This window comes from Pithys albifrons, chromosome 24 (assembly GCF_047495875.1).
Source record: "Pithys albifrons albifrons isolate INPA30051 chromosome 24, PitAlb_v1, whole genome shotgun sequence".
Lineage (NCBI taxonomy): Eukaryota > Metazoa > Chordata > Aves > Passeriformes > Thamnophilidae > Pithys > Pithys albifrons.
In genome coordinates, this window is record NC_092481.1 from 3773633 (window position 1) to 4047277 (window position 273645).

General features: G+C 56.9%; 14 protein-coding genes and 1 long non-coding RNA gene across 25 annotated transcripts in view; 7 read left to right on the forward strand and 8 right to left on the reverse strand.

The window, feature by feature from the left end:
* Positions 1 to 2027, reverse strand: part of FAM76A (family with sequence similarity 76 member A) — a 14435-nt gene extending 12408 nt beyond the window's left edge. For both annotated transcript variants that reach the window (XM_071576593.1, XM_071576594.1), the window contains exons 1-2: positions 1926 to 2027; positions 701 to 765 (exon numbers count right to left, since the gene is read on the reverse strand). In XM_071576593.1, the coding sequence (XP_071432694.1) occupies positions 701 to 765; positions 1926 to 2006 (146 nt within the window). In that variant the 5' untranslated portion in view covers positions 2007 to 2027. The remainder of the gene's footprint in view (positions 1 to 700; positions 766 to 1925) is intronic.
* A 6876-nt stretch (positions 2028 to 8903) lies between these two features.
* LOC139682424 (digestive cysteine proteinase 1-like) lies at positions 8904 to 13649 on the reverse strand. The gene is made up of 11 exons (XM_071576754.1): positions 13601 to 13649; positions 13044 to 13103; positions 12724 to 12816; positions 12398 to 12570; positions 11893 to 12133; positions 10929 to 11130; positions 10242 to 10435; positions 10033 to 10124; positions 9786 to 9947; positions 9356 to 9545; positions 8904 to 9166 (listed from the first exon to the last, which is right to left on the reverse strand). The coding sequence occupies exons 1-11, from the start codon at positions 13647 to 13649 to the stop codon at positions 8979 to 8981; spliced, it is 1644 nt and encodes a 547-aa protein (XP_071432855.1). The 3' UTR covers positions 8904 to 8978.
* Positions 13650 to 15400: 1751 nt separating this feature from the next.
* LOC139682493 (digestive cysteine proteinase 1-like) lies at positions 15401 to 21624 on the reverse strand. Its single transcript, XM_071576897.1, has 11 exons — positions 21483 to 21624; positions 20346 to 20405; positions 20016 to 20108; positions 19755 to 19927; positions 18651 to 18894; positions 18373 to 18565; positions 18082 to 18275; positions 17384 to 17475; positions 17137 to 17298; positions 16393 to 16582; positions 15401 to 15860 (listed from the first exon to the last, which is right to left on the reverse strand). The coding sequence occupies exons 1-11, from the start codon at positions 21532 to 21534 to the stop codon at positions 15673 to 15675; spliced, it is 1641 nt and encodes a 546-aa protein (XP_071432998.1). The 5' UTR covers positions 21535 to 21624; the 3' UTR covers positions 15401 to 15672.
* Positions 21625 to 22726: 1102 nt separating this feature from the next.
* FGR (FGR proto-oncogene, Src family tyrosine kinase) lies at positions 22727 to 32791 on the forward strand. 6 transcript variants are annotated; one of them, XM_071576799.1, is made up of 13 exons: positions 22727 to 22928; positions 26807 to 26867; positions 27091 to 27343; positions 27441 to 27546; positions 27838 to 27936; positions 28095 to 28198; positions 28283 to 28432; positions 28880 to 29044; positions 29982 to 30161; positions 30288 to 30364; positions 30446 to 30599; positions 31287 to 31418; positions 31622 to 32791. In XM_071576799.1, exons 3-13 carry the CDS (start codon positions 27103 to 27105, stop codon positions 31828 to 31830), a joined length of 1617 nt encoding a protein of 538 aa, XP_071432900.1. In that variant the 5' UTR covers positions 22727 to 22928; positions 26807 to 26867; positions 27091 to 27102; the 3' UTR covers positions 31831 to 32791. The 6 variants fall into 6 exon arrangements, with proteins under 6 accessions (XP_071432900.1, XP_071432902.1, XP_071432901.1 ...); XM_071576801.1 differs by lacking the exon at positions 28880 to 29044 and adding an exon at positions 29408 to 29563; XM_071576800.1 differs by having other exon boundaries at positions 27444 to 27546.
* Positions 32792 to 39094: 6303 nt separating this feature from the next.
* On the forward strand, positions 39095 to 92364 carry AHDC1 (AT-hook DNA binding motif containing 1). 4 transcript variants are annotated; one of them, XM_071576652.1, is made up of 7 exons: positions 39095 to 39206; positions 39689 to 39809; positions 83708 to 83870; positions 84682 to 84722; positions 85189 to 90249; positions 90372 to 91040; positions 91764 to 92364. In XM_071576652.1, the coding sequence occupies exon 5, from the start codon at positions 85266 to 85268 to the stop codon at positions 90204 to 90206; it is 4941 nt and encodes a 1646-aa protein (XP_071432753.1). In that variant the 5' UTR covers positions 39095 to 39206; positions 39689 to 39809; positions 83708 to 83870; positions 84682 to 84722; positions 85189 to 85265; the 3' UTR covers positions 90207 to 90249; positions 90372 to 91040; positions 91764 to 92364. The 4 variants fall into 4 exon arrangements, with proteins under 4 accessions (XP_071432753.1, XP_071432752.1, XP_071432754.1 ...); XM_071576653.1 differs by lacking the exon at positions 39095 to 39206 and adding an exon at positions 39289 to 39359; XM_071576651.1 differs by lacking the exon at positions 39095 to 39206 and having other exon boundaries at positions 39267 to 39809.
* A 10050-nt stretch (positions 92365 to 102414) lies between these two features.
* WASF2 (WASP family member 2) lies at positions 102415 to 136469 on the forward strand. 2 transcript variants are annotated; one of them, XM_071576691.1, is made up of 10 exons: positions 102415 to 102508; positions 115518 to 115801; positions 120995 to 121148; positions 124994 to 125128; positions 125617 to 125770; positions 126837 to 126954; positions 127703 to 127833; positions 129212 to 129367; positions 131156 to 131676; positions 132102 to 136469. In XM_071576691.1, exons 3-10 carry the CDS (start codon positions 121019 to 121021, stop codon positions 132257 to 132259), a joined length of 1503 nt encoding a protein of 500 aa, XP_071432792.1. In that variant the 5' UTR covers positions 102415 to 102508; positions 115518 to 115801; positions 120995 to 121018; the 3' UTR covers positions 132260 to 136469. The 2 variants fall into 2 exon arrangements, with proteins under 2 accessions (XP_071432792.1, XP_071432791.1); XM_071576690.1 differs by lacking the exon at positions 115518 to 115801.
* A 5417-nt stretch (positions 136470 to 141886) lies between these two features.
* Positions 141887 to 144373, reverse strand: GPR3 (G protein-coupled receptor 3). Its single transcript, XM_071576670.1, has 2 exons — positions 144140 to 144373; positions 141887 to 143654 (listed from the first exon to the last, which is right to left on the reverse strand). Exon 2 carries the CDS (start codon positions 143627 to 143629, stop codon positions 142643 to 142645), a length of 987 nt encoding a protein of 328 aa, XP_071432771.1. The 5' UTR covers positions 143630 to 143654; positions 144140 to 144373; the 3' UTR covers positions 141887 to 142642.
* A 1843-nt stretch (positions 144374 to 146216) lies between these two features.
* CD164L2 (CD164 molecule like 2) lies at positions 146217 to 151795 on the forward strand. Its single transcript, XM_071576671.1, has 6 exons — positions 146217 to 146435; positions 148084 to 148188; positions 148771 to 148848; positions 149015 to 149080; positions 149748 to 149913; positions 151314 to 151795. Exons 1-6 carry the CDS (start codon positions 146351 to 146353, stop codon positions 151318 to 151320), a joined length of 507 nt encoding a protein of 168 aa, XP_071432772.1. The 5' UTR covers positions 146217 to 146350; the 3' UTR covers positions 151321 to 151795.
* Positions 151768 to 158947, reverse strand: SYTL1 (synaptotagmin like 1). Its single transcript, XM_071576669.1, has 15 exons — positions 158598 to 158947; positions 156571 to 156871; positions 155756 to 155901; positions 155573 to 155681; positions 155038 to 155077; positions 154647 to 154740; positions 154380 to 154468; positions 153938 to 154057; positions 153684 to 153850; positions 153508 to 153610; positions 153253 to 153414; positions 153106 to 153184; positions 152933 to 153032; positions 152650 to 152855; positions 151768 to 152572 (listed from the first exon to the last, which is right to left on the reverse strand). The coding sequence occupies exons 2-15, from the start codon at positions 156819 to 156821 to the stop codon at positions 152433 to 152435; spliced, it is 1806 nt and encodes a 601-aa protein (XP_071432770.1). The 5' UTR covers positions 156822 to 156871; positions 158598 to 158947; the 3' UTR covers positions 151768 to 152432.
* Positions 158948 to 162100: 3153 nt separating this feature from the next.
* TMEM222 (transmembrane protein 222) lies at positions 162101 to 170545 on the reverse strand. Its single transcript, XM_071576955.1, has 6 exons — positions 170399 to 170545; positions 167488 to 167572; positions 166726 to 166757; positions 165906 to 166002; positions 165484 to 165614; positions 162101 to 164546 (listed from the first exon to the last, which is right to left on the reverse strand). Exons 1-6 carry the CDS (start codon positions 170539 to 170541, stop codon positions 164459 to 164461), a joined length of 576 nt encoding a protein of 191 aa, XP_071433056.1. The 5' UTR covers positions 170542 to 170545; the 3' UTR covers positions 162101 to 164458.
* A 6111-nt stretch (positions 170546 to 176656) lies between these two features.
* WDTC1 (WD and tetratricopeptide repeats 1) lies at positions 176657 to 203931 on the reverse strand. Its single transcript, XM_071576954.1, has 16 exons — positions 203732 to 203931; positions 197043 to 197190; positions 194190 to 194273; positions 193291 to 193337; positions 192027 to 192138; positions 191427 to 191614; positions 190441 to 190623; positions 190059 to 190153; positions 188801 to 188916; positions 187624 to 187699; positions 186037 to 186133; positions 184518 to 184691; positions 180907 to 181142; positions 180364 to 180532; positions 179774 to 179966; positions 176657 to 179638 (listed from the first exon to the last, which is right to left on the reverse strand). The coding sequence occupies exons 2-16, from the start codon at positions 197148 to 197150 to the stop codon at positions 179441 to 179443; spliced, it is 2076 nt and encodes a 691-aa protein (XP_071433055.1). The 5' UTR covers positions 197151 to 197190; positions 203732 to 203931; the 3' UTR covers positions 176657 to 179440.
* On the reverse strand, positions 203193 to 203802 carry LOC139682280 (uncharacterized). Its single transcript, XM_071576462.1, has 2 exons — positions 203732 to 203802; positions 203193 to 203529 (listed from the first exon to the last, which is right to left on the reverse strand). The coding sequence occupies exons 1-2, from the start codon at positions 203800 to 203802 to the stop codon at positions 203193 to 203195; spliced, it is 408 nt and encodes a 135-aa protein (XP_071432563.1).
* Positions 203932 to 209915: 5984 nt separating the features above from the next.
* On the forward strand, positions 209916 to 239712 carry SLC9A1 (solute carrier family 9 member A1). Its single transcript, XM_071576806.1, has 12 exons — positions 209916 to 210395; positions 230894 to 231354; positions 232945 to 233195; positions 233787 to 234004; positions 234492 to 234694; positions 234936 to 235025; positions 235424 to 235494; positions 235923 to 236096; positions 236230 to 236344; positions 236773 to 236874; positions 237203 to 237275; positions 237918 to 239712. The coding sequence occupies exons 1-12, from the start codon at positions 210059 to 210061 to the stop codon at positions 238238 to 238240; spliced, it is 2418 nt and encodes an 805-aa protein (XP_071432907.1). The 5' UTR covers positions 209916 to 210058; the 3' UTR covers positions 238241 to 239712.
* A 7058-nt stretch (positions 239713 to 246770) lies between these two features.
* Positions 246771 to 254603, forward strand: TENT5B (terminal nucleotidyltransferase 5B). Its single transcript, XM_071576766.1, has 2 exons — positions 246771 to 247216; positions 251074 to 254603. The coding sequence occupies exons 1-2, from the start codon at positions 247052 to 247054 to the stop codon at positions 252091 to 252093; spliced, it is 1185 nt and encodes a 394-aa protein (XP_071432867.1). The 5' UTR covers positions 246771 to 247051; the 3' UTR covers positions 252094 to 254603.
* Positions 254604 to 258975: 4372 nt separating this feature from the next.
* On the forward strand, positions 258976 to 272232 carry LOC139682418 (uncharacterized). The gene is made up of 3 exons (XR_011699635.1): positions 258976 to 258999; positions 259129 to 259187; positions 271888 to 272232. It is a non-coding gene; the product is annotated as an uncharacterized lncRNA (long non-coding RNA).
* The last annotated feature ends 1413 nt before the right edge of the window (positions 272233 to 273645 follow it).

Consider the following 273645-nt stretch of genomic DNA (forward strand, 5'->3'; position numbering starts at 1 on the left):
CAGACAGATCATTCCATTGACACTTCCCCACAGAAAATGAACCCTCTGTGGTCAGGATCCTTGGTTAGGATCCCAGGATCCTCCCCAGCTCCATCTCTGGGACTCAGATATCAAAATTTTTCAACCCCATCTGGCTGAGGACAAATTGCCAAAAATTGGCATTACTAAGAGGTGTCTTTTAATCAAGGGATGCCCAGATGACACCAGGTTTTTGTCCTTACAAACACAACATTTGATCACTGACTAATTGGGAGCAGGAGTGATTCAGCACTGGGCTGGGCTCTGTCCTGGAGGATGAGGATAGAAGTGTATTTGTCCAACAAACACAGGAAGGGACACCCCACATGTGGTTCTGGGTTCACCAACCCTCCTTCTGACTTGTTAAAATACAGAAAGCCAAAAGCCCAGCTAAAAGAAACACAGTGGGAAAGAAATGGTGGATACTAAAGAGGAAAACTCATGGGGTGATGCACCTGGATCCTTCACTGAAGATGCATCTGAGCACTGACCAAAAGTAAAACCCAAGCAAAAGGTGCCACCCACGGGCACTGCAGACACTGGGACTCGCCCAGCAGACCTTTGAAGGGGCCAAAGGTCCCTCAGGTCTCACACAGCAACAATGAAGGCTCAGTGAGTGCAGGTGTGGAAGCTTTACAGTCACCCAGGTGTGTCTGTCCCACAGGAAACAGGGGACATTTACCTTTCCTGCTGGAATTCAGTCCTGCAGTAAGTGCATTTAACAATGGGGTGAGCAATCCGGCACTCCTGCAACGACACGAGTGTTCAGGGAGGGGCAGTGCTGCTCCCACACGGCCGGTCCCCAAAGCCCACACCTCCCTCTGCCCTCCACTCCCAAACACATCCCGCCTGCACAGTCACTCTGAGGGACAAGGAAGGTGACAGGGATGTGTCACAGGTGAGCCAGGACCAGAGCAGGGTCATGGGGTGGCCTCTGCTCTCAGGGCAGAACACACAGTCTTGTCTCTGTTACTGACAGCTCAGCTTCCCGTGCCTCCAGTCCTGCTCTCCTCTCACCCCAGCTCTCCCAGGCTCACTCCTTTGCTCCAGAAATCCCAGATTACTCCAGTTCCTGCCCTACCTCATCCCTGACCTTGTTCTTCCCCACTCAGACTGTGCTCCAGCCCCTCCAAACCTCACAAATGCTCCTCACCACCCCCTGTCACTGCCCACCCTGCGCCCACAGACCACAGAAAACCACCCCAAGCCCCCAGATACCCCCAGTGTCTGCCCACAAACAGCCCCTCAATTACCCTCCGTCCCTCTGAGAGCCCCCAGACCTCCTAAAAACAGCCCCTGCCTGCCCTCCCTGACAAACAGTGCTCCAGGGGTAAACACCCGTCAGACCCTTCCCAAATTCCCTCACAGATCCCCCCAAGCTTTCTCACAGATCACCCCCTCCAAATTCCCTCACAGCCCACCCCCCTCAGCTCCCTCATGAACAGCCCCCCCCCAAACCCCCTCACAGACCAGCCCCCAATTCCACGACAAACCACCCTCACCAACCCCCTCAGAGACCATCTCAAACATTGTCCCTGAGCTCCCTCAGTCCCCTCAAATCCCCTCAGAGTCTCCTCCCCAATTCCCTCATAAATTCCCCCTCAAAACTGCCCCCCCGAAGCTCCCTCAGTCCCCTCAAACCCCCTCACCGACCACCCCCCACAATTCCCTCAAAAACTGCCCTCGCCACTTCCCTCCCATCAGCCCCCTCATAAACTGTCCCCCTCCAACTCCCTCCCTCAGACCTGCCCCTCAGGCTCCCTCAGTCCCCTCAAACCCCCTCACAGCCCCATCACAGCCCGTGCCCCCCAAGACCCCTCACAGCCCCTCAGTCCCCTCAAACCCCCCTCCTTTCCCTCCCCAGCGCTCCCCTCGCCCCCCGCCCCGTGCCAGCCGCCGTGGCGGACCTTGCAGAGCTGCTGTCCCTGGCTGAGCGCCTCGAAGGGGAAGCGCTGGTGGCACTTGGTGCAGGCGTACAGCGCCGCCATGCCGCCGCCCCGCTGACAGGCGCGCCCCGGCCCGCCCCGCCGCGCCGCCCCGCCCCCGCGCGCCACCCATTGGCTACGCGCGCGTCACTCACGGCTCTTCCGCTTCTCATTGGTGCAGAGCGCTGTCACTCACGGCGAAGGGGCGGGACGGGGATGGGATGTGGGGCCCTCTCGCGGTGATGCAACGCCCGGCCCCGCGTGACGCGGCGCGCGCAGGGGGAGGTCTCGCGAGATTGCATGAGGGGAGGGGAAGGGTGGGGAGAACCCGGAAGTGCAGCCGGGAATGAGCAGGGCCGGGCTGGGCTTAACTGGGCCAAACTGGGCTTAGCTGGGCTGTGGGACAGGGCTGGGCCGGGCCGGGCCGGAGTGGACTTAACTGGGCCAAACTGGGCTTAGCTGGGCTGTGTGACAGGGCTGGGCTTAACTGGGCCAAACTGGGCTTAGCTGGGCTGTGGGACAGGGCTGGGCCGGGCCGGGCCGGAGTGGACTTAACTGGGCTTAACTGGGCTGTGGGACAGGGCGGGGCTTAACTGTTCCAAACTGGGCTTAACTGGGCTGTTGGGACAGGGCTGGGCTTAACTGGGCCACACTGGGCTGTGGGACAGGGCTGGGCCTAACTGGGCCACACTGGGCTGTGGGATAGGGCTGGGCTGAGCTTAGCTGGGTGAGGCGGGGCTGGGCTGCAGGACAGGGCTGGGCATAACTGGGCCGGACTGGGCTGTGGGACAGGGTTGGGTTTAACTGGGGGACAGGGCTGATCTTAACTAGGCCAGACTGGGCTGTGGGACAGGGCTGGGCTTAACTGGGCCAGGGGAAGAGGCTGAGCTGAGCTGGGCATTTGGAAGGGGCTGGACTGGACTGGGCTGGGCTGAGTCAAGTGTAGCTGGGCCAGGAGAAGAGGCTGAGCTGGGAGAAAGACCTGAGCTAAGCCAGAACTGCAGGATTAAGCTGGGCTGGGCTGAGCTGGGAGAAGGGGCTGAGCAGAGTCAGGGCCAGTCCAAGTGGGGCTGGGTCAGGGGAAGGGACTGAGCTGGGCTGGGCCGAGCTGGGAGGAGGAACTGAGCTAAGCCGGGGCCATGGGAAAGGGCTGGGCTGGGCCAGGGCCAAGGGCCCCTCCCTGGAGGGGTTTAAGGCAAGGCTGGACGTGGCACTCCGTGCTCTGCTCTGGCTGACGGGGGGTGTTGGTCACAGGGCAGACTCGGTGGGACCAGAGGACTTTTCTGGGATTCTGGGAAGGGGCTGAGCTGGGTGAGGGAAGGGTGAAAAGGAGGAGAGTGACAGGGCTGAGCCAGGTCAGGGTGAAAGGGAGATCAGGAAGTGAGTGTGGGAGGGGAGGAGAGGGGGTGGTGGGGCTGGAGGAGGAGGAATCAGGGCTGGATTAAGGATGTGGGAGGAGGAGAGGCTGGATTAGGGCTGGGCTGGGGATTTGAGGAGCTGCTGCAGGGAGGGGAAGGTCTCTGTGGAGGAGGGTGAAGGGGGGTCAGGGCTGGGGAAGGAAGGAAGCAGAAGGAGCAGGGCAGTGTGGGGAGAAGGAAAAGGAGGTTTGTCCACCTTGAGGGGGAGCAGAGCCACGAGGAGACCCGGGCAGGGCAGAGGGAAAAGTGTGGCTGGAGGGTTGAGAGAAAGAGAATTGGAGGAAGAGGAAGGGAGAAGGAGGAGGAAAACCTCCACGTGAACTTGCTTCCCCCTTTGCTCTGACTGCAACAGCTGCAGCTGCTCATCCCCGAGTCCCAGGCACAGCCAAGGCTGAGATTCCACGGGTGGATCTGCCCCTGGCGTGGGGCAGGGTCAGAGCAAACTGCAGCTCCCACTGTTTGCAGCTTGGCAGCAGCTCCAGGTGGCAGCACAGGGAGGGTTTGGCCCCGTTTCCTTTGGGAGGGAGGTTGGAACTCGGGTCGGTGCAGCAAGGGCAGGTCACACTCTGCACACACACAGCGAATGCTCCTTGTTTTCATCCAGTCATCAATTTGGACATGACACAGCCCTCAGAGATGCTGCCTGCCCGAAGAAATGGGGGAATTATGGCATTTTGGAGTTAAAAATTCACTCTAAAGCCAAGACTGTGAAGGCAGTAACTACTCACAGTTGTGTTAATAAACCCACGGGGTGTGATCTGCTCCCTGTTTGCCCGACATTCCTGTAACTCCTACACCCTTCCCTCTCCCAGGCCTTCAGGGATACCTTGAAATCTTTGGGAAACTTCTACCCTTGCCTTTTTTTTTTCCTGCACCAGATGACCGAGTATTCCCAGTCCTGGCTGGTGCAATTGGAAGCTGAAATCCGAGCTGCTCAGGCTTTCCCAGGGAAGGACCGGGGGAGTGTCTTGGGTTTTTAGCTTGGCTGTGTGGGCGTGCATAATAAACCCGGATTCTGCTGTGCTTGGCTACCTCGGGGACTCGTTCTAATCACCGGGCAAATGTGCTGTGTGTAGGAGAAATGCTTAATTTCGTGAAATTAGTCGCATTGTGCTGGATGCCGGGCTGTGATTGGGAAATATCCGTCGGTGGGAAGGGGGAGGCAGAGCTTGGCAGAGGCGGGGGAAGGCTGGGAACAGACCCCGCCTCGCTGCTCGGGGGCTGCGGGGCTCCAGGGGAGGGTTTGGGGGATGAGGAGGAGGAGGTGGAGGGCTGGGACTGCCCGGATTTGGGGGTTTGACAGCGCACCTGGAGGATGGAACAGCCTGCGATCTGTTACAGGAAACCCTGGGATGATTTGGGTTGGAAGGGACCTTAAAAACCATCTCGTTCCATCTCCTGCCGTGGGCAGGGACACCTTCCCCTAGAACAGGTTGTTCCAACCTGGCCTGGGACACTTCAGGGATGAGGCAGCCACAGCTTCTCTGGGCAACCTTTTTTAGTGTCTCACCACCCTCTGAGTAAAGAATTTCCTCCTAATATCCAATCTAACCCTGCTCTCTGTCAATTTTGCCCCTTGCCCTCCCAAAGAGAGCCCAAAAATCAGGGCGTGGGGGGTGTGGAGTGGCAAAACACCTCGGGCTGAGAGGGAAGGGAACGGTTTGCTTTGAGACGGTGAACAACAGACCTTCCAGAGCAGCCTCGGGCGCCAAGGGAAAAACACTTGGCTGAGGAAGAGCATTTGTAAAGCTGCTACTGAGGGAAGTGTGAGAAGGAGCCTTTAGGAAGCCGCTGCCTCGGTGATTTTCCAGGAGAGCTGCACTGGCAGCAAAGCAGCTTTGCAGAGCTTGGAAGGCTGCTCAGATCAATTGGATGCACCATTTCATCATGGGCTGCTTTGGGCTGGAAGGGATCTCAAAGATCAGCTTGTTCCACCTCCCTGCTGTGGGCAGGGACACCTGGTTGTGCCCTAAACCCCTCTGGCTGCTGTGTAAGACAGCAAAAGTGACATGGACTCCTCTGAGTTGTGGTCTTTGCCATCCTAAAAATCCCAGGGTTTTGGTAAAACATGTCCTTGCCCTCTGTGAACCACCTGCTGTGCCCTGGGAGACCCAGACCCCCAGGAGCCCCTTCCCCAGGGCGTAGGAGTGTTGTTGGGAGCTCTCCATCACCCCCCCTCCCTCCCCGGGTCGTCTGGAGCATTTGGGAGCCAAGAAGTTGCCAAGGCAAGTTTGATTCAGCTGCTGTTCCCTGACACCGTCTGTGGTTCCCTGTAAATCACTAACAGATAATAATTTCATATTCTGGCTCTGCATGTCCCCCGCCTGCTGAATAATTACCTTGTTTTGTGCGAGCCGTGAGAGGTTTTCACAGATAATTCATCCAGCAGGGAAAAGGCAGCCAGATTTGGGGCTGGAGCACATTTTCTGGCCACCTGGCATTGCTGCACAAAGGTCTGTGCTGGAGCACAGCTGCCTCCGGAGGGAAGTGCTGTATCCAGGACAGCCGAGGGCAGGGTGAAAAACCAAACCCTGCTGAAATCCCAGCCGCCCTTCCTCGGAGGGTAATTTAGCTTGGCAAACCCAGCCCACCCTGAGTTTCTGGATGTGTGGACAGATTGATCCCACAGATCTGGATGCTCTCAGCCACACAGAGGCCGTTTCACTGGAAACAGAATTCCTCCCAGGAGCTGTTTGTGGTGGTGAGGTCTGTCTGTGCTCGCTCTCCGTGGCCTGGCTGGTGCTGGGTGGGAGGGTCAGAGCTCAGCGTGGAGCTGGAGTTGCCTCAAGGTTCCCATCCCCATGCCAGGGGTGAGCTGATGCAGGGCAGGAGGAGAAGGGCTGATCCCTGTGCATGTGTGTCAGGGAATTGCTGGGGTCACTGTGCTGAGGGGGCTTCAAGCACAGAATCACAAAATCACTGAGGCTGGAGAGGACCCCTGAGGTCATCAAGTCCACCCTGTGCCCGATCCCCACCTTGTCACCCAGCCCAGACCACTGAGTGCCACATCCAGTCATTCCTTGGACACTGGTGGGGACTCCACCACCTCCCTGGGCAGCCCCTTCCAATGCCTGACCACCCTTTCCAGGAAGAATGAGACGTTTCAGCCCTATCATCCAGTCTCCACCACCCTGGCAGAGAGCACAGTGTCCTCATCTTTAACATGGGCTGGAGGAGCAGCAGCAGCTCCATCCCTTCATAGACAGGGATGTTGCTGAGGTGGAAGCCACTTCTCACCCGGGAGGCGATGACTGACAGCCCTTTGCTGAGCATTGTGGATCAGTTCCCAAAGAAGCATCAGGAGAACACCAGGCAGGACAAATGAGCTGTTTGGAGGCTCAGGAAAGACTGTGAGGTGGCCAAACAGGCTCTGACCCCCAGGATGAGCCACTGCTGGCTTGGATTTCCTCTGAAGGGATCGGAGGCAGGCAGACACCACGTGTGCCCAGTTTGAGCACCTGAGCACCAAGCTCTTGGTTGGCAGATGCCAAAAAGGGGCATCTGCACAAGGAGGAGACCTTGAAGGTAGCACAGACCATGACAAATAGCAAGGGGAAGCTTCCAGAACTGGATGCTGGTGCTGAGGTTACCACCAGTCCTGACCTCAGGAGGCACCTGGAGTGGCTTCATCCTGCAGACCAAGGAGAAGTTGCGGGTCTCAAGGGGTTTTATAGAAGGTGGGTGCCAAATCCTCTCAGCTTTCACTCCCTGCCCTCAGCTGATACTTCACCATCAAGGCATCAAATCTGGGGATTTTCCTGCTGGTCTGCAGGCAAGGTACCTCTTCCAAAGGAAGCTTTAAATGCAGACCTTCAGGCCAGCTTTGCTTCCAATAAACAGCAGGGTTCAGAGTGGCTGTGCTTTGCTGTGCTCTGCAAAAGCTGGAGCCACTCTGAGGTTTGGGTGCCCAGGGAAGTCTGGAGGTCACAGCTCAGCCGGGCTGGGTGCCAGAACCCACGGCTGGCTCTGCAAACCTCCCTTCAGGTATGTCCTTTCTTATTTTCTCCTTTTTCAACTAGAATAAATGGATCTTTGTTTTGAAGTTCCCAGCCATCCTGAACTACCCACGCTCAGAACTGCAATGTCCCTCCTGCCACAAATGCAGAATTTCAGTAAATGCTTCCTTGGGGGTGCAAAACCTCCAGCTCTCAAAGCCACTTGCGTGTTCAGCAGCAAATTCAGGACATCACCTCTCCAAAGGGAGCCTGAAAGTCACGGTCCCCTGAAAGTCAAAGCATGTTTTATTGACTGCAGTCAAGAGAATCAAAGATCTGGAGACCTGGACTCCCATGGAATAAACCACTTTATTCTTGTGCAGAGATCGTTCCTCTCCCAGACGTGAATTCCAGCCAGCCTCCCTGCTGGGAATGATTAAAGACCCCTTTAGCAATCAGCAAATTGTCACATAAGCAGGTGAACAAGTGAAAGAAAACAAGGGGATGTGTTGACCTGCCACTCTCTGTTGGGAGCAGTTGTGTTGCTGGGATGGAAGTGCAGCTCCCTGGGTGCTGCTGGCTGTTTGCTGTACAAAATTGGGATGTAGCCATGGGGGATGGCACTTCCCAACCACCAAAACCTCATTCTGGGGGGAAGGCACAGCCTGTGCAGATGCAGATACAAGCCAGGGGTGACTTCTCCCCTCTCCTGTGCTCCCTTCCCCAGCTGCTCACTGGGCTCAGACTGGGAAGGCAAACTGGGAAGCTCTCACTGGGAGCTCTGGGCTGCCTGCTGGAGCTGCCAGCTTGGCTCCATTCCCAGGCTGGACATCACCATGGAGCCCAGACCCCAAGAATGAACCTTCACACCACACTGATCTCCAGCCTGGACCCTCCAAGAGCAGCACCAGTCCCACCAAACCTTTGGCTTATGGTGAGGCTTTGCATTGTCATGAAGTTTTGGGGTGAAGCTCTGGAGCAGGGAGAGATGGAAGGAGCCCAACAGCTCTGGAGTGGCAGCTCTGAGCCTGCAAACCCCCCTGAAGTCTTCTGGGTGAAATGAGTCCTTTGGGTCCATTTGGGCTCTTCCACCCGAGGGCTGCCAGCAGCACCGTGGGGACCCTCAGGAGCTCTGCCTTCCCCCCAGGCAGGTGGGGAAACTGAGGCACCAGGTGCTGATCCATGAGGAGCCTGGAGAGAGGCTGAGCAGAGGGCCAAGATGCCTCTCTCTGGTGGGGGACAGCTCTGAGATGGGGCAGAATCCAGTTGGAAACTGGATTCTGAGCCCAGCCCAGCTTCCAAGAGAGGACTCAGGCTCCTTCCTGCTGCTGGGGAAAGCAATGCTGGCACTTCTGGGGGTGACACTGAAAACCCTGAGGTTAAGGCACATGTAACCCAAACTGGGCTGAGCACAGGGTGAACCATCACACAGAGGCTGCAGCAGCAGCCACAGCAAGGACAGTGGTTGGTGGTGGATGGGTTGTGGCTGGTTGGAGACACCCCAGCACGTCACACAATCACTTTTACAGATTTTATTGCCAAAATTATTAAATACCTCTCCAGAGGGCTGGGAGCACCCTCCCACCTCCCAGCTGAGCTGCCCCTCTGTGCCTTAAAACCACCTCCCGTGGCTCCACATCCCTCTGCCAGCCCCACATCCATCTGATCTGCCCAGGGGGGCATCAGGCCAGGATGGGGAAGGAGGCAGCAGTGGTCACACCACAGTTGTTGTCCTTCATGGCCATGAGGATGTAGCCATCGTTGCCCCAGTAGGTGGACCAGGAGTTCTTGATGAGCCAGTAGCCCTTGCCATGCAGGACCCCGTAGCCCACGGCCAGCACCGCGTGGTCCAGAGCCGAGGTCTCATTTCCTGCATAAGGTGAGAAGAAAACAAAGCCAACTCAGTCCCCATCCTTTGGAACTGGAGGTCACTCCCAACACAGTGAATGACTCCCTTTTTCCCTGTCCCTCTCACAGAGCTAAATCCCACCCTACAAGTATTTTTGCCTATCCCAGTGCTAAGGAGCAGGACACGGAGCCTCCAGGGGCCAGGACTCACCACAGTGGGGCTCCTCATAGACACCATTGGCGTAGAAGGCGAAGGACTTGTGTGAGGCATCGATGTTGACAGCCACAGGGCCATGCTTGACCAGCGCAGCCTTCAGGGCCAGGGCACTGCCCGGTGCCACGCGGGCGTAGCCGGCCAGGGGGGCCACCAGCTCCGACTGGTTGCAGTGGCAGTAGCCATTCTGGAGGGGGCAAAGGGGAGTTGAGGTGGCACCAGTGCCCTGGGGCAGGTTGGGATGGTCCAACCCGCTCTGGTGAGGAGGTAGGAGGGAGTGGGGCAGCTCATATGGGCATCCAAAGTGGAGCCATCCACTGCCAAAGGGCTGATGGCTGTTTTGGATGGCTGATTTGGGAAAGCCTGGAGGGAAGGATTGGGGAGGGGGTGACATTGCACCCACCCTCAGTGGCACTGCCACCCTCACCTGCCCCAGGTAGGGCCCGTAGGACTCAGTGCTGGCGATGCCACCGTGTTTCTTGATCCACTCGTAGGCTCTCCACTCCTCTCCCCCGTCACAGGCGTAGTTCCCAAAGCCCCAGGAGCAGTCAATGAGGACTTGTTGGGATAGGGGGGTCAGCACGCCGGTCTGTGGGGGGGACAGAGCACAGGGATGGGGATGGGCACCCTCCAGGCACCCCATCCATTCCCAAGGGGCACGGCCCTGCTCCCACCTTGAGGAAAAGGGCCCCTTCCATGGCCCCCGTGGTGGCAAAGCTCCAGCAGGAGCCACAGACAGCCTGGTCCTTCACCGGGGTGACAGCGCCTGGGGACAGCAGGGTGGGGACATGTTACCAGAGCAGTGAGAGCTGCTGCCTGTCCCCAGATGAGCTCCAGTGTGCACAGCTGACCCCCAGCATCGTGCCACCAGCTCCCTCCTCACCATAGAGCCGCCAGTCGAGGCTCTCAGGCAGGATGAGGCCGCTGTAGAGCTCGGTGGGGAAGGGCTGCCCGTTGTTGGGGTCCCTACTCCGCCGGCGGCCCCGCAGGGCTGCCAGTTCCTGGGGCGTGCGGTCGGCCAGGTGGTTCAGTGCCAGCGTGTAGGAGAGCGCGGCGCGGTTCCGGGAGTGCACAAACCTGCAGCACAGTGGGGAGCGGGGACCCCATCCATCCCTGAGCCCCCCAGCCCAGCCCCTGGCAGCTGTGTGAGATGAGATTGGGGAACCCCATCCACCCCTGAGCCCCTCAGCCCACCCCCTGGTATCCTGTACTGCAGGTGTGTGAGAGGGGATTGGGGAACCCCATCCACCCCTGAGCCCCCCAGCCCACCCCCTGGTATCCTGTACTGCAGGTGTGTGAGAGGGGATTGGGGAACCCCATCCATCCCTGAGCCCCCCAGCCCATCCCCTGGCATCCTGTACTTAAGGTGTGTGAGAGGAGAGTGGGGAACCCCATCCATCCCTGAGCCCCCACAACCCATTCTCTGGCAGGTATGTGAGAGGGGAATGAGGACCCCATCCATCCCTGAGCCCCCCATTCCATCCCCTGCCATCTGTACCCCATGTCTGTGAGAGAGGAGTGGGATACCCCATTCCTGAGCCCCCCCAGCCCATCCTCTGCCCTCCTGTACCTCATGTTGTGGATGAAGGTGTGCCTGCGGTGCTCGTGCTCCTCCTCGCTGCTGTAGCTCTTCCCAAACCGCTCCTTGTAGTGGTGGAAGAGGCGATGGTGGACGTGGTCCGTGTCCGGCCCCTTCCCCACAAACTCCTGCATGGGGTTGGCCACAATGCGGTGCTCGGGACTGGCCTTGGGCCACTGCTCACACTGCACCCCTGCCATGAGACATGGGCAGTGCTGGTGCCTCCTCAGCTGGAATGGGCTGTCCCAGCCCCTCAGACAGCAGGCACAGTGTGGCCACCCCAAAAACCATCAGGGCTGTCCACCCCAAAAAACTTTGGGGATGTCCATCCCAAACCCTCGGGGCTGACCATCCCCAAACTATCAGGGCTGTCCACCCCAAAACCATCGGGGCTGTCCACCCCAAAAACCATCGGGGCTGTCCACCCCAAAAACCACTGGGGATGTCCATCCCAAAACTATCAGGGCTGTCCATCCCCAAACCATTGGGAATGTCCATCCCATACTGACATGTGTAAGCAGAGCGGATCTACATCCACCTCTCCTTCCAGGGCTGTCTCCTGAGCACCCACCATCCCACTCTGAGCACCAGGGAATCACCCACATCATCCCAGCTCTCACACTGCTTTTTTCCCAGGCAAACCAATCCACCCAAATTACCAGGTACATGGAATCCTGGAATGGTTTGGGTTGGAAAGGATCTTAAAGCCCATTTGATTCCACCTGACTGCCATAGGCTGGGACACCTCACACCAGCCCAGGTTACTCCAAGTCTCATCCAACCTGCCCTTGGACACTTCCAGAGATGGGGCAGCCACAGTTTCTCTGGGCAACCTGTGTCAGGGCCTCCCCACCCTCACAGGGAAGAATTTCTTCCTAAAATCCAATCTAAACCCCAGAAACACCCAAATTTAAGGGTATTTAGGTGACAGCCCATAGTGCCCAGGGACACTCACCCTCGGGCAGTTGGAAGACGTCAGGTGGGAAGTGGTGGCGGAAGGAGGAATAGTCGATCTCGTACTTGTCATAGTGGGAGCCCAGGAGGCTGTTGAAGCCCCTCACCTCATAGTGCAGGGGCACAGGGCCATGGGCAGAGCTGCCCACCCTCAGTGTGTACACGTTCTTCTTGTGCCCCCAGTAGGAGACGTTCTGCCACACGGCGCAGCGCTGCCCTCGGAACTGCTCCTCCCGCACCCGCTGGGGACATGGCACATGGCAGGGACTGGGGTGCCACACCAGCACCGTGCTCCCAGTGAGCTGGGGCACCCCACAGCAATGCCACCCCACCCTGTGTCCTGCCACACCCAATGCAACCCCCCAATCCATCACCCACAGCTGTGTGTTCACCATTCCCACCCAGGGAAGGCTGCTCTGCCCCACAGGGAGGTACCCAGCAGACACTCCATACCCATGGAGGTCCCTTGTCCCCTGCCCTGCCTGGGGGGCCATTCCCAGGCTCACCCTGAAGTGCTCCAGGCTGGGGAAGACGCTCTGCGGGGTGATGAGGTCCCCGTTGGTGCCATCGATGCGGAAGCACTTGCGGACGTTGAGCTCCGTCTCTGTGGTCTCGGGGGTCACCTTGAAGCTGGCACCGAAGGGCTCCACGGAGCCAAACTGGTAGGTGACCACTTGGCCTGGGCACAGGGAAAACCCTTAGATCAAGCCAAGCCCCCAGGTCCTGGCATGGTGATGCCTCACAGGGCTTTCCTGGAGTTCTCTCAGAGGTGCTGGGGCAGAAGGAAGGGGATGGTGAGGGTTCAGGGGGCCTGAGCCCCTTGTATACCCACCATCGTAGTACTGGATGCGGCTCTTTCCCCCAGTGAGGTTGTACCAGGCTTCAAAAGGCTCCCTGATCTCTGCATAGGGCAGGCTGATGACTCCTGTGGGCACATAGGGGCTGGACTGGGGGGGCTGCAGGGGGCTGAGCCCCAGGAACATCCCCTGTGCCCCTGTCCTGAGCCTTTGGAGCACCCCAGATCTGACAGTATCACCCCCTGGTCACCCCCAGCACCACCGCACAGCCCTGAGCACCCCAACTCTGGGATTCATGGGGGAATTGGGGCCTCCTTGCTTGGCCATGTTGGGTGAGAGCATCTCCATCTGGTACCTGTGACATGGTAGATGTCCCCAAATGTGGGTGTGTCCAGGGGACCTTTGCACTCTGCTCCTGTAAGAAAAGCAGAAACAACCCCCAAGTCCCTTTACACTTCCCATTTCCCATCTCTCTCCAGCAGGGGCTGGCAGTGCTGCTGGTCCTTGGCTCGCTGTCCCTTGGGGGAGGGGACAGAGCCAGAGAGATCCGTGCTGGTGACAGGGCAGGGCAGACACTGGAAGTCCCCAAACTGAGGATACCCTCTCCTCCCTCAGCCCTCTGGCTGACCCAGAGTCACCCCAACACATCCCCAAACTCCCTGGGAATGTGACCAGCTCAGGGGCACCCCAAAGCTTCCCCACACACCCCAAATAAACACCCCCATAATGTCACATTGCCCACTGCCCCTCCACAGCCCCAGGAATGGGGACAGGGACAGACCAGCCCCTTCCCAGGGCAAAGACCCCCAGCAGCCCAGGACCACCCAGGGCGAGGGGCACAACGGCATCACCCCATGATGGGGGCACAGCACCCACCCCCACACCCCAAGCCCAGCCAGGGTGGGTGCTCACCCAGCAGCACAGCAGCCCCCAGCACCAGCAGCCCCCTCAGCCCCTCCATCCTGCCCACGTTGCTGCTCTGCACCCTCTGGTGCTTAAATACCGCCGGTGTGTGGGCAGGGAGCTGCGGGCAGCCAACGGGCACAGCCCCCCTTCCCTGGGCTGGGATGAGAGCAGGGGGGAGGCGGGGCTTTGTGTTACCCCCCTTTCCCGCCACGGGCACCCCCCTGTCCCCCCATGGGTGCTTTTCCCACCCACACCAAGGTGGGTGCTGATTCCATGTGCTTGTGGGGCTTGGGGAGGGGGAGCAGGGTGGGACCCAGACCCCTGTGGGGCCACTCCCAGGAGCTTGGGTGGGTGCCCGATGGATTGGGGGCTTGGGGATGGGTGCTGGGGGTGTCCCTGTGCCCCCTCCCACCCTGTGTGGCAGTTTGCAGCCAGGTTTTGCTGTGAGAAGGGGGAGCAACTGCAGCTACTGGGGACAATGGGGTGCAGTGACACCCACCCAGGCACCCCTCTGGGGTGGGACAGCAGCCAGGGTGCCCCCACAAAGGGAAATGGGGAGACAGGGACCGTTTGCACCTCTGCACCCTTATGGATACACCATCAGGGCAAGGTCAGGATTGCAATTAGAGGAGTTTGAACTAGAAAAAGGAAAAAAATGCAGATGAAATGCTGGGAGGAATGTGGAAAACCAGCCCTGGGGAGCAGTGCTGCTGTCATCGCAGTGGCCTTCACCCCTCCCACTCGCCGCGTGTCCAGCTGGCCCCCAGCCCAAGGTGACAACGAGCCCCAAACAAAGCTGATAAGGGCTGACTGCGGGGTCGGGTCAGGCTGGATTGGGCTGCACCCCTGGGTGCAGGGCTGGGCTGGTGCCCCTCGGGCTGCAGCACCTCCCCACAGACCTGGGAAGGTCGTAAGTGCTGAAGGCAAAACATGAGATGAAGTGCCTGAGGACTGACCCTCCGAATTGCTGGCTGGAATGATGGATCCCAATCATTCCCAAACAGTGATGAACAGCTTTTGAAGTTGTGATCCCAAATCTGACTCAAGCAGGTCTTCCAAAATGTCATCCAAATGCAAGTTATCAATTTTTTTCTCCTTGTTTTAGTTTTGCTTTTTAATCATGTGGGGTTTTTTTTCTCTAGGAGGGATATTCAGGTTATACTGGAGAATATTCAGGATGTTGAAGAATATTCAGGAGTTATTCAGATTATACTGGAGAAAAGCCTAGAAAATTTAATTATTTGACTTGAAGAATCCATGAAAAACCTGAAATCTATGAAAAACCTGTAAAAGCACCACTGCCATCACAGCCCACCACTGCAGAAGTGCATCCTGCCCTGAGGATGTGCCAGCAAAGACGGGAGACCACCAGGATCAGGGCAGGGAGAGCTTCCCTCCTGCACTGATCCTGCTCTCCAGGATGGCTTGATCCCAAGCTGGGAACACCCAGCTGAGCCATGGCCATGGTGCAAAAGGGGGGACAGCCCCAGGGGGTGAAGGGTGACATTGGCAAACACCTTGGTGACATCCCCACCCGCAGCCACAACAGGGACCAGGGCAGTGGGGCAGAGGGTGGATGCCCTCCCCCCTCCCCAACACCCCACGCCAGGAATTTCTGATCTCAGCAGAAATCCCTGGGGTTGTTTGTGCTCCACCTCAGAGACGGAGCTGGAAAAGCCGCTCCCCTCGCCCCGGGTGTCTGGGACTGGCTGTGAGAGCCAGCTGGCTCTGCCAGGCAGGATTGTCCCCTCCCTGGGAGGCCCCTGGGGTCCCACAGGACCACAAAAACCAGCCTGGGGACAGGGATGTGTGCAGGACGTGTCACTGGGGGCTGCACAGGGGGCACAGCTGGGTGGGCAGCAGTTGAATCCCTCCTGTAGAAGCCATCCAGTATTTCTCCAGTGTCTTTATTGGAAAGCCCACTGCTGGGTCCCCATCCTGCCCCATGTCCAGCATCTCGTGGCCCTGTCCTGCCATGTCCACAGCATCCTGCCACATGGTGGCTCTGCTGAAGGGGCTGACCCAGGGCTGGGTGCCCAGAGTGTCACCGAGGGCTGTCCCCTCAGAGCCAGGGAGTCTCAGGCCAGGATGGGGTAGGTGGCCTCGGTGGCCACACCACAGTTGTTGTCCTTCATAGCCATGAGGATGTAGCCATCGTTGCCCCAGTAGGTGGACCAGGAGTTCTTGATGAGCCAGTAGGTCTCTCCCTGCAGGACCCCGTAGCCCACGGCCAGCACCGCATGGTCCAGAGATCCTGGTGTGTTGTCTGCAGGGAATGACATGGGAGAGGGATCGTTTGGAGAGCATTCCTGCCCAGAGACCATCCCTGTCTGGAGACCATCCCTGACCTAAAAGCAGCCCAGACCTAAGAACATCCCTATCTGGAAAACATCCCTGTCCAGTGATCATCCCTATCCAGAGAGCAGCCCTGACCTAAGAGCATCCCTGTCTAGTGACCATCCTTGTCTAGAGAGCATTCCTGTCTGGAGACAATCCCTGTGTAGAGAGGATCCCTGCCTAGTGACTATCCTTGTCCAGAGAGTATCCCTGTCCAGAGAACATCCCTGACCTAAAAGCATCTCTATCCAGTGAGCATTCCTGTCCAGAGACCATTCCTCTTCTGGTGACCATCCCAGTCTGGAGGGGATCCTTGTCTGGAGGGCATTCCAACCTGGAGAGCATCCCTGCTCCCAGGGCTACCCACAACACTGCAGAGGGCCACAAGGGTGGGAACTGGGCATCCTGGCAATTCCCTGGGCACCCAGCTCCTCTCATGCCCCATGTGGCACCCGACTCACCACACTTGGGCTCGTAGTAGATGCCATTGGAGTAGAAGGAGAAGGTCTTGTGGGAGGCATCGATGCTGACGGCCACGGGGCCGTGCTTGTAGATGGCAGCTTTGACAGCCGTGATGTTGCCTGAGGTGACATTGACGTAGCCCGTGATCTTGGCCAGCATCTCAGACTGGTTGTAGTGGCACAAACCATTCTGCACACCCAGGGGACACACACTGTCAGCAGGATGCCCAGGTGCCCCCACCATGCCCACCCTGCCTGCACCCCTATTGCTCTGCCTGGATCCCAGTGATCTGGGATTTGGGCTAGGACAACATCCCCACTGTCCTTCCAAGCCCAGGGTGGTGGGGATGTTTTCCCAGTTGCTCAAGGATGTAGCACAGGGAGCTGGCTCTCCACCTAAAGCCTGGAAGGGCTGTTGCCTCTGTCTTGCAGCCACGTCCCTGTCCCCAGGCAGCTTTGCTCCATCCCTGCTCCCCAGGGAATGGAGTGACCCACAGCACCATCCATGGGTGGAGGAGCCTTGTGCCTGTTTTGCAAGAAGAGAAACTGAGGCACATGGTGATGAAATGGCCCAGCTGAGCCCTGGGGCTTGGCTTTGGACTGTGCTTTGAGACACAGGATCCTGGTGCCTGGGAATGAAGTGACATCCACACCTCCAGAGCCTGTTCGTGCCTCTGACCCGTCCAGGTGGTTTTAAAACCCCAAGATGCTGAGGACCTTGTCAGGGACACGGAGCCACCCTACCTGTCCCTTGTAGGTGCCATAGGACTCGGTGCTGGCGATGCCACCGTGTTTCTTGATCCACTCGTAGGCTCTCCACTCCTCTCCCCCATCACAGGCGTAGTTCCCAAAGCCCCAGGAGCAGTCAATGAGGACTTGTTGGGACAGGGGGGTCAGCACGCCGGTCTGGGGGGAGACACAGCACAGGGATGGGGATTGGGCACCCTCCAGGCACCCCATCCATTCCCAAGGGGCACGGCCCTGCTCCCACCTTGAGGAAAAGGGCCCCTTCCATGGCCCCCGTGGTGGCAAAGCTCCAGCAGGAGCCACAGACAGCCTGGTCCTTCACCGGGGTGACGGCGCCTGGGGACAGCAGGGTGGAAGGTGAGAAGCTGGATCAGCACTGAGGGATGGAGGCAGGTGGAAGGGAAACTGAGGCAGGAGTTGAGAGCCAGAGGCAGCAGAGTCAGGGCTCCATTATTAACCAGGAAAGGCTGGGACTGCGCCTTGGGCAGAGGCAAGCTCTGGGGATGTCAGTCCCAGCTGACTGGGACATGAGGGAAGCCAGATGTGGGTTCAGATGTCACATCTGTCTCTGGGGCACCAACTGTATGAGGGTCAAGAGCTGACCCAGCTGATTCACAGAATGGATGGGGCTGGAAGCGACCTTAGAGATCATCTAGTCCAACACCTTGTCATGGGTAGGGACACCTTCCACTCGCCCAGGTTGCTTCAAGCCCAGTCCAACCTGGCCTGGGACACTTCCAGGCACGAGGCATCTCTGTGCAGCCTGTCCCAGTGCCTCGGCACCTTCACAGAGCCCAGCTGAAGCCCAGCTTTGATCCAGCTGTCCATCAGGCAGATGTGGAGCCCAAGAGGCAGCACAGCCTCACAGGCTCCTCACTGCAGTGACAGCGAGCAGGAGGGCCTCAGTTGGACCAGGCAGGGTCCCCCTGACCCCACACCTACCGTACATGCGCCAGTCGAGGCTCTCAGGCAGGATGAGGCCGCTGTAGAGCTCGGTGGGGAAGGGCTGCCCGTTGTTGGGGTCCCTGCTCCGCCGGCGGCCCCGCAGGGCTGCCAGTTCCTGGGGCGTGCGGTCGGCCAGGTGGTTCAGTGCCAGCGTGTAGGAGAGCGCGGCGCGGTTCCGGGAGTGCACAAACCTGTCACCACCGTGGGGACAGCACCAGCTGGCACTGCCACCACCAAGGAAGAGCACCCCCAAGAGAGTCATCACCACCCACCCCCGCCTGTCTGTACCTCATGTTGTGCACGAAGATGCTCTGCCTGTGCTCCCGCTCCCGCACGGAGCTGTACCGCCGCCCCATCCGCCGCCGGTAGTCGTGGAAAACCTGGTGTGCCCAGGGCTGGTGCTGCCCCACCAGGTCCTCCATGGGGTTTGCCAGCACACGATGCTCCGCCGCGCTCCCCGGCAGCACCCCGCACTTGGTCTCTGAGGACAGGAAGGGGACAGCATCAGGCTGAGCCCCACGGGCAGGGTAGGGCAGGGCGGGGCGGGGGGACCCTCCCTGGCTCACCGTTCACGGGCAGGTCAAACACGGAGGAGGGGTAGCTGTTGTCGAAGTCGCTGTAGTCGATCTCGTACTTGTCGTAGTGGGAGCCCAGCAGGCTGTTGTAGCCACGCATCTCGTAGTGCACGGGGGCCACCCCACAGCTGGAGTTGGTGACCCACAGGGTGTAGACGTTCTTCTTCTGTGCCCAGCGGGTGACATTCTGCCACACAGCACAGTACCGGCCCTGGTAATACTCCTCCCGCAGGAACTGGAGGGGACACGACATTAGGGAGGGGTCCCCAACCACCCTGACAGGTGCCCTCCCCTCCACTCAGCCCCTTTTGCACAGCCCGGTGTTCCCAGTGCACACACCGTGCTCTCCATCCGGATCCAGAGGCTCCGTGGCCATGAGCTCACAGCCATGCACGGGAGGGAAATTGGGTCAAGGATTTGGGGGTGCAACACAGGGCAGACCCCCCTCATGTGGCTCAGTGGTGCTCCCAGTGCCCACACCATGCTCTCCATCTGGATCCAGAGGCTCCATGGCCATGAGCACACAAACTATGCGTGGGATGCAAACTGGGGCAAGGATTTGGGGGTGGAACACAGCGCAGACCCCCGATCTGGCCCAGCACTGCTCTGGGGACACCCCACTGGGCACAGCACCCTATGTGCACCCATAGAGGGAGGGGGTCTGGCTTCATCCCCTGCTCCCAAAGGCTCAAAAGTTTCCAGGTTTTCCCTGCCTGTTTCCAAGCTGTTGCCCTGCGGGCAGTGTCCAGCTCGGTGACAGCCTGCTGTCCCCTCCGCTCCGGTGCTGTGCCCAACCCTGCCGGGGGCCGGCGGCAGCTGAGCCGCCCTGCAGAGACTCGCCCAAACCGTGCCGAAACGCCGGCGTTTGTGTGGGATGTGGCACGTCCCAACACGGCTGCTGGAGTTGGGAAAGGAGCCGGGAGTCCGGCCCCAATCCGGGTGGGGAAGTGACCCTCCCTGTGCCCTGGGGTGTGGGGGCACGTCCTGGCCTGTCCCTGCATCCCTTGGATGGAGAGGAGCATCTCCCAGCCAACCTTCCCACAGCCTGGAGGTGCTCCGGGCAGCGGGTGGGATCCAGGCTCTGGCATTTCCCACCTTAAAGCCTGTCATGTTGGGGAAGACACTCTGAGCCTTGACCACGTCGTCCTTGGAGCCGGGCAGCTGGAAGCATTTCCTGGTGTTCACCTCCTTCTCGGTGGTCTCCGGCGTGATCTTGTACCTCATCCCGTAGGGCTTCACTGCTGCCAGCTGGTAGGTTATCACCTGCCCTGTGCCAGTGGGGAGGGGAAACTGAGGCAGAGGGTCCTGCCATTGCACGGTGGGCACAGTTGGAGCAGGTGGGTGCCCACCTCTTACCTCCATAATACTGGATCCGGCTCTTGTTCCCTGTCAGGTTGTACCAGGCTTCGAAAGGCTCCTCAATCTCAGCATAGGGCAGCTTAATGACCCCTGTGAGCCCCCCAGGCAGGTCAGCCCCAAGGCCTCAGCACCCCAACATCTCTCCCCAAGCACCCCAGAGCCTGCTCCCCCACAGCCCACCAAGCCACTGTCCCCATGGGTGATGGGACTAGGGGAGGCACACAGCTGTGGAAACATGCCCCAGTTTGGCACTGGGACACCCTGGTCCTGCCCAGTGCTGAGCATCCTCTGTGCCCCCCAGCCAAGGGGGTTATGGGGTCCCGTTACCTCGGACATGGTAGATGACACCGAACTGAGGGGGTGGACGGGAGAGCACATAGTTTTGTCCTGAAAGGCAGAGAAGGGCAGGGGTGAGAGGGGCCATATGTGTCCCCCAGGGTGGTGTCGGGAGGTGTCCTGAGCTAGTGCTGCCCTTCCATGCAGTCTGCCCCCCCCCTGCCTGGCCAAAAGAGCTCTCCGAGCCCACCAGTGCCACATCCAAGGCACTGACACCCTCCCAGGGCCAGATCCAGGGTCAGCACCATGCCATGACCTGTTGTGATACTGGAGTGAGCCCTGTGCTGTTGCACCCCCAGGGAATCCCAGTTCCTGGGATGACTGTTGGGGTGATGCTCTGGTGTCACCCCCAGCACTGGTGGCAATGGCGTTGGGTGATGTTTCTAAGTGGAGCGCAACCAGGCTGTCCCCAACACTCAGGGCATGGTTGAAGGATGCCAGAGAACTGACTGGTCCTGCCTGGTGTCTCCCAGTGACCTCCCCAAACCCCCTGCGGGCTCCCAACTTGTGCAACCCCACGCCAACACACCCGCCGCTGGGAACGGGCCCTTCCCTTTGTCAGCATCTCCCTCCTCGCCAGGAGCAACAGGCAGCACCTGCCCTGCACAGCTGGGACCAGCCCTGCACCCTAAACCCGGGGGAGGGGGGACAGACAGTCCCCCACCTGCACCCCAGGGTGTCCCATAGGTGCCCATCACACTCTGTGTCAGGGCACCCACAGAGAGTGCCCAGGGTGGGGAGAGCAGTGGGTCCAGCAACCCCACCACCCTGTTTAGAGCCACCCAGAAAGGAGGTCCTGCAGTGCATTGTCCCCCTGTCACTCCTGTGCTCTCCCTCCTGCCTGCTTGGCTTAAACACTTGGAGTTAAAGCCACGGTTTAGTCTTATTTTCACTCCCTCACCCACACTAAGCCCTCAAGGCACATCCCTGCCTGCCCTCTTTGACACCCCACCCCAACTCCGTCTTGGAGGAACTGCAAATTTTAGGACCCACAAGCAAATGAAACCACTTCCCATGTCTCCAACCTCCCCCGCAGTGCAGCAGGGCAAGGGAGACCTTTTGTGGTGCCCCCATCTCCCTCCCACCCCCAGAATCCCCCAGGCATGGGGTGGGGTGGTCCAGACTCACCCCAGGTGATGATACAGAGCGCAGAGGCCACGAGCCAGCGGAGAAAACCCATCCTCACCTTCCCGGCTTGCCAGGCACCAGCTCCTCAGCTTTAAGCTGGAGCCGGAGGCAGCAAAACCCGCCGGAGCCAATGCAGAAGTCGGGGCCCTCCCCCGAGGAGGGAAGGAACCGGCATCATGTGGTGCCTGGCGGGGGGACGGGCACCTCGAGGTGCTTGGCGAGGAAAGCGTGTCCCGGCAGGGGAGATGGAGCAACACTGGGTGCTACAGGGGGAGGGAGGGACAGGGGGAGCCCCAAAAATGCCTCCAGCAGCACATGGAGGGTGCAGGCTGGATGGATCCATAGGGATCCCCCAAGCTGGGATCAACCCATCTTCCTTCCAGGCTTAATATTCACTTAAACCACTGACTGCTTTATTAGTTGTATTCAAAGGGGTTAAAATCAGCCTCAAGATCTGAAGTGTCCTGCACAGAAAGTAAAAGGTGGGTTAGTCAGAGGCCCTTCTCTCCTGCAAGCAGCAAGGGCTCCTGATCTCAAAGCAGAAAAATCAGTTTCAAATAGAAATGCCTTCTTATAACTTGGTGTGACAGATGCCAAATCTTGGGATTATCCCACCGGCAGCTTTATCTGGACAAGGGGTAAATAAGGGGTCTGGTATCTGGTGGGCTGTCAATGGCCACAGCACCGGCTTGAGCCAGCTGAAAACTGGTCCCCATCTTGGTGGGACATGTGGGACACCCACAGTCCCAGGGCAGGGTGGGCTCTGCCCTGCCCCTAGAGACCCTGTGCCAGCAGGATGAGTGGCTGCTGTGTGTGCCCGGCCACCAGACAGGCATCTTGTTCCTGTCCCTTGTGGGGCCACAGCACCCTGTGTGCCATTTGTGCCCCTTGGCTGGCTCGGGAAGTCAGGGAGGCAATGCCAGGCTGTGTCTGGGGATGGGTGGAGGCAGCGCCCTACTCTGGCAAAGGCTGGATCCCCCCTCACTCCACAAATCCCAGCCTGGGGATCCACACCAGTGTCCCCCTGTGCTGCTGGGGACAGGGACACCGCAGTGCCAGCGCTTGTCCCGCTACTCCACCTCCATGGGACCCCAGCGGGCATGCCGGAGGGTGATCCAGAGGGTGATCCAGGTGATCCGGGGGGCGATCCGGCCGCCCATCCAGCGACCGCCGGGGCTGGGCTGGCTGGTACAATGAACCATCGCTGGGAGCGCGGGGAGGAAGGGGGGGCGAGGGGAGGGGAAGCTCTTGCTCCGCTGCCAGAGCCGCCGAGGAGACACGGGAAGCACACGGCCGGGCGCTCCCGCTCTCCCACGGCTCCCGCCTCGACACCCCGGCCCCCAGCGCCGGGAGGAGCGGGTGCTGCCGTGGCACCCCGGCCGGGGGTCCCGTCGGGAGCAGCGCGGGCGCGGGGGGTCCATGCCAGGCGGAGCAGGAGCGCTGACGGTAGGAGGGATGCGTGCGGTGCGCGGGGCAGGGCGGTGCGGGCTCACCCCTGTAAAGTGCAGGCTCTTGTATAATCCCCTTGCTGTGTGTTGGGATGGGGTGCTGAGGGATGATCCCCCCAGGTGTGGGGTGGCTCTGAGTCCGGGGTGGGACGGGCACTGAGCTGTGGGGATGGAGGGCCCCGCGCCCCCCATGCGGAGCTGTTTGGGAGCCCTGCCTGGCTCTGCCCTCACTGCTCCCCCTGGGCAATGCCCGGGGGTGGGAGGAGACCCCCGTCCTCGCCGTGCTGGGGGGCAGCAGGTGGGGAGGGCTGGGAGCACCCACCAGCTCCAGCGCGCTGTCCCGGCACTAATCGGTGGTGACACGGCGTCGGGGAGCCTGCGGGGACACACGATGCCTTCACCCCGCGCTGGGGAAGGGGCAGGTCATGGCACCCCGGGGCCACCGGGATGGGGGCACACACCTGTGCCTCTTGGCCCTGCAGGTGTCCATGGGGTGCCAGCCCAGCCAGCGCTCCGGGGGCTGCTGGGGGCTGAGTAATCCCTGGCTGGGGCTGGGGAAAGAGTGCAGGGCTCAGGCTCTGGCCAGAGCGGGTTCTCCCCCCGCTCCTTGCAGCTCTGCCTCGTCCCAGGTCCTTGGTGTGTCTCAAGGAGGGACAGGAACTCGCAGCTTCCTGCTCTGCACAATTCCCTCCCCACCCCGCTCCTCCCGGGACATTGTATTTGGAGCCCTGGCCGGCTCCCTCCGCCCCTGCAGCCCCTTGGATCCGGGAATTGCTCTTCTTCCAGCGGAAATCCTGCTTTCCCAGCTAGTGATGGAGCTGGGAGCCTGGGGAAGGGGGGGTGCCTCCCTCCTGTGCATCTCCTCCTGGGGCAGGGCACAAAGAAACCCCCCTGCCCCCGGGCTGCTGGTTGGCAGGTGGGCTTGTGGGGCAGAGAACTTTTGAAGGGTGGTGAATCCTTTCTCTTTAACCCCAGGGAATGGCCCTGCCACCTCCTGGGGCTGGCACAGGGAAAATGCTGCCCAAGCACTGGTCATGCCTGGTCAGAGCACAGCTGGTTTTAGGGGGCAACAGCCCTGCCCTGCTCATGGGCGTGCAGGGGATGTCATCCCTCCTTGCACCCCTTGTTCTCAATGAACCTGCTCCCACTGGAAGCCACAGGGAACTCCCCAGGCCCTGGGTGAACTGGGAGGACCAGAGCAGGAGCAGGGCTCCATCTTCCAGGTCTCAGGGCTAGACTTGGGGCTGGGGACAGCAGGGAAGGGGCAGGCACATGCCACCACCTGCCACCACGCCAGGATGGGGAGCAGGTGGTGGAGAGGCAAATGTGTCATCTCATCCCCTCCCCGGGTCTGTGGGGTCTTGGACACAGGCTGGGAACATGTCTCAGAGTCTTATGTCCTAAAAAGAGACACCTTCCCCTTCTGCACTGCAGCTGCCTCATGCCTCAGTTTCCCCCCTGGGACCAGGGAGCTCCAGAGCCGTGTGGTGACAGAGGAACCCTTGTGGGTGCCGGGCTGGGCTGTGCAGCCCTCTCGGTTCCCCTTCCCTGGGAGCCTTTGAGGAGAGACCCCAGAGTGCTGGGGGTGTGCAGGGCAGGGGGTGGGGCAGGGCATGCTCAGGGTGCTGCAGCCCTGCTGTGGTCCCTGCCTGATCCCCCCAGCTGTCACTATCCCCAAGGCCTGAGGACCTGCCAGCCCTGAGGTTCCCCTTGGCGGCCCCTCCTCCCCCATGCCGGGCTCCTGCTGCTTCCTCTTCTCACTTCAAAGGTGCCTTGTGGGTTCCCCCGGCAGCTGCCCCCGTGTCTGGGGGTGTCACGGCACCCTCAGCCTGGCAAATGCCACCATGACCTGTCCCCACAGCACAGGGTGTGTGACATTCCCCACTCCGTGCAACTGCATCCCCTCGGAGCCTGACCCTCCACCACTGGCATTCCCACAGAGGCAGGGGGTGGAGGTGACATCACGGGTCACAGGGGTGACACTGGTGCGTGCAGGGGACATTGTGCCCTGTGTAGGAGCTGGGGATGTGGCCGATCTGCCCCGTGTCCTGTGGGGCCGGGAAGCAGATGGATGGGCAGCCAGGGATGCGGCTGCTCCGTGCCCAGCCGTGCCCGGCGGGACGGGGGTGACAAGTTGGCCGGATCTCAGCGCGGGTTGGGAGCTGGCAGCGGGACCGGGACTGGTGCCGGTGGAGCCAGGGCGGGCAGGGCTCAGTTGCCATCTGCTCCCGGGCTCCAAGCAGCTCCTTTCTGGGAGAGCTGGAGCCAGACACCAGCACGCAGCCATCGGACACGGCACCAGCTGCGTCCCCTCCCCACGGACAGCACAAGGGGACGGCTCTGAGCCACCCTGGGACCGGCTCTGTGGGGTTGTGGGTGCCCATGAAAGGGGAAGTGTGGGTGCAACGCTGCTGCACAGCCCCTAAACCCTCAGTGCTGGGATACCAAGGGCTTGTTCTTGCCTGGCAAATGCTCCTTGTCAGCTCTATCCCTGCTGGCGGCCGTGGCAACTCCACTGAGCACTCAGCACTGAAATTGGGCAAAATGGGAACTTTCTGAGTGTGGTGGGTGGCTGATTCCCACAGAGAAGGGACAGGGTTTGTGAGAACTAGAGGTGTTTGTCAGCTGAAACAGCCACTAATTGTGGGCAAGAAGAAAATCCCCAACCAGCTGAGTGCTCTCAATTTGGCAACACTGCCCTGTCGGCAACGGCCGTGGCCTTGCCACAGCACTGGTGTCGAAAGCAGAGATGGAAGGGGACAGCTGGGCTCTTTCTACCCTCACTGAGAGAGAGCAAAGGGAGTCAGTGACCATGATGAGGGGAATCTGTCTGTAATGTCTCATCCACCCCAAAACCTTCATCTCCTCCTACTCCCTGGAGCGCAGGGGACAGGACACTGTCCTGCTCCTTCCCTCCACCCTCAGCTGGGGCTCTGCCAGATTGCAGAGTGGAAAGCTCTGCCCAGTGCAAACTGGACAGACTGGTGTGGGTGTTCAGGGGAGTGACAGAGCTGGGGACAGACTGTCTTGTTGCAGCCATGGCAGGAGAGGTCCAATTTCCTCCTCTGTGACCCCTTTGTGCTGTGTGTGGCAGGAAGACCATGACCCGACCACAGGGACCTTCCACCCCAAAATATCCCCTCCCCACCGAGCAGAGGGTGTGGGGACCAGGGACACCTTCAGGGGCTCCTCCCCACCCACCCTGGCTCCCTCCAGCCTCAGGGCAACCAGGGACATGGCTGCTCTTGAAAGGAGGTGAGCGGTGTGGCGAGGCCACAATGAGAGAAAAACCCGCTCAAGGATGTGGTTTCAGCCTGTGCAGGGGTGTTGAAGCCCTTGGAGGAGCATTGCAGCCTTTGTGGGGGTGTTGCAGACCATGGAGATCATTTTAGCACAGGCAGGGGGGGTTGCAGTCTGTGCAGGGGTGTTTTAGCTCGTTCAGGGGTGTTACTGCCCATACAGGGGTGCTTCAGTCCATGCAAGCTGTTTCAGCTCATGCAGGGGTGCCTTGGGCCATGCAGGGGTGTTGTAACTTTTGCAGGGGTGTTATAGCCCATGCAAGGGGTGTTATAGCCCATGACAGGGGTGTTACAGCCCATGGGATGGGGTGTTGCATCCTGTTTAGGGGTGTTACAGCCTATGCTGGGGTAATTTAACCCATGCAAGTTTGTTTCAGCCCATACAGGGCTGTTTCAGCCCATACAGGGGGCTGTAGAAGGATGTTTTTAGCCCATGGATGTTTCAACCCTTGGAGGGGTGTTAAGATCCCATTCAGAGTTGCTGCAGCCTGTGCAGGGGTATTTTATCTCTAGGTGAGGTGTTTCAGCCCACACAAGGCTCTTGCCCTCTGCCTGACACCCTCCCCGGTGCCCACAGGTGCCTCTTCCCCCCCCCGAGGTGACATGGAGCAGCTGAAGTGACCCGAGGAGCCCTCGCAGTGAGTGGAGCCGCCGTGGAGCCCCTCGGGGTGCCAGGGAGACACGGGGACCCTCGGGCAGCACAGCCCTCCCTGCAATGGGAGGTGGCAGCGCCCCTGGGATGCCGGTGTCCCCATGTCACTGTGCCCCGGGGTGGCAGGACCCTGCTCTTCCTGGAGCCACCCTGGTGCCTCTACCCACGTGTGTGCCCACATGGGGGCTCACGGACCCTCTGTCCCACAGGCAGTGCCCAGGATGGGCTGCGTGCCCTGCAAGGAGAAGGGGGCCAGCAAAGGGCAGGCAGGGGGAGACACAAGTTTCTCCCCGCCCCCCACCTCGCAGTACGACCCCGACCCCACCCAGCCCGGCGCCAACTTCACCCACATTCCCGACTTCAACAACTTCCAGGGGCCAGCGGTGCCCTTGGCCCCATCCTTTGCAGGGCCGGGGGTCTTCACCTCCAACACGCTGCAAATGCGGAGCGGGGGCATCACAGGTCAGCTGGGGGGGGTGGGTGATGGGGAGGGAGTCTAGTTGCAGTGCCAGGGTGTGGGAGTGACCCAGTGGCACACCACGGTCCCCTCTGTGTGCAGCAGGTGGGGGGGTGACGCTTTTCATCGCTCTGTACGACTACGAGGCCCGCACAGAGGATGACCTGACATTCCAGAAAGGGGAGAAATTCCACATCATCAACAACACGTGAGCCTCCCCCTGGTTCCCCTGCCACCTCCAGTGCCCCCTTGCCACCCCAGGAAGGTGCCTCCATGGCGTGGGTACTGCCTGCAGGACACAGGCTGGGGACCCAAGCTCTGCCTCCTCTCCATTGCTGGGTGCCGGAGCCACGTGTGTCATGAGCTGGGTGGGCTCAGCACAGATGGGTGAGGGGAGGGGTGTCTGGGGGTGCTGGTGTGTAGGGTGAGGGGTGCAAGACAGCCAGGGCTGCCTGTCTGTCCCTCCTCCTCCTCCTCACTCTCTGTTCCTTTGCCCCAGAGAGGGGGACTGGTGGGAGGCCAGGTCGCTGAGCTCAGGAGCCACGGGCTACATCCCCAGCAACTACGTGGCCCCTGTGGATTCCATCCAGGCTGAAGAGTGAGTAGGGGGGGTACAGGGATGGAGGCAGACCCCAACCCCACCTGCCTGCACCCTGGGTGTCCTGGTGAGCCCCAGCAGTGCCGTGGCGCTGTGTGGGGTCCTCGTGGATGCCCCTGGGCAGTGCCCTCCCAGCACTGAGCCCGTCACTGTGGCAGGTGGTACTTTGGGAAGATCGGGCGCAAGGACGCGGAGCGGCAGCTCCTGTGCCACAACAACTGCAGGGGCACCTTCCTCATCCGGGAGAGCGAGACCACCAAAGGTACAGGGATGGGCCACCAGGTGTGCACACCTGTGCAGCTGTGCACACACCTGTGCCCCTCCCTGACCTGTGCCCCCCACGTAGGTGCCTACTCCCTCTCCATCCGGGACTGGGATGAGGCCAAGGGGGACCATGTGAAGCACTATAAGATTCGGAAGCTGGATAGTGGGGGGTACTACATCACCACCCGTGCCCAGTTCGAGACTGTCCAGGAGCTGGTCCAGCACTATATAGGTAGGGTGGGATGGAGGGCACGAGAGGGGATGATGGGAGGGATAGGGAAAGCCCTGGAGAGCCCTTGGTAAGAGACTGGCTGGGTCAGCTGGGCGGAACTGAGGAAGGAGGGGACAGTTCTGGTGGTGGCACTAAGGGACTCCCCGAGGGTCTGCCCTTTTTCCGTGTCCTGGGTGCAGGGAGCACCTGACCTTGCTGAAGAAGGTGTGGGTGGGCATCACCCACTCCCCGGGCACAGCTGGGGGGATTGGGGGCCCAGCCCAGCTGAAGGGGTGCAGGGCTGTCCAAGGGGGAGGTAGAGGGGGGTGCACCCCCTTTTAGTACATGAATGTTGAATGTGAGTGGACGATAGAGAATCCTGGGTGATGCCCAGGCAGGGAGGGTGGACAGAGGTCCAGTGGTGAGCCGTGCCCACACTGACCCTGTCCCCCCACCCCGGTGCTGCAGAGCGGGCGGCCGGGCTGTGCTGCCGCCTGGCTGTGCCGTGCCACAAGGGCACCCCCAAACTGGCCGACCTGTCAGTCAAAACCAAAGATGTGTGGGAGATCCCCCGAGAGTCCCTCCAGCTCCTCAAGAAGCTGGGGAATGGGCAGTTCGGGGAAGTCTGGATGGGTAGGGCCTGGTGGGCAAGCTGGGGCGAGGGACTGGGGGGACAAGGGGGTACCCCAAGGCCTGGCACTCCCCCTGGAAAAGCTCCTCTGCCTGTGGCACAGGCTGAGCCACACCGATTCACCAACACAGAGAAGTATCCCATGTCCTCTGGGCTCACAACAGGTACCCCAAGATGCCCCATGACATATGGGCAAGCAGCCCCCCCAATTCAGACAACAAGACCAGGCCAGGGGGTCCCACCTTTGTCCTCCTCTTCCTCCAACGCCCCGTGCTCCCCCCGCTCGGCGTGCATGCTCCATTCATCCCATCACACCCCCTCCCTCCTCCTCCTCCTCCCCTGCCTGTCCCCCGACCCCCCTGCAGAGTGTAACGATGGGTTGTGCCATCTGCTCACCCGCCCGTGCCCCGCTATGAAGCCCCAGACCCTGGGATTAGCTAAGGACGCCTGGGAGATAGAGCGGGAATCCATCACCCTCAACAAGAAACTTGGCATGGGATGTTTCGGAGACGTGTGGATGGGTAAGGCTGGCCCAGCTGGCTGGGGTGAGGGGCAGAAGAATCCCAGTCCTGCCCTGGCATGGAGCATCACAGGGTGCCAGGGGGTACTCACGGGCAGCTTGGCACAGGATCCCCCATGGAGGGACAGGGAATGGGGTGAAGTATCAGGAGGTGAGCTCAAGGTTACCTTGGGGTGAGTGAGACCCTTTGTCCTGAGTGGGGTATGGTGGGATCATGGCCCCTCCTTGCCCTGCCCTGATTCCTTCCTCCTCCATCCATGCACCCACCCATCCATTCATCCATCTATCCATCCATGCATGCAAGCAAGCACCCACACACCCCTCCACCCACACACCCCTCCACCCACACACCCTCCATCCCGGCCCTGCCAGGGCTGGCTGTGCCCTGGGCTCTTGCTGACCCCGTGTCCCCACCCCAGGCACATGGAATGGCACCACAAAGGTGGCAGTGAAGACACTGAAGCCAGGGACCATGTCCCCCGAGGCCTTCCTGGAGGAGGCTCAGATCATGAAGCGGCTGCGGCACGACAAGCTGGTGCAGCTCTACGCCGTGGTGTCCGAGGAGCCCATCTACATTGTCACCGAGTTCATGAGCCAGGGTGAGCGAGGGGACACTGCCCAGGGGACCCTCAACTGCTCCTGCAAGCCTCACCCTGCCTGGGCACAGTTCTTATGGGCACCCTTGAGTTTTGGGGCTCTTTGACTGATCCTCCCTCTGCCTGCAGGCAGCTTGTTGGATTTCCTGAAGGACGGGGATGGGCGCTACCTGAAGCTGCCCCAGCTGGTGGACATGGCAGCCCAGGTATAGGGGGGCTGGTACAGGGTGGGGGTGACCCCCTAGGGGTGTTTTGGGGGGTCCCTCACTGCTTCCCCCCCACCCCAGATCGCGGCAGGCATGGCGTACATCGAGAGGATGAACTACATCCACCGGGATCTGCGTGCTGCCAACATCCTGGTGGGGGACAACCTGGTGTGCAAGATTGCTGACTTCGGCCTCGCTCGCCTAATTGAGGATGATGAGTACACGGCACGGCAGGGTGGGGACCCCCAACCTGCCCCCTCCCTGCTCTGTCCCACCCTCAGCCTGGAAATGGTCACCCCAGGGTTGGGTGGCCTGGGCAGTGGGGGCCCCAAATAATGGATGCCCCAGGGGGATGGATATCCTGGGTGATGGATGTCCCAGGGGATGGGTATTCTGGGTGATGGATGTCCCAGGGGATGGGTATCCTGGGTGATGGATGTCCCAGGGGATGGGTATTCTGGGTGATGGGCACCCCAAACAATGGATATCCCAGGAAATGGGTATCCTGGGTGATGGGTGTTCCAGGGGATGGGTATTCTGGGTGATGAGCACCCCAAACAATGGATATCCCAGGAAATGGGTATCCTGGGTGATGGGTGTTCCAGGGGATGGGTATTCTGGGTGATGAGCACCCCAAACAATGGATATCCCAGGAAATGGGTATCCTGGGTGATGAATGCCCCAGAGAATGGGTATCCTGGGTGAAGGACACCCCAAATATAATGGATATCCCAGGCAGTGGGTATCCTGGGTGATGGGTGTCCCAGGGGATGGGTATCCTGGGTGATGGGTGTCCCAGAGAATGGGTATCCTGGGTGAAGAACACCCAAAATGCTGGGCACCCCAGTTTATGGGCATCCCAGGGGATGGGTGCTCCACATGATGGGTGCCCCAGCCAGGGCTCACCTGCCTGCCCTTTCAGGTGCCAAGTTCCCCATCAAATGGACAGCTCCAGAGGCTGCACTTTTTGGGAAGTTCACCATCAAGTCGGATGTCTGGTCCTTTGGCATCCTCCTGACCGAACTGGTGACCAAAGGCCGGGTGCCCTACCCAGGTATGGCCCCCTGGGGCAGTGGGCACCCCTGGGGAGCAAAAAGGGGCTGACCCTCCCTGGCAAGGCTTGCCCTGTGCCTGGGTTTCCCCATCACAGAGACCAGCACTAAGCAATGCCGCTGTGTCCCTCATTGTGCCTCACTGTCCCCGCTGCCTTGTCCCGTGGGGGTGCTGATCACTGAGCAGGGGGTCCTTGTCACACAGGGATGAACAACAGGGAGGTGCTGGAGCAGGTGGAGCGGGGGTACCGCATGCAGTGCCCGGGGAACTGCCCCTCATCCCTGCACGAGGTGATGGTGCAGTGCTGGAAGCGAGAGCCCGAGGAACGCCCCACCTTCGAGTACCTCCAGTCCTTCCTCGAGGACTATTTCACTGCCACTGAGCCCCAGTACCAGCCTGGGGACAATCAGTGACCCCCCCAGAGGCCCTGGGGTGGCTTTGGGATGAATCTCTGCCTTTTTTTGCAGGGGAGTTGCTCTCTTTGGCTGTGCCCCCCAAAAAGTCTGTTGGGGGGTGCTCAGGGTGCCCCAGGTAGGACATGGGGCTTTGCACAAGGGTGTTGGACTCAGAGAGGAGGTGAAGTCCTGCCCCACAGCCCCTCCCTTCCCCACCCCCACGTGTTGCCTTCACACCCAGCTTTGAACATGAGAAGGGCTTTGCCTGGGGGAGAGGAGTGTGGGGGACACCCCTGAGACCCCCACAGACACCCCCAGACCCACAGCAGCAGGAACCCCAATCCAAATCTCCTCTGGGAATGCACCTGGGGGCATTCAGCCCCACAAATCCTGGCACTGATCTGGGAAAGTCACCTCAATTTCCCCTCCCCTCTTTATCTTTTCTTTAATTTATAAGATTTTATACCACTCACCCCAGCAGCCATCACCCCCTCCAAGGGATTCTGGTATTTGGGGGGATCACTTTTCCCCCCCTTTTTTCTCCTCTGCTTATAGAAGAGCCAGCTCCTGAAAGCCATAAACCTCTGCTTGCACTGGGGGGAAACAGGGAGTCCTGGGGTGTGTAAGGGGTCCTGGGGGGGTACAAGGAGTCCTGGGAGAGGACAAGGGGTCTGTGGGGGCCCAGGTAGGGTGGGGGGAAGCTCTGCTTCAGGGGCTGTTCCCTCCTGCCCCATGAGGGGCAGGAGGGGGGTACGGGATGGAGTCACCCCCCATGGCACTTGTGGGGGTCCTGATGGCAACTTGGCTCAACCCCCTGTGGCTGTGAGGGGGGAATTTGGGGGTCAATGTGACTGTGATTGCACTGCAGGGGGGTGCCAGCTGGCTCCTGGGGTCCCACTTCCCCCTGGGCCCCCCTATTCCTGGCCGGGCCCCAGTCCATGGTCAGGAGCTCCCCCTGCACCCATGGGACAGGGCTGTGGGTGGGCAGTGTCATGGGTGGGGGGTGGGGGGGAGGGGTTTGTTGTCTATTTTTTTAAGGAAGTCTGTAAATAGAGAGAAATAAAAGCTTTCTAACAAGCTGGGGGGGAGCCTCCTGCTGGGGGAGGGGGGGCCATGCTGGGAGGTTGGGCAGGAAGAGGTTAATTTTCCTTTCAGCTTGGCCTCCCCAGCAGGGCCCAGCTGTGGCCGGTAATGAATTCCCCAGCACTGGTGGTGGGAACGGGGGACTGGTCCCTGCCCCAGCCAGGGAGGGGGTCAGGCTTGGGGAGAGGCCCTGGGCAGTTGGGGAGGGGGCATGGAGCCAATGCCAGTGGGTTTGGGGACTTGCCAGAGAGACTGGAGGACATACCAAGAGTTTGGAGAATGTGTCAGGGGAGTTTGGGGACATACAAGGGGGCTTGGGGACATACCAGAGGTTATGGGGACGTGCTGAGATGTTTGGGGACACACAAGAGGGCTTGGGGGACATAACAGTAGATTTGGGGACATACCAGGGCTTGTGGACATACCAAGGGCATTGGGGACATACCAGGGGGTTTGGGAACATGCCAGGGGCATTGGGGACATACCAGGAAGCTTGGGGACATACCAGGGGGTTTGGGGATGTACTGAGGTGTTTGGGGACATACCAGAGGGCTTAGGGACACACCAGGGGGGATTGTGGATGTGCCAGGGGGGTTGGGGGACATACCAAAGAACCTGGGGACACGTCACCATCCCTGAATACCACCAGGCATCTCACAACTCCCCATTCACCTCACCTCCCACAAGAGCTACAGATTCCCGGGGCACACGGATGTGGAGCAAAGCAGGGTTGGATATGCCCCCTCCTTCCACATCCCAGGGAAAAATCCCTGGGGAAGGGCCAGGCCCCTGGCCAGGCTTGGCTGGGCAGGGTGGCAGCCTGCCCGGGGCCGGGGGGGCAGAGCAGATTGTGTGGCAGGGCCAGCCGGGGCCAGGATTCGGTTGGCACCAGGAGGCTGCGGGCACAGCCCCAGTGCCAGATTGTGGCCATCGGCTCTGGCCACCCTGCAACTGGGGCTGGACACTGGGGGACACATCCAGGGGCACCCCACGGGCACGGCACCACCACCAGCACCCCCTGGTATTTGGCACACACAGGCTGTGACACTCACCCAGCACCCCCAAACCACCCTCCTGCTGTGTGGGGCTCACACGTCTCACCCACCCCATGTGTCCCCTGGGCCTGGGGACAGGGGGACACACGTGCTGTCCCTCCACATCCCCGAGGGGGACACAGAGTCCTCCAGACAGGGGGAGCACCCCAGTTCAACCCCCAGCACAGCACTGGGACAAAGCAGGGTTGGGGTCCCCCCCTCTGTGCCCCTGGCTGGCACTGGTGCTGGGCAGGGTCCATCTGTGACTCATTGCTAGTAATTAAAGACTCCATTTAATTGCAACTGGAGGTTGCATAGAGCTGGGCTGGCTTGGGGGGGCCACAGGGACCCGAATCCAATCCAGGACTGAGGGGTGCTGCAGGATGGACCCCGGTGTGCTGAGCCCCAGCTGTGCTGGCCTTGACTCCATCCCTGTTCCTGCTCATTCCTGCCCATTCCTGCCTTGTTACTGCCTGTTCCTGCCTGGTTCCTGCCCATTCCTGCCTTGTTACTGCCTGTTCCTGCCTGGTTCCTGCCCATTCCTGCCTGTTCCTACCCATTCCTGCCTGATACCTGCCCATTCCTGCCTGCCTGTGCATTCAGAGGGGCTGATCCCAGCATTCTCTGTCCAGCTCCCAACTGGAAGCAATGCCACCCCTTCATGTCCCCAGCCAAGGTCCCTTGTCCCCAGCGGTCCTGGTGGCAGGAGTGGGTCAGGGCAGGGGCAGAGGGTTTGTGCTGACCCTGCTGTGCCCCAGGGATCCACGCGGATTCAGCCACGTGCTTCTCCATGTGGTTGTGCCACCACAATCCCTGTGTGACCATGGTCATGTCACCCGAATGTGTCCCCGATATTTGCCTTGGGTGTCATGAGTGTGAAAGCTCTTGGGGACAGAGTGGGGCCCAAGACTGCAGGGACCTGTGTGAGAGGGCTGGGGAGGGCTCTCCATGCTGTCCTTCCCCCCTCTCCCTCCACGGGTGCCCCAGGAGGGCTGAAGGGGTTAAAGGGTTTTGCTGTGGGGTGACCGCAGGCTGGGCAGGGGAGGGGGCATCGATTTTATGTTAATGCTGGGCTGCATCGATCAGGGGTGGAGGGACAACTGCTGGGGGGCACAGCCACCCCCGCTCCCAGGGTCACCCCTCACAGAGCCCCTGCAGCTCCCAGCAGGGTCCACCCTGGAGCCAGGAGCAATGGGGAGGTGGGGAAGGAGGCTGGGACCCCCCAAAGTGCTGCGGGCTCATTTTTGCTGCAGAGTTTGGGCTGGGGGCTTGATGGCTGTGGTGGTGGAGAGGGCAAGGCTGGGGGGGCTCTTCCTCTCCTGGCTGGTCAGTCCTTGCAGTGTCACAGCTGCAACATCTTCAGAGAGGAGCCAGAGCAGCTCAGCACCACGGGGGTTGATCCAGCACCACCGGGACTGATCCAGCACCACCAGGTGCCCCCAAAGCTCCCCAGGAACCCCATGCCCACAGTGGCCAGCACTGCCCACACACCCTGCCCATCCCCTCTCCGGATGGCTGCTCTGCCAGCGCTGTGCCAGCCTGGGCCCACAGTAGGGGCTCACGGCAGGGGGGTCTGGATCCAGCGTGCCCACCCAGTGCCAAGCGCGCGGTGGGCGCAGGTGTGAGACCGCCGCAGATGGCCAGCACTGCAGACCCTGGCACGGGGGGGGGCCGCGGCACTGCTGCCCTCCCTGGGGGTCCCTGTGCCCCCAAGACGCTGCTGGGGACCCTCGAGCATGGGAAGGAGCCATCCCCACCCAGGGCAGGGCAGGGCTTTGTCCCTGTCTCCCTCGGTCCCGCCTCCCCAGGGACTGGCAAAGCCTGCAGAGCTCCTGGGTCGTGGATCAGAGCCACGTCTCCACGGCAGCAATGGCCAGACAACAGTGGAAAATGGCCAAAAATGTGGGTTTAAGCTTGACCAGGCTTGAGCCTGCTGGTCCAGGCCTGCAGGGACTGTGTTCCCAGAGGGGAAACTGAGGCACAGACGGATTTATCTGCAGTCGTCCAGCAGCTCGGCACCAGTCGCTGGGAGGGGACACCTTTTTTCCGTGGAAAAACAACAGATAATTGGGAAGAGCTGTGCTCCAACAACAGCAGCATCTGTGAGAGCAGTGGGGGAGCAGCAGGATTTGGGGACGGAGGTTTGTTGGGCGTGGGGAGGGTCAGGTGACAGCACAGACACAGGCGATGGGGAGGGGGCACAGCGGGAGCTCTGCTTTGCCAGACACGGGGCTGCTCGGAAATGGTTTTATTGGGAGAAATCTGGGATGGTTTTGCTGCTGCTCCGGGGCAGCCTGAGGCTGGAATTCAGCGATAAATGGGGCTCTTCTGCCGCAGTTATATTTATGGAGGTAAAATCTGGCTGGCCCAAACCCCCCACAGACGTCAGAGGGGCAGGACACCCCCAAACCCCTTTAGAGTCTCTGGACCCTGCTCCCCACAAAGGCAACTCCTGTATCCCAACAAAACACCAACACCTTTCGCTGTCGCCTCTCCCCCCACGTCCCCGCGCACCCCAGATCTCCCCCACAGCTCCCCATTGCCCCCAAAGCCCTTCTCCTACCACGGGGACATTTCGGTGTGACAACTGCCACCACTCCCCAGCCAAGCCAACCCCAGCTTTGAGGGGACAAACCCAGGCAGGCCCCCCTGATCCTGCCCACGGGAGTGGCTTTGCCTCCCCGGGTTTGGGGAGCGGAGTGGGGTGCGGGGTGCGGGGACACGGGCTGAGCCGGGGACAGCGGTGGCCCCGGCTCGGCAAAGCAGCCACTAGATGGTAGCGTAAGTCCACGCCAACGCTGCTGACACAGCACTTGGCTGGGAGAGGGGACAGGGTGCCCGGGTGACCCGAGTGGCCCTGGGGACCCGACTCTGCCATCCACCTCCCCAGGTACAAAGAGATCCTGGCAGGGCTGAGCACCCGCGGAGTTGGGACACGAGTGACGTGGACACAACTCACCTGCCTCAATGTCCCCTGGCATGGCTGGGAGCCACCTGTGCTCATGGGGACAACTGGGGACCCTGCTCCCCACCCCATCATGCCCATCTCCCCATCTCTACCCCAAACCCACACCCCAAAGACAACCCCAAAGACACTGCAGGACACAAGCCTGAGTTGAGGGGGGACAAACCCAGGCCTGGGGACAAGTGGGGTGACCCACAAGGCACCCAACTCAGCTTGGAGGTGCTGGGCACCCATAGGAGCCTGGCAGGGCTGGTATAGGGGTGTCCATCCCACCGTGAAGCGCCTCATTTTCCTCCTCATCCTCCCCCAGCCCTGCCCAGGGCTCCATGCCAGGCTGATATATATATTTTATGATAACTATAGAGATGCACTTCAAACCTGACAAAGGACTTTGACAGTTTTAAGCATCTCTTTGATTAATACATGACCTTTTAATGCTTCGGATTAAATTAATAAATCTTTTACATTCTAACCCATTCTGCTTGCAATGTCATGTTTTTTGCACGACCTCTCTCTCTTCCCTGCCCTGTCCCTCTGTCTCACTCCCCCCATCCCTGCACAGGTACAGTGATCCACAGCCTTGCAATATTCATGGGGCGCAGAGCCCTGCAAGGCGAGAAGGGAGGGATCCTCCTCGGTGGTTTTTTTTTTTTTTTTGAACCATCCCTAAAAATAGCAAGAAAATTCAAAGCTGACATTCAGGGCGAGGGGACGAGGAAGCCTGCAAAGTTGCTCACTCAGCCACCAGCAATTGCAGCGATCCTGTTTGCGTGTGCAGATTCCTCTGCTGACCGGGCTGGAGCCCAGGCCTCCTCTCTGCTCCGCTCCCAGGAGCGATGCAGTCCATGCCCCATCCTTATCCGGGGTGTGCAGAGTCCAGGCAGTCCCAAATCCAGCCCCGCTGATCCCACTGGGGCACCCAGAGGGGACGGAGCTGACGCCTCTCCAGCTGCAATAGGTCCCTGCTGGAAGGTGACTCTCAGCTTGACCCCAGCTCACCAGTTCATCCCATTTCGGCAGCGAAACTGGGGTGCCCAGTGCGAATCCAGAGCACAGACTCACTCCTTCCTTGCTGCCTGTTGATCCAAAAACACACATCCAACCCCGAGCTGCCCCGCGCAGGCAGAGGGCTGCTGTGGAGCCAGGTGCTGTGTCTCTCCCTGCACCCATGTGTTATTCCATCGATGACTCACGTGTTATTAGCAGGCAAGCAATATTCCCAATTCCCTGGAGTTAACCCTTCACTCGTCACTCACAAAAACACGGTGTCATAACAAACATCACTGGTATTATCTACTTTAATTATATTGTATCTACCCGGCTGTGGGAACATTAACAGCGACGGAGAGTTGGTGCTGGGGAGATGCTCCATGGAGCCGTGGGGAGGGAGGTTATGGGGTGATCAGGGAGCTGGGGGGCAGCTCCCTGCTCTGCCACCTCTGTCCTAAGGGGTCTTGGTCACCACCTTCCCTTCTGGCGTTCCCCCTGGGATGTGGCCAAGAGGGGACACAGTGCTGTGTCCCAATGAAATTGGAGGAGCAGGGTGTTAGCAAACAGCAGGGGTGTTTCCAGGCCTCAGAAAGAGCTTTTGACTGGGAAAAAAAAAAGAGTTAAAAGTGGTAGGGGAAAGGAAAAAAGAAGGTGTTTGGCTCCAGGGGAATACTTGGCTCCAGGGGAATACTTGGCTTCAGCGAGATTCTTGGCTCCATAGGGTGTGTGAGGGCGCAGGGGTGCTGAGTTGGAGAGGGTGATGAAGCGCACCCCGGATTGTGGGCGGAGGGCGGCAGGGGAGGGGGGGTATATCCCCAAATCCTGCATCCCTCAGGAGGGGGTGCGCAGTGCGGGTGCAACCCGGGAGAGGGCAGCAATGCCCCGCGCATCCCACTGGGACCTCGGGGAGGGGGGGCAACCCGGGTTGGGGGTGTTACCGTCCCCCGAGGGTGCCCCCCTCAAAGTACCCCCTCTCCGTAAGTATCCCCCCCTCCCAAAGCAGCGCGCAACGGCTGCGCGCCCGTTTGCGCCCCTCCCTGCGCGCTTCGCAGCGACTGGGAGGAGAAAAAAAAGGGGGGGGAAGGAAGGAGGGGAAAAAAAAGAGGGGGGGGAAAGGAAGGACTACAAGGCCCGGCATGCCCCGGCGGTGCTGCACGGCTCCCCGGGGTGCCGGATGCTGGCCGTGCCGCTGACAGCGGAGCGAAGCGGAGCCGCGGTCCCCGCCGCGCACGGAGAGAGGAGCGAGGGGCTGGGCGCGCCTGGCCGCCGGCTCTGCTCCCCCCCTTTTATCCCAGCCCCCACAAAGCCGGGAGCGGCAGAAGGCAAGAGAGAGGGAGGAGGTGGTGGAGGAGGAGGAGGAGGAGGAGGAGGGAGGAGGAGGAGGAAGGGGGGAGGCAGCGGCAAGCCAGGGCTCTGCTGCGCTGTGTCTTTCTTTGCTTTCCGCAGGCGGCGAGCGGCGGAGGCGCAGAGGGGAGGTCGGTTCCCCTCCGCCTCCCGCTCCGCTGCCTTTTGTGTGTGTGTGAGAGGCGAAGGGGGGGGGCAAGAAAAGAGAGGAGGAAAAAAAAGAGGGGGAAAAAAGGTGGAAAATAGGGGGAGAAAAAAAAAAGGGGGAAAAAAGGGGCAAAAAATAAGCTGAGCGGTAGAGGGGAGAGAAAATCCCGGAAAAAATAAAATAGAGGGGTGGAGGGGGGGGAGAGGGAAGGAGGAAAGAGCAGGCAGGGGACGGAGGAGGGGGCGGGCTGGCAGGAGCGGAGTTGCCTGGGGAGAATGTGAGCAGGAGGCGCTGGAAATGCTCTCGTTGAAGGTGGCGAGCGGTGCCGAGGGCTCCGGGACCCCCGCGGCCGGTCAGGACGCAGCCCCGGCGGGCGGCAGGAGCCTCCCCAAGCGGGCGGGCTCCGAGGGGCGCGGAGCGCAGGAGCCGGCGGGTGAGTACCGGGGACCCCCGCCTTTGTGTGGGGCTGGGAGGGGGGAGGACACACGGGACACCCCCTTTGGGCAGAGCGGGAGGAGGGGAGGAGGAGGCGGCGTGTCGCGCGTGTGTGTCCCCCCCCGCGCCGTCCCCTCCGCTGAAGTTGCGCGGCGAGTTAGTGCCAAATTGCCGGAGTTTAATGGCACTTGGGGCGGGGAGGGGCGTGCGGGAGGTGGGGGGGGGGGCGCCGGGGCGAGCCCCCCATGGCGGGGTGGGCTGCCATGTCCACGAGTTCGGTCGCCTCCCCCTGGACAACCCCCCCCCCGCGTCTTCACCCCCCGCCCCCCCCCGGGTGCGAGCGGTGAGTGACAGCTGTCAGAGCCGGCTCCGGCCACTAGAAGGCAGAGCCTGTCAACAGCGCTGGGGGTTAGGGGGGCTCCCCGGGGGACATGAGGACCCCCTCGGGGCACAGCATCCCACCCCCTTCCCCTGGCAGCCTGGCCCCGGGAAGCGGCGGGCTGGCCCGGCCCTCGAGGGGCAGCCTCGGGGGGCTGGGGGGGCGTGGAGGGCGTGGGGTCTCCCCGCAGCCCCGCCGGTGAAGTTGCGAGGTCCGTGGCGCGGGGCTCGGCAAGCGGTTGTCACTCCGGTGCCTGTCATCCCTCATCCCCCCTTTGATTTGTTTTTATCGATCAGCTGATTTAAACCCCCCCCCCCTGCGCGGCCCCTCGGTGCTTGTGACGGGGACCACGGGGGACCCACGGTGGCTTTGGCAGGGGCTGGAGTCACCCCCTGGGGTCACGCTGACGCCAGCCCCTCTGCCCACCTTGGGGATGTGTTTGGTGTCCCCAAGGCCCTCGCAGGTGGAGACACCTGGGTGCCTGCTTGTTTACGTGCTGGGGGGAACGACGTGGCTGTGCCCAGGGCCAGGTGGCCTCGTGCCCCCACCCGCCTCGGCCCGTGGCTGCCAGAAGAGCCCCCCAAAAGCGGCAGGGTGAGCTCATTGTGTGGCACAGCGCGCGGTGGAGTCACTCCAGATTTATCCTGGCGTGACAGAGAGCAGAAGCGAACCCCCGGGGCGACGGGCACGGATCCTGCCCCGCTTGCTTGCCCACCCTGGCGCCGGCGTGGTCAGACCCGGGGGGGGCGCGTGGTCTGAACTGGGGCCCCGTGGTCTGAATCGGGGGCCCCCCTCCCAAGCCTCCCCGCCTTTCCTCGCCCCCCCAGGTGTCCCCTTACACTGGCTTCTCCTGCTGGGCTGTGGAATTTGCAGGGGAGGGTGGTGGTGGTGCTGGGGAGCGGAGGGGAAAGAGGAGGGCGGAGAGGGGGGGGCTGGAGAAGGGATGGCGCGGCGCCAAATTCCGCTCTGCCATGTCTCTGTAACCTGAATAGGCCAACTCCATCCCCGGTGCGAGTCCCCCGGGGCTCCGCCGCGCTCCGATGCAGTCAGGCGGGAGGTGGCTTTCGCGGGGCTGCTGCCGTGTTCCCCCCGTCGGACACTCCGGCCACCCCGGCCCCGTTCGTTCCCGGACAGCAGCCGGAGCCTCCGCGCGCCCGCCGGGAGCCGGTCGGGCAGGAGGTGGGGATGCCTTGGGGGAGAAGGGTTGGCACCGTGGCAGGGACGGGGTAGCCAAGGACACGCCGGGAGCGGGGCGGCCGGCGGAGGAGAAGCCATGGAAGCCCATGGAAGGTTACGGGAAGCCTGGGGGGGCCGGCGCTGCCCTGGCCTCCTTAGAGGAGGCAGCAGAGACCCGGGGCAGGCTATTTCTGCTGAGATCCCGAGGAAAGCTCTGGGAGAATTGTGGGCTTCTATAAATAGTGTGTGTCAGCCGAGTGGAAACAGGGCCTTGAAATGCTCCTGCTATTCTCCCGAGTGCTTGGAACCAGCTCTTGGTAAACAGGGCAGCGGTGGGGAGGGCTGTTTCCTTCTTCCGGGCTCGGTAACAGGAGCGGGAGGGATGTGGGGGGGATTTTTTTGCCTGGTGATATGGCAGCGTTCCCCCCCGGGGCCGGCCGGCTGGATGCCGGGCTGTGGCCGGGCTGCCCGGATGCGGGATGGCTCCTGAATGCGTCGCAGATGTGTGTCCCCCCCCTCCCTACCCGCTGCTGTCCCCTCCCCAGCCCCGCCGCCCGCCAAACTTCGGGGCTGGGATGCGCCGTGTGGTCCTCGGGGAGCCGGCGCTGCCGGGGGCGGTTTTCGGGGCGCGGGGGCTCAGCTGGCCGGGGGATGCTCAGCACACCCCCTGCTCTCGCCGGCATGGGGGTCTGCAGGGTCCCAGCCCCGTTCCCCCACTCCCCACCGCGCATCCGTCCGGGCTGGAGTTGATCCCGCTTTGCCTCGGGGCACATGCTGAGCGGTGCCTTGCGCGTGCTGGAGGGCAGGGATTCGATCCCGTGGGACCTTCCCAGGCATGTCTGGACACCCAGGGTGCTGCGGACCTCCTTCCTCGGGGGGTTGTGCATGTGAAGGGGACATGGTGACATATTCCCAGGGTGTTTGCTTGGCTCCAGGGTGCATCCTGGCAGTCCCAGCACTGCGGGGAGCATTCAGCTTCCCACGGGGACCCGGCATCCTGCTCAGTGTGACCTCCCTTCGTACCCGCACCCCAGTGTTCACCCTGTGCTGTACACAGTGGCTCAAAAGCTGCCTTGGATGTTTTTTCCCTTAAAAATAACCCAGAAGGGAAACAACTGGGCTGCACTCAGCTTCCCACTGGGAGTTTTTAGGGTGATGTACAGCAGGCTGTGAGGCGAGAGGGATCCAGTGCACTTCTGGTGGGATTTGGCGTTGAATTCAGAGTTCACCAGGGTGTCACAGGGCTGGGGGGCTCACCCTGTCTCCATGTACTGCCTGCCTGGGTGCTTGGTGCCAGCACAGCAGACCGTGCCCTCGGCGTGGGTGGGAAGGGGCGAGCTCCAGTCCAGTGGTTTCTTTCTTTTTTTTTTTTCCCCTCTCCATCTTTCTTTTTTTTCCCTTTTTTCTTCCTTTTTTTTTTATTCTTTCCCTCCCTCTCTGTGGGTTGAGCGTTGGGGCGACAGACAGGGAAAGTCTGAGCAATGGTCTCCGTGCTGGTGCTGTCTTCAATCACCACGTCCCAGAATCCCTCGCTCTGGGCCTTCTAGGCACAAGGGCTTACAGCGAAAATCGGCAGCTGCAGCTGCGAGTGAAAGCACAAGAGCCCGGCTGGGTCTTTGGCATCGGCAGGAGAGCAAAAAAAAGCTGGGGGAGGCGAGGAGGGAAGGGAAAAGGGGGGGGCGAAATGTGCCCTGTGGTTTTTTTCCAGGCTTGCCACCGAGGGTTGTGTTTCAGAGCATCGGTTCCCGGGCGCGGGAAGAGGCGGGAGGATGGGGGGGTGCGGAGCGGTGCCTCCGGGGAGCTCATTAAAATCTGTCGGCTCCCCCCTTTCTCCGGCCGAGGGAGGCTGGATGTGGAAGGAAGGAGGGAGGGACGTGCTGGGAAGGAACATGCCGGCAAACTGGCTGCCCGGTGGGGACAGTTGCCGGCCCAGGCAGGAACGCTGCCCCGGGGGCTCACCTGTCGGAGCACGTCGGGCGCGCGGTGCCAGCGAGGCCGTGACAGGGGCTGGCGTGTGCCGCCACGCCAGGGACTCCCTCGGCACCTGGAGAAACCCCCGGACACCCAGCCCGGCTCAGAGGGGTGATGAGCTGCCACGGTGCCAGGGTGGCAGTGGGGGGTGTTTGGGAGGGTGCAGGGGGTCAGTGGGGTGAAGGCAGGAAGAGGGGGTGTGAGCAGGAACTGTTGGCATGTGCATGGGCAGTGTTTGGTGTGCAGGGAGAGTTTGGGTGTGCTGGCAGCGTTTGGTGTGCAGGCAGGGCTTGGTGGGCAGAGTTTGGTGTGTGGTTTTAGTGTACAGGCAGGGTTTGGTGTGTGGGCATGGTTTGGTGTGCAGGGTTTGGTGTGCAGAGAAGGTTTGGTGTGCAGGGTTTGGTGTGCAGAGAAGGTTTGGTGTGCAGGGTTTGGTGTGCAGGCAGGGAGTGATGTATGGGCAGGAACTGGTGTTCAGAGTTTGGTGTGCACAGAAAGGTTTTGGTGTGCAGACAAGTTTGGTGCTTGGATGGGGATTGGTGTGCAGGGATTAGTGTACAGGCAAGAGTTTGGTGTACAAGGTTTGATGTGTGGGCAAAGTGTGGTGTGCAGGCAGGGATTGGTGTGCAGGGTCTGGTGTGCACAGAAAGGGTTTGGAGTGCAGGGTTTGGTGTGCAGGCAGGGTTTGGAGTGCAGGGTTTGGTGTGCAGGGTTTGGTGTGCAGGGTTTGGAGTGCAGGGTTTGGTGTGCAGGGTTTGGTGTGCACGGTTTGGTGTGCAGGCAGGGTTTGGTAGGCAGGCAGGGTTTGGTGTGCAGGGTTTGGTGTGCAGGCAGGGTTTGGTGTGCAGGGTTTGGTGTGCAGGGTTTGGAGTGCAGGGTTTGGTGTACAGGGTTTGGTGTGCAGGCAGGGTTTGGTAGGCAGGCAGGGTTTGGTGTGCAGGGTTTGGTGTGCAGGCAGGGTTTGGTGTGCAGGGTTTGGTGTGCAGGGTTTGGAGTGCAGGGTTTGGTGTGCAGGGTTTGGAGTGCAGGGTTTGGTGTACAGGGTTTGGTGTGCAGGCAGGGTTTGGTGTGCAGGCAGGGTTTGGTGTGCAGGCAGGGTTTGGAGTGCAGGGTTTGGTGTGCAGGGTTTGGTGTGCAGGGTTTGGAGTGCAGGGTTTGGTGTACAGGGTTTGGTGTGCAGGCAGGGTTTGGTGTGCAGGGTTTGGCACATGGACAGGAATGGGTGTGCAGGGTTTGATGTACAGGGATGAGGCTGCCATGCAGATCCTGGGTGTTTCAATGAGTCTGTGCAGGTGTTGGCAGAGGGACACTCCACCCTGGTGAAAACACCTCCTTCCACTCCTCAGTGAAGGGAACAGACAGTGTTGGGGACCCCTCCCCTTTCCAAATCCCACTGTGCCAGTGGGCGAGCACTGGTGCAGCCTGGCCTGGCTCGAGGCGGGAGACGGGGGAGTGGCAAAATGTGGTATTGATCCTCTGGGAGGGAGAGAAAAGCAGCTCTGGCATCTGCCAGCTCCAACCTCTGCCCTTCCCACAGCTAAACCAGCTCCAGGCAGAGGGAGCAGCATGCCATCCCATCCCACCATCCCATCCCATCCCATCCTATCCCATCCCATCCCATCCCATCCCATCCCATCCCATCCCATCCCATCCCATCCCATCCCATGCCCGTGTCACTGCTGCCGCCCCCAGGGCCCTGAGCCCCACGCACACTCTTCCCTTTTCCCTCTTCCCTCTTCGCTCTTCGCCTCCTGCTGACTTCAGCGCATCGGCTTGGGCTCAGCGCCTGAACATTCCTCGCAAAACCTGGGCCTAAAATATCTGGAGGAGGATGGAGCGCCTTGGGCGAGGGAGATGAGCTCCTCAGCTGCGGGAAAGAGGGAGGCTGCCGGGCTGGAGGCAGCAGGGACGCTCTGCTCCCTGCCAGCTGCCAGCCCCGCTGGCCCCCTGGGAATTTGCCGGGAATAAATCTTGCCTGGTGAAGTCAGTGGTTTGGTTTGGGATGGATGTGCCCGGGCAGAAGCAGGGGTGGGAGGGGAGTGTGGCGCCCTGTGAGGCGCTGGATGAGGGGCATGGGGAGCAGGGATGGCACTGGGAAGGGGGGACAGAAGAGCACAGTGTCAGGGAGTGACAGAAACCAAGGTGGCAGGGCGAGTAGGGTCACAGAGGAAACAGGGTGGCAGGGAGTGGGGTAGCAGGGAACCAGCGTGACAGTGGAGCAGGGTGGCAGGGAGAAGGGTGGCACAGAATGGGGTGATGGGGGAGCAGGAGAGCAGGGTGCCGTGGGAGAGGAGTGGCAGAGAGCAGGGTGACAGTGGAGCAGGGTGATAGAGCAGGGTGGCAGGGAGAAGGGTGGCAGAGGAGGAGGGTGACAGGGCAGCAGGGTGGCAGGGCAGCAGGGTGACAGAGCAAGGGAGCAGGAAGAAGGGTGGCAGAGGAGCATGGTGGCAGGAAACAGGGTGGCAGGGTGACAGCAGAGCAGGGTGGCAGGGAGAGAGCTGGGTCTGGGTGGCTGAGGAGGGACAATAACTGCTGGGAGGGAGGTGCTAGGCGGGAGCTGTGTGAGAACCAGTTTGCGAGGTCCAGATTGGCAGCAGATCCTGAACCAGGAGGAGCTGAGCATCCATACGGCCCCTGCCGAGATCAGACGCGACGACAGCGACTCGGTTTGGGGGAAGAAATTGGAGGCGGGGGAAGCTTTTTTGCTGAAATGAAATTTGAACCCCAAAGTGGGAGGGAAGTGGAGGTGGGGGGCACGGCTCTCTCCACATGGTTATTACTGCTGTTTTCCACCCAGCTGAAAGGAGAATGTAGCTTAATATGGACCCGCGGGGAGGAGAAGCGCTCGGGAACGGGGATTTGGCAGGAGGGAGCTGGGAAACAGCAAGAGGAACGTAGAGGTGAGAGTGGCCAGGGCTTTGCCCAGGGAGGAGAGGACGGAGCTGGGCTGGAACAAGGCGCTATTGTTCTTGGCGAGCGGGGGGCCGGCTGCGGCCCCCCCAGACCCGCAGAGCTGGCGCGGATGTGGGGAAGGTTTTTGGGACCGGTTTTTCCCGGCGGATTGTTGGCTGGGGAGCTGGAAGGGCTCATGGTGTTGGGGTGCACCAAAGGGGGCGCGTGAAACGCCTGTGGAGGCTCAGGGTGAGCCTGGAGTGTGACAGGGAGGTGATGGCAGGTGAGAGGACAGGGGTGAGCCGGAGCAGTTCCGGATCAGGGAGTGGGAGTGGGGTTGGTGGGGCAGGGACTCGGTGCTGGGGAGCCGTGTGGGGATGGGGTGAAACCCGGTGTTTTGCCAGCACAGCTCCTTGGTGTGTCTGTGGGTCTGGGGAGGGCAAACCAGAGGGGCTTCTCCCCTCCCTGCTCTGGGGAGCTTTGTCACCCTGTGATCAGTGTCCTGCTGCGTTCCCCTCCTGGCTGTTGGCGTGTCTCTGGTGGTCCCCAGCCCTCCCATCCTATGTGTCCCCTCGGTCCCTCACCCTGGTGCCTGCCATTGCCATCCCTGGCACACCACGGCTGCCGTTGGTGTCACGTGCCACGTTGCCATAGCCTCCGGTTGTCCCCTGGGCCACCATGGTGCTTGGGGACACCCCAGGGTGGTGATGAGTGGGAGTGTGGGGAACCAGCGAGGCACAGAGGGGCTGGAGGAAGAGGAGGAGGAGGAGGATGGCGAGATGTGTCCCATGGGGTCCAAGGGCTGTGGCTGGGTAGTGGGTGCCGAGGCAGTGCCCGAGCTCAGGGCAAAGCTGAGCTTGTCCCAACCCTCCCTGGGCTCGCTATGCCTTGGCCCTCCCAGCCCAGGTGGAAAAGAGAGACACCCCCCCCAGCAAATCCCTGGCATTTGGTCCCCATCCCCCCAGTTCCCACCTCTCCAGTGCTTCCAACGAAGCGATGCCCTAAAGGCAGCAGAAGCACCTTCACAAGTGCACACTAAATATTTGAACACGCTTGGGTGGCTCTGATGTCTCTGCTGCTTTTGCTCTTCCCCACCCCTCCTTCCTTGGCCTCTCTGGGCCCCCCAGAATTTAGGGGATACCCACAGGGGGACTCCCCCTTTCCTCCCAGACAGGGGAGCTCAGCAGCTCTTGCTTGGAATTATTTGCTCCAGCCGAGCTGGTGCGGGGCTTGGCATGGCCGTGTCACCCTGGGTGTGTGTGTCACCGTGTGTGCCCCCCTTTTCCCAGCCCACTCTCTGCCAGCCCCGGCTGCACGTGGTGGTACCACGGCATCCGCGCGACGCCCGCCTCCCCATCCTTCATCCCTCCTCTTCCTCCCAGCCCCAGCACCCTGCAGCCGGGCTGGGCGCCCAGCGGGGCGGGAAGCGGGGGGAGCAGCGTTCCCCTCCCCTCCCCGGCATTCCTTGGGAGTGAAACACAAGAGCTGGCAGGGCACTCCTGCTTTCTCTGGCCTCCGCTCCTCCGGTGCCTGAACAAAGCCCTCCTGCCTCTCCCGGGAACCCGGGGTTTGAAACAGGAGAGGCGGCTGGTGCTGCGTGGCAATGTCCTCCTCCAGCTTGTTTTGGAGTCTCTGGTGGGTGGGGGACAGAGTTGGGCACGGTCCCCAAGGGAGGCAGCTCTGGATGGGGAATGCTGGGGTTACCCACAAGGACTGTCCACCACAAAGACTGTTGGCATCCTCCCCAACCTGGGCTTTGCATCCCCACCTTCTCACTGCCAACATATTGCTATGGAAACTGAGCCCTGGAGAATACCCGTTCAACCCCAGTTTGCCCCCAGTTTGGTCCCAGTTTGGCCCCCAGCTCTCATGCAGAACTCATCAGTGGCAACACAGGTTGGTGTAGCCTTCATCCCACGATCTGGGATGATGCATCCCAGAGGGAATGCACACTCCAGCCCCCTTCCCAAAGTCCAACACCCCTGTCCTCTCCAAACAAAGCCCCCCCCACCCTCCCCACCGCCCCCGGTGAAACAGGGCCCTGCCGGAGCGCAGTCCCCGACAGCGAAGGTTATTTTAATGGATGCATTACTTTAAACGAACCCTCCGCCATCTGTTCCACCCCCTAATTACGCATGCAAAAAAAAGCCCATCTCACAGCCAGCGCAGGAGAAAGTAAAGATATAAGTGATTTAAATGCATGTATCCGCAGCTCTGCCGGCAGCTGGGCTGGGCTGCGCTCCTCGGCTGCCTGGCGAGCCGGGCAACTTGGAGGCAAGGAGGAAAAAAGGGATGGTTCTCCTGGATCCACCTTGGGAAGGTGGCTGTGGATGACGGGTGGATGGTGGGCGCATCAGGGGTGGAGCGTGGTGGCTGTACCATCCATCCATCCCTCCATCCCTCCCTTCATCCCTCCCTCCCTCCATCCCTCCCTCCATCCCTCTCTCCATTCCTCCCTCCATCCCTCCCTCCATTCCTCCCTCCATCCCTCTATCCCTCCATCCATCCCTCCCGCGGTTTCCTCTCCCTGTCACCCCCTGAAGGTTAGCTCTGCCCGCCGGCTGCCAGGCTCGGCGTGGTGGCGGCTGAGCCTTCAAAGCGCGGGGACACGCCACCATCCTCGGGCTGCCGCGGTGCATGGCGGGGCTTTGGGGGGAGCACCCCCAGGCTTGGCCAGGCTGCTTGTCCTGACGCTCTCTCTGGAGGTGGCTGCTGTGGGCAGGGGGTCCCATGGGGTGGGGATGGGTGTGCGTGGCCTCCAGGTGATGCTGGGTCTGTGTCACCTGGGAAAGGGGCTGAGGAGGAGGGAGTTTCCCCCCTCCATGCTGCTGTTCCAAAGCAGGAACTGTGTTTCCATGAGCTGTCCCAAAATCCAGGTTTCTTGGACCCTGAGTGCTTGCTGGCAGCCTGTCCTTTGGGGCTGTGGAGAGTGAGGGTGGGGTCTGAACAAGCCCTTGGTTGGAGAGGCAGAGCTCATAGGTGATGGAAAAAACCCATTTTAAAATCAACCTCCTGCTTTGGGGAGTCCCAGAGGGGACAGGAGGGTGACAACAGCGCAGGGGGCTGCATCTGTCCCTGCCTTCCAGTGTGACTCAGTTTCCCCCGTCCCCAGCACAAACCACCCACAGGGTTGGGATGGGTGAGCGGTGTGGCTTTGGGTGACCCCACGGTGACAACACAGCACCATGACCACCATAGCAGGGCCACCACTTGGCGCCGGAGCCGACGGCGTTCCTGGGTGCCCACCGTCCCCCCCTCTCCCTCCGTCTCCTTCTCTCCGTGCCTGACTGCAGCAGATGCGCCAGCTCTGCAGGAAGAGGGAATTAAGTTGGGCTGGAGGAATTTTAAAGATTGCTGCAGGCCTGAGGGTCTTAGATCCCCCCGCGGAGATGGGCAGTCATGCAGAATTAATCCTATCGGCAGCCTGGCTCGGCTTCAGCCGGTGCAGAGCTCCGAGAGAGCACGCGGGAGCGCGGGGGGCGATGCTGGGGGCGGCTGAGCGAGCCCCGACGCCCCTCGGCGTCGATGGGAAATTAATAATGAAAAATTAAAAGCCCCAATTCAGCCTTTCCCCCTCCACACGCTCCCCGCCCCCCTTCCCCCCCCCCCCCGCTCCTTCCTTCTCCCCATCAGCCTGGAGGTGGGACTCGTAGGGGGGAAGGAGGTGGGTGGATTCTGCAAAGCTTAAGGAAAACCTGTTTGCTGTAGCCAACGGAGCCCGTGGTGGGAGAAAACGCCAGGAACGCATCCTGCTCCTGGTGGACAGCCAGGGCTCAGCCATGGGGGGCTGGCTGGGCCTGGGGGGGGTGGGGGGCACCCCTGTGCTGCCATCACCCAGCCCCCTCTGCAATGGGGTCACGCAGTGGAATGAGGCAGCTTAGGGTGACATAAGCAGGTTGAGGTGACAGGAGGCAGGCTGGGCTGACAGGAAGGAGGTCGAGGTGGCAATAGGGAGGTTGGAGTGGCAGGAGCAGGTTGGGGTGGCAGGAGACAGGTCAGGGTGGCAGGAGCAGGTTGAAGTGGCACAAGGCAGATTGAGGTGGCAGGAGGCAGGTTGGGGTGACAGGAGACAGGTGAAGGTGACAGGAGGCAGGTTGAGGTGACAGGAGGCAGGTGAGGTGGCAGGAGTGAGGTTGAGGTGGCACAAGGCAGTTGGGGTGCTGTGCCATCGCAGGGGACACAGGGACACACCAGACATCCCCACATGCTGCACCAGCCACCCACCACATGCAAGGGGACACCAGGGTGGCATCTGGGTGCCCCGTGGCTCTGCCAGCCCCACAGGCACCCTCGTCCCCATCGTCCCTCCTGGCTGCTGGGGCCGCGGTACCAGCGGGCTCAGTGGCTGCGTGATGCCGGGCAGGGTGGCCCGGGAGGGCTCTGCAGCTGCTGCCGAGCCCTCTGCTCCTCCGGTTTATAAATAATGCAGCACCGAGGCGTGTTGGCAGCGCCCGCACACGCCTGCAGCCCTGGCGCGGCGGTGGGCGCTTCGGGGGCGAGCGGCGGGTGCTGTCACCCCCGGCTGGGTGACACCGAGCCATGTCAGCCCAGTGGGGAGGTGGTGAACCCCGGGGTGTGTGTGTGTGGTGTGTGTGTGGTGTGTATGTGTGTGCCCCCTTTGCTCCCCACGGTGCCCCCAGCCCCACACGCCCGGGGTGGGTGGGTGGCGGTGATGGGTGTCCGCGATGGTGGGTGCCCGCGGTGACCCCACGCGTGGGGACGTCCCCAAGCCTCGCGACGGTGGCGCGGATGGCGACGGCGCAGCTTGCAGGGTTGCCATGGCGATGTGCTGGCACTAACGAACCCGAGTAAACATTAACGAGGGAGAGCCCCACGCGGGTGGGTGCGAGGGTGGGGACCCAGGCGTCCTGCGGGACTGGGGGCTGGAGTGGGGGCCGTGGCATCGCCCCAGTGTGGGGTGCACTGGGGAGATTGCCCCCCGAGGGTCCCCTCTAGGTGCTGTGTGAGGCTGTGCTTTTAATGGTCAGACTGGGAGCTCTGGGTGCATCCTTGGGGGCAGGATGTCAGTCCCCTTCCCAGTTTGGGGGCACCCACAGTGGGGAGGTCCCCACATTGGGGTCTCAGGTGTCCTGTCACAAACTGTCACCGTCACCCTCCCCGTGCAGCCCCTGTGGGTTAGAAAGGGGGAGAGGAGGCCCCACGGTGCCCTCCAGGGCTGGTGGGGAGCTCAGGGTGTTCCTGGCAGCAGCTGCCACCACTGCTGCAGTTGTCACCATGACTCAACTTGCCACATCCCTCCCTTTCGCATGGCCACACCAGCACAGGACCCACACCGTGCTTGGGTGGGGGTCAGAGTGGGGGTCAGGGTGGGGGTCAGCCCCCCACACCAGCACCCGCACCGTGCCCAAGGTCCCCTCCAGCATTTAATGGTGCTGCAGCTCATTAAACGGAGGTGCAGGTGCCCCCGGTACCTTCATCCTCCCAGAGGGCTCTTAATGAGCGGCTGCTAACGAGCGCTCCCGTTCCCCTTCCAGCCCTGGGAAGAGGCTGATTGGTGAGAGGCACCCGGGAGCAACGCATGGGCTCCTTTCAGGGGCTTCGAGGGGTCCAGTGACCCCTTTGCTGTGCTGCAGATGTGGTCTTTGCACTGTGCACGAAGGTCACATGTCACTGTCACCACACTGGCGTCACATCCCTCCCCAGCTCCTCCAGGTGTTGTGTCATGGGCACCTGGTGCCCTGTGCCTCAGTTTCCCCTCCTGGGGACACGGCGCCCTGGGAATGGGCACTGGGGCTCACAAACATGCAGAAGTGTGGGCTGAGGCTCCTGTTGGTGCCCCCAGCTCAATTTTTGTCCCCAAAGTCATGTTGCTCAAAGCCACCCAACCCCTGGGAATTCCTCCTTGGGTCTGTTTGTGCGGGGGGACTCCAGAGGGGTCAGCTCAGAGTCTGTGGTTCCAGTGCACCCCAAAACCAACCCAGTGGCTCTGATGCAGTGCAGGGTGGTGGGTACCTGCAGGAGTTGGACTGGGGGCTGCCTGGCTCGAGGCTTGTCACCCTCCTTTGGGGGCTGCAGAGGGGGACAGCCCATCCCACACAGAGCCATCGACCCACGGCAGGGCCGTGTCCCCCAGCTCCCCGCTGAAGGGAGCCCTAATCCTCGGTGACACGGTGCCCAGCCCTGTGGTGGCTAATTGCAGTGTCCCCAGCTAAGGATTATGGTTTAAAGCAGGGAAGGAGCAGCAGGAGCAGATGAGCTCCTGAGCAACAAAGCTCCTATTCCCCTGCAAAGCGACTTTTATTAGGGATATAATTAAAAGCTGACAGGAGGGGAAGATCACGGGGATGGTCAGGGTGAGGGATGAAGCCACCTGAAGGTCCCTGTGCCCCCTGCAGGCATCCCACCCACCAGCCCCCTGCTCTGACCGCAGCGTTTCTGGCAGGGCAGGAGGCAGTGAGGTGCTGGGCTGGCAGAGGAAATCCAAACTCAGCCCCTATGAAAGGGGCTTTGTGTGCCCGGGAAGGAGCAGCCCTCCTCCTTCTCCTCCTTCTCCTCCTCCTCCTCCTCCTCTGTCTGCGGGGCCACTTTCCCGCCTGGGGGTGGCCTCGACTTGGGTGCCAGAGGGAAACTGAGGCACGGGGCAGTGTGACAATCCTGTGGCCTCCTGCCCCACTCAGCCTCCTGAGCTTTTCCCTGTCACTTATACCTGTGGCTCTGGGTGAGCCGACCCTGAGGACATGCTGGGGTCCCCATGGGTACCCCAACCAGTGCCATCCCTGCAGAGGTCCTGCCTGCCAGGGTTGGTCAAGGCACTGGCAGTGGAGAAGGAGCTGTGGGGACAGAGGGACAACATGGGGACAGAGGGACATTTTCCCCTGTCTCCTTCCTGCCACTCAGATTGCCCTTTCCCAACGCTGCCTGCCTCAGTTTCCCTTTCCCCTCTCTTGAGTGCTGTGGCTGCCCTTTGGCACGGCAGGACCCCGGACCACCCTGGGGGGATGCCAACCCTCCCTGGTGACGCTGACTAACCCCACGGATGTGGCTGAGGTCCCCTGGGAAGGGGACACTTTGCAGCACCCAGAGTTTGGCACTTTCCTGGGCTTCCACTCATGGGATCATTGCTCCAGTGCCAGTCCAGTCCCGTGGCAGGGAGGAGAGTGGGTGCAGGCAGGGACCCCCAGCTGGGAGCTGGGCACCAGCCACCTTGCCCTGGCGGGCAGCAGGGGGCTTGTTCTCAGCCTGGACAGGAAGATGAATGAATTCCATTATGGGATCGCGATTTTATTCCACGTGTCAGGGAGCCTGAGATTAACTTGCTCACCAGGCTGTGACAAACCCAGACACCCGTGTGCACGCGCTTGGGCGCGGGGGCTTCACACACGCACTGGGCACGGAGGTGCTGAGACCCCGCTGTGCCCCTCAGGGCGGGCAGGGCCATGCCCATCTGCACTGATTCCATCTGGGAGCCCTCCGGCTCCTGGGGAGGGTGGCACAGCCCAAGGCAGGGTCTGGCACTGCCACTGTGTTGTCCTGTGCCCTAGAGGCCCTTCAGCCCATCCAAGGGCGTGTGTCTCGCAGCCGGGCAAGGGGTGAAGCATCGTCCCAGCACAGCTCTGGGAGGCCACGTGCTGCCAAACAAACAGGCTGGGAGGGAGGTGGGAAGCAGAGCATAGAAGGTTGGAGGCCTGTTGCAATAGCTGGCGGTGCTGGGGACAGGACAAGGCCAATGGACTGCTCTCATCTCACCCTGTGCGGGAAGTTGCCCACCTTGGGAGTGTTGGGGTGTGCATGGAGCCAAGATGTGCCATGTCGTGCCGTGCTGTGAGCCATGCTTTGCTGTGGTGTGCCATGCTTTGCTGTGGTGTGCCATGCCTTGCTGTGCTGTGCCATGCCGTGCCATGCTTTGCTGTGCTGTGCCATGCTGTGCCGTGCCGTGCCGTGCCATGCTTTGCTGTGCTGTGCCATGCTGTGCCGTGCCGTGCCGTGCCATGCCTTGCTGTGCTGTGCCATGCTTTGCTGTGCCGTGCTGTGCCATGCTTTGCCGTGCCATGCCGTGCTGTGCTGTGCCGTGCCGCGGGGCCGGCTGCTCTCCCCTCGCCGCCCCCCCTGTGCGGGCGCAGGCAGCTGGCTCTGTTTGCTGGAGGCTTTGCGCATTCCAGTTCGTGGGTCACTCGCCTTCGAAACCTCTCCGGGGACGGAGGCAGTTGGGAACCGTAACAAACAACCCAAGGGCTCCAATGACGCCCGCGCCCGGCACTGCCTGCCAGCACCAGGGTGGGGGGCAGCCTTGGGAGACAGCCCCCCGCTCCCCTGGGGCGCTGGAGGGCAGTTCTGGGGTGGTGCTGGGAGGTCCCAGGACAAATAACTGAGAGACATTCTGAGCGGGATTCCTTGCGGGAGGTGGGAGTGTTTGCTTTTTGGGAAGTGCAGGAGGGATGCTGTGGTTGCCTCCGTGTCGGGGATGGGGTGCAGAGCGGGCTGCCCGCAGTGGGGTGTCATCCAGGATCCGTGTGGGAAGGGGTGGTGAAGTTGGCCAGGCCTGGTGTAGGCAAGAGGATAACATGGGCAGCGAGTTTGGGATGGCTCAGGGCTGGTTACAGTGTCATGGAATGTGCGTCGGAGCCATCGTGAGGGGATCCAGGGTCTGGAGGGGCAGTGGGAGCGCGGTGGGAGCGCAGCATGGCTTGGGGAGGTTGGGCGGTGTGGGGAAGGTCAGCCTTGGCCAGATGCAGCCACTCCACCCTCCTCCAGTGCTTTGCACATTAATGCAAATGCACTGGCCTGAGTGGTTCATTAGCAGCATGTGGAATGGAATAATGCATCCGCATCCCATTAGCCTAATGAAAAAAAGGGAGCCGGCACCTGGAACAAAGCTGCCGACTCTTGGCTAGTGCTCTGGCTCGGCCATGCTGGGCCGTGGGGGCCCCCCTTCCCCTCCCCTCCCTTCCCGTCCCTTCCCCTCCCTTCCCTCCACTGCCCCAGCCATTGCCTGCCCGGTCCTCTGAGCATCCTCTCATCCAGTGCCATGGAAGGGGAGCCCATCCCCAGGGTGTCACCATGGCTCCCATCCCCAGGATGTCACCACAGTGGGTTGCAGCCCCAGGGGGACTCCAGGGTGGTCCCAGCATCACCCCTCTGCATCCCAGGGTGAGAGAGGGATCCAAGCCAGGAGTGCCGCAGAGGCGCTGGCTTGGGTGTTGAGTGTCCCCATGTCCCTGGGGCTTGAGTGCGGAGCCTGACAGATTCAGAGGGACCCCAGGGTGGGCAGAGCTGGTTGCAGCATCACCCCTCTGCATCCCTGGGAGGGAAGGGGTCCAAGCTGGGAGTGCCGCAGAGGCGCTGGCCGGGTGTTGAGATGTCCCCATGTCCCTGGGGCTGGGAGCGGGGAGCCTGAAGGATTAGAGGAAACATTGCCAAACAAACCAGGCTGTGCCGGAACCAATTAGCCTCCAGCAGGCAGAGTTTCAGATGCTGTTATTTCTGCCTCTTCTCTTTTCTCTCCCTCCTTCTGTCTCCCCCTTTCCCCCCTCCCTGGCCCTCCCCAGCCCCTCCTGCCCGCCCCCAGCATCCCTGCTCTCGCCATTCCTCTCCGTGTCGGAGCTTGTTTTGGGCACTGGCTCTGGAGTGAGTCATGCCGCGCGTAGGGGATTTTAAAAGCTTTCTGCTGTCGCTGGGAAGCCGGTTTGGGCTGCTCCGACACTGGGGGTGGAGCGCCAAGCCTCGCAGACAACCCTCGTCTGGGGAACCCAAAAAAATCCCCCACCCCGGTGCCCCGAACCCCTGGGATCCCTTGGGCCCCCCTTTGCGGGGGTCGGCTCGGTCACCCTAGCCAGCAGTTGAGTCACAGGCGAAACTTTCGAGCCGTTGGAGCTTCCTCACCGGGGCCCCTCTCCGAGGAAGTGGTCTGCCGGGGCGTCGAGCCCGACGGGGCGGTTGCCCTGTCCCGGTGGGTGCTGCACGCAGGCGCGGGCGGCCGGTGCTGGAGCTCGAAGCGTGGGAGATTTCTTTTTTTTCCACCCCCCCTTTCCCTCCCTCCTTCTCTCCACCACCGCCTCTGCCGGCCCCGCTGCCAAACCCGGGGTGGGGGCCCTCCGGCACGACCCTCCCGCCGGTCCGCAGCTGGCCGCGGTCCCCCCCCCTTCATCCTCCTCCTCCTCCTCCTCCTCCTTGCCTTGAGCTGTGCTGCTGAGGGACTGCAGCTCCCGTGGATCAGGAGGAGATTTAGGTCAAGCGCTCGACTGAGTCGAAACAGCCATCTGTGTGCGGAGGAAACCGGCCACCCAGAGCCCCCGGCGCGGCTGGCCTGGCATCGCCACCGGGTCCCGGCACCGCCCGCACCCCCCAGACCCCACGCCTGGGCACACAGCCTGCCTTTGTCTCCAGCAAGGGGGGAAAAAGCCACCCAATGAATAAATAAACCAGGGGGGAAATCTCCCTTCCTGCTGGTCGGTCACCCCTGGGCTGTGCCGTGGGCATCGCCGGGAAGTTTGGCACGGAGCGGCCACGGCAGCGCTCCAAGGTCGCCCTGACACGCGGTGGGAAGGTGCGCGCCGGCGGGAACCGGGCACGGATGCGGGTGCGAGGCCGGAGCCGGCTGCGGGCGCCCGCGGAGCAGGCAGGGCGGGAGGTGCAGGCAGGAGGGAGGCTCTGGCTGCCTGCCCAGAGCCTGGACTCCTGGGTTCCTGCAGGAACAGGGTGGAGCGGGAGGAGGATGGGGAGCTGGTGTCATCCTGGCCGTGGCTGGGGGAGCACTTCCCTCCCTGGGATGGTGGGAGGCTCCACGTGGGAGCTGTGCCTCAGTTTCCCCAGATGATGGAGCAGAGCAGTGTGGTGCTGGCAGCACAGCTGGGCACCCTGGCGAGGTGGGGACCCCTGGATACCCCCTTGCCGGGATGGAGGTGACTGTGGCCCCTCCTGCCCTCCACCTGCCAGCTTCTTGCTTTCTCCATTTCCTTCCGGAGCCTTTTCTCACTCGCCGGTGTCGGTGCCGCTGCGCCTGTGCACACGCCGGGCCCGGGCAGAGGAAACGCCACCGGTGCCTGTGGGAGGGCTGGCGCACACCGGACGGGCCTTCCCGCCCTGGCTGGGTTTGGCACACCCCAAACCATGTGACGAGTTGTGCCTGGCTTCAGGCCGGAGCCTGGCCCGGCACGGGGATGCTCCCTGGCACCTTGCCCCGTCCGCTGCCCACCCGGCGCTCTGCCTGTGCCCTGCCAGGCCCCTTGGGAGCCCCTCGATCCGCCCGTCCTGCCTGGTAAGGAGCTTTGTCCGCCTGCGCAGCCAGTTTGCACAGTAATCCTGTGTTTGCTGGGGGGATTATGTGTGGGGAGAGCTGTGGGGGGCCCAGAGTGCCCAGGCAGATGGGTTTTGGAGGTCCAGATTCTCTCGGTTTGGTGGGTTTTGGCCAGGAGGGTGACAGGGACATCCTTGTGCTAGAGCAGGTCACACTGACTGGGGACTATGGTGTTTGTCCCCAGCTGTGTGACAAAGCAGGCAGGAGCCTGGTGTCCCTGCAGAGCCCTGTGCCAGGGCTGGGGCTGGTGCTTCCCACTGGGATGACGTGGAGCATCCCTGCATCCTTCCCCAGCATCCCTCCCTCCCAGTGTGGCAGCATCAGGCACGTGCAGGCAGCAGCAAGGAGAGGCGGCTGCCAGGAGGTGTGGGTTCCATCCTGGGTCCCATCCTGGGTTCCATCCCACAGTTTCATTCCAGGGTCCCATCCCAGCTTCCCCACAGCACTGGGTCCCCAGGCGGGCTCGGAGGGGACTGATGGATGCCGGGAGCTTGGCGGTTCTTTATGGTCTCAGAGGGCTCCATTAATTCTTTAAATATCCAGCCTTTCCAGGTGGGTTTTGTTGAAAATTAATTTCCGGAGCTATTTTAATTTTGCTGTATTTAATTTGCTGTTTATTTTAATTAATTAATGTCGGGAAAATCTCTTCTCCCCAGCATCCTGCAGCCGTCTGGGGTGGCTGCACCCGGGAGGTGAGACAAGGGGGTGTCATGGGTGTGAGGGGCACTGGCAGAGCCCCCTCAGTGCCCACTCTGCTCCATCCCGCCTGCCCCAGGTGACAGGATTGACATGGGGAAGCAGTGAGCTGGGACTCTTCCCAGCTCCATCCCCACTCCAGGGCTCCTCCCAGGGTTTGCTGCTGGTTCCATGGGATGTTGCATCTCCTGTTGGGAGATGGCTTGGGCACTACTTGCAACTACCTTCCTCCTCTGCCTTCTACTGGTGTCTGGGGACCTGGGGGTCTGGCGTCCATGAGGATAGTGTGCCAAGCTGTGCCAAGGAGTACAGTCCTGGTTTGAGAACTCAGCATGGAGCTGTTTGGACCCACACCCACACAGAGGGATGCAATGCTGATCCCAACCTCCAGCTCCCATCCCTGCATCCCTCCTGGTGCTCCATGGTGGATTTTGGCTGGACCCTGGTGAGGAGGTCCCTGTGGAGAGGGCGGGCAAGGAGAGGGGGCAGGGATGGAGCTGCCTTCCTCCAGATCGAGGCCTCTGGTCTCTCGCATGTCTAGACGCTGCCACACACACCTAATGTGGTTCTTGGCAGGAGCCGCGGCTGCTCTCTCGAGGTTAATTGCTGCTCACGGAGCTCTGCAGACAGATAACCTGGCTCCACGCTGCCCCTGGACCCCTGCCTTGCCCAGCCCTGCCTTGGCTGCGGTCCCCAGGGGATGCTCAGATTCCCCCAGGGATGCTCAGCCTCCCCCAGGGTGGAGGAGCAGACAGGGATGCAGAGGGGGTGATGCTGTGCCCAGCCAGGGGGTTTGGGGTGCAGCACTGAGCAATGAGGGGGGTTCTCCCAGTTTTGGAGAGCAGGCGGGGATGGAGAAGAGGTGCTGGTGCTGCTTGGTAAGGGGTGACAGCGGCCACGGGGGCTATGGGGTGGGAGGAGGAGAGGAGAAGGGTCTCTCCAGCCCGGCGCTGCCGCCATCCTCCTGCCTGCTCTTGGCAAGGCGACCGGGCCAGATAAGGGAAGCACGGCGGGGGGAGCCGGACAAAGGCTCAGCCTTATTCAGCCTGCGTGGCCGGATCCAGGCTCCGGAACGGGAGCCGGAGAGAGACGCGGCGGGGACTGGGGTGGGAAGAGCCGTTTCATCCTCCAGCCCCAACATCTGGTGGAAAGAGGGGATGGGAGGGGGGAACGCCGGGCGGGTTGCAAGGGTGAGCCCCAGGGCTTGGCTGCATCCGGACTCCCTGGGATGGGCTGGATGAGGCCATTCCCAGCTATTGCTCTTGCAAATGAGACTGGAGGTCTCCGGGATCCACAGGGAGTTCAGGACAGCCAGGCACTGGCATCTCTCTGGAAGCACTGGGAACAAACGCTGCTGTAACTCCATGCTTGGAGTGACTGGCATCTCAGTCCCCATCCCTGCTTGGCCCCATCCACAGGGACTGACTTCCCCATGGAAAAACTTGTGCCTTGCCAGGCCCAGTGGTGGTTCCTGGGTGCCATTGCTGAGGCAGGGTAGGAAGTGGTACATTCCTAAGCAGGAATCACATTGGGTTGTTAGAGGGATCCCCAAAGCACAACATCCTCTCACCTCACACATGGCTGGTGCTGACATTGGGGTCTGGGCCCGATCCTATATCCAGGGGCCCTGTGAGGGTGATCCCCAGTCCTGGGACCATTCCCACACGGGATCCCCAGGGAATCAGGCGAAGGTTTCTGTCCAAGCTGTGTTTTGGTTTGGGGTTTCGTCATGATTTCATGGCAGGGAATTTCCGTTCGTAACCAAAGACAAGAACAAAAAAAAAAAAAGCCAAAACCAAAGAAAAAAAACCCCAACCCTGCCTTGAATTTTTGCCAACAAAATGGGATGTTTCCATTCTTGTTTTGGCTTCTGGCAGCCCCAAACTGCAGCCAGTGGAAGAAAATATCCATGTGGAAATGCTGCTGGCCTCCTCCAGCAGTGCAATGGCTGGGTTGGAGCTCCTGCCCTGCAGCATCGCAGCATTGGGGAATTTTGGGTGCAGAGAGGGGAGAAGGAGCGTGGCCCTCCTGGAGCCTGGCACCGTTCTCCCCTCCCTGTGCTCTTTGCAGAGGACATTGCCATGAGAACAGGCTCATTGTTTTGTGGGGAGCATCGAGACGGAGCAGGCGAGCGGCTGCAAGGACACCGGTGGCACACGGAGCTTGCGCTCCCCACTTGTCCTTGCAGCGGGTTGCTTTCTCCTCCCCAGCTGGCAGCAGAGCCACAGTTCGGCTCTGGTGTGTTCTGTGCCACGCCATCCTCCCTCTGGGCATTGCCTTCCCTCCCAGCATCACCACCCTACCCCTGCTTCACCCCCCAGTTTTTGGGGGACCCTCTGTGGGGCTGCGGGTACTGGGGGTGGGAGGAGCGGCCACCGCGAGGCTTAAATGAGGTTGGGTTTTTTTCCACACATCCCCCCCTCTCCATCCATGCTAGGAAGAATTACAGTCGCCCAGGCATCTGTTCTGGCAGAGTCGAGCTAAAGAGCTTGTCCTGGGCTTGGCAAACCAGCCGGCGCAGCCGACAGCTTTTCCAAGGGCAGCCTTGGATGCAGAGCAGCAGGTTGACATTGCAGGGAGAGGAGCCTTGTGCTGCAGGCACCGGTGCTGTGCCCCTCTGCTCCTGCTGCCTGGATGGGATTTGGCAGGGCGTCCTGCAGGGAGGATGCAAACCCCCTCCCCAAAAAGCAGCATCCTCTGGCATGTCTTTGTCTGCAGCTGGGAAGAGGGCGGATGGGGCCAGGGCATCCCAAGGTCCTCATCCCTGTGCGAGGAGGATGCTGAGTGGCACCTGTAAGGGACCACCACCAAAAAACCCCCCCGTTAAATGTTCCTTCAAGCAGAGAGGCCCTTCTGTGTCCCCAGGCTGTGCAGTGTGCCCTGGCACTGTCACCCTGTTCCTGCTGGCCACACCATGGGTGTCACCCACAGTCCCCCAGAGCACTGTGGGTACAGTGGTGACACCAGCAGATGCCAGGAGCACGGCTGCCCGTTGTGCCACCAGCACATGCACAGGCCGTATCCATGCCCTGAGTCGTTGGTGGTCGAGGCAGGGGCAGTTGGAGTGGCTGGACAGGGTGGTGTGGGAGCCCTGCTGGAACACCAGGCTCGGAGCTGGAGCGTGTCAGGCACAGATGGGATCGTTAGTGGTGGTAAAAATTATCCAGCCCCTCTTAAAAACCCAGGCACAGCAACCTGACCCCGCAGGCTCAAGTGGTGGCAATTCCCACCAGAGCAGTGTCGGTGTTTGCTTCCCCTGCCATTACCATCCATTCCTGTGATATGGGGCCACAGCCACCCACCACATGCCACCATGTCCCCAGTGCCTGACCCCCTTTGCAGTGCCAGGGTATGGGGTCTTGCCTCCTCCCCACCCCAGGGATGGGCACGCTGACCCCACACCCATCCCAGTGCCACCAGTTCCGAGTGAACCCCGTCCCCGCACGCACTCTCACCCTCTGTACCATTTCCTATTTCTTTTTTAATGCGCCCAAAACCTCCTGTCTGCTTTTTTAACTGCAGTAACCACAAGAGGGAAGTTTTGGAGCGGTACAAGCCCGTCTCCATTGGGAAGGGAGAGCCACCACCACTCTGTGCCCGTCACCGCAGCACCGCCCGGGGGCTTTGCCGCCACAGACCAGCGCCTGGTGGGCCTTGTGCTCTCCATCCCCCTCCTCCTGCCGCTCATCCCCAGCCCCTTTTCTCTTGGAAGTGGGAATTTGAGGCTGGTTTGGTGTCGCCAAAGGGCCCTGGGCCCCCCCAGCGCCGATCGATCGTTCCGAGCGCTCCTGCTCCCTGTTTTTTCTGTTTGTTTGCAGCCGCTTGAGGGCTCTTGTGATGAATCCAGCCTGGACAGAATTCAACAACAGCTGAAACGCAGCCCGGGGTGGGGGTGGGAGTGGGAGGGCAGCGGGGCCGGCCAGCACCGGAATGCGAAATGGGGCAGCGGGCAGCGCTGGGGCGGCGGGACGGGATCGCGCCGGGTGCTGCTCCAGGAGTATGGAGGGACAGGGAGTGCTGCCAGCACCGCCCCAGAACTGCGGGTGCTGTGGGTTGGCAGCATGGGCACCCGCTTGGTGGAGTGGGACGAGGATTTGGGGTGTCTCCTGCCTCTCCCTGCTGCTGGGAGCTGGGCCGTGCTCCAAGCCAGCCCATAATGGCACTGGGGCAGGGCTGGTCCTACTGGTTGGGCTGTGCCGGCGCTCAGGGTCACACCTGCAGGGGTCAGGGGTCCAAGCCAGCTCCACCACCCACCCCACCGTGCCAGGTGCCTTCTGTGCCCAACCATCCACCCGCCCTGACCTTCCTCCCATGGCTGTAAAATGGCGGGTTTTAACAAAAAATGAAACATTCCCCAAAACCCCAGCACGAGGAGGGGGGTGAGGATCACCCCCAGCCCACGGGGGCAGTGGTGGCAACGCGGGTTCACAGCCACAGGGGGGGCACAGGAGGAGAAGTGGGGCCTCGTAGGGGACCATCCCTGGCAGAGGCAGTGCTGGTTGGCACGGTGGGTGCCGTGGCAGTGCCGGGGCTGGCTGGGATTTTGCAGCTGTGGCTCCGGGAGGGAGCGGGGCCGCGGCTGCGCGGCGGCGGGCGAGGGTGCGCGCAGGCGGGAGGAATAATTAGTTCCTACTATAGCACTTCTCAGTCAAAGTGCTTTTTAAAAGCCTCCATTCATTAGTCTTCACGGCTCCCCCGAGGTGTCGTGTCCTGGTTCTCTTCCCCCCCCTCTCTCCGACTCCCCACCTTCCCTGGAGCAACTGGGGATCCTGAGCTGAGGAAGGGGAGGGTGATGGTGCTGGTGATGTTGGGTCCTTGTAAAACCTGGGGTGGGGTGTCAGGGATGGGGACAGTCTCAGTGCCCCCTGTCCCAGTGGGACCGGTGGGGTGCCATGGGCACATGAGCATCATTGTGAGGTTCCCATTGAGGCTGAGCTGGGCCAGGTTTGGAGCACCAGGGAGGAGAGTGGGATAGCAGGGAAGGGCTGTGAGTCCACTGGGTGCCACCACCAGCTTTCCACCCTCACCAGGGTGCCAGGGAGCAGCATGCTGGTCCCAGTTCCTAAACTACCCAGTGTGTGCTGGGTTCCCAGGGGTCACCAAGTGGAAGGATGGAAGGTGCCGGAGGATGCCACAGGGTGCCAGTGCCGCTTAGCCCCCAAACCTGAGCATCACTGGTGGGCACAGGAGCAGGGGGTGCCCAGCCCTGTGCCTCCAGAGGTGCTGGCAGGGCACAGAGGCGGGCAGGTGCTGGTGGTGGGCCTCTGCTGCAAACCCTAACCTTATTTTCCCAGGTCCGACGCCAGTTTCCATGGAAACAGCCGGGAGCAGAAACGGGAACCAGAATCCAGAAATGCAAAGCCTTGAGCTCCAGTTTGCCTTCCTGGATTCCTGCTCCCAGTGACCCCGGCTGGGTGCTGGCACCCACTCTGCTCCCACTATGTCAGGGTGCAGGCCTGGCCTGTCTGGGCACCCCCTGGGGTCGGGGTGCTCCCTTGTCCTGTGGCATCTGTGGGTGCGGTGTGTGGGGATGGGCATGGGGGTGCCAGCAGGGATGGGCAGCAGGTACTGTGGGAAGGGGACATTGCAGGCAGGGGACAGGCCAGGCAGGGGACATTGCAGGCAGCACCATGCACAAACAGCTTCAGACAACACCTGCACACGTCTATGGTGGTGGACAAGGGTGGTGTGATGTAGGTGCACATGTGCTCCTTCATGGACATATGTAATTTATAGGTGCAACAGGGGTGTAGACACAGTATGGATCAATATACAGTCTGTTTGTTACAATCAATATATAGTCTGTTTGGGAAGACCCCAATCCCGTGGTATTTCCCTGCCCTGGTGTCCCCATCCCCAGGGTGCAGTGGGGACAGGGGACCCCACCCCTGGAAAGGGGCAGCACCAGCTGTCTCTGCCCTTGGTGACCTGGGTGCTGCACCAATTCCAGGTGTATGTGCATGACTTGGGGAGACTCTTCTTGTCCTCCTGGGGCTGGGAGACCCCCAGACTGATCCAGGGAGCTCCAACCAGAGTGGAGCCTCATGGGACACACCTGTGTCCTGCAAAGCTGAGCCCTGTGCTGTGCTGTGCTGTGCTTTGTGTATCCAGCCTGTGCTGTGCCCATCCAACATGTGCTGTGCTGTGCTTTGTGCATCCAACCTGTGCTGTGCCATGCCTATCCAACCTGTGCCGTGCCTATCCAACCTGTGCGGTGCCATGCCCATCCATCCTGTGTGGTCCTGTGTCCATCCAACCTGCACTATTCTGCTCATCCAACCTGTGCCATTCCTGTCCAGCTGGTGCCATGTCCATCCAACCTGTGCCATGCCCCTCCAGCCCGTGCTTTGCCGTGTCCATCCAACCTACACCATCCTGCTCATCGAACCTGTGCCATGCTGTGCCCATCTAACCTGTGCCATGCCTGTCCAGCTGGCACCATATCCATCCAACCTGTGCCATGCCCCTCCAGCCCGTGCTGCGCCGTGTCCATCCATCCTGTGCCTTTCCTGCTACCCACTGTGGTCCCTCAGGTGTGCAGTGACACATCCCATTGCTGTGTGAGCTTGTAGGAACCAGCGTTGGTGTCCACAGAGTGGGACACTGATGTCCCCCAGCACCTCCCAGCCAGTGCCAGGGATCACTCAGTGCCATCCCAATGCCAGCTGTCCCCATTCGTCCCACAGCACCCCGCTGCTCCCCACATGCCCGTTTCACCATGGTGACACACAGAAGCAGCTCCTGGCTCCCAGATTCCATCCCCATCCCTCTCTCCTATCCCCCATCCCCACACCACACCTTGGGGGTGACGCCAGCAGTGTCACAACACCGTTCCCCCCTGGCAGCACACGGAGCTGTGGGTGCGGGCACTGTAATACATCATTTACAGACGGACAGGTATTAAGATACATTATGGATAACTCACGGAGAGAGACGCTATTAATAATACAGACACATACAGAGGGAAGAAAGTGCACACTTGATTTCCATGTTGCTACCAGGAGTTGTGAGGCTGGCTCTGGCTGCCTCTTCCCACACGTGACTGCAACACAGTGGGTAGCTGACAGCCCAGAGAGCCTGGCTTGGGGCCAGGAAAAAGCAGAAAACACAATGTCTGTGCATATCCTCTCTCTTAAAATAACACTCCAACACCGTCTGAGACGAATTAAAATAAGATCAGGAGCGGTCTCGCGAAGAGAGGAGGACGAAGAGGGAAAAGCCAGGCAGGGGAATGGCCGGAGCTGGGCGGCTTCAGCCCCCAGCAGGGATGGAGAGGGGGTGTTTTGCAGGGTTAGAGTTGAAAATAATTAAGGGGGGGTTAAAAAAAAGCTGCAGGAGAAAGAAAAGGCGGAGAGGGAGAAGTAAATCCCGTTTTTGGGAGGGGAGCGATGGCGGCGGCGCTGGTTTGTCCGGCACATGGCTGTCCTTTGGAGGGGAGCCGGGCAGGGCGGGGGATGCGAGCGCAGGCTGCATGATGGAGAGCATCAGGAATTTCCTGCAGCTGAGGAACACACCAAATACCAGAATGCAAGAGCGAGCGGAGGAGAGCAGGGTGCCGGGAGGGAATGGGGAGGAGGAGGGGGGATGCAGAGGGCTTGAAATAACCGGCGGGGAGAGCAGCGAGGGCAGGGGGCAGCGGGTGGGGGGGACTTGATGCTTTGGGGCTTTTTCCAGCTCTTTGCCTGGATTTTTTTTTGGCTGTTTTTCTGCAGCCTGCAGTGCTGCTGGTGCCTGAGTGGGGGTTTTGGGTATTTTGGGCGTTTGGGGTATTTTGGGGGGTTTGTATCTTTCCTCTCTTCTTTTCCCCCTCCTTCCCCTGGTTATCTGAGATAGGTGGTGGTGGGGCATGGGGGTCCCACAGACCCCTGCCTGTGCCCTGGGGTTGGATCCGGGCTCAGGGAGCCAGGATCAGTCTGGGGAATGGGCACATCCCTGTGGGATGGTGTCCTGGGAGAGTGGGGGCCCTCCGGGGGGACCTGCTGTACAGGCAGTGAGGCCGAAGGCTGCCCCAGGAGCCACAGCAGCACCTCCCACACATGCAACGAGTTTTCCAGGCGCCCTCTGACCACATTCTTGTTTCTCCCTGGGCCAGGCTGGGTTAAACACAACAACCCAAGCCCCCTGAGGCTGGTCTTGCATCCAGGTGCAGCTCGACCTCTCCCTCCTCCTCCTCCTCCTCCTCGGCCACCCCTGGCTCCCCCCTGCATCCCGCTCCTGGCTGCATCCAACCCTGGCTCCCCCGGGGATGCTGGGGGGCCGGAGGGGAGGGGGGATCAGAGGGGGCATCTTGCAGTGTCGGATCCAGGTAGCCAGAAGGTCGCTCTGAAAATCTGGAAGTGGAGTTTGGAGCTCAACAGAGCGGTGAAATCCATCTGGCTTAAGGGCAGAGAGGAGGAGGAGGAGGGAGGAAGGTGCAGCAGAGGGAGCAGGAGGGAGAGGGGCTGCGTCCCCCCCATCTCGGGGTGCTGGGTGTCCAGCTGGGGCTCTGTCAAGCGCCAGCATGGACCAGATTGGGGATATAGGGGGGGACAGACGAGTGATGAAGAGGAGGCAGCAGAGCCTGAGCAAGCACTGGAGCCCATCCAGGCAGTGCCAAAGGCTTTGCAGCCCCCTCACTGGGTGCCTCCCGTTTCCACTGATCCAGACCACGGTGTCCCTGCCATCCTGGGGCAGACGGTGACCCACACCTGCCGGGGCCACCCGGGGCTGGGATGCTGGGAAAGGGCCGAGCTCATTAGCAGCTCCAGCCTCCCTGCACAGGGGGTCAGGGAGCAGCAGCCGGGGGGCACAGGGACAGGCTGGAGGGCCTTTGTGTGTGCTGGTGGCCCTTGCTGTCCCTCTCAAAGGCCCCTGTGAGCTGTCCCAGCTCTTGGAGGTCTGGGGGTGCAGCATGGCTGGATGAGGATCTGACAGGCACAATGTGGGGGTGCTCCCCAGGGGCTCCCTCCACTCAGTGCTCTGCATCCTGCTGTGTTTTTTCCTTCCCTCCCCTGCCAAATCACCCCATTTCCTTCACTGCAGACCATGAGCCTTGGTCTGGGTGCAGGGAGGTGCCTGTCCCCCCCCCTGCATGCCACTGGCCTGTCCTTCCCTGCCCACGTGAACAGGGTCTCTTAGCCAGTTGCGTGCCAGGAATCCCTCCAGTATCCCTTTGATCTCCAGCCCAGAGGGGTGAGAGGGCGTGAGAGGCCCTACTGAGGTGCAGAGGGACTGGGCTGCAGCCTGGGTGGGGCCTGGCACCCTGGAACCCCTCCCTGGGCAATGAGCCTGGGGACAAGGGGCTGCTGTGTCTGATGTCAGCCTGTCTAGGTGGGAGGTGAGAAGCCTGTACTCCCCCCAAAGTTGGGGTGTTTCTCATTAGGTAACAGCTAATTGCCCCCTTTGCAATGGGAGGAGGTCTGTTCCCCAGGTGTGTCCTAAATCTTCCAGCTCTGCCTGCCTGCAGAGTCCCCCATCATTTTGGGTGGGTGCTCACAGGGAATGTGGCACCTTCACTTGCACCTCAGGGTCCAGGGATGGGGATCCAGGGGGTCCAAACCCCCCTGACAGGGGCACACTGGGTGCTGGTACCTCTGGATAGGGACAAGATGGCATTTCACCCTGTCAGCAGATCTCAGGGTGCCCCACTCCCCCCATCTCCCCCTGCCCACCCTGACCCCCCCATGCCCACACATGCTGTTGTGCAGGGGCCGGAGCAGGCGGTGTGGGGGGGTGGGAATACTGGCTGGAGCGAGTCTGAACCTGGCATCTGTCGAATGTCACCTTACCCAGACAGTCTGTGCTTCCCTGTCTCCATATCAACCGTTCTGCTCCAGCCACCTGCGGGGGGGGGGTGGCAGGGAGTGCCTTTGGGAGGAGGAGAGCTCACTGCCGCTCCCCTCGCTCCCTGCAGCCTCCCTTTCCTTCCCTGGTCCCCCCAGGATGCCTGACCCAGAGCTATAAATCGTGGGCAATGCTCCTCCAGCCACCTGGGATGTGCCTGGGCGTGGGGTGCGACCCTGGCTCTGGTGGCTTCACAGCCCCACATCCCTGTCTGGCCCCGCCGTGCCTCAGTTTCCCATCCCTGATGCAGCTGCAGCACAGTAGGGGTGCTGGGGCTCATTCCACCCCAACCACGGCTGTGAGGGCCTCTTCCAACAGCTCGGCATTTTTCCCTGGACTTGTCCCTCTTCCCTGCGACCAGATGTTCTCACCCTCCTCCCTCCAGCGGGGTCTGGGCCAGAGCCGGGTCGGCAAACGCCTGCTGGGATCTCTCCTCCTGCCCTGCACCTGGACAGCAGCCGGGGACAGGGGACAGGAGACACTTAATGGTGCCTTTTGGCTGTGTGCTGGCTCCCAGTGCTCCCCAGTGTCAACTTGTACTGCCCCAGCTGGGCTGTGACAGCCCCAAAGGCAGCAGGGAGCTGAGCTCAGCTTGGGGCCCAGGGATGGGATGGTGGCACCAGGGCTGGAGCATTTGTGGGGATGCAGGAACATTTGGGAGGATGCTGGAGCTTTTGTGGTGGGGGTGCTGGAGTGTCTGGGGGGAGGCTGGAGGATTTGAGAGGATGCTACACCATTTTTGGAGGCACTGGAGCATTTGTTGTGGGGGTGCTGGAGTATTTTGGGGAGATTTTGGAGTGTTTGGGGTGGAAATACTGGATTATTTGTGGGGATGCTGGGACATTGGGAGGATGTTGGAGTATTTGGGGTGAGGGTAGTGGAGTATTGAGGGAATGCTGGAGGACTTGGAGAAAGGCTGGAGCATTAAGGAGGATGCTGGAACATTCGGGGTGGTGCTTTAGCATTTGGAGTGGGTATATTGGAGCATTTTGGGGGTTCCTGGAGCATTTGGGGAGGTGTTGGAGAACTTGTGGAGATGCTGGGATGGGGCATCCACGTGCATGTTTGGACCCTCATGGGTGCATGAGCATGTGTGGTGCGATCCACACGGGATGGGATGCTGGGATGCATGGATGCTGCTTGTGGGATTCTGGATGCTGGTCCTGGGATTCATGGGTACTGCTTGTGGGATTCATGGATGCTGCTTGTGAGGTTCATGGATGCTGGTTGTGGGATTCATGGATGCTGGTCCTGGGGTTCATGGATGCTGCTCTTGGGATTCATGGATGCTGGTCATGGGCCATATGGATGCTGCTTGTGCTTGGGGCGCCTCAGGAAGGCTCAGAGCACACAGCAGGTGGGGATGGACGGACAGACAGCCGAGCACAGACACAACCACAGCTCCCTCTTCTCCCAGCCATGTGCAGCGGCTCCTGAGAGTGTGTAATTTCACCACAGTTCCTAAACGAGGGACAGAAGTAAATTGACCTTTTCACCCGTTTTCCTACCAGGGGGATTATAGCCTGTTTCCTGTTAAATCTCTCCAAGAACTGGCTCCATCCTGCTCATGGAGTGGGGTGGGGAGGGAGGGACACCCACCCAAAGCGTGGGCTTTAATTTCCCTCCTCATCCTCCCCTGCACTGTGCCTTTTCCACCCCATCCCATTGCTCAGCTCCTCCACCTCTCATCTCATTAAAGTCTTTGGGGTGATTTCACCAACCCCGGGCAAAACCAACGTGGAAAAAATTGCTGGGAGGAAGGAACCGAAGGCGGAGAGTGATAAATATTGAAAGGGTGGGATTTCGATGTAGGCTGCAACAGCTGTGCCGGTTACAGTGTCACACTATCTCTCCACAGGTTTACTGACCCATTTCCATTCACACGGCTGCCAGTATCTTAGCAACTGCAACAGTCCCCCAAGAACAGGCATATTGCCTGCTATTAGTGACTGCTGCAACTGTGTCAAGGTTAGCTCTCTCCCTCCAAGCCCTGCCGAGTTTGTTTTTCGCCCAAAGCCAGCACAGGCTGTTCGGTGACATGTCCCCTGGCAACCGTCTTGGGTTTTGGGTGTTCATCCCTGCCATGGAAAATGCTGGAGCGGCTGGTGGGATGATGATGTGGGGTTGGGTGATGGATGGGATGCAGGTCTGGGTGGTGGGATGGAGCAGGATGCGGGGTTGGGTGCTCTGGGAGATGCTGTGGGGTGTTGATGATGGTGTAGGTGCATAATGTATCCCCAAAAATAGGAGTGTTGTCATCTGGTTGGGTGTCACTGTCATCCCTGTGGAGCACTGAGCCCCAAAAGTCACCCAGAGATGGTTGGGGGCTGTGCTGATCCCACTTGGGTGTTGGGTGTTCATCCCTTCCAGGAAAAATGTCAGCAGGCTGGAGTGGTTGGTGGGATGGAGATGGATGGGATGTGGGGTTCTGTGGTGGGATGGTGCAGGGTGCAGGATTAGAGGGTGGAATGAAGAAGGATACAAGGCTTGGCAGTGGGATGGAGCAGGTTGCAGCACTGGGTGATAACATGGATGGAGATGCAGGGTTGGGTGGTAGGATGGAGCAGGATGTAGGGTTGGGTGTGCTGGGAGATGCTGTGGGGTGTTGGTGATGGTGTCAGTGCGTAATGTGTTCCCAAAACCACGAGTGTTGTCACCCAGCTGGGTGTCACCGTCACCCCTGTGCAGCACCAAGCCCAGGAAGGCACCCAGAGGGATTTGGGGGCTGCACTGATCCTGCTTGGGTGTCACTCTGCCAGATTTGGTTTCTGCCCAAAGCTAGCACGGTCTTTTCAGTAACATGTCCCCCATAAACCATCCTGGGTGTTGTGTGTTCATCCCTGCCGTGGGAAATGCTGGTGTGGCTGGAGTGGTTGGTGGGAGGGTGATGGATGGGATGCAGGGTTGGATGGTGGGATGGGTGGGGTATGGATTGAGTGTCACAGGGGAAGCTGCAGGGTGGTGGTGGTGGGGTGGGCTCGTAGTGCATCCCCAAAAATAAGAGTGTTGACACCCAGCTGGATGTGACTGTCATCCCAGCCCTGGGAAGTCACCTAGAGGGGGCTGGAGGCTGCACTGATCCCATCTGGGTGTCACAAGTGGGGCTGGCCTCATCCTGCACCTTCAGGGGCTCAGCCCCTGGCTGGGCATGGGCAGGGCATGGTGCGTGTCCCTGGGATCCGTGGTGACACCAGGGGCCTTGGAGGTCCAGACACATACCTGTCTGGCACCACCATGTGCCAGGTAGGGACAGAAGTGCCACAGGGGTGACATCCACTGTCACCACCTCTTTTCCCACTGCACCCACCCCTGAGGGGAACGGAGGGAGAGAAGGGACTTGTGCTCCCTGGGTGTCCCCCAAAACACGGAGATATTGGGGTGACAGAACCCATGGAGCAGGGAGGGGGTGAGCAGCTGGCATGGCCCCAAAACACCCCACACAGGGAGGGAAACTGAGGCACGGGGCACCCCTCCCCCGGGCAGGCAGAGCCCCCCATCACCCAGACTGTGGGGGCTGAGGGGCAGCGAGGTGGGTGCTGGGGTGGGCAGGGTGCCATCCCCCCGGCAGTGCTGCAGACAGCAGGCTCCACACCGGCACGGCCGCGGGGACGGCTGCGAGGGAAGCCACAAAAATGATTTAAGGGGCTGGCGGGATTGATTTATTAAGAACAATTAAAAGCGCTAAATACGCTTAGCTCAGCCAGACACCGAGCAGGGAGCCTGTGGGGGAAGAGACCTGTCTGCTGGATCCAGAGGGCGAGGCTGGAAGGCGGAGGACTGGTGGCACTGGGCTGAGGCAGCTGGGGAAGGAGAGGGTGGTGGAATGGGGTGCAGCACCCTGGGGTTGGGTTTGCATCCAGGAGTGGGTTTGGGTCCAGAGATGGGTTTGCATCTTGGGGTAAATTATCACCCAGGGCTGGGTTTGCATCCAGGAGGGGGTTTGGGTCCAGAGATGTGTTTGCATCTCAGGGTAAATTATTACCCAGGGCTGGGTTTGCATCCAGGAGGGGTTTTGCACCCTGCAGTGAGATGAATTTGCACCCACAGATGGATTTCCACCCGGTGAGGGTTTCCATCCAGGGCTTGTATCCAGGTATGAATATTCACCCAGGGAGGAGTTTGTATCCAAGGGTGTGTTTGTGTCTGGGGGGGGTTCACCCAGGTATGGATTTGCACCCCGCAGTGGGATGAATTTTCACCCAGGCATGGGTTTGCATCCAGGGGTGGGTTTGCACCCCAGTTGGAAGGCGTGTGGTGGGATTTTGGGGACCAGGAGATTCCCAGGCCATGCTGAAATGGGGAGCTGTTTTAGAGCCAGTGCCAGCTGCAGGATGCCCAGTATAACTGATAGGCCATACTGGGCAGGGTGTTGCTGTCCCAGTCTAGCAGTGCTACCTTGGGAGCTTTGGCATCTTGGTGGTCCGTGGGTGCATCCCACAGAACTCCCCACTGATGGGCACCCACGAGGCTGATGCATGCCTGGGTCTGAGGAGCTCATGGAACAGAAATCCTGGAGTGTTGTGACATCCACAAACCCGCATCCCGCACAGGAAATCCCAGCCGAAAGTCCTTGGAGGCTGGGAGAGTCCCTGGACGTGTCCAGACCTGCCCAGCCCTGCTCCTCCCAGGCAGTAGGAGGGACAGGGAGAGCTGGGGTCACTCCTGAGATCCCTGGTGTTGTCACCCTGTGGGATGGGCTGCACCCAGGGGTGGCAGTTCGGTGTCCCTGTGTGCTGCTGGGGTGTTGGGATACCAGGAATGGGGGCAGAGGGCTGTGCCCTGTGTGCTCCCAGTCCCAGTGACTGCCAGCAGTGGGAGCACTGGTTTTGAACCTATTTTCCAGTGCCATGTGGGATCCATCCCCTTCGCTGGGCTCAACAGGCTGTCTGTGCTTTGCGGCAGCAGTGGGGATCTGGGAATGCTCAGGGACACGGGGATGCAGTGCTGTGCTGCCCTCCTCCCCTCGCCCCCTCCCAGTGCTACTGGGGGTCAGGTTTGGGGGTCTGTGTTCAGACACCCCACAGAGAGAGGTCCCACCACCTCCCCAGGTCACCCCACCTTGGGGCTGGATGTGCCCACATTCCCATCACCACATGGGTCCCTGTGGCATGAGCCAACTTGGACACCCCCTGCTCACCAAAACCCGCTGTAGTGGAGGGGCCCCCTGCCCTGGCCCCCCGGATAGAAGTCCTGGGAGCAGAGAGGTGCTGGGAAAGGTGCTGAATGGGAACAAAAGGTCTGTGGGGCGGCTGGCAGGGGCGAGCAGAGCCCGAGGCTTTCTGCTGACCCCGCTCTGGCTGCCCCGGCCCCGGCCTCCCCCCGCCGCCCCCACCCGCTCCTGCCGACGTCAGCGCTTCCCGGCAGCGCTCCCAGCCCTACCTGGAGCTGGATGGGAGGTGGGAAAACCATTTCTGCCTCTGCCCTGGCGCTCACGCCTCTGCCAGCCCTGGCAAAGCCTCCCAGGGCAGGGTGGGTGCTCATGCCTTGTGCCCACGCGTCACTGCAGGGCCACGTGCCCTTTTCCCATGAGGATGGAGCTGTGGTGAGGTGTGGAGTGTGGCATGGGCTGGGTGGTGGCTGTGGTGTGGGTGCAGTGTCCCCCTCTGTACCCCACTGCACTGGCTGGGTGTGCCTGTGGGAACAGTGGCTGGGGATGGAGATGGATGGGAAGGTGACTGGGGATGGAAGTGGAGGAGGAGACTGGGAATGGAGGTGACCAGGGATGGAGGTGACCAGGGATGGAAGTACAAGAGGAGACCAGGAATGGAGGTGACCAGGAGTGGAGGTGACCAGGGATGGAGGTGAGCAGGGATGGAAATGGATGGAGGTGATCAGGGGTGGCAGTAACCAGGGATGGAGATGGATGGAGGTGGCCAGGGATGGAGGTGGCCAGGGATGGAGGTAACCAGGGATGGAGATGGATGGAGGTGGCCAGGGATGAGGTGTCCCTGCCCTCGTGGCCCTTGCATTACCAGCGTTTTCCTCCATGCTCCTCCTTGTCCAAGGGCTGTCACAACCACAGGCAATGCCAGAGCCCATGGGACAAGGAGATGGGCTGCCCAGGGCCACCAGCTGGGTGTCCCAGTAGCCACCCTGGGGGAAGGTGTGTGCGGTGACCTGCCCAATGCCATGGCAAGCAGGGCGGTGGCAGAGGTGGCACTACCCCAGGGCACTCAGCAGTGGGGTCCCTGGGTGCCCCCAGCCTCGGCAGCGCTCCCGCCACCGGCTGCCCAAGGGTTAACGAGAGTTTGCTGCTCCTGCAGACAATTAGTGACATCTTTGCTGACAACGCCACACTGAGCCTCTGCCGCCTCCCCGGCAGCACCAGCCCGGCCGCCCCCGCGCCCCACGCGGCCCCCGCTCCACCGCCTGCCTTCGCCACCGTGGCCCCGCCGCGGTCCAGCCCCGGCACCGCGCCCCGACACCTCGCCCCGGCAGCGTTTCGGCAGCGCCGGCAGGATTGCAATCCCAAGCGGAGCAGCCGGCTCCCCTCGCTGCCCTCTGACCCGCTGTTGCTGTGGAAACTGCATCCCACGTAGGATTATGGAGCCGGAATCCGCAGGCTCCAAACTCCCCTCGAAATCCAGACGGTCACCAGGGTACCCCCCCTCGGCTGCCGCGCCAGCCCCCTCTGCCCGCAGTGCCCACAGGGAGCCCGCGGGGTGCCTGATGTCCCCACCCGGGTGGCAGCTGGGTGCCGGAGGAGGTGGCAGCAGCACTTCTGTGTCCCCTGATTTGCAGCCACCGACTGGTGACGCTGCCCAAGGTGTCACAGTGTCACCAAGAGGTCATCGTTGACCTCTGGCACGTCTGCTCCCCTGTGTCATCGCCTGAGCATCACCTCTCAGTGTGCCATCCCTGCATCCCAGAGAGGTGTGGGGTGCCAGCAGGACCTCCACCCTCAAACAGCACCCCAGGAAGGCGGGTCCACCCCCAAGGACACATCCCCAGCACCTCTGGGGCAGCAGCAAGAGTCGGGCACCCACCAGAGCCCCCCCACCCGCAGGGACTGGCAGTGTGGATCCCCCATGGCGGGAAGGGGTGGGCACGGGGGAGAGCAGAGCCTGTTTGGGGAGCTCTGTGGGCTGTGCTTGTGTCTCAGCATCTCTCCTGCCACCCGGGGAGGTAGGAGCTGAATTAATCGCGATCAATTAGTGCTGCTTGCAGTCCCTGGCTCCCTCCCTGCACCATCTTTGTCGCACCCAACAAGGGGGGCCCTGGTGTCCCCAGCAGCACCCGGGTACTGTGAGGGACTGCAGCCCCTCTGGACCCCCAAATGGGGATGGGGAACAAGCACAGTGTCCCCCAGCCCACGTGGCCACCAGAAACATCCATGCCATAAAATCTGGTGGAGGAGATGAGGAGGGGGGACACATGAGCCCCTCGAGGTCCCTCTGCCAGCCTGGAGCGGGGTGACAGGGTGTCCGGAGCCAGGGCCCGGATCCTGCAGGATACTGCAGCAAATGCCCTGCAATCTGCAGCCGGATGAATCCCACCTTCCTTCCCCCGCAACGTGCTGCCCTGGGCTACAGCTAATCTATTGTGCGCTGGGCTGCAGCCAGCACAAGCTGCAATACAGTAAATCCTTCTGCAGTATCCTGCAAGGGGACCGAGCCCAGCCGCAGCCACCCGCCGCCGCCAGACAAAGCCGGGGGGCCCCCGTGGGGATGGGGCGCAGGGGACAGGGACATCGGAGGGTGGCAGGCACCCCTGGCATCGTGCCGGCGAAGCCCAGAGGATGCAGCCCTTGAGCAGGGTGGGAAGTTCTCCAGGGAGTTTTGGGTGGTGCCATGAATCCCTCTGCCCTCCCCAGTCTGTGGACAGGGAGATGCTCTGTGGTCCAAGTGTGGGGTTGCCACTGAATGTTGTTGCCTTGTGTTCCCCTCCATGTGTGCAGGGGTTTCCATGCCCACCTTCTCCTTGTGCATGGTGCAACCTGCCCTGTGCCTCAGTTTCCCCACCGGCACAGCGCCCACCAAGCCCCTCATCCCCCTCCCTCAAGCAGGCTCCATCACATGTGAGCCCTGCTGCCCTTTGCTGAGGGGTTTTGCTTGGATACTGTCATTATGGTTATTATTACTATTATTATTATTATTATTGGGATGTTGGTGGGGCTCTGCGGCTCTGCCGGACCCGTCTTTGGCGAGCAAGGCATCCTTCAAAGGGAAGGCGCTCCGTCACCGCCCCACAGCAGCTGCGTTCTCCTCAATTAGAAGAGGTAATGAAGCAATTTATGGGCATCTACAAAGTGATGTGTGAGTGACAGGCTGTGTACGATCCGCGCCGGGGCTCTGCCGGCAAGTTGTGTTCTTCCAATTTTAATGGAAAGCTCCCTAGCCAGGGAGGGAGGATGAAAATCGGTGTGTCCATAGGTGTGTGTGCTCCAAGGAGGCTGGGTTGGTGGTGCTTGTGGGTCATGGATGGGTGCAGGGAGACCCTGAGTGCTCCAAACCCCTGTCCCCAGGGAGCCTGTTCTGCAGGGGTGACCAGAGCTGGGGGGCAGCTGGGTGGGAGCAGGCAGAGGGCTGGGGTGTCACAAGGTTCCTGGATCCTCTGGGATAGTTGGCTGTATCTTCCCTGTTTCCCATCAGCACACTGGGCGCTGTCCACTCTGCTCCTGCTGCTGTTTCCTCATATCTAGCCATGTCCCCACTGCATGTCACTGCCAGACTCCTTCCTCGCACCCCCAGCTTTTGGGGGGCCGGCACGGCCTCTCAAAGGGGAGAGTGACCTGTGGTTTGGGGTCAAACTCCAGTGACCCCCCTGGCACTGCTGCCAGCAGGGTGTGGGATGGGAGTCTGCAGTGCTGGGCTGGTGTTTTGGGGGTCTGGGGACTCCACCCTGGAGCCCATGGGTGTTGTACCCCCAGAGTGGGTGCAGTCCTGACTGTGCACAGAGGTGGGTGCTGCACATCCATGTGCTGGCACACCTGTGTGTGTACCTGTGACACACGTGTGCACCCACCCATGACCTCAGCACTGTCTATGTGTGTTCCTGTACCTGTGTGTGCACCCACACCTGTGTAGGGGTGTGTGTGCCCCTGTGCCTTGCCTGTCACATGTGTGTGCACCCACCTGTGCACACTCTGGTGCCCACACGTGTTCCTGTACCTGTGTGTCCACCTGCACCCATGAAGGTGTGTGTGGGTGCACCTGTACCATGTTTGTGTTCATGTCTGCACATGCATGAGCACAATCCTCCCCCTGTGTACCTGTGCACACACCTGCGTGTGCACAACCCATGCCTGTTAGTGGGTGCCTCCCCTCCATGCCCACCTGTTTGGGGGGTGCCAGGCTGCCCGTGTGACAGGGCAGGCCCCCTTCTCCCTGCACCCCTGCCCTGTCATGCCACTGTTGGCATCATCCCGTGGCTCCCACACCCCAGCTCGGCCCCAACCGGCTGCATCTCCCAGGAAACAGGATCCACAGCCAGGAGTTTCCGCTCAACTCGTGTGTGCCTCCCACAAAAAAAAAAAAAAAAAAAAAAAAAAAAAGGAAAAAAACCCACCCTGACACCAAGCCCGGCCGTTAATCCTGCCCGGCTCATTCTGCTTTTCTTGTCTAGCCAGTTTCTAAAATTGGCCAAGGGAGGCAACTGGCTGTTCTCCCCCCACCCAGACCCCCCCTCTGTCCCCACCTGGTCACCCCGGCGCAGTGTCAGCACCTGGACCCCATCACCCCATTCCTTGCGGTGGGGGCAGTGGCAATGCCCGGCACAGGGGTGTAGGTGGGCATTGGGTGACCCAGGACCGCGGTGGGCGTATGGTCAGCCTCCCCCCATCCCGGCGGGCGCCCCTTTGCTGCCCCGGGCAGCCCCCCAGCCCCAGCGCCGGGGGAGCATGGCTGTGCCGAGCGAGCCTTCGGCATGGGCACGCGTCCATCTGGCGCCTTCCAAATGTTACTGGCCTCGCAGGATCCCGGCTCCGCTTGGCGTTAACCCGCAGCGCACCGGTGGGGAACGGGCTGGGGGGGAGCTGGGCATCGCCCCTGTGACCCCCTCAGGGTGCCCCCGGGGGGTGGTTGGGGGCTGTGGAGCCGCCCAAAGCGCCACGTGGTGTGGGTGGGGGGGCGGCGTGGGCAGCCAGCAGAGCCCCCTCCGCGCCAGCGCGGCCGCGGGTGTTACATGACCCGGCGTGGCCGGCGCTGGGCAGGGACACACCGGGGCTGTGACTCATGCTGTGGCTATAACAGGGAGCCCGGAGAGGGGGGCCGTGGCCATCTGCGCAGCCTCAGGCCCGCCAGCACACTTGTGGGGGCCCTGGGGGGCACCCACCACACGGGGGCACAGCACCCCTTGGCACTGCCGGGATCGGCCGTCGCGCAGAGACGTGCGGGCAAACAGCCGGCACCCTGAGGAGAGCCCGGCACCCCGGGGTGGCACCGTGGGGGAGCGGTACTGGGGTGCCCCGTGTCCCCCCGCCCCTCTCCCGTGGCAGGGAGAGGGCAGAGGAGGGGGCCCGGCGGCTGCTCGCCTCCCGCGCCGGCTCGACGGGGCGGGGGAACAAAGCTGGCACCGAGGGAAGAGCTAAATTTAGCCCGTTTCCCTGCTAGCTCTGATCTGCGGCGCTGGGCTCCAGCCGGCCGAGGTGCCACCATCGCTGCGGTCCATCTGTCGAGCTGTTCCCCGCCCCCCCTGGGCCCCCCCAAGTCGGGGAGGGGGGTCAGACCCCTCCGGGGCTAAGGGGTTTGGGGACTGTGTTCGCACTGGGCAATGCTGCTGGGGGCACCTGGGCACCCCCATGCAGCCCCGGGGGGCTGTGGGCACCCATGTCTGTGGTGTGTGAGGGGAGGGTCCTCACACAGGGTAAGGAGTTCTTGAGAGGATGATTTTGGGGGAAATGGTCATTGCAGGGGGGTAGTGGCTGTGAGGGAGGTGGCTTTTTGTGGGGGAGATGGACGTTAAAGGAGAGATGGTCCCTGAGGGGGAGATGGTTGCAGGAGCGATGGTTTCTTGTGGGGGAGATGATTATTGCAGGGAAGATGGTCCTTGTGGGGGAGATGGTCCTTGAAGGGGAGGTGGATCCTGCAGGAGAGATGATCCTTGCAGGAAGGATGGCTCTTACAGGGGGGATGGTTTCTTGTGAGGGAGATGATGGTTCTTGCAGGGTCTTTTGTGAATCAGGGGGTTCTTTCAGGGGAGATGGTCCTTGCAGGGCAGATGGCTTTTTTGGTCATTTCAGGGGAGGTGATTGTTGCAAGGGAGATGGTCCATGGTCATTGCAGGTGAGGTGGCTCTTCAGAGTAGGTGTTCTCTTGCAGGGAAGCTGCTCCTTGCGTGGCAGGTGGTCATTTCAGGACAGACACTTTCTCCTGGATGAGATGGTCCTTGAAGGGGCGATGGTCCTTGCAGGGGAGATGGCCCTTGTAGGGGAGATGGTCCTTGCAGGGGAGATGTTTTTTTGCAGCAACAGGAATAGGGGCCTGACCAGGCATCCCCACCTCTGCCCACATCGAGAGCACCGTGCCACGTTCTGGTGCTGAGGGTTGAACCCACCAAGGGTCCCACCAGCTCTGGGACCACCAGGCATGGAGGATGCCACCAGCCAGGCTGGGGGCTGTGCTGCAGGAGACCCCGGTGGCAGCAGCACATCTGGGACCAGGCCCAGGAGAAGGGCTGTGTCTCCCACTCATCATTGTCCCCAGCAGTGTAGGGGTGTCCCCAGGATCCCTCCTGCCAGGGCCAATGGCATTGCAGAGCAATGAGCTCCCCACCCACCTTCCTGCAGCGCTGGGCAGATGCCAAGACCTTTGTGCACCCTCTGCTGATAGCCCAGCAGTCTGGAACCCCCATTTCCAGTGCCAGGGCAGATGCCTGAGCCTGTCCTGTGGATGTGCCACCTTGGGGTGACGTGAGAGGGCGGATCCCAGGTGTGTTTGCCCCATGTGCCAGCCAAGCCCTTTCCAGCACTGCCATCTCCTCCCACAGTGGCACCACATCCCCACACCCCGTTGGAGAGTCATGTTCCCCCACCAGCTCCCTGCTTGGAGGGCACCCCAAAAACCCTCTGATGGCTCCTCAAAGGGAACTGGTGTCTGGACCCATTACCTAAGATGAAACCCAGGCACCATCTGCTCTGTCTCCTAATTACGAGTGTGGCAGAGGAGTCAGGGCAGCAGGGGAACGTGGTGATGGCAGTGGGGACATGGTAACAGCGGGGTTCCAACCACGGGGTGACAGCTAAGAGGGGTCAGGGCTGTCTAAAGGCACCCTGTGCCCCAGTACCCATCTGTGCCCACCCTTCTGGACCCCTGACTCATGTCCTGCTCCCAGTCTCAGGGTGGTGGGTCCCCAGGGTGGGTGGGTGCCCGGGAGCCACCAGTGGTACCCAGGGGAGTACCCAAAATGCCCCCTGCTGCTGATGGGTGCCCCTACTCTGGAGGAGGGCAGAGTGCTGTCAGGGGCTGAGGTGTGGGGAGAAAGAGGAGGGAGCAGGGCCCACGTGCTTTACCGTGTGTGATGCTGAACTGGGGGGGACGTGGAGGTCGGGGTGGAGGGGGCGGAGGCGCAGGGACCCCCCGCGTGGCTCAGGGAGGAGGTGGCCAGGGTGGGGGCTGGCTGGGGAACACGGAAACCCTCGGCAAGCCCTGCCAGGAAGCTGTCACTGGAGGGGATTTTCCATTGGTGTCAGCAGGAGCAGGACGAGCTGGGGGGGACTCGTGGGGAGGGGGGCGCCGAGGCCCTGGGAGGGGACCAGGGGGCATGCAAAGGATCGGGCACAGAGGGGACAACCTCCCCGGTGCCCCAGATGGGAAGGGGAGGGCATGTGCAAGGGAGCTGCACCCCTGTGGTGCCCCCAGATGTGCTGAAGTAGAGGAAAAGCTCTACAGTGCTGTGTCTGTGTGAATGTGCAAGAGACAAGCACTGTCACACCATCCCCAGGCTTGTGGGACATGAGTGGGACACCCCTCAGTGCCACTTGTGTGTGTGTGTGCAAGGTGGGGGCACCTCTGCAGTGCCCCAGATGTGTCAGGGCACACACAGCAGGACATGGGTGATGGGGGTGTCTGGAGACCCCCCACACACACTCACATGGGGGTACTTAGGGCCACCCCAAAGCCTTCCAGCGCCCCGTGGTGCCCAGGGACCCCCGAGGACCCTCTGTCCCTGCTGCTGTCACCGCGGGCGGCTGGGCATGGTGCCCTGGCAGGGTGGGAGGCGTCGGGCCAGCATGTCCCCATCTGTGTGGCGGCTGTGTCCCTGCCGCCTGCCTGTCTCCTGGTGGCATCTCCGGCCCCACCCTGACGTCTGGGTGGCCTCAGAGCTGGGCACCAAACCATGTCCATGTCCTGGGAGCCATCCCTTCATCCCCCTGTTGCCACACCAGTGCCAAGCCAGCCCCTCCATGCCCCCTCCCCGTGCCAACGCTGGAGGTCAGGGCTGGGGGTCAGCAGGCTCTGGGGGCTTTGGGGGGTTCTGCAACCCCCTGCACCCTCATGGTGCCACCACACAGCACCCCTGCCACCCAAGGGGGGCCTGTTTTGGTGGAGGGGATGAGGCGTGGGGATGTTTTGCCCCCTGTGAGGCTGGACAGGTCTTGGAGCAACTTAGTCTAGTGGAAGGTGTCCCTCCCCATGGCAGGGGGTGGAACGAGATGAGCTTTAAGGTCCCTTCCAACCCAAACCATTCCATGATTCTGATTCCTCTCGCCGCCAACCTCTGTCAAGCCTGAAACCGTTAAACTAATTAAAGCTTTGCAGCAGCAGGATTAAGCCCGGGCAGGGGAGGTGGGAGCCCAGGTAGTCGATTAGTTCACCAGGCGAGGATATTGGATTTCTGCGAGGCGAGTCAGCAGTCTTCAGGGGCTGTTATCTTTGCAGGGCTGCGGGGTCAGGAGGTGGGAAGCGGAGGTGACTGCAATCTCGCCCGCTTCATCCCCCCCTCCTCCTCATCCTCACCCCCCAGCACCCCCCCCAGCCCCCGGCTTTGCTGCCTCTCCCCCACCCGCGGCGCCCATCTCTATCTCTCCTTCTCTCTCTGTCCCTCCTCGCTTGTGTGGTCTCTGCTGGTGTTTTGTAACTAGCGGGGAGAAAAAAAAATAAAAAAAAAAGAAAAAAAAAGGAAAAAAAAAAAGAAGGAAAAAGGCCCTACCCCTGGCGAGGAAGCCAGGAATGGCGAGGTCCGGAGAGCCTAATGGGAAACATGTGGCGGCTGCCTGGGGCTGAGCGGGGAGGTGAAAGTGAGCGCGGCAGCGCAGTGAACATCCCGGTGCGCCCCACTGTACCCCCGAGCACCCCACTGGCCCCCCGGAGCCCCTTCCCCACCGCAGCCCCCTGCCCACCGCCGCTGCCAGGCTCCCACCTGCACCCCATGCCATGGTGGGCAGTGGGGTGGGATGGTGGGCACTGCTGGGCCCCGTGGTGGGTGGGTGGATGGTGGGTGGGGGGCGCAGGTGGTCCCTGCTGGGGAGGGTGGTGGGGGTTTGGCCGGGGTGTGGGAGGAGTCCTGGGACTGGGAGGGTCCCCCCGAGTGTCACCGGACACGTGGCCCTGCTGGGGGCGAGGGAAGGAGCCGGACATTGGTGGTGTGGGGTGAGAGCTGGGGGGTGTGCCCAGGGGTTGCAGCCGGGGGGCGAACGTGGGCGATGGGGAACACGCAGACCATGGGTGGTGGGGTGTCCAGGCACCCTACACACCCTCCCCATCGGCATCCCAAAAGCATGCAGAGCATCTATAGCTCCGTGTGCCACAGACACACGGGGTGACCACGGTGCAGAGCTGGGGGGGGATGCACCCCGACCCTCTCCCGACACCCCCGACCCCTCGATCGCCCCATCCAGCCGCGCGCAGCGTGTGCGGCGGGGACCAGCTCCCGGCGGCTGTTCTGGAAAACCTCCCGTTTGCTTCCTTCCTGCCTGCCTCCCCTCCGACAGCTCCCTGGGCACACCAGCAGCCTCAGCAGAGACGGAGACCGGTCTTTCTAGCACATATTTTCCTGCTGCACATCGCCCTTGGTGTAACTTTACACCGAGGTGCCCGCATCTCCGCGGTGCCAGCGCTGCGCCCAAAGGCTGGCGGGGAGACAGGGAAAGGGGGGGATGCGGATGGACTGACAGGTTTGAATTCTCTTTCCCTGCCTTGTTGATAAGTTGTCACGCTAATCCAGACACCGGGAAGAGCCTGGATCACGCCGAGAGAGGCTGCGTGTGTGTGTGTGTGTGTGTGTGTGTGTGTGTGTGTGTGTGTGTGTGTGTGTGTGTGTGTGTCTGCCGGTGTGTGCTGGGGAAGGGAGCCAACCCGGCAGGGATTCACACGCGGAGCTGGGGAGGGAAAACAGGCGGACGTGCTGGCACGGGGGGCACTGCGAGGGGCTGGGGGGCTCTGCCGTGCACCCTGTGCCACATGGGCAGTGGCTGTGGGTGCCACGACCTCATGCAGTGGAGTGGGGGGACAGCTGTGTGAAGTGTGCAGTATCCATGTGGATATGCATACGTGTGCATGGCTACAAGTGTGTGCCCACAGCCTGGTGGGGAGATTCACCCCCTTTATGGGCAGCCCCAGGCTCAAGGCATGGCTGCAGTGGGGAGGAAAGGGGTGTCCTGCCCCAAAACGCCACCCTGGGCATCCCGTGGTGAGAAGGAGGGCACAGCGTGGGTGTCCCCTGGGCAGTGGCTTCGAGGGGGAGGCATCAGCGGGTGGCACACTGTGCTCGGGGGGGCTCCCTGGGGAAGGGGCCGCCGGGCTGACGCGTGGGGGTCTCTCTCGAGCAGATGGGAGCTCAGTCGCCTGCCAGCCCCTTGCACTGGAGAACGGTGCCAGCCCGCCAGCCGAGTGGTTCCCGCATGCCCAGGGCTCCGGCCCCCGCCAGCCCGGCAGCGACGGCGACGGCAGGAGCTTCCGAGTGAACCTGCACTGCAAACACCCCCGGAACAGGTACCGGGGGGACTCACCCCAAAAATGGGGAGCGGAAAGTGCACTGAGAAGGGGATTAGCAGCACATTTTGCTGCCAGTGCTCTGCCCATCCCCGTGTGGGCATCCCTGGAGATGGAGAGAGGATGCTCTGTGCCTTCACAAAGCTCTTGGCTTGGGATTTTGGGGTGAATGGGGGGCCTGCAGCCCTCCATGGGGTGCAGGGTGGGTTGTGCAGTGGGCACATGGTGCCTGACACCCCCTGTGGGTGTCTGTGCCACACCCCCCTGCAACCCTTGCTGTACCTCATTGCCAGCGAGGGGAAACTGAGGCAGAACCCATGCAGGGGGGTCCCAGCAAGGGGAGTCTGCTGGCACTGGGTGATGTCACCACGGGTGGGAGTCGGAGCTGTGCATGGGGTTTCCATGGGTGGGTGGCAGCCGGGGTAGGATGTGGGGGGGTGGGATGTGCTGAGCCACCTCCTCGGGGGAAGACCACCCCCCCGCGTGTCCGGAGCGCGGCTCGCCGGGGACACCTAGTGGCAGAGCCACCAAAGGACCCCCGCCACCCCCCTCCGAGCCCCCCCCAGCCCCACGAAAGGGTTGGTGGTGGAAATGGGGATGGGAACCTGTCCCCTCTGTCCTCCAGATTAGAGGCAGCCTCCCCCCTCTCTCCCCACCCCCCGTAACTCTGACGCCACGGTGATGGGCGGCTGTGGGAGCTCGGGAGGATCAGCCCCTGGCATGTCCCATGGAGGGACTAGCACAGGGGTGGTGGCACCCAAGTGTCCCCTCCCCACGTGGGGTTAACCCTGCACATCCCTTCCTTTTGCAGAGAGCTCAAGTGCAATAGCAGGAGCAGCAGCAAAACCGAAGGTAAGTCCCAGCCACAGCTCCCTGACCACTCTGACAGGGACCATCCTGTGGCAGGATGGGGCAGCCCAGACCTTGGAGGGAGGTCTGTGAGCTCTTGGAGGGGCTGGCACGGGTGGTCCTGGTGTGGGGAGGGTGTCCAGTCCCCCTGGGCTAAGGAAGGCATCCAGACCCCCTTGAGCTGGGAAACTCATTCAGCCCCTTTTGAACTGCAAGCGTATCCAGCCCCCTCTGAGCTGTGGGAAAGTGGGCAGACCCCTGAGCTGCTGAGCAGGACAGCCTCCATTTTCCCAACTGGGGGCAGCGAGGGCACATTCCCACAGTGCCACCCGGGCCCTCGCTGGTGACAGGGCGGGAATGAGCTGGGGGATGGATGTGGGGCCCCACCCCTGAGGGCGGGATGGAGCGAGGCTGCTTGTGGCCAGCAGTGCCCACAGAGCCTCACTGTCCCCTTCTCTGCCGCCCACAGGTCCCGGTGTCACCTTCCCTGACCCCCATGTCAGCAACTGCCTGGCCAAGCGGCACGCGGGGGAGGAGGAGGTCAGGATGCGCGTGAAGCCCCCGGGCCCAGTGGTAACGACCAGCGTTGTGCGTGGCTCGCCCGACTACGTCCGAGAGCCCAAATTCTACCCCCCGGGACACCCGGCGCAGCGGCCCCCAGCCTGCCCGGCCGAGAAGGCGTTATCCTGCAGCGTGCTGAGCTTCCCTGAGGGGTCGTGCCCCGCGCTCGGCCGGGAGCACCAGGCAGGCTCGCTGCTGCACGGCGACCCCGCCGACCGCTGCCAGAGCGTCCACGGCGGCACCAAGGCAGTGGAGGACCTGCTGGGCTGTGCCGGGGAGCCCCAGATCCTGGGGGGCAGTGCGGAGGAGGCACCCGCCCGCGACAGGGCGCCCAAAACCTTCCCCAACGCGACGCTGGCCTCAGGCCGCTGCAACATCGACAGCATCCTCGCCTTGCTCCGGAGCAAGTGCGGCAACGGGCACATCAACCTCCACCCCGTGGTGCAGCTCATCGACATCATGAAGGACCTCAACCGCCTCTCCGAGGACCTCAAGAACAGTGGGGTGCACCTGGACTGTGGCAGCCTCCGTGGCAGCGGCGGGGGCCATGAGGACAGTCGCCTCCTGCCCGCCGACCGCGACCTCCAGTACAGCTTCTTCTCCTCGCCCTCCCTGGCCAACAGCATCCGCAGCCCCGAGGAGCGAGGGGTGCTCCTCAAATCTGATCCACCACGGCACCCCCGGCCCCCGGCACGTGATGGAGAAGCTGATGGGGGTGGGGGGAGTGCCCCACAGCCCCCCGGACACAGTGGGGGCGTGGGGGGGGTCTCCAAAGCGCCAGTGGACGAAGCCAGTTGTTCCCAGCCTGATGCCGGCGATTACTCGGAGCTGGCCGAGGCGGACATCCTGAACGAGCTGGCCTCCCTGGCATGCCCAGGGACGCAGCTGCTGGAGTCGCAGGCGATGGAGCAGCAGCCCCAGTTGCTGCCAGCCCAAGAGCTGGACTCCCAGTCCCGGCTGTTGGATTCCCAGTCCCTGGAGTCGCAGCCCCAGCTGCTTGATTCGCAGAGCCTGGAGCCGCTGCCAGAGTCACTGGAGCTGCAAAACCTGGAACCGTTGGGGCTGCAGTCGCTGGAGCCGCTCTCTGAGTCGCTGGAGCTGCAGTCGCTGGAGCCCCTGTCCGAGTCACTGGAGCTGCAGTCGCTGGAGCCGCTGGCGGAGCCACTGGGGCTGCAGACCCTGGAGCCGCTGCCTGGAGCGCTGGAGCCCCCATTGCTGCCCACCGAGCCCTCACTGCTGGAGTCGCAGCCGCTGGGAACCGTTTCGGAGCTGCTGGAGACTCAGCCGGGCACTGGTGACCCACTACGGCCCCACGGGCTGCAGCCCCGGCTCGGGGGGTGTCCCCTGAGCACTATGGTGAAGAGGGGTCCCTGTGGGGGCCGGGGGGCCGGGCGGTGTGGTGAGGACCACCGCAAGTATGCCCTGCGCCGGACAGACAAGCCAAAGATGCTGTGCCGCCGGAGGAGGGCAGGGCGAGGGCGCCGGGTGGACGTCACCCCCGAAACCCGTGTCTTGTCCCCTCTTGCCCTGCCCACCGAGGTGCCCCCTGAGCCTGAGGAGCCTGACACCCCACTGCTGAGCCCCCCACCTCCGCCACCGCCCCCTACCACGCTGGACCCCGAGGAGATGCCCAAGGCCTCTGCAGCAGGGAAGAAGAGCAAGTGCCGGGGGGTGAGAAAGATGGTGGTGAAGATGGCCAAGATCCCCGTGTCTCTGGGGAGGAGGAACAAGACCACCTACAAAGTGTCATCGCTCAGCAGCAACTTGAACCTGGAGGGGAAGGAGCTGGCAGCCAGCACCTCCATGGAGCCCACGCCACTGCTCAAGATGAAGAACAATGGGCGCAATGTGGTGGTGGTCTTCCCCCCCGGTGAGATGCCCATCATCCTGAAGCGCAAGAGGGGTCGGCCTCCCAAAAACCTGCTGCTGGGCCAAGCCAAGCCCAAGGAGCCCACTCCAGAGGTGAAAAAGAGGAGAAGGAGGAAGCAAAAGCTGGCGTCCCCCCAGCCCTCCTACATCGCTGACACCAACGACAGCAAAGCCGACTACTCAGACGTGTTGGCCAAGCTGGCCTTCCTCAACCGGCAGAGCCAGTGCTCGGGGCGCTGCTCGCCGCCCCGCTGCTGGACCCCCAGCGAGCCTGAGTCCATCCACCAAGCCCCTGACACCCAGAGCATCTCCCACTTCCTGCACCGCGTCCAGGGCTTCCGCCGGCGCGGCGGCAAGGCAGGGGGCTTTGGTGGGCGTGGGGGAGGCCACGCCGCCCGCGCCGCACGCTGCTCCTTCAGTGACTTCTTTGAGGGCATTGGGAAGAAGAAGAAAGCCCCCACTGCCCTCCATGCTGACCCCGTGCACCCGCGCAAGCGTGGCCGGCCAGAGCCCGATCCCGTGGGAAAACCCAAGCGGAAGCGGCGGGCACGCAAGAACGGGGCACTCTTCCCTGAGCCCAACTCCGGGCAGAGCTTCGGTGATGGCCCCACCGGAGAGTGGGGTGGCGGCGAGAAGGGCAGTCCCTGGGCCCCCCACCATGGCCACCCTGGCAGCCAGGCCGGGCGCAACGGTGGCTACCAAGGGGCTGAGGCGAGACCTTTCCATGCTGCGGGGCTGGAGTCGGGCTCCTCTGGCCGCACCGGCTTCTACGCCAGCAGCGCACCATCCTCGCAGACGGAGACCGGTCCGGAGCGGCACAGCCTCTTCACCGGGTACTTCCGCTCCTTGCTGGACTCAGACGACTCCTCTGACCTGCTGGACTTTGCCCTCTCTGCATCCCGCTCCGAGTCCCGTAAATCAGCAGCCGCCTACACGGCACCCCCGGCTGCGCTGCCCGGCCAGCGGGGCATGGCTGCCTACACGGCCCGGGGTGGCAAGGTGGCAACAGCCACGCCCGGTGCCGAAGCCGCCTTCCATGCAGCCATGCAGGGCCGGCCGGCATTCCCACCTGGCCGCACTGCCGCAGGCTATGGGGTGACCCAAGGGTCGTCAGAGTGCCGAGGTGCTGAGTCCTTCCCCAAACTGGCACCACCATCAGTCGTGTCCAGGTCGCCCACAGCTCACCCAGCAGCCAGCGGCACCCCCAGCTATTCCCCTTACGGCAGCTACGGCAGCACCGGGCAGAGCGTGGCACCCACCAGCGTGTTCCCACCAGGAAAGCAGTACCCACCGGCACAGGACTGCCCCAACAGCAAGGACTGCAGCTTCGCCTATGGCAGTGGCAACAGCCTCCCATCCTCGCCAAGCAGCGCCCACAGCGCCGGCTACGCACCACCAACAGCCGGTCCGAGTTTGCCACTGGGAAAAGCTGCCTTCTTCAACAGTGCCGAGCAGGGGGGACAGTTCTCCAGTGCCGCGCACACCCCCCTGCGCTGCGACAGCCGTGCCAGCACCGTCTCACCTGGTGGCTACATGGTGCCCAAGGGGTCAGCGTCCTTCCAGCCCTCGCCCGAAAACTGCCGGCAGTTCCCCAGCGCTGCACCGTGGGCTTTCCGGCAGGGCTACAGTGGCTTGGATTGGAGCTCAGAAGCCTTCAGCCAGCTCTACAACCCGGGCTTTGAGTGCCACCTCAACGAGCCCAACGTCATCCTGGACATCTCCAACTACACCCCGCAGAAAGCCAAGCAACAGACGGTCTCCGAGACGTTCTCCGAGTCCTCCTCCGACAGCACCCAGTTCAACCAGCCGGCCGGTTACCGGCGCGCCAACAGCGAGGCGTCCTCCAGCGAGGGCCAGTCCAGCCTCTCCAGCCTGGAGAAGCTGATGATGGACTGGAACGAGGCGTCCTCTGCCCCCGGCTACAACTGGAACCAGAGTGTGCTCTTCCAGAGCAACTCCAAGCCCGGTCGAGGCCGACGGAAGAAGGTGGATATGTTCGACACCTCCCACCTGAGCTTCTCCTCCTCTTCCTCCTCCTCCTCTGTGTACCCCGCCAAGAGGAACACAGGACCCCGGCAGCCCCGGGGCTCCCGGGGGGCTTGTGCCTCCAAGAAGGAGAGGGGGACAGGAAAAGCCAAGTTCCCCACCAAGTCGCAGGCGGTGAACGCCCTTTTCCAGGAGAGCACAGACCTGGGCTTGGACTATTACAGTGGGGACAGCAGCATGTCCCCCCTGCCCTCCCAGTCCCGGGGCTTCGGGGTGGGCGAGCGGGACCCCTGCGACTATGCCGGGCCCTACTCCATGAACCCTTCCACCCCCTCAGACGGGACCTTCGTCCAGGGGTTCCAGAGCGACTCCCCTGGCTTGGGGCAGCCGGATTTGGAGAGCAAGCACTTCCCTGCTCTCCCGCACCAGCTGGCAGCCCCCGGCCAGCAGACTGTCTTTGAGGCCGGCTTGCAGAAAGCCTTCTCGCCCAACTGCTCCCCAACCTTGGCCTTCAAGGAGGACCTCCGGGCGGGCAGCATCCGGAAGCTGCCGGCCTGCGACTCGCTGAAACACAGCATGCAGGGGGGGGCCCTGCCACACGCCCCCCACCTGGCTTGCCGCGACCTCCCCATGCCTCAACCGCACTACGACTCCCCCAGTTGCAAAAACCCCCCATACTGGTATTCCCCCAATGCCAGCACCCGGAGCCCTTCGTACGATGGCAAAGCGGGGGCCGGGATGCTGGTAGACTTCATGGGCAGGACGGACCCCCCATGTCTGAACCCCCACTTGGGCAGCCCGAGCGGCACCCACCCCTCCAAGGGCGAGAAGGAGCCCTTGGAGATGTCCCGGGCTCACCACCGAGGACCCTACGCTTGTCCCTTGATCAATGACTTGAACATCTCCCCTGTACCGAGAGACTCAATGCTGCAGCTGCAGGACAACTACAGGTACCCCAGTTTTGCACCCCAAGGGCACCCCGTCATGGCCCCCACCCAGAAGAGCGGGTTTTTGGGACCCATGGTAGAGCAACAACACCCTGAGGACACTTTTACGGTCACCTCATTGTAGTGTCTGCTGACGTGCCAACCGGACAACGAGGTTTTGTTACAGGGTAGGTGGGGGAGAACCTGGAGAGGAAGGGTGGAGGGTGGCAGAAGGGGACACAGGGGACACTCCCCAGGGCCCTTCTCATCATGTGTCCCGCTTTCTCTCCGTGTTGTGTTTCTCTTTCAGAGGTAATTTAGCCAGCACTTTTTTCTGGAACACTTTTCAAGTTCTGTATTTAACTGGGATTGGAATCGTTTGTTTTGTTTTCTAAAAAAAAAGAAAAAAAGAAAAAAAGGGGAAAAAAGAAAAAAAAAGAAGAAAAAAGATTAAAAATAAACAAAACGAAAGGAAAAAAATTAATAATAACGAACGAAGAGAGAAACACCCCCCCCCTCCCCGGTTTTCTCCCCTCTCCGCACTCAAACCCGCTCCGCCTGCCAAACTGCCCGGCTCTGCTTTCCGGACTGCCGACCCCCCGCCCCGCAGCAGGACAATCGGATGGACGGACGGACGGACGGACGGACAGAAGGACAGCACAGGCCCCCTCACTCTCCCCGCCACGCCGAGCCCGGGGCAGGAGCGCAGGCAGGGAGGGCAGGAGGGGCGCCGGGGGTCAGCGGCTGGGGGATCCCTGCCCGCAGCTCGGCCGGGGCGGGGAGGGCGCGGGGACCCCCCTGGCCGCCCCCCGGGGAGGCTGTTTGGGGATTCTTTTGTTTTTCTGGCCCCTCCCCGCCCGCTCGCTCGCCGCGGGGCTGTTCCTGCCGGATGGAAGCCGAGGGGCGTTGGGAAGCGCTGACCCCCCACCCAGGCTCTGGCAGCGTCGCCAGCGGGGCTTGGAGACGCCACCACCACCAGGTAAGTGCCAGCTGAGCCCCCCACCTCGAACCCCTGGGTTTGTGGGTGCCAGATGAGCATGAGCAGAACCCCAGAGCCCTGGGTAGGTGGGTGCCACAAGGGAGGTGAGCACGACCCCAGTTCCGTGGGTACGTGGGTTCTGGATGGGGGTGAATAGGATCCCGAACTTCCATGCACTGCACTTATGGATGGGGAGTGGGCAGGACCCCAGACCCACCCTGGGGGTGTGGGTAGCAGATGTGGGGGGAGCAGGACCCCAAACACCTGGGGATGTGGATGTCAGACCCCTGGGTGTGTGGATTCTGGATGGGGAGTGGAGAGGATCCCAAATCTCACAGTATGTGGGTGCTGGATGAGGGTGGGCAGGACCCCAAATCCCACAATTTATGGGTGCTGGATGAGGGTGGGCAGGACCCCAAATCCCACAGTATGTGGGTGCTGGATGGGAGTGGGAAGGACCCCAAATCCCACAGTTTATGGGTGCTAGGTGGGAATGGGCAGAACCCCAAATCCCATTTTATTGGTTCAGGATGTGGGTGGGCAGAACCCCAAATCCCAGAGTTTGTGGGTGCTGGGTGGGGTGGGCAGGACCCCAAATCCCACAGTTTATGGGTGCTGGATGGGGATGGACAGAACCCCAGATCTCACAGTTTATGGGTGCTGGATGAGGGTGGGCAGGAGCCCATTGGTGGGACACTCATCCCTTTCTCCCTTTCCCACCAGCCACAGCACCCTCGGCCCTGCGCCCCCCGCCCATCCCGGCCACCGGAGCAGAGAGGAGAGGAGGGGACCACCCCCCCTGGGGTACCCCAGCCCCACCGCCCCCCACTTCGCCCCCCGGCCCCCGCCTCGGCCGTGGCGCCGGCGCCGCGTTCTCTCTCTCTTTCCTCCCAGCCAGAAGCAGAGGGACTCTTTAATTTTTATTTTTTATTTGATTAATTTTCATTTTCTGCACAAAACCAGCAATTGTAAATACTTTTGAAGAAAAGAAGTTAAAAAAAATGTTTAAGGATTAAAAAAAAAAAATTAAAAAAATTTAAAAAGGCGAAAAATCACACACACACAAAAAAAATAAATTTAAAGTAAGAGAGAGTCACGGACCGGAGGGAGAACCCAAGAAAATTATGGAGGACAGACCTAAAGCATCCAAGAGGTGAATATGCAGCAGAAAAGAGCAAAAACCCCCCAGTATGCACTGAGAAAAAATTTATTTACAGATCGAGTGACAAAAAAAAAAAAGAAAAAAAAAGAAAAAAGTAACAATAACCTATTTATTGTATATAATGTTTTATTATAAATCGTGTCTTGTATATTGCATTCTGTACATCTGCTGTGGTTTTGTGGTGTGCAACTTCCGCATGGGTTCCTTGGGTTTCCGTTGCCTTTTTTTAATGATTCGATGATGATTTGAGTTTTATTTTTATTATTATTCCGAAGAACGAAGGCGGGTTTTTGGTTTGGGGTTTTTTTTTTTTTTGGTTGAGATTTTTTTTTTTGGCAGTACACACCCAAAGATCCAAATTTGTATAAAAACAAAAAGGAGTTTAAAAAAAATAGAAAGAAAAAGAAAAAAAAAAGAAGAAAATTTTTAAAAAAGGAAAAAATAAGGAATAAATCAATCACAGACCCTCTTGGTGGGGAGGGGGAGTGGGGGAGACTGGGGTGAAGGGGGGGGGCACTGGGTGATGAGCTCAGGGTGTGGGTGCGTGTGTGGGTGCCAAGAGGGGGCTTTGGGGTCCTCTCCCCCCCAATCCCCTCTGTGTGCCCCCCCCCCTCAAGAATTCGGCGACTTCTCTACAGCTTTGTGGATTGTGCAAAAACTGAGAAAACACACACACAAACACAGGAAAAACACCCTGAAATGGTTAAAAAAGGCAGAATAAAAAAAGGGAAAAACACCCCAAATTGGTCAAAAAAGCCCCTCCTCCCCAGCTGCCCTGCGCAGTGTTTGTGCTGCCCCGGCCGGAGGGGCCCCCCCATGAGCCCCCCCCCCCTCTCGGCCTCCCCCTGCTTTGCCCCTCAAATGGTCTTTTTGTGTTATTTAGGAAGGAATTTTTAATAGGCACTTTTTTATATTAAAAAGAAACCTATATATTGAGCGATGCCCGCTGCTTTCTTGCTTCTCTTTTTTTTTTTTTTAATTTTTTATTTTTGGGAGGGGCACGGTCTGGCTGTGCCGGGGGAGGGGGAGTGTTGGAGGGGTGCTGACCCTCCCTGAATTTAGGGAGGATGTCAGGATCAGGCTTAAGGTGGGAATTGCAGCAAGAAAGCTGAATTTTGGTACAAATCCGGCTGTGGTGTCCCCACTGCTGCTCCCCTGGGGATGGAGTGACAGCCGGGGGTCCAGGGGGACAATGCCAGGAGTGTTGGTGGCATTTTGGGTGGCACCTTGACTTTCCAGACAGGATGGGTCTCCGCCCCTCCATGATGATGGGAGGGCACAGGGATACAGACGCTGATGGATGGAAGAAGCATCAACACCATAAAGGAGCGAAAATAAGGACAAAACAAATAAAATTCAAAAAATCCACCAACTTCCAGGCTGGGAAGATGAAGGCGGCAGAGCCTCCTCTGGGCGAGGAGGGGGGGGGGAGTCGCGGAGTGGTGGTGGTGGGACCAGCTACCTGTGGGTGGGAGAGGTGAGCGATGCCGGCGGGGTCAGGGCTGCGGCAGCCGAGGGTTTGGGGGGGCCGGGGGGGAGCAGAGGGGTTGCTATGGAGAGGAACACAGGGCGCATACTGATTGATGGATGGGGGGGAGCGGCAGGGGAGGGGACCGGGGCTGGCAGTGCCGCAGCAGCCCGGGGAGATGCTTAATGGGGTGGGGGGATGCTGGGGGACCCCCTCTGTGCTGGGCTGGGGCAGAAGCAAAGCCCACCCCCAGGTGGGAGGAGCAGGGTCTGATGCAGCCCCCCCGCCCCATTTGGGGTGTACTGAGCACACAGGTGGGCTCACAGCATCCCCCCACCCACCTCGGCGGTGCTGGAAGGGGAGGGGGGCACCTGCCAGTTCCTGTGCCTCAGGTGATGGTGGGTGGGCATTTGGGGGGCCTTCATTTCCACCCTCCCGTTCCAAGGGGTGCAGGGTGGAGGTCTGGGAGGTTCCAAGCATTGATGGATCATGGCTCCCCCACCACCCCACCCCATTCTGGCTGGGGGTGTTGCAGCAAGGCCATCTGTGTGCAGAAGGGTGAGATGTGCCCCTTGGGGCAGCCACATTCCCTCAGGGATCAAACTGGAGGGGCTTTGCTCCTCTGTGCCCCTCACCAGGAACCCCACAGGACCCTCAGGGTGAGCTGGGGATGATGGAGGAGGGCTGGGTGCTGCCTTTCCACCCCGGGGTCCCACAGGTGGACCAGCCACATCCCTGCAAGCCCTCTGGAGGTGCTGGGTGGTTCGGGGGTGTCACTTGCACCCCTAATACCCCAACCCAAACTTCACCCAGCAAGCTCCACCAGCTCCCCACGGACTAGTCCCTGTTGGGCACCTTGCCCCCTACACGATGCTTCCCACAAACATCAGTTTTACTCTTTCCCACCCCATTTTTTTCTGTCTCATTTTCAAGTCCCAACAAGCAGCATCAAAAGAGAATTAAATCCTCCCCCCCATCCCCCAGGAGGTAAATCCCACCGGGAGGCATCACCTGGCACGGTCAGAGCCTTGCTGGGCACAGCCAGCTGCTCGGACCACAGCTGGATTTTACTTATTTTATTCTCTTTTTTTCAAGACTCAATTATATCTCTCAAGCAGTGTTAGCAGCTCCAGAGCCTGAAAAGCCTCGTGATGGGGCTGATTGCTGGGGGTTGATCAGCAACAGCCCAGCATTGCCTGGGATTGGGGCAGGGAAAGGAGAAAAGACCTCAAAATTCAGGGGAGAAATGGTTGTTTTGCAATTCCTTTATTTGTTTGGCATGGATTTATTGAAGGTTTCTGGGAGCTGCTTGTGAGGGCACCCAGGGCAAGCCCAGCACGGCCAGGCAGTGCCAAGGGATGTGGGATGAGCCAGGTCCTGGTGCCTGGCGGTACCTCAGAATGGAAATGATGATTTTAATTAAGCAGCTCTGCTGGGAGGAGGGTTCTGGCCTCTCAGGATGCTGCATCTCAGAGCCCAGGGATGCTGCAGGACCGTGGGATGAGGGATGCTTCACATCAGAGGGGTCCAGAGCTGGACCACCACTGAGCCAGAGCACTGACCGCTTGATCCACGGGGAACTTGGATGTGAGATGCTCGGAGCACTGTGCCAGGACCCGGCATGCACCTGGCAAAGGCAGCTCTGCCGCCATTTCCAGTCTTTTCCATCCCCTTGGAAACACGGCAGGAATTTGCCCTGCTGCCCTTTCCTCCTCCCCATCACCTGGGGATGGAGCCAGGGGAATTCCCTGCTCCCGGGACTATGTGCCGGGGTGGAGGATGGTGCGAGTGGAAGCACACATGTTGCACATCCATGTGCACCATCATCCCAGCACGGGGAGCACACGGGATGCCTGTGCTGGTGCCAAGCTCACCCTGGTCCCTGGCACTGGAGTGGGGAAAGGGTCGAGTCGCCCACCCCAACCAGGGCAGCAGCAGGACCTGCCCTCACCCCGCAGTGCCAGGGCCAGCCGAGCCACCGGGAGCTGCCGGGAGGTTTGGACACCCCCTTCTCCTTCAAATTAATGGCTGTGCCGTGAAGAAAATTGAAGCCATTATTCTTTGCTCGCATCCTTTATACCCACCAACTTCAACCACTTGACATGCTAATCACAAGCTAACGAGGGAGGGAGGCGATTTCCCACGTCAGACCTGCAATCCAGCGCATCTGGCAGCCCGGGTGGGGAGCACCTCCGTGTAGGAGCACCGGCACCCCAGTACCAGCCCCTCGGCCCCAGCACCAGTCCTTCCCACCGGCAGCACCCCAACAAACAGCCTGTTCAGCCCTGTTGGAGCCCCCCATGGCTGTGTCACCACAGCTGTCCTTGTCCCCCACTCTCAGACAGACAGAGTGGGGGAACATCTTGGTGTCAGGAGCCACCAACACCCCAGTACTGTCACCCCTGATGCCACACTGGCCCTTCCCACCAGCAAACATCCCCTTTAGCCTCTGTGAAGCCCCCCATGGCTGATGTGAACCCAGAGTGTCCTTGTCCCCCAGGATAGCTAAGACAGGGGCACAGGGCAATGGCAATGCCCCCCAAGGCCATCCCTCCGTGGGCAGCACATGCTGTGTCATGTCCCCACCACAGGATCGGCCTCAGTGCCGGCCGCGGGGGCGGTTGGAGCCCAGCTGGAGCACCAGACCACCCCTGCTTTTCCCAGAGGAACAGCCAGGCCCTTGAAAGATATTTCCAGCCCCCCCCCCCCATGTGTGTGTGTCCCCCCCATTCTCCTTCCGCTCCACCATGTGCTCCAAGGTCCAGCTGAGCCCTGACGCACTCATTGCACCCCCCTGCCCATCCAGGGCTGGATCCATCCCAGCCGCCAGCCGGGCAGAAAGCTCTGGAGTCCATTAACATTCCCCGGAGCGATCTAATCCCCCTCTCTGCCCTGGCTCTGGCTTTCACTTGGTTTTAATCAAGCCCAGCCTGGCGCCTCTTAAATAGGAGGGCGGGTGGCACCCAGCTCCCTGCATGGCACATGGGTGCTGCTGGCCCTGAGCTGGGTGCCAGGGAGGAGGGGGCAGCTGAGGGCAGGGTGTTCACAGGGGTCTCCACTCTCCAGTAATTTTAAAAGGCGTTTTGGAGCTGGAGGAGCTGAGCTCAGCAGAGCTGGGGCCAGCAAAGCCAGGGAATAAAAGCACAAGCGGCTGCAGGGTTGTTATTAATATTTGCTGGATGGTGATGGAAGGGGGGCTCAGCACCAAGGGGAAAAGGCAGGCTGGGATCCCTGGGAAAGGGAGGGGATTTGGCAGCTGGATGCCTGGGTTCCTTTTGGGCACCCCAGTGATGGGTAGGGGGTGCAGGGGCAGTGCCAGCACTCCTGGGAGTGCTGAAGTGGGAGCTGATGCTCCCCACACCAACACCCCTAAAACAAAGCACTGGGGCTCAGCTGAGGCATCCTGGGGGAGACAGGACCATCCCTGGAGTGGGGGCACACAGGGCATCTCCCCTGAGGACCAGGAGGGTGCAGGGAGGACACTCAGGGCATCTCCTCTGGAGACCAGGAGCTGCAGGGGGGACATCTGGGAGGCTCAGCTTCCAGGGACTCTGTCATATCCCTGCTGCAAAGGGAGCAGGAGCTGAGAGGGCAGAGCCTGGATGGGACTGCCCTGAGGAGAGGGATGTTGGACAACCCTGGCTGGGGCTGCAGGCTCTGCTGGATCCCCCCAGGCTGGCAGTAGGGCTGGATATGAGGGTTTGGGGATGCTGGGAAGGGAAGCCACGGGGCAGCACATGGAATTTTGGGGGGCAACATGTGATCTGAAGCGTTTGTTTTTCTGGGGGCCCCGGGTGTGAGTTATCAGCAGCGGCAGAAACGCGGTGCTTCCCGGCCGGGAGTGCGCGCCGGCTCCTCGGGGAGGGATTAAGGGGATTATATTATTATTTGTTATCACTGAGGGGGGGAGAAAAAAAGAAGAAACCTCCATTGCTGGGAACTCTGCCTAATCAGAGCACAGATTAGCTTCCTGCCTCCACCCGGCCGGGATGGGAGCCTGGGAGGGCTCCCCTGTGTCTGTCCCAGTGGGAGTGGGAGCCCAGCAGGGTGACACCAGGCCATGGGGTCCCCAAGGAGCCACCTGGCCTGTAAGCCACGTGTGGGACTGGTTTATGGATGTGCCAGTTACTGCCCAGAGCAGCTGGCAGAGGGAATGGCAGCTTCTTTTCCAGCCTTCCCCAGGACTGTGGGGATCACCCAGAGATGGCGTCACCCCATCCTGGGAGATGTCCCCATGGTTGAGGCAGGAGGGATGCTCTGCCTCGGGGATGGTGAGAGCCACCTCAAAGGCTCCTAGTGAGGGAGAGCTCATGGTGTTCCATCTCCTCCAGCCATGGTGGGCAGAGGGGCAGGAGGATGAGGAGGATGATGTATCCATGAACATCACATTTGGGGCTCCCCCTCTCTCAGTGGGGTCATGAGCCCCATCCTGTCCCTTCATGTGCCCACTAGGGCACCACAGATCCTGTGCTGCTCCCTCCTCATCCTGAGCAGCCCCTGCCTGGGGCGCTCCAGTGGGCTGGGGATGGAGATGCCCTGGAACACCCAGCACAGATGGGCCAGCCCTGCCAAGCTCCATGAATCCAAGGTGTCACACCATGGGGTAGAGATGTGGGACACCCCTGGCTGCTCCAGGAGCTAGTGCAAGCATCTCAGTAGATCCAGCTCTTTTTTTCTCCCTCTTTAAGCCCCATCTGCAGGGCCACAGCCCCCCAGGACCAGCCTTACAAAGACACATCTTGAATTTTCCTTCCCAAAGCCCCCAGTTCCCAGCAAGCAGAGGCCGAGTTAGGTTCAAATGTGGGGTGCAACACTGGGGCAGCCCCTTTCCCACATTCCCTTGCCTGGAGGGAGGCTGAAGCCACCACTCCACTGCAGAGAGCCCATCATTAGAACCCCTTCCACACATCCCATCCGCTGATGGACCCACGATTTCCTTTAGTCTTTTATTTACACTTTATTGCTCTTGTTTTTGCACCGGCAAAGCGCTGCTGGAGAGCACAGAAATCCTTCAGATCTCGGCTGGCAGCAGAGCTCTGCCTAATCATAGTCATTATCTGGAAGCAGGTAATGGGCATCTTTCCCATGTTAATTTGAAAACAGAATCAGCGAGAGCAGGACACCAGGGACAGAGCATGTTCCCGGCACCCACCGCTCCCTCTGGATGATTTCTGGGTGGCTTCTGCAGATGCTGGAGGGGGTGGATTTGGGATGGGGGAACACACAACCCCAGGCACAACCACGTGCCAAGCCTCGTGGCTCAATAAATCAGCCAGGAAAAAGGCTGCTGGCCGGAATCCCGCATGGATGGAGCCTGTCCTTGCTGCCACAGCAATAAAATCCCCTGGCCTTGTTTTTTTGGCTGCGAGGAGGATGATGGTGGCTCTCCCTCCTCCCCACACCACCGTCAGAACTTGCCCCCGTGGCTGGGTCCTTCACTAACAAGGACACGTCCCTTTTATCCCCAGCGGCAGGAGGGGATGGGGATGGAGGTGAGAGGCGAGGATTTCTCCCGGGGCCGGGAGGGGAAGGCTGGGTGGCGTTGGAGTTTCGTTTGCTGAGATACCATTAACGAGTGAGCAAAGGTTGCGGAGTCTCCATGGAGACAAGACAGCAAGAGAAGGGAGCGGGTGTGCGCTGGGTGAGAGCTGATTAGTAAATGTCAGCGGCGCAGCCACTGCCCGCGCCACGCTGGCGCGGGGACCCGCCGGGCAGCGAGTGCCCCGGGCACCCCTCACACCCCCCGGGCACCTCCTGTTCATCCCAGACACTCTGGGAGCCCCAGCCTCCCCATGCACCCCTGGTACTCCGTGTGTCCTGTCTGTCCTGCGTGCCCTGTTGCATCCTGGGTGGTATCCCGTGTACCCCATCCAACCCATGTGCCCTGTTGCATCCTGGGTGTGCCACGCATCCCATGTGTCCTGTGCATTCCAGGCATCCTGTGCATCCTGTGCACTCCAGGTACTCCTCGTGTCCATGTGTCCCAGGCACCCTGGGCTCACCATCCGTCCTGTGTACCCCGTTGTATCCCATGTGGCCTGTGCATCCCAGGTATTCCGTGGATCCCAGACATACTGTACATCCCATATGTCCCGTGCATCCCATGTATCCCATGCACCCCAGGTACTCCATGTGTCCCTGCATCCCAGGTACTCCTTGTGTCCATGTGTCCCAGGCACCCTGGGCACACCATCTGTCCTGTGTACCCCATTGTATCCCAGGTATACTGTGCATCCCACGTGGCTTGTACATCCCAGGCATCCTGTGCATCCCAGGCATCCTGTACATTCCATATGTCCTGTACATCCCATATGTCCTGTACATCCCATATGTCCTGTACATCCCATGTATCCCATGCATCCCATGCACTCCGGGTCCTCCATGTGTCCTGCATCCCAGTTCCCCTGAGCACCCCATCCATCCTGCACACACAATTTCATCCTGGATATTCCATGCACTTCATGTGTCCTGTGCATCCCAGGCACTCTGGGCAACCCTTTCCTCCCCTGTGCCCCATTCCATCCCAAGTATCCCATGTGTCCAGTTGATCCCAGGTAACCTGGCCACCCTGTTCATCCCACGTGCCCCATTGCATCCTTGTGCTCCCTGTATTCCCATGCACCTGGTGCACCCCACATGCCCCACACATCCCTGGGGGCACATCCAGGTGCCCCACACACCCTGTGCATTCCATGCATCCAGCTCCATGGGAATCAGGAATGCAAGAGAAGCCTGGGTGCACGTTTCCAAAGCATCCTCACATCTCTGGTACTGACAGCCCTGGCTGCTTTCCCACAGGGAGCAGGGATGCAGCTGTGCCTGCTGGGATAGGGGCAGTTGGCCAGGGAAGGGACATCCAAGGCTCCAACAAGCTGCCATCTCCTCTCTCCCGTGGAGAATGTCCCCTCTCCATCCCTGGATCACACAGAGAAAGGATGAGGCTGGACCTGCTGGGTCCCGTTTTTGGCAGAATCCAGGCTGAAGGAAGCAGGGCTGGGATGAGGCACCAATTTGTGCCAGAATCTGTCTGGGGTCATCAGAGGCTTGGACGTGGTTGGAGCCCACCTGGGAGGGAAGCAGGAGGCAGAGGCAGCCTGGCTGCCCTTCCCCATCCCCTGGAGAATCATTTACCTCCAGCAAATGCAGGAAAGCACCTGGCAGGCAGGAGCACCAGGGAAACAAGTGTCGGGGGGCACCGTGGTGGGGAGGGGGGGCTGGATCCTGCAGTTTAGCAGGTTTTATTCAGCAGCTATAAACAGAGCTGGAGAGATAAAGGTTGCAGTGCAGATACAGATTAGGTGGGTCCCTTGAGGCTGTGACACCTTGAGATAGAGGCAGATCTTCTTCAAGGGAACGGCTCGCTGGCAGCTTGGAAAACATGGAGCTGAGCGGCCTCCAGCAGCACCTCAGCCCCTGGTTTGCGCCCACAGGGGAGAACTGGGGTTACTGGGGCAGTACAAGGGACTGGGGCAGCATCCCATGTACCCCACCCATCCTGTGTGCCCCTCTGCATCCCAGGTATCCTGGACATCCCCTGTGTCCTGTGCATCCCAGGGACCACGTGCATCCCATATGCCCTGTGAATCCCAGGCACCCTGGGCACCCTCTCCCTCCTGTGTGCACAATTCCATCCGTGCTATCCTATGTATCCCAGGTACTCCATGTGCCCATGTATCCCAGCCAACCTGGGCATCTCATCCATCCTGTGTGCACCATTTCATCCTGGCTACCCCAGACACCTCAATGTATCCTGTGCATCCCAGACGCCCCCATGCATCCTGTGCATCCCAGACACTCCATGTATCCTGTGCATCCCAGACACTCCAACGCATCCTGTGCATCCCAGACACTCCATGTATCCTGTGCATCCCAGACACCCCAATGCATCCTGTACATCCCAGACACCCCAATGCATCCTGTGCATCCCAGACACTCCATGTATCCTGTGCATCCCAGACACCCCAATGCATCCTGTACATCCCAGACACCCCAATGCATCCTGTGCATCCCAGACACTCCATGTATCCTGTGCATCCCAGACACTCCATGTATCCTGTGCATCCCAGGCACCCCAATGCATCCTGTGCATCCCAGACACCCAAGCATCCCAAGTATCCTGTGAATCCCATACCCCCCCATCCCTCCAGCCCTTCTCCCATCCCCGCAGCCCTGCCCTAACCCCCTCCCCACACTCCTGGCCCCACAGCTCCCATCCCAGATCCCAAATCCCCGATGCCAGACCCCCCCGCCTCTGCCGTGGCCCCGCCCTGGTGTGACACCCCCGCTCCCCCAGGTGGAACTTTCCTCGCAGGGCAGGAGACCATAGAGGCGAAAGCCACCACCAAAGGAGAGGTCTGTGAGGGGGGTGAGGAAGAGACAGACACCCCTTCCCTCCAAAGAGACCTGGGAGGATATAGATCTCTGGGCAGACACAAATAAGCATTTTTAACACGTGGCGGCTGTGCGTGGTGCCGCTATTCTCTCCTTTTCCTCTGGAAATTGTCCCCAAACCGCCCATGGCGCCCCCCATCTCTCTCCCCTCATGGTACACCCCTCCCTGTTTACTCTCTTTGCGCGGCCGCCTTGGGTGCGGTTCCTTTGCTGCGCCCGTTGCGTACGCAAGTGACGTAGGACGGCCTTGATGGACAGCTACGTTGTCCAATAGCTTAGCAGCGCCGCTGAGCATCCAGCCAATGGCGCTGCGGCACTGCGGCCGGGGGGAGGCGGGGCGAGGCTCCGTCAGGGCAGGGAGGGGGAGCAGTGGAATGGCGGACGGGCGGGCCGGCCCGCCCTGGTGGTAGCGAGCCCAGTGGCCCGCAGGGCACAGCCGCGGACAGGGTGAGTGCCACAGGGGCGAGCGGCGCCTCCCCGAGCCCTCGGGGCTCCCGCTTCCCCCGGGGAGAGAGGCAGAGGCGCTGGGGTGGGCCGCTAGGCCCTTGCCAAATAGTGAGCTATCTGGGCGAGGCGGGCGGTGTTTCCTGCCACATAGTGAGCCCGCTCAGCTGTGGGCCCGGGCGGGGGTTTTGGGGGGGTCTGTGGTGGGCTGGGGCTCCATCCCCGCGCTGACACTGCGGGGGCCGCGGCTCGGTGCGGGCTGTGTGCCCGGGCCGGGCTGCAGGGAGGGCCGCGGTGTCGGGGGGTCCTGCCCGGGCGGTGGGCACAGCGCGGGGCTGTGTGAGGGAAGTGCCGCCCGCGGGGCTCTCCCGAGGCCTGCCCGGTGTGTGCTGTCCTGGGGCCGGCACGGAGGGCTGGCAGAGCCGGGGATGCGTGGGGGCTCAGGGTGCTGCGGGGTCCCCTCTGCGGGCAGTGCTGGGGGGCACAGGGGGGTCCCTTCCCTTTCCAGGCGTTCCCTGCCCGGGTTTGACATCGGCGCGTGTGGAAACGTGTGTGTGTCAGCGTGCAGAGTCTGCGGGGTGGGACCTGCGTGCCCTTGTTGGTGCCAGTCCTGGTGGTGTTGTGAAGGAAATTTATCCTTCCTGCCTTGTCTTCCAGCCCCACTCCCGTCTGCATCCCTCGGTTTCTCTGGGAATGCTTTAAGGATGTGTCCAAGCCCCTTGGCTATTAACCATCCACACAGCACATAAAACATAAAACTGCTTGGGGTGACACCCTGTGGGTGCTGGAGAACACTTAGGAAAATGCTTTTGGGGTTTTTTTTCCTGAAAAGAGGTTTGGGGCATGGTTGAATAGTTTGGTCGAGTGCACTGACCTCTTGGTGACCTCAGACCGTGTTTCTTCCAGAAAATAAATAGGTTATTAGGGAATGTCCTTGGGGTTGTAACTCACCCGTGTTTAAGTTTGTGTTGGGGTTACTTTGGGGTACAAATAATCTGGGGAAAGGTGAGGATTGCAGCTTCTCCCTGTTAGCTGTTCTTTGACCTCCAGGACCTTCCCGTGGTAGCATTTTTTATTTCCCTGTCCGAGTTTCACATTTGGCCGTTGCTGTTTTACTTTCTGTAGCAGCCCCAGCAGAATTGGGCCCCTCTGTGTGGGTCAGAGCTGTGTGATGTGCTCGTGTCAGGAGTTCAGCACCAGCAAACACTGAAAGTCTTAAATCTCTCAGTGCTACAGATGTTGGTGGACATTAAATTATAATAATAATGATAAAAAACCCTGTATGAAGCCCATCAGCTGCAGGCAGAGTCGTATTTGGTGGAGCTCCTGTAACCCTCACACTGGTGTGTCCTTCATGAAGAATTTGGAGGTGGAGAAGTTGAAATTAAAAGATGCTGGAAGCCACTTGGTGTGTGTGGGGGGTGTTGGTGCTTCCCTGAGGTAAAACTGATGCAAAATGTTGCTTTTCTAGAATCGTGGAATGGTTTGGGTTGGAAGGGACCTTAAAGCCCATCTCATTCCACCCCCTGCCACAGGCAGGGACACTTTCCATGAGACCAGGGAAGTTCCACTTCATGGGAAGTCCTGGAGCCCATGTGTTCAGTCACATGAGGAAGGGGAATGGTTGTGCAGTTATTTTTTCCCCCCATGTTCAACATCTACAGAATCAGTTGCTTCTAAAACTGCAGGAACCCCCAAGCCCCTGCAGGAACCCCCAAGCCCCTGCAGGAACCCCCAAGCCCCTGCAGGAACCCCCAAGCCCCTGCAGGAACCCCCAAGCCCCTGCAGGAACCTCCAACCCCTGCAGGAACCTCCAAATCCTGCAGGAACCCCAAACCCCTGCAGGATCCCCCAACCCCTGCAGGATCCCCCAACCCCTGCAGGATCCCCCAACCCCTGCAGGAACCCCCAAACCCCTGCAGGAATCCCTAACCCCTGCAGGAAACCCCAATCCCTGGAGGAACCCCCAACCCCTGCAGGAACCCCCAAATCCTGCAGGAACCCCAAACCCCTGCAGGAACCCCCAATCCCCTGCAGGAACCCCAATCCCTTGCAGGAACCCTCAATCCCCTGCAGGAACCCCCAATCCCTGCAGGAACCCCAATCCCTGCAGGAACCCCAATCCCTGCGTTGTGACACTTCACTCTGATTTGTCCCCTGTTGACCTTGATGGGGCTTTGCCATGGAAACCAACTCGGAGTTTAATCCCAGACTTAGTTAAAAACAAACCAGGGCCAAGATCTCCCCATGGAGAGACTTTGGAACCCCCTCCCATGCACAGCCAAGGAGGGGCTTTATCCAGGCAGTGCTGGGGAACCCCCAGGCACGAAGTTCTGTGCACTTGGGGTTTTTTTTATATATTTTTTTAAGGAAAGTGCCTGAAAACATGAAGTTTGAGTGGCAGAGCTTTCAAGGCTGATCTTGGCTTAGACTGGAGTTGTCAGTGTTGTCCCTGGGTGGGTTGGAGGTGGTGGGGATTGGAGTTTCTGGGATTTACCTTCCCAAACACTGGTTAAATCCTGGAGCAGTGGGTTTAGCAGCTCCCTGAGACCAGGTGGGGCCTCGCTGTGCTTTGTAAGAGTGGGTGATAAGAGGATAAACTTCAGGGGTCAACTCAATGTCAGCTCTTCCCTAAACTGTCCATTTTCACTGATTTCCAAAAATGATATTTTTTTATCTATCTGGTAACAAGCTCAAGAAGTAAATGCCTCAAATTCAATTTTTTTTTTTAATTTAAACCAATAAAACCCTCCTGGTGGCTCATACCAGTGTAAAACTAAAACTGTTTCCCTGTGAGTAACGTGACACACCACACAGAAATGTTGTGTTTTTTTCAGTTCCAGCTCCGAAGGTATTTGCAGGCAGTGATTCATGGCAGAGAATACAACCTTTCTGATCAGCCCCAGCCCAGTTTCTCTGCGTGCTTTGAATAGATCTCATTCTTCAGGGCTGGTCTAGGAAAAGCTGATTTCATTCACCAAGGTTAGATAATCGTGGCCTGTGGGTGGAGGGGTTAAACCTTCAGTGATTGCCTCATATGCATAAAGTTACAGCAACAAATCCCTCCCCTGGGTTTGCTTTTTTATGTTTTTGAGGTGATAGAAGAACAAAGCAGGTTGGTGGGATTAATGTTTTTCACAAAATCATGTTTTCTTTGGCAGATTGTAATGAGGAAGGTTTCGACTTGGCTTTAATCCTTTCAGGTAGTTTCTGGACTCAAAATGTTTAATGACTTTCAGTGCAAGGTTTGGGGTTTGATGATAATACTGAGCCCTTGGTCCTTCAGCTCAGCAAAATTCGTTGCTCATGAGTCAGTCCCAAACCAGGAAAGGGATTGAATGGGGATTGTGTTTGCATGTGCTGTGCATAAAGTTCCTGCTGTCCCAGAACAGAGTGGGAATCTGGCAAAAACCACTGCCAGAAGCTCCTCTGAGGGTTCCCAGAGCCAGAACAGGCCCTGTCTGGTGGCTCAGCACTGCCCTTGCCCCTTTGTACAGTTTCTAAAGACAAACCAAAAGTGACACTTCCACTGTGTGCAAACCCAGGAAAGGAAACCCCGACTCTTTTCCCAGCCTGTCTGCTGTTTGCAGCAACACTCTGGCTGAAATGGGATCTGTAGTAAGAAATTTGTGTATCTGAGTGTTTATTCTCACTGTGCAAGGATAAATATTTGTGAGATCAGGGCCTTAGTTACCACAGATTAACATTTATTTAAATACTTTAGGTATTTATAAACACAGGATTTAAAAAAGGCTGTGGCAGTGGCTTCTGGGTAATAAGCAAATGACTGCTCAGAACTGAACTCCTCTGGTGACATTGACTTCCTTTTGTATTTCTGCAACTCTGTGTAATAAAAAGACATGCCAGTTCTTTTTTTTTGGGGGGGGAAGCAGATCAGCCTTCACTGCAAAGGATGTGCTTGCTGGAAGGTGATCAGCTTCAGGCCTGATTCTCATTTATATAACATTTCTTTTGCCATCTGAAGGGATATTACCTGAGGGGAAGTTCTGGCCAGGTGAGGGTTGGTCTCTTCTCCCAGGCACTCAGCAATAGGACAAGGGGGCACGATGGGCTCAAGCTCTGCCAGGGGAAATTGAAGTTGGAGAGCAGAAAAAAATTCTTTGCAGAGAGAGTGCTCAGGGATTGGAATGGGCTGCCCAGAGAGGGGGTGGATTCCCCATCCCTGGAGGTTTTTCAACTGAGCTTGGCCGTGGCACTGAGTGCCATGATCTGGTAAAGGGACTGGAGTTGGCCCAAGGGTTGGACTTGATGATCTCAGAGGTCTTTTCCACCCAATCCATTCTGTGATTCTATGGATGTGGCACTGAGAGAGAATCCACCATGTCTTGATCCAACCCCACTGTGATCACCAGCCCAGGGCACAGAGTGCCCTGGGCTGGTGATCACAGTGGGGTTGGATCAAGGGTTGGACTTGCTGATCTCTGAGGTCTCTTCCAACCCAATCCATTCTATGATTCTGTGATTCTGTGGACGTGTCACTGAGTGAGAATCCACCATGTCTTGATCCAACCCTACTGTGATCACCAGCCCAGGGCACAGAGTGCCCTGGGCTGGTGATCACAGTGGGGTTGGATCAAGGGTTGGACTTGATGATCTCTGAGGTCTTTTCCAACCCAATCCATTCTATGATTCTGTGATTAAGGCCTGCAGGATGGTTTTTTCCCTGCCTGGGAGGCAGTGGGAGGTGAGGGCCCTCCCCAAAAGAACTGAAATGTGCACTTCCAGGTTATTTTGTTGAGCAGACAGTGGCCCTGCAAAGTGTTAATCACATCCTCCATCCCAAGCTTGCCTTCCTGCAGTAATGAGCCTGGGAAACAGCTCCTCCAGATCCTGCCCTAATTCCTGAAATCGCAGGGAAGCTTTCTGGAGTTAGTTTGCTGCTGGAGAAGTGGTGGGGCTCAGATATCTCAAATATGCATCTGCCAGGGGCTTTGCTGAAGGAATTTACAGCACTAGGAATCTCTCACAAATGGCTCAGTGGTGACCTGCCCTGTTCCCTCAGTGCCTTCTGTGTCACCTCCTGTTCCACAGCCGTGTCCCAGACTTTTTGGGGAGAAGTGGTGGACAGTGACCTGAGCACTGTCTGGAACTTCCTGAAGGGAAATTCTGGCCAGGTGGGGGTTGGTCTCTTCTCCCAGGCACTCAGCAATAGGACAAGGGGGCATGATGGGCTCAAGCTCTGCCAGGGGAAATTGAAGTTGGAGAGCAGGAAAAAATTCTTTGCAGAGAGAGTGCTCAGGGATTGGAATGGGCTGCCCAGAGAGGGGGTGGATTCCCCATCCCTGGAGGTTTTTCAACTGAGCTTGGCCGTGGCACTGAGTGCCATGATCTGGTAAAGGGACTGGAGTTGGACCAAGGACTGGACTTGATGATCTCAGAGGTCTTTTCCAACCAGTCCATTCTGTGATTCTGTGGATGTGGCACTGAGTGAGAATCCACCATGTCTTGATCCAGCCCTACTGTGATCACCAGCCCAGGGCACTCTGTGCCCTGGGCTGGTGATCACAGTGGGGTTGGATCAAGGGTTGGACTTGCTGATCTTGGAGGTCTCTTCCAACCCAATCCGTTCTATGATTCTATTCCAACCCCTCCCTGGGCAGGGACACCTCCCACTATCCCAGATCACTCCAAGCCCTGTCCAACCTGGCCTTGATGCAGCTCAATAACCTTCTGTGTGGAAGGGGCTTGTTTCATTCTATTGGTGATAAACTTATTTGAGCAACTCCTTTCTACAGCAAAGCCACAGAGATTTGCTATTAACATCCCCTAATTGTCAAGTGAAGGGCATAAAAGGAAGCTTCTTTTCCCTAGCCTGTGATAAATATGGGATTTGCTGCCCCAGGATCTCATGGCTGTGCTGTTTAGATGAGTTCAGGAACAGAGGAGACCAGTTCATGGAAGTGAAATCCGTGAAGGACAATTAAATGGTAGTGTTTGTTTCCACGTGGTCTTGAGGTGTGGAGGGATGCTCCAGCATGGAGCAGGAGGGCAGGGAGAACTGTGCTTGCCTTGTTCCTGTGCTCTTTGTTGGTGCATCTCATACCTGGCCACGATGGAGAGAGGACTCTGGATTATCTGGGGGCTGGATGACCCAGCGTGGATGTCCTTTAATTCCTGTGACTTGTCTTGCTCATTCATTTCCGATGACCTGCCTCTTCCGAGCCTCCATTTCTCCCCACTCATCAAACCAGGCTAATGACTCTGACCTTTTGTTTGTAAAGCAAAAGGAAGAGGATCAACAAAATACTGGAGCTTATTTACTATCATTACTGAAATGATGAGCAATGCCACTTTGTGGCACTTCAAAGAGGCTGCGCGCGTAAGATGCTGGAAATCCCTTGAGAGGGAAAATGTTTCAGATGGAAAAGGAGGAGGGGGGAATATTCCTCATGTTCTCCTCTCCTCAGTGTGCTCTCCTGCAAGGCATGGGGGTGCTGTGTCCCTCCAGCCCTCTCCCCTCCCAGCTGTGCTGACAAAATGTGCTGGTTTTGGTGAAAGCCAGACCTGTTTGTGTCACTGCTCCGAGTTCTGCATAAATTGTTCCCATGCTGTGGAGTTGTGCAAAGTACTTTTGTTGACCTATTGTATTACCACTAATAAGATTGAATGTGGTTTTAATTTCTCATTTCCTCTTTCTCTGGATGCCCTTTTCCTACCACTTAGAGCCTCGCTTCGAGTCTCTTTCTGTCGCTCAAAGAATGAACGATGCTTTGCTTTCAGAGCTCCCGGCACTGGAGGGCTTTAAGTGGCATTCAGAGGAGACTTATCAGCCACAATATCTGATGTATTGGTGTGGCTGCAGTTCATGCATGGAGTGCAAAAAATGGGATTTAATTGGGAGGGAGGGGGAATGGCGGCCTTGGCTGAATGGCTGGGTGAAAGTTCCCCGACCACCCCTTAGCCCAGCAAATAGTTGGCTGAGTGCTTGCCAGAGCGGAAGCGAGTTCCCTTTCAGGCACCCTGCCTTTGTCACCGTCAGAAAAAGCACACACACACTCATGGGTTTGGCCTTGCAGCTGCAAAAAAAAAGCAAAAAAAACCCCAACCAGGCGAGAGAGAACCGAGCACACACCCAGATCCTGTTCTTTCAATACCAACAGCTGCAGAGCCGGTGCTGTGCTGGAGGAAGGCACAGAGCTGTAAACACAGCTTGTGGAAAACCTTTACCTTCTGTCTAGGGCAGCGTGAAATCACTGGCCGCTTCCCTTCTGCAAGCTAAATTAAAAACGGCTGTAATTAACTTAAACAAAATAGCCTTTTGGTTGCTATTGAGGATTCAATGTTGTATCAAGGAGGTTACATCTAGGGGCTGGCTCCACATGAGAGGGTTCCATAAAGCAGCTTATTATAGACCTTGTGGTGAGCTTGGATAGAAGGGCCTGGATCCACAGCATCCCTAATATGGACTAATCTCCCTTTTCCCAAAAAGATCAGTTCAATAAAGTGATGATTCTCTCTCTACTTCAGTACCTGGAGTGCTTGATCCAGATCTGGAGCCCTCAACACAAGAAGGATGTGGAACTGTTGGAGCAAGTCCAGAGGAGGCCCCAGAGATGCTCCAGGGCTGGAGCCCCTCTGGGAGAGCTGGGGAGGTCACCTGGAGAAGAGAAGGGTCCAGGGACACCTGAGAGCCCCTTCCAGTGCCTAAAGGGGCTCCAGGAGAGCTGGAGAGGGACTGGGGACAAGGGATGGAGGGACAGGACACAGGGAATGGCTTCACACTGACAGAGGGCAGGGATAGAGGGAATATTGGGGAGCTCTGTGAAGGCTGTGAGACCCTGGCACAGGCTGCCTCATCCCTGGAAGTGTCCAAGGAGATGTTGGACAGGGCTTGGAGCAACATGGGCTAATGGGAGGTGTCCCAGCCCATGGCAGGGGGTGCGACTGGATGGTCTTTAAGATCCCTTCCAAGCCAAACCATTCAGGGATTTTATGGTTTCAAACACTCTGGAAATAGTTTTGGATGGTTCAGAGCCTGGAGTTTGCACTGGAGATTACATAAGGTGAGATCACTGCTGGGCTCAGAACATGCAAAATGGAAACAACTACAGCTTAAAATGAGTGTTTTTCTGCCTGTCCCAAGGAGATTTCACAGGCATCTGTCACCACAGCCAAGCTGAAACCCGACCCTGCTCTGTCAGACCAGGGGGGCTGATCCAAACAGTGGGGCCTTGCTGGAGTCTGCTGGAAGGTGGTTGGGTCCCACTGGCCGCAGGGATGGAGAAAGTGAGTCCAAGGATTGTCATGCTGTTGAGCAAAACCAGAGGAGAGCTACTCCCAGCTTCCTGCAGCTCTGCCTGCAAATCCCAAATGGCAGCCCGGGATCATGTGCTGTTCCCGTGCACTGCACAGATGGTGAGTGCACACCCTGACACCGCAGTCCATGTTCCTCTCGGATCACCTCACTGGGCAGCTCCAGGAAGGAGCTGGGAAATCCCAGACAGGGAGCAGGCCCCTTCTCCCCCAGGCCTAATTCCCCTTTCTGTCCTTGGACAGGAAAAACTGTGGGTGTGGGGAAGAACTGCCTGGAAAACCCCAGATATGTGGTGACTCTTGGTACTGGTGTGGCATCCTGGCTGTTCTCCAGAATTCACAGCAATGCCTGTCTCCTGACTCCTGAGATCCAGAATGGATCCCAAAAGCATATTCAGGTTCTTCATGTGGCATCATGTGTGTGTATTTATTTATTCCCTCCACAACAGAAAACTCCTGTGTTATTTTGGCTTTATGAACCATTCATAACCATCTTAATTTAGACGCCCAAGGCTGTTCTCCTGTTTTTTGTGACCAAAGTCCCAGCAGATATAACACTTCTGGAAAATATCAGGGAGTCAATGCCTTTTTTTTTTCCTCCCCTCATGTCAAAGGTCAACTTAAAATATTAATGCTGCAAAGATTCATTTAAGATACTAAAACTGTTCAGGCAAGAATACATGTACATATTGTAATTACTTCCTTTTTCTTACAATTAAAGTAATTGGATTATATTTAATGAGCTATTTACATTTAATAATTAAGAAAAGACTTATCTTTCCAGTATTCCCCAAGTGCAGCAGAAGGGTGGGGGCACTCAGAGCTGTGATATAATTATCTAGGCGTGAGTTGAAACTGAAAGAGCAGTTGAGCTCTATAGAAAACACTTGGAACTGGTTTGTTCCTACTCTTTTATTAATCAAAATAGTTTAGTGTGTGGCAAAGAAGGGAAGGCTGAGCTTAGCTGCAAATGAGACAGAGTTTATCTGCTGAAAAGGAAGGTTAAAATATGCTCGAACTTCAGGAAAAAGTCATTTAGGGGGAAAAAAAACCACTCCCTCTCTTTCCGTATTAATTACCGAGCGCTGCCCGGGAATGGGAATGTGCTGATGTATTGTGAGTTGTGCTTTGTTAGTGCGACAGGCACAAGCCTTTGCTGGCTGAGGAGGCCGGTGGGAAGGAGAGGAGGCAAACCCGCTCTCCTCATTAGTGGGAATTCAGCCCGGGATTGAGCCCGTCGGGGGCTGGGCCGTGGGTCTGTGCAGGCATTCCCACAGCCAGAGGGTTGGCTTCCTGCAGGACCCCCACAGCGAGCTGTGGAAGGACACTGATTGCCTTCCCACCTAAATTAGGTCCTTCTACTCAACATCTTTTGAAATTAATTCAGTGCTATTACAGACTTTGAGGCTTGGAAAATTCTGCTCCGCTCAGGTGAGACCCCACCTGCAGAGCTGCCTCCAGCCCCGGGGTCCAACAGCACAAGGATGTGGAGCTGCTGGAGTGAGTCCAGAGGAGGCCCCGGAGCTGCTCCAGGGCTGGAGCCCCTCTGGGAGAGCTGGGGGGGTCACCTGGAGAAGAGAAGGCTCCAGGGACACCTGAGAACCCCTTGCAGTGCCTAAAGGGGCTCCAGGAGAGCTGGAGAGGGACTGGGAGCAAGGGATGGAGGGACAGGACAAGGGGAATGGCCTCCCACTGCCAGAGGGCAGAGATAGATGGGATATTGGGAAGGAATTGTTCCCTGTGAGGGTGGGCAGGCCCTGGCACAGGTTGCCCAGAGAAGCTGTGGCTGCCCCATCCCTGAAAGTGTCCAAGGGCAGATTGGACAGTGCTTGGAGCACCCTGGGATAGTGGAAGGTGCCCCTGCCCATTGGAAGAGGATGGAACAAGATGAGTTTTAATGTCCTTTCAAATTCAAACCGTTCTAGGACTGAGACCTGCTCACTGCCCAGGCATCTTCCCACGTGCTCCTAAAATATTTTAGAACCTCTCATGGTTTTTCCGTGCCCGAGAACGTCCAACCTACCTGTTGATTGACGCTCGTGATGCTCCTCTGTGTTGTCACTGACCTTGTATCCTTGCCCAAATTATTCACAGGTTTAGCAGAGAGCATTCTGCTCCCTTTTGCTCCTGTTTCCTAGGAAGCAACAAAGCCAGAGCTCTTGTGGCGCTGGAGGAGCCCTGTGTGTCTCTGCTGATGTACACCCTCATGGCAAAGACCTTGAAACCTTTCTGTTCCGGAGCTTTAATTCCTGTTTAATCAATAGTTCTGTATTCTGAGAATCAAATCCCTGTGACAGCTCTCTTTAATTGAGCTAAACTGCCTTTCTCTTGTCGCATCTCTTGTAGAGTTTTATTTAAATGCATTTGTTCTGCCTGTATCCTAGTCAGGTATTGATAGGAACACCAGGTGACCCTCTTTGTTTAACTTGTTTTTCAGCTAAATGAATGGAAACATTAATTAGTGCAACGGTGTGTTTTTTAGGGCTTAAAAAAATGAAAGTCTAGGTCAAACTGCTGGCTGTGTTAGCACTTCAGCAGAAGCCAGGAGGATCTGTATGTTCCCCATTAGTGACACCCCCATCCTCCCACCCCCAGCCTGATTTCTGCCAACAGCTCCGAGCGAGTCCCTCTCCAGGAGAGCAGCCTGGTATTTATTCCAGCAAGATCATCTTCAGCAAAGCTGATAACAAAAAGTTTAAAAGGAAGAGCCAAATTTTCAGTCACACCTGTGCAATCCCCTTGAGGGCAGTAAATGATGATGATAATGCATGAGCCAGACAAAAAAACCGCAGAAAATGGCTTTCTGAGCCTCTTTTGCATTTTTCAGAGCCAGCAGACTGGAGAGGGGAGGAAAAAAAAAGGCAGGGGAGAGAAAAGAAAAAGTATTTTTACTCTGGGAAGGGAGCAGGGCTGGGTGTTTGGTGTCTCAGGGACTCCTGGTGTGCTGTGCAATGCTCGTTCCGCTGCGGGATCGGGGCTGGCGTTCCCGGTGTGGAAATACATGAGCAGCGCTGCTCTTGCCCCACGGTGTTGCCCAAACAGCCCCTTTCGTAACGCCGGCAGATCGTATCTGCAAAGCTGCTGGTGATTGGAGTGGGTTGTTCATACACTGAGGTGGGTTTTTGTGCTCGGCTCGGTGTGTTCTCCTCAAACCCCTCCCGGGTTTTTGGCGGATCCTGCTCCAGGAGAGCTTTTGTGTGAGAACAGAGCGTGCCCTTCCCATCCCACCGGCTGGTGAGGGATGGTGGGCAGCGTTTTCCCTGCTGCCCAGGAGGGTTTTGCTCATCCATCTCCCCCATGGTTTTTTGGGAGAACAGCCCACTGTGAAAGGAAGCAGCCCCGCAGCTGCCCTTCACTGCTGACTCCTGCTCAGCTGCTGCCAGGCAGGGCTGGTAATGACAGATGAGCCTGTGACGCGTTTTTGGGAATGAATACTTGTTACAGCTGGCGGGATGGAGTAGTTTGTGGCATCACATGGCAGTTTGCTCTATAATTTCGCTCCCTATTGCTCGGATGCAGCACTGATTGCTGGGTCTCTCTCTGAGCGTGGAACTGGAGCATTTCTGATTGCTGCATCCCACTTCTCTGTGGCTGCATTGTGAGCTTGGATATAGCCCTGAGCACTCAGCAGAGCCTTCTGCTGATTTTTTTTTCCCCCTCAGTTCTCCCTCTGTGTGTGTGTGTGGCTGCTGCTTCCCTTTCTGCAAGTCTTTTGGGGTTACATAAAAGCCAGTCTCTTTCTGGCCATTACAGCTACATGGGGGAGTAGTTACTGCTGAGAGAAGCTTGAAATTTGAAGCAGAGTTGTCACAGACATTAGAAAGAACAGTCGGTCTGCGTTGGCAAGCTACTGAGTTAAGTCTTATTTCATACTGATGGGAATTTCAGATCTGATTATCTCCTTTCTCCCTCATTCCCAAACCTGCTGGTGTGCCTAATCCCCCCATGGGCACTCCTAAAGGCAGCTCTCCAAGGGGCTGAGCTGAGGGCTTGGTCTCCTTGACTGTGCTGCTTGTTTGTGTCCAGGCAGAGCATTTTGTGAGGGTGGTTGGTCACCCTGACGTACTTGGAAATCAAGGCTGAATTCCCTCCCCTTCCCCAAAAAAAGCTCCCTGCCCTCCTTAGGTGCTTTGTGCTACACCAGACACTATGACAGATGATCTCACTGCTGGGGTCCAGATTTATTTGCAGATGGTCCCTGATCTAAGAGGTTGTGTGTCACATTGAGCCGGGAATTACCCAGGTGACTCCCAGTGATGCTATGCTAACTGGTCAAATACCAGTGGGGAGAACCTGCCAGATCCCTCCCTCCAGCTCACCTGTTATTTACAGCTCTTTGTGTGCGTGTTGGAGTCCTGCCTGCCTTCCCTGCACCACCATGGTGACTGTGCTGTCTACCAAAAAACCCCAAATCCCGGGTCTGGTTCCTCTCTTGCTGTGCAGGGCTGATTTCTGCTCTGCTCCAAAATGCTTGTTAAGGAGTATTTGCTCCGAGTTGCTGTTTCCAGTTGACAGAACTTGCCTTGGAAAGCAAATACTCAATCCTAAAACGTCCCTGTATTGCTTCTCAATACTTGTAATCAAAGTCTGTCTCCTTCATTGTCCCTAACAATTGCCCAATTTTACTGTGCCAGCCCCATTTATTAAAAATAGTCAATAAGGCGCAGCTTTGTGCGAGGGGTTTATAGACTGGCAGTTCTTGTTTGAGACAAACCAATTCTACTTGATTCCAATCCAGGACTGGGATTCCTGAGTGATCTGCAGAGCAGAGCTGGTGGGGAGAGCGGTCGATGAGTTGCTGATAAGGAATCTTGGAGGAGCACCACACTCATCCTGGATGTACCTCCGGCTTTGCTCAAAAGTGCTGCATTCGGAAAGGCAAAAATTGCAAATTGCATTTTTTTTATCCTGCTTTTTTTGGGCGTTTTGGGCCATGCTTGTTCCCCAGTGCCCCAGGAGTATTTACAGAACTGATTGGCAAAGTCAGAATCCTCTTAAAAGCCGGTGAGCTGGACGTTCAAGGTGAGAGTTTGTTGTGGAGGGAGCAGGGTGTGGGATGGGCAGCCACGGGAAAAAGCTCTACGTGTGAATCCTGCATTCTTGGAGGAACACGAGGTGTCCAAGACCAAGCACAGGAGTTGTTAGGAAGGGTGACAGGGAGCAGAAACCTGGTGAACCCTGGAAACAAGGTGCTGGAAGATCAGTAGGGATATAGGAGAGGTGAGTTCAGCTTCCAGAGCTTTTGTTGTGCTCAGCAAACTTTTTTCAGGGCTGGAGAGGGCCAGGGCTCAGCAATGTCTGTGGAACCGTTTGGGAGAGGAAATTGTGAGGCATCCTGGCCATGCCCGGCTGGAGGTGGGGAGAGGAGCTGCAGGGCAAAGCTGGGCCTTTTGGATGGTTTGGGTTTTAGTCACTGCCCTCACAACAAGGTCTGGAGCCTTCTGTGGTTCAATTCATGGCTGGGAGGCTCCAGGGGAAATGCTTGGGAGCAGGTAGGAAGGGTCCGGTTCAAATGGGAGAGGAAAATCATTTGTTACTGTAACAGAAGCCTTTCCTTCTTGTTTTTAAGAAGGTGTGAGCACAGTGTTGGGAGGATGAGTCTTTTGAACATCACTGGTGCAGCAGGATTTGTGGATTTTCCTTACGGCTCTCCCAGCCAGTGAAGATCACTGAACTTCTTGAGTCGCACCCTGTTTCAATTTGATGACTTTATCTGTTTTCCATATTCATTAGGAATCTGTTGCAGACAGTTTGCTGTTTCTAGAGGCAGTTTCCTTTTAACCTACGTGATCTCCTCTCCTGTTGCACTGGGATCAAGGCAGGTCCTCTGTGCCCATGTCGTTCTTGCAGCTTCTTAAAAACCCCAAAACTCTACTCCTGAAACAAATCTAATCTCCAGCATTCACAAGCAAATGGAAACGCTTATCTTTGCCCCAAAGATAAGGATTTTCGGCCTTGCAATTCATTTAAGTTGCATGTGAATGGTAGGATTTAGTTATAATATATGGTGTGCGGTGGTTGTGTGACAGTGACTAATGCCTGATGACCAGGCTGGCCGGGGTGCAATTCTGCTGTGCTGTCATGCCCTGAGCACGGAAAGGGAAGCGGTTCTGGATGGCCCGTGCTTGGCACTGAGCTGTCAATCGGCTCCTAATGACTCTCTTAAAGAATAAAAAAAGGAGCCTCCCGGAAAGTTCTTTTAGCTCTGTCCTTTCTTTCATTTACTGTGTCTCTTCCCTGTCCCCAGCTCATGCCTTGCACTGGCCCCAGTGTTTTGCTTCCTCTTCATCCTTCCCCCTCTGCTCTCACACCTTGTGCTTCTCCACACCTGGTTTTCTGCCCTACCTGACTCCTGCTTTGGAAATACACCACTTATTTTCCAGTCCGTGCTATTAATCTTTGTCCCACCTACTCAGGAGGCATGAAGGTTTTACAGGAGCCCATTAACTGTTATCTCCATCCCTACCCTCCAAGGAAAAACAAGGTCTAACAATGTTCTTGTGGGCGCATCGACTGCTCTTTTTGCTCATGTGGGTCCCAGATTTCCTTCCTAAAACCTTCATCTTCCTTGTCCTGCTCGAAGGAGAGGAATTTTGGCTTTAAAACACCTCTCGTGGCACTGAGTGCCATAATCTGGTAAAGGGACTGGAGTTGGACCAAGGGTTGGACTTGATGATCTCGGAGGTCTTTTCCACCCAATCCATTCTATGATTCTGTGATTCTGTGGATGTGGCACTGAATGAGAATCCACCATGTCTTGATTCAACCCTACTGTGAGAATCCACCATGTCTTGATCCAACCCTACTGTGATGACCAGCCCAGGGCACTCTGTGCCCTGGGCTGGTGATCACAGTAGGGTTGGATCAAGGGTTGGATTTGGTGATCTCAGAGGTCTCTTCCAACCCAAATGAGAAGAGCAACGAGGCTGGAGAAGGGACTGGAGCACAAGTGCTGTGGGGAGAGGCTGAGGGAGCTGGGGGTGTTTAGCCTGGAGAAGAGGAGGCTCAGAGGTGACCTCAGCACTGTCTGGAACTGCCTGAAGGGAAGTTCTGGCCAGGTGGGGGTTGGTCTCTTCTCCTAGGCACTCAGCAATAGGACAAGGGGGCACGATGGGCTCAAGCTCTGCCAGGGGAAATTGAAGTTGGAGATCAGAAAGAAATTCTTTGCAGAGAGAGTGCTCAGGCATTGGAATGGGCTGCCCAGAGAGGGGGTGGATTCCCCATCCCTGGAGGTTTTTCAGCTGAGCTTGGCCGTGGCACTGAGTGCCATGATCTGGTAAAGGGACTGGAGTTGGCCCAAGGGTTGGACTTGATGATCTCAGAGGTCTTTTCCAACCCAATCCATTCTGTGATTCTGTGGATGTGACACTGAGTGAGAATCCACCACGTCTTGATCCAACCCTACTGTGATCACCAGCCCAGGGCACGCCATTCCCTGGGCTGGTGATCACAGTGGGGTTGGATCAAGGGTTGGACTTGCTGATCTCGGAGGTCTTTTCCAACCCAATCCATTCTATGATTCTGTGATTACCCCAGAAGCTGCTGGGAAAGCAGTGTGGTTGTCCACAGCCCATCCTGCCCTCCTTGCCTTGCTCATCCCTGGTGCTCCAGAGGGCTGATGTAATCCCTTAGTTTGCTGGATCCTGGCTGGTTTTAGAGCCAGCAGAGCCGTCCTGGTGGCCTTGGGAAGCCCCGAGGAGGCTGTCGTGGTGATCACGAGGGTGAAACTCTGTTCTGCAGTGGAGTGTGGCTGTGCCCGGAGGGTGGGGGTGGCTGGCAGGATGAGCTGGGCTATAAAGGGAGTGTTTTTCTTAGCCCTTCTCTCTGCCTGTCTTGCACCGGTGCAAATTTGTGCTCTATGGTTGCTCTACCGTTGTTTTTCTTTCTTTAAGAAAAGCAATTTTCACCACTACTCCTTGCTTTTAGTTTCAAAACATGCTTTGCAGGCAAACACTTGGAGTGTGATTGTGTATGGGGAATATATATTTTGAGCCTTTTTTTGTGGGTATTTGGGACACTACTCCATTTTCTGCTCTGTTTTCCTCATCCTTGCAGAGATCACTGCTACCTGTGTCCATCTGACCACAATACCCATCATCTTTGGGGATTTTTTTTGTCTCTTTTTATACAGTGTGCTCACATCTCACCCCCCCACTTCCAGGCTTATTTTCCCTCTTGCTGTTTTCCTTCTGTCTGTCCTACACCTTGGAAGGTTTCCAGGCAGTCTGTCCACTCCAGCTCTGCAGATCCCACCGCGTGTGCTCCCTGGCCGAGCCCTGGGGAAGCACAGGGGAGAAAAGCTGGATGCAGGCAGCCTGCAAATGCTGCCTTGTTTATGAGAGCTGCTTCTTGGTGCAGACTGCAGTCTGGGGGGAGCTGGGAAAGTTTGTCTGGCATGAAGCACTAAAGCTGACAAAAGATTGTAGGGCTTGGGCTGGAATCGATAAAACACGGGGTGTTGGGAAGCGAAGGTCAGAGCCCTTCCTTAGTTCACCCTGCCCTTTAAATATCCTGATGGCTGCAGCAGTGCCTGGACATGGGCAAGAACAACATGGACCTGATCCTCAGAGAGTCTTGCTTTTATTTATTTGGATGCAGATCTGCCTGTTCTGTGCAGTGTCTGGTTTTGGGAACCTTTTCCGTGCAGCCTGGTCTAGTGGAAGGTGTCCCTGCCCAGGGGGTTGGAACGAGATGATCTCTGAGGTCCCTTCCAAGCCAAACCATCCCGTGATTCTCTGTGAAATGCCTCGTGTAGAGACGTTGCAAAATGGCAGCAACCTGCAATCTGCTTGTCTGGGAGATATCCCAGCGCTGGGTGCTGCGGCTCTTGAACTCCTCTGCCTTAATGGGTCAAATTTAGCAATTCAAAATCTGGCTTGTGAGGTAATTAGGAGGGATAATGCCCACTTCTTCCTCTTAACACCCTGATAGAAAAGCATCCAGGAAGGACTCCTGGACCTCAAAGATAAGCTGCCAGCTGCCACAGAGACTATCAAAGGGTGGCTCAAAGTCAAGAGCAAACAGCTGATTTTTTCTGGTTCTTGGGTTTTTGCTGGTGGTGACAGGAAGCCATGTTCCCCAAGCTGTTCGCTTCCTGTTTTATTTTTACACCCAGCCCGAGCAGATCCGCATGCCTATCACATGGGAGCTGCCTGCTTCTCTTGGGCTGTTCCTCAGCTGACCTAGAAAAGTGATTCTTTCCCCTTCTAAATTAATCAAGAAGTTGAGATGTATTTGCTTTCACTTAGTCCTGGAGATTTCAGGTGTGTCTCACACTCCTTGCAGTGAGCTGGTCACCCAGCTGGATGGTCCCAGAGGGAGCTGTTTGGTGCTTCAACGTTTGGGCTTGTTAGGAAAGGAGATTTTTGTGATTTCAGGGCACTGACCCGCACATAAAAGTGTTTTCTGTCCAAAGTGTGACTTCCGGACACTTCCTTTTCTTCAGTTTTTTATTTTATTATTTGTTTTTAAAGAACTGGAAGTTTGTCCTGCCTGTTGTACAATCAATCCCGACTTCTTTCTGAGCGCTCTCCAGTCCTGCATCCTGATTAGAGCTCCCTCAACCTTCAACTGCTCTAGCATGAAAACAATGGTCCAGTGTAAACCTCATCCCCGGGGGATTTCCCAAGGGAAGAGGGGTGCAGTCTGCAGGATAAGGAACAGTCACCAGAAAGTTTCCTGGTCAGCTGCAAACGCTTCCTGTTGTTCCAGGAGAGCCCTGCCTGCTGCTCCAAGAGGGAGGCACCGCGTGTGCTTTGGTGTGCTGGGAGAAGCTGTTTTGTTCTTTTTTTTTTTTTTAAACAATAACATCTCCCATCTTCATCTGCTTGGTTTAAGCAATTATCGATTGCAAGTTTGAAATGTTTGTGAGGAAGAGCTTGTAAGAGTCAGGCAAGAGGCTGTGTGTGAAGGAGACCACGGGTGGGTAGGAAGGGAAGGAACAAGGGCTGCGTGTGGGCGAAGAAGTGGAGCTCTCCATCTCTGCCTCTGTACCTGAGCTGGTGGGGCTCTGCTGTCACTGCAAGTTGGAGAACAGCAGGATCTTTATTTCTGATGAACCAGTTTTCTCAGGGTGGGGAGCAGGGGGGGAGAGAAGGCTTATAAATAAAGCCATTTGAGAGCAGGAAAAACGAACACCATGGCTCTGGTGTGCCTGGAATTTGCGGTTGAGTAATCCTTTCCTGTTTCTTTTTTGGGTTGTTTTTCATCTTTCAGAGCAGTGCCTGAAGCAGGTCCACCATGCCGTTAGTAACGAGGAACATTGAGCCAAGGCACCTGTGCCGTCAGACGTTGCCGAGCGTTCGGAGCGAGCTGGAATGCGTGACCAACATCACCCTGGCAAATGTCATTCGACAGCTGGGCAGCCTGAGTGAGTACCATGGCGAGCCTGCGCGGTGCCCTCAGGAGTCGCTACTGCTCTTTATTTAGCTCCCTTTCTACTCTCGTGTTCCTATTTCTCCCCCATCTGCCTTCCCTGGGTAATGCTAAAATGTTTTCCTAAAGAAATCCGATGCTAATTTCATATCCCTGGTCCCACTGCCTTCCTATGTTGGAGAAAATGGGGAGGGGGGTGTGTGTGGATGTGTGTGTGTGTGAGAGAGAGGCTGCAGTGGAACTGCAGATGGAAGGATGGAGCACAACTCAGGCTTGTAAAATGGGAGGCTCTTGGAGCAGCCAGGATCTTGTGTCAGAGAACGTGCCTGTAATTGCACACGCCACTAAATGGAGCTTGACTCTGTTGGATCCACACCGTGTCAGTAGTCTTATTTATCATGAAAGATAATTAAAGCCCCCACGCAGAAGCTCCTGTTTGCCCCTGCTGCTCTTGGTTGTGTTGTGAGACCCAAAGACCCGTCTGAGCCAAGCAGTGCCTCTGGGGTGTCAGGGCTTTGGGGCTGCTCTGAAATGGCAGCACGAGCTGGAGCAGTGCCTGGCTCAGCTCTCCAGTGGGCTGACCCATAGCCTTGGAAAAGCTGGAGGGAAAACTCAGGCCTGTATGCTGCAGGAAAAATGAAGAGTTAATTGTGGTCTCTCTGGGATGACTCTGTACTCTGTTGAAATGCTCTGTGTTCTGATTAACCACCTTTGTCCTTGAAGCGAGACTTTGATAATCAAATTAATCTATTGTTTAGCTTCTCTGTGGTGTTTGCAAGCCCTTCTGCTTGCTCTGCAAAGCAGGCCCCTTGCCTTCCGCCATGTGGCAGGGAAAGTTTGGGTGCAGCCTCTTTCCAGCAGTGCAGACCGTGGCTGTCACTGAAATCTGGGCCTGTGTTTGCTGCCAGTCTGTGTCACATTCTGTTGGGTTGGAGAAATGTCACTGCACAGGCGAGACCAGGCTCTGTGCTCGCGTTCAACTGGCCCTTGGTGTTCATTTGTTAGGTCTGGTAGCCAAGATGGTTGTGGAGTGTGAGTAAAATCCATCTCATGTATGTGAAATGGTGAGGAAGGAGGCAGTAAAGCTGTGCAAATCCCAGCTGCAGGGAAAGCTTATCCCAGTCTGGAGACGCTCCGTGGGTTAGTGTGACAGAGCCCTGGCCAGATCCTGCAGGTTTAGACCTTTGCACAGCTCAGATAGTCAAAGCCTCTCTGCTCCTGAAGTGCTGGGAGCCAAATTGCAGCCTGTTTTTTTCCTCAAGAAGGTGCCCTGGGAGCTGGGACTGGGGAGGAGGTGGGAGCTGCTGGAACAATCACAGGTAGCTGGAGGAGGATCTGTGGAGAGGTGGCTCCTGCTGACACTGGGTGTGAGAGGGGAGCGAGGCAGGTGGAGAGGAAATGCTGAGCACCACCTGCTTCCCCAGGGTCAGCAGTATTTTAAATAAAGCAATATTTAGCCTGCACTTGCACTCAAATGCCCAAACTTGCCCCCCACCCTTTCCTCTCTCCTCCAAAAAACAAACCTGCTCTTTCCTTGTACCTGACTATTACAGGAACGCAGAGTGGGTTCAGTAGGCTGTGACAGCCCTGTCAAGTGAATAATCAGCCATGCCTGGTGCACCACAGTCTCTTTACAAAGATGCAAACATAAATCTTGTCAAACTTTCATATTCCAGTGAGTTTACCCTTCGTTACTATCGCAGCTGGGAGCACTTTGTATAAGTCGACTGTGCCTTTTTGTGTGATTTTATAGAATCCACAAGCTAAAGATGGAAGGACCTATTAAATCATGCCGTCTGTCTTCCTGCCAGTGCATGACAAAGATAATTCTGATTGTAAGCTGTGCTTTTGCAGTCAAAGTAACTAAACTAAAAAATTAATCTCTGTCTTACCCCATCGAAAAGTGTATGTGAAGCTCAGTGTGTGAGGTGGTAACTCCAGGTGTGCTTACCCAGGACAGGGAGCACAGACCATCCTTTCTTCTCCCTCCAGGGTCAAGACCAGTATATAAAATGCTGTTATATATTATTTTATACTTGCAACATACTTTACAAACCAAGGACTTTGTTTTTTTCCCTAGTGCTTGTTGCAGTTCCTTGTGAAGTTCAGAAAGTATTTTCACTTCTCATGAAAGTAGAAACCAAATTATAAGTGGTCTTTTCTTGAGCTGTTGCTGGAAGGTTTCAAATTTTTCTACAGATAAATTTCTATTCTCTTTGGTCAGATAGGAGAGCTGGTCTGTGCTGATGTTGAACAAGGAGAGGGCAAGAGCTCTTTGGCCCTTGGGTCTCCAGAAATAAAATCCTTCTCATGAGTCTGGGGAGAGCTGGTTGGGCTTGTTAATGGCTCATATGTGGAGTCTGTACTGTCTGGGAGGGTGGAAGGAAGAGGTCAGTTGAAGTTAACCTCCAGCATTTGCTCTCTACAAACACTTGGAGCTGGCAGTGCCACCAAAAGGGGTGGAGGAGGTTGAATTTTAACCTGGCTGGTTCTCCGTGCTTGGCAGTGTAAGGAGATCTCCTGGGAACAGGAACAAGGAGCTCTGGGAGCAGGAACAAGGAGCTGATATGTCGGGTTAGATAGCTGGAAGTGTTTGTGCAGCTGGGCTTGGGGGATGCCCTGGTTTGCCTTGTGCAGGGGGAGGTGCTCATCTCTCTGCTGAGACTCTGCAGGTGACCACATTTTCCAAAATCAGTGCTGAACTCAGTCTTCCAACTGGTTATCCTCCCCTGAATGTCGGTGAGGATCTTTAGGAGTAACAGATTCCAGAACAAACTGCTGACCATATGATGATGCACTTCAAAACCAGACTGCTTGTTGGGAGCAGCCTTGTACTCAGCAGCCGTGGCTGGAAATGTTTCCCATCAGTGGGAACGCCACGGGCCCCTGTCTGCGGTCAGTGCCAGGCCTGTCCTCGGCATGGCTGGGGCTCCCTGGCTTGGGCTGTGCCTGAGAGCAGGACAAAAAGACAGAGCTCTTTGGAATGTCTTGGGTTTCTTCCAGCTCTCCCACCTCTGTCTACCTGTGGCCATCCCTTGTTGCCTGTGTAGGTTTTTAAACTCCCTTTTGTAGGTTTTTAAAGTCCTGTTAAACAGGGACATCTTTTTTGTGACTCCTGTTAGTGGTGCAGCCAGTTCCTGGTGTGAGCTCCTGCTCCCAACCCCCAGCCCAAACAATGGATGCTGTTTGTCACAGCAGCCCACTGGGCAGTCCAAGCTGTTCCAGAGAGAATGTCCCTGATTGAGAAGTTCCTCTTTGGTTTTGATTTAGAATCAACGTGAACGCATCAATTTTTCAGACACTGCCACCTGAAGGAACAACAGGGTCAGTGCTTTTGGCTGCGGTTACAGCTCCGGCTTCAGGATCAAGGGCTGGGTCTGCTTTCTGCTTCCAGAGTGCTTTGAGCTTGTAAATATGTGCCAGTTTCCCTGGAGGCAGGTCTGCTGGAGTCTGGGAGCCTTTGAGATTCTCCAGAGCAATAAAAATCTAACTGTATTTCCTCGTCTAATAAACAGAACAGCAGAGAATCTTAAAGGACCCTCAGACCCATCCAGATTCAGACCAGCGTAGTGTTCTCAGCCCTCTTTAGTTCATTGCTTTAATAAAGTATGTCTCAATTGTTTCCTTATTGCTTGAAGATCCCTTGGAAATGTCAGGTTTTGGTGGAACAAAGCATTTTCTTCCTGGATGTTAAACTCAACGCTGACAAACTTGAAAAGAAGCATGGATGGTTCTTTCTTTCCTTCTTCTTCCCTCAAGAAAACAAGCTGGGAGACTGAGTGTGGTGTGGTGTGGTGTGGTGTGGCTCCTGTGGGTAACATGGACATTTTAATATTGCAGGTAAATCTGCAGAGGACATATTTGGAGAGTTGTTTACTCAGGCCAACACCTTTGCCTCCCGGGTGAGCGTTCTGGTCGAGAGGGTTGACCGTCTGCAAGTCAAAGTCACTCAGCTGGACCCCAAAGAGGAAGAAGGTAATGGAGTGGAGCACAGAGGTTCTCCTTGAGCCAGCATGGAGGGTTCAGTGCCATAAAACCAGCCATGGTTGCTGGAATGTCCTCTCTGGAGCTGAGGGACTGTTTCCTCCCATCCTAAAAGGGGAATGTTTTCTCCCCTCATGTGGACACAGCCTTTTTGGCCAGGTCCATATTTGCTTGTTAGTGAGTCTCCCATGTGGGAATTCACTTTCCAGCAGCTGGATGTGTTGGGTGAGCAGTTTGAGCTTGGTCACAGAGATTCCAAACCTCTTGAGAGAGACCCCTGTCGATACAGCAGCAGATCTTGGCACGGCACTCTGAGATTTGATGGGTTTCCCATGGGATCTGTGGGAAAAGGAACCTGACCTTAAGAAGTGCAAAGCATGCCAAGAACTCCAACTGAAATCAGATGTTCACTGCTTGGTCTTCAGTGTCATTGGCCTGGGTCAAGCTGCTCTTCACTTGCTCTCTCCTCTTCCTTCCAGTCTCCCTGCAAGGCATTAACACCAGGAAGGCCTTCAAAAGCTCCACCACTCAGGACCAGAAGCTCTTTGACAGGGATTCTCTCCCTGTGCCTGTTCTCGAAACCTACAGGACCTGCAATACTCCTCCACCTCTGAACATCCTCTCACCTTACAGGTATGGCTGCAACCCCTTCTTGTTCCCTTGGTATAGCTGCAATCCCTACTTGTTCCCTTGCAGAGGAACCTCTTCCTCCCAACCTGCTGGGGAGGTAATTTCCCATCCCATGCTGTGTTGAAGTATCCATTCCCAATGGGGAATTGAGTCGCTAAATTGAGATCCACCAGGAAATCTCCATCCTCTGGATTACATAAAACTTTCCTTTCAGGGTCTTACAAATGATGTCTTTGGTTCCCTGCTGTCACTTCTGTGACTGCCTTGGGGCAAGGCTTGGCTGGCACTGCCAAACCACGCTGAGTGTGCTGCACATGAGGCGTTTTTCTTGTGCTTCTCCATAGCCTTGTGGCTCCTTTCCAAAGAGCCACAATGCAGAGTGTTCCCTGGAAGTGTCTCTTGCCCAGGTGGACACAGCGGCCTCCTGGAGATGCTTCTTGTGGCCTCCAGTGCCTGCTCTGAGACATCTGGTGGGATGTGTAACCAGTTCCGAGCATTCCCGCTCTGATTTCATCATGTAGGTAGTAGAAGGAAAGGGGGTCAGAATCCAGAGACTTATCCCACATCCATAAATATCTTTTGAACAGGTAAAAAGTAATTACAGATAGCTGGAGGCAGCTGTCTCCTGCCAGACGCGGCTGCACTGCAAAGTGGGAGGAGAGGGAGTGCGTGTGCGCTCGCTCGGGAGGCTCAAGGACGTTCCTGGTCTCATTTCGGGTTCCTGAGCTGGAGAAGGAGGGTTTTTCCACACCAAAAATACAACACAAATAAGAGGGAGTTGAAGTGAGAGACCTGCTGCTCTCTTGGTGATTGTTCAGAGCAGTTGAGCTCTTCGGGTGCTGAGTAATGGAGGGTTTGTGTGAGGGCAGAAGGGATGGGAAGTGGGAGAGCCAGGATGAGCAAGGGTGGGGATCTCTTCCTGCTCTGAAATGGGGGACAGAGGCAAGACCAGCCTGTTTGACCCCCTCACTGCACTTTTCAACTGTCATCTGAGGTTGTGCCTTGTGTTTGGCCTTCAGATGTGTGACTTGATCATTTTTTCTGTGTTGTTTTCCCCTCCCTGTTCCAGGGATGATGGCAAAGAGGCACTTAAATTCTACACGGATCCATCATATTTCTTTGACCTTTGGAAAGAAAAAATGCTTCAGGACACCAAGGATATCATGAAGGAGAAGCGGAAACACAGGGTGAGGAACTGGGAGACTTTGAGAGGGAGGAATAGGAGGTGGGAAGTGTTAATAAATCCTGGACTCCAAAGTTGCCATCCAAAATTCAGGTTTGCACTTTTAAACTCCTCAGGGATTAATTCAGTGAAGTTTTTTACCTGGTTTATCCTCATCTTTGTTAATTAAAAAAGAAAATAACAATACTCTTAATTGGTTTTTCCAAATGCCATCATCTTTGGGCCTTAATGTTAAATTATATCATACATGAAAGATACAGTTTTAACATACTTGATAAAGCTTTTGAGCAACTGGAGTATTACACATCAAAACAGATCATGATTTTTTTTCAGTTGAAGAAGAAAGGAGAGACTTGGGGTGTGTTAGAATGCAGTGAGGCTAAAGCCCAATTCTCTGTGGACAGGTGTCCACATTGCACCCCAAAACACCATCAGGATGATGGTGAGATTGGACAGCCTTAACAGAGAGCCAAAATCTGAGCTGATGTGGGGAACGGAGCTTTCACTCTGCCCTCGAGGAGGTTGTGCCAGGGGGCAGTGATGGGGAGACTGCACTGGGAAATCTGGTGTGTTATCTGTGCTCCCAACTTCTTTGTATGGGAAATCTTTGGAGCATGCAGCAATGGGGAAAGTAAACTAAAAATCCTCTTTGAGGATGTCTTCTTGTAGCTGCTACAGGTCTGTCCTGCCCCTCCTTGTTCCCAGTGAGTTTAAAGCAAAATGTGTTTCCTGTTTGTTTCTTCCTTCCTTAGAAAGAGAAAAAGGAGAATCCGAACCGAGGAAATGTGAATCCGCGGAAAATCAAGACCCGGAAAGAAGAGTGGGAGAAGCTGAAAATGGGACAAGAATTTGTGGAGTCAAAGGACAAACACGGTCCTGCTGGGTAAGCAAGTCTGGGGCTGGTGATTGGGATGCAGTTCACCCTGCTCTGCAGCTCCTCCGGATCCGCGGCACGGATCGATACTGCCACTAATCAGATTCTCCCCAGTAAATCCGTCTGCTGATTTAAAATTTGCCAAATAAATCAGGGAGCTACATGGCTTGAACAAGGTGGCAGGAACAGCTCCGGCAGCGAGGCTGCTCCCAGCTGCCTGTGGGCACAGAGGTGTCGGGAGCTTTGGCTCTGCCCCACGGCACTGCCCTCCCCTCACACCCAGCCGAGGGTGGAATCTCTGTGGCATTGTGGGATTGCTTTGTTACATTTCACAAACGGCTCTTCACACCCCAAAGTTGGAGCGGGGGCTGTCCCCATCCAAGTATTTCAAGCTACAGATCTCTCTTCAGCACTTCTGGCTTGGGAATTCATTTAACTTTTGACACCAGCAAGGCTGGAAGCAGACCGAATTCCCCACAATGCTCTTCTCCCTTGCAGCTTCCTTTCATATGAGAAAAAATCTCTCTTTAAATCACACTCTCCAGCTAAAAATAAAACTTGCTTTTAGTTTAATAGGAGAGCAGGTTTGGTTTCTAGCTGGGGAATCGAGCAGCACAACAGCACCATTTTTGTGCTCCTCTCTTTTTTCGTGTGTGTGTCTTCATGTGTTTGAATTCACTCAGGGTCCAGATCCCCCAAAAATGGGGTGGTTCCACCACCCCAGAGTGAAACGAGCTCACTGGGGGTCTCTTCCTTCAGTACTATTCCAGCTTTGGATAGTTGTTTCTGGGGTCCTTTTTGATACTCTATTCTCAGTTTTTTGGCATCTTTTGAGTACCTCCTCTGGTTTTGCCACTGGTTGATACTCAGTGTAACTGCAAGTTCTTTACATCCAAGTTGATCAAAACACTCTTAAGTGTTTTCACAAAATGAAATGTTAAGAAAAATCTGTTTATTTAGATGTTTTCTTCTTTATTCAAATACATACTAGTGCTGTTCTGGTGTGTGGCAGCAATAAACAAACAAGGGAGCATCTGGGCACCTTTTAGCCAAAACTTTTAATCTCATTTTAATCTCGTTTTACACAGAGCAGACTAATATAGGTGTACATAGTTCTTTATACAGGAACCTTTGAGAAATAGAGGGGGTTTTAATGTTGCAGAATCCTGGAATGGTTTATGTTGGAGGGGATGTTAAAGATCACCCCCTGCCACAGACAGGGACACCTCCCACTAGACCAGAGTGCCCTAAACCTCATCCAGGCTGGCCTTGGACACCTCCAAGGATGGGGCAGCCACAGCTTCTCTGGGCAACTCTCTGGGTTAAAACAAGCTTTAGACATTGCCTTGAGCTCATTAAATAAGCTGCTGACATTGCTTTGGCCCAGGTACCCCTCCAACATGGTGTATCAGAACGGCAGCATCGGCTCCAACGAGAGCATGGACGGGAACTGTTACCCGCCACCGCCACAGACTGACTCCATTGTGCCACCACCTCCTGCATTCCCAGATGACAGCCTGCCTCCACCCCCGGTGGAATTTAGGTAAGCCTACGGGATCCCTTCTGTCACCAAGGAGTAGTAGGTGGTGTAAAAGGATGACATGAGACAGGCTGAGATAGTTCAGCAGAACTTCCTGATGGGTGTTGTATGGGAACCAGAATGCTCCTGTCTGGAGGGGAAGAGCAACTTGCAGGCAGGGGCAGAGGCACAAGCAGCACAGCTCTCCATCAATCCCAGCCACTGTCATCATTCCCAGGTGGAAGGTGAGAATGAAGAGCAGATTTATTCCACAGCAGGGTCCCACTGGATGCTTTGGCTCCATTGCCTGGGTTTTCCAATGCAGTTGTTCCAGTGTGTGGACTTAAGTTCCTTACATTCCATTTGCACAGCACTCTCAGCCACATGGTGGGATTGTTGGGGTGTCCTGTGCAGAGCCAGGAATTGAACTCCATGATCCTTGTGGATCCCTTCCAACTTGGGATATTCCATGACTGAGCTTTGCAAAGAACAGCTTCTTTTGCCTCTTTTTTGTTCCCATTTGTCCTCTGATCTTTGGGAAATGCACAATGTGGGCACTGAACGTGTAGATGCAGTTGAATTTCAAGGGCTTGAGCACAGCAGCTGCCTCCTTCCCAGAGACTTGTGTGCAAGTTCAGGACATTTACTTGGGATTGGATGAAATGGTGACTCCCAGGCACCTCTAGAGATGAGAGCTGCAGTCCAGCAGTGGCTGAAAACACAAAGGGTGAAACAAGAGTAGACTTTTTGTTTTAAAGACAGTAAAACAGAATCAAGAGTAACAAGAGAAAGTCTGTCTGATAGACAGGGCTGCTTGGCTTGTCTCCATCTTATCCAAAGGCAGCAATGCTGCAGCAAAGGCTCTTCTGATGTGTCAGAGAGACCCAGCACTGCACTCTGCAGCCTGTGCCTCTCGGGCAGAGCAGACACGAGCTCTCAGATGAAGCTCATGCTGCCTTGTGCGGTTGCTTAGATCTCTGCCCAGCCACACAGATCTCCCCTCTCTGGTTTTGCTTTGGTGGTTGTTTTTATAAGGAACCCTGGGTGCTTGGTTTGATCTCCGGGAGTCTGTTTTGGATCAGCACTGTTAGAAATTGTGACATTTTTGTGGCATATGTACCTTATTTCTTTGTCTTGCCGTGGAAGGAGGTGTCAGTTTGGGGTTTCCCTTACACATACACGGGTAGTAGAATTTTCTGGTGTGAGCACAGCCTCCATCATGGGACACTGAGTGACTCATGCATCAGCAGCATTGGGTTTCCATGTCTTCCTCTTCACTCCCAAGGCGAGCTCTGAGACATGGCTGCTGCACTCCAGCTCTGAGCCATGGAATCCAGTGAGGAGATCTGTTCCTAGCAGGTGTTCAGAGCATGTGCTTTTCTGGCTCCCCTGCCCCTCCTCGTGCGATTTATCATGGCAGACATCCCTCCCTAGTGTGTCACGAGCCTGTCCTCACTGAGGAGGGTGTTGCTGCAGGAGCTCTGGGGCCAGGAGGCTGCTCTGAGCTCGGCCTCTGATGGAGAGGTGAGGTAGCTGGTGTTCTTGTCAGCCTGGGAGATGGGATGAGGGATAGCATTCCTGCCCGTCCTTAGCAGCTTTCCTTTGTTCTGAAGGGGTAGGCCAAAAGAAACACTGTGAGGGAACTAAAACCAAGGAGTGAGATCTCATGGAAACACCAGTTTAAGCTGGAACTTGGATTTTTTTGTCTGGACTGCAGCGAACACACATGATTTGCATTAACATTGAGACTGTACAGTCTGATCTGGCTTCACAGCTAATTCCTTGTTGCCTTCTCTCCTTCTGTTCCCACAGCTATCCTGCAGACAACCAAAGAGGTTCTGGTTCTGGAGGGACCAAACGGTCCAGCCTGGTCAGCCCGAGCCACCCACCACCAGCTCCTCCAATCGGATCTCCCTCAGCAGCCAGGCCGGGCTTTGCTCCCCCTCCAGCTCCTCCTCCACCACCACCACTGATGGGAAACCCTCCCCCTCCACCACCTCCCATGGGCTTCCCCTCCCCAGGAACCCCACCACCACCCTCACCCCCTTCTTTCCCCCCTCACCCCGAGTTTGCTGCCCCTCCACCCCCACCACCCCCTCCAGCAGTCGACTATTCCAGTGTGCTCCCACCTCCTCTCCCTCAGCTGGGCAGTGGGAGTGCACCACCCCCCCCTCCGCCCCCTCCACCCCCTGGACCACCTCCACTGGCTTCTGGTGGGCTGGATGGCCCCCCACCCCCTCCTCCACCCTCCGACACCTCGGCCTCCAAGCCCAAGTCATCGTTGCCCACGGTTAGCGATGCCAGGAGTGATCTGCTTTCGGCTATTCGGCAAGGTGAGGTTCTGTTGCCATACCAGCTTTCTCCTCTGGCTCTGGAAAATCCCACAGAATCCCAGTGGGAGCATTTGGGGGCTGTCTCATGTAAGCTGTGTGACTGTCCCACTGCTCGAGACCTGTCCCTTGGGGTCCCTCCTTGTCTGCCCACCCTGATGAGCACTGTTGGGATGGCAGTGCTGGAATTGGGGTGGTCCACATTTGTTGTGGATTCACAGCAGTGGTGTTACCCCTTGGAGCAGCACAGAAAGAATTTGATTCCCATTTCACCTCCCCAGCCAGCCTGTCCTGGCTGTCACTCACCATCAGTGTTATCCCAGCACTCCCAGCCTGCCTTGCTCAGAGGACTGTGACAAGGCTGCGTGGGAGGCTCCAGTGCGACCAAAGCCTTTGCATGATCCCCTCGGTTCCCTTCTTCCCTACAGGCTTCCAGCTGCGCAAGGTGGAGGAGCAGAGGGAGCAGGAGAAGCGGGATGTTGTGGGGAATGACGTGGCAACGATCCTGTCGCGCCGCATCGCTGTGGAATACAGCGACTCCGAGGACGACTCCTCCGAGTTCGACGAGGACGAGTGGTCGGATTAGCCACGGTCCCATCCCCTTCTCCCCTCCTTTGGGTTCACTTCTTACAGAGAATCAGGTGGCCAAACCTTCCACCACATCCTTTCCATCCGTAACCAAAGATGTGCCAAGGGTTTTCAGACAACCAGCAGCATATCTCCCCTCTCCCTCCCCCTGCGGCTTTGGCAGGACTTTGTGCTCTGCCTTTCCAAAAGGTCTCCTCATGGACACTGAGGATGCGGCGTTGGGATTTAGCTGGAGGGGGTGTAACGGTTGCTTATTTAAAAGAGAGCTAAACCTCCAGATTCTCGATGCCACCAGGCAGAGCACACATAAACCCTCCATCCTGAGGGATTTTTAAAGTAAAGATGGATGATCCTGTTGCGGCCGCGTGGCCTTTCGGATGAAGGACATTTTCAGCTGGTTTTCTCAGTGCAACAGCAGACAGTTGATCTGATGGCTCTTCCTTTCCAGTGAATACTGGTAGTGCTGCAAGAAAATGGGCTTTAAATGTCAGTTCTCTGCTGCATCCCACTGTCAAATAATCAGGTTTTTGGCAATAGTGCACAATTCTTTCCCCTCTGACCTCTGAGTATTAATTCCAGACCACCCTGTGTGGGGTGCATTTCTCGACTCCAGAGTACCTTGGGTGCACTGTAAGGAGGGACTTGTTTTATTTTAAAAGCTGCCTTTACCTTCCTCAGATCTCCTGGACTGCTTTGCCAAGAGGAGACTTGCACAGAGGGATGTAAAACCAGGGCAGGATGGTTGCTCAGCTCCCCACTTTTGGGAAAGCAGAGCCACTGCCCCACTGAGACACATCTGTGGTCAGCTCCGAGTGGGGGCCAGACCCTACTGGGCTGATTTCTCCAATTCATGCTGAGATTATGTTTAAAATTTCCAAATCCAGTGCCTAGAGCAGGGAGATGGGGTGGGGAGGGGTTCTCTGAACACCAGGCACTGTGGTGGTCTTTGGCCCAGCCAGAGCAGTTTGAGAGGTGCTTTTTTTAGTAGTATGACCATACTTTTAACACAGGGACTTAAATGCTGGTATTACCTTTGCTTCTTCTCCCTTCCACTTAGGGAGGGGAGTTTGTGTGCCTAAAAACATCGCGTGTGTGGACTGAGTTGCCCATCAGTTACATCAGATCTAACCTGCCCTAACTTTGCTACTATAATTCATTAGTTAATTTTAAGAGAATGTTTCTTCTCCTCACTAACCCTGTGAATTAATTCCCAGGCTGCTCACTACAGATCCAGTACTGGCAGGGGAAAATGGGGAATTTGAACTAGCTGACCTCGGTTTTATTGCTGTTTTATGTTACCTTACATAGAATATGAGCATATCTTAGAAATCTAACCCAAATACCCTTGATGTGTATTTTAATTTGGACATGACTCCATCAGGGTCATGCAAAAAGCAATTCCAAAGCCTTTTGGAGGTTATGGGTCCAGCTGTTGTGGGGTGTGTGTCCCACTAAGACCAGCTCTCCCACCTTTGTGCCTTTTCTAAAATATTTCACCAACCTGTGCCTGTTCTTTCTTCCCTGGTTGTCCTCCTTTAATGATGTTGCTGATACCTGGAACACTGGGCCCTGCCTGAGGCTTCCAGCTTGCTTGGGATTTGATTGATGGCCTCAGCTTGTGCCATCGAGTTCTTACTGATTCCTTGTGTGTGTGCCTGTGCATTTTAATCTTGGCCAGAGCAGACAATGGCCTTGGAGGTGGGATTCGGGGTGCAGGTCAAGCTGGGATCCAGTGAGCCCCCCCAAAATTCCCTGGATTGCTGCACCACCAGGTTTTGTCTGCAGCTCAGCTGCCAGGCAGGATGCAGAGGGCGTAGGCAGCAAGGCATCCCGATGGGCTGGGAACATCTGAGCAGCACTAGTTCCAGGTTCTGGAAGAGGGAACAAACCCCTGGAGTGCCGGTGAGCCGTGGTGCAGTGGAGAGACTTGGAAATGCAAAGGGATGATTGCTGCGAGTGGGGTGAGGGGGTGAGGGAGTCACTGCCTCTTGTTCTGCTGCTCTTTCTGGGAGCATCCTCCTCTGGCTGCTCCTGGAGACAGGTTCCTGGGAAAAACAGACCCCTGAGCTAAGCCAGGCTGACAGCAGCCTCACACAGGGAAGGAGGAGCTCACAAATGCCAAACCTGGGTTAATTTTAAATCGCCTTAACTAGACTTGGCCCCTGCTGGGAAAGGGGAGCGAGTCTTCCTGTCGCCTGAAATACTGCAAAGTGCCATATCCCCGTGCCCTGCATGGATGGTCTGCCAAGCAGGGCCGTGCCTCAGGGTCCCCCCTCCCTCTGCCTGTTGCACAAGGGTGTTGCTGTGTGGGCGACAGGGCTCAGCCCCGGGTGGAGGCGGCTCCTCTGGCCCTGCTGGCAGCGGGAGGGACGCTGCCTTGTCCCTGCAAGCCTCCTGCAACCACCCTCTGCTCCCACATCCCACCCCAGGGTGGGAATCAGAACTGCAGCATCAGGGTGGTGGACAGGTAGGGAAGGTTGGTTGGACTTTTTTATATAAAAAACATCTCCTTTGATCCCTGTTTTATTTAAAAAACTGATTGCCAAGAGGGATGAGCCCATGTGGGGATCCCTGAGAAGCAGCTGCTGCAAAGGGACCATCTCTGAGTACCGTTGCAAAATCACAGAGTGCTGGGCCACCAAGTAAGCTCAATGTTTTTTAAAGCAGTAGGGGAGGAGGAGAGGTGCCAAAAACAACCTTTGCAAGACAGAGCAGCTGTGCTGTAACTGCAGGGCCGAGGGCGCTGGGCTCCCCTGCCATCGCTGTCGGCATGTCGTGCTCACTTACTCCTTCCTCCCTCTTCCTAAACGAGGCCAGGGTGAACCTCAACCATCTCACAGAGCCCAGAGCACCACCTCATCCCCTCTATGAGGATCCCTCTGCTTTCCATGTCATCCAGACAGAGCCTGAGCAGCCATTTCGTCCATCCTGGGAGCCGCTTGCTCCGGGTGTGCAAGTTGGGGCAGGTCACCCCTTCCCTCCCTGCGCTGGTTAAACATTCTCCCGGTGTCCTCGCCCGCAGTGCTTGGCTGCTGCTCCCGGCAGCCTCTCCCTCCCCCGCCGCCCCCCTTCCCGCTCGCTGGGAAAGCCTCAGCCCGGCTCCCCGGGCTCAGCCCGGAGCCTCCGCCGCAGTCGGTGACCTTCACTGCTTCTCCTCTCCTTATCAGACCCAGAGCACCAGACCAGAGCCAGGGAAGGGGCTCCCGGAGCTCCCAGATGGCCGAGGAATCGTGCAGAGTGGCGTTTCAGGGGAAGGATAGATTGGGGTTTATTTTTTTTTCTCCAGTCCATGAACTTATTTAACGTGTTTCTTTTGGAAGTGCCTGCCCTGAAGGGGCTCTGGTGGGAGCTGCCTGGCAGGGCAGATGCAGCTGCCCCGGGTCAGGTTTCATTGCTGTTGTATTTCGGGGAGGGGGTGGTTTCTTCTCTTCCTTTTTAAACAAAGCCTTGAAGTGGGAAGTGGACCCGATGTTTTTATTACTGTATTAACATTCGTTTTAATTCATTTCAGAAACTAACCCATTTTTCTTCCTGATTAGAATGTCATAGAATTAGACGAGCTGTAACCCCTCCTGAAGTGCCTTATTTTCCTACATGATATAAATATATTTATAAAAGTAATTATTCCACTTGTATCTTAGGGGTTTATTGCTGAGCAGAAGATAAGGTAGGAGAGGAGGGAGGGGAAGTTCCTTCCGTGGACCCAGCAAGGCTGGAGGTCAGAAGGGTGACATTTAATGGATACTCTCAGGGTGCAGGGGGTTCCTCGCTTCAGACCAAAGGAGTTTCAGCAGTGAAACTCTGCTTAGAAAGAAGAAAAAAGACAAAAAGAAAAAAAAAAGAACCTTGTGAGCAAAATACTGTAGATTTACCAGGTTTGGGGTTTACCCCTGCAAAATAAACACTGATGGTTGGACTCTTCAGGGAGGCAGTGGCTGGTGGGGGATTGGAACCTGCTCCAAGTCCACACCTGCACATCCCAGTGCAGACTCCCTGCCTTCGGTATTCCCATGTAATGTCTGTCTGTGCTTTTCCCTGTCGGTTGCTGTATAAGCCAGGCTTTCCTGCTGCTTTGTTTTGTTGTTTTTAATAATCAGCTCAGTAACCCCTGGATGAAGATCCCAACTGCAAATATTTTGTAATGTACATGTATAAAAAAAAGTAATTTTTTGATCCTTTTTTAAAACTTGATAAAACCTTTCTATCCAGTTGGTGCTTGTGTGTGTTACTGGGGGGCAGGTGAGCCTGGGCCTGGGCACAGGGGCTGCAGGGGCTTTGTGACTTGGAATCATGGAAGGGTTTGGGCTGGAAGGGGCCTTAAAGCTCATCTCATTCCATGGGCAGGGACTCCTTCCACTGCACTGGGTTGATCCAACCTGGCCTTGGACACTTCCAGGGGTGGGGCAGCCCCATCTTTTCTGGGCAAGCAGTTTCCTTCCCAGGTTCACAGGGAGGTGCTGGGCTACGAGTCACTCCTGCCTGCCCTTGTGTCCTTGGTGTGTCTCCCGGGGGTGCCAGGGTGTCCCTTGGGAAGCTCAGTGTCCATGGAAGTGCCAGCTGTGTCCCACCTGGGCGGAGGCTGAGGAAAGCCGGTACCTCCCAAGCTGTTTTGCAAACACCATCAGCACTGACACCTCTTCTGGGCTGGCGGTTATCCCTGGTGGGAGTTTGGGGGTGGCAGCACCAAGGAAGCACCATCCATGAGGAGCCTCCTGAAGGCACTCCCTGCCACAGGAAATGAGCCCAGGCTCCATCTTGCAGAGCAGTCACTGCAGCTGGGCAGGGAGGGACTGCTGAGGCTTTTTGCCTCCATTTTGCAGCTCAAGGTCCCTCGTGCAGTTAATCTGCCTGGCAGGGATGGCTCCTGGCCCCGAGCTCAGGTGCCTCATCTGGCCTCGCTCTGTGTGGCTCCCATTTTCTTCCCGGGCACTGAAGAGCAACAAAAGGCTCCATCCCTGCTGCTCCTCATCCCTGCTTTTACCGTGGGCTTTGCTCTGCCAAATTCCCTTGGCTTTCGGAGACACCGGTGCCTTGCTCTGCAGTGCTGTGCCTTTCTTGGCTGACAATAGTCCCTGGCTGCAAAACCTCATTAGATTAATTGGCCTTGCCAGCTCCTGAACAAGCAAGGCCTTTAGTCGTGCTGGGGCGTGGAGGACAGGGGAGGGAGGGAGGGAGCTCTGGGGCTTCCACGCTTCCTGGAGCTGTGTGTCCTGGCTCTTGGCTCTGGCTGGAGGAGCAGCCTGTGCTCCTGGTTCCCTGGATGGGTGTGGCTCTGCTTTTTGGGGTGCACGATAGCAAGTGGCCCTGTGCTTTTGGGGTGACAGCCCTTGGAAGTCATCTTTGGAGTTTGGGGGGGTGTTGGTGAGTGTTATGCTGATTTACACATTCTAAAACACAAGGAAATCTCAGTCCCAGATCTGGGGTAACCCACAGACCCTACTCCTGGAGCCTGGGGCTGGGAGAAGCCTGGCAGTGATGAGAATTATTGGGAATTGTGTGCGCTGGTGCTCTTGGAGCCTCAGCCCTCCCGGTGAGCTGCAGTTTCCTGCAGCGTCCCCACAGCTCCAGTGCCTTGGCACACCAACCTTGGCCCTGGCCTTTGATCTCTGTCCTTGGCTGTCTGTGTCTTCCACACAACTCAGCACCGGATCACAGCTGGCCGGGCTGTGTCTTCACAGGAGCCCCCATCTCCAAAGACCTATTTAATTTTCTCCTTCAAGGTGGTGTTAGCAACACCCAGAAGATGCTGCCGGCTGCCTTGGACGAGTGGGCTGTGTGTCCTTTCCACCACTGACGTCAGCTTCTCTCCCTTAATTCCCCCTCTGGGACCGAAGCAAGTGCAGGCGCTGCCAGCTCGGATCAGCGTTAACAGCCTGCTCTCCCAGTGTGTGGCAGCGCTCCGCCGTGCCAATGTCACCCCCGACTCGCGCTGCTGTCCCTGGCCAAGCATCCCAGGGTGGTGGGAGAGCACTCCCCTCTCCCAGCATCCCGGGAAGGGCCTGTTGCCAGTAGAGAGTCCCCGTTCCTCGCACGTAGGTGTGCTGAGATGGCAGCTCAGCCCCTCAGAAATGGCTGACTCCTTCTCTCTCGCTCTCTTGCTGCCTGGTGGGTTTTTTTCTCTCCTCCTCCCTGCCTTTGCCGTTGCCTACGCGGTTGTGTGGGGAAGGCAATCGGCTCCCGTGCTGCGGATGGCTTTATCTGTAACTCTTCCATCTGCTCACAGCAGCTCACAAATAACCACGGGGTGCCAGAGGAATTATGTTATTTGGAGCTCAAGTTTCTGCAGTCTGGCAGGGCAGCAGCTCTGCGCCGGGCTCAGCCACTCCGCAAAGGCCAGCACCGGCACGGCGAGGGCTCGAGGCAGCCGGTGCAGAGCTGGGGATGTGGCCAGGGATGGACTGTTCTCCCCATCCAGACAAAGCCCCAGCCCTCAGCCAGCCTGGGAGCCTCGTCCTCTGGGAGCTTCCCATGGTGAGCAGAGGGTCCTGCAGGCCCCGGGTCCCTGCACTCCATCCCATCCAGGGCTCGAGGCACGAAGCCACTTCCACATCAGCTGCTTCAGCAGGAATGAGATGGGAGGCTGCTGACCCACTCCCCACCCTGCACTTTGCTGTCTCTCACCCAGCACAGCCTTTTCAGACAGACTTTCCTCCCTGGGAAGCACCACCCGCTGCCTCCCGGAGCCACAGCCATGGTGGTGGCCCGGGATGATGCTCCGAGGCTGAGCCGCGCCGGGAAATGCCTCCTGCTGCCTCCGGCATTTGGTAAAACGCTTACAGCAGGGCCGTGTTTTCTTCATTTCCTGCCTGCTCCTGCTTCCAAGGAAACAAAATCCCCCAAGCCAGGGCTGAGGTTTCTCATTTAAATGTAACCCAGGCCCATAACCACAGCTGCCAGCCCTCCCCATGGCCTGGCATTCCTGGGATGGTGCAGGGATGATACTGGGGATTGTGATCCAGTCACGGGTGTCCCAGTAAGGCACTGGGTGCAGAGACCCATCCCTGGGGTGGGATGTGGGCAAAAGCGGTGCTTGGCTCTGCCCCAGTGAGGACACTCAGGGTTCAGGGTGCCAGTGGGAGGTTTTGGGGTAGAAGCAACCTCCTCCTGTCCTTCCATCTGGTGAAATTCCTGTGGTTTTTTGGCACCAGGGCTGGAGCAGAGGCTCCATAGTGGGTGGTGTGGGGACCAGCCCTGGCTTTGCCGTGGGTGCTGCCAGCACTCTCACCTGCAAAGTGGCCAAGGGTGGGTCCTTGGAGCCAGATCTGAGTCCCTCTGCTGGCAAGAGGACCAGGGCTGCCCACGCTGGGAAGGGAAACAAATCCCCCACTGAGCGCCCTGCCTGCACTGCAGCACAGGCAGGGCTTGGAGGCAAGAGCTGCCTGTGCTTACAGCATCTGCTGGGAGCCTGGGGAGGGCTGGCCCTGCCAGATGTGTGAGCACAGCTGGGGTGACGCCATGCCCACATCTCTCAGCTCGTATTTTAACCCCAAAGTTGGGCTGTTGGTCGCCCCTGAGCCCCTCCTGCTCATCCCCAGCGTGGGGGTGGCTGCTCAGCACTCAGGCATTTCTTGGCTGGATTTGACTCTTTTTTATAGCTCCACTTTCTGCATCTTTCTCCACCAAAAAAGGGAGCAGGCTGGGCCATGCTGCTGCAAGGCTGTATCTCCCCACTCAGTGCTGCCTGCTCCATCATCCCCAAAGGCCTGGAGCAGCTGGGAATGTCTCCTGACCCTCTGGAGTGCTGGGAGAAGGACCAACAACAGCAGGGTCGGAGTTGTGGCTCCTCCAGCCCTGCACTGAACCTCAGCTTCCCTCATCCATCCTGGCAGCAGGGAATGGGACACAGGTAGGAGGCAAAGGGTGTGTTTCCCACCTGGGGAAGGGGCACACGGAGCAGCCACATGCTGGGCAATGGCCCCACCGTGGTGGTTGATGGCCTTGGGGGATGGGGATGAGAGGGGGATGTTCTCAGGGGACCTGTGGTGGGGACAAGGGCTCAAAGGGCTCCAGTTCCAGCAGCTCCCAAATTACTGGCCATAGGGAGACCCCTTTGGACTGGGTTGTGATGAATTTTGATGCCATGTTGTCACTATGGGTCACTCCATCTCCTGAGTCCTGGGACACCCCAACCTCCCCCATCAACCTGGGAATCCTATCAGCTCCAGCACAGCCCTGGCAGGATCTGGGATGGGGGAGCTGCAGCCCTGTGCCCACCCTGACCAGTGGCTGTGGTGGGTGGGAGCCTGAGGGAGGTCCCAGCAGACCTGAATGGTGCTGTCTTTGTGCCCTGCACACCCTGTTGTGGCCCCCTGTCCCCAGGGAAGGTGACAGGGACCCCAGGGAGTGGGAGGGACCTGATGGGCTTACAGAGTGTGGAGAAGCTCCCTCTGAAGACATCAGCAGGGGAGGCACGAGGGAGAGAGAAGCTGTTTCAGCTGCCATGTGATGTTGACATAAGAACCACCAGGTATAAACTGCTCCTGAATACAGCAGGGCTGGGAATTATGGGATTTTTCACTGCTGGGGGAGGTGGGCTTGGGAATTATCCCCTGGTTGAGGGGTGGAGAGCTCTGGGGTACAATGAGCATCTTCAACCCCTGGGGACGAGGGAGAGCCTCAGATTCCCCATCCCCAGTACTGAGTCCAGCCCTGGGAGAGCAGGAGACATTTGTGGGTCCCTCAGCCTCTCTCCAGCCTCATCTCTCCTCATCACTTGCTGCCACAAACCCTTTCCAGAGCTGAGCCAAAGAAAATCTTTATTTCCTTTGCAATAAACAGCACCAACCCCCCAGGCTGCCACCAGGTCCCTGAGCCCAAGGTGAAGTGAAGCCTCGGGGGGGCCAACACTCATCCCACGGCACCAGCTGGGTCCTCAGCCCTGGGCTCTGCCACATCCCAGCACGTCTGTGGATGCACAAATGCCTGTGAGAAATCTGCTGGTCCCTGGCTGGGGTGGGCAGGGGCACGGGGGGCTCTGGGGGTGCAGAGTCCTGCCACTAAAGGGGCTGAGCTGCCCTAATTAGCATTGCCATCGTTAACCCTGCCTTCCCTGCGACAGCAGGTGTCCTATATCCTATGTGAGCAGTGGAATGGGAACCTCAGTGTGGGGGTGTGGGCAGAGCCCCCTGTGATCCCCTGCCAGGAGAGGGGTTGGAGTGCAGTGATGGAGAGAGTGATCCCACCCTGCTGGATGGATGGAGGGACCCTCGGATGGACACACATCGCTGGGAATGAGTCCTGGCCATCCCTGGAGGGGGGGACACATCAGATGTCACCGGCAGAGCTGGATGCAGCCCCTCTGCCTGCTGGGCACCATGAGGATGAGGATGGTCAGGGCCCTCTGCTCCCCCTGCCCCCCCGGGCCGGCTCCTGCTAACAGGATGTGATGGGTGGGGGAAGCGCTGTCTCTTGGCATCTCTTATCCGGGAGCAGGGAAATGGAGCGGGGAGATGGCCCTGATGAGACCTGGGGAACCTCAACCTGCTCTCCCGCCTTGGGAAACGCCATCCCACCCCCTCCCCAGCATCAAACAGCCACACCTCGTATCACAAATTAATTTATTCCCCTCCCACAGTTGTAAACAAGAAGCAGCCCCCCCACCTCGACCCCACTCCCAAGAGGTCCCACCCCATCACAAGGGGCCTCTTCACATCCATCTCGCCCCTCCAAAATGTGCAAATCCAGTCCCAGTGCAAAGAAAGGCTTTGGCAGGGGGAGCCCTGGGTGCCATGAGGGGGGTGGCAGCACCCGGGGGACCCCAGAACTGTTGGGTTTGGGGGTGCGGAGCCTCCGGCAGCCCCCTCCTCCCGAAGGCAGCGAGCACTAGAGGGCAGCAGGGCCCAGCGCTGGCGGGAGGGAGGCACGGAAATCAAATTAAATAATAATTAAAAAACAATAAATAAATAAATGGATGGACAGCTGGGAGAAGAGGGAAGGGGGTGAGTCCCTCCTCTTCCGTCAGTGAGTCTCTCCCTGCCTTCCCCAAACGTATAAAATAGATTTTAACTATCTGAGGTAAATAACGAGGTTGTAAAAAAAGCAAGAGGGGGACCAGCATTCCTGGTGTTGCCCCCCCTTAAGAAAATAAAGCATCGTAAATAGTTTTAAAGAAAATATGAGGATCTCCCCCCTCTCTCTCTCTCACGCATAAATATAGATTATATTATGGATAAAAAATATGCTTTTCTCTCCTGTACATTCAAAAAGTGGAAAAATAGAGGCGAAGAAGAAGGGGTTGTGCCTGAAAGGACAAGGCTGGGAAGAGCTCCTTGATTCCAAGAGCTCCTGCAACGTTGCCTTTGGAAAATGAAAAGGGGGAATTAAAGCAAATCCCCTGGCTGCAGTCGGTAAATGGAAGGTGCAGGGGGCGAGGGGGGGCACATCAGACGTCACTGGGGGAGCGGGAGCGGAAAGGCAGCGCGGAGGAGAAGCACCCGCAGCACACAGCCCACAGCACTTTCTGGATCTCCTGGTTCCTGAAGGCGTAAATGACGGGGTTGATCATGGAGTTGTAGGTGGCGGGGAGGAGGGTGGCGTAGGTGTAGAGGGCCGGGTAGGTGTAATCCCCCAGCAGGCAGTAGACGGCGAAGGGCAGCCAGCAGGACGCGAAGGTGCCCAGGATGACAGCCAGGGTGGCGATGCCTTTCCTGGTGGTGACGTAGTGGGAGCTGGCCAGCAAGTGTCTCTGCACGGCGATCTGGTGGGCGTGCCGGCACACGATCTTGCAGATCTGCACGTACAGCTGGAGCATCACCGCGAACACCATGAAGAAGGAGACGGAGAGGATGATGAGGTGGTTCTTCGTCAGTGGCCTGACGATGCTGCAGGCGGGCGGCTCCTTCAGGCAGTTCCAGCCCATGATGGGCAGGAGCCCGTAGCAGATGGAGGCGCCCCAGGTGAGGATCAGCATGATGTAAGTCCTGGTGACCGTCCTCTCCGAGTAGTAGGTCAGGGCGTTGTAGAGGGACAGGTAGCGGTCGATGGTGATGGTCAGCAGGCTGCAGACACTGGCCGTGAAGGAGGTGACCAGCAGTCCCACCGTGAGCAGGCTGACCGACTCTGACGGCGCCAAGTACACAAAGGCAAAGTGCAGGATCAAACCCAACCCTGCCAGGAGGTCAGCCGTGGCCAAGCTGCCGATGAGGAGGAACATGGGGGCCCGGAAGGCCGGGGTGTAGAAGATGACCACCACCACAATGGCGTTCTCACAGGAGATGATGGTCCCGGAGATGCACAGGACGACGTCCCATGGGTTCAAGGCGAGGGGTCTCACCACAGATTCCAGGTCCAAGGAGCTGCTGCTGCCATTCCTGGCTGAGAACCAGCCCTGCTGGCCTTCGCTGGAGTTGGGGGGCCCTTTCTCCATCATGATGGCAGAGGGTGACCTACTGCAGCTGAAAGCAAAAGCAGCCCCTCAGCACCTGCTGCCAGCAGGGAGGACCCTCACAAGCTCTCCCTGTGCCACCCAGCTGGGGACAGTCCTGCTTCCCCCCAAAAGTTGTCTGCAGGAGGGGGGACAGAGGGGGTGCTCGCTACTTGCTCCAAGAGGATTTTTTGGGATGAAGTGGTTAGGTTTTAAAAAAAATAAGTGGAATAAAGCCGTGAGGGGGGCAGGGAGGGAAGGACACACAACACCCCTGCTCCTGCCTGCCTGAGCTGATGGGGGTTGGGCACTGCGTGATTTTGGTGGATAAATCCCAGGGGAGCAGGACTGGCACTGGGAACCCCTCCCCAGGAAAGACTTCAGGACCAATGTGAGGGGGTCTCAAGCAACAGGTGAAGGGAGTGACCCTTTCCCCCCCCCCGATCCAACACCTCAGCAGGGAGAGACACCCCCCCAGCGCCACCATGCACCCCCAACCAGGTGATCCCCACTTACCTTGGTGGGGGGTTCTACCCCTCCCTGGGCAGGCAGCACAGCCCCTGGACGGGGTTCTGGGAGGCACGGCCGCCCCTCGCCGCCCTCCCTTCCCTCGGTGTCCCCTCCCCGCAGTGCCAGGCGCTCACCTGCCGGGATGCTGTGCTGGGCTGCCCGGCTGGGGGCTCGCTGCCATGGGCTCCGTCGAGTTATAGTGACCGAGCCCGGCCGGGGGGGCTCGGGGGGGGTTCTGGGGGTGACTCACCGCCGTCCCCCCACTAGCCCCGCTCGCCCCGCCGTGACGTCAATGCCGCCGGAGAGCCAATCAGCGCGCGGGCTGGCAGCGCGGGCGCGCGCGCGCCGCATAGTAATCTCAGCTCATTCATAAAAATCAGACCCGACCCCCCCCTCCCCCCCCCACACACACACCTCCGCACGCCCCCCTCCATCCTCCACGTCCTGGCCCAAACCCCCCTCAATCTCAGCCCCACGCCACGCATGGGACCCCCCCCCATTCAAACCCCCGCGCTGCAGAGAAAGGGGAGCTGTCTCGGCCACCCCTCCCCGCAATGCAGAGGTTTGGGGGCTCCGCTTTGGAGGGGGCTGCGGGGAGGAGAAGGGGGTGAGGATGATCTCCCCCCTGCCCCCGCACAGCCGGGGGTGCGCAGCTCCCTCTGCTCTCCCGGCTTTCCCACGAGGGGCTGAATAATTCATGGCCGGGAGAAGCGGGAAGGCCGGGCCGGGAGGGGCTGCGGGAAGGGCTGATGGAGGGGAGCCCTCCCATCGGGGAGGAGGAGGAGGGAAAAGCCGTGCGCCCCCCCGGGACTTTTTCTCCGCTCTTGTTCCCCGAAGCCCGGAAAGTTTCCTCGGGATCTGTTCCCGTTGGAGAGACGGGGGATCCCGGGATACCTGAGGCTGGCGGGACCCGCGGGGGTCCGGAGCCCCCGATGGTCCCAGGGCGGGCAGCGACCGCCCCCGCGGAGCTCGGACAGGCACCGGGGGGCTCGGCCCGGTCCGGCCCGGCCCGCAGGGAGCTGTTCGCGGTACTGAACGGCACGACCCGGTCCCGGGGGCCTCGCGATGCCCCGAGCGCGGGGCAGAGGCGGAGAGTGTGTGCGGAGACAGCGGGGGGTGTGCGGGGTGTGCGGGGTGTGTGGCAGTGTGCGGAGTGTTCAAGATGTGCCGTGCACACACGGTGTGCAGGGTGTTCAGGATGTCCAGGCGTGAGGGGTGTGCCGTGCGTGCAGGTGTACAGGTGTGCAGGGTGTGCCCTGTGTGCCGGTGTACAGGGTGTGCCATGTGTGCAGGTGTACAGGTGTGCAGGTGTGCTGTGTGCATCATGTGTGCACTGAGTGCAGAGTGTGTGCAGTGAGTGCAGGTGAGTGCAGGTGTGTGGTGTTTACAGCGTGATCAGGTGTGCAGGGTGTCCAGATATGCAGTGAGTGTACAGTGTGTATGTACAGTGTGTGCAGTGAGTTCAGGTGTGTGCAGGTATTCAGGTGTACAGTGTGTGCAGATGTGTACAGATGTTCAGGTGTGCAGCATGTACAGGTGCTCAGGTGTTCACTGTGTACAGGTGTGCAGATGTGTACATGTGTACAGGTGTGCAGTGTGTACAGGTGTACAGTGTGCACAGTGTGTTCAGGTGTACAGATGTGTGCAGGTGTACAATGTGTTCAGGCGTGCAAAGGTGTGCAGATGTGCACAGTGTGTTCAGGTGTACAGATGTGTGCAGGTGTACAATGTGTTCAGGCGTGCAAAGGTGTGCAGATGTGCACAGCGTCTTCAGGTGTTCAGCTGTACAGTGTGTTCGGGTGTACAGTGTGTACAGTGTGTACAGGTGTACAATGTGTACGTGTGTTCATGTGTACAGATGTGTGCAGGTGTTCAGGTGTACGGTGCGTACAGCCCGTGCCGGGGGTGCAGCCGCCGTCGCTCCGGACCTCTCGGTACTGGGACAGCCCCGGCTTTCCCACGGCCGCAGCAGCGATGTAGGAGGGTGTGTGGATAGGGGGGGATGCACCTCGGGAGAGACCCCCCTGCCCGTGCCGGGCCTGCCGGGGCGGGGCGGGGCGGGACGAGGCGGGGCCGCCCCCCCAGCCTCCCCCTCCGCCGCCGGGGCCGCCTCCCGCGGGCGCGCATCTGCCCGGCGCTCCGCTCCGCTCTCCCGGGAGAGCCACGGCCACACCGCCCGCTGGGACCGGGCTGAGCCGAGGCGAGCCGGGCCGGGCCATGGCCCCGCCGGGTCCCGGGGCGCTGCGCTGCGCGCTGCTGTGCGCGCTGCTGTGCGCGCAGGGACCCGCTCCCACCCGCGCAGGTACGGCCGGGGGCGCGGGGTGGGGCAGCGCGGGGCTGGGGGCGAGGGGAGTTGGCAGCTTTGGGGCAGCTGAACTTTTTTAGAGGGGATATTCTCTTTCCTCTCGCCCCCACGAGATTCCGTCGCCGGACCTTGGTTTGGGGGGAGCGCTCCCAGCCGTGCTCCGGGGACTGGGACCCCCAGGGCCAGGAGGGGTGCTCTGGGCTGCTGCGGGATGAGCGAGTTGCGGGGTCCAACCTCCTGCCCCCAGAGTGTGGGGATCTCGTGGATCGTGGTGGGGAGCGAGGAGCGGGGCCATCACCCCTCTTTCCGACGTGCTGCAACTCCACTCATTAATTATGCAAACCCCAGGCTTCCTTCTGCTCCCCTTCTCCCATCCCCCGCGCTGCTCCCGGGAGACATTTCCACCCTGACTTATCCCAGCGGGACCCACGCGTGTTCCCAGAGCACCCGTGGGGATGGGGGTGTCCTCAGCCGGCCCCGCTGCGCCCCTTTATTCCCTCTCCCTCCCCACACCTGGCTGCAGGAGCGGGAGTTGACAACGCCGGGCTCAAACGTCTGTTCCTGCGCCTGCCGCGATAAAAATAACTTAAATTATAAACCTGCCTGAAACCCTTGCGAACAAAGTCCTACTTTCCCATTGGTCCCCGGCAGGTCTCTCAATGCTGGAAGGGGGGGCCCAGCGGTGTGCCCACCCCCCCCTCGTAGCCATGGCAATGGGGCCGCAGCATCCTCACTTCCTGCCTTATGCCACCAGTTGCCCCCTTGGCTTTCCCTGGGAAAAGAAAGGGTTTTTTTCTATCACCCAAGCATGGTGTTTAGGGACCCTAAAAGTGGCGGGGGCTGGAGCTGCTCACCCACCCCAAAGGGAGGTGATGTGGTGGGAAGTGCTGCTGGCAGGGATGCCTTGTGCTTTCCACACGTGGAAAAATCCCTAGGGAGCTGATCAAGGTGAGTACCAGCCACCAACAAGCCCTGGAGAGGGGGTTGCCCCCTGAGAGCCCGTGAACACACCCAGGATGGGGAATGGCTCCCGGGTCTTTGCCGAGATGGTGCAAACGCGGGCGTGGGACGCAGCGAGGAGCAGGCAGGGCCCGGCCACAGCTCGTCAGTCGCAGCCTCCCTCGCCGACAGTCATCGCTGTAAATTAATGATGAGCGTGTGTGGGGGAAGAGCAGCTCCACAAACGCCCGAGTGACTCACCGCCCTCACCGGGCCATGGGAGCAGGGGGTCCTGTGGGGTGGTCCAGAGGGGCAGGGGGGTGATGCTGCTCAGTAACACCGACCAGGCTGTGCTGCTGCCTCACTGCATTTAAACCTCCACCAAAAGATCCCAGGATCCCAAATCCCAGCGCCAGGGCTGGGGGATGTTTCCCTGCACTGTGGGTGGTGGGATGAGCCCTGTGTGTCCCGGGTGGGTGTTGGGAACTGTGTGGTTTGAGGTGTCCCCACTCCAGAGAGCTGCTGATGCTACAAACACTGCACTGGGATGGGTCTGTTGGTGGGTTTGGTGCTGTGGGATGTGCTTTCATCCCTCCCACTGCTTCATCAGAATTCCTCCCTCATGGAGCTGAAGATCCAGCCCTGACCCCACTGCTGGGGGCTGGATACTGGCCCTGCCCTCACCCCTTTTCCCTGGATTTGGCAGGAGAGTGCAGTGAGCTGAGGTCCTGTGAGACATGTACGGCCATCACCCACTCACACAACACCACCGGCTGCGTCTGGGTGGGCTGCAGGACCCCCGAGGAACCAGGTGAGGGGGTCAGCTGGGGGGGACAGTGAGGGGCTTCCACTGCCCTTCCCCAGACCCTGCCAGTGGACTGGGGTCATGCCAGGATGCTGCTGGCATCCAGCACCCTCAGGTGCCCAGTCCCAGCTGCTTTCCATGGTGAAGATCCACCTCAGCTGCCCCACCCCAGGAGAAGGGGGAGGATCTGTGCCAGTCCAGTGGGCAGGGGTGCAGGATTCTGGCATGTGGTGCTCCCAGTCACGTTTGGAATAATGCTGGGAACCCTCCACCATGTGCACATGGAGCAGCACTGGGTGATGGAGATGAGAGAAAACCAGCTGTTTATAAAGCCCCTGTTTGAGGCTCTTTGGGGCTCTTCCCTTGGAGGGTGCAGACATGATCCCAACTCGCAGCCCCATGGATGGATGGATGGATGGATGGATGGATGGATGGATGGATGGATGGATGGATGGATGGATGGATGCCCATCTTGGGAATGAGTCCTCACCATCCCAACCTCTTGGGCTGCTCCGGGCCCGAATGCCATCAGCTGTGCTGGGTGCTGCTTTGGGATCCTTGGGAAAACCCTGCTCCCTCTTCCCACAGAATCAGGGAGCTGTGTGCAGAGAGGGACAGCAACACGGGAGACCTGTGCACTCTACAACACCAGCACCCTGTGCCGAGGTAATCCCAGACCCCCCAAAGCCCCCCAGACCCAGCAGTCTTTGGGTCAGAGGTGCTGCTGTGGGTGCTGGGGCAATGGGGAAGAAATCCCACCCTTGGGACAGCTGTGCAGCAATGTCCCCTGACACCCCACCTTCCCCCTTCCCTCTGTCCCTGCCCTCTCCAGCTCTGAAGTCCCCCACAGAAGAGCCTCCACGGTCCCACAGCAAGGAGCCAGTGACACACTCCACAAGTGAGCAGGTCCCAAGGGGTGGAAGGTGGTGGGATGGGAGTCCTGGATGCTCCAGGGATCAGTGACCAGTCCCAACAAGGTGCTTCACTCCATATTTCACATCCCTTTTGGAGAACCTCCGGGGCTGCATCAATGAACTGTGCCCCAGGCAGTGCCACCACTGTCCTGGGTCACTGCTCCATCCCTGTCCCCTCTCTGTGTCCTGGGCAATGCTTGGATGGGGCTGGGGGGTCATGACACCCCACAGCCCTCCAAGAACCAGCCCTGATATCATTCCTGCTGGGAATTGCCACCTCCAGCCAGGTTGGTGCTGGAACTGGGAGCGGAGGAGCCTCTTCCAGGAAGTGGGAATTGGAGAGCACTGGACTAATTACTGTGGGTAACCAGAGCCCAGAGCCCTCTGAATTATTGATCCCACTGGGATCTTTTTGCTGCTGGCTCTTTTCCTGCAGCTCTGGCTGCTCCAGCATGGGAAGGGGCTGAGCCCATCCCAGCATCCACGTGTTGGTAGGGACATGCCAGCCCCAAGCTGGGAACTACCATCCCTCCCTGTGTGGCTGCTGGGGGCTGTGTGGACCCCCAATTCCTTCTTGGCAGGATCATCAGTGCTCAGGGATGCCAAGAGCACCTACAACCCTCCAACTCCCCTGTTTTCCCCTGCCATCAGGGACCACCACCACTAGTGCCCCACTGACGGGCAGCCCTGAATTTCACCCACCTGGCTTTGACACAGCCAGTTTCATCGGCGGCATCGTGTTGGTGCTGAGCATCCAGGCCGTCGCCTTCTTCGTCATCAAGTTCATCAAGTCAAAGGACAGCACCTACCAAACGCTGTAAGGCTCCAACGCCCTCCCTGGGATCTGGGATGGAGGGGGGACCCAGCCCAAGCCTACCCTTAAAGCTAAAAGTGGGGTCAGCCCAGTGTGTGTTCTGTCTCACTGCTGTGTTGTCTCCCGTGGCTCTTTGTGCCAGTCCATCCTCTCCTGGTGTGGGAGGATTTGGAAGATGGAGGGGTTTGTCCCCCCCTGCCTGTCCCCTCACCAGTGTCTGGCTGTCCTGCCACCTCCTCTGTCTGTCACTGTCTGGCTGTATCCTGGCTCTGAGCCCCATGGGGAGAGGGGGGACCCCAAATCCGTCCCTCTGAGGCTGAGCCAAGTGGGGGTCCTTGCTCTTCATGTGTCCATGGGACTCGTGTCTAACATGGGGGGCTGTGCCCCATCTCTCTTTCCTTCCACGCTGCCAGAGAGGACAACCAGTAGGTTCTGGGTGCTGGTGGCAATGGGGAGGGGGTGCCCCCCCTGCACCCCCAGAGCTTCACCCTTCCCTCGCACCTCCCTGGGCAGAGGGGGGTTTGTGTGGACCCTCTCTCCTGGTTTGCATGTCGGGTGTTTCCCACCTGGTTTGCTGTTTTCCTGTGAGCTGATAGTGGTGGAAGGGAAGGGGGTGTCACCCCTAATCCCCTTTTCAAACATGGAGCCCCTCAGGGGGTGCAGTTGATGTCCAACCCCTTCTGCCACCAGGGCAAGGTGCCCCGATCCCCCCAGCCCCACCACAGCAGGGTGCAGCCCCCCCTCACCCAGAGCTGCAAGGCTCCCAGTTTGGCCCCAGTTAGCCCCCAGCAGCCCCTCCCCACCCTCAGCACCCCCTGCCCTGTTGCATCTCCACAGCTCACTGGAGTGGGGGGCTCACTGGAGTGGGGGGTTCCCCTCTTCTCCTGGTGGGCTTTTTTTTCCCTTCAGCATTTTGGCTGGAGCACTCACCCCCTTGCCCTGACACCCTCCACCCCTGCCCACCCCGACCCCCCAGCTGAAGGAGCTGAGCCAGGGCCTCGCTGTGTGCTTTTGCTGTGCCTCTGTGTTGCTCTGGGAGTGTCTGGGGAGGTTCCCTCTCCCCCCACCCCCTTTCTGTGTGTTGTTTTGGGGAGAGGGGTGCGTGTCGTGTGCTGTGGGGTGACACTTGTAGCTCGGGCTGCCCCCCATTAAACTCTGTGAGGTGGTGTCTGTGTCGTGTCCGGGGGGGTTTGTGCAGCTGTGGGGTTTGTGCTCCCCATCCCTCCCCTGCAGGAATTCCCAGCACACTCCAACCCTTTCCCATGGCATGGGAGCAGCGGGGTGGGCAGTGGGACACCCCCCTTGCCCCTCACTCCCTGGGGGGGCTGCGAGGGGTTGGACCCTCCAGGGTAAAGCCCCCCAGGGCCCATCCTGCCACAGCTCTTTTCTGTCCAATGCACCAGGATCTGAGGCCACCACACGCCCCAGGCTGGGTGGGGGACACTGTCCTTGTCCTCCCTGGGGTGAAGAGGCTGCTGGTGTCACTCCTGTCCACAGCTGGACTGTTCCCCCCTGAGGCCACAGGGACCCCACACCATGACTATGCAAAGCTGGGGACACCAGTGTGGGACACGTCACCCAGACCCGACCCCTGTCCCTGTCCCCAGGACGGGGCTGGGGATGCTCTGGGGGTTTTCACCCTTGGGCTGCTCCCCAGGAGTTGCAGGTGGGCAGAGGGAGATAATCCATGCCTGAATCCCACCTTGGGCTCCCCACCCTGTGCTTGCCAAGCACCCAGGGGACCTGGGGCACCCCAAGGGGCAGAGGACATGTGGCCACTGGTGGCATTGGGGGAACCCTTTAGTGGCTGAGCCCCCAGCCCCACACTGGGCAGAGCCCGAGTCGGCACCGGGGAAATAGAGACTAATAAAGGATTTTCCTGTAATTCCTGGTGTCCGTGTCATTGTCACCCATCACCTGTCACCCCCAGAGCCCCAGCAGCAGGTGCTGTCCCAGGAGATTTTGGCTGCAAATCAAATCTCTGGAGATATGGCAGTGTCCTGCCCACAGTGTGGTGGTGGTGGGTGGCCCCAGATGACTCCAGTCCTCCCAGTGACCAGGAGAGGGGAACCAGTATGGGCATGGGAGGTATCATGCTGGCAGATGGAGTGACTCCAGTCCTCCCAGTGACCTGCAGAAGGGAATCAGTAAGGGGCCTTCTTGGAGTGACAGCACAGCCTGGTTTGGAGTGTCCCAGTAAGGAATGGGATATCCTGGTGTGGGCTGTGACAAGGCCACTGGAGTCCTGGGGCTGCCACCCCAGGGGCTGGCAGGATGGAGAGGACAGCCCCAGAACAGGAGCAGTGGGGATGCAGCAGCTCCAGTCCCAGAGCAGAGGAAGAAAGTCGGAGTACGGTGTCCACAGCAATAAACAGTCACCAGATGTGCCCTCTGGTGCCACTTCATTGCTGCTGGAAGGGGAGGGCACAGACCCCCGCCCTGCACAGTGTTGCTCCAGGTCTCTATGCCCCCAGGTCCCACAGTCCTGCCGGCACTGGGTGGTTCTTGTGGGGTCGGGGGGGCTATGCCCGGGGGACCAGGTTGGTCCGCAGGGGCAGCAGCGCTTCCACCCACTGCTGGGGCTGCTGGAGCAGGCGCTTCCACACCCCCTGCTCCTCTGCTGTCGAGTCCATCCAGCCCACGGGCAGCCCGTAGCTGCTCCCTGCAGAGAGACCACCACGGTCACCCCCTGGGCACAGGGGGGCAGCCTGAGGGGCTGGGGCTCCCCCCCAGGCTCACCAGTGCCCAGGCTGAGCCGGATCCCGCCCAGCTGGCGCTTGGAAAAGGCCTCCTGGTGCCAGAGGGTGAACTCGGCGCACGCCTCGGCCAAGTCCTTGGCCTGGAAGCCGTCGTAGACCATGGTGTGGTTGAAGAGGGGGTTCAGGCTCCGCTTCACCACCCGCGTCTTCTGCCGGCTGGCCTTGCTGTCATCGGGCAGCACGTAGCTGAGGGGTGCAGGGGGTGAGGGCACACTGCCACCAGCCCCTCACAGTGCCCCCCATGGTGCCACACCCCCCCTTACCATTGCACAAAGGCGTCCACGGTGCCGCTCTGCAGTGGGATGAGGCTCTGAGCATCCTTCACCCAGATGTGCAGCTCGCCTGTGGGTGGCATCCCCCCGCCTGTGGGCCAGAGGGGTCAGGGGCTCCCTGCCATGCCAGGCCCCCCCTCCAGCTGCACATGGGTGACTCTCACCTTCTGAGCCAGCAGGGATGAACTTCAATGCCAAGTTGAGGTTGCCCCGGCTGTTGAGGCCATCTGAGGGGATGGGCATCTGCAGAGGATGGGGAGTTATGGGGGGCTGTGGGTGAAAGCAGAGGGCTGGGGGGGCTGGGGGCTCACCCGTGGCTGGAGGCTGAACCACTCAGGGCGTGTGTTTGCCCAGTCCCAGGCGCCCAGTGCAACCTCCACCTCCCCCAGGAAGAGGTTCCTGCCCAGGCTGTCGTGGTGCCACACGGAGAGGTTCAGGGTCCGGCTCTGCAAGTCCCTCTTCTCGAGCTTGTACTAAAGGGAAGGGGACACAGAGTGAGATTATCCACCCACATCCATTCCATTTGAACCAGGGGGACCCCCCCAAAGCCACCCCTTGTGGGAAACCTTGAGGGTCTCGTTGAAGATGGGATCCAAGCTCCTCTTCCTCACCGCGGTCTTGCGCTTGCTGCGGTTGGACTTGTCTGGCAGCAGGTACGTCTTGATGTACCTGGAGCCAAAAAAGGGGTGGGTGCCAGTGTGGGCATCACCTGGGCAGTGCCACGGGGGGCTGGGCCACTCACGGGTCCGAGCGCTGCTTCTTGGCCTCGGCCAGCTCCCGGCACCGCACCACGTGGACCTGCAGCTCCTTCTTGGCTGGGTCGTAGCGGAGGGAGAACTGGACACAGCCCCTCACGGCCACACTGCCCAGTTCCCCCTCACTGTACAGGCTCATCAGGCTCCCACTCAGCTGCAGGGCAGGGGGACGGGGTCAGGGGGGCTGGGGAGGTGATCCCCCACCCCACACATGCATCCCCAGCAGCCCCTGGTCCCACACCGTGGAGGAGCTGAGGCTGGACACGGAGGAGCTGGTGCTCAGCAGGCTCGGGGCAGTGTGGCCATTCTGTGGGGGCACCTGGTCCGGGGGTGTCTGATCCGTCTGGGGGGTCTCTGATCTCTGGAAATGTGAAGAGGGGTCAGAACCGACCTCAGACCCATGATGTGCTCAGGCACAGCCTGTGATTTGCTGGCTTTGTTTAGGTCAGACAGCCCCTCTCTAACCCCATCCAGCCCCCTCCAGACCCCCAAAACTTCACACAACTCCCTCCAACCCTATACAGCCCTGTACATCCCCCTCAGCCCCATACAGCCTCTCCAGACCCCCAAAATCCCATACAACCCCCTCCAACCCTGTACACCCCCCTCAGCCCCATACAGCCCCCTAAAACCCCACACAGCCCATTCCAGCCCTCTCAACCCATCCAGCCCCTTCATCCCACCTGCCCAGCATTGCTGGGTGTGGAGTCAGGCTCCTCCTCATCCTCCTCTGTGCTGGATGAGCCGAAAGGGTTCCCACCTCCTGTGTCACCTGCAAGGGTGTGGGGTGGCACCAGCATGGGTAGAAGGGGGGATTTCCCTTTTTTTTGGCAAGAGAAGCAGATGAGGGGCCAGGATTGGGAACCAATGAGAGGGAAGATGCTGGGAAGCAGCTCTGTGGGGCTCCAACTCTTCAAATGTCCACAGAACTGACCCCTCATCCCGGTTACCTGACTGGGCTGGGATGTCCTGCTCCTTTGCTGGGATGTCATCCTGGTGTGGGGGCTGTGACACGGGGGTCTCTTCCAGGGCTGGGGGGCTGGGCTGTGAGATGGCACCGAGAGAAAAGGTGAAAACAGGGACCCCGGGCACCCCCTTCTCCCCTGACTTCTCCCCTCAGCCCAGCCCCTCTGGGTCCCCAGGGAGAGGGCAAGGAGAATCCCATGGGACATCTCCCATCACTCCACAGGGTTTGGGATCACACACAAGACTGGTCCCAACAGCACCACACCCCTGGGGTGACACTGCTGGTGCTCCAGGCTGCAGGGTGACACCCCACCCACCCACTGAGCCCATCACCAGGAGGTCAGAGCCTGCTCAGCTGCCCTGTCAGGGACCTACCTGGGGCTCAGTGGCCGCCTGCTCCTCCTCTGTGGGGTTGCTGTGGGAAGAGACCACCATTAGTTTGGTCTGGAGGGTGGACAGACAGACACGGGGACGGTGGGAGACACTGAGGTGGTGGACAGGCAAATACTGCATGATGGACACTGGGATGGAGGACAGATGGACACTGGGGTGGTGGAGGACACTGGGATGGTGGACAGATGGACACTGGGATAGTGGGGGACACTGGAATGGTGGACAGATGGACACTAGGATGGTGGGGGACACTGGAATGGTGGACAGATGGACACTGGGATGGTGGGGGACACTGGAATGGTGGACAGATGGACACTAGGATGGTGGGAGACACTGGGATAGTAGAGATGGACACTGGACAGAAAAACACCAGCTCTGGCTGCACCATCCCCTTCACCACAGCCTCTATTACTCACTCCCCACCTCCACTCCCCTGTGCCCCCCTGATGGGTACCAATGAGATGCCACCAGCCCTGGTGTCATTGCGGGGTGACAGCCCACCCTTTTCCCCCCTCACCTCTCATCTGTCTCCCCTGCACCATCCTCATCCTCCTTCTCCTCCACCAGTGGCTCTCCGATGGCCTCCAGCTCGCCCAGGCTGGGGCCACGCTCCAGCTCCTCTGCTCCTGGGGACATTGGGGACCTCAGAGGGCACAGCCCTGACACCAACGTCCCCCCACACCTCCCATCCCTCACCTACCCCGGGGCCGCCTCCTGCGGCGGATGGAGGCGCGGACGAGGTCGGAGCCGAGGTGGTGCCGGTGGCGCTGGGCGCGGGCGTCGCAGAACCAGTCCCCAGTGAGCACCCGCAGCCGCGCCGGGTCTGACACCGACTTGCGGAGCTTGCTGGTGGTGGGAGGGTGGCATTGGGACCCCCACCCTGGCAATGCCATCAGCACCCTGTGCCACAACCCCCAGGGGCCTTCCCAACCAATGGAGCCACCACAACGGGGACTGGACACCAGTCATTGTCTCACATGAGGTTTGGGACCCCCAATGCTGATGTGACCATGGGGCTTAACTCTGGTTGGGTTCAGTGGGTCACCCCATCCCTAGAGAAAAAAGGGACCCTCAGCCTGACTGCTCTGTCCACAAGTGTGATGGACCCCAAAGTGGCTGCTCTGAAGGGGTCCATGGTGTCCCCAAGGATGAAGGACACCAAGTTGGCTGCTCTGAGGGGATCCCTGAGGTTCATGGGCCTCAAGCTGGCTGCTCCTGTGGATATCCATGCTGTCCCAAAGCATGACAGACTCCACTCTGGCTGCTCCTGTGGGTATCCATGCTGTCCCCAAGTGTGACAGACTCCACTCTGGCTGCTCCTGGAGGGGTCCGTGCTGTCCCCATGTGTGATGGACCCCAAGGTGGCTGCTTTTGGGGAATTCATGCTGTCCCCAAGGTGGGTCTAGAGCTGTGAGCAACAGCTGTCCCCAAAGCTGACAGACCCCACGGTGGCTGCCCCTGGGGTGTTCCAGGCTGTCCCCAAGGGTGATGCTGAGCAGGGGACCTCCAGCCCACCTGATGCGCCCCTCCTCGCGCCGGCGGAGCTGCCAGTCGCGGCGCAGCACCTCGGCGATGGCACATCGCTCCTCCTCCGTCAGGAAGCTCAGGTCCAGCAGCGCCTCTGCCCCCACCTGCAGCGTCATGGCGGGGTGGGGGCACAGCCCGGGGCCACCCCGGGGCGCTGGCTTAGGTGGGTGATGGGGATCGGGGGGCTCGGAGCGCCTGGGGGGCTCAGCGTGCCGGGCATGCACCAGCGATGCCAACATCTGGAGAGGGACCTCGGGGCGGCTGGGGGTGACCGCCCCTGCTCATCCTACTGCAAAGAGAAGGAGGGGAAGCTCAGCATGCACCCCCACCCCCAGCCAAAGCACCCCAGGGATCCCCAACAGGGACAAAGAGGGGCGGGATGATGCCAAAGGGGCCCAGGGAAGAGCACGCCAGCCCCGAGGGCAGGCTCAGAGACACCGTGCCACTCCTGCCGCTGCCGGCTCCGCGCCAGGGCCAGCCCTGCCCACTGCCGGGATCCTGCCCACGGCCTGTGTTTGCCCAGGGTGTTTGCTCAGGGCCGGCTCTGCCCCTGCCCGCTTTCCCACAGGATTCACCGGGTGCCACGGCACACGGACAGATGGAAAAAGGGGGCTTGGCTGCCCCCACGACGGGCTGAGACGAAGTCGGGCTGAGACCGTACCCAGCTCATCACATCTCTCAGGGGGGTCTTGCCCCATACCCGGCGTTGCTTCACCTCTGCCCTTCCTGTCGCCGGCGCTGGGGAGGCGCTGCCTGGTGTCACCGCGGGCAGGAAATTGCAGCAGCGGTGGGGCAGGAGCAGCCCACGCAGAGCCCCCCCAGCCCCACCACGGGCACCCCCAGCCCACCCACGGGCATCCCACGGGCACCTGAGCACCTACACAGCCGCACCCGGGCACGGCTGGGGGGTCCCACCTCCACCAGTGGCCCTGTCCCCAGCCCCAAAGGTGACCCTGTCCCTGTCCCTGCCCCACGGCTGGCCCTCTCCCAGCTCCGGTGGGTCTCAGACATCCTCCAGTGCTGGGGACACCAGTCCAGGACCTGAGGACTGGTGCCAGTGGGCACACTGGGTGCCAACCCCACTACAAACTCCCCTAACCCAGCATCAGGGACCCCCACACCACACACCGGGGACCCCCAACACCACCTGGCCCCCAGTCCAGGGCGAACCTGCCACCCACCCGCACCCTGCACGCAACGCCGGGGCTGGGGTGGTCTCGGGGGCACGGCCCGGCTCTCCCCGGGGCTGGGGTGGTCTCAGGGGGCTCGGCACGGCTCTCCCCGGGGCTGGAGTGGTCTGGGGGACACGGCCCGGCTCTCCCCGGGACTGGGGCGCTGCTGTCCCCACCGCAGCCGCTCGTATCCTGTTTACTGCCGGCACACGGGGGGCTCCCCCCGCCCGGGAACAGCCGCTGCCACCCCAAAACGCTCTCCCGACCCCAAAACCAAGCCGTAAACAAGCACCCGTGCAGAGGGGTGCTGGGCACCCGGCCCCCCACCCTGCGCGGGAGACCAGTCAAACCAGTTAAACTTCCCCAGTAAGTCGCAACTCGGGGGGTGCACATCCCCTTTTTTTTTGGCAGGCAGCCCGCGGCGATGGAGGGCAGACAACAGACGGAGTCAAACACACACCCCTCCAAAAAGCACCAGGCTCAGCCCCTGCTGGGTGACCCCCTGCAGCCCCCCAGAGACTGGCAGGTCCCAGTCGCCCCCACCACAGCCCGGAGCTGTCGCCACCCACGACCCCCCACCCTCCTCCGAGCACCAGCGAGCCCATAACCGTCCCCTCGGCCCCCGGCCAGCCCCAGGCCCTGCCACAGCGTGGGGACAAGGAAAACTACCCCATAAACGCGTGAGCTGGAGCCCCCAACCCACTCTCCTCAGTGGGGAGCAGAGTAGGGAGAGGGAAGCTGCAGCCCCCCCGGGTGGGGCGAGAGGAGCCAGACCCCCAACCCCCACCCCAGGGTGCCCGTGCAGCCCCCTAGCAGTGGGTCCAGCCCCACGGCCGCCCTTACCTGCCCAGGTAGTGGGGTCTGGGTGGTTCGTCGCGCCCCCGGTACCCCACGGGGACTCTCGTGGGTGCCCCCGGTCCCACCCCTGGCTGGGTGCGAGGTGACTCAACCGCAGCCCTGAGAGCGCCTCCTCGCCCGGCGGCACGAAATCAGGGACTGGAGCCAGCAGCACCCGCCGGACGGGACTGAACTGGGCTGAACTGGGCTGAACTGGGAGGTGTCAGGCGCCTGGGAAGGGGTGGTGCAGCGAGGATGCACCCCCGGGGTGGGGGGATCCCAAGTCTGGTGGAAACTCGGAGTCAGGAATGTGGGAAAAGGGATGGGGTGAGAAATCCTCTCCACCGCCCTCCTCCCTGGTGTCACCCAGGGTTTGGAGGGGCAGGATGTGGGCGTGGGGTGCCTGGGAGAGCACCTGGGCTGCACTGGGAGGAGTGGGAGGCTGGTCTGTGCTGGGCACGGGGGGAGCAGCGCATCTGCCCTCCCTGCAGTACCCTGGAGCCCCTCACCCCAAAAACCCAGTGTGGGGCAATGTGGGGGCTCTGGGGCTTTGCAGGTTCCCCATCCCACAGAGTGTCCCCAGCTCCATGGACCCCATCCCACAAGGCATTCCAAGCCCATGGCTCCCTTCCCATGGGATAGTGCCAGTCTGTCACATCATAGGGCAGCCCCAGACCCCCCTCACCCCATGACTCCCCCTGGTCTCATGTTTCCCATCCCATGCCTACCCCAGCCCCACATTCCTCATCCTTTGAGTATCCCCAGCCCCACAACTCCCACCCTGTCAGGCAAAATCCCATCTTGCTCTGAGTGGCTGGGGGTCCTTACTACCCAGGACCATCCTGGGTGCTCAGCTGCAGGCAGGATCAGGCTGGCAGTGCCAGGCAGGGATAAACCCTGGGCAGCAGCATCCCTCCTGGCACAGCAGGACCCGTGCCTCAGTTTCCCTCGACCCCAGGGGGAGAGAGGCCAGTTGGGCGCCCAGGCTCCCCCCCAGCTTTATGGTGAGATGGCAGCCCACACCGAGCACAGAACCTCGAGAAAAGGGGATTATTTTTAGTCTGGTTTCTCAGGAAATGAGGCTTCAGCAGTGACACTGTATCTGCCTGTGGGCCACCCTCACCTTCCTCCCCTTGCAGGGCTCTCACAGCTCAGATCCCGTGGGGAGGGGTCCCAGAGGGATGAGGTGCCTGTGATGGGGAGTCCTGGGAATGCAGTGTGTGGCCAGGCCTCTGCAGGGGACAATGGTGTGGGGACAGCCGTGACCCTTCAGGGGTGTTCATGGGCTGGGGGCTCAGCTCGGGTCACCCAGGGTGGGCACTGAGCCCTTTCTGGTCATCCTTTGTCCCTGCAGCATCCGGAGCAAGAAATGTTTATGGGATAGAGAAGGACATGGCAGGATGTGCCCTCTGTTCCTGGATCTCTGAGGATGGAGGGACAGATGGATGGGTGGATGGATTGATGGATGGATCAATGGATGGTACACAACACCTTAGTCACAGATGCCACTCTTTGGGACACATCCAGCAGCTGGGAACAGCCTTCAGTACAGCACAGCCAGAGCCAAACTCCATGGCCCAAGGCACGGGGCAGTAGTGGTCACATCCTGCAGCGTGTCCACCACAGCCATCCCTGTGACCCAGAGGTGTAGTGAGTTTGCTGGGTCTCAGCCACAGCTGGTGCCTTGGGTGGTGGGAGCAGAAGCTGCGTCAGCCCAGTGACACCCAGGAACACCCCGGTGACACCCAGAACACCCTGGTGACACTCAGAACACCCTGATGACACCCAGGAACACCTTGGCCACCAGCACCAGGTGATCCGGGTACTGGGCCAGCCCTCAGGGATGGTTTTCCTTCCAGCCACCTCCTGGAGCAGCATCTGACACTACTGGGTGCTGAGTGCCAGGTGCTGGGTGCTGGCATTGTCCCAGCAGAGACACCAAACAGGTTCTGTCTCATTTCTGCCCTGTGTGGGCAGCTCCGAGCCAAGCACTGACAAGGAGCAAGTCCCATCCTGCTCCCAGCCCTGTTTCCCCTCCAGGACTCGTTCCTCAGGTCTGGGAGGTGCAGGAGAGTCTGGTTCTCCTGGGAGGAAGCTGAGGCAGGAGCATGTGCTGGAGCATTGGTAGAGATCCCCTGGTGGGTTTGGGGGGGCAGTGGGGCCCTCCCCTCTGGAAGGGGCAGCAAAGTGACCCCACATCAAAGGCAGCTCCAGGGCGGTGGCATTCCTGGATCCCTGTGGAGAGGAAGGTCAGGGACCCCCAGCCCTGCTCCCCACTGTGGTGCCAGGGGGTGTTGGTCATGCTCAGCCACTCAGGGCGAGGGCAGAGGGGTGGGAGGCAGTGGGGTCACTCTGGGATGATGGTTCAGGCCATGTGGCAGTCAAGGATGGATCCTGACATTCCTGCACAGCATTCCTGGGGTCAGGCTGGCTATGCTGAGGGCTTGGAGAGGAAAATGAGGGAAGCAGGGCTTGCACAGCAGTCTGGGCAGAGAGCTGGGAGCATCCTGGGCATCTGAGCAGGACTATCTGGGCACACACAGCCCAGCTGCTTCCCTATAATCCCCACATCCCGTGACCTGAACCTCAAGGCTCAGCTCCCACACATCCCACGCCAGATTCCCTGCAGCTCCCAGGCAGCAGGAGTGTATTAGGAAAATCCTGCCAGGCTTGAGAGGTGAGGAGGGACCCCTGTGGCCCTGGAGGGTTTGGCATCCTCACCTCATCCTCCAGTGACAGATGTGTGTGGGATAAACCCCTTGCAGCTGCTATCCCACAGGAGTTGAGGTTTGGCTGCAGGGGCTGAGCTGGAGGATCCAGGTGGTGTTCCATAAGATGGATGCACCGTGAAATCCCCCAGCCTCGGACACAACCTAATTTTAGGGCTGATCTACTCCCATACACACAGCTCCAGCCTCTGGATATCAGATGGAACAGAAAATCGGTGGCTGCATCTGCAATCAGCAGGCACAGCTTCCCTCAATCCCAGTCCAGGCAGCAGATCCTGCTGAGAGAGGGGAAAATGAGTCCAGCTCTTCCCATCCCACTCTGCTTCCAGCAGCCCTGGGGCCAGCACAGGCATTCCCTCCCCAGGGAACATGGAGGGGCTCTGGACTGGAAAAGGGGCTGGGAAAGCAGTGCCTCCAGGAATGTGAGATGGGAGACACAAAAGGGAAACTGTTCACAGCTAAAGGAAAACCTTGGAAAAGGCATCCTCCACCCCAGAACACTTGGCTGCCCTTGCCTGGCCTTGAGACCCTGCATTAAATCCCACAAGCCCTTCCTGCACTGCAGGGATGGGGATCCTCTGGCCCCTAAACCTCCTTCCCAACAGCAGGGCTGTGAGTTTTCCCTGGAGCAGGAAAATGGGCAAGTTCATAAAATAAAAGGTTTGGGAGCTTTGGGATTTGGCTCCTGTGGGCAGGAGAGGGGTCAGTGGGATCCCAACCCCACTCTGGGCTGGGAGGAGGAAAGAGCCTCAGCAAGAAGAAATGCAGCACTTGGAGACATCCACAGAAATCAGTTTTATTTCCCTGCCGTCGGGATTATGAAACCACAGAAGCAGAGTTTAAATATTTACAAAGAAATCCAGCGCCCCGCAGAGATGAAGGGAACAAAGGCTGAGGGACGGGGGCTCACCCTCACCATTCCAAACTCCACTCTGGTAAAAAGCATCAGGAGCAAACGAGAGGGAATTTCACAGTGGGGTTTGGGGAGTCCCAGGAGCAGGGCTGCTGGACACCCCCAAGTCTCAGCTTTGGCAACTGGTGTAGAGCTCATGGATAAAACATGGCTGGGCCAGGCCCAAGGTTATTGCTGCTGCGTGGGATGGGTCAGCTCCAGCCCCAGGGCCGGGCACTCCAAGGAATAACACTTAAATAAACACAGAAGGAAAGGATTCCTCTCTCCCACCCCCCTGGGCATGCTGGCCAGTGGCAGTGAAGACCAGGAACACACTGTGCTTTCATCCCAAGGTTCCCTCTGATGAGGATCTTGGCTTTCTGAGCAGCCCCAGGCTCAGCACTCTCCATCCCATACTCCCCACACAGGAGAAGAAAGGACCATACAGAGCAGACACAGGCATGTTGGAGCTCCAGGGAGATGGGGAAGGGCACAAGGTTGGCACCCAGCCCAGAAAGGCCAGCACAGGGTGACAAAGACCACGAGGGAGAAGGGAGAGGCTTAAGGGGTGATTTAAAAGTGACTGCAGAAAAGGAAACAGAGAAATGAGCCCAAGAGGAGGCTCCAACCCTCCCAAATGGCTGGAGGAGTCAGGGAGGTGGGAGAGGGAGGGGAGGCACATTTGGGAGGGGGTCTGAGAGCCAGCAGGGTGACAGTGAGTGGCTCCTCAGTCAGAGATGGCAGGAGTCCAGGAAAGCTTCCCTGTTGGCCACAAGCACTTCTTGAGCTTGAAATCCACCAGACAGTGGGATAAAGAGCTGTTTTTTTGATTGGAAAAGCTCTTCTCCTCCCTCTGCAGTCAGCAGGGAGCTGCTCAACTGCATATGACCCTTCATCCAGGCTTGTTTTGAAAAGCTCACCTGGCTCAGAGCCCTCCAAAATCAGCACCTGCAGGGCAGAGCCTCAGCAGACACAGACCTGGACGTGGAAGGGGCTCTGAGTCACATCCACACTCCCTTCCTGCCTGGCACTCAGGAACAACCTCACCCCCTGGGGCCATCCTGCCCCACCCAGGGCTCAAACAGCCCCTCAGCCCCCAGCACTGCCCTCCTCATATCAAACCCAGCCCTGCAAAGCTGTACCCCAGGTGTGCTCTCCAAAGCACACCAAGGAGCTAAACCATTCCTTAATCACCACCCAGGGGAAAGAGTCAGTGTCCCAGTTTGCTGCTGCAAAGCCCAGCCAGAGGATGGGCATCTTCCAGTCCCTTCACCTCCTCTTTTCATCTCTGGTGGCCCCTCTTAAGCTCAGGTGCTGCTCTCACAGGGGCTTCCAAACCCCATGCTCAGCCTTCTGCCCCAGAAACACGTCCCTGCCGCCGCCTGGGAGACACAAAGAACAGGGATCAAAGGAAAACAAGTGGCTTGTGAGGAGTGCAAGGACAGATTTAGCTATTCAGAGCACAGGGAGAAGCACATAAGCGCTATTTTCTCTGGCACAAGCTAAAAGGGACCGAGCAGCTGATTCCCAATGCTGCACCAGGCTCCTGAAGGGGTGCAGACTGCCATGAGCCATTCCCAAGCCAGCCCATCGACTTTCCTGCCTTTCCAGGCTCACCAGCAGGACCAGGGGAGTTGGTCCTGCCACAGAGCGTCCCTCAGGAGTGTCCCACCTCAACATCTTCCTGCCACTGCCAGGGAGGGAGTTGGTGAGTGCTGGGGCACCCTATTCCCCTGGGAAGAACCCCACACCTCCACTTTGGAATGTGTGCTACTGGAGACACGTGCAATGGGGAAAACAACTCCTAACTGGAGACTCAGGGAATCTGAGGAAGCATCTGGTGAGATCTGCCAAGAGGATGAAAGCAGGTGATCAGAGAGAACCCTACAAGCTGGATTTGCTTGTGCTCCTGGAGGAGGCAAGGTCTGCCTTGTGGCTTTTCTTGGCACTGAAAGCAAAGGTGCCCAACCCAACCCTTCCCTTTCCTGATCCCTTTCCCACCTCCCCAGGGGCAGAAAGGGAGAGAGCAGGAGCTTCCAGACCCCTGACACTGGGAGACAGCACCGACAGAACAAAAACAGGAGGAAAAGAAGGCAGTTCCAGGAAACAAGGACGAGCTGTTACAATGGAGTGGGGTTGCCACCTTCCCTGGAAAATGGCTCCCAGAGTCCCACACCTCCATCCCGCTGGATCAGTCACAGTTTCTTCCTTCGTGTGCTCAGGGGTTGGGGGGTTCAGAGCTGCCATCACCGCAGGTGCAGGGTGAGAACAACGGTCACAATCACCCCCAGGAAGAGGATGAAGGGCAGCCAGGTCTTCACAAACCCCCCTATGCTGCAAGAGAGAAAGAGGGGAAAGGTTTAAATGTGTGTTTAAATGCAGGTTTCCAATCAAAGGATGGGAGAGTAACTGGAGAAGTCAGAGGGAGACAGATGCCTTTCTGACTCTGTTATCCACTGCTGGCACTGCCAGACATCCCATCCTGGAGATTGAGTGAAAAAATTGAGACTAAATCGGGTCCACAATAAATGTACCACAAACAGCAGAGCTGGAGTCTCCTTCCAGCTAAAATTAAATCAAAGACTAACACACCTCATACCTGCACAGACAGGAATGGTGACAGACCACAGAAGATGAAACCCATTACCATAGACCTTGTTATTCCAAGTGCTGGTGGATTTAACCAAGACAGGAAGAGCTGCACTTGCCCAAAAGCTGGTAAAGAAGCTTTTCCAGACCAGGGCAGACCCAGCAGAAGTGAAGCTTTATGCAAGGCAGTCCCTGCAGAATCTCCTCTTCAGGCACAAGGAGCTGAAAGGGAGATTCAAAGCCCTTTCCTTAAGGAAAGCTTGGGGTTTCCCTCTCCACTCCAGTTGGAAGCTCCACAACTGCTGGAAATCTGACTAGTTATTATGTAAACAAGATTTGAGAGAGGGAAGAGAAACCAGTAATCCTTGGAGAGAAGCCATCCTGTGACCTTATGTTCTGACCTAACCCAGCCAGAAGACAGCACGGAGTGAGATCTGCTTTAGCTACCATTTCCCAAATTCCAGGCACTCCAATCAGCAGCCAAAGCAGTATTTTTGGAGCAGCATCTAGTGCAGACCAGCAAACACTCCTGAGCCTAAGAACAGGCAGTGATGGTACCACCCACCAGTAACACACCCACAGCCTGTTGGGGGGATGTTTCTCCCACTTCCACAGGACACATGGATGCTTTAAAGGGCTCAGGAGACTGAAAGAGCTGAGCCCAGACTGTCCCTCAGCTCACCTGACATATTTCCCATACAGGAGTGTGAAGAAGCAGAGTTTCACCATGTTCCACGAGGTGCTGTTATCGTATCTCATCAAGTTTAAGGCCAGAGCTACGTGGGAATGGCAGTTATCACAGCAAAGGTTGTGCTGGAACAGAAAATAAGGGGTTAGAAATCCTGCTCCTGAGGTTCCCCAGTCCTGGTGTACCCTCCAAACTGCTGGGGAGACACAAAATCACAGAATCCCAGAACGGTTTGGGCTGGAAGGGACTTTAGAATCATCCCATCCCACCCCCTGCCACGGGCAGGGACATCTTCCACCAGCCCAGGTTGCTCCAAGTCCTGTCCAGCCTGGCCTTGGACACTCCCAGGGATGGGGTTTCCCCAGAATCTCCCCAAACTTTGGGGAGATACTCCCCCCACACAGACTGGTCCATACCATGCGGTGCTTGTACTCCTCCGAGGCGTCGTGCACGGCCGTGTCCCAGGCGTTGGGACCAGTGGCATAGACCTTGTTGGGATCCAGTTTCCAGTACCTGGAAGGAGGAGAACAGGTCCCTTTTAGCACCACTCTGCTGCTGCACCTTCACCACTTCTTGCTCCTCTGAGATCACAGAATGTCCTGAGTTGGAAGGGACCCACAAGGATTGTCAGCCCCGATTCCTGGCCCTTAAAGGACTTGGAGAAATCCATTGTTTCTGGAACCCACAGATTCTAGCCCTTCCAAACAAGCAGAGGGCAGCAGAAATGGCTGCTCAGAACCCTCAGAACCCCAGAGAGAGAAACCAAAGGCATGAGGGGCACAGGCAAAGCCCTGAACTGGTTTCACTTCCTGTGAAAAAGAACCTCCCGGCCACTCCAAACACAAACCTGACCCGACAGATCCACAAACTCCAGGCACTTCTTTTCCCTCAAAAAGCATTAACAGGATGTCAGTGATGACAGTTCATTAGCACAGCCAGGCAGTGTTTACTTAGAGCACTTGTTAACATCATCTTAAAACGTTTTAGCTTTTTATTTTTCTTTTTTTAAACAAAGGCTGCACACAGCTCTGGTTATTAATACCATGACGTTGCTGTCACGCTTCTAAAAAGATTTAATTTAATGTGGTTTCCTGAAAAGCAGAGACACAGTGGCCATCAATGTGACTTAGGGCAGCTGAACACCAGGAAAAGCAATATCACAGCTCGCCTGTCCCCATGAATTAAAGGACACCAGCAGGTCAGTTGGTCAGTTTAATAAAAACAAACAGCACTTACTTCACTGGTTTCCCAAATGCCATGTTGTCTTCCTAGAAAAACAAAAGGAAAACTGTCTCAGGAGGATATAACCCTGTGCAATATTCATGGCATGGATCGTGCTGGAAGGTCTCACAGCCTGGGAAGGCTGAGTGATAAAACTGCCAGGCTGCCTCAGTGGTCCCCAGACACCAATCCTGTGTGTGCCTGGTTTAGATTCCCATTGTTTTCATATTCCTCACCCAGGCATGAGCATATTTCTGCTCTAGACACAGGGAATATAAGGAATAAGTGACTTGTTCCCCTCCTTTTTCTTTTTTTTTTTTTAACTGTTAATATTTTGTTAACTCAAAGTTGCAAATACCCCAATCTATTATTCAGAGTATTAATTATCCCAAATTAAAACTCACTTTACTTCCAAAACCCACTGGACCACAAGCAGCTTTCAGGACTGGCACATACAACACAACAGTAACAGCCAGGTTACTTCTGTTATTGGGAATCAGATTACTGGAAGAGAATTTAGATCCAAAATTCCTCATTTAGAGCCTGGACTACAGGATTTTTTCCTTTCTGCTCACCCACCACGTCCCCAAACGGGCTCCACTGGAGCAGCCCATGGAGCAACAGCAACGACCCACGACCTTTAAAAACACTTAGAGCTGTTATTTTGCACAACTTCTGAGCTGCAAAAGGCAGGGATGGCTCCAAAGTCACTGAGGAAGGCAAGGAGCAGAGCGAGCAGGGAGTCTCCTCATGCCCCTGGATCCAGCTGGTACTTACAGAGACAAAGTACGGCCCTGCGAAGTCCCGGATGACTCCAGTGGATGTGCAGATCCCCATGTGGCCAATGATGGGGAAGAGCCACCTACCAAGGCAAGAAGGGATCCATCAGCTGGGATTTGTGTCCCTGATCACACCCAGTGCTGGGAACCGCTGCAATGGGAATGGCTGGAGTGGGAATGGCTGGAGTGGGAACTGCTGGAGTGGGAACGGCTGGAGTGGGAATGGCTGGAGTGGGAACTGCTGGAGTGGGAACGGCTGGAGTGGGAACTGCTGGAGTGGGAATGGCTGGAGTGGGAACTGCTGCAGTGGGAACGGCTGCAGTTGGAATGGCTGGAGTGGCAACTGCTGGAGTGGGAATGGCTGGAGTGGGAACTGCTGGAGTGGGAACTGCTGGAGTGGACACCCAGCCAGCAGGGTGGGCAGGCACAGACAACCTGTGAGACGTGGCTGGGAGGGGGAAAAGTGAGAGGCAGAGCCAGAAAAAGGCTGGTAAAGACCAGGAAAACAAGGAAAACCACACAGGGAATACCCAAAATTCCGCTGGCAGCAGGGCTAGAGGAGAGTGCCAGACACACACCCCGGACAGGGAAGGGCCAGCCCTCGTCTCCCAGACAAACTCACTTGTGGAGCCAAGTGAAAAGATTAGATCCTGGAGAAACTGCCTTGGGATAAAAACCGGACTTTCCACTCTGCTGGAAATCAGGTCACCCTGCCCATCTTCCCATCGTGCCACAGCTTTCCACAGCAACCTGGATTTAAGCTCTCTGGATAAAAAACAGAGTTCCTGGCTCCAGGAAGAGCATTCCCTCCCCTAAAAGATCCCATTGTTCCAAAGACCTTCTCCCTCATGGATATTTACAGCCCCATGGAGCAGCAGAACTGCATCCCAACCTCCTTCCACCATTATCACTGAGAATTAAATACTCCAGGCCACATTCCATCCTCTCTCACATTTTCCAGCATCCTCAGCGTTGCTGATCTCCCTGTGATTTCTCACTCCTCTCTTCCTGAGGGACTGAGTGCAGGCACTAATATTCCAGAAATCCCAGCAACACATTCACAAGCCATGGCTTTGCCAGAGATCCTAAAATAAAGTGGGAGTGGGGCAATGGGATGCTACAAGGGAAGACAAGCTACACACCCCCATAAGAGGGGTGAGGATATAAATAGCACATGGTTTTGGGATGGTTGTGGATCACGGCTGTGGATCACAACCCTGTGACGTGGGAAAAGGACTCTGGAAGTTCAAGGTGTGGCTGGATTCAACACTGTCGCCTTCCCAGGTATGGACATTTCCCCTTTGTAACTCTCAGCACTGTTTCAGTACTTGATCACTCTTTCCATGAAGAAATTTTCCCAATATCCAACCTAAACCTCCCTGGCACCACTTGAGAACATTTCCTCTTGTCCTGCCTCTTGCTCCCCGGGAGCAGAGCCCAATCTCCACCCTCCTGTCAGGGAATTGTAGAGGGATAATTCCTCCCCAAAGCCTCCTTTTCTCCAGGATGAGCCCCCACAGCTGCTCCTCATCAGATGCCAAAATCCATCAGGGAATGCTCCCCCAAACACGGGTGCCCAGTGGCTCTGGCAGCAGGACAATTCTCTTTGTGAGCCCCAGTAAGGGTTAAGAAGGTTAAAAAGCTTTGGAAAATCCTCCAGTAAAAGACTAAGGTGAAAAACTTAATCTAAAAAGGAAAGGGAGGCTGCAGCTTTTCCTGGGCGAGGAGAGCTCCGGGCCATTCCCGATCCTGGCACACACCACACCACATCTTCTACCTGACTCTGAGCTCTGGCTCAGTAAACATCACCTGATGGGAACAGAGGGGAAGAGGAAGGCAGGAAAACAAGCCTCGGTGTGCCCAGACAACTGTGCCCAGACAACCCCCACAACCACATCCACAGCTTTCCACCTTCCCACGACCAGAGGAAAACCCAGAAGTTCTCCCTGGAGTCTGCTCACACTTGGCTGGAGAGCCTGGGAAGGCAAATCCAGCCCTAACTCATCAAAAGCAAAGTCTCCTCCAGGGCATGGGGTGGTCTCAGATCCCCGAGGGCAAACTTTTGCTCCAGAAAAGCCTTCCCACGTTTCCCTGGATCCGTGTCCTGCAGGGACCAGCTTGCTCACCACAGAGCCTTCCCAAACACGCCCTGGCTCTGGGGGGACAACAAGGAGCCCTATCCAGGGACAGGGGCTGCCGAGAACCCCGGGAGGCGCCAGGGATGACCCCGGGAGGGGACAGGGATGATCCCGGGAGAGATGACGGGGTGGTTGGAAGGGCAGGGGGGGTCCCGACAGAAGCGAAGGGGGAAATCCGGGAGGGACGAGGGGTGACCTGGGAAGGGACATGGGGGGATCCGAAAGGAGCCAGAGGGGTGAGGGAGGGGGTCCAGAAGGGCGAGGACGATCCCGGGAGAAGCGAAATGGGGAAAGCAGGAAGGCCGAGAAGCCCCAGGAGAGACGAATAGGGAGATCCTGGGAAAGGCGAGGAGGAAGCAGGGAGGGACGAGAGGAGGAACTGGGAAAGGGCAAGGAGGAGCCGGGAAGGGCGAGAGGGAACACGGGAGGGGGTAAGGGGAGGATCCCGGGAGGGGCCAGGGGGTATCCCGGGAGGGGCAAGGGGGGACTGGGGAGGGGTAAGAGGGTCCCCTCGGGAGGGGGGTCCTGAAGGGCGAGCGGAATCCCGGGAGCAGCGAAATGGGGAGTCCCGGAGGGGCGATGGGGGAACCCGGGAGGAGTGAGGGGTAGGCCGGGAAGGGCGAGTGGACACACGGGCGGGGCGAGGGGCGGCCGGAGAAGGGCGTGAGCATCCCGTGAGCATCCCGGGGGCCCGGGGCGGGCGGGGGGAGCCCTGCGGGGGGCGGGGGCCGTGCCCGGTGCCCGCCGTGCCCCCCGGCCCAAGGCGCTCACGTCAGCACGGGGATGGGGGTCCACACCACGCAGTGCGGGAAGCGGCCCCGCTCGCTGTCCGGCCCGGCCCCGCCGCCGCCACCGCCGAAGTGCTTCATGCCCGGCTCCGGCTCCGCCGCCATGCCCGGCGCGCGCGCCCGCATCGCGTCACTTCCCGCCGGCCGCGCGCGCTGCCGGGACACGGCACGGGGAGTGCGGGACGCGGGGTGCGGGACAGGGGGTATGGGATGGGGGTATGGGGGGCATGGGGGTGCGGGACAGGCGGTATGGGACACGGCACGGGGAGTGCGGGACACGGGGTGCGGGACAGGGGGTATGGGATGGGGGTATGGGGGGCATGGGGGTGCGGGACAGGCGGTATGGGACACGGCACGCGGAGTGCGGGACTCGCGGTGGGGGACAGGGGGTATGGAGGTGCGGGACAGGGGGTATGGGACACGGCACGCGGAGTGCGGGACACGGGGTGCGGGACAGGGGGTATGGGATGGGGGGCATGGGGGTGCGGGACAGGGGGTATGGGATAGGGCATGGGGGGTATGGGGGTGCGGGACAGGGGGTATGGGACACGGCACGGGGAGTGCGGGACTCGGGGTGCGGGACAGGGGGTATGGGATAGGGGATGGGGGGGATGGGGGTGCGGGACAGGGGGTATGGGGTATGGGACACGGCACGGGGAGTGTGGGACACGGGATGGGGGGACATGGGGTATGGAATGGGGGATGGAGATGGGGGATGTGGGGTACGGGACACGACACGGGGTGTGCGGGACACAGGGTGGGGGACAGGGGGTGTGGGGTATGGGATGGGAATGTGGGATATGGGATGGGGTATATGGAATATGGGACACAGATGGGGGTTTGGGATGGGGCATGTGGGACATAGGATACAGGAAATGGGATGGGGGATATGGGATAGGGGATATGGGAAATGTGAAACATGAACAGGACGCAGGACAGGGGATATGGGATATGGGACACAGGTATGGGATAGGGGAGAGGGGGCATGGGATGTGGGAGCAGCGGGAGAGAGGGATGGGGGGGACCCCAAACTCGGAACCAGCGACACTGACCCAGGGAGCAGATTCCCCCCTCCCCGAGTTTGGTCCCTGCTGTGGCCCCAGCCCCCTGCCAGAGAGGGAGGGAGGGAGGTTTGTGCCACTGCCCTGGGATGGCCCCTCCTGGATGGTCCCTGCACCCCTCACACCCACCTTGTGTGGATCCACAGCGACCTCCCTGTCGCCCCTCGATAGGGCAGGAGCTGGAAGAAACCCCAGGTGAAAGGGGCAACAAATGAGCATCACAGGAACCTCCTGGGAGAGGGGAGGAGGGGGAGATACAGCCCCGACAGCAACAGCATTTACAGAGGGAGAATCGGGTTAGAAAAATAACAATTGCTTTATTAGGAAGTTTAATCCAAACTACGTGAGGAAGCTGAAGAAATGTGTTTATTCCAGATTTCCACCCACCACAACACACTCGGAACACAGACCCATGGGAAGCACAGGGAGGGCAGGGCTGCTCAAGCCCAGACCAGGACAAGGATATTCTGCCCCAGGGGTGCAGGAGAGCATCCAGCCCCTCTCCACGTCCTTCCACACTTTCCTTGGAAGCTGCTCATTTCCCCCTCACATGGAGATCCTGAGCTGCATTTCCTGTGGAGGCACAGAGTGGTCAGAGCTCTCCAGGACATTTGTTGGTGTCACACTGCACCGTGCCAAGGGGCTTGGGAATAAAAATAAACAGTCTTGGCCCCTTCCTGCATATGGTTGGGCTCCTCCTCCAGGCAGCTCCAGCAGAAGGCTTTGGGATTAACACACTCTGCTCCCAACAGCCATCACAAACTTGCAGCTCCCACTTTGTACTGACATGTCTCTCCTTCACCAAAGACTTCTCCCTCCTTTTTATCCTGCTTTCTCTTACCTGACTTTTCCCAATTGGTAAGCTGAGTCCAGCCTTCCACCTCCACCCACATTCTCAGTTCTGGCACACAACAGCACTTACACACCCACCCAGCTGTACATTAGTGAAGCTTCCAGGGGGAAAGCCCAGGAGATGGGTGACCTCTGCCAGAGGGGACACCATTTGGTGTCCTCCTATTTGGAGCAGCCACTGTGGCAGCAGAAAACATCACTAAATCTGGTGTTGAGGTGGCCTCCCCACCTCGAGCCACACCAACTCCTCCTGAGCACTCAGCCTTCAAAACAAGTAGCTCAGTAATGCCCTAAACACTACACTTACACTGCATTTCCTCACATCTACCAAACCCTCAAGACTCCATCTAATATCCCACCTGATTTCCTAGTCTAGACCACAGTTCAGTACAGCCTGAGAGGGAAATATTTCCAAGGCAGATGTCAGAGGATGGTGTCAGACTCTGTTCTGTGGTGCCCAGGGACAGGACAAGGAGCAATGGCCATCAAAACACCACAAGTTCCACCTCAGCACGAGACAGAACTTTCCACGGAGGTGGCAGAGCCTGGAAGAGCTGCCCAGGGAGGGTTTGGAGTGTCCCTCCCTGGAGACATCCCTAACCCACCTGGATGTGTCCCTGTGTCACCTGCTCCAGGTGACCCTGCCTTGGCAGAAGGGTTGGACTGGATAGTCTCCAGAGGGCCCTTCAAATTCCAACTACTCTGTGATCCTGTGAAAGCTGCTTCAGGGGCATCAGATTGGACACAGAGTTGTCCACCTGCTGCTCACACTGAGCCATCTCTGCATGACCTGTCCCTGTGGCAGGAGCTGATCAAGAGCCTCAGATTGTGCTCCTTGGGATCTGACATTAAAGGAATTCACAAAATAGTCTCTGAAAGAGTGAAAGGTGAGGAAATAAAACACTCTTGAGAGCAAAGCCATGGCTGGTGATTTGATTTCTGACAGTTCCTACTTTAGCACAAGAGTAATAGGTACAAATTGAAAGAGGGGAAATTTAGGGTAGATATCAAGCAGAAATTCTTTACTCTGAGGTTGGTGGGAGATTGGCACAGGTTGCCCAGAGAAGCTGTGGCTGCCCCATCCCTAGAAGTGTCCCAGGCCAGGGTGGATGGGGCTTGGAGCAACCTGGGATAGTGGAAGGTGTCCCAGGGTGGAACAAGATGAGCTTTAAAGTGCCTTCCAACACTTAATCTATAATCCCATTTTGGCACTTGGGATGGAAGATGCACACAAAGGTTGTGTTTCAGTGAACACTTTTAGTTTGATGAAGGAAAAGAACCCTGGCATTGATTTGCTCCAGGCCACCATAAATACCAGAGATTGTGAAAAATGCATGAATAGGGGCCAATGTTCACATCAGCTAATGTGGTCCTGGCATGTTTGTCGGATTAGGCAACGGATTTGCTCTTCCTGCTTATGGCTCGGAGGCTGCTAAGCAGCATATCACCAGGGACCAGCTCCTTGGCAAAGCCACACAGCAGGGACATCACTGACAGCCTCAGCAGGACGTGTCCCCACAGTGCCACCTCCTGCGTGGGCAAGGGGCAGCTCAAGCAGTTTATTCCCTCTAAAACCAAGTGCAGGAAGACAAACCCAGCTGCTGGGGCTCAGGAGGAACACAGCTTTCCCCAGGCTGGATTAAAAAAAAATAATAATTAAAAAAAAATCAATAGAGCACTGGTGTATTGCACATCTCTTTGTGTTTGTCAGGGAAGCACAAGGGCTCTCCAGCTCCAGCACTGCACGGATGAGCTGGAGCTGACAGCAGGGTCTTCCTAGTGACAACTGGAAAGCTGCTGCTGTTGTGCTGCTATTGATCTAAGCAGAATACAAAACACCTGAAGTCAGCAGGGAAAAATAGCTGCAGTTGGAAAAGGAACTGCGGGGGGGGCCGAGGACAGGGAGGGGAGAGCAGGTAAGAAGTTCTCCATGCATAAAATTAAAGGCCAGGGTTTTATTGCGGCTCTCCTGCCTGACTACAGCACTGGATCGATGTGCAGAGCAGGAATGGTGCCATCATTGTTTGTGCAAGCTCTCCTTGGAGGAGAAACAAAAGGTTTTGCCAGGGACTTGCCCCTGAAGGCTCCTCTCTGTCAGTGAGGAAGCAGCTCTACCTCCTCTCAGCCAAAACATCCTCAGGACAACGAGGACGTTTCCCTCCTCACTGCAGGTGCCAGCGTGTTGCTCACACCCTGGTGATCCAGAGACTTCCTGAGAGGAGAGGATGGACCAGTTGAGGTCTGATCAAGCACACCCCATCATGGGTGCAGCTGGAGCCCCTTCCCACCCTGGCTCATGGCAGAGCCAGGAAGGAGCGGGCGCCCAGCCAGCTCCCGTTCAGCAGCGCTTCCTTGGGAACCTTCCCTGTTGTGACAGCTCCAACATTAGAGGGACTGCCAGAACCAAACCACTCCAGGAGGAGATCCCCTCCCCCTCCTGACATTGACAGCCCAGGCAGCAGCGGGAGCCGACTGGAAATGTCACTGAGGCACCACGGGCTGATGGAGGACATGGAGCCGGGTGTCCTTCCCCCAGTGAGGCTGGGCTGGGCTGCTCTGCGTTTTTGTTGTTCCTCTCCTCTGGTCTGTGCCTGCTGCAGTCTCTGACAGGCTCTAATGGCTCAGTGTGAACCAGAAACGTCACTCTGGGCTCTGTTGATGATGGTGCTGCTCAGGAACAGACGCAGCTCAGCCACCCACCCCAACCGTGTGGCCCTGAGCCACCTCACCCCTCAGCTCTGACCTTCGGGTCCTTTCTCTTTCCCTGTCACTTGGAAGCTGCATTTCCCCTTCTCTCTCTCCCTCTCCAACTGACACAGCCAGTCCACAGGGCAACTTTCACGTTTAAAGGAAAAGCCACCAGTTTCTCAGGGACAAGTGGAAGCACTCACAGAGCCAAGTGCTGCTCACGATGATTTCTCAGCTATGAAATCCAGGACAAGACCCACCTCCTCTCTGTGCCAGTCCTGGAGAGGGTCCCATCAGTCTCATCTGCAGCAGCAAGGCCTGAACAAACTCCAAGGACTGAACTCCTCCCTGCACCCACAGCAGGCAGATTCCAGACATCCTGCTCCCATTTTGCTCAGAGACAGGAGCCATCTTGAGCCCTTTGCACATTTGTTCCTGGCACTGCAACAGTTCCATCAGAGAGAAGTGAATTTGTCAGTCAGGCTGTGACTGTTCCTCCCCCCACATCCCAGAGAATATCACTCCTCTCCCTCCTCAACCCAATCCCCTCACTCAAATTACAAATAAAACTCATTCTCTGGGTCCTTCTACCCATTTCCACCCACGGTTCAACCACTCAGCTTCCAACCACTCACTCCAAGAGCTGACCCAATTAGCTGATTGCCAATTCCAGCTATGGATGCTCATTGCTTTGTTAGAGCAGAGCTGCCTTTTAAAGCAATAATTTATATCAGACAGGATTTGAAATGAAGAGGCCTCAAAAGGCCTTCGGCTAAAAGGTGTCCAACGGGAATTTTTAAGAGTTCAAATGGATTCTGAAAATAGCAGACTGGTTTTCCAACTCTTCCTTAAGGGCTGCAGCTTGGAGGGCAGGGAAGTGTTTGGGAGGTTTTGTAGCAGGAGCCCAGGGGAGAAAGTGAGTTTGTGAGATCCTTTAGCAAAGGTTCATCTCTGGGTCTCAGCGTTGGTGTCGGACACACCGTGGTGGGTGTGAGACATGGGAAGGCAGTGAAGGTGCTGCTGCTGACCCAGGGACATCTCAGAAGATCAGCCACCCCCAGGGTGACTCAGGCAGGTGACCTTGGGTCGGCCCCACAGCCCAAGTCCCCAGGGCTCTACAAGGCAGGAGGGGCTGTTTCCCTGCACAGCTTTGTGCTTCCCCCTTGCTCATCTCTGACTTGGGATCAGCAGGGACTCAGCAAGGATTTTATCAGTTTTACCCCCTTCCCTGAGCCCAAACCTGACTCAGAAACACTCTGTTCCAGCAGCTCTGTAGGATGTGAACATCACTCCTCCCAGTGAGCCCCAGGCAGCTGTTCCCATCCCCATCCCAGTGCTGGAGTTTTGACTCTAGACCACAGCAGGGGTGGCCTCTGCTCCCAAACCCCTCACTCCACTGACAGACCTGGGCTCCCAAACCTGGATAAACTAACTCAGCACTAACTCAGTGGCCACCACAGCTTTATAAGTTACATTTTGGGCTCCCCAGCCCCCTTCCCACTCAAGTTTTTGGAGCCTCTATTCTCCACAAAGCACAGACAACACTCAGCCCAGGCAGGCCAACCTCCACCCACCCACAGAGGAGGAAAGTAGAACAAAGCCAGAAGGATCCCCCAAACAAAATGACACCAAGAAAGGACTAGAACAAAGAATTGTTTAATCGCTTAACCCTTTCTCTTCCAGGGACCAGAGAAACAAGTTTTCTGCTCCTTCTAATGAGGGCAGTAAGTCTCGTGTGTTACCTCTACAACTGCAGGGGCAAAGTTTACGAGATGATCATCTTTAGTACTCGAAAAAAGCGAGAAGCAATGGTCACTGCAACACTAAGAGAATCCTAGAGTCTCCTAACGGAGAGCCCATTGCTAGAATACAAAAATAAAGGAGGCATCCCTGCATATCCCAGGCTAGAAAGAGTTAACCAGAAAGAGCAGGAAGAAGCTTTCCCAAAGAGGGGGTTGAAGTAAACAGCAGAGGTCAATAAAGCAACATCTTCTCCCGACTTCCCCAGCATGTTTTTTCCCTTCACCAATAAATACAAATTCCTCATTAAGAAGTGACAAGCAGGTAATCTGCCCACAACAAGGGGAAAAGGGGCTGGAGGCAGAAAGATTTTTCTCTCCCCTTCTCTCCTATTATTATTTATCTTCTTTTTTTTTTAAACCAAAGCAGCCATTAAAAACAGCAACCCACTGCAGAGGCAGGGAATCTGGTTGCTTTCACACTGCAACTGGCAGGTAAAAGAGCTGCACTGTCTTACAAGGGTAAAAAAACCAAAAAATAGCTGCCACAGCAAAAGGTGAATGGGGAGGGAGAGGTCTGTTCTCTTCAGAGCTTTCCATCTCAGTCTCTCAGTTTAAAAATCAAAGTCTGCAGACGTTGTCTACTGAAAGCTGAAAAAAAAGTTTGAGTGGGAGGAGAAGAGGGGAAAAGAAAAAAAAAGAGGATGCATCTAGTAGGAAGCCTTAAGCAAAAAAAGAAAAGGGCAGAGTGTGTCAGAAAGCCACCCAAGTGAGGAGAATTTTCTGCTGCCTCTGGGTTTTGAAGAGCAGGGACACCTGGGGTGGGGGAGTCTGTACCCCACCAAAGAGGTGAACTGAACAGTCGTGGGTTCTGCATGAAAACAAGCAGACCTGCCCTCAGGAGCAGAGTGACTTGTCCCAGGTGAGCTCTGCCTCAGTGGGAGAAGGTGGAGGGGACTCTGCCATCACAGCTTGGCAGAGCATGAGGGGAGATGGTTGTTTTGGCTCCCACAAAACCACAGTGGGCTCAGCCGCGCTCCGAGACAGAGCAGGTGACATCTGCCTGAGGGGCAGGGATGAGATCCCAGTTCTCTCTCCCTACAGGGAACACTGTCCTTGGAGAGACGCTGTGAGGCTCCCTGACCTCTCTCCCTCCTCATCTCAAAGACTGTTCTGGAAGGGAGAGGCAGCCCTTGCTCAGCCAGCACTGCGCAGCCTCGCTCAGCAATGCCTGGCAGCCAGAAACAGCCAGAGGAGGAAAAGGAGGCCTCTCATCTTTCCACAGCAGCAACAGGAAGACCAGGGATTGCACCACATGGAAGAACAGCACACACACATGCGCACACGCTCCCAGACACACACCTCACACCCCTGGGACCAAGGCTGGCATGTTCAGACCCTCAGCAGGAAGAGCTACGAGACAGCGCAGAGCGGTTCAGATCTCCAGGGGCTCTTTGGTCTTAGTTGATAGTCCTAGAAAAAAAACAACCTCTGCGGGTTCGGTTGTAGCACAGCTGTGTAGGATCTGTTGGGTATTTAGTGTTTGGCAACTGCAAGAGGGAAAAACAGGGCTGTGTGCTACATGAGAGGGGAAGGAATGGAAGTACCAGTGCTGCGTTTCTTGGTGTGCTCCTGGCTCTGCAGCCAGTCAGTGTGTGGAGAGCAGGAAGAGGAAGGAGGGTTCCTGAGAGGATCACGAATCCATCCAATGTCACACCAACAATGAGGCAAGAGAAGGCCCACTCTGGCCAAGAAAGAGCAGCTGGCTGCCCAAAAATGCTGCTTCTAACAGCTTAAAACTGCAGTTGTAACGTACACATGGTGACAATGTTCTCAGCTCCCACATGGGTGACATGGAGAGGAAAAGGTGAACACAGCTACACACGTTGGGCAACAGAGAGAGAGGCTGTGACCTGTCACTTTCCTCAGCAGCTTCAGCCACACAAGTCCTAAGCCTCTGATCCAACCTGTCCCCGCTGCTGTCACCTCCCTCCATGGGTTCATGAACCACAGGAGAAAGTACCAGAACTGGGCAAGCACATCCTGCCCTGTTAAGCTGCACATACTCAGTGCTTTCAATAATCCATCAGCTAAGACAGGGGGACAAGACAGGCAATCTCCAGTCCTCAATACAGCACAGCTACATCTGGTGAGGACGTGTCTGAGATGGAAGCCAGAAGAAAGATGTTATGGGACAAAACAGGTGTTTCATGGCCAACAACCCTAAACTGGGGGCCTCTAGACAAGCTGGTAGCACAGAGTCAAGCTTTCAGAATCACTGCAGTCAATCCATTCCATAACCCCTGCCCTAGGTTTGTATTTTATTCAGGAATTTAACACCCCCCCTGCAATGCAGGCAACATCCCCCTGTACCAGATCATAATCCCCCTGTACCAGATCATACAGCAGCTCTGGAAAAATAATCACCAGTTACACTGCTTAAAGACAACTCAAAGACCCCTGTTGGGACTAAATTCCACTAAAGGCAAACCCTGGACTGCACTGCCATGCTGTGGAGGAGGAGGAGGTGATGGTTTACAGAGACGGCCACTCCTGCCCCTGCCAGCTTGTCCTACTCTGTGCATAGTGTGAAACAGTGCAGTCATTCATCAGAGAGAGTCCAGGACCAAGGAAACTCGGTTCCCTTTCAGCCAAACAATTAGAGGAAGGAGAGGCAGTTCTGTTTTAGCTGGGCCGGCACTGGACCTGCCCTTCTGAGCTGTCTTCATCATCTGAGCCTCCGGCCCCACCACTGGTCAGTCCTGTGATCCGGTACCCCATGTTGAGCAACATCACCTCCAGAGGGTCCGCATTCATCCGCCTCTGGTTGGCTTGGGAAGCACCTTCCATGTCCACCACCACACGGCCATTGAGGGTTTCACTCTGCAAGGCATGAGGGAAGAGAACTCAGGACCAAAGAGGGGCTGTCACTGCTGCTGCCACTAGAGATCCTGGCAGGAAAAAACAGTAGGAAAGACCATGTTCCACCTCCTGACAATGAGTCTTTGTGGCTCTTACCTCTGGCCGGGGGTTCCACAGTCGGACAACGGGGTCGATGCCACTGGTGGCCAGGAAGCAGTAGCTGGGATGGGGCTGGAGACAGTTCACAATGGACTCATCTCCCTGCAGCACTCGCACGAGGTTGGTGGTTTCCTTCTCCCAGATGAAGAAGGAGCCATCGTCTGAGCCGCTGACTATGTACTGTGCATTGCTAAGGCGAGAGGAGCACAGGCTGGAGGTCTCACAGCCAGTCTCCAGCAGGCATAAGACTCTCACGTGGCTTCTGTAGCCAGCAGCCCAACACCTCTCACACTTACAGATCCAATTAAAGCTCCTGTACTGGTTCCCTTCATCCCCAGAAGTGCTGTTTTCAGTCCCAAATCCCAAACACTAACCCAACCATGTCCTCTGTGGGTCCACTACTCATCAGCTACTCGTGCAGCCACACAGGACGAGGGTTCCTGTCAACTTTTTCAACCTTCCAAACCAGTGCCTGTGTCATTTTATAAACACAGAGGGCCACACCTGAGGCTTTATCCATTAGAAAAAACCATCCTGCTGCTGCCCACACTCCTGCCCTGCATCCCTGCTGCGCTCTGCCAACATACCTGCCGAAGAAATTGGCCTCTTTGATGTCTGTGGTGGTGTTACAGTGGCCACAGTATCGGAATTTGTAGTCGTAGCTGCGCTCCCTTAGCACCATCTCGTCCTCAGAGATGGAATCCTTGCGGCCTGTGGCTCGGAGCCGGATGGGGCCACCCCCTTTCTTGTCTTCAGCTGGAAAGACAACAGATTTCCCTCATCACCATTTGGGAAGGAATGTGTGCTAAGCAAACAGCACTCCAAGAGACCCCCCACCAGCTTTAGGGAAGAGTTAAGGACTATTCCAGCAGGGAGCAGGGCTTAGAGCACCAGCTTCCTTCCAGATTATCTCCTGGCTACATCTGACTCCTTTTATCACAGTCTCTCACTCAAGAGCAAACCAGGACCAGGCGCAAGGAAGAACAGGCTCAGGCCGGTTTTTGTGCACAGTAACAATCAATCTCTCTCAGAAGTTGGAGCTTTACTTCTGAGGGGCAGTTTAAGGAGGAAAATCCTTGTCTGATCATTAGATTGCAGTGTAACCTTGAAGGAGCACATGGAGCACTCACCATTATCACTCTTGGAGAAAAGGGCTGCATTGATGTCCCTGTCCAGCGCATCGCAGGCACTGCTGTGTGCTTGTTCTGGAAACTTCCCTTTAAAGTCATCCAGACACTCCAGTGCTTCTGTCACGTACTTGAGTTCAAAGAGACAGCGGGCGAGGCGGAAATGGGCCTTCAGGTGGCATGGATTTAAGGATATGGCCTTCAAGCAGTCCCTCAGAGCATCATAATGGTCCCCATCCCTGAGGAAAAGGGAGTGGTGGATTACACAGCCCAAGCAGCATCAGCAAAACATTTTCCACTGCTGCTTCCCAGCCCTCATTTCACTCCACAGCTTGTTGTTTCCAGCTCTCTCCGCAGCAGACACCCCATGAGCTCACTAAGAGCATTTGCTGTGTCTCGGGGGCACCACCTGACCCAGCCCAGCCTCCCCAGCGCCCACAGGCAGCTCTGGGATGTGACCACACAGGGATGCCCTGCGAGCCCTGACCTGCCATTTTAAATCCGGCAGAGCAGAGCTCCCTGCTGTAACACATTTCGGGAAGTCCTTTGAAGATGGAGGATGCAGCAGCCCTCTGGCCAGGCAGCACAGGCCTCCCGTGCCAGGCAGACAGGCTCCTCACACGGCAGCTCACTCGTGCCCCTGTGTGGACACACAGCACAGCTCCTACCCACGGACACTCCGAGCCCTCAGCAAAGAGCTGCAGAACCTCCCACCACACCCCAGAGCCCTGAGGGACAAATAGCTCAAGCAGGACTTTTTTTTCCTCACCTTTATAGGAAAAAGCTCTGAGCTTTAGAAATAAGTGTTACAGCAGAGTGGTATGGGAATGGATATTTACATCCTGTCTACAGTACTGTGCTTGATTTCCCTGAGCAATGGCTGTGGGAATAAGGGGGTCCCTGCTTGGAAGCAGGAGGGACTTGTTGAGCCTTGACAGGGCTGACACTCCTGGTGTACCAGCAGCCAGCCTGAACTGCTCAGAGGCACCACAAGCTGTCCTGAGAGAGTGCCAAGGCTCCATTTGATGGATAATAATAATAATGATATTTCACACCTGTAACCTTCTTGCCCCATCCCTGGAAGTGTCCAAGGCCAGGCTGGATGGGGTTTGAGGCAACCTGATCTAGTGAGAGTTATACCTGCCCATGGCAGGGGTGGAACTGGATGATCTTTAAGGTGCTTTCCAACACAAACCACTCCAGGATTCTATGATTTTATGCACTGTCTGAAACAGTCCCAAGGGGAAGATGATGAACTGCCCTGTGCCTTTCACAGGGCAATGATTTTAGATCATGTGGAGCCTTTGTCATGGAACCATAAAATCCCAAGATGACTCAGGTTGGAAGGGGTCACTGGAGGTCATCCAGGACACCCTCTCTGTCCAGACAGGGCTCCCTTCAGCATGTTCCTCAGGTTCAGGCAGCTTCTGAGTATCTCCAGTGAGGGAGACTCCACAACCTCTCTGGGCAGCCTGTCCCAGAGCTCTGTCACCCTCACAGTAAAGAAGTTGCTCCTCGTGTTCAGGTAGAACAGGGAAGAGGTGTGCCAGTGTCTGGACTCATCAAGGGGAGCTGCAGATCTTTGGGTTACACTCCAAGGAGCAGTTAATCAGCACCACAAACATTCTGCAAACCATTCACCCTACAGCTCCCTCCTGTCTAGGGGGATATTGGCCACTGGCCAGCACAGTCAGAGGGTGAAATGCCTTGGCCATGAGATCTGCAGAGGGAACATGGCTCTTCAGGGCTGTCCTTGCAGCACTGTCTGTGCTAATTCAGGAAGCTGGACACAGCAACAGGCCACTTTTAATCAAAGAAGCAGAGGATGCAAGTTATCTGTTAGGATGACAGACTGGTGTGTCACATTTTTGGACCTGACTGTGTTATGAGCTGCTTTACCACCTTCAAACATCCTTCAGCCTCAACTACCAGTGTCAGCCCAACAGACTGGTGTGAAAATGCACACAGTGGGATGTAAAGCAGGCACTGCCTTCTCCCTTTGTTACAGGTTTGACTCAGCCTGTGCAAAACTAGAGATCAGCTCAGTACTGTCAACATGGACTGCTAAAAGCAATCCAGAGGGTGATGCAGTCAGCTTTTAGGAGAAAAATATGAAAGAACAGGCTGGAAGTGCTGCAGAGTATGAGCAGCACCTTAAGGGAGATGAGCAAGGGGAGGTTAGGAAATTACAGACCTTTCTTTTTTCTTGATCTCTCTGTTATTCAGAGAATGAGGCCAAAGCAGGACCTGCAGGGTTCTGAGGGTGGCCTGTACCTGTTCCTGCTCCAAACATCAAGAACACCTCAGAGACACACTGTGGGTCACTGCCTGCCTCTTCCTCCTGCTCAGTGACATCCCAGACACCTTCTCCATACACCAGAAGCTCTTTCTAGCAGAAAGGTGCCCCTTTTCTGCACCTAGAAGAGTTCAGCTTAGGACTATTTACATTCTACCCATTGCATGCCACAGAAACCCATTGTGTGTGTGTTTTTCACATCTTCCTGCTACCCAAAACTATGACAGGGCAGTAGCTGACACCCTGAAAGGTTCAGATCTGCCAACACCCTTCGGGAAAAACGATTCCTATAAGAAAAATGTCATTCATGAGATCACCACTCAGCTTCTGTCTTCCATTCCTTAATCCCAACCTATTGTTCCTCTCCCTCTGAACACTGAGGTCTTTTTGAGGCAGCTCCCAAATCTCTGCTATTGCAAAACAGCCAGTAGGCCAGTTACCAACAGTCACAACAAGTGCTGGCTGCTCTTTATCTTGGCAAGAGGAGAGGAGAATTCATACTGGGGATTTCAGCAGGGAGAGGAGAATGATCTCCTCACAAAGCAAATGGAGATGAAGGACCACAGCTATTTTAAATATGTTAATGGCAAGTCATGCTACTCAGTCTTACTCTGCTCAAGGGGACAGACACTAAAATAACTCAGCTGCATCTTGCAGATGCAGCTCTGGCCACTGGTCAGAGCAGACATTACCTACTGCAGAGGCTGACAGGGTGTTTTGCAACCATCAGGACAGAATCCCCTCCAGACTCCAAGGCACCAGTTGCCACCTCCCCAGATCCCTCCAAAAGGTTTGTTTCCAGTCAAGGGGAGTGTGGGTTAACTGGGGTAACACAGGAACCACCAGGCCTGAGTATCTGCAGAGGTACGTGAATAAAACAGCAACCAAACAAACCCCAGGCAGCCCTAAAACAACCTCCTGTCATGAGATGTTACACAGCACAGTCACCATTATCTCATCACTGACAGCAGACTTAGAGCCCTTCTTCAGTGCAGATCAGAACCACCCAGAAAAGGGCAAACACCCTTGGAGACACCCATCATGCTGTGACTCAGAAGAGGACTTGGGGTTTCTTTTTACACAGGGAAGGATCAAAACTTTACTCAGCATGTCAGCAGGCGAAATTATGAGCTTTATCAGCTGTGCCTGGCCATAATTTCTCCAACATATGTTGCTTGTGCTGTGCCAGAGATGCCCACCTATGGCTCAATCCAATAACCCCAACCCCATAGGAAAACCAGGTCCTTCAACAAGGTACCTGTGGTCCCTGAAGTCTGGCACCTGTGACACTGAACTCTGACACTCCCTGGCTCCTTACCACTTGCGCTTCATGTAGGCAGCAGCTCTGTTCCCATAGAGCATGGCATTGTTGGGGGCTTTCTGCACAGCTTTGCTGTAGAGCTGGATGGCCTGAGTCCACAGCTGGCATGCAAAGGCCTCATTGGCTTGCTGCTTGATCCTTTCCAGGTATGGAGGTAACTCCACTTGGGGACTGAAGGGAAAGAAGGGAGGAGCACAGGTGAGTTGCACATCCCCAACTCCAGGTAAATGTCAGCGTCGTTTAGTTCTAGCTTAGCAAGTCCCAGAGAGCATTAGTTAATACCAAAGGACTCAGGGAAAGGCAGAAGAGATCATGGACCTGAACAACCAGAATTTAGGAGGAAGGTTTCTTTTTGATCACAAAATGGTTTGGGTTTGCAGGGACCAACCCCCTGCCATGGGCAGAGACACCTTCCACTATCCCACGTCGCTCCAAGCCCCATCCAACCTGGCCTTGGACACTTCCAGGGATGGGGCAGCCACAGCTTCTCTGGGCACCTGTGCCAGGGCCTGCCCACCCTCACAGGGAAGAGTTTCCTCCTCAAGTAAAGAATTTCCTCTTAATATCCAATCTAAACCTGCCCTCTGTCACTTTCTCTGCATCAGTTTGACCATCATTTAACCATTTGTTTTTCTTTATATACAGAGACCCTCCAAACTGAGCAGTGAGTATTTTAAACATCAGACTTCACCAATACATCTTTGTTTTTACAGCACAAACAACAATTTCCAATCCTCTTTTAGCAATGTCCAACAATGCAAATTGAGTTCACCAGGCCCACGGCTCTGCAACCCCAAATTCCAGCCCCATTCCTGCTGCCGCGGTGGAGAGGCCATCTAGAGGAAAGGAGCTGAAACATTCCACAAAGGGACTTTGGTGGAACCCAGACTACCCATATATGGTATTAAGTAAGTGTCTTGACTTCGAACCATGTCTCAGGAAAAACAGTCACCAAGATGTGCTGCTGCTGCTGCTACTTCGCCCCAACTGCATTTTGTTCTTAAGGAATGAAAGGAGCAGGAATAACAGACGAGGTTCTGCATCCATTCCCACCTCACAGGCAGACTGCAGGAGCAGTGACTCCAGTGTCACTGTCCTAAGCAGTTTTTCCTGTTTCAGTTCAGTTTGCAGCAGGCAGGTGCTCTAAAAATGGCAAAGAGAAGCAAGGCAGCCTTTCCCACTCCCAACACACAGCTCCTGCAGGTCAGGAAGCAACAACCACCCACAGCACTTTGTTTCCAGGCCTGAAAAGTCATTTCTTACTTCTGTCCACTTTAATTCATCATAAGAGAGGAAAAGTCCTGGATAATTTCTCCCAGGATGCCTGATCTGGCTCCTGTTCACAGCCCAGGCACCAGAAGCCAATACAGTTCCTGGGACAGAGGCCACTTGACAATCAAGTCAAACACACCAAGAGCATTTGTACTTCACACTTTTTTGGCAGCACCTCCCCCTGGCAAGAGGAAGAGGCCAAGGCCAAGGCCATGGGACTGTGGAAGTGCAGCCATGCCCTTACCTCCCGTGTGCCCTCCCCTCGGACAAGCGGAAGCCATTGCTGTGCAGGTGGATGCCATTAGACACCCCATTGGTGGAGGTTTTTCCATTCTGCACTTCTGAAAAGGTTAGAAAAAAAGAAAAATATATATAGCCATGATACTTATCAGTGTAGATTACACAAAGCCCTATCTGCAGCTTCAGGGTTTATTATTGTGCAGCAGAGCCAAGCCAATGCCACGGCCCCATCCAGAGAACTAAAACTTCTGTGATTCTACATGTCCCACCTCCTCCAGACACCCAGATTTGATTTGCCTTCTTATATTTAGCACCAAATCTCTGCAGGGTCCTTTGCAAGGGAACTCCTGAACAGAAAGCCAGATACACAGAAAACTAAGGCCCTTGTGAAACTGCACAAGTGTTTAGTGACATTAATAGAAGTCTGCATTGTGGGTGAAGGATCATACAACTAAGCTGTTGAATACTTGATAGAACAAGGAGGTTGAGTAGAAACACTGAAGGAATCCAGTAGGTGAATTCCAGATGCTTTTTTTTTTCCTTTAATTCTTTTCTTACCTTACTGTTCAGGGAGCTGCTACAAGCTGCAGGTCATGCAGCCACATCAGCTGCCATTCCACCAGAAAATATTCAGCTTAAACTTTACAAACTGCATTTACATTGCAGCTGGGAGTGCTCCTGCAGTCACTTCAGCCTGGGGACACTGTCCAACCAGCCTGCTGGGCTGCTCAGACACTTCAGTGTGCATGCACAGGACTTTGTCCTGGTAACACCTTTTCCCAGCCTTTCCCTGAACCTTCTGTGCCCAGCAGGGAGTGTTTGGTGCAGCTGCACCTCTCTGAGCCTCTCCCAGTGCTGTCCTGCCATTCCCAGTGTGACTTCACCAGCTGCCCCAGCACAGATCACCCGCCCACACACACAGATAGCAGAGAAAGGCAGGGCAGATATTTGCCACCAGCAGGTGAGTGTTTGATTGAGGCCTAAGGTGACTACACAGGTCACACAGGGAAGGGGTGGGCAGGTAACACTCCCTGCCAAGCTCAGGAATATCCTGCAGCCATTCCCTGCTTGCTGCCTGTGCTACCAGAGCACAGGACCAGGAACAAAAAGGCTTTTGGATGTAATTACTGGTCAAATAAATAACTCTTTGGTTGTAGGAGGGATATTAGTGCCAGGTCAGTTTGTTAAGACTAGGGAAGATTGCTCTGTCTCTTTGTAACAGGTGTGTAAGGGGGTAACAGTATCCTACATTTTACTAATAATAATTTTTCAAAAAATAAAACAATACAGCTCTCCCACACCTGTCCAGGAACCTTCCCCCTTAGCTGGAGGCAGAATACCAGGGCCTCAACCACTTACAACTTAATCCTCATGCACAGCTTTAAGCATTCTCCTTAATTCACACACACAGTCACCTCTCCACAGGTCACTTCTCCCCCACAGACACATTTTCTCCCTCTTTAGAAGGGTTTTAGAACTCAAGGTATGAACTGAACTGCAGAAACAGCCCAGCAACAGCTTCATTTTCCTCCTGCACCCTGAAAATGCCTTCAGTGTGTCTTCCACTCCCTTTGTGACAGATCACACTTACCCCCTGAAGTGTGGCACTTCTTTGGGAGGAGGAAAGTGTATGGTCGCTGTTTGTATGTCAGATCAAACAAATAGACCTAAGGAAAGGAAGAAAGGGAATGAGACAAAAAAGTCAGCAAAATAGAGATGCACAAGTCACAAAAATAAAACAGGGCCAGATGGGTGTATGGTTCCATGCTTGTGTTTGCTGTCTCCAGTTTCCTAACTGGGAATCTGGTTTGTAGATGGGGATGGCAGCAGTAACAGTGCTGTGTTCCATTCCAGTACTGGGTTCAGAAAGAATAATGCTCAGAAACAGGAGGCTGGTCTCACTCCAGAGCCTTCCCCACACCCACAGAACTTAAAAGATGATCTGACCACTGACCAACCTGCTCAGAAAGCCTCAACTCCAATAAGGTATTTTAATTAACACAGTGATCATGAAGAAACCAAACATTCACTGGCAGGAAAGAGGAGGTACACTAAACCCAGGGAGGAGTGTCTCCAAGATGAAACCAAGATTCCCTGAGAAACTCCCAAGGCAGTCCTGGGAAATCCTAATTTCCAGCTGTACTGGGACAGCAATGGATAGCCCAGATCAGACCTACCATTCACCTTCTCAGCACCTTCTCTTACAGGGAATGAGAACACGTGTGAGAAAGACCTGCAAAGGACAACCACAGTGCAACCTGCCCAGTAGCAAAGTTCTGCTTAATCCACGCTGATTAATGCTGTCAGGAGGATTTTCTCATTTCACTGATAGGCTTTACAGAAGATCCATGAATATCACCCAGAGCTTAAAATTAAAGCAATCAATATTCCAGGTGAAGGCCTTTACTCCTCCAAGTCCTTTAGTCACTACATTCCATTACAGAAGCAGTTCAATGTTTCAAGAATGAGTTATGAAACCTCTTCTAGGTCAGCAAAGGTCAGTTCCAGAATTCTTTTAGTTTTTTTCCTCTTCCAGAGAGTGAAATGTGAATTGGAAAACCAGAACAAAGTGTGGTTCAAGTTTGGTCAGTGACAGCATAACAAATAAACCCTTAATCCCAAGCATTTAGTCTGAATTAATCAGAAAGCATTTTAAAATCAATCATATTACCCAGAGAGAAGTTGCTGTACCTGTTTTCAAGAGCACACAACAATGTGCAATGACCTCACATCTGAAGATTTCTGCCAAACTTGAACTGTCTCCTTACCTGCTCCCCTCCCATGTTGACCAAGAGCTCGGTGCCATCAGGACTGAAGGTGACATACGTGGCCACCAGAACCCTCAGCCTGTTGTTGTAGTCTGGAAGCTTCACTGGAAGGTGCCCTGTGGAGAGGAGAAGTCCATAATTATTGGCTTAACTCGGAACTGCTGTCTTTGTCCTACCCCAGCTGCTGCCTTTTACAAAGCCTTGGAGCACCCAGTTCCTACTGTTTACTGGATCCTTCCATCAGCCACCAAAACATGCAGGTGCTTTTTCAGACCTTCCAGGTATCAATGCCCCATTCCTGGAAGTCCTCCAGGCCAGGCTGGACAGGGCTTGGAGCAACCTGGGCTAGTGGAAGGTGTCCCTGCCCATTGCAGGGGTGGAATGAGTTGGGCTTTAAAGTCCCCTCCAACCCAAACCATCCTCTGATTTTAACTTTGCAGGGCCACCTCCATACGAAGACAAGGATTGTAACCACCTTGTTAACATCAAGCCTACATAACCCAGCAAATCTCAGTTTTAGGGATTGACTAGGATTTGGCTTCTGTGATTTGTGGCCATCTGCAAATACCTCCATCTTCAACCCTCTAATCAGGTTTCCTTAATAAAGCCCTCAGCACAACCAAACCAAAGCTCCTCAATATTCAGCTCACACACAGGTTCTGTAGCTCAGACAGCAGATGTGTTGCATGACCAATTCAGGGGACCTGAGGAATCCTCTAGTGGGATTCATCAGAAGCAGGACTGTCAAAACTGGTCTGCTGAACGTGCTGGTCTGAGGTATTTTTAAAAAAATGAACATTTTTTGGGGAAAAAAAAGATAGGAAATAACAAGAACTGGAGAAGGATGTCATGTAGATTGCTCAGACACTGCATCACTGACTCTTCATCTGCAGGGTGAGACAAGTCATTTCTCTCCTGTGCCAACAAGACTTTGAACAGCAGCTTTGCTGGGACCAGTTCCAGGAAAGCCTATAGAGCCCAGGTTATCCAATCCTTGACATTCCAGTAAAAGTGACAAAAAGACATTTATGCTGGACAAGAAGCAGCAAGGGCAGCTCACCCCCCCCAGCACTGCAAGATCAGGGAACTGAGCAAGAATCCACAGCATGGAAGTGAAATAAACTGCAATTCCATGGAACATCCCGTGGAAGAACTCCTCCAAGAACAGGTTTCGTGTGTGATGGGTAGAACTCTGCTTCTTCAGGCATTAAAGTCCCACCAGTCCCTGCCAGTGTCACCCCAGTACAGGTGTCCATACCTGCCACATAGTACTGTGCTGCACCGTCCGGGAGGGGCTTCTGCCGGTCACAGAACGTGTGAACTCCAGCTGAAGGGCTCTGCTTCATGCTTTTTCTAGCCAGAAAGAACAACAGCTTTATTATAACCATCTGCTGGAAGCCTGATCCACACTGACACTTCTTGTCCCCCCACAAGGACAAGACCCACCAAGCCATGGGGTCACCAGGATCACCTCACCCCAGTGTGTTCAGAGACCAAAAAGGCTTTGGGTGATAGAAAAAAAAAAAGAGTAAAACTTCACAGAAACAGGTGAGGGAACCCTGCAAGTGTCCCCCTTCCCCAGAGAGCCTTGACCAGATTTCTGCAGCTCACACATGCCCAGCAGAGCCAGGTGCTGTTACCTGTGGTTGTGGATCATGCGGATGTCGTAGAGCCGCACGAAGGGCCCGCTGGCCCCCACTGCCAGGTAGTTGTTGTCCTGGGGGTTCACTGTGAGGCATTTGGCCTCCACCAGCTGCCCGCAGTACTCAGTCAGGTCTATGAGGACCTCGGAGCGTTTGCTGTTCTCCCGCAGATCGTACTGTCTGTAAGGGAGGGGAGTCAGGCTGAGCATTGTGGGAGAACAGAAGCAGCAACAAGAGAGCCATGGAATGTCCTGGGTTGGAAGGGACCCACAGGACCATCCAAGTCCAACTCCTGGCCCTGCACAGACACCTCAACAATCCCACCCTGTCCCTGGTAGCCTTGGGGCCGTGATCACTGCCCTGGGGAGCCTGTTCAGTGCCCCTCTGGGGGAAGAACCTTTTGGTATTTTTCCTTGGTGACCAAACTGAAGAGCACTCAAAGCAGCACATCAACACTGCTCAGCAGTGACCTACAATTCATTATCCGTGATGAGATGACACCAAGGACATTAACAACAGTTGTTTGTGTCACAGGTTACTGGAAGCATCTCAGTTTCATACACACTAAGCCTCATATCAGGATAACCATTAAAATCAGCTCTATAATGTGCACAGATTTATTCAAGGTCCAAAATTAAACTCCAAGTCATGACCTCACAAGCAGTAGCTGGTAGGAAAAGTGAAACAGACTGTCATAGTAACAACACTCATTTAGGACTCTCAGTGACTCTGGAGAAAAATGTGCAGTGTTGTGTCTCCCCTCCCTGTGACATGGCTATTCCTTTCCTGGCCTCCCTTTTCAGCAGAGCAAAAGGGAGGAGATGAGGAGAGTATTTATCAGATTTTACAAGATAATTTTTTTCCAGTTTTAGGAAAGGGAGACATGAGCTTAAGCTCTGTAGGAGAGAGACAACCTTTCTCCAGATCTGTGCACAGCACACACTTTGAGGAACCCTGAAACCAAACCAACTGGAATTCTATACCTGATCAACCCATCTTCCGCTGCACTCCAGAAGGTGTTTGGCCACATGGGAGCTGTGGCAATCCTCTTCACTCTGTTGGTGTGATCTCCAAACATGTGCACTGTCTCCTTGACAGTCAAGTCATGGACGTGCACCTTGGAATCCGCAGCTCCTGTGATGAGGATCCGATCCCCCGAATGCGGCAAGAACTGTGGGACAGAGATGTGACACTCAGACTGGAGAAGCACTGGGAATGCTCACATGGACATCACTGGGCTGTCCTGGCAGTCACAGAGCAGGAACTGCCCCATGAACATGGAATAACCCACATTATCACCTGCACTACACACACCAGTCACCAGTTACAGCAGGACACACAACAGTCTCTTCAATCACACATCCCAATTTACTGCAACCACTTTGAATTCAGAGAGAATAAGCCTGGGATCTGCATAAACCAAGTGCACTATTAGATCTCATCCATTTTTTTCCTATAATTAAAAATATTAAATTACTTGGGAGGGAAAACTGCTTGCAGGAAGATATTTCCCAGCAAGGATTTATTCTCCTGCTGTTTAGGCTGCTGATTTTGTTAGTTGTTCATTTCTTCTAACCACATACCTTGACAGAAAAGATGTTTGCAGTGTGTCCTGTGTGCATAGAAAGGAGTTTCTTGTGGTGCAGAGGATCCCAGACAATGGTGTGCTGGTCATCAGAGCCAGAGGCCAACAAGCTGAAGAAAACAGAAGAGAAATATGCACCATGTATTGTTTTGTTCTGAGCCGTGACCAATTTCATGTAGTTGTTTGACCACAGACATCCATTAAGTTAATTCAGCCCTAAGCAGCCCATTTCCTCTCTCTTTCCTCAGCAACGTGCTCCCCATGCACTCATCCATTCAGCCAGGTCAAGGAGCTAAACCAGCCCAACAGCAGCTCCACTGAAAACAGCGAGTGGTTTGCGTTGGTTCAGCTCGTTGAACCACCTCACACGGATCCCGATGGCACAGGGGAAAACAACCAAGTGCAGGGCCCTCCATTTGCCTTGTTATCCTGGCTGTGTTAACTGCTCCACATCATCCCTGAAGCCAAGCCAAGGCATTCATTCTCAGGCTCTGGATGTGCCCAAGCAGTCCCAGGGCTCATGGAGGGAACCACAAATTGCTTTAAAAGTAAAAAGTCATTGCAAGGTGTTGTTGGCCCAGCACATCCATCTGCATCTGAACCAAACAGAACTGGACATCTGCAACTCTCAGCTGCTTTAAACTTACTTCCTTGTAGCCAAATCTCTTTCAAGCACATGAAATTTTCACTGGGAAATAATTCTGAAGAGTATTAGAAAGCAACCCTTGGAAGTTCTAAGAGGCATGTTCAGAAATACACACTCTTCCTTCCATCCACTCATTTCTCATGCAGAAAGTCTTTATTCCAGTTGGCTAATGGAAATGCTCTTTAGTTTCCCTCTAAAATTGCAGAGGGGTAAATTCTCCACCTCTCTCCCTTAGATATTTGTCCCCCAGCAGCAGCTTTGAACAGCATGGTGAAGGGGGTGGGGAAATGTCACCACCAGCTGGGCAAATCCTAAAGATCCATTATAATCCATAATACCACTTAAGAGAAGAGAAGCAGCCTTCAATCTCCACTTCTTAGTCTGACCATTTCCCTTCTGAACTGACTAAAGGGGCATTTCTAATAATATCCAGATATATTTAACAAAATAAAGCTTCTTTTTGAAGCGTGAGCTCTACTACAGCTAAAACTTTGAGCTTGAGCTACACTTTACTAGAAATGGGAAGCAGCTGCTTATGATAAGATGACCTACATCCTACTCTTGGGAGAACCTGGGCTTATGGGTTTGTTGATCCCAAATCAAGCCACATACTTACTCTCCTTTTTCATTCCATTCTAGACAGTTGACACACCCAGAGTGACCCTGAGGGAAGGGAAAAAAAAGGAAGATGGAATTACACAAACTTCAGATTTATCAAGCAAAGCTGTTCTAAGGCAAGGACACAGCAAGCTCCCCACAAATAATAATTTGTTCCAATACAAGCAGGTTTTTAATTTCTTTTATTGTAACCCTGCAAAAAGCCCCCACCCACATGGCAGATAAGTACCTCCAGAAAAGTCAGACATGCTATAGCAGTTGGGGTAGAAAAGGCAAAGTTAAAACAAATGAGAAAAGGTAGTGTTGAATAAAATGGCAGTTTATTCTCGGAGGCTACAGCTGAAATCCTGCTGTACACAGGGAAAGGTGACTTTGCTTCCAAAGCCCGTGGCAAGGCTGACAAATTACAGGTACAGGTTCCCTGGGAACACAAGGAAAAGGCACTTCTGATAGCTCTGTTAGGAGCACCTTGCTGCTGGGTGACTACATCATCCATCTTCATCCAAATTAACCATCACTGTAGCGAGAAGGGGGAGAGCATTGACACCATTTGATTTGGGAGATGCAGCTGAAAAGGGGGACAAAACAACTCTTTCCTCCCCCAAATAATCTTTAAGATCTGACATACTAAGCTGTGTCAAGAGTGCAAAACAACAACCTGTTCTTTTGGGAACACTTTAGGCATTAGAGCTGAGTGTGTTGAAGAGCTGACAACTGGCTCTCTTGCAGGTGCATCAGGTAAGCACAAAAAGCTCACACAAACTCTCACTGAGCTATTCCTGGCTCTAATGCAGTTTGGGGGGTAAGAAAATCAGTATCTATATCACAAAAGAGAATTTCATCCACTTCCTGCAGTGGGGAAGCAGCTGGTTTGCTGTCTGGGCACTGCCCACTCACCTGCAGCTCTGCCTCCAGGCCCAGGCGGCGGATGAAGGGGTCGGTGACATGGTAGTGCCGCTCGAAGCCCAGCGCTCCCCTCTCCTGCACGGGGCAAAAAGCACCACACTGAGTACAGCAAGCAAAGCACTCCTGGCCCCCTTCAAGAGATCATTCATAGAATCATAGAATGGATTGGGTTGGAAAAGACCTCTGAGATCATCAAGTCCAACCCTTGGTCCAACTCCAGTCCCTTTACCAGATCATGGCACTCAGTGCCACGGCCAAGCTCAGGTTAAAAACCTCCAGGGATGGGGAATCCACCCCCTCTCTGGGCAGCCCATTCCAATGCCTGAGCACTCTCTCTGCAAAGAATTTGTTTCTGAGATCCAACTTCAATTTCCCCTGGCAGAGCTTGAGCCCATCGTGCCCCCTTGTCCTGTTGCTGAGTGCCTGGGAGAAGAGACCAACCCCCACCTGGCCAGAACTTCCCTTCAGGCAGTTCCAGACAGTGCTGAGGTCACCTCTGAGCCTCCTCTTCTCCAGGCTAAACACCCCCAGCTCCCTCAGCCTCTAAAGTGTAAAATTCCTGAAGTTTAAAAACCAAGCAGGGACTTTGCCATGTTATCAGGGTGTCCATAACATCAGGGAGCTCTGCTGCACTAGGGAGACAAGGAATCAGTGAGTCATGGAATGCTTTGGGTTGGAAGGGATCATCCTGTTCCACCCCCTGCCATGGGCAGGGACACTTTCCATTAACCCAGGTTGCTCCAAGCCCCATCCAACCTGCTCTTGGACACTTTCAGAGATAGGGCAGCCACAGCTTCTGTAACCAATTTGTGCCAGGGCCTCACCACCCTCACAGGGAATGATTTCTCCTCAATATCCCATCTAATCCTGCCCTCCTTCAGCCTAAGGCCATTCCCCCTTGTCCTATCACTCCGTGCCCTTGTGACAAGTCCCTCCTCAGCCTTCTAAGCCATCATTTGAACATCTTGAGGTAGGCAGATCATAATCTTTGTCCTGAATTGATTTAAAATGATGTTTATCTCAGTGCCAGGCTCAGCTGGGGAGGCAAGGCCAGGTCTGAGAGCCCCACACTGGCAGAGTAAATTGTCTGCTTTGGGCCTGAAACAGAACACATGGAAGAGCTTGAGAATGTCTAATTATCCCCTGGTGATGACTTCATGAGGAACTCAGTCCTGAGGGCAGCAGTACTGACCAGAGCTGCTCAGGAAAACTCTGCCATTACAGAGCCTGTCCTGAGGCACCAGCATGGGGCAAAGTACCAGGAATGTGCTTGGATAACTTCCTTTGGGATGGGTTATTTCCTCAGCCACAGAGCAGGACCTTGGAGCTGCAGCACCACAGCACAGGCTGTTCTACAGGGAACAGCTGCCACAGAACTGCGTCAGTACAAATGAAGGTGAAGAAAAGCAGGACAGTTGTTTCCCCTGTGATCTCACAGATGCATTAGCAGATGGCTCCAATGAAAGAAGGCCAACTGCAGAGGCAGGGATGAAGGGTAGGGAATGCAAGGCAGATTTTGGGTGGAACAGCCAAGGAGATTCCTTCCTAGGACCTGCCCCAGCCTTGGTCCCATCCCATCCCACGCTCAACTTAAACCTTCGTTATCGACATTTAGAGATGGGAACACCAATGTCAAAATTACACTGATCATGCTCAAAAATCACACTGTGGGGCTCAAAAATATCACACTGATGGGACTTTGAACACATCAGCAGTCCCAGAGCAGGCACACAGAACTGCTGGATTCCTTTCCCAGCCCGGCATTCAGTAATGAACTCCACACACCAAAAGCTATTTGAAGAGCCAGACATAAAAGGGTTGGAGGGAAAACAAACCAGCCTTTTTGTAGGAGCTTCCATGACAAACTTCAAACCCCTTGATGTATTTCTGTGGAGAGCATTCCTAAGGCACTGCTAGGCCCAGTGCAAGGTGCTGCAGGTAGAATTCCTGTGCTGCTGCAGCCTCAGTGGCTTTGTGAGGGCTGTGGGGTGGGATTTTGCTTTCCCTACAAGGAACTGTCAGACTTAGCAACCTTCCCAAGGTCACACATCAAAGTCTGACAGAGCAGACAGTGTGAGACAGTTCCAGGCTAAGGCTCTAACCACAGAACCAGCCTCTCCTTGTTAGGGCAGCAAAATAAATCTCTGCACATGGATTAAATTACAAGCCTATAACACAAAGTTTGGTACCAAACTGCAAAGTGAGCACTTCCAGTTCCTTATTCTGGCTACCCACAGACCCCTTTCCTGAATGCTGATTACCAGCAGAGCTGCAAATGATTTCAAGCCTCTGAGTCCAAGTAATAATTGCCTATTGTGTCTGCTGCAGCCAGTCCTTTCACGTTGATATTCCACAAATGCAGCCATCAGACGACTGATCCAACCACTGCAGAAGCTTTTTCCCTACACAAAGGAGGCAACACAGCACTCTCTAAAGAAAAGGAGACAGAGAGAGGCTGTGACAGAGATCATTAGCTTTACTACAGTCAGAAATACCTCTGATGGCAAGATCACAGGGGAAGAACACAGAGAGGAGAGGGGGAAGCTGGCTGAGGGGCCTTTGTGGTGCCCAAGCACAAGCAGCTGTATTCCTCTCAAAAGGAACAGACCTGCTGATGTCAAACTAGCACAGGGAGAGCAACTGAATTCCTGCCATGCCACACTTCACCCCAGCTCTTCATTAAGGACAGTGACAGGTCCTGTGTGTTTGTTCTCTCAAGCTTCTCACTGAGCTTATCAATAAGAGACCTTTCCCAAAGTAAAGGCAACACCATGAGTGTTTCCCAATCCTGCACAAAGACTGATCCCTCCATCTCCCTCCACCCAACACGTGGCTCACACGTACCTTGATCTGTCTGTGGATGATGTCTCTGGTAATGTTGGCTTTTGCCATCTTCTTGCAATGGGGCAGAGGAAAAGAAGCTATGGGAAGAGCTGCTGTGCCTCCAAGCATTCCAGCCGAGCCAGGATCCACACTGAGGGCATTCAGTTACCTGCAGGACAGCACAGGGGGGGACACAGGCAGGCACACAACATATTAGCCCATTCAGGCAATGTCAAGCTTTATTTTCCAAAACTAGCAGTGGGTAAGAACTGTAAAGATGGGTATAAAGGCTCCTGAAGAAACTCTAGGAAGGAACAGGCTAAGACTGAACAATGTCTGACTTCAGGCTTGTGGAGAAATTCACAATGAGTAGAATTCCAGGACTAAATCACCCTGGAAAACCCATATTTCTATGGCAGCAGACACACTGCAAGCCCAGGGCAGAGTCCTGTCCAACAGTTTCCCTCCAACTATTCCATGTCCACTCATGTCCAATGCCATTTTCCCAATGTCTACAGTCAACAAGACTCATATTGTGAATAAACACAATTGATGGGTTTGGCCACCTCTTCTCTCTCATTGACTACATTTAATTATCAGCAAAACCAAATTAAAACAACCAAAAGGGTATAAACATTCCTAGAAATCACAACAGCCAACCCTGAGGTCATGCTATAAATGAACACCCAATTACCTCAGCAATAGGAAAGGAGTGACCAATTAAAGTTGAATTTCCAGGAAAAATCACAAGTTTTAGCAATTTTAATGAAGTTTAATGCATTAATCTAAATAACTAAAACCACATAGAATTAGCTACACCTGCTAAAAAACATTCAAATTGCAGAGTGATGGTCACAACCCTGCTCTGGACAGGCTGCCTGGAAAGGGACCAGTCAGTTCCTGAAAGGTGCTGTAATTCTCCTCATTTCCACACCACAGGCTGCCCCATTTTGATATTTCTACAGTCCTCTTCTCAAAAAGAATAAAATTTTAAACACACATTTTGTCCTATTTAACCTGCTAGTTTCAAACTCTCTTTAAAAACATTCCCAAGCAGAACAAGCCAAAATTTTCCTCTTCTACAAGAGGAAATGCTGATTCATTGAAACAAGAACATGCCACAGAAAAGCAGCAACACAACAGTTCTGACAAACCCTCTCTGATTCTCTGCTGGTTCATCTGCCAGGCCCCTGCCACATGAGGGACAGGGACAGGGACACCTTCCACCAGCCCAGGGTGCTTCAAGCCCTGTCCAGCCTGGCCTTGGACACTTCCAGGGATGGAGCAGCCACAGCTTCCCTTGGAATGGAAACAACTGCCCTCGGGAACAGCTCCCAAGGGCAGGAAGGGGAGGAACCAGCACCTGGCACAAGGGCAGGTGGGTCCTGCTGACTCTGCAGCTCGCAGGGAAACTCTGAGAAGTTTCTCAGCTACTTCCCTTCACTTCAAGAAAGACCCTGAAGGGCTGGAGTGTGTCCAGGGAAGGGAAGGGAGTTGGGGGGGGGGGGGGGGGCTCAGCCTGGAGAAAAGGAGGCTCAGGGGGGATTTTCTCTTTCTCTGCAATCCCTGCCAGGATGGGGAGCAGAGGGGGGGGCAGGCTCTGCCCCAGGAACAGGGACAGGAGGAGAGGGAACGGCCTCAGGCTGGGCCAGGGGAGGGGCAGGTGGGACATCAGGAGGAATTTCTTCATGGAAAGGGTTGCTGAACATCGGAAGGGGTTCCTCAGGGAGGTGGCAGAGTCCTTATCCCTGGAGGTGTCCAAGGAATGACTGGCCATGGCACTCAGTGCTCTGGGCTGGGTGATAAAGTGAGGATCAAGCACAGGGTGGGCTCTGTGGGCTGGGAGGGCTTTTCCAGCCTCGGTGATTCTGGGATTCTGTGAAACACAGGGAGGCAGGACAAACCCCAGTGTGGAGACACCCCTGAGTGCTGAGCTCACAGGGAGAGGGAGCTCTGCTGACTCACAGGGCAGCTCCAGCTCTGCACAGACCACACGTGCAGATGGATCTGCCATCTCTCTCCTGGTTTCTCCAGACACTTTTCCAGCTAACAAGCCCCTGCCTGTCCTTCTCCTGGGCTGCATCCCTGCAGATTGGCCTCCTTAGACAAGTCCTCCAGAATGCACCACTGTTTTCTCCATCCATAGCTGGAACAGGGCAGAGACCACAATCCTGTGATATCTCAGCATTTCACCCCTCAGGTGAGGGACCTCACCCTACAAAATTCAGGATATTCTTACCTCTAAGACTATAACCCAAAGTTCCACTCCTTCTCCTCCCTGGGAATTTTAACCACCCCAGCCATCCTCTCTCACCCAGCCCTTCTCCACAGGAACCTGTAACCAGTGGCAGTTAAACAACTTTTTCCATGGAAATAAATGATCCATTAACCCAGAGCACATTCTCAAGAGACACAAGGGGACAACACTCCAGCAGATCTCAGCATCTCAGTCTTGTCTGCACCTTTCCACCCTTCCTAGTGCTCCCTGCAGCATTCCCAGACTCTGCCCAGTCTCCTCTCCAAGCAGCTTCCAGCTTTCTCCTCTCCTTCCCTTCCAAGTCTTCCTCTTTGAGAGCAGTTTAATTTTGAGCTTAGGCCTCCAAAAGGACCCCCCATGCCAGGGCCAGGCAGGATGTCACCTCCCAGCTGACAAAAACCCCACTGCTCTCTCTCTCAAGAGCCCTGGAAATAATTTTTGTCACATTTTCTCTGTCTAGTTATGGCTGATTTCCAATTAGCTGCTTTTTCTCCAAACAGCACCAAACGACCTCAAGGACACACATGGAAAAATGCATGTTCCCACACCAAGAAGCCAGTTTAGAGCTAAATAAAGCACTGCAAAACCATTAATACACTATAAATCCACTGTATGAACAGCATGCTCAGACAGAAGGAAGAACCAAACCTCCCAAATCTACCACTCCATAAGGGAGACTCAAATTCCTGGGTTTTTTTCAACAGTCTCCTTTGTCCCAGCATTTTCTCCCTTCTGGAACTCTGACACGCACAATGACCAGGGATACAATGCACAGGAGCTGGTTATTTCTGGGAGTGTTTTTAGGATTACAGATGTGTTGTGGAGCTTTCCACAGGTCACTGTCAGCTGTGGGAACTCAAGAGGTGACAACTATTCCATTGTCCAGGAGATCAACACAACTTTATTCCTTAAAAGATACAGGTCAGGAAAACCATCCCAGAAAACAGCCCTTTGGGTGACAGGCTTGGGAAAAGCCACATCCAAACAGGAATGCAGGAGCCTGAGGTGTCTGTTTCCCAGAAAGGGCTTGGTTTGGCAACTGGGTGTTGTAGAATGCTCAAAGGTCTCCCAGAATATGTGTCTGTGCTTGGCCAAAAAGACTCCAAGAGCCCTTCTTGCTTTCACACGTTGCTGTTTTGTGTTGCTCGACAGGTATTCCACACCTACAAAGGCTTTGGAAACCTTTAAATTATCACAAAACCACAGACAAAGAATTAACAAGTCCCAAATTCTCATTCTGGGTCAGATACTGAGCATTTGTCACAACTGGTCACAATCCCCAGGCTCCCATTCAACATGAATAGTTACCTCATTATTGATTATTAACTAACTATCTAAATAAATAATAACTTGATTAAAGAAATATTAAGTGCTGTTAACACTAAAGACCATTGACCCCCCCACTGTACAGGTAGATCCACTCTCCAGTTACAAACTGACTCTGGAATGAACAAAACCCCCCAAATTTATAGGTCTCCTGGAAAATATACATAATTTGACAAAAATAAACTGTGTCTCCCAATTTCTCAGCCACATCAAGGTTTCCAAACATGAGGCCCCTTCAAAGAGCCTTTGTCACCACCACAGGCACAGAAATTGGTAAAGGATGGTCCTGTTTTGGCAAAACCACTGTGCAAATTCTGTTCTACCCCATCCTTGCAGTGCTCTGGATTTTAACTAACCTTGCACAACCAGCTCAGGGTGGAATGAGAGCATTAAGTCCCAGAGACAAGGACAATTTAGGATAAATCTGCACTATTTCTATCAGGGATGACTCCACAGCAGCTTCACTTTGGCTACACATAAGAGATGATCCCATCCCATCCCTCCCCATCCCTGGAAGTGTCCAAGGCCAGGAGCAACCTGGGATAGAGGAAGGAGTCTCTGCCACTGGAACAAGATGACCTTTAAGGTCCCTTCCAACTGAAACCATTGCATGATTCTGTCATTGTGACCTTTTTGAGTCATTTATTAGGTGACACTGGAGCAAATCACCCTTCAACTCCAGTCAAGGACAACCTTCCCTCATCCCTCACTGCTCCAAACCTGTCCAGACACCCCAGACAGGAATAAAAACTCAGGATGTAGTTACAGCTACAGCATCATCCACAGCAACAGCCTCTTCTCAAGCTGCTCCCTGGGGCACACAGAGGACCTGCAGTTCCCTCCTGGCCTCTCCTGCTCCTGCAACACAAAACTCCAGAGGCACCAAAAGAACTTTCGCAACACTTGGCCTTTAAATCCACAGTCAAAAATTAACAAGCCACAGATCTCTGCAGGCTGAGGGCTCCAAACCTGGCAGGCTGTTTGCACTGACAGCAGTTTAAAAGCCCCTCAAGCTCCTGGGAAAATACACTTCCAGAGGGTGCTCCAGGGCATGGGGAGGAAGGGGAGTAACAGGATCCCAATTTTCCTGAAACACGCCCTTGAAGTCTGGAAAAAGAACCATGACTTTGGTAATGTAGATAATTCCATTGATTTAATACCAAATGATCCCAATGCAGCTCGGATTGGGGGGATTGCTCCTTTGCTGGATTGTGTTTCCCTCTCATGGACCCACCTGGACACCCCCACAGCAACACCCTGACACAGACATGCCCTCCAGACGGGGGTCAGAGCCCCAGCCTGGGCACCTGCACCCTTTGGAAAAGCTCCATCCACCCCAAGAAACTCCTCAGAGCAGCAGCACTCCTGCAAACAGCGGATTTAAACAAGTCCAAGTTTCTCAAGGTCACTGGGAATAGCAGCACTGTGCACACCACCAGCCCTGCAGATACACAGCTCATCCCAAGGGAACATTCCTGAGACCCTTCCCTTCAGCAGCTCCAAATTATTTCACCCCCAGGACCCACCTCAGGCACCTTCTTTATCCTCACAACTGATTTCCCTGCCCTCTTTACCTTGACTTCCCAAGAGGTCGCAGATCAAATTAAAATACATGTAGAGAGGTACATTTTTTTTTAAGAAACCTGGAAAATTAAGAGGGAATGACCTGGTTAGCAGAAAACACCTTGTTAAAAGAAGGTTTTGCCCCAGCTGAAGGAGTACCCAGGAGCAGCAGTGGCTCCTCAGGATGGATGAACATGGAATGTGGAGCCAGTGAGGTGCAGAGGTGGGATCTGAGCCCTGACAGACCCAGCACAAGGGGACAGTCAGGGAATCCCTGACAGCCCAGAGCCACACAGTGCTTCCAGCTTAGCCCTCCAGCTGGAATTCTGCCTCTTCCCTTCATCCCCCAGCTCACACATCCATGGGAAGAACAAGGAGACGCCAGACAACACAAGCAACACCCCAGTGCCCAGACCCACAGCCCAGCGGCTCCAGGATTGAGTTTAACTGGCAGAGGAGGAAAGGTTGATCCCCTCTCCAAGGAAAAGGGGTGCAGGACACTCAGCAGGGGCAGGGAAAGGTTCTGTGAAGGCTTTAATATGGGGATGGTGAGCAGAGGAGGAGCAGGGCAGGGAAAAGGAACAGGAAGGTGAGGAGAGAGCAATGTCAGGTGTGGGAGGGGGAAAGGGAAGCCAAAAAGCAGGGGCTGCACCTGGCAGGGGATGCAGGACTGGAGGGAAGAGGGGCTTGGTTAGAGGGGGAAGGCAGGGAGATGGTATTGGGAAAATGGGAATGAGGGGCTGGGGAAACAGGGACTGGATAAAGGAGGGGTTCTTATAGGGATGGAGTCAGGCTGCTGGCAAAGAGAAGGGGGATAATGCCGGGGGGGGATAAGGGGGCACCTGACAGAGCCCGAGGGAAACTGATGGGAAAGAGAGGGGTGGGGGGAACAGGAATGGGAGGTAAGAAGGGACAGCTGAGAGGGAAGGGGGTGTAGGGGGTGGCTGACAAGGATGGGGGCACAGATGACAGATACGAGGGCGCAGGGGGTGTAGTGGTCAGGAAAAGGGGAACGGGGGGATAGCTCAGAGGGAAGAGGGTACAGGGTGGGTAGAAGCGGGCACAGGGGGCAGAGCTGACTGGGAAAGGGGTGGGGGGCAGCTGACAGGGGAAGGGGGCACAGGGGATGCAGTGGACAGGGAAGGGGGAAGAGGGGGATAGCTCAGAGGGAAGCGGGCACAGGGCGGGTAGAAGCGGGCACAGGGAGGGTAGCAGCGGGCACAGGGCGGGTAGAAGCGGGCACAGGGCGGGTAGAAGCGGGCACAGGGCGGGTAGCAGCGGGCACAGGGCGGGTAGAAGCGGGCACAGGGCGGGTAGAAGCGGGCACAGGGCGGGTAGAAGCGGGCACAGGGGCAGAGCTGACTGGGAAAGGGGTAGGGGGCGGCTGACAGGAAAAGGGGGCACGGCGGAGATGTCCCTGACTGGGACGGAGACACAGCTGACAGAGAAGGGGTAAGGGGCGGGTGTAGCTCAGAGGAAAGGGGGGCACAGGAGTGTGGCTGACAGGGAAGGGGGCACGGGGTGGGGTGGGGGCGCGGCTGGCAGGGCGGAGGGGGCCCGTTACCTGTCAGGCCTCCCGCTGGCGGGCGCGGCGGGCAGTGGCGGTGGCAGTGCCCGCGGCGAGGCTCCATCCATGCGGGGTGAGGCGGGACGCAGCGCAGGGGCAGCCGGAGGGCCCCCGGCCGCGCCCCCCGCCCCCGGCCCTGTTTACCCGGCCCAGCTGTCCGGGGCTCCGCTGCGCCCCCCGCCGCCGCGCACCGCGCATGCGCCACGCCAACTGCGCAACCGCCCCCCGCGCGGCGCCACGCCCCGGCCCCTGCGCAAACGGCGTAAGCGCTGTTCGTGAATACCGCCCCTTCCGCTGCGCCCAGCCCTGCCGAGATTGACAGCTCGCTGAACCAATGGGAAGGGGAGAAAGAGCTTCCTGAGGGATCCGCCAATCGGCGTAGAGGGGCGGGCAGCGAAGGGGCTGCTGGGAGTTGTAGTCACGGAGAGAGGAGTTATGGCCGCTGGTTCCCCGTTCCCTTCCCTTCCCCAAACCTGGGGGGGTTAAAGCCCCCCTGAACCCCCTCAGCTTCCCTCAGCTCGAGGTATGAGCTCGGCTGCGAGGATGGTGAAGGGCCTGGAGGGGAAGCCATAGGCTGAGGTCACTTGGTTCGCCCAGGAGGCTGAAGGGAGCCCTCACTGGGGTCTGTGGCTGCCCCATCCCTGGAAGTGTCCAAGGCCAGGCTGGACAGGGCTTGGAGCAACCTGGGCTGGGGGAAGGTGTCCCTGCCCATGGCAGGGGGTGGAATGAGATGGTCCTGAAGGTTCCTCCCAACCGAAACCATTCTGTGATTTTATTCCTTCCAAGCAGAGCTCCGATCCCTGTCACCAGTGAGGAGGGAACAGCTGGAGCTGTGCCAGGGCAGGGTCAGGGATCTCAGGGAAAGGCTCTTCCCCCAGAGGGTGGTGGGCACTGACCAGGCTCCCCAGGGCAGTGGGCACGGCCCCAAGGCTGCCAGAGCTGCAGGAAAGTTTGGACAGGGACAGGGTGGGATTGTTGGGGTGTCTGTGCAGAGCCAGGAGCTGGACTGGATAATCTGGTGGTCCCTTCCAGGTCAGGAGAATCACACACGGTTTGGGTTGGAAGGGACCTTAAAGCCCATCTAATTCCACTCTCCCAGGCTGCTCCAAGCCCTGTCCAACCTGTCCTTGGACACTCCCAGGGCTGGGGCAGCCACAGCTTCTCTGGGCACCCTGTGCCAGGGCCTGCCCACCCTCCCAGGGAAGGATTTCTCCCCAATATCCATTCCAAACCTGTGTTGCTCCATCCCTCTGACCACCTTGGGGGCCTCCTCAGGATATTCTGTGATTCTCTGACCATTCCACAGGCAGAGTTGTGACCAAGGCCCTGCAGAAAACCCATCCCAGCGCTTGGTCTTTGCAGCACAACCTGGAAAAGTGAAGCGTGTGAGAAGCAGCTCACAAAGCTGGGGATTTTTTGGAAAAAAAAGCTCCTGTGGGAAGAGCCAGGGGGTGGCAGTGTTTGCAAAACCCTTCCCTTTGCCTTGCCCTTCGCTGGCCCTGGGGACAGGGGGGACAGGCTGGTGTCCCCTCTAGTCCCAACTCTCTCAATGAGCCCTCCCAAAAACTGTGTATGTGTATAAAATAAATCAAAACTTACCCACTCATCTCTCTGTAATTTATTCTTACAATTAAACATCCCCAAAGTCTATTAATAAAGTGTAATGAATAATATAAATTTTCATTTAGATCTTAATTCCCTGGCTCCCAGATAGTCCCAGCTGCACCACGGAAGAAAATTGCTGTTTCCTTATTCCAACAGAAGGAGGAAAAGCCCCTTAAACCAGACATTATGTGGAAGTCTGAGGCCTCTCCCCTGCACCTCCAGCCTCATAAATGACAGAGCTGCAATGATTTGTCTCCATCTCATACCCCATTAACTTATGCAGCTGTTGTCAAAGTTCTTTACAGAAGATAATTGTTAATTGCTGTCTCTGCATCGGTCCAGAGTCTTTCAATTAAACAAATAATAATTGGGATCTGTCACCACCATCCTTACAAAAGGGTTTTATCTTCTTTTCTCAGAGACCATCCCCATGGGGACCTAAAGCTCCACACAGAAAATCGGGCAGGCTTTGGATGCCCTTGACATGGAAGTTTTTTCTGGTTGATGGAGAGAAAATTGGGGCACAGGAGCCTGATTTCTTTTTCAAGCTGGTGACAGGCAGGAATAACAGGGCTGGGGACAAGGAGGACTTGCTCGTTCTGACTGTCAGAGCTGAAGTTTCCTGCTGCACTGGAAAAGTGGGAATGGAAACAAGGTATTCTCCTGCAGGATAAGCACCACCTGGGAAAGTATCCTCATGGAATGGGGCTGTGGGTTTTCACTTCTAGGAAAGCTGCAGGGAGCAAGCAATAAAACTGCCTGAGAGCTGGCCTTGCCCTTTTTACAGTGTTTGAAGGAAAACAATTTAATTCAGAAGGCATTTTTAACACTTTCAGTAAATCTGACTCCTTTTCCATCCTCAATCTGTGCTACACAGAAGAAAACAAACCTCAGTGTAAAAAACACCCACAACAGGCACATAAAATTCAATTTTACACCCTGTGCCATAGTTAGGATGTCCCAGAGTGCAAGTGCACAAGTTCACAGACGTGGATCTTACTCTGTAAGCAACGTGGTTTGTCCTGCAGGCACCTGGAGCTGGACTAGGATTTGTCTCCAGGTTGGAATGGTCAGGGCAGAGCAGTTGGGATAAAACCCACACATCTTTTACTTTCTGCTCTGCTGTTTATTGGGGCAGATCAGAGAAACAGAAAATAATTTGAGAGAAAGCCTGACCTGCCCCCACGTCACTCAGGCAACTGTGAGTTGCAAGTGGGGATGGGAGAACAGGAAAAAGGGGAAACAGAGAGGCAGTGGTGCCAAGTTCATCCTAAATGCACAAGGATGAGAAAGAAAGGGCTGGGTCAGGTATAGAAATGAACTGTAAGGGTATAGAAACATTCTTGTAGCCAGCAGTGCACAGCAAGGGCTGCTGTCCTGGTTTCTGTGAGTAGAGAGAGTGCTCAGGAATTGGAATGGGCTGCCCAGAGAGGGGGTGGATTCCCCATCCCTGAAGGTTTTTAAACTGAGCTTGGCCGTGGCACTGAGTGCCATGATCTGGTAAAGGGACTGGAGTTGGACCAAGGGTTGGAGTTGATGATCTCAGAGGTCTTTTCCAACCCAATCCATTCTGTGATTCTATGGATGTGGCACTGAGTGAGAATCCACCATGTCTTGATCCAACCCCACTGTGATCACCAGCCCAGGGCACAGAGTGCCCTGGGCTGGTGATCACAGTGGGGTTGGATCAAGGATTGGACTTGCTGATCTCGGAGGTCTTTTCCAACCCAATCCATTCTGTGATTCTATGAAATGGGCTGCCCATCCCCTGCACAACCTCAGCACACACTTCCCTTTGGGTGTCTACCTGGATTTCCTCCCTGTGCAGTGTAAATGAGGATTAACATCTGCCCACCCTGTTTGCCGACGGATCCAGGCACGAGGAGGTAGAAAAACCTGACCCAGTTATTTCACAGGAACATTGTACCTGTTTTAGCTTCCAGGAACTGTTTCTGAAAACAAAGCAGCCCCCGTGGTTTTGCCTCGGCGAGTCTCTCATTGCACAGTCCTGCCTCAACCCAAACTGTACCAACTGCATTGCCTCGGCTCAGGCTCCTCACCCAGTTATGACTAAGCCCTTTCAAAACGAGAAATGCTTCAGGATTTCTTGCCTAATTGCTAAAACAGATTAATTTGAATATCCAGCACATAACTGAGCGGAAGAGAGGAATTGACACACCTAGCTGGTTCCTGCTGGGGCTGATGATTCGCTTTAATTGATGGGTCACATTTTGGGGATGATTTCCAACGAGGATCTGCAGCAGGGGCTGCTGGGCTCCCCTCCTGCCTGCTGGGAAGGGCTGCATTCCCTGCAGCCTTCCAAGCACCAGCACTTTGAGAGCTTAAATCAAGAATGCAACCCATGCAAACCAGCAGGTGTAACCTTCAAACTCGAGGTTTAGCTGCCACATGTCATGGAAAGTGCCTGTGCCTTCCCCACACAGTGCCCCCCAAGGATTAGGGGCTGCATCTTTACCAAAAGGTCCCTGGGCTCCCAAAGTTTAGCTAAACCAGGTCAAAACTCCCGCTGGTCTGGATTGTTCTGACCACACACACGCACGTGACGTTCAGGATGTTGGGAGCAGAGCCAAGAAATCAGGGTGGCTCAGCCCAGCCACACAGTGCCAAGCAACCCCCTCCACGCTACTCCAGTGGTTTTATTGGAGCCTTATCAGATTTCCTGGTGACTCAGACCTGGAGGGTGACCAGGGCAAAGGGCACAGCTGCACCAGCAAGCACAGATGGGGTTACAGCTCCCTGTAGGGCCAGAATAGCAGCCAAAGCCCACCAGACGCCCCTGTGCCCCCCAAATCCTCCCATCCCGGAGCTCTCCCGCCCCCACTGACAAGCAGACCACAGGAGCAAACACTGAGGAGGCACGTGGCTGCTTGGCTTTCCCCAACAGCCCAGAGTGCTCTGCCAGCCCCCCAAACCCCAGCTGAGTTCCCCCTGTGCACCCCCCCATCTCCCTGCCACCCACACACTGCTGGGCATGATGTGGTGCTGTGTCACCCCACTGCTCCCCTCCAGCAGCAGGGACCAGCTCGCAGATCCCACCGTCTTCCTCCTTTTCCTTGGCACCTCCCCACCCTTGCAATGGGGTGCCTTTTATTCCTGCACCTCCCTCGTGTCTCTCTGCACCCCTTCTCATGCTTCCTCCCCACGGTGCCAGTCTTGCCTTTGCTCCCTCCCACTTCTCTGCTCCCTACTTTGTACAGCATCCCCTCCCTCTACCACCAGCACCCCCAACTCCCTCTCTCCCTTTTCCTGCTCCCCCACATCCCTTTCTGTTGCACCCCATTTTCTGCTCTCCTTTCTCCCTCCATGCACCCCCTTTCCCTTCTCCTCCCTCTCCCACCAGCACCCCCAGCTCCCCCTCTCCCTTTCTTACCCCCCTGCACCCCCTTTCCCTTGGCTCCCACTTCTCATCCCCTGTAACACGCCCTTTGCACCCCATCCACACACCCCTTTCCCTTTCCCTTTCCTATCAGCACCCCCAACTCCCCTCTCCCCATTCCTGCCCCTCTTTCCCCTATACACCCCCTCCTCTCTCCCTCCCTTACCCCTCTCCCTGTCCCCCTTTTCCCCCACCCAGTTCCCCACTTCCTTCCCATCCCTCTCCCATCAACACACCCAAATTTCCACTCTCCTTTCCTGCCCCCCTTTCTCCTACACCCCCAACTTTCCTCTCCCCATTCCTGCCCCCCTTTCCCATATACCCCTCCTTTGCTCTCCCCTTCCCCTCCTTTGCTCTCCGCTTCCTCTCTCTCTATCCCTCCCTTACCTCTTCCCCTGTCCTCCCTTTTTCCTTCCTCTCCCTCTCCCACCGACACCCTCAACTCCCCTCTCCCCTTCTCTGTCCCCCTTTCCCCTACAGGCCCCTTTCCTTCCCTTCCCTCTCCTACACTCCCTGCCTCCCTCTCTCTCTCTCCTTCCCTCTCTCCCTCCCTTGCCCCTTCCCCTGTCCCTCCCTGTTCCTTCTCCTCCCTCTCCCCTTCTCTGTTCCCCTTTCCCCTACAGGCCCCTTTCCTTCCTCTCCCTCTCCCACACCACTCCCCCCTCCCTCTCCCCCCCCTTACCCTCTCCCCTACCCTTCCTCTCCCTCTCTCCCCCCTTACCCTCTCCCCTTCCTTTCTGCTCCCTCCCTCCCTCCCTCCCTCCCTCCCTCCCTCCCTCCCTCCCTCCAATACCCCTCTCCCTCTCTCCCTCCCTTACCCTCTCCTCTCCCCTTCCCTTCCCTCCCTCTCCCCTCTCCCCTCTCCCCTCTTACCCTCTCCCTCCTCTTTCCCTCCCTCCCCTCTCCCCTCTCCCTCCCTCACCTTCTGCTTCCCTCCCCTCTCCTCTCCCTCACTCTTTCCCCTCTCTTCCCCCCTTACCCTCTCCCCTCCCGTCCCTCTCCCCTCTCTCTCCCCCTTCCCTCTCTCCCCTCTCCCTCCCTTCCCTCTCTCCCCTCTCCCTTACCCCTCTCCCCTCTCTCCCTCCCTCACCCTCTCCCCTCTCTCCCTCCCTCACCCTCTCCCCTCCCGTCCCTCCCTCCTCCCCCGCCCCGCCCCGCTCCGCCCGCTCCTCTCGCTGGGCTGGGCCGAGCCCGGCGCCGCGGCGGCCGCAGCTGCGCTCCGGTCCCGGCGGGGCCGCTCCAGCCCGAGCCGCCGCCGCGGCGGCCCCGCCGCCGGTGCCCCCTTTCCTTTCCCCGGATCCCCCCGGGCCCCCCGAGCCGCCATGGGCGCCGCGGCCCTGCGCGCCCTGCCCTGGGCGCTGCTGTTGCTGGGGCCGCTGCTGCCCAGGCAGGGCTTGCAGGCCAACCCCATGGTGACCTCCGAGCCGTCGCCGGGCCAGCCCGCCCCGCTACCCGCCGGCGACATCGGGGGCTTCACCCCCGCGCCCCCCGCGGCCCCCGAGGTGATCCACCCGCTCAAGGAGCAGCCCGCAAACGGGTCGGGAGAGGGGCACGCCAAGCCCCGCAAAGCCTTCCCCGTCCTGGGCATCGACTACACGCACGTCCGCATCCCCTTCGAGATCTCCCTGTGGATCCTCCTGGCCTGCCTCATGAAGCTGGGTAGGTGGGCAGCGGCGTGGGGGGGGCATGGGAAGAGGGCTGTGGAGGGACCCCTGGAGCGTCACAGAGCAGGACTCCCTGGCTGAATGGGGCAGGCACCCCCAGGTATCCCAAGGATGGATCCCCAGAGCATCCCAGGGTGAGACCCCCCCAGCTGAATGGGACAGGCACCCCCAGGTATCCCAAGGATGGATCCCCAGAGCATCCCAGGGTGAGACCCCCCCCAGCTGAATGGGACAGGCACCCCCAGGTATCCCAAGGATGGATCCCTAGAGCATCCCAGGGTGAGACCCCCCCCAGCTGAATGGGACAGGCACCCCCAGGTATCCCAAGGATGGACCCTGGAACATTCCAGGGTTAGGACCCCTTGAGCATCCCAAGAAGAGAAGCCTTGAATATCCCAGGGTGGGACCTCCCAGCTGAACTGGACAGACATCCCTGAGCATCCCAAGGAGTGACCCCTGTGAGCATCCCAAGGAGGGACCCTTTGTGGCATCCTAAGGAGGACCCCCAGAACATCCCAGGGTGAGACCACCCCAGACATCCCTGGTCAAATGCCCCTGCACATCCTGTACAAACCTCCAGGCCCACTGGGCCAGGGTGGGCACCCCTCTCCCCACGACCTTGGGTCTCTGCCCTGGGCCTGGCAGGCAGTGGCACCTCAGCCCCCTCTGCTCCCACGGACTTGCTCATTCCCCTGCCCAGCAGCAGGGCTGAAGATGCTCCTGACTGACCCGCAACCATCCCCTGCTTGGACCGGGTTAGCTTTGACACTCAGGGAAGAAGCATCTGGTTCGTTTGCTTCCTATGTCAACTACAGACGCCTTTTGTAACCTTGGAGAAGTCAACTTAAAAATCTCCCGGTGCTCCAGCCTCCCCTTCCTCCCTCTCCGCAGCAAACCGGGGTGGGCAGCAACCCCTGCTGCAAAGCGTCCGGAGCATTCCCGCATTAAGGATAACGGCAGCAGGGCTGGAAAAAGTCACCTGCTCCTGGGAAAGCATCAGCCTGCCAGGGCGGGGGTTGTTGACAAAGTGTTTTCCAAACTTCTGCAGCTGGATCAATACCAACCGAATTACCCCAAAGCTGTGATGTGATGTAACTGCTCCGCACTCGCCGGCACCGGCCCCTGGCAGTGCAGGGGCTGAGCTGGCCCCGGTCCTGTCTGTGGTGATGAAGCCAAGAGGGCAGGTGAAATGTTTGCCTGGAGCGGGTGAGGAGGGTGTTTTGGCTTTTTTTTTTTTTAAACTTTGCTCCTCAGTTACCATCAGTGTTTTGGTAACACTCAGAGCATCATTCCTGATGGAACACTAGGGCTTGCTCAGGGAAATCTTGCTTTGGGATCTTTCCTAAGCTGGTGCCTGTTGTAAACTGTGCTGTGTCCCGGTCTGGAGGTCCCCGAGAGGAGCTCAGCTATTCCTAAAAATACCCCATCCCCTTCCCAGCCTGCGGTGACTGTGGATAGGCAGGTAAAGCCCCATTTTCACAACCCCTCCTGGGTCATTTATATGTAGGTGCAGGAGTGCGAACCCTTCAGACCCTGAGGCTTGTCTGGGAGACGAGTGGTCAGGGCAGGGTGGGATCCAAGAAGGTTTATCCCTTCCTGGCTTTGCCCAGAATGATTTCAGGCACGTCCAGCTGGCAGGTGCCTCTCCATGGCGGGGATTGCACCCGTGAAATCTCCTTTCCCAGGGCTCTCCCAGCGCATGTTAAGCGACCTCTGCGAGCCGTGCGGGGCTGTTGCACTGCGCTTTCAGCGCTCCTGCCTCGGAGAGCAAAGAGTGATGAAATCAGGAGTATCTGTGTGCGGAAGCTGGTGGAGAAAGGAGGGGCTAATGGCCTGCGGCCCTGCTCCGGGTGTGCCCTGGGAAACCGCCTCTGGAAAACACCAGAATGGGCATCGGGAAGCGGCTCCCTGGGGACATCCGTGGTGGGGGACACGGGGACATCCTCCCACGGGCACCCTCCCTCCATCACCGGCGCTGGGGGAAGCTGTTCCTGCCGCCCTTGCCTGGAGTTAGGGCTGGTTGGTGCTGCAGGAAAAGTTATTTCTGTCGGCGAGTTCTGAGGTGCTACGAATATTATGCAACTCTGCGCCTTTAAAGGGTGTATTTTGGGAGAGGCCACCCTGCACGTTTGGCAAGGGGTCCCTGGGAATGGAAGGAGCTCTGCAGAGCTCCAGGGATGCTGCTGGTTCCCAAATCCACACCTTACCTTACCTGCACCTCTGACATGGGCTTTGGCAGCAGGGCTGTCCTGGGACATCCTTTTCCTTGGCCTCCTCCCCAGGGTTTTGATGGGGGATAGTGTTCCTTGTTCATGATGTCTTGGCATGTAGTTCCCAGGTTGCTGGTACAGCTCCCTCCACTCGTGACCTCCAAGCTTGTCTATCCTGCCCTGGATCACAGGATGTTGTTCAGGAGCAGCAAAATAGGCTTTTTTCCACCCCAAAATAGCTCTTAGACAACCCTGAACTACTGTGTAGTACAAACTGGGGTGGCAGGATGAGCAACACACATCTCTGAGCTCCCTAAACCAGGCAGGGTTTGGAGCATCCAGTTCCCATGTAGAGGGTGAGGGGGTTGATAAGCAGAACAGGAATTCAGAGCACTTCCTCTTTCCCCCATCCTGCCAGTGTGCATTTGCTGATGCATCTGGGTGACCCTGCAAAACTCTGAGGTGCCAGGGACAAACATCTTTTCTCTGAGACGGGAAATTCCTGCAGTGTGGGCTGTGCATGACAGCTTGGCACCTCCTGACTTCCCCTGCCCTGCTTTGGGGCCCTCCTTGCTGGGTTGGAACTGGTGGTTGAGCCATGTGTTGCTACAAAACTGGGAGTCTTCAGCCCTCTGAATGGCTTTGGGGTGTCATCCCCTGGGTCAGTGCAGAGTGGCCGTGTGGAGAAGCTCAGAAGTGCTCACAGGGCTCTTCCCTGTGCCAGGAGGTGCAACCTGACCCTTGTCTATCGCTCAGTTCCCCGTTGTCTTCCTCCTGAAACTTTAGACATCTATTAAGGCTTAAACACATCCAGGTGTTGTCCCTTCCATGTGATTTATCCTCTCTCCAGCAGCCCATACTTCCAGTTTGCTTGGGGAACCCAAGGTGTGAGTTGAGCCCTTCCCCTCTTGATGTAGTTTTTGTAAAATGCCTCAGAGGATGTTGGTTCCTGTAGAGTTTCCCACCTGACTGGGGGCAGAGTAACTTGTAAGCCCACCATGTCCTGCAGACTTGGGCTGTTCCTGCTTTGTTAATCTTGGTAGAGAAGGGGAAGGCTGGTGCTGGCTGCTTTACTTAATAATCATGTGGTAGAAGAGATTGAGGGACAGCTACAACCACACTTGGTGGTGGCTTGAGTTTCTCAGGAGAAACCTGTGTGGCTGAGGCTTGTTGTCTCAACCTGTTGCACTGCTGCAGGTCAGACCTTTATAAAACATCCCCATCAGAAGCCCTCTGTGTCTGTATCCAAGGTTTTGCAGGGATATTGTATTGGGTTCCTCCATACCTTGCCCAAGGAATGGTTGGAAAGGGTTGGGGGGTTTCTTAGCACAAGAATCTGGTTTCCTGACTCTGAGGATTGACCTTTTGGGTCATGTGGCTCCTGGAGACATTCAGGGGAATTCAAGTTTGACTGTAAATACTTTTATGTTTTAGAGGAAAGGAAGGAGTGAGTCAGGAGTGTAAACAGAGATTGTGGGTGGCAGTCCCTTGCTGCCTCTGGTGGGTAGAGCTTTATGGTGGGCCACCAGGTCTTACCCAACCTGGAGAAGAATTGGGGCTGATGTGTCCCCAAAAACACATCAGGCCCTTCCTTCTAAAGCCAAAAAACTCAGCAATCATATTCCATCAGGAGCTGACTTCCCATCAAGGCATGTCCTGTTTGTCTGTGCACCAAATGGCTTCCCAGCCTCCTTGGAGCATCCTGGCCATTTCACCACCAGCTCAAGTGCGTGGTGGGGTGTGGTGGGTTGACCTTGGCTGGAAAGTAACCTAAAATTTACATCTTGAGACCAAACTTTGAAAGTTGGGTGATACCTCTACTTGGTTTTTCTGGGAGTTCATCTTCCCAACTGAATGACAGAGAGAGACACTTCAGTCCAGGGCCTTTAGTGACAGGATGAGGGGCAATGGTTATAGACTAGAAGAGGGAAGGTTTAGAGTGGATTTAAGACAGAAATAATTTACTGTGAGGGTGGGCAGGCCCTGGCACAGGTTGTTCAGAGAAGCTGTGGCTGCTCCATCCCTGGGAGTGTCCAAGACCAGGTTGGACAGGGCTTGGAGCAACCTGGGCTGGTGGGAGGTGTCCCTGCCCATGGCAGGGGTTTGGACTAGATGGGCTTTAAGGTCCCTTCCAACCCAAACCATTCTGGGATTCTGTGACCCCAGTGCCCACCAAGCTGCTCTATCACTCTCCTCCTCAGCAGAATAGGACATGAGAAACTAGGATGGAAAAAACCTCCTGGGTGAAAATAAAGGCAGTTTAATAAAGCACAAGCAAAGGTCATTTACAGAAACAAAGGGAAACAAAAGATTTATTCTCTACTTCCCATCAGCAGGCAATGTCCAGCCACTTCCCAGGAACTGGGGCTTCAGTACACGCGTAGTGGCTGCTCCGGAAGGCAAATGGCATAATAGCAAAGATCCACCTCCTTCCTCTTTTGTCCTGGCTTTTATGTGGAATGGAATATCCCTTTAGTCAGTTTGGGGCAGCTGTCCTGGCAATACCTGCCAGGATCATGCCCATCCCCAGCCTACTGGTGAGGGGGAAATGTTGGAGGCAGCCTTGATGCTGCGAGCCCTGCTCAGCACAGCCAAAACACTGGGGTGTTATCAGCCCCCTTCCAGTCACTGAGATACAGCCCTGTGGGGGCTGCCATGGGCAAAATGAACTCCAGCTCAGCCAGACCCTGCACCTGGGGACTTGATTTCGTGCATGTCCATGCCGGTGACTGTGGTGGAGGGTCCTGCAGGACACGACTTCACAGCTGAGCTGCTCTGCTTGCTGATGCGCCAGACGTGAGCGCTGCCGGTCGGGCTTGGAGCCTGTAGCAACCACTGAGTCATTGCTCTGTCTCTTCTTCCCCCTTTGCAGCTCTGTCGTGTGTCTGGGGTGTTCCCTCTCCCTCCAGACCGCCTGACTGCCGCCAGCACCAACCTGGTGCTTGCAGGAACATCCCCTCCAGGGCTGCTGTACAACGAGCTGGGGACAGGGTTGGTGCTCAGCCCAGAGCTGTGAGCACATGGGGACAGGCTGCTGCTCGGGGGTGGTTTGGTGTCCCATCTCAGCCCCGTGTGCCAGCACAGCTCGGGTGCTCTGTGCCACTCCTGCAGTGCCAGTCGCCTTTGGCCAGTCCCAGCTGTCCCCCCACCACTGCTGGTGTCTGGGGAGGAACAAGATTAAGGAAGTTCTTGGTGCCTGCAGGCCGGTGATAGGAGCTGTGTGAAGAAGAGCAGAACACAATGGGTGCAAGGGGGGTGGTGGAGCCTCACAGAGGCTCCCCACCATGGTGAGGTGTCTCCTGCACATGGGGCAGAAGGGATGATTCCAGAATTGCCAGAGAAATGTTTTTAGAAGCTGGCAGCTGCCGGCTGGCAGCGGGATCTGAGTGCTAAAGCACTTGGGTGCTTTTCAAAATGTTTTTAGCAACCCACACCCCTCCCCTGAAACCAGGGCTTTTGGAGGGACCACCCTGAGGTCTTACAGAGCACTGCGAGTTGAAGAACATGAAGATTTTTTTGGGTGAGGGATGATAAGCAGGGTAGGAAACCTGTTGTGGTGGTGGCACAGGATGTAGGAACCGGATCTTGAGACCAGACACAGCAGAAACACCCCGGGGCAAAGCCAGCAGTGTGGTCACATCACTGTCGGTGCCACCTGCAAGGCTGGGAAAGGGGATGGCAAAGAAACATTCCAAGGAGTGCCTTGCCCCGTGCTGGAAATAAGTGTGTGGGATGAGAGTGGCAGGGGTTATCTGTGTCACCTTCTGCCACCCCAGGGTTGGCTTCTCCTGTGTGCCAGGCAGGGCTGTGCCAGGCTGGCTCCCCTCGATGGCCACAGGCAAAGCAAGGCTGGTGGGAAGGGCTGTTCCGACTGGATCCTGGACTGGTTGATGTGGATTCCCTTGCTGAGCCGGAGGGAAATGTTTGTCTTAAAAGCTGTCTTATCACATGTGTTGTCTGCAGATAACGTGGTGGTGTGTGGGCTGAGATCACCCCAGACACTTCCCTGCTTGTTTTGGGGAGCTGGTGGCTGTTCAGGGGAATTGGGGCTTGGCGAGTAACTGTTCAGAAAGGATTTTGAAATACTGATGCAGCTGGTGCCACAGAAGTGTAAATTGTCATGATAATGAATTTAAACAGCCTCTTCCAATGCAGACTTGTTGCATTCCCACTTCCTTATTGGGGAATGATCCAAACACATGCTCTGGCTCCCTTTCTCCTTTGCCATCTCAGAAAGAACAGCCATGGCATTTATTTTTTCCTCCCTGCTCTGCCCATTGCTGGTGCTTGAGCTAAAAAACAACCAAACTGTTCCCTTCATGGATCTGAGAAAACCATTAGATTAATTAGGGCTGAAAGACTGAAAGGTTCCTGCTGTGAAACAGGGGATGGTGATGGAGTGGGAAAAGCAGAACAGGTCTGTAATCACAGTCCATTCCTCCCTGGTGAGCCCTCATGTCCATTAAGGCAGGATTACACTCTGTTTGCAGCCATGGCTTTGCTCCCTGCAGAGACCCTCTTGCCTGTGGCACCTTCTGGACTTCAAGGCCCTCTGGCACTGAAGCTTTTGTTTCATCCCATTTATCAATGAAGGTTTTGGAGACCTGATGCCAGGAATCAGGAATGGGTTGGCTTCCCACACAGGCTGCAGGTGGAATCTGGGATGTGGGTGTTGGCTTGAGAGTTCTGCAGCAGCCAGAGCCCAGACTGGTGCAGGCCTGGCTTTCATGGAGTTCTCCCCCCATGGAGGCCTCCAGGAGACCTTGATTTGTGGGGTAGGAGCAGAATGTGGCAATAGTTGGTTCATGTCCTTCCTCCCACATCACCCAGGCACCCAACCACAGCTTATCCATGATATCCAGAGGTGCTGGAGTTCCCTTGGGAATTAGTGTGGTGGAGAACAAGCCTTTTGTCTGCAATTAATGTAAATGTAGCTAATTAGAGTCCTTTGGAGTTTGAGAAGTACAAATGGGAGAAGGGAAGACCAGGTGTTGGTGGAAGGCAGAGGATCATTCTTTGGGTGACAGTAATCCTGTGGCACTGAGGATCTGCAGCCCCTCTTCTGCAGATGAGAGACAGACATCTCTGGCACTTGTATAAACCAGACACTCATTAGGCTTGCAAATAAGTACTTCATTAACATAATCCTTTCCCTTTTCCCTCCTGTAAATCTTGGATTTTGGCTGTGGACTGCAGAGGTGATGGGGTCTCTAGAACCTGTCCCAGGGTCATGCAGGAGTTGGTCCTTTGCTAGAGCATCATTGGAGCTGTGGGTACCAACAGAGGAAAAGCAATAATGAGGATGAATTACTGCAGCTGCCTTGTAAACACTTAATTTCTTTTTTTTTTTTGCTTCTCTTTTGTGTCCCCAAGGGCTAATTTGTTCAAATAAAAACTGAAATCCACATGGAATACTCTGAAAACACAGCCCTGTGGAGCAGAGCTGGAGCTGGGTAACACCTCATCCCCACTCTGGCTTCACTGGGCTGACTGGATCAGCAGCAGTTCCTTCTGCCCTGTTGGGGCTCAAAGCTGCTGGTGCAGGTTTGATAACAACCTCAGTGTTTTGAAATTAGGGCCAGGCAGCTTCAAAGGGAACAGCAGAGGAGCAGAGGCTGGTTTGAGGTGACCCAAGTATTGATGGTTGATCCTCTCACTTCACAGCCCCTTAGGCAAGCTCTGCCACCACCACCTATTCTGCATGGTGCTTGATATCTCACTTATCTCTCTGATTTTCCAACACCTTCCAGCTGTGTGTTAATTGAGGGATGGCTGTCTTGTCACATTTTGTTCTTCTGCACTTTTCCAGGGGCAGAACAACACGTGTGTCTCAGCTTGGGAAGGAAGAAGCAAAATTAAAAGCTCTGCAGATGGGCGTGGACACTCATTGCTGCATGTTTGTCAGAAAAGGCAAGATCAAAGCTTGATCCTTGCTTGGAGTGGAGCAGTGAGAATTAATCTGGTGGTGTGTCACCTTTGGTGGTACAAAAACTTGGTGGTACATCAAAGGTAGTTCATCCCTACCTGAAGGGAAGTTCTGGCCAGGTGGGGGTTGGTCTCTTCTCCCAGGCACTCAGCAACAGGACAAGGGGGCACGATGGGCTCAAGCTCTGCCAGGGGAAATTGAAGTTGGAGAGCAGAAAAAAATTCTTTGCAGAGAGAGTGCTCAGGGATTGGAATGGGCTGCCCAGAGAGGGGGTGGATTCCCCATTCCTGGAGGTTTTTCAGCTGAGCTTGGCCGTGACACTGAGTGCCATGATCTGGTAAAGGGACTGGAGTTGGACCAAGGGTCGGACTTGATGATCTCAGAGGTCTTTTCCAACCCAATCAATTCTATGATTCTATGATCACCCCATGGCTTGGGGTTCCTTCCCAGGAGAGCTTGACCCACCTGTATGATAAGGGCAGGACTGACCAAAGGCTCGTTTGAAGTTGGGGTGATGTTTTGAGCAGAAAGTTGGAGAATACAAAGTACTTTTTGTAATCAGGAGAGAGAGCACGTGCATTTCCTTGGGTTGCCCAGGAGTGACTCACAAACATCACAGCATCCATGGCCTTTGTCTCCACAAAGTTGCAACACAATCGACCTCGAGGGGACAGCACTGAAATTCCACTTAACAGAGGGTGCTGCTGGGGAAATAATTCCCCTCTCTTCATCAGGCCTGCAAGACACACATTTGCAGAGGCAGACACTTTTTGGCAGAGGTTTATTTTTTCCAGTGCCTGGAATTATTCTGCATTTAGGAGTCACGACATGCTAAATCTTAATGATGGATTAGGAGACAAGGCAGCTTCCCACCCCACTGCTGGAGATTTGACAGCAGATGTGCCAGTGGCACAAAGTTAAGCACACACAGGCATTTAAAGAGAAGAGCTGGTGTATCCAGCCCTGTGAGTGCCTCAGTTTCCCTTGGGAATGCTTTTCCCACAGCAGCCTTGGTCCCTGGGGGTGCAGTTTGCAAGGTACGGCTCCTCTCCTGTCTGAATTGCTGTGTGGAGGGGAGAGCATCTGTATGAAGTAGCATCCTGGCTGTGGATGGGGCTGGAAGACTGGAATGGTGTCTGACTGGGAAGCCTCTCCATCCCCTGGGGTCTCTCACCAGGGTGGGGTCTCCGTGTGCTGCCCAAAGCCAGGGAAGTGACGGTGGCCGAGTGCTCAGCTGGCTCTGGACTCACCAGTGGCGTGTGCTGAGTGTGGTGTCACTTTGTCTGGGCTTGCAAAGCCCGGTAATAATCAGTGCTGATTGCAATTACCTCCTCCCTCCTGTCCGAGTGGAGACCAGCAGGTTATTTCCTGAAAAGCTTTTGTTTGTCTTTCCTGCCCGTGTTCCCGGTAGGAAATCTGCCCTTCCTGGGAAAGGTGATTGGCATCGTTCTGCCTGGGGAGTTTGTGGTCACCTCGGGCTGGCTCAGCTTTGACTCTTCCCAAGGCTTCAAGGGCCAGCAGGGACTGGGAATTGAATGCTGTGCCATGTGGTGAGGGCAGGGAGCTGGGAGAGTGGCTGGAGCTTTATTTTGGATGACCAGGTGCTGTCTCTTGACATCACCTTGAGTCCCTTCTGCTGCAGAGCTTTCCCCATCTGCTTCAAACAGCATGAAGGCTCCCTTTGCACCATGCAGATGTTAACTGAGAGGATTTTATTCCAGAAATCCCCTGGTGCTGACCCCTCCTAACCCAGCTATTCCAGGCATCCAGCGCCTTGCGGCAGCTGAAGGAATCTGGGAAGAGCGTGGCTCATGAGAGGGAGTTATGTTTAGCAACTTGTCCCTTTCCCTGGAGCTGGTGAAGTTTTTCTAGACCTTAAACCTCCTCAAAATGCTCAAGTCCAGCTCCTACCACTGTTCTGATCATTTTGAAGGATATAAACCTGGATGAGGATGCTGTTGCCATATAGAAAACTCAGTTTTTCAGGGTGAATGAGCTGAGCCAGGTTGATCCCAGCCTTGCAGACATGGCTGTGGGGTTCACCCATCCAGAGCTGGTGGGAAAAAGTCGAAATGAGTCTTGGAGCAGCAACAGCAGAAATCTGGGTGGCAGTTTGTCCCCGTGTGCCTCTGTGCCTGCATGCCCAGCTCCTGCTGGGTGAGTGCCATGTGTTGGTAAAGATTTGTGTGGTTCCACCCTAGAAAAACTGTGTGTGGAGCTTGCCTGGAGGCTCTGAACAGGTTTGATAATCTCAGGCTGTGGCTTGGGAGTGGCTCTGTGTGTAACATGCCCGTTAGAGGAATGTAGTCAGGAGGGATTGGGGTTACCAGAGCACCCAGAGTCACTGGAGGTTTGGGCATGAAACCTGAACTGGTTTCTCAAACCTCAGAGGAAAGTGTTGGGTTTGGCAACATCTTGTCATGGGGCAGCCTTGGAGCTTCAGAGAGGTGGAGGAGAGCTTTGAAGCCTCCCAAGCCATCTCTGCTCCAATTGACTCCATGTTTTCATCCCAACTTGACATGCTGTAGCCATGGGGTGACAGTCTAAGGCGCTCTGGGCCTCTCTGTCTTTATTAGCAATTAGGTCTTTCTTAATATCTGCTTTTCTTGCAGAGTGTCCTTGGCTTTCCTTCTGGTGTGAAGGAGAAACGTTATCTAAACATTGGACTGGAAATTGGGAGCTGCTGGTTTCTCACGTCAGCTCTCACACCATTCACTTGGGGACTTGGGCAAGTCCATTTAATGTCTTTTGTCTCTGATTTCCTTTTTACAGCTGGGAGGAAATTAATACCAGCCCTGTAAAAGACTCCCAATTGATCTGTTAATTTCTTGTGAGTGCTTTGGAGATAAAATGAGGGTACGTGCTCTTGCTGCCTCCGTTCTCCCTGCTCTCAAAAATAAATATGTTTAAGTGTTTCTGCTAAAGGCCTCTGTCCAGGGGTTGCTGTCAGGGCACGTTGTGGTAGTGTATGGACACCTTCTTCTCCTGGGAGGCTGGTGCTGCCATCCCTGTCCTCCCTGGAGTGTTCACCAGCACACTCTCATCCTTGCTGAGGTGCCATTGGGCAAACAACAGGCTGTGATCCATCCAGAGGGGATGTTGGGCCCAAAATGCTGCTGTTGTGATGGTCACCTCCTGCATCATGATCCCTCAGGGGTATTTCTCTGTGTGGGTGCTCCCTGTGGGATTCCAGGGAATGCTGCAGCATGGAGCCATGCAGGTGTCCTGGTGGGAAGTAGGTGTGGGAAAAATGGGCTTTCAGGGCTTACCTGAATCAGGTATGGATGAGTCAGGGAGACAGGATCGCTCCTGCCCTGCCCTGCCTGCGAGGGCAGTGCCAACCTGGCCCTTCTCTGCCTGTTTTAGGCAGGTTTTCTGGACAGGATCTCCCACCAATGCGGCTCTTGCAGTGGGTGACCCCTCTCTGTGGGTGGGTGCTGGCTGGGCTGAAGCTGTTCTTAAACTTAAGCCTAACCTAAATCTAAGCCTAAAGCAAAAGCCCAAGTTGGAGCAGTGCAGACAAAGCAGGATGAGTCCCTTTCTCACTAATAGATGCCAGTGCCACAATTAGAGTTTGCTGCAAGCTGCTCCACGCAGCACTGTGGAGCCAACTGTTTCGTTTGGGTGGATCCTAATTAATTAGTGTATCTTTCAGAGTTGGAAGGGGGAGAATTAGGAGCACTCAGGCTGGCTGTGGCTTGCCTGGCTGACCAGACCTCTTGGGTCAGGTTGGTGAGGTTTAATTGGGAGGAATCGCCGCTGGCTCTTTGGCGCTTGTGTGCGACGCTGCACGCTCGGCACATGGAGCTTTGCTGTCTGGTTTGCAGGGAATGCTGGGGCCTTGGATCATGCAAAGGGCTTGGTGGGCTTCCCTGAGCTGTCCCGTGGTGTTTGGGAAGAGAGATGGACGTAGCCCCTTTGAATGGGCAAATAGCCAAGTGGGAAAGACAAGTCAAGGAGCTTTGTGCTGGAGGGGCGAGTGGGTGCTGGGCCTGGATCAGGCCCAAGAAGGAGATCTCCATGTTATCATTGCATTCTCTGTGTAAACAGCCTATTTCTGAGTGTACACAGCAGGCTCTGGCAGGGGGGCCGCCCATCCTGGCAGGCTGATATCCAGGGTGCCTGCAGATGATTCACAGCTCTCTGGGATCGCCGCATCCTCCTCCCGCTCTGCAGCACTGCAGCGCTGTCGTTGGGGTCCCACCTCACCTGTGTCCCGTGGGGCAGCACCCTCCTCCTCTCCACTGTGACCTTCCAGGGGTGCTCTGGGTGGAAAAGAGGAGGTTTGCCTTTGCAAGGGGAACGTGGTGCCTCCAGGAGGGTGTCAGGGCAGGTGGGGAGCTGGGCTCATCTGCATGCGGCTCCTGACTCCGGCTGCCGCAGGATGCAGTGATGCCTTTGGTCATGTTCCCCGCGCTGCTCATCTTTTTGGGGACCTCTCTGCGTCTCCAAATCCAGCCCTACACAACAGCCACAACCTCCTGGTTTCAGTGAGATTTGGGAAAGGCAGGGCTGCTCTCTCCAGCAGGGTGTCTACACTTGTCTCCCCTTCCATTGGGGGATTTACTGGGGGCCTGCCAGTGGGAACTGCCTGTGAAGTGCTGCTGCAGGAGGATGGTGCCACTGGGAAGCTGTCAGACCTGAGAGCCCTTCTGTACCCTCCTGCCAGCCCCTCCTGGCAACAGAATCACAGAATATGCTGAGTTGGAGGGGACCCACAGGGGTCACCAAGTCCAGCTCAGCCCTGCACAGGACCATCCCCAAGAGTCACACCATGTGCCTCAGAGTGTTGTCCAAACACTCCTGGAGCTCTAGCAGCCTTGGGACTGTGCCCACTGCCTTGGGGAGCCTGGTCAGTGCTCACCACCCTCTAGGGGAAGAACCTCAGAGAAGAGCAACAAGGCTGGAGAAGGGACTGGAGCACAAGTGCTAAGGGGAGAGGCTGAGGGAGCTGGGAGTGTTCAGCCTGGAGAAGAGGAGGCTCAGAGGTGACCTCAGCACTGTCTGGAACTCCCTGAAGGGAAGTTCTGGCCAGGTGGGGGTTGGTCTCTTCTCCCAGGCACTCAGCAATAGGACAAGGGGGCACGATGGGCTCAAGCTCTGCCAGGGGAAATTGAAGTTGAAGAGCAGAAAAAAATTCTTTGCAGAGAGAGTGCTCAGGAATTGGAATGGGCTGCCCAGAGAGGGGGTGGATTCCCCATCCCTGCAGGTTTTTAAAGTGAGCTTGGCCGTGGCACTGAGTGCCATGATCTGGTAAAGGGACTGGAGTTGGCCCAAGGGTTGGACTTGATGATCTCGGAGGTCTTTTCCAACCCAACTGATTCTATGATTCTGTCATACCCAACCTAAACCCTTTGTCATGAGTCCTTACAAGGACTGCGAGGGCCAGGCTGGTACAAGTTCTGGGTTGTGGCTGCAGCAAGGCTGGTACCTGTCGGTGTCTGCTTTTTGTTCCGTGGCTTTTGAGTCACTCAAGGGCTGGCCCGATGCTATCAACGCTGTCCTTATCTTGTGCAAAGCAGGCAGGGGCCAGCCAGGTCACCTTCTCCCCCACGTAGGCGTTGGGGCTGGATCTGCGGGACTGAGGGAGCTGCAGGCTGTACCAGGCGGCTCTCAGGCTCCTATCTCGGGAAAACTCTTTCCATTTGCCCCAGGGGTGTTTGCATTATGGGGGAAAGAGAGGGAAAACATGAGGCAGTTCAGTGGCTTCGAGGTGGGGCCCAGCTGTTTGAGCAAGATCTGTAGGTGAGGGGGTGGTAATGTCACACCAAGAGAAAATAAAACAGTCCCTTTGTCGCTAGCAACGGATCTTAATGGTTATTGACTGTGACAACATGACTTTTGGGGGTGTTGTGTGGGGGTGTTGGGGGTGCAGTGGAGCTCAGAACTGAGCTCTGGGAGCTGGTTGGGATCTCATCCAGGCTGTGCTGGGTGCCTTGGGTGGGCAGACCCTGCTGGGACCCAGCCCAGGACTCCATTCCCCTCCCCACCTGCATCCCCTGGGTGTGTAGTCTGTCCTCACATCTGAAAAGGTCTTGAGGCTGCAAAGCAGTGCTGAGTTCTCGTGGGTTTTGACCTGATTCCTGGTTACAGCCCCTGCCCACCCATGGCCAGGGTGCAGGAGTGATCCCCGAAATTAGGCCGGATGTTTTGCTTTTCCCTTCTCTCCCTGTGCTTGCTTTGCACTCTGAGCCCACAGAGAGGGTTGGGGGTTGGCTCTGTGGCCCCTGTGTGGTATCTGCATTAACTCAGTGAGTCACAAAAAGCAGCATAAATTAATTACCTTCCTGGTTCTTGGCTTTTCATCGTAATTAGCGACAAGAAAATAATGAGGCTTGAATGAAACATTTGGTTTGTTCTGGAGGAAATTGTTTTGCTTAGAAGCACTTTCTGTACCTGTATCTTAAAACAAAAAACAAGAAGCCAACTTCTCGCCAGGAAATGTCATTTTGAGGTGGAAAATCAACGCTTTTCCGTTCTGAACGTTGAAGCCACCGGGTGTTTCTCTTACAGATTGCCCAAACCAACCCAAATTGCTGAAACCAGCCCAAAAAGAGATGCAGGAGAGCACAGGGGTGTTGTGGACCTGCATTAAAACCCTGCCCTGCTCCCTGGTGAGGCAGGAAAGGGTTTGGCAAAGCCAAAACTGCGTCACAGCCCCACACGTGCCATCCCAGTGGGACAGCTCCTGTAGTGATTGATCCACATTGGAGCTCCAGAGGCCTGGAAGTTCAAGGCATGTGGTGCCATTGGAGCTTGTGAGGCGCAGTGGGTGTAATTTAAGTATCGTGGTTTTACCACCTCCCCTTGCAGGGTGACACTGGCTGTGGCCTCGCTCTATTTATAGGTGTAAATCACCAGCTGTTTAATTCCTTTCCAGCAAGTTCAATTTTCCTCCCCTTCCCTCGAGGCTTCCCTGTTATATCTGGTGCTGGTGTGCTGGGTTCACACTGCTCTCTCCATGCCCTTCCCAGGCTCCTCACTCCCTGTCTTTGCAGAACCCAGCTGAGTTTTCCAAGGGAGAAGCACAGAGGGGCTGGAACGCTCCCAGCAGCCATGAGACATCCCACGAGGGCTCTACTGGAGGCCACCAGCAAAGCTTGGCTGATCTTTGGGCATCTGGTGGTCAGACAAGGGGATAGAGACATCCAGTGTGATTTTTTTTTTTGAGGAAAACGGATAAATGGGAAGAAGCTGTGGCTGAACTCGTAGCCGGTTGCAAAACTTGACATTCCTTCATCACCATCCTCACAGGGCTTTAGCCCTGCTGGGGCTTTATTCCCATATCCTTGACTCTTCACCACCTCAAAACACAGAGTGGGAAACCCAGATCCTAGGGGACATGGAGCTTTGCACACCCTGGAGCCCATTCCCAGCTCTCCTTCCTGCCCTGATGCTTCTGCCTGGAGAGAGAAGAGGATGATGCTGAGTAATGGCTTTGTGCCTGGTGACACATCAGTGATTTTGGGGTTCAGCCATCAAAGTATCCACATATGGGGGCTCTCCCTGGTCCCCATATGACACAGGAGTGCGGGAAGGTGTCCACACCTGCCTGCATCCCTCCCCTGCTGGCCCAGGGATGCTGCCTCTCTGTAGGGCCCACCCAGCCCGGTGTCCTGAAGGGTTAAAGTGGCCTTTGGAGTGGCCCTGGTGCTGCTCAGACACGTGTGGCTCCTCCAGCCGTGCTCTCTGCAGTGTCCTTCAGAAGGGCAGCCCTTCTGAGCATGCCTGCTCCCCTTCGCCGCCTCCTTCCCAGACCCTGGGCCTCCTCCCGGGGCTTTTCCAGCTCTGCAGCCACTCTCTCCCACCCTGCAGCCCAAACAAACACCCACAGAGCATCACCAGGGGGTATTCACCCTCCCCTCACCCAGAGTAACCCCTCATCTACCTCCTTCCAGAGGAAAATCCTCCAGGGGAGCGGGAGAGCTGCCTAACTCTGCTTAATAATTGTGCCATTCCCCCTGCCTGCTGGAGCCTGCAGCTGCTCCAGTAAACTTGGGAAGCTGAGGAGGACAGGATGTTTTTGAAACCATTCTCATTTTTGTGCCTCCTTTTAGCTAACGGGCATCATCCTGGAAGCATCCTGGTTTTCCTGAAGCAATCTTCCCATGCGTGGGTGCTTGGGAAGCCGGGGTGAAGCCACAGGAGCATCCGGCTTAACCATGAATGTGCCGAGCACTTCCAGCCCTTCCTCGTGCTTCCTTCCCTCCTTCCTCCCCCTCTTTACCCAGCTCCAGCTGGAAACACCAACCAAGTGTGTTTTCTTCCCTTCTTCTCTGTATTTCTTCCCTTCTATTAAAGGAGGGGATTTAATCCCACCCAAATTCAACCTGCAGGAGGATGTGATGGCTGATGCCAATCCCAGCTGCTGGGACTGGCCCATGGGGACAACCCCTTTGTCCCCAGGGCTGGCACAGTGTTTCCTGGTGCAGGCAGGCATATATAAATTCTTTTATTTATTGCCTCTGAACACCAGCATTTTTCAGGGCCATGGGAATTGCAGAGCCTCTTACAGGAATGTCCCCACAGTTGGAGCCGGAGTGGAAGATTTCAACATCTCTCTGACCTGGTCTGGATCAGGGAAGTGTGTGATGCCTTTACCTCCTTTCCTCCACCAAAAGCGTTTGATTAAAATGTTCTTCCAATGTTCTTTCCGCACTGCTTTGAGGGAGGGCTTTAAAACCAGGAGAGGGAGCACTGCCAGCGCTCTGACTAAGCCTGACCTTGGATCCCGTGCCATATGGAGCTGTATTGCAGTGGCTGGGGGTGATGGGAAGCTGCAAATCATTCCCTTCTGAGCTTGGAAGGGGGTTCCCAAATGCCTGTGAGCAGCTCAGGGCATGGGGGTCACCTCAGCTGATCCCTGGCTGATTCTGGGATCCCCAGGGTGGGAATGCTGGATCTGGGTTGAGTGCCATCACCCTTCCCTCCCTATCCCTTCCCTCCACATCCTTCTGGGCTCTTCCTGCCCAGGCTGAGGGTGGAAGCGGATCAGATAGGGTGGGTTTGGAGTCATTGTGCAGTGAAGGAGCAGACACTGCTGGATGGAGCTTATATAACCCCAGGCACAGCATCCGGCCCCTGGCAGGGCTGCAGTAACCCAGATACAGCCCAGGAAGGAAAAATCCACACATGGGGCAGAGTCTCTCCCAGACTGGTCCATCAGGAGTAAATATTTACATGGCACTGCATCCGCCAGGAACTGGAGCCTTGGGAACAGCAGCCCATGGAGGGTTGAACCTTTAGCAGCCACAATGGGAGCACTCATGTTGGAGAAGTTAGTGGGGGGAAAATTCCTGGTTTTGCTCTCCATTCCTTGGGCAGGAACGGCCCCATGTGAATCCGCTGAGCCCAAGATAAAGACAAGAAACATTCAGAAACTGCAGAACAAACTTTGTCAGCGCCAGCATTGCCTCATGACAGCTTTCCTTATCCCAAAATCTCTTTAATTTGAAGGGTGGGAATTTCCTCCAGTCCTTCAAGGGTTCAGGTTGTGGTTAAAACTGGAATCCCAGTCCCATCTCCTTTCTGCCCTAACCCAAGGAATTGCTGACCACCAGCAGAGTGATCCCAGCGTTCCCTTGCTGGGCACGTGGGATCCAGGGCACATGATGTGGGCAAGGAGCTGCTTTTATAGAAACTGTTAACTCCTGGATTTCCTTTTCCTTGTTTGCTCAAGCTCTTGGGGTTGGTGTTGACTCAACTGGTCTCACTTTTAATAGTTTCGGTCGTGTTTGATGCTTTCCACAGAGGAGCTGCTCCCATGGGATTTGTTTTCCAGAGGAAGAAGCTTGGGTGCCTGTGCATGCTCTGAGCTGGGGATTTGGGGGTTGCTCTCAGGAAAATGGGATCTCAAGGGGAGTTCCCTCTTGGGAATTCAGAAAATTTCAGGAAAAGCAGTTGAAATACACTGGAAAACCAGTTGAAATACAGTGGGTGCTTCTCCATGGGTAAAGCTGCTCCCTGTGCTTGCCTGTGCATCCCTGTTGATCCTTGAAGGCTCAAACCCTTTCCTGCCTCACCAGGGAGCAGACAGGGTTTTAATGCAGGTCCACATCACCCCCATGCTCTCCTGCTGCCCTGGATGTGCCCATGGCTGGGCATCCTCATCACCCAGCATCCTGCTGCAGCCTTCCTTATCCTGGCACAGCTTTCCTCATCCTCCAGGAGGGAAATTCAGGCACAGAACTGGCATCAAACCAGTTCACCCCTGCCTGGCATCATCCCCACAGCCAGGGGGGTTCTTCCCATTAGTCACTCCCACCCCAAAATGGGATGCTGGAACACTTGGAGCAGAATCCCAGCAGGATCCCACCAACAGATTGGTCCATATGAGCTCTAAAAATACTAAGCAGAGAAAGCAGGGAGGAAAAAATGGCTGAGATTCAGTGAAATCAAAGGCATAATTAAAATGCAGCCCGTGTGAGTGTATTTTTAGGGCCCTGCAAAAAGGCTCTAAACCATTGAATTCCCATCAGCACACGAATGTTCCAGTTTAATGGAATCCTGGGGCCTGCAGGGAAGGAGTGAGAGATGCTTAATTGTCAGTGTTTGTGTTTTATTCATGATTGAACATACTTAGCAAGCAAAAACTGATTTGCTGTGGACTTCTCGCTGCTTGTGTGGCTTTGAGCCTTATTCCAGCCAGCAATTGCCCAGTGTGCTGGAGGGGTCGTTGTTCCTGGTGTTTCCATGAGCTGTGCATGGAAAAGGGATTATTGCCTCCCCTCCCATGGGGAGCTCCCTGCCAGGGCTGCCTTGGGGTGCTCAGCACTTGTGTGGGCTCCAGGGGATCTGAGACAGAGGAAAAACTCCATGGAGACAAATCAGGAATGGCATCCAGGCTGGGAAGTCTCTGAATGAAGGTGGATGGATTTTGGGAGAGCGCTGGGAGAAAGTTTGGAAGTTCCATCTCCTCTTGGCCTCCCCTCCATTCCTGAATCCAAAGCCACCCAACATTTGCTGGTGCTGCTGTGACAAAGCCAAGGTAGAAACCAGATTCATTCCAACATTGCTCTGGCACCAGGGACTCATTGGAGCAGCCGGAATGGTGCGGCCGGACCTGCATGGAGCTTTGGGTGTGATGAATCCTCTGGGCTCACCCACCCTGTGCCTGCACTCAGGGAGCAATTAGGGGTCTAGTCCTGCCCCCAGGACCTGTGTGTGGCTGTGACTGTGGCTGGGAGCTGATTCACTGCCCGTCCTTAGGGAGGGATTGCGGAAGTGGCACCTTTTCCCATCGGAGCTGGATTCATGCGGCGCCTTCCCCGCTTGGCTGCACAGGTGGAGGAGGGATGAGCCGGCACCGTGGCACAGATGTGGTCCCTGCAGGCTCAGGGAGGGGGCCCGGGGGGGGCTCTGGATCATCAGCAGGATCGTGACTCGTTATGGAATGGGATTTAATCTGTTGTGAAACGACGTGCAGATGGCACAGCCGCCCGGCCGGAAGGAACGCAGGAACACGGGATGCCAAGGCAGGGTTCCTTATTTTAAGCTGCTTCCCTTGCCAGGAAACAAATATGCCTTGCTTCAAAATAATAATTATAAAGCCTGGGAGAAGATCCAGGGAACCCAAAATCCTTCTGTGGGTGTTGGTGTGTTGGCAGATGCCTGGCTAGGGGGTGTTTGGTGGGGAAATATCATCCCAGCAGGTCATGGCTGGCTCAGAGACCAGAATTTGAGTCCGTGCTGTGATTGAAAAAGGGGAAAACATGTTCCCTATTACCTTGCACCCCAAGGATACATCCTGTCCCTGTTGCAACCAGCCATGTAAAACCTCCCAGCTCACTCCTGAAGCTGCAGGAAGGGGAATTGCATCCTGAAACCCACCAAGCACCAGCTCCCCTGCCTGTCCCCTGCGTCACGGATGCCCAGGGATGGGCACTGCGCTGCTGCCAGCGCCTGGCACACCAGAATAATGTCACTGTGTGGGCAGGGTGCTGTCTGATGGGACAGAAATGCCAGAGCCTGCATGTGCTTGGGATTTGCTGCAATGGGAAGAGCCGGAGCCAGCAACAGCTTGTGTGGGGAGAACTGTCTGTGCCACAGGCAGCTGTTGAGGGGGCCTGGGGATCTGCAGAGTGACCCAGGGATGTCCCAGGGGTGGCTGTTGACTGGGATTTACTGTTACCTTCTGGTCTGGGATTGGCAGTGTCAGGGTCTGGTGAAGCTGCAGTTTCCACTGCACTGAGTTTCCCTCTTGGGGCGGGAGTGGAAACTGAGGCACACAAAGTGGATGCTGAGGAGTGCAGGGAGGGCTGGGAACTGTTCCCTGACCCCAGCAGGGGTGTCCTCCCACAGACAGCATCTTCCATTTGTGTCACCAACATGTGTCTTCCTCTCTCCTCCCCCCTCCAGGTTTCCACGTGATCCCTTCAGTGTCCAGCATTGTTCCTGAGAGCTGCCTGCTCATTGTGGTGGGCCTTTTGGTTGGGGGGCTCATCAAAGGGGTGGGTGAGAAGCCCCCTATCCTCAAGTCGGACATCTTCTTCCTCTTCCTCCTCCCACCCATCATCCTGGATGCCGGCTACTTCCTCCCCTTGCGCCAATTCACCGAGAACCTGGGCACCATCCTCATCTTCGCCGTGGTGGGGACGCTCTGGAACGCCTTCTTCTTGGGTGGCCTGATGTACGCCGTGTGCCAGCTCGGTGGCCCTGGCCTCAACCACATTGGCCTCTTGGCCAACCTGCTTTTTGGCAGCATCATCTCGGCCGTGGACCCGGTGGCTGTCCTGGCTGTCTTTGAGGAGATCCACATCAACGAGCTGCTCCACATCCTGGTCTTTGGGGAGTCCCTGCTCAACGACGCCGTCACGGTCGTAAGTACACAGAGGGGCTCAGTCATTTCATTGGGTTTCGTGGAGCATCTCCTGATGGTGGCACCAGGACTGGCAGCAGTGGGGGCCATTCCAAGGTGCCAGGTGCCTCCTGCCAGCTCAGCTGCAGCATCTCTGCTTGCTCTGAACTCAAAGCTAAAAATAGAGGCTTAAAACACTGCAAGGGTGGACTAAGGTGAAGGTACTTTGTGGTTTGTGGAGGCCAAGGGCACATGTCCATCCAGCTGCTGCCTCTTGGTGAAGAGCAGGACTGTGCTTGGTGTCTTGGTCTGCTGGGAATCAGCTCTCCTGGGTGGAATTGCTGCTGTGTCTGTGCCTGTTCTTCCAGGGCAAGCAAGAGGAGATGGTGCTGCATGAGGCAGCACAGCTATGGAGCTGCTGCTCTGTCTGCCTCCTCTCATGTCCTCAAGCTGTAGCCCTGAGGAGGTGGGAGGGCAGGACATCATGAGCTGTGGCAAGGAGAGAGCTGGAGGGGCTGCAGCCATGTTGGCATTCCCCCTGGATCACCCCTCAGCCCCATTCTGAGCAGCAGCTTTGCAGGGGCCTTTGGGAGGTGGGGCCAGGCCTGCTCCATTTCCAGAGGACAGCAGTGTCCAGGTGCTGGCTCAGCTGTCAGCGTGGCCTCCTCCTCTCTGCAGAGCTGACCTCTAAATTTACTTCCAACCCACTGCTTTTTCCTGGCTGCTCTCCCATATCCCAGCTGTCCATTTTGGAGCTGGCTGCTCTGTGTGCTGCTGCTGAGGTTCCTGGTGACAAGGAACACACTGACCCACCAAAGGGCTCTTCTCAGGCACTTCTCCCCCATTTTTGACCAGAAGAGCTGCCTGCAGGGTCTGTGTCCTCACTCCCATCCCTGGGGAATGCCTTTGCTTTCTGCTGCCATGTCTGTCCCTGCCCATGTCCCAGGGCCTGGCCCTGGCAGGCAGAGCTGGCACCTCACCCTTTCCCTGCTTGCAAGTGCTGCCATTCCTGTAGGATGCCCTAAATCCCATTTCCCATCCTAACATGCTGCTTTAACATCTCTACAGTGTCTGGGGTTGGGAGGTGACACAGTCAGGGTGGGTTCCTCCTGTGAGGTTTCCCTCAGCTGCAAAAGCTGCCTCAAGGGTCTGGGCTCCTCTCCGGGCTGAGCAGAGCAGATGGTGGATTTTCTCTCTGTGCATCTGTCAGGGGTCTCCCAGCCTGGTTCTATCCTAACCTGCTCATGGGAAACAGGAACAATCTCTGGGTGGTTCAGATTGTGACCAAAGCCCCTCCTGGGTCAGCTGGAGAGCAGAGCTGTCCCAGACACATTTTCAATGGCACCGTGTCCCTCTGAGCCACAGATAATGGGGAGCTGCTCCCTGTGGATCTGTGTCTTGCACAGCAAAGCACCACCACCTTGTTTTGGTGTCAGGTTTGGTCAGGCACAGGACCCAGCTCAGGGTCACCAAGCACTGACACCTCAGCTCAGGATTGCCATGCTGGGGACCTCCCTGGCTCCCAGGGAAGGTCCCTGTGCAGGTCTCCTCCAAGATGAGGCTTTCTCTTGCCAGCAGGATGGTTTTAACCCCTCTCCTTTCTCCCTCCCAGGTCCTCTACCACCTCTTTGAGGAGTTTGCCAGCTTTGAGCAGGTGACCATCCTCGACATCGTCCTCGGCTTCCTCAGCTTCTTCGTGGTGTCGCTGGGCGGCGTCTTGGTGGGCGTCATTTACGGTGTCATCGCTGCCTTCACGTCCCGCTTCACCTCCCACATCCGCGTCATCGAGCCCCTCTTCGTCTTCCTCTACAGCTACATGGCCTATCTCTCTGCCGAGCTCTTCCACCTCTCTGGCATCATGGCGTGAGTTGGGAGTGGGGGGATGACATGCCTTCCTGTCCCCAGGACCGTTGGGAGGATTTATTGTGGTGTAACCACAGCCTTCTGGCCCAGCATGGCCAGTTCATGGCCACTGAGGGCCAGAGGTGTGTTTGGGCTGGGACATGAAGGGAGGCAGATGAGGGAAGTGACTCGAGTTGTGCCACAGATCCCAGGGTGCTGGAAGCCCATTTCCCATTCTCCTGGGCACACAGTAGCAGGCAGGGACTGCAGAGCACTCCTCATGCTGCCTGGCTCCAGTGATCACTCCTGCCCTGCCAGGGGGAGGGATAAACCTTGTGTTGTCTTCTCTAGAGGCCTTAAATAATTGCTGGTGTCTCACAAGCTTTGTCCTGCTCTGTGGTTGGTGTAAGAGCACAAAATGCTGCTGCAGGGCGAAGGCTTTGGGTCTGTCCCCCAAAATGCTGCTGCAGGGCCAGGGTTTGGGTCTGTCCCCCAAAATGCTGCTGCAGGGCCAGGGGTTTGGGCTGTCCCCCCAAAATGCTGCTGCAGGGTCAGGGTTTGGGGCTGTCCACATGTCCCCATGGCTGCTGAGTGCCCCGACCTTGCCCCCAGGCTCATCGCCTCTGGTGTGGTCATGCGGCCCTATGTGGAAGCCAACATCTCCCACAAGTCCCACACCACCATCAAGTATTTCCTCAAGATGTGGAGCAGTGTGAGTGAGACCCTCATCTTCATCTTCCTGGGCGTCTCCACCGTGGCTGGTCACCACTACTGGAACTGGACCTTCGTCATCAGCACGCTGCTCTTCTGCCTCATCGCAAGAGTGTTGGGTGAGGTGTCAGAGTACTTGGGATAGAATAGTGGAATGGTTTGGGTTGGAAGGGACCTTAAAGACTGTCTCATTCCAACTGCCAGGGGTCAGAACACCTTCTACTAGACCAGGTTGCTCAGAGCTCTGTCCAACCTGGCCTTGAATGGCCACCTGGGTCCTGTCTGATGGGCAGCTCTCAGGACCATGATGCCCGAGTTTGCCTTGCTGGGGAGACTGGAGTTGACTGGGTGGCATTGCTCCATCACGGACATCGCTCTTGCATGTGTTTGGCATTGTGGGGAGGTGGGATTAAGGTTGTATTTGTGCAAGACATGGGGTTGAAGCTGGTGAGGGATGTTGGGATAAGCGGCAGGACAGCACCCACCTACACCCACAGCCCCAGAGGGGTGACACTGTGCTGCAAGCTGGGCTGCCAGGGGGTCTTTTTGGAACTGGAGGCATTCCTTCAGCATCTGCTCACACAAGACCCTGCCCTGCTCCCCCAGGTGTCCTGGTCCTCACCTGGTTCATCAACAAGTTCCGAATTGTGAAGCTGACGCCAAAGGACCAGTTCATCATCGCCTACGGGGGCCTGCGGGGAGCCATCGCCTTCTCCCTGGGGTACCTGCTGGACTACAAACATTTCGGCATGAGGGACATGTTCCTCACAGCCATCATCACTGTCATCTTCTTCACAGTGTTCGTGCAGGTTGGTGGTGCTCAGGTTGTGGTTTCAGAGGGAAAGGGGGTTGTTCAGCAGCCACGTGTGTGTGTGTGGAGAGTGAGGAGCACACCCCCACCCTCCATCCCTGACTCTGTCACTGTCCCACTTCCCCAAAAGCTCTCGAGGCTTCCTGGTGATGCCAACAGCAGCTTGGCTGTGCTGAGCCCATCCTGCTTCCACCTCTGTGCTTTGGGGAGTTATCTAACCCCCTCTGTCCCTTCCTTAGGGCATGACCATCCGGCCCTTGGTGGATCTGCTGGCTGTGAAGAAGAAGCAAGAGACCAAACGCTCCATCAACGAAGAGATCCATACGCAGGTAACGCGCCGCTCCGGCCGGCCCTCCCCGCGCGCTTCTCGTCGCCGCCTTAGCCCTCTGCTCTCTCTCTGCTTCTGCCACCTCCACCGCTGTAACCAGGCGGGTTCACAGAGCAGGACCTGCCCCTAAATCAGTGCCCAAGGTAAGGGGGGACAGAGCGAGGGCTCTCCCCCGTCTGTGTCGTCCAGTGCCCGCTCCGACCCAGACCTCCCCTGTGCCCAGTAGAGCTGCAGCCTGGCTGTGTAGGTCTGTCCTGCCCTCCCGAGGCCCATCCTGGACCCACAGCCCTGATTTTGCACCCTGAGTGCCCTCACCTCTGTGTCAGCGTGGGTGTTAGGGTGGGGAGAGGGTGGGCAACAGCCCTTTGAGCTGCTGACGCCTTGGACCATCTCTTCCAGTTTTTGGATCACCTTCTGACGGGGATCGAGGATATCTGTGGTCACTACGGGCATCACCACTGGAAGGACAAGTGAGTGTAGAGCCTTGGTGGCTGGGGAAGGGTTTGAATCACTACCCAGAAGGTTTCTCAGCCCCATGAAGAGCTTTTCCCCAGGCTGTAATATCCACACACACTCTCCCTGTGATGAATTATGGCCCTGGTTTGGGTGCAAGTGGGTCTGCAGGGCTGCACCCCTTTGCCACAGCAGGGTGGGACCTGCTGGTGGGCTGGTCCCTGTAGGAGCTCAGGACTGTCTATAGTGGGTGTGAGCAGCTGCTGGGTGTTTTGGAGTCTGTCTGGCTCAGGAGGGATTCAGGGAAGCTTGATCTGAGCTGTGCTGGTGGGAACTGAACCCACCATTGCTATCCTGAGCCAGGGGTGGGGAGCAGGGAGTGGGTGCTAGGGCAGAGAGAGGTCTGATAAGTCACTGCTCCTCCTTTCTCCACATCCTCGGGAAGGCTGAACCGCTTCAACAAGAAGTATGTGAAGAAGTGCCTGATTGCAGGGGAGCGCTCCAAGGAGCCCCAGCTCATCGCTTTCTACCACAAGATGGAGATGAAGCAGGCCATCGAGCTGGTGGAGAGCGGGGGCATAGGCAAGATCCCCTCCGCTGTCTCCACTGTCTCCATCCAGTGAGTTCCCAGCCCTGGCTGCCCCACACCTCCCATGGGACCCTGAGTGCTCCCTGCTAGTGGCCACAGGGCAAGCAGCCCTTGGGTCCTGCATGGTCATTGTGGTGTCACTGAATCCTGTCTGTCCACGCAGGAATATCAACCCCAAGACCCTGCCCGTGGAGCGCATCCTTCCAGCCCTGTCCAAGGACAAGGAGGAGGAGATCCGGAAAATCCTCCGCAACAACCTACAGAAAACCAGGCAGAGGGTAAGATGTCCCCTGGTGCTGTGTGTGTCCCCTTTGCCTCACTGGAGATGGCCAGGACCCCTGCCCACCAGAAGCCCTCAGCTGAGCCTTTCACCCCTGGTGTGCCTGCCCTGCTGCCCCTTGTGTTCCTGGCCTGGCTCTCTCTCCCCAGGAGGCTTTTCCTCCTGGAATGGTGCTGGCATAGTCTGAGGGGAAGGCTGCCTTGGTCAAAGGCTGAGCGCTAATTAGCCTTTAAACCCTGGCTGGGCCAAGGGGGGTCAGGATCAGGCATTCCATGGTGGCACACAAGGGATGAACCATCAGCTTACCTGGAGCCACTCTGCCCACTGGTGGCTGTTTCATCCACCTCCAGGGAAAACAGGGCTGTGACCTTCCTTCCCTTTCCATGTGGGATTTTAACGTCTCCTTTCCTTGGATTCTCCTCCCAGTTGCGATCCTACAACCGGCACACGCTCGTGGCCGACCCCTACGAGGAGGCCTGGAACCAGATGCTCCTGCGGAGGCAGAAGGCCCGGCAGCTGGAACAGAAGGTGTCAGGGGGATGCTGGAGCTGGGATGCTGCCACAGGCTGGGGAGGATGGGGGAACAGGAGTGCTTCCCACCCTTGGAAGGACATGGGTGTCAAGAACAAGGGAGGGAGCTGAGGTCTGGATGACAGTGGGTGACCCCACACCTGGGGTGTCTCTGCCCCAAGCTCTGAGCAAGTCCCTGCAGCACGGCTGGGAGGATGCCTGCACGTGTCCTCTGCATCCCACTGCTGCTCCTTGCTCATCCCTGTGGTGTGGGGTCAGTTCCCTGCCTCCCCTTCCTCATCTACCTTGGCCACTCCAGTGAGACAATCCTGTGCTCTGATTCCAGATGAACAACTACCTGACGGTGCCGGCTCACAGGCTGGACTCACCCACCATGTCCCGGGCTCGCATAGGCTCAGGTAGGTGGGATGGAGCTGTGGCAGGAGCGTCATTGGTGGTACCCAAATCACGGGGAGGTTGTGCTGTCCTTCACCTCCTCTGCTCCATGTGGCTCTCCAGTTTCGACCATCCCCATCCCACACCCATCTAGCCAAGCCCCAGGGCTTTGCTGCTCTGAGCAGAAGCACCTAGTTGGCTTCTCAGTGCAATTCCCACTGGGAAGTCAGATCTCCCTAGAGCTCAGCTCACTGCAGCCATGTCTCTGGCCATGCTTTTCCCTGCCCTCCACAGAGGGGACCAGGAGTGCTCACCCCAAGACCTGTTAGTCTGGACTCCGCTCCTCCGTCTCACACTTGCTTTACCATCCTTGACTCCTGTCCTGTGTGTCCCTTCCTGCTCTGGGGACACGGTGACGGTGTGACAGGGTGTGACGGAGTGCAGAGACTGCGCTCCGTCAGCAGAGGGCAGCTTCGCCCTTCGGAACGGAGCCGGGCTGTCGGCAGCTCCACATGGGGTGTGGAAATCGGGGAAAGGAATTACACAGCAGAATTGGAAATCGGACCGGAGGAAATCAGAGTTTGGGAGCCCCAAACACCTGGGGGGCATCGCCTGGGTGTCCCTGAGACCCCCCTTTCCTTCCTGACCCCCCTCTGCTCCCCCAGACCCGCTGGCCTACGAACCCAAGGCTGACTCGGAGAACCTGCCCATCATCACCATCGACCCCGCCTCGCCACAGTCCCCCGAGTCCGTGGACCTGATGAACGAGGAGCCCAAGGGCTGCAGCGGCCTCCCGCCCTCGCCCGAGGATGACGAGGAGGGGCTGGTGATGCGGGTGAGGGAGCCTTCCTCCCCGGGGACTGATGATGTCTTCACCCCGGGGACCGGTGACAGCCCCAGCAACCAGCGGATGCTGCGATGTCTGAGCGACCCGGGGCCGCGGCCGGAGCCCGAGGAGGGGGAGCCCTTCATCCCCAAGGGGCAGTAGCTGCTGGCACGAAGCCTTGTTATCGTTTCTCTTTCTCTTCATTCGTTCGTTCTTTGCTCTCCTTTTTTGGTTTCCTGTCACTACACACCAGGTTTGGGAAGGGGAGACTGTCCTGGATGGACTGGGATTGCCAGGACAGCTCTGCCCAGCAAGCCCTGGGCTGGCCCCGATGAGCAGGGAAGGAGCCCCGGGATGCCCTGGGCTCCTCGGGCACCGTGGCCTGGGGGTGATGGACGATTTTCTGGCATCTGCAGGTGCCTCACAGGCCCCTGGGGCTCTCCCAGAGGTGCCCACCCACTCAGGACCTGCGAGTGGCTCCTTGGGGCGGCTGCAGCTGGCACAGTGGGGCTCTCACCAGAGTGTCCAGAGAGGCTCCCTCATGGCAGTTTTCCCTCTCCCCAGTTGTGCTTTACCTGCCCCCTCACCTTGCTCTGGAGCAGAGAGGGGTGACAATGGGAGCCACGCTCTGCACCGGGGCTGGCACACACACACTCCCCCCAGGACCCTCCCAGGGACCTCGGGCTGGTGCCTCTGGTCCCTGCCTTGGCCACTTCCCCACGGGGCCGGCTGTGCCCGGGATCCTCCCCCCTTGCCTCACATTTCATGCCAGGTCTTGTCAAATAAATATCCTAGAGCCATGCAAGGGGGGAGCCAGGATCCCCTTTCTTTGAGCAGCCTCTCCATCCCTCCTGGAAACAGTCACCTGTCCCTGTGGGGACCCTCCACCAGCCTTGGCCCCTCACCCTGTGCCAGCGCGGCAGTGGCTTCTCCTTAACCAAAGACGGGGTCTGGGGTGTGCCAGGGGAGCATCTCCTGTTTGGTGGGGATTATTTATCTCTCCTGCAACCGAGAGGAGCTGGGGGAGAGCTGAGAGACAGCATGGGGACACATTGGGGTTGGGAGTTTGACAGATGGGGGACGTCAGGGGGTGTCAGGGGTCCTGGATTTGGAAGGACCTGCCTTTCCCCAAGGCTTGGCTGGAGGGATCACTGAGTGTCTCGGTGATTTACGGCCCTCCCCAGGCTCTGGGGTGTCCTGCATCCTGTCTGAGCACATCACCTCATTCCCCCACGTGCCAGCCAGCTCCCACCACGTGCCGCCCTCCACTGTGGATGCCACGGGGTGCTCATCCCCCCTCCATCCCCAGGGAGCCCTGGCTGCTTCCCCCCCTCCCCGTGCCGTGCCTTGCCACGCGTCGCCTCTGCCCCGCTGCCTTGGTGGGCACCTGTGCCACGTGCCCACCCCACTCCACATCCCGCTGGGACCACCCCAGGGGTCCAGCTTGTGCCGGGGTGAGCACCCACGTCGCTGCCTGCGCCTGCCTGCTGCCCTGCTCTGTCTCCAGGAGGGGAAAAAAAAAAGCAATGGTAATTCTCTTGTATAAAAAAGAAAAGAAAAAAAAAACAAACCCACATGTAAAGAGATTCTTGGTTTTTATCATAAATATTCTAATAAATTAATGTTAATTTTTAGTGGGGGTATTTTCCAGCTGTTTGGGTTCCTACCTCTACCACACGGTCCCAGCTGCTCCAGAGGAACAAGGTGGGTGTGAGGCTTCATTCACACCTTCAAAGGTGATTACCCCTGGCCTTCCTGCTGTGGTTGGGGGAGAACTAGAACCTCATCCCAGGGGGCTTTTTGAGGCATTCCCAGTTTTGGCAAAGATGGAGGCTTGACAGAGCCCCCACATTCCTCCCAGATTGAGGGTGTGTTGGGAGGGGAAGGGCTGGTGGTCTCAGAGGGTGAAGGTCCTTTGCCAGGGGGATGGATCACCCTGCCATGGCCTGGAGTGCCAACCGGGTGTCCAGCACAGCTCTGCCCACTCTGAGCCTGGTGTGTTTGTCCCTGGGGAGGAAGGGATGGCACCTGCCTTGTCCTGCCACTGCAGCAGGGATTTTGAGGGGGCTAAAGGCTCCATTCCCAGGGTAGGAGGCTCAGGGGCATCTGAGCCCTGAGATTTTTTCCCTGAATTCCCCATGAGCTGGAGCTGAGCTCTCAGAGAGGAGTCAGTTCCCACCAGCATCCCACAGTGGCAGGGAGGGAAGAGGCTCAAGGCAGTGCCTGGGTGAAGGCAACCCAAACATCCCCCAGGATGCACCTTCCCAGCCCCAGCAGTGCTTACACCTTCAACTTCTCCCCACGAAGACCCCTCCCAGAGCCCAGGGCAGCCGGAGCCCCTGGCTTGGGGGCAATTGCAATGGGAATGTGTTTCATGGCTGCAAATTAAAGCCCTGAGCCACCAGGTGGCCGTGACTCAGCCCCGGCCATCCAGCAGGGCGTCAGCGCTGGCGTTGCTCACCTGCTCAAAATACCTGAACCCCGGGGTCCTCCGTGGCCCCAGGCTGGGATTTGGCCAGGTCACCCTGCCCCAGGCGTTCCCCCGTTGCCAAGGGATGCCTGGGCAGGATGGAGTGGCCAGGGACGTGGGGCAGGCAATGCCAGGGGGCAGGGGATGCTGCGGGGCCCATGGGGTGGGCAATGTCATGGGGCCCACGAGGCAGGCGATTCTATGGGTCAGACTATGCCATGGGGCCCATGGGGTGAGTGATGCTGTGAGGCCCATGGAGGTGCCAATTTGATGAGTGCCATCCTTACACCCCACACAGGGTCCTGGGTGGCTCATCCCTGGGACAGCAGTGCCAAAGCAGGAGGGTTTGGCAGGAACAGGCAAAGCCAGGCCCCAGCTTCATCCTCGTTGGAGGAAAGCAGCAGTTTCGCTGTCCCAGCACACGAGGTGGGAGCACAAGAGGTGCTGGATACAGCCCAGGGCAGGGAGAGAACAGCAGGAGCACGGCAGCCCCAGGCAGTGCCCGGGAATCTCACCTGCCCACGTGCCAGAGAGTGTCACGTGCAGCCACCCTCTTGGCTTCAGTCACACCTTTAATGTGAGACCTCCCCAAACCGAGGCATTTCCAGGATATTCTTGTTTCTGTCTTAAAGGATGAGTAACTTTTCTTAATAAGAGAGGACTAATGATCCCTCCAGGGATGGGCTGTCACCACTGAGCAACTGTCAAAGCACACACAGTGCCGAGGCCGGGGGCTGGATGGGCCCCGGTGTCCCCTTGGCCCCATCCACAGTCCTGGTGGCGATGCCTTTTCCCTCTATGTGGCTCCCTCATGCCCAGTATCCCCCCTTTCCCTCACAAAGCATATTTGGGCCATGGTGGTGGCACCAAGGGCAGGAAGAACAGAGGAATCCTGAGCAGGACAACCTTCTCCCAGCACAAATGTGTGCCAGGGTGTTTTTCCCTCTTCCCCATAACCCCCATCCATGGGGATTAAAGAGCTGCTGCCTCTGCAGCTGCCGGAAAAGGGCTCAGCCAGGAAAACTGGGCTTCCCTATGCCTCAGTTTCCCTCTGTGGTCTGACACGAAGCTCAGGGTGCAGTGGGTGGCAGGAGAAGAGCAACCATCTCCACAGCCCCAGCAAGAACTGAGGAAACTTAGGAAAGGCCAGGAAATCCCTCCTCAAGTCACTGGCTCCAGGCTCAGCAGCATCCCAAAGTGGAGCTCCTGGCTGGCTCCCCAAATTTCCCAGGAGGAAAGGCCAGCACAGCAATGGGACAAGATGTCCTGGAGCTGCCACCACCCTCAGCCTCGCTCAGGTGTCACCTGGGGCCCACAAACCCAAAGCAAAGGGAGGGGCTGTGCTTTGTGCCAGGCTCAAATTAGTGGCACTGAGATGGGTCATCCCCTGGATGGCTTTAAAGGCACAAATCATGCCAAGAAAAACAGCACGTGGTGTCACTGGGAAGCCACTGAGCCTGGGGACATACAGGTCACTGTTCATGCTGCCAAGGGATGGGGATCTCCCCAGCTGGTGACACCCCAGGGCAGCTCCAAGAGGGCAGCTTAGTCCCTGCCTACTCTGAGGCCACATTAGTGCTCCATGTGGGTGCTGTGTCCCCGTCCCTGCACCCTGGTGGTGCCCTGTCCCTCCCACACTCCCCAGGCAGCATTTTGCAGCAGCCAGAGGAGGTGACAGGTGCCATTCCCCTGCTCTGTGTCACCTGCAGTAATAACACCCTGCGCTCCCTTTCATCTCTCCAGAGTGAGGGCATCCCAGCAGCATCACTCATCACCCATTCCAGGTGGCTGCTGAGGATGGGGCCGAGCCTGGGGGTCCTGGATGGTGACACGGTGACCCTGGGCAGAGATCAAGAGAGTGACAGCAGAGAGTGACACTCCTCATGTCATGCAGTGAAATGGGTGCTCTCCATGCACCTGTGCCAAACCCAACCTTGCCTTGGCCAGCACGGGAAAAACACCTCTCTGAGCAACTCTGGCCACTTGGGACCACCACAGCAGCTGGTGGCACAGCCCCAGGGACATTGATGCCCCATCAGTGAGGGTCTGGGGACAGCGAGCATGGGATGGGCTGTATGGGAGTGAGAGGAGCTGGACAGTGAACCTGAGTGATTGGGAGGTGTCCAGGAACTGTGTTTGCTGAGGGAGGATTTGGACATGGCCACAGAGAAGGGCTCCACCTCCTAAACCCACAGCGGGCACGTGGAGGCAGACGTGTGAGCAGGGATGGCAGTGTGGGCGTGGGGACGGTGACAAGTGTGTGGGGACAGCAGCAGGTGTGCATGGGACAGTGGGTGTTTGCATGGAGTTGGTGGCATGTGTGCATGGGGATGGCAGGGGAATGCATGGGGACAGCTGGTGTCTGCATGGGGACAGCTCCTGTCCATATGGGGACAGCTCCTGTGTGCGTGGGGACAGCTCCTGTCTGTGTGGGGACAGCTGTGTGTGTGCATGGGGACAGTTCCTGTCTGTGTGGGAACAGTTTGTGTGTGTATGGGGACAGCTACTGCCTGTGTGGGGACAGTTTGTGTGTGTATAGGGACAGCTCCTGTCTGTGTGGGGACAGCTGTGTGTGTGCGTGGGGACAGCTGTGTGTGTGCATGGGGACAGTTCCTGTCTGTGTGGGAACAGTTTGTGTGTGTATAGGGACAGCTCCTGTCTGTGTGGGGACAGTTTGTGTCTGTGTGGGGACAGCTGTGTGTGTGCCTGTGGGGACAGCTCGTGTCTGCGTGGGGACAGTTTGTGTGTGTATGGGGACAGCTCCTGTCTGTGTGTGGGCAGCTTGTGTCTGTGTGGGGACAGTTTGGGTCTGTGTGGGGACAGTTTGTGTCTGTGTGGGGACAGTTTGGGTCTGTGTGGGGACAGTTTGGGTCTGTGTGGGGACAGCTGTGAGTGTGCGTGGGAACAGCTCGTGTCTGCGTGGGGACAGCTGACATCTGTGTGGAGACAGCTCCTGTTCGTATGGGGACAGCTCCTGTCCGAATGGGGACAGCTGTGTGTGTGCAGGGGGACAGCTGTGTGTGTGCGTGGTGCAACCATGCCCTGCACAGCTGCCGTGTGCGTGGGGACAGCCCGTTGTTGGCGGGGACAGCCGGGGACACGGCTGACGTGAGCAGGGCGGCAGTGCCAGGGCGGCTGCCGTGGGAGCGGGGCAGGAGGAACGCCCCCACCCCGACAGGGAGCACTGCTGCTCCCCCGGGGCGACGCTGGGTGACGTTGGTGGCTCCGGGAGAAGGGCTTGGTCCCTCCTGCTTGCTCAGGGAGTTGGCACACACCCTCCCTAATGCCGAGTGCTTCGGAGCCGGTCCCACGCGAGTCAGGGAGTTCGCGAGGTCTCTTCACCTCCAGGCTGAGCTTTCACCCCCTGACCCGCTCGCCCGGCTCTTGCAGCCCTTTTTTCCCCCAGTTACCTCATAACCAGCCCACCACGGGCACACTGGGCTGCCAAAGGTTCCCAGCGCCCCTCTGGGCTCAGCTCAGGTGGGAGGGGGCTCCACCTCTGCCTCCCTGGCAGCACCTGCTCCTTTCCATGCCCCTGGAAATGCCTGGTATTCAGGGAGACCCCTCCTCCTCCCCACGCACACGCCGGGGCAGGTTCCGGCTCCAGCCCAGGTGATTTCCCGGTGTCCTCAGGATGCTGCCAACGCCACATCCATGGGACAAGAGGGGCCATGGCATCCCGACCCCCCGACCCCCTGCCCAGCCCGCGTCCCACCCACACCTTCCCAAAGCTGCTTTGCCACCCTCGTACCACCACCCGGGAGGCAGAACCCGCCCGCGTTTCACCCCAAGACGATGATTATTCCTTAATTGCCAACAAAACAAACGAATAAAGCCCGAGCTGGCTCTGCTGAGCTGGAAGGAAACGGCCCGGGTGCCATTCCCAGCGCTGGGTCCGCTGCCGGCGGCTCTCCGGGATAATCGTTTGGTGATGGATGTTAACGAGCAGCTCAGCCAGTCCTGCCGGAGCGCGTCAGCTCTTTTTAATGGGCCGGTGTTTTCTCCCGAGCCAGCAGCAGCCTGTCCCTCTCGGCCGGGGCGCGCTAGCCTGGATATCCCAGCTCATCCACCGGCTCATCCCCCAAGGATCTGCAGTGCCTGGTCCACCCCATCAGCTCCACGGCCACATCCTGCCGCATCACCCAGGGATGTTGTGGCTGGTGGGGTCCCCCAAACCGCCCTGCCTGAGGGATGCTCAGCCCCCAGTCAGCCCTTCCTCCTGCTGAATCCCCCTAACTGGATGGATCCCAATCCCTACACCCATTTGGCCCCTCTCAGAATCTTGGGAAACCCTTCCCGATCCAGCTGTGCTGCCGGCAGCATCAAAAGGATTTTGCAATGGGAGGCAGCTGCCTGATTTTTATAAACAAGTTCCTTGGAAAATCACTTTCCAGCAGCGCTCCCCTCCTCCTGTGCTGCTGTTCAGAGACTCGTGGGGAGTAACCAGGAGCAGCTTTTAGTCCCGATGGAGATGCCTGGTGGAGTCATGGGATGACACAGGTGGAAACCAGAAAGCAAAACACCGAGGCAGGAGGAGCATCCCCAAGTGGGGACCCCGGCAGAGACTCCAGACCCCATGGGAACCCCAGCAGAGGGACCTCCAGCCCCTGTGGGACCACCTAGGCTGCCAGTACATCAGGGAATGGGAAGGATTTCGGAAGTGGTCAGTGCTCAGACACCCTGTGCCTCTTCTCCCCTCCACTCTCAGCTGTGGATGCTCCTAAACGGTCCCATTCCCCCCAAATGCCTCATCACTCAGTTACTCTTTCTGCTGCCAACTCCAGCTTCCAGCAACAAACCCCTGGGATTCAGGAGAGGCCTTGGCTTTGGAGACAGACTTTGCAGCTTGGAATAGTTCTGCAAAGCCCCAGGGTGGGAGGCTGGGGGTTTTCAGGGGAGCTCTTGCAATAAAACCCTGTGAGGGTGCAAAAATAAAACCAGGCTTATCTCCCAGCAGGGCTTGTGGCTTTTAAGGATGTATCCCAGCTCCAAGCAGGAATGAGGAAAGGGAGCAGCAGCTGCAGCAGCAGAGCCTGGAGTTGTGCCCATCCATCCATGGGTCCGTGGGGCATCGGGCACCAGCTCAGCGGGGAGGCGCCTGCTGGGAATGTCTGCAGGGGGAAATGCTGCGGAGAAATGAGCTCTTTAAAGGGATGGGAATTGCTGGAATGAAAGGAAATGGGCTGCCCGTGGCTGGGGACACATCTGGCCCCAGGAGGAGGTGGTGGCTTGGCTGGCAGCGCAGCCACGCACTGGGATTTAGGGCTGGGGTGGAACTCCTGGGGCTGGGAGAGCTCCATCACTCTGGGATGTCACCTGGGGTGTCACCCCACGGTGTCACCCTGTGTCTCCAGGGTGCCAAAGCTCTGCAGGGGGTCCCTAGGGATGCTGCTGGGCATGGAGAATCCATGGGGTACCAGTCTGCTGGGCATCAATGGGGCGTTGGATCATGAGGCATCAATGGGGCACCAGGATGTGGGGCATCAATAACCATCAATGAAGAGCAATGCGACATCAAAGAGCATCAATGGGGCATCAAAGGGGCTCAAAGAGGCATCAATGGGCATGGGGTGGGATCGAAGGGTATCAAAGGGCATCAATGGGGTACCAAAGAATACTGATGGGGTATCAAAGAACCTCAGTGGGGTACCAAAGAATACTGATGGGGTATCAAAGAGCATCAAAGGCCACCAGTGGGTTATCAAAGGCCATCAGTGGGGTATCAAAGGACATCAGTGGGGTATCAAAGGCCATCAGTGGGGTATCAAAGGGCATCAATGGGGTATCAAAGAACATCAAAGGCCATCAATGGGATATCAAACAGCATCAATGGGGGATCAAACGGCATCAATGGGGTGTAAAAGGACATCAGTGGGGTATCAAAGGACATCAGTGAGGTATCAAAGGACATCGGTGAGGTATCAAGGAGCATCAAAGGGCATCAATGGGGTATCAAAGAGCATCAATGGGGTGTCCCTTCAGCGCGCGCCCCGTCCCGACCAATCAGCGCCGGGATTCCCGCGCGCCGTAGGGGCGGGGCTCCACGCCAGCCCCTCCCCTTGTCCTTGTCCCCGCCCCTCCTCTCCGATTGGCTGCGGGCTCACCGCGCTCCCCGTCCCGGCGCGGCGCTCGGGCGGCGATTGGCGGCGGGGCGGGCCAATGGGGCGCGGGCGGGGGCTATAAGAGGCGCGGCGCGGCGCGGGCGGGCGCAGCGCTCGGCGGGGCCGGTGGCGGGCGGGGCGCGACGGACGGGCCGGTTCGGGTCGCTGCGAGTCCCTGTGCGGGCACCGACCGCGCCTCCCGCCGCGCCCCGCGGGCCCACCCCTTCGCCAGCGCCTCTTGCGCTGCGGGGATTGCTTCTTTCTTTATTTTTTTTTTTTGGCCTTTCCTCCCTGGTTTTAAATTTTCCTCCCGCTGCCCCCGCCGCGCTGGTCTCCGGGCTGTTTCCGGGTGAGCGGCTCGTTTTTCCGGCGGTGGGGTTTGTTTTGTCGGGGGGGTGGGAGATGCTGGAGGCGGCGGAGGAGGTGGCGGGGGCCGGCGGGAGCCGCTTCAGTGTCCTGTCGTGGGAGCAGGTGCAGCGGCTGGACCAGATCCTGGGGGAGGCCGTGCCCATCCACGGCCGGGGAAACTTCCCCACGCTGTCCGTGCGGCCCCGAACCATCGTGCAGGTGAGCGCCGAGGGGCTGGGGGGGTGCTGGGGTGGGTTATGGGGGGGTACGGGCCGTGCGCGGTCGCCCCGTTGGACTCTGCCCCGTTCCAGCGTGGGTCAGGGAGAAAATAAAAGTGCTGAGGTGACATTAATCGTCCCGTCGGGCCCTGGGCCAGCCCGCCCGGGCACCCTCGGCCTCCCCCCGCCGGCTCGGGGATCGTAGAACCGTGGGAGGCTTTGGGTTGCAAAGTGCCTTTTAAATATCATGAATACCTTCAGCTGGCGGTGACCGCCAAGGATCGTCCATCGCACCCCCGGGTCTGCTCAGCACAACCCCAGAAATCCCACTGTGTGTCTCAGGGTGTTGTCTGAGCGCTGCTGCTTGTCCCTTGGGATTTGGGGACACCATCTCGTTCCGAGCCCCCTGCCATGGGCAGGGACACCTTCCCTGGGCCAGGGCGCTCCAGGCTCTGTCCAGCCTGGCCTGGGTGCTCCAGGATGGGTAAAGGCTGGAGGGGGGTCTGGCCCCCATCATCCTGGGGGTGCTGTGCACTCACCGGGCCCCACTTCCCCATCCTGAGGGTCTCAGTGGGGCTGCCAGGAATTCATTCCACTGCAGGAATGTCTAAAGCTGGAAGGATCCTCCTGGAAAACTCGCATGCCTTTAAAATCCATGCCCCATCCCTTGTGCCACAGATCCCGCTCAGCTTCCTCCCATCTTAGGTTGTTCCTCCTCTTTTTGAGTTAATTTGGTGCCCTGAGAGCTGTGAAATGTGTGTGGCTGATGCAAAAGTGGCTTTTTTTTTTTTTGGAGCTGCTTCCACGAAATGGCTTCGTGCTGGTGGACATGTTGGGCTTGCGTTGGAAGAGGCATTTATTAATTCAGATGTCGGATCAAATGTCCGTGTCCTTTGATTTCTCGGGACACTGGAGAATCCTCCAGAGCCTGCCCGAGACTCCACGAGCTCCTGTTAGTTTAACCATCAAGTAATAACTGTGTTTAATATTAAACTAACAATGTCGTTCGAATGAGCTGATGCATATTCATGTTTGGGAGGCGACTTCATTCCTCAGTAATGACTCATCAAATGTAAAATCGGGCATGTTGGCTTCTAATTAAAAAGCCTATTCACGGCGCTAAAACCCAACTGGCTTTCACAATAACCGGGATTTCGGAGCCTCGGCTGCTTGAGAAATAGTTCGAGTTAAGCCTGGAAGATGGGAAGGTGACATTTGAAAGGCTCGGGCCGTAGGAATGGTTTGAAATTCCTCGAGTTCTTCCTGCCGCATCTGTTGGGGGCAGAAGAGCCGAGTTTTGGCTGCTGGAGCTTTAAGCTGAATGACAGATGAGATTTGCAGGCAGGACGCTGCCCTTGGCTTGGGCAGCATCAGATATTCCATCAGTTATTCCACTCTGGTTGCACAAAAACTGCGGCGATTCCGTGTCGGAGCTGCCCAAAAGGATGTTGCCAGTAGCAACTTCAAACATGGAATAACTGAGGGCTGTAATTGTGCCCGGCCGTGCTGGCAGACCCTGTGTTTAGGGCTGACTAAGCTGGAACAAGTAACCCAAAAGGCAGTTATTTATCCTGTTGTTGTTGTTGTGGGAGGTGGGAAGCAGCAGGTCAGGACGCAGCAGGATTTGCTCCGGCCTGGCTGTCAGAGTCAATTATCCCAACCACACGGAAGGTGAGGTGCTGTTTTGGGAAGCAGGTCAGCAGCTGCCTAACCCTGGAAATATCCAACCCTCTGGGGAAAAAATGCAGCCCTGAACCCACTGCCTGGGGAGCTCCCAGGGGATGGCAAGGGGCTGCTCTGCAGGTTGGAGCTTTCTGGACTGATGTGGGACAAAGCTGACTCGAGCTGTTGGACTTTCCCCCTGTTTTCTGAATACATTTCACAGGGACAGAGCTGGGAAGATCAAACTTATGGGTCTGGAATGCCACAGGTCCTGAGCTGTGCTCAGAAAGGAGTTAAGGAGATGTTCTCTGGGGTTAGGAAATTAATCTGGAACGAGATCTTCACCAAGCACTTGGCCTGGCTCTGCATCTAACACTTATGTGACCTATATCTTGTCTCTCTAAGCCTAATAGCATGAAACTCTTCACTCCAGGAGTAGTGCTGGAGCTGTGCCGCGGGAGAGTGACTCCAATTGGCACCAAACACAGACCAGGAGCTCCCCTGCATCATGTTTGTTCAATCTGGGACATTAACCCTGTGTCTCTTCTAGGAGTAGGCGAATTCTTTTCAAATTATCTGACATAGAAAACAACTTTTTTCACCGGGTGGATGGGATGTGCTGGTGGAGACCTGGGAATTGTGATGGTGAATAGCTCCCTGGTTAACTGTTGGCTGACATGTGACTGTCACCACTGGCTTGGCAGGGAGCCCAGGCGTGTTTCTGGCCTGAGCAGGGATGGCTCCTGTCAGAGAGAAAGGGGAAACACCAGCAGGAAAGCTGCATCGTGAGCCTCAACAACCTCTAAGTGCACAAACATCCATGGGGTTGCCCTGAGATATTTTTTTTTGCAGAGGCAGCAGAATTTGCTTGTGGCCCTTAGTTTGGTTGCCGAGTGGTCTGTGACATAATGAGGGTTTCGTGCTGCAGTTCTTCACTTTTTTATGTTCTTCTTTCTAAACCAAACCTCTGGAGGAGCAGTTTTACAGCTGCTGAGACCAGAACTGCAGTGCTCTAATCTCCCCCAGAGCTGTCTGCTCAACTAAGAAGAGGGTTTGGCCCTTGGGATAAAGTTCTGAATTAAAACTCAGATTCTGTGTGGCCATAACCCCAAATTTGTGGGGCCTCTCAAAGTAGGGCAGCCTCCCAGGGCTGAAGGGCCCGGTTGGACTGGCTCTTGGTGGTACAATTTGTCCATCTGTGTCCCAAGCTTTGGCTCTTTCAAGCCATAGCCTTGCTCCAGGCTGGTTAGTTGGGATTCCCAGGAAAATGGGTAATTGCTGGAGAGCAACATGAAAGCAGGATGAGAGGTGGGAAGAGCTTCTGCTGGAAGATGCAGACTTAATCTTCCTGGGATCTTTGAGCTGAGTTAAACTCAAATTATAAGCTGATGTCCAGAGAGTTTATTTTATGGTCTTGGGGGTTATTTTAGCCTCCTGCTTGTTAAGTAATCAGGCAGGTGATTCAGCTTTCCTCTAAATGAACAAAGCTTTGGAGGGACTGGTGGGTGTGCCAGGACTGAGCAGGCAGCATTAAAATCACTGGAGTAACACCCGTAAGATGAAAGCTGCCTCTTGTGCTTGATAGCCTGCCAAGCTCAGCACGAAGCTCTGACACACTGGAAATTGTTAGGATACACTTACTAGTTGGGACATGAACTTGCATACGCCTGGCTGGGGCTTTTGAGCAGTTCTGGCATCTTGATTTGCCTTTAATGAATCTTGACAGGCTGAAGGGGATGGCTAAAAGGAGTGAGCCACCCTGATTAAATGCACAGGGACTGCTGCAGGCTGTGCTGCTGCTGCCTCCTGGTTGGGGTCACTTTGGGGTCTGCTGGTCTTGGCTTGATGGCTGGGACTGTGAGGGGGTGAAGGGGGCAGAGACCACCCCAAAAAATGGGGTCAGGGGACCTCTCCCCTTCAGTGTGGGAGGGAGAGCAGACACTGTGCTGGAAGCAGAACAGCTCATCCTGTGCAGTCAGATCCCTCTAATGCGAGGAAATAAGTAAAGGAGAGCCACCCCCAGCTGCTGGCAGGACTCTGGATGCTTTCCAAAGTGACCTATTTCTGATGGATTAGCTTTTTATTTCACTGTCTTGCACTGGAGTGACCCATATAAGCCCAGGGAGTGAATCCTGCTGTCACCAGGCTGCTCCAAGGATCCCTTCTTGCCTCTCACTGCCTGTCTTTGTCTCTCAGGTTGTCCGCAGTCGCCTGGAGAAGAAAGGAATCACGGTCCACAACGTCAGGTTGAATGGCTCAGCAGCCAGTCACGTCCTGCATCAAGACAGTGGCTTGGGGTACAAAGACCTGGACCTCATTTTCGGTGTGGATCTGAAGACCGAAGATGTTTTCCAGCTCGTTAAAGACGTGGTCATGGATTGCCTGCTCGACTTCCTCCCTGAAGGCGTCAACAAGGACAAGATCACCCCCATGACCCTGAAGGAGGCCTATGTGCAGAAGCTGGTGAAGGTGTGCAACGAGACCGACCGCTGGAGCCTCATCTCGCTCTCCAACAACAGCGGGAAGAACGTGGAGCTCAAATTCGTGGACTCTCTCCGGAGGCAGTTCGAGTTCAGTGTGGACTCCTTCCAGATCATCCTGGACTCGCTCCTGCTGTTTGGGGAGTGCTCTGAGAACCCCATGGCTGAGAACTTCCACCCCACGGTCACCGGGGAGAGCATGTACGGGGACTTCGAGGAGGCCATGGACCACCTCCGGAACAGGGTCATCGCCACCAGGAACCCGGAGGAGATCCGAGGCGGGGGGCTCCTGAAGTACTGCAACCTCCTGGTCAGGGGGTTTAAGCCCAAATCAGAAGTGGATATGAAGGCACTACAGAGGTACATGTGCTCCAGGTTTTTCATAGACTTCTCTGACATCGGCGAGCAGCTGAGGAAGCTGGAATGTTACCTCCAGAGCCACTTTGTTGGGATGGAGAGCAACAGATATGACTATTTGATGACCCTCCACAGGGTGGTCAATGAGAGCACGGTCTGCCTCATGGGACACGAGAGGAGGCAGACCCTGAACCTCATTGCCATGCTGGCTGTGAGGGTCCTGGCTGAGCAGAACATCATCCCCACCGTCACAAACGTTACCTGCTACTACCAGCCAGCCCCTTATGTCAGTGAAATAAACTTCAACTACTATGTCACCCACGTGCAGCCCTTCCTGCCTTGCAATCAGTCTTACCCAACGTGGCTTCCCTGTAACTGAGCCAGGACAAACTCCAGGGTCTGTTCTCCAAGGTATTTCCTTGCCTTGGTGGGTTGTGGGAGGGTGGGATGGGGGACAAAAAAAAAACAAACAAAAAACCCCAAAAAAACTACAAAAAAAACCCAAACAACCTTCTTAGAACTGCAACAAAAGGAAACTTCCTGGACTCTTGCTTGAGTGTCTTGTTCCTGGGGTTGTTGGAGCAAGACCTGTCTGCTGTACACTGTGATGGGAAGTGCAGTGTTATGGAAATGAGATGACTCTGACGTTTACGGGAAGATTTGCTTATGGAATTCTGGAGGCAATGGGGTGGGTGGGGGTGTGTGAGGGGAGACTGTAGAATTACTAAGGTAGAGCTGCACTGCCCTGAAATGGATCTGAATTGTGTTTCTTTTTTAGTGCAGGAGGTGTTATGGGTGTGCAAACTCGTGGTTTCTGCCGACAGAAGCCTGAGTGGCTAATTCCTTTGAAGGACCAAAGAATCCTGTTTAAGTGCCTGTAACAATATAAACACAACTGTACTGTAAACCTTTATTATTTTTGCAGGGGCTGATGTCCCAAGAGCTTGAGTGGGGAATGTCTGAAGAGGAAAAATGTTTCTGTTGTGGGGTGGGGAGGGTCGTAAGATCATTTCTAGTAACCTGGCTGAGGCCAGAGCAGGTTCTGTGTCGCTGAGGGGTTTTTTTTGCATGACTTGCTGCCTGTGAAGGACCAGTTGGAGCAAAGAGCTGTCAAAGTGGGGCTTCATAAACCAGGGAGATAATGGAATGGCTATGTGTAAATGCCTAAAGCTGGGAATGCTGGGGAGGGGGGGAGTGCATGGTGGAAAATGCTGTGCAGATCTTTCTGGAAAAAAGACAGCAGGAACCTGAATATGGATTTCTTCAAGCTCCCAAGTCTGCAGTGCCAAAATATAGTAGTGTTCCTGACCGAGGAGGCAGATGATCTGTCCAGGAGCCTGCCCCAGGCTGCCATACCTAATCCTCTATTTTCTAGGGAAATTTGAAATGCTGCTCTTCCTATTTTTATTTTGGTTTTTTGGCATGCAGTGTGGTTTTAATGCACAAAGCCAGAGGCCAGCTGGGTTATCAGGGAAGATGAGACTTGTCCTTTGAAGCACAAACCTTTCACTACTCAGTTATTTCCAACTGTTGCTGGAGTCTGTCCTCCAAGGAGGTGGGCAGAGTTCTTCCAGGCTGGACACCTTCCCTTGGGCAGGTCCTGTCTTCCAAAGCAGCCTATTCCCAGCTATGTGATTCCATTAGCATTTTAAATTCATTCTCTAGCTAGAAATGGAGCTTGGAGGGGGGCAAAGTCAGTTGGCCTTAGGGGGGAAATTAAATTGTCTTCTAAACAGACCCTCCTGTGCTTTGAGGGTTTGGCTCTCTCAGCCCAGTGTGGCTTTGAGGCTGTTGGGTGTCTGGAGCACAGAAGTTTTTCATGGAGGTGCCTGCATTGCTGTGCCCATGGAACATCTCAGATTTAACTCTGCATGGAGGGAGAGGTGGGCAGGCAGTGGGCATTCCCTAGGGATGCTGCTCTGGGAACTCCACGGCCTCTGTGGTGCTCCCTCCCAGGCTGATGTACTCCAAGTATCTTTAATAACTTGTGGGGCTTTTTTTTTTGGTTTTTTTTTTGTGACAAAACTGTAATAGCTGGGCAGATTGAATGCTCTAAATAAAGACTAGATCCTTGGAATGTGTTTAGCCAGATTGGTACCTTTCTTGGGGTGAGGGTGATGTGGAGTTGGGAGTAAGGGGTGGGGGGGTGGCTCTTGTGCTTAACATGGACTAACCCAGTTGAAACTGGTCCAGCTTTGCTCCCTCTCCAGTCAGAGCTGAACAAGTGTCACTAACAATGTGGTTATTACAGGTTTTTTAGCTGCCTCCCTGCAGGACAGCTCTGCCTTCATGGCCAAGGCTGTTATGTCTGCTCTGCTGCAGCCCCACAACTCCCCAGAGCCTCAGTGGTGGGAGCTTGAGATTTTCCAGTGCAAGGTAAAGCTGGTGGAAGGGCTGCTTTGGGAGCCTGAGTGAGCCACCTTGGTGGCTTCAAGGGGAGGTGCTGTTTTTTCTCTTGCATTTTAAACTTCAGATGGAACATAGTTGCCATGTAGCAAGTTTTTTTACAGGCTGCTGCTCCCCACAGACACATAAACTGAGATTCCCTCCTTCCCTTTGAGGTGTCCAAAAAGATTCCCTGCAGCCAACAGCGAGACAGGGCGGCTTCCCATTGAGATTGCACTTTTGATTTACAGAGTGTGTGTGGTGGGACTCTTGTGAATGGGTTGAATCTGACTTTTTCTAGACCTTGCAGTGATACTGTGCTGCCTCCTGTGAGGGGGCAATTGGAAGATTCCAGTAGCTTGAATGGCACTTGATATTTTTTTTGTTTTGTTTTAAATGTCTTTTTTTTCCTACACCTGTATCACTTGTCATGCAATGGGCTTGACATAGACTCACTAGATTCTTTAGAATCTGTTACAAATAAATACAGTGTATTCAAATCTGTTGGGTTATTTTTATTTGCTTGTCCATCTGGGGAGTGTGGTGATGAGATGACTCTGCTCCCACCAAAAACCAGGCTCAGAACCAACTGGTGACCTCGAAAGGAGTGACCTGAGATCCTGGTTCTGGATCTGCCCAGATGCTCCTTGTGCATCAGGCTGCTCCATCCCTCACTCTGAAGCAGCTACAAATCCCAGGAATTGTGTAGCTGTTGGCAGGTCACTCCTACAGCTGAGGGAGGTTTCTATTTATAACACTGTTCTTTAGTGTTGTGCATCTTCCCTTTTCCTGGTGCTCCTTGTGTTGCTGGAGGGGGGAGGGTGGCCTGAGGTGATTCTGAGGTCCCCGCTGTGGGAATGGCACTGGGACACTCTCCCTGCTGGTTTTCCACAGCATCATTCCCTGCTGGTGGTTGTGAACAGCAGAATGTGGTTTCAGTAGTTAAGGCTTGGACAGTGTGTGTAGCTGATCCACCTGCAGAGTGGTTCCTCTTGGAAAAGGGGAGGCTGAGAGGCTCTGGAAGGTTTATCTCCCAAAAAAGCTCAGTTCTGCTGCTGTTCAGGCCAGATTCCCGTGGAATGGCTGGCAGCTGGGTACAGGCTCCTCCAGCCCTGGCTGCCCTCCAGCCCAAGATGAAGTTTCACTTCCCCTTGTCAAGCTACAGGCAGTTCTGGTTCCACTGCAACAATGGAGCTGATGATGTGCCAGTCCCTCTTTGGGACCAACTTGCTGGCTCTGCATCTCCAAATTTTTCCAGTCTGGGGCCAAAGCTTCCCTCTGACAACAGGGCTGGGATGTTCTTGCTGGACTGGCACTGTGGGAGGCCCTGTTGCCTGCCCAAGTGGGGCTCTGCCTTTGCAGAGCTGATTTCTCTCCAAACCTGCTGCGTCTAGAGATGTTTCCCTCTTTCTGGCACAAACCCAGCACAGTCTGCTGCCTTCCCTGAGTGTCTCTCATGGATGGAAGCAGCTCTAAAGTATCTTAGACCATCAGCTGTCTTCAGTGTGGGTGTCTGGTCCTGCTGTTGATGCTGTGGTGAATAAGCTGCCTCTGGATTTGTGACCCTGAGCAGAGCAGCAAAAGCCCTGACAGAGTTGGCTCAGCATTGTTGGAGCGGATCAGACCATACAAAAGGATGTTGGTGGAAAGTACTAGTTGTGATCAGAAAGGAGCTATTAATGTTTACAGCCGAGATTCGGATCCCTCTTTTGTTAATTGTCAAATAAAAAAAAGATATATATTTTCTCACAGACTGTAGACTGTCATTATTTTCCTCTTTGAGCAGAGGGCGATGGATAAGTCAGGATGTGCCTGGTGGATGAAATTTGGACTCTAGTGATGCCTCCAGTGCTTGGCTCTGGAGTTCTGCTCTGAGCACAGGCGTGTGTGCTGGGCTGGCTGTTCCTTTATAGTAACTATATATAAATATAGTTCCCTATATTTAGCCCAGTGGTCTGGGCAGTGCCCAGCTCGGGTAACTGGAGTTGGGAGTGGAGTAGCCCACGCCACAGCCCGTGGTACAGTAGAGCACGTGCCCACAGCTCCTCTGCAAAGGGCTGGTGTGTGATCGATGCCTGGAGACGCCTCCAGAAACACTCAGCACTGTAGCAGCAAGATCACTTCCAGGGCTGGTGATGCAGCTTTTACATCTGCAGCTTTTTCTCCTGGAAGGACATCTGGCCATGCTCCAAAATCACTGAAACGGCAGGAATCTGTCTTGACTCCAGAATGCAAGAAGCATCTTGCTCCAACCTCCCTGCTCCCAGCCGTCCTTAATCTGCTGGCACGGTGCTGAGGGTGGCACCAGCTCTGTGCAGGCGGGTTGCTAGACCCAGCATGGCATTTAGATTTTATTTTAATCTCTCTATTTAGCTTTTTTCCTTGTGGTGTGCCAGTGTTTCTCCCCGGCTGCCCTTCTCCTCCTCCTCCTCCTCCTCGGGAGCCGCTCGGGCAGCGCGGGTGTTAACTGTGCTATTCGAGCTCCTGCAGCAATGAGAGAACAGTCTGTCTGTGCAGCTCCTCTTGCCATTTATAGCCGTGTTTGGGCGATCCAGCACACGGGCCCTTGTGCTCCAGAGCCTGGTGCCAAGCACGAGACAAATGCTCCATTGATATTGGACGATCCGGGAGGGCAGTTTGCTCCTGGGATGGGGCTGAGCTGCCGGAGGATGGCACAGCCCACCCTGCCTGGTCCTGAGCCCTGGGGGGATGGCACAGCCCACCCTGCCTGGTCCTGAGCCCTGGGGGGATGGCACAGCCCACCCTGCCTGGTCCTGAGCCCTGGCAGAGTGAAGGCTGATGGTGAGAATTGTGGGGTGCTCTGTTGTTGGACCCTCTGATCTCATCTCGTGCTGCTGCTGCTGCTGGAGGTTCTGGTTTAGGCTTTTCTGTTCCAAAGAGGATTTTGGCTCGTGTTGGAAGCATGGAATAACCTGAGTTGGAAGGGAAGCACATGGATCATCAAGGACAACCCCAAACGTGTCTCCAAACATTTCTTGACCTCTGGCAGACTTGGTGCTGTGACCACTTCCCTGGGAAACCCGTTCCAGTGCCCAACCACCCTCTGGGTAAAGAACCTTTAATGTGTGGAGGAGCATTTAAAAGACTTTTTTTCCCTCTGTACCTGGACTGTTCAGCCACAGTACAGGTCACCACAGACTTTTTGGCTATTGGCTCCATGATTTCCCTGACTCAGCTGCCTTCTCCCACCTCTGACTTCTTGCATCCAGCCTGGAATGAGCAGCGCAGGCGTTCCCTTCCCTCCTGAGCCATCACCAGGAGAGATCAGCTCATGCAGAGCCTCTCACCTGCTCCACGGCATTCCAGCTTTCCCTCAAATCCCCATGTGCTGGCTGCCTGCTCTTCCCTGCTCCTTTTCTTTGGAGGACTGAGCTGTTTGTGCCGAGCTGGGGTAGAAGTTGCTGTTGGTTTGCTGCTCCCTCACCTGGGTGGATCCCATTTCAGCTTGTAGAAACGTGATGGCTCTGACAAATTTGATTGAAATCCTCTGCTGGCATCCCAAAGTATTCCGGGGGATGATTGACAGCCGCTGCAAAGGCGTGTTTCCTTAAGGAAGAAGGAAAATAAGTCAATTGTCTTGTCACTGCAGCCTCGAGGCGTTGCACAACCGAGCTATGACACGAACCAAGGACGGAGTGTCCTTGGCACCCCCTGCCCCGACCCTCTGCACATCCCAGCAGCGATGCCAGGGGGAAATAATGACATTCCCAGAAGAGACGAGAGGCTGTAGGTGGCTGTGGAGACAGGCGTGAGGCTGGAGCGGCGCCCGGGGCGGCGCAGGGCGGTGTGCGATGTGTTATCTCTCTCCCGTACAAGCGAGAACACGCATTTTCACTCCCGACAGCTCCCATCGCTCTTCCCGAGTGCCGCAGCCATTCCCACCTCTCCCTCCCGGCCGGGAGGTTTCCCTCTGGTGACGGATGGGGATGTAGCCCTGCGTGGGGCCAGCTGGCTGGGGTGGCTGACCATTGCCCTCTCCACCACCACGGTGTATTTACCCTCCTTATCTCGCCACCGCCGGCCCCCGGGGGCAGCAGGAGCGGTGTCACCCTGCCTTCAAAGGAGAAGCCACGTCCCTGGGGTGTTTGTGTGGCCTATATTTTTGCCTTGTAATCCAAGGAGGGGCTGGATGCAGGACAGGACACCCCTCCAGCCCTCCTCCCTTCCCCCCCGTAGCTGGCGTGGCTGGAACAGCTGATTACTTTAAGCATCCCTCTACTAATATGCAATTACAGGCCGCTTGGGCTTGAAATCCCAGTTAAATCCGCATGTCCGCAGCGTGACTCACCTAACTACTGCTCCCCTGCTGAATCCTGGATGCATTCCTTAAAGACTGGACATAATGTTAACATGCCACTTACTAACCACCCTTTCCAAATGTCACCAGTGTAACGAGTTTAGCCAGTTTCTTCCCCTGCTCCTCCTTCCCTGCAGTCTCTGATGGTCCCAGCAAAGGCTGAACATCCAGGGGCTGATCTCCCTTCGCAGGGGGGTTTTATAGCAGGGCTCAGGAGGAATCAGTCCCTCAAAGGGTGCTCATCTGCCTGGGGGTGTTTTAGTTGAGATCAGGAGGCTGTAAAACCCCCAGACTGAGGATGGTGGGATGGCAGGAGGGACACAGCCCTTTCCTACAGTGACAACCATCCGCAAGGGACCGCAGCACACGTGTCGCCTTCTCCGCAGCGCTGGCATTGCTCCTACCACAGGCAGCTCTGGGGTTTGGGAATGTGTCTTTCCAAAGCAGAAGGGAGCCTTTGAAGCCAACCTGCTCATTTGGGGTTGGGTGCTGCAGTTCTGGCTCGTGCTCGGTGGGTGCTGCCCATGACAGGGCGAAGGGCGACGTGAGGAAGCACATCCTCGCCACCATCCCACGTCACAGGTGAGCCAGCCCTGGGAGGGGCCAGGTGCCCTCCACCCCCCATTAATGCCCAGGGAATTGGAAATTGTTGGCATTGCTAATAGCAATAATTGCCTGGTGGTTATTTAGCTGATGATTCGTTTTATGCAGGCAGGTTGTGTTATGTCCGACCTCAACCCATCCGCCCCGAGGCCATCCCAGGTGTGCAGGTGAGCCAGGAGAGACTGAGGGGACAGGCACAAACACAGGCTGGGCAGGGATTGGAGGGAGAGCAGCCTGGGGAGAGGGGCTTGGGGTGTTGGTGGATGGGAAGCTCAACATGACCTGGAAATGTGTGTTTGCCGCCCAGAAATCCAACACTATCCTGGGCTCATCCCACAGTGTGGGCAGCAGGGGAGGGGGGATTCTGCCCCTCTGCCCCCTCAGGTGAGACCTCACCTGCAGAGCTGCCTCCAGCTCTGGGATCCCAACATCAGAATGATGTGGAGCTGCTGGAGATGTCCAGAGGAAGCCCCGGAGATGCTCCAGGGCTGGAGCCCCTCTGGGAGAGCTGGGGGGGCTCACCTGGAGAAGGGAAGGCTCTGGGGACACCTGAGAGCCCCTTCCAGGGCCTAAAGGGGCTCCAGAAGAGCTGGAGAGGGACTGGGGACAAGGGTGTGGAGCAACAGGGCAAGCAGGAATGGATTCCCACTGACAGAGGCCAGGGTTAGAAGGGATATTTAGGGATAAACTCCTCCCTGTGAGGGTCCCCTGGCAGCTCCTGCAGCCCCAGATAAGTGCCAAACCCATGGGCAATTGGCAAGAGCTGGTTCCTGCCTCTGGGACCGGTGATGGCAGGTGCTGGTGGCTGGGACTGCTCTGGATTGAAGGGTCCATCTCCCCTGGGGCAGCTGGTGGGTTGTAGGGGAGGGTGCTCAGGGGGTTTGGGTGCCAGGGGTGGTGTGTGGGCAGGCTGGGGCTGCTCTGCTCCCCAGCTCACAGCAAAGGCTCCTCACCATCCCGTGGGTGGGAGGAAGGCTCATCCCACAGCAGTTGTCTCTTGCCTAAACCTTCGAAAGCCGGGATTACTGGCATTATCCTATAATTGAGGAAATCCACCCTCTCATTAGCCCCATTGGTTGCTGCTGCTTTGTTCCCTGTCCTCCATTATTCTCAGAGCAGGGGGTCCCCACTGCTCCACCATCCCCTGAACTTCACCAAAGGCACTCCAGAGTGCCCTGGCAAGCTGTGGGGTGGTCACAGGCTTTTCCCAGCCCCCAGCTTGTTGCACCAAGAGCTGTGGGATCAAAAGGGTGGGAGTGTTTTTTTACCTCTCTGTCCTCACTGCAGCTCGATGCTGCCTGTTGACTCCAGATTGCTGTGGGTAAAGCTTAATTTTCTCCTTGGTGGAGCTGCCAACAGGAGTCTGTGCTCGCTGCAGCCTCTGGGATGGAGCAGGGTCACTGCTGAGCCTGTCCCTAAACGCACTGGTTTCTGCATTCTGTGCCTGGATGTCCCTCAGCATCGCCTACCCAAGGTCTCAGCACGCCTGTAACAAGACTCAGATCCAAACCCAGCTCTGCCAGTGAGTTCCAGGTGTGGCACATCTGCTTACAAGGAAACCCATGCTGGGCTCTCCCAGAATCCTGACCCTCCTCCTGCCTTGCATTCCAGGCTAGGGGTATCATTGCTCTTTCCCCCCACCCACCCCATGCCAGGATGTGTCCCATGTCCCACCACATCACACAAACCTCACCCCTCAGGGATATGTCCCCCTGGCTGGTGTAGCTCAGTAACTGCCCTTGAGGAAGAGGAGGATGCTGAGACACCCAAGTAGCTCAGACAGGATGAAATCCCACTGCTCTGGTGTATCCCAGTGAATTAACAGGGTGAGAGAAGGTGCTGCAGCACAGCCCTGGCAGTGCAGAGGGAGCCCCCAGGCTGAGGAGGGTTCAGTGTGGGGTGCAGGGGAAGGGGGTACATTTCCTGCATGGAGCAGAGCCTGACCCTGCCTGATCCTGGCCAGGAGCTGGGAGCTGGGCCAGCCCATTAGGCCATGAATGGCTGGCCAGGCCAGCAGTCCCAGGGCCATTTCCAGGGAAGACTTGGCTGTGGAATGAGGTGAATGGAGAGAGCAGGGCAGTGATTTCCCCCAGCACAGAGTGACACACAGGGGGGTCTCCCAGCACATCAATGTCCTCACCTGAGCCATGTAAATACGTTGGGTAGATCCATTAGGAAGGATGAAGAGAGCCATTTATGCAGAAGGGGTGTTGGATAAGTATTCCAAGCTGGAATACTGATGGAGAGGGCATTTAGCAGGTGGGAGCACTCAGGGCTGCCTCGGGCCTTGGTTTAGGGTCACACTGGAGTTTGGGGGATGATTCTTGGCATAAAGGGCAGTCTGGAGGTGCCATATGGCAGAGCCTAAATGCCAGCACAAGGTTTTTGGCATTGGGAAGGCACATGGAGCCTGTCCAAGCCCAGCACACCCTCGGGGCTGGACACCCCCAGCACCCCCAGCTCCATCCAGACAGAAGTGCTGCCCACTCCTCACCCTCCTGCACCCAGAGCTTGCATCATCCCAGTGGGAATTGCCTTCTCACCAACACCAGCATGGCTGGAGGGGCCAGGGGGGACACAGGTGCCACCAGCCTGCTGTCACAGCCAGGGCAGGAGCAGGGCCACCCGTGCAGCAGGACAGCCTGGAGGGGGTGTCAGGGGGAACTGGACAGGGCGGCTTTGGGAGTCCCCACGCCACGTGTCACACCCAGGGAAGACCTTTTAATTGTCCCTTCATAGGACAAAGACTGGAAAAGGGAGGTGATGAGGCACTGGGTGGTTTGTGATACCCGTCTGCCCGACTCGGCTCCAGCCGATGCCGCCAGGGCCGGAGCTGCCGGAGCTGTTCCCTTTCCATGGCACAGCACTCGACACGTGTGCCCAGCCGTGATAAGGGCAGCCAAGATAAGGACACTGATGTCCCTGTGCCCTGTGCTGTGCTCCAGCCTGCTTTCCCATGATGTTGGATGAGTTTTCCAGCTGCATCAAGGCTCTGTGGTGCACACAGGTGTCCTGGACACACCAGGATAGGTGTGTGGGCTGTGTCCTGCCCTGGGACATGTGAGCCCACTGGCTGCAGGAGACAGGGAGGAGATGTGGGTCCCCACTGTCACATCCCATGTGTCCATCACGTGCTGGCACACCCTGGCGCTCGTGGAGGGGTCGGGTCCTGCCTCACACCATCCATGATTCACATCCCCAGCGGTGATGATCCTGCTCCATCCCACAACACACAGTGGGATGAGGTGAGCCCAGAAAATCCCCTTCCCTTCATTCTGACACCCAGCCCAGCAATGCAGCATCACCTGCACCACCAAACAGCACCAAACCAGCCCAAAAGCCGCAGCAGGGCTGAATTGTTTGCTCTCAGAGGGATTACTGGAATTTCTCCCGGTGACTCCATGGCTTGGACAGCCCCAGCCAGAGCAGGTGATAAATCCCCCTGCTGTGCCCTGTTCTTCAGGTATTTCAGGATTACATCAACCTTTGTGTCCTGTTGTTTTCTCCAGGCATGCTCTGTGTGCAAAACAGGAGATTGCAGCCCTTTGGGGTCATTTATGCACATGACTTTGGGGTTATCAGAGCCCGGGGGGGGAAATAACAACACTAAAATAGTTTGGGGTTAAAATAAGGGTAAATTGATGGGTTCCTAAAGCACATAAGCCACTGGGAGTGTGTACATGGTGCTCTGCTTCTCTCAGAATGGACCAACCCTGCAGCTGTGTGAGGCCAAGGGAGGCTTTTACGTTTTAAATTGATTTTAAAGGGAATTTTGCTGCCTGCTTCTACAAACCAGGCTGGTAAGAGGTAAATAATGTGGCTGTTCCCCTCCCAGATGGGTCTCAGACATCCCAGGCTCAGCTGGACCCATGGGCACAGCAGGCTGGGAAGTTTCCACAGAATCATGGAATGTTTGGGTTGGAAGGGACCTTAAAGCCCATCTCATTCCACCCCCTGCCATGGGCAGGGACAACTTCCACCAGCCCAGGTTGCCCCAAGCTCTGTCCAGCCTGGCCTTGGACACTTCCAGGGATGGGGCAGCCATAGTAGGGCCTCCCCACCCTCACAGGGAAAAATTTCTTCCTAAAATCTAATCCAAACCTACTCCTTCAGTTTAAAGCCATTGCCCCTTGTTCCCTTTCTCCCCAAAGCCCTCAGCTGCTCTTCTTGAGTGGAAATGCAGCTTCATCTTGGGTGAAATTCTGGCAGAAAGTGGGGATTTGGGTTAAAATCCTGGGCTGAAAGCAGAGCAGGAGTTGGCAGCTCAGAGGGTTGTGCTTCTGGGAGCTCATGGTGGAGTTGGGGCTTAATTTTAGGATGTTTCCAAGCTGCTGAGCATGTCTGTAGCTCAGCCTTCAAACTTCTACTGCCAGACACAGGAAGGATTTAAAAGCTTTCAGGAAGAAGGGAAGTGGGGAATATACATCCCTATGATCTGCTTCAGAGGGCTTTGGAAGGATGAGCAGGGCTTTTTGGGGTCCACACCACAGCAAGTGGTGTCCAGGCAGCTTCACCAGCAACTCCCTGGTCAAAAAGAAACACCAGGACCTGATCCAAAACCCTCACCGGGAATTTTTCCATCTGCTGCGCTGGGCTGTAGATCAAACCTCGGGTGACCTGCGGGGCTGACAAAGGGAGAATGGTCTCTTGGGGTTTGTTTAATGTCCCCGGGGCTGGGAAAGGACGTTCCCGGTCTCGCTGCTGTCCTGCCTTTGTTCCCGGGGTTGGGCACTGTAGCGCGGAGCCCCAGCTGCGGGTGAGCTGCCCCGGGCTTTCCGCTCGCTCCTCGGGCGGATGGATTAAAGCTTTTGGGTTTTGGTGCTCACAGGGATTTTCGGTGGGTTTCAGGGCTGGGCAGGTCCAGGGGGGGCTGTTCTCCAGAGTTTTACAGAGGATGCAGTGCCAGCGTCTTCCTGGGGTGACAGGAAGTGGAGAGGAGAGGACTATTCCCCCAAAAGGATGGAGAAGGATCCACTCTTGGCCCTCAGAAGGTTTGATGTGTCCTGTGGCCCCAGGCTGGAGTGGGGGCAGGAGGTGCTGGCCAGGATGGGAGTTGGGAGCACCTAAATCGGGGTTCCCACCATGCAGGGGAAGGGATGGGTGCAGCAGGAGGGTGCTGGTGTGTGGGATCTGGCAGAGGCCACAGCCTTTCCTCCAGGCAGCTGTTTTATCCCTCAGAGCAGGGTTATCAGAGCAGCCTCCTTTTTCCACTCAGGATGATAACGTGGGAGCAGCACAAGGACACGGGAGGTTCCTGGGGACACAGGGACCTCGGGGACGGGCTGTTGGCTTTGCCTATCACAAGGTAAAGGGCAGAAAACAAGCAGGGGAAAAAAAAACATGGATCCGTGTGGCTGTGGCCATGGCAGCCCCGCTGGCATTAGGAAAACTTTCCATGGAAATCTGTGGCACTCGGAGGTAAAGCTTCCCCTCTGGGACACACAGAGGAGGCACACCTTGTCCCTGCATCTTCTGGTTGCAGTTTGGACACCCAAGGGACCAAAGCCACCCACTCAGCAGGTTATTGGTGTTCCAGGTGGGAAGGGGCTCCTATGGGATGCAGAACAGGCAGTATCCCAGAGCCGGGGTGTGATGCCCATCCCGGGCTGCCGCGTTCCCACAGCCGTGTCTGTCACCACGGTGCTGCCAGTCCCCGTCTCTGCATGTCCCTCCGGTGCGTATTTTTCTTGGCAGCCCCCAGGCAGGAATGTTTCCCGCTGCTGCCGAGCGAAAGTGGAGGCAGGAATTGCTGGAATAGCGACAGGCTGAGTAACAGCGCTAACTTTATTCTCCGAAACAAAGGACAGTATCCCAGCGCCGAGCGCTGGTGGCGCTCCCGGCGGTGCGGAGGCCGGGGCTGGGGAGCGCTGGCAGAGCCAGGAATGCCCCCGCCGCGGAGGATCCTGCCCCAAATTCCTGCCCTAGAGACCCTCAGCCATGCCCGGCTCCCACCACATCCCCCTCTCCCCCTCCCGCCAGCCAAAAGTTGCATTTCCAGGAGCGAAGATGGGTTGGAAAACAGCACTCAGAAAGGCTGGGATTTCCCTCTGAAACTCTGAGCAGCTTCCCAGGGCTTTTCCCCCGGCGGGTGCATGCCCAGCCTATATCCCAGGATTTGGGGCATGGGCCCCCCATTGCCCTGAGCACCCCTATGCCTCTCCTACACTCCCCGTGTCCCGGGGTGCTGCAGGCTGAGGTGCTGACCTCCCCCCCAGCCCTGCTGATCCCTTTTGGGGGTTATTTCCTTTCTGTGGAAGTGGCCAAGGAGGGGCATCCCCTTGTCAGAGTCCACAGGCTCCACAGGCTGTAACATTCCCACTCCAAGGAAGGTCCAGATCCCCACAGAACATCCTGGTGGAGTCCAACTCCAGGGTGGTTGTTTCCCTGCAGTAAAGATCACGGATTTGTGGCAGAGCAGGATCCATCCCTGGTGCCTGGTGTGAGCAGCCTTGGTGCCAGGGCCGGCCTTGGCTGCGGGGCTCGGGCAAGGCAGCGCTTTCCAAAGCAAATATTTGTCCAGCACAATAACACGTGGGAAAGAGCAGGAGAATTTGCTTCCCCAGCTCCAGAGGGAGGTTCCCGGGGAGACAGACTCGGGCTCTGGGGGTTCAGCTGTGCCCTGACCTGTTGCCCTGCTGAGCTGCCCAGGTTTTGAGCCTCTCTATGCTCTGTGGGTTTGCACAAAATGGGTTTTCATTTGCAACTCAGGAAAGGGAAATCCAGCTCTTGGATGGCTCTGGAAAACCTGCTGGGCACCAGGGAAGGGGCATTCAGGGAGACATGGGGATGTGGGATGCCGGTTTCTGCCCTGCAGCCTGTACTGAATATCCTCAAAGCTCCTGTGGTCCCCAAAGACCTCCAATCTACCCCAAATCCTTCCGTGTACAAAGGTGAGTGGCACTGCACAGTGGCAGCCCTGGGGTGTTGGAGTGAGGCATCACATTTGGGATGCTGAATCCTCCCCCCATGGTGCCATCAACCCCCACAAATGACCCCCAGCCCCTCATCCCCCTGGTGACAGTGCTGTGCTTGGGGCAGGGATCCCATCTACCATTTCATTTCTCCGGAATTCACATCCTGAGGCTTTTCCTGTGTCTGTGGTGGCTTGAAGCATCATTTTTATTGCTTTTAAAGCAAGACCATCCTACACCAAAATTCCCTCCTTCTCTGACACCACCAGGGCAGGGACACGTGTCTGATGCTGCTCCCTCTCTGCAGCCACCTCCCTGCTCCTGCACTGGGAGTGGCGCATTCCCCATCCTCCCAGTTTGCTTGGAAATGGTGTAGGAATCCAGGAATGAGGCGAAGCTCAGGCACCAGCACTGACCCACTGGGGCACCCAGAGACAACCCTCAGGTCCTTCTGCTCACGACTTAGTGGAGAGTGGCTGACCCTGAAGCATCGAGGGTCAGCACTAATTGGGAATTAGAGGCATGGAAAGCCCCGAGGTGAGGCCAGGTCAGTGGCTTGGCTGCTCCTACCAAGGCACCAATGTGAGCTCTTCCTCCTCCTCCTCTTCCTCTCCAGGAGGCATCAGCTGTAAGGTAAAGGTGTCAGCCCTGCCTGTGGTCCCATTGGGATTTAAATCCCTGTATCCCTGTGTTCTTTAGTTCAACAAGTCCCTCTGGGGGATCACGGCAGGTCTGGCAGCTGCCTAAAACCTGGGGATAACTATTGCACCTCTCAGGGAATCCCACCTCTTCTGGCCCCGGGAGGGCAGGACCCCTTGGCAGAACAGCCTGAAGCCACATCCCCACGGATTATGGCACATCCCAAGCACTTTGTCCCTCTGTGCCCCGTGCCGGGTGTCCGGGTGAGCCAGGGTTTCCCCAGGGCTTCTCCATAACGGGAGCTGCTCCAGGCCCCTCTTCCCTCCTCTCCATAAGAGGCGAGGCGATGGGGAGAGCCGAGAGGAGCCTGAGCTTGGCTTTGCTGCGCAGATTCCTTTGCTGCCTGTCACCGACCGATATAGTCCCGGCGTCAGCCCCGCCGCGCGTCAGCGGGGCCGGGGCGGGATCTGGGACTGGTGCGCCCCGGGGACATCGCTGGGGCCCGATGCCTTGTGGTGCCCGGGGGTCCCCTGTGGGGTGGTGGGCACAGAGCCCTGCCCGAGTGTTATTTCCATCCAAAAAGACTGGGGGAATCCTGGTGTTACCCATCCCATGGGACAGGGATGAGCTCGGTGCAGGTGAACAGGTGTGGGAAGAAGAGAAAGAAGGGACGTGGGTGGGTTCCCTTCCCTTTTCCTTTTCCCTTCTCTTTTCCCTTTCCTCTTTTCTTTTCCTTTTCCCTTCCCTCTTGCCGTTTCTTTTTCTTTTCCTTTTCCCTTCCCTGTTCCCTTTCCTCTTCCCTTTTCTCTTCCTTTTCCCTTTCCTCATTTCCTTTTTCCTTCGCTCTTCCCTTTTCTTTTCCTTTTCCCTTCCCTTCCCTGGCAAAGCAGCTCACAGCAGGACCAGCACGTCCCCCTGCACTGGGATCGCTCAAACCTCCCCAAAACACCACGTTTTTAGCTCTGCCAAACGAGCTTGGCTGGTTGAACAAACACACCTGCGAACAACAGAGGAGTGAAAAGTTTGGGGGATTATTTTTTTCCTTAATTCCCCACCTCCTGGAGTCAGAGCAGCACTGCAACCCCTGGCTTGGGGATGTCGAGGACAGGGTGTCACCCACAGGAACTGCAATACGTGAAAACTCGGAGCTGCCTCTGCACCCCCACCTTGAAAGGAGAAACCCAAACTCCCAAATTTGTTAATTTTGAGGGTTATGCTACTGCATTTTAGGAGATCCTCGCTGACATCCCAGTGTGCAGAGCCCAGGGATCTCCGGATCCTCTCCAGGGAGGGGCTGCGAACAGTAGCCGGTGCTTTTGGCAATTAATCTCGTTAAACCCCTTAATGAACCGTGATCAGGTTACAGGGCTCCCGTCACGTCGGATTGCCGGGGATTAGCAGGGACAGGGAATGAAGCAGCCAGGGGAGGGGGTGTCTCCCTTAGTGTCTGCTTTGGGCATCCCTGCAGGCTGGAGGGTTGGGTTTAATATCTAGATATTAAATTTTAGATATTTATTATAATTATATATATATCGAGGTTGCAGCGGGGGTTGTTCCCACCTCCCCCAGCCCTGCCGTGCATGAGACAGGACAGTGAGCAAGGCAAAACCACTCAGCACCACCTTGCCCTTTGCTGGGCACGTCATGGAGCTATTTTGGGGTGCCTTCCTCACTCCATCACCCTTCCCAGGGCTTGCCAATCCACGGATTTGGCTGCTGAGGGTTGAGGGAAACCCTAGTTCTCCAATGAAGGGGGTGGTGCAAGTTCTAGGATGCTCGGGACCAGCTCTGGGGAGGGGCAGGAGGTTAATTCCTCTCTGCTGAAGACACAGCCCTTGCAGGAGGCGCCGGATCGTGCCCGAGCCTGTACCCTGGAGCACCTGTGGGCTTTGGGAAGGAGCCGGCTGCGGGCAGAGCGTGTGATCGGATTAGGGCAGCCAGGGCTGAAAATAGAGACGCTGCTCCGTGAGGGGAGACTCGCAGGGCGATCCAGACAGCGCCGGGAGCGAGGTGAGAGGCAGGGATATTTGAACCCTGGAAAATCGTGGCTTAGGCACTCCTGGCTGTGCCCAGCTGCAGCCTGGCCTTCCTGGAAGGAGAAAAGCCTTGAGTAACCACCGCTCTAAGCCCACATGCAGCAGCATTAATTACCCAATTTCCTTTAAATGATTCCTTTTAAAAAGGGTTCAATTGCCTGGAGAAAACTGTTCTGAACACCCAAACACTTGGAAAAGGAGTGTGGTTAGGGGGATAAGGCTGAACAAACCACTTTCTGCTGTTCTTCACCCAAAAGCAGATGATCTGTGGTGGGAGGCTGTGCCAGGCAGGATGGGCACCACAGCCAAGCCTTGTGCCACCTCTGTCAGGGCATGGAATGCAGGGCGCAGGACACCAAAAGAGGTGGCAGGTCAGCCTGATGCTGGGGGGCACCCATGAGGCTCACTTGGACCCCATGGCATAGCTTTGCATCCCAGTCGAGCTGCTCTGCAGCATCCCTGACCCACAGCTGCCTTCATCCTGCTCCCAGGGCTGCTCCTGCCTGTGCTGGACTGGACACACTGGGCACCATTCACACCCTGCCACTGAGACAGAGGATTTCCCGGGATCCCACTCCACGTGGGGCTGCCATGGCCAGTATCCACCAGGATAAGAGCAGGGCAGCTGTGTGATGTGCCACTTCCCATCCCAACGTGGGCACAGGGACTTTGGGGCTGGGAGTCAGGAGTAAGCAGGGCAGGAATTAGGCACATTAACTTGCAGGGCAAAACAACCCGATTGCCGAGGTTTAACAAGATCAGTGACTTAAAGAGCTTTAGTGGGGAAGAGAGAAGTGGACCAAGAAGAGCTTAGAACAGAGAGACGAGCGAAGGGCAACCAGGTGCCACAGGAATGGGTTTCCAAAACCTGAAAGCTCAACAGAGACAGGGAAAAATCCCTGGGGGTGCTGGGACAGGGGGCGGGGGGGTGGTGGGGACAAGGAGTGCCCACCTTCAGGCCCTGGGCAGCATCCCCCACCTCCACCACCACTCATCACCTAGAGAGCTGCGGCTGGACGGGGGAGCCGGACCCGCCCGCCCCGTCCCCGCCGTCCCGGGGCTGCTCCGCCTCGGCGTCTGCGGCAGCGGCTCCCGCAGTGCCCTCTGGTGACCGAACCGGGCAGCTCCGGGCGGCCTCGGTGGCCTCCCGGTCCCTGGGACCTTCAGGAGGGTAGCCCTGTCCCCTCCTCCCCATCGCTCTGGGACCGACCCTCTCCATCGCCCTCGCCCCGTCCCTTTACTCTCCTTCATCAGTTCTGCACCCACCCTGTTCCCTCTTCATCATCCTCCCACTGTCTCTGTCCCCTCTCCATCACTCTTGTACCACCCCAGTCCTCCTTCCACCACCCTCCCACTATCTCTGTCCCCTCTCTATCATTTTCCCACTATCCCTGTTCTCCCCTCCATCACTCTCACCTGGTGTCTGTCCCTTCTCCATCATTCTCTCACTGTCCTTGTCCCCCTCCATAACCCTTCCACTGTCCCCCTTCCAACACCTTCCCACTGTTCCTGTCGTCCCTTTCATCACTCTCACCTGGTCTCAGTCCCTCTCCACCACTCTTGTACCACATCTGCCCCCTTCCATCATCCTCCCACTGTCCCTTTCTCCTCTCCATCAGCTCCCACAGTCCCTGCTTTTCCCCCTTCACTCTCACATCAGCCTTTCAGAGGCATTTCAGCTCTGGGCAGTTTCTGTTCCTGCCACCCCCATCACACCCACACACTTCACAGGGACAAGCCCCAGGGAATTAGCAGCAGAAAGGAGAGAAGCCAGGCTTAGGTATTAACATGCCACATTAATTTTATTTTTCCCAGAAAGTCTGTAACAAAATAATCTCATAAATCCAACAAGTGTTAGTGCTGTTTATGTAACAGTATCCCTGGCAGGAGGGCAGAAAGGCAGTGGGGTTATGTAAATCCCTGGGTTCCCGAGGCAAGGGGTGATGCCAAAGGCACTGAGGCATCTGGCTCCTGTTCTTGCCTTGTGCTGGAGGTGCTGTGGGTTTCCCCTTCCCCCAGTCTGCGCCCCAAATAGGCCCAGGACCCTCCAGCAGGAGTTTGCTGTTGTCCCCACCAGGGACAGTGTGAGCTGGAGCTTCCTGGGACTTGTGGAGGTGCAGGAGGTGATGCTGCTCCCGTGAGCAGCCACTGTGTAGTGGGACTCTGAGACTGGCTTTTATTTCCTTGTAATTGTTTTTCCTGAAACAGGGATCACTTCTCACTCCAGCAGCAGCCTGGGGAGCTGCTGTTATTCCTCCACTCCAAAAACCAGAACACAACTGCCCTCTCCAACCTCCCCAGCGCAGTTTAAGTGCCCTCACTGCTCTCCCTGCTGAATGAGGGGACATCCCCCCGTACCCACTGAATGAGGGGACCCCACTGCCTTTTCCCATCCTTTGGAATCCTGAGTGTGGTGTTCCCTGAGCACCTGGAGCAGACAGGTATCCTTATTTCAGCTATTTGAGGGTGATGAGGAGACCTGGAGTCTCCTTCTTGCCCTTCCACCAATCTTCCTGTCCTTGCTGATGGCATCACCCTCCCCATCCCCGAGGAAAATGGGAATAAGTGTGTGAATTGTAATGGATGTCATGTTCCAGCTAAAGATACTCCAGGAATACAAAGTGGGATGAGACCACAACCTTACCGAGACCAAAGGGTGAGATGAACCATTGCAATGAAGGATTTTGAATTAGTTTGGTCTGACTGGGTTAATGGAGTTGATTTATTATAATTTTAAGGTCTTTCCCTGCATTTCCTCCAAGTCGGTTCTGCTCTAATCAGGTCAAAAGCTGATTTGCAAATAATCACCAGAGAAAGGGGGAAAAAATCGAGGGATTTAAGCCCAAGCTGTGCATTTCATACTATTAATTGAAAGCCTGGGAGAGATAATGTGTCCCTTCTCCTGGCTGAGACCCGTAAGCTGCTATTAACAGCAAATTCCCCACCCGGCTCTGGGAATCACCTCCTGGCTGGGATTATGGCTGTGCACAAATGGGAGAACCTCCCCCAGGGGCTGATTTAGTGGAAGGGCAGAAATCAGGGAGCACTGAGGGGGGTCAGAGAACTCAGAGCTCTGCTTAGGGCAGCATTAAAACTTAGAAGAATTGTTGGAAAACTGGGATTAATGGGAAAAAGTGCATGGCCATAAAGGCAGGGTGGTGGCTTAAATATTTCTCTGCCACCTATTTATGTGCAAGTTGTACCTTATTTTTCACCTTATACAAGTTTTTCAGGACAGACTATGTGTGTTTATATATATATATTTATGTATGTGGTGCCAGAGACCCTGGAACCCCCAGTGACATTCTGCTGCAGGAATTCTGAATGCATTTTCCACGTCCCCACACACCCAGCAGAGGGAAGAGGTTGATAATCAGAGCAATCCACTCTGGTATTAATTACACACCATTACTGGGGCTTATTTGCTAATCCCCATTCTAATCACCCTCTCGGTTATATTTCAACCAGCACCTCAGGACACTGCATGTAATGAATAAAATATATATCAAAGTTTATTCCAGAGCACGGGCAGCACGGTGAGGGCAGCAGCAGCAGCCAGGGTTACACAACAGACCTGCTGTCACACCAAGGTAGTCACGGCACATTCATAAGTCAGTGAAATCCCACCCCCCACCCCAGCCCAAAACCGAGGGGGGGGGTCTTAATTAAAATAAATAATCTTTTTTTCTGGTGGGATTCATGCAGCCTCTGGGGAAAGCCACTGCAGAAGCTTGGCACAGCAAAGCGAGAGCTGGTGGCTCAGGTGAGGAACCGTTATCCCAGGACGGTGAGCGCGGTGTCCGGAGAAGGAGCAGGATCACGGCGGGGCTTTGCCAGCTGAACCACTGCAACTCCCGGTGGGGAAGGGGTGATCCCATCAGGTCCCAGCCCTCCATCCGAAGGGGTGATCCCATCAGGTCCCAGCACTCCATCCAAAGGGGTGATCCCATCAGGTCCCAGCCCTCCATCCTGAGGCCGGCTCAGGGCTGGTAGGGCAGCGATGGGGACAGTGATGGGGACAGCAATGCCAGGGCCCTGCACAGTCCTTCTGCCTGGAGAGGGATCCTTCATCCAGAGCCCTCCTCAGCCTCCTTGTGCCTTCTCGCCAGCCCACAGTGACAGGCTCTGTTGCCAGGTGACATTGGATGTCCCCAAGGACGTTTGCTGGCACCGGGAAGGCTTCGAGTGTCACCCGCTTGGTCAGTCATCAAAGCAGTCCCAAAATTCCAGCTCGGTGGGAGGTGCCGGTGCCGTCACGAGTTCCAGTCCCCTCCAGCCCTCTGCCCCTGCTGGGGTGGCACAGGCTGGAGCCGAAATCGCTGGCCAGGGATGGTGGAAGTGGGGTGGCCCTGAGCCTGCTCGATTCCCCACGGAGGCTCACACAGAGGCCCAGTGTCAGTCACAGTCCCACCAGTGTCCTGCTGGCCCAAGGGCTCTGGGACCCCTCCTGGGGGGCCGTGGGGCTCAGACAGGGAAGGGGCCCTGCCCCAGAGTGACTGCCCTGAACACGCTGCCTTCAGGAGGGAGGTGACCCCAGATTGGGCTGGGGGTGTTGGCAGCAGATTCCTCTATAAATGCCCCTCAAACTTGACAAGATCCTCCAGGGATCCCAGACCCTGGAGGGTCTCCCAACCCCATGGGGGTTCCCAGACCCTGCTGGGTCCCCCAACATCACTGCCCCCCCAGTTTGCCATCTCACTGCACACCCGGACCCTGATCCTGCAGGATCCTTCAAGCACCCCCCAGGATCTTCCCCAAATTCCTCAGAGCACTCCAAGGTCCCCAGACCCTGCTGGGTCCTGTGAAGTGCCCCAATATTACAGGGTCCCCTACAGAACCCAAAACAGCTCAGACCCCACAAGGTCTCCCCCCATAGACTCCTCAGGCCACTGCTTGGGTGCCCAGACCCTGATGGGTACCCCCACCCCACAGGGTCCCCTTGACCCCTCACACCCTGCAGAATCCAGTCAGGACCCCCAAACCCACCAAGTATCTCCCCAAGACCCTCTACTGGACCCCAGACCCTGCTGGGTCACCCC

What these genes read in the sequence shown, in the direction of transcription:
- WASF2 (XM_071576691.1), top strand. Translation starts at nt 121,019, where the DNA reads ATGCCGTTAGTAACGAGGAACATTGAGCCAAGGCACCTGTGCCGTCAG. An exon ending in AGGAGAAGCGGAAACACAGG is followed by an intron (nt 126,955 to 127,702) that starts GTGAGGAACTGG and finishes TTCCTTCCTTAG; the next exon opens with AAAGAGAAAAAGGAGAATCC. An exon ending in GACAAACACGGTCCTGCTGG is followed by an intron (nt 127,834 to 129,211) that starts GTAAGCAAGTCT and finishes GCTTTGGCCCAG; the next exon opens with GTACCCCTCCAACATGGTGT.
- GPR3 (XM_071576670.1), bottom strand. Translation starts at nt 143,629, where the DNA reads ATGATGGAGAAAGGGCCCCCCAACTCCAGCGAAGGCCAGCAGGGCTGG.
- LOC139682493 (XM_071576897.1), bottom strand. Translation starts at nt 21,534, where the DNA reads ATGGGTTTTCTCCGCTGGCTCGTGGCCTCTGCGCTCTGTATCATCACC. An exon ending in CCGGATCCAGTATTATGGAG is followed by an intron (nt 19,928 to 20,015) that starts GTAAGAGGTGGG and finishes CCACTGGCACAG; the next exon opens with GGCAGGTGATAACCTACCAG. An exon ending in CTACTACGAGCCCAAGTGTG is followed by an intron (nt 15,861 to 16,392) that starts GTGAGTCGGGTG and finishes CATTCCCTGCAG; the next exon opens with ACAACACACCAGGATCTCTG.
- SYTL1 (XM_071576669.1), bottom strand. Translation starts at nt 156,821, where the DNA reads ATGTTGGCATCGCTGGTGCATGCCCGGCACGCTGAGCCCCCCAGGCGC. An exon ending in CCGCAGGAGGCGGCCCCGGG is followed by an intron (nt 155,682 to 155,755) that starts GTAGGTGAGGGA and finishes CAATGTCCCCAG; the next exon opens with GAGCAGAGGAGCTGGAGCGT. An exon ending in CCAGCCTCAGCTCCTCCACG is followed by an intron (nt 153,851 to 153,937) that starts GTGTGGGACCAG and finishes CCTGCCCTGCAG; the next exon opens with CTGAGTGGGAGCCTGATGAG.
- LOC139682280 (XM_071576462.1), bottom strand. Translation starts at nt 203,802, where the DNA reads ATGGATGGAGCCTCGCCGCGGGCACTGCCACCGCCACTGCCCGCCGCG. An exon ending in GCCAGCGGGAGGCCTGACAG is followed by an intron (nt 203,530 to 203,731) that starts GTAACGGGCCCC and finishes CCCCTTTCCCAG; the next exon opens with TCAGCTCTGCCCCTGTGCCC.
- SLC9A1 (XM_071576806.1), top strand. Translation starts at nt 210,059, where the DNA reads ATGGGCGCCGCGGCCCTGCGCGCCCTGCCCTGGGCGCTGCTGTTGCTG. An exon ending in TCAACGACGCCGTCACGGTC is followed by an intron (nt 231,355 to 232,944) that starts GTAAGTACACAG and finishes TCTCCCTCCCAG; the next exon opens with GTCCTCTACCACCTCTTTGA. An exon ending in CCCGGCAGCTGGAACAGAAG is followed by an intron (nt 236,875 to 237,202) that starts GTGTCAGGGGGA and finishes CTCTGATTCCAG; the next exon opens with ATGAACAACTACCTGACGGT.
- LOC139682424 (XM_071576754.1), bottom strand. Translation starts at nt 13,649, where the DNA reads ATGGAGGGGCTGAGGGGGCTGCTGGTGCTGGGGGCTGCTGTGCTGCTG. An exon ending in CCAGCCTGGAGCACTTCAGG is followed by an intron (nt 12,134 to 12,397) that starts GTGAGCCTGGGA and finishes CCATGTCCCCAG; the next exon opens with CGGGTGCGGGAGGAGCAGTT. An exon ending in CTATGAGGAGCCCCACTGTG is followed by an intron (nt 9,167 to 9,355) that starts GTGAGTCCTGGC and finishes CACCTTATGCAG; the next exon opens with GAAATGAGACCTCGGCTCTG.
- WDTC1 (XM_071576954.1), bottom strand. Translation starts at nt 197,150, where the DNA reads ATGCTTGGAGGCACAGCAGCTCTTCCCATAGCTTCTTTTCCTCTGCCC. An exon ending in CGCATGATCCACAACCACAG is followed by an intron (nt 190,154 to 190,440) that starts GTAACAGCACCT and finishes CTTTCTGGCTAG; the next exon opens with AAAAAGCATGAAGCAGAGCC. An exon ending in TTTCTCCAAGAGTGATAATG is followed by an intron (nt 180,533 to 180,906) that starts GTGAGTGCTCCA and finishes TTGTCTTTCCAG; the next exon opens with CTGAAGACAAGAAAGGGGGT.
- CD164L2 (XM_071576671.1), top strand. Translation starts at nt 146,351, where the DNA reads ATGGCCCCGCCGGGTCCCGGGGCGCTGCGCTGCGCGCTGCTGTGCGCG. An exon ending in ACCCGCTCCCACCCGCGCAG is followed by an intron (nt 146,436 to 148,083) that starts GTACGGCCGGGG and finishes TGGATTTGGCAG; the next exon opens with GAGAGTGCAGTGAGCTGAGG. An exon ending in CACCAGCACCCTGTGCCGAG is followed by an intron (nt 148,849 to 149,014) that starts GTAATCCCAGAC and finishes TGCCCTCTCCAG; the next exon opens with CTCTGAAGTCCCCCACAGAA.
- FGR (XM_071576799.1), top strand. Translation starts at nt 27,103, where the DNA reads ATGGGCTGCGTGCCCTGCAAGGAGAAGGGGGCCAGCAAAGGGCAGGCA. An exon ending in TTCCACATCATCAACAACAC is followed by an intron (nt 27,547 to 27,837) that starts GTGAGCCTCCCC and finishes CCTTTGCCCCAG; the next exon opens with AGAGGGGGACTGGTGGGAGG. An exon ending in GCTGGTCCAGCACTATATAG is followed by an intron (nt 28,433 to 28,879) that starts GTAGGGTGGGAT and finishes CCGGTGCTGCAG; the next exon opens with AGCGGGCGGCCGGGCTGTGC.
- TMEM222 (XM_071576955.1), bottom strand. Translation starts at nt 170,541, where the DNA reads ATGCGGGCGCGCGCGCCGGGCATGGCGGCGGAGCCGGAGCCGGGCATG. An exon ending in GCATTTGGGAAACCAGTGAA is followed by an intron (nt 166,003 to 166,725) that starts GTAAGTGCTGTT and finishes TCCTCCTTCCAG; the next exon opens with GTACTGGAAACTGGATCCCA. An exon ending in AGGAGTACAAGCACCGCATG is followed by an intron (nt 165,615 to 165,905) that starts GTATGGACCAGT and finishes TTTCTGTTCCAG; the next exon opens with CACAACCTTTGCTGTGATAA.
- TENT5B (XM_071576766.1), top strand. Translation starts at nt 247,052, where the DNA reads ATGCTGGAGGCGGCGGAGGAGGTGGCGGGGGCCGGCGGGAGCCGCTTC. An exon ending in GGCCCCGAACCATCGTGCAG is followed by an intron (nt 247,217 to 251,073) that starts GTGAGCGCCGAG and finishes TTTGTCTCTCAG; the next exon opens with GTTGTCCGCAGTCGCCTGGA.
- AHDC1 (XM_071576650.1), top strand. Translation starts at nt 46,048, where the DNA reads ATGAAATTTGAACCCCAAAGTGGGAGGGAAGTGGAGGTGGGGGGCACG. An exon ending in ACAGCAAGAGGAACGTAGAG is followed by an intron (nt 46,238 to 83,707) that starts GTGAGAGTGGCC and finishes TCTCTCGAGCAG; the next exon opens with ATGGGAGCTCAGTCGCCTGC. An exon ending in TGCAAACACCCCCGGAACAG is followed by an intron (nt 83,871 to 84,681) that starts GTACCGGGGGGA and finishes TTCCTTTTGCAG; the next exon opens with AGAGCTCAAGTGCAATAGCA.